A 288358-nucleotide genomic window follows, 5' to 3' on the forward strand; every position below is an offset into this window, starting at 1 on the left:
CCCCGGTTTGCCTGCCATTACCTTTCAATAAATTTTGATATTTTTGCATAAAATTAGTGGCCTCTTGATCGTTATTATTGTTTTTGCTTTTATTCCTCTGCTTATTGACGATTAGGCCCTAACTTGGTCCTTATTATGGTAGTTTTATTAATAAAATATCTCTTTATATAGGCATAGCTAATTAATACACGCTCCCTGCGGGCATATACTACCATCTCTCCATGAATTGTATTTATAGAGTACAGGCCTGTAGGGGTCACAGGGTACAAGACTGACGTGAATCCCAACCCCTTTTACCCCCTGCCACTGCTACAGGGCAGTGTGGAAGAGCGAGGCTAAGCGCCAGATTTGGCGCATCTTATGGATGTGCCATTTCTGGGACTGCTGAGGTGTGATATTAATAGCCGCAGAGGGGGCTAGTATTCATGGCTCCTTCCATGGCTATTGATATCAGCCCGCAGCTGTCTAGTTTAGCCTTTGCTGGCTAGATTTTACAGGGGGGCCCACGTCAATTTTTTTCTGGGGTCCCCTGTAATCTAGCCAGTAAAGGCTAAACAAACAGTTGTAGGCTGATATTAATAGCCATGGAACATTGTTGGCTAATGGCCCCTTCCGCGGATACTAATATCAGCCCCCAGCGGTGGCTTTCCCTCTGCTGGTTATAAAAACTATAGGGAGCCCACGCCATTTTTTAAAACATTTTAGGCTCTGTGCCCATAATTCAGACGTAGCAACGCTTTGGACGCACATTTTTTCTGCATCCAAAACGTTGCATTCTATTGAACGCAGGTAAATCCACGTGTTCACTGAACCATGCGTATTTACCGCATTCAATACTTTCGAGTGGCTAAATTTCTGTTGTGGAGACTAGCGACTCCGCAAGAGAAATTGACATGCTGAGGTCCTGAAAGACGCGCCACATGTCAGCGTCCACGGGTGATTCGAAGCCTCTGATGCACGCATAGCGGACATGGGATTTCTAGAGATCCCATCCACTATGCTGTAACATCTGGACGCTGCGGGTTTGACACTATATACACGCAGCGTCAAACCTGCAGTGGCTCCTGACCGTGGCCAAACTAACCCGCAGCATATCAATTTCTGTAGCGGACACACCAGTCTCCGCTGCAGATTTTGACCGATTCCAGTGTCATTATATGCGGTGGATTCATATGTACCGACAACAAAAGTGCGGCATTGGAACACCGCGTTTTGGACACAACATAAATGTGTTGTGTCCAAAGTGCTGCTGAGTGCTGATCGGGGGATGTAGTGGCTAAAGAACCAGCTGTGAGATGTTATTTAATGGCCAGGGAAATATTTACCAAGTGGCACCTTCCCAGACTTAAAAAACCCAGCTCACATCAGTCGCATAACTTACATGAATAGAAATGTTAATGAAGATTGGAGGAATGGGACTAGCTGTCATCCAGCTCTTTTGTTTGGTGATGTCAAGGTGTCACTCAGACCTTTTCATTACCAAAGTAAAGAAACACACAGACACAGTGTAACCACTTAATTTGAAATACAACAGACCCATTCTTTAATCATTTAAATGAACCAATATATTCACCCCAGTTCTTATGGTAATACAAGGGCTTAAGCAATGTCCCACCAACTTTATTTAGCTCCAAAATCATTCATGGATGCTCAAAAACCACTTAAAAAAATGCATGTAAAAACGTGTCAAGAACACATGTAAATCCGCATGCATTTTTTTCTGCCAGGGAGAGGCAAAAACGCTTAGGAAATTTCTGCTTCAATTCCTGAACTTGTGCACAAACCCTAAAAGTTAATTTATTCTAAAATATTGAATAAAAAACAGATAAGTTAAAATATAAACCTAAAGACCCTTTAACATTTTTCCAGACATATCAAACCCTCCGCTGTGTCCATTATGCATAATAAATGATCTACGATCTTTTTGTGTTTCTGTTGTTGACCTCACTTTATATAGCAAGTAAGCCTAATTACCATACATTACCTACTACACAACCCTCATAGCCTCCCTATCCCACAACCTCAAACAGCTATTCAACACTTTTAACTCTCTCCTCCGCCCTCCACTGCCCCCTCCGACCTCCCTCATCTCTGCTGAGGAGTTTGCCACACACTTCAAAAACAAGATTGACCAAACACGGCAAGTCTTTACTGTCCGACCACCACAATCCCTTTGTTTTCCACACCATTGCCCTTCCCCCATAACCTCCCTTCCCAACATCACGGAAGGAGACCTTACTCGCCTTCTCTCCAAATCACACCTCACCACTTGTGCACTGGACCCCATCCCATCCCACCTCCTCCCCATCCTCACCCCCACACTCGTCCCATCCCTAACCCATCTCTTCAACATATCACTATCCACTGGTACTTTCCCTGCTGCCTTCAAACATGCCACAATCACGCCCATCCTCAAAAAGCCATCCCTCGACCCATCCGCCCTGTCCAGCTATCGCCCCATATCGCTGCTCCCATTTGCCTCCAAACTCTTTGAGCAACACGTTCACGCTGAACTTTCCTCCCACTTTTCATCTAACTCTCTTTTCGACAACCGACAATCCGGCTTCCGCCCCCACCATTCCACCGAAACTGCCCTTACCAAAATCACCAATGACCTACTTACAGCCAAGGCTAACAGACAATTCTCTGTACTCCTTCTTCTTGACCTGTCCTCTGCTTTTGATACAGTTGACCATTGCCTCCTACTACAAATCCTCTCTTCCTCTGGAGTCAAAGACCTTGCCCTATCCTGGATCTCCTCATATCTTTCTACCCGCACATTTAACATCTCCCACTCCCACACTACCTCCTCACCCCGCCCCCTCTCTGTTGGAGTCCCTCAAGGCTCTGTCCTAGGACCCCTATTCTTCTCAATCTATACCCTTGGCCTGGGACAGCTCATAAAATCCTATGGCTTCCAGTACCATCTGTACGCTGATGACACCCAGATCTACCTCTCTGGCCCAGACGTCACCTCTCTGCTGTCCAGAATCCCAGCATGTCTATCAGCCATATCCTCCTTCTTCTCCTCCTGCTTCCTCAAGCTCAATGTGGACAAAACTTAACTCACCATCTTTCCCCCATCTCGCGTATCTTCCCCATCTGATCTTTCTATCACAATAAATGACATCACTCTTTCCGCTGTACCGACAATCCGCTGCCTCGGACTAACCCTTGACTCTTCCCTGTCCTTCAAACCGGACATCCAAGCTCTCGCCACCTCCTGTCGCCTCCAGCTCAAAAATATTTCCAGAATCCGTCCTTTCCTCAACCCCAACTCTACTAAACTGCTTGTGCATGCCCTCATCATCTCCCGCCTCAACTATTGCAACATCCTCCTCTGTGGCCTACCTGCTAACACTCTCGCACCCCTCCAGTCCATCCTCAACTCTGCTGCATGACTTGTTCATCTCTCGCCTCACTACTCCTCTGCTACCCCCCTTTACAAATCGCTTCATTGGCTCCCACTTGCCCAGCGTATCCAGTTCAAACTGCTAACACTGACCTACAAAGCCATCCATAACCTCTCTCCTCCGTACATCTCTGAACTAATCTCCCGATATATTCCCTCACGTAACCTCCGGTCCTCCCAAGACTTCATTCTCTCCTTCACACTTATCCGTTCCTCACGCAATCGCCTCCAAGATTTCTCCCGAATATCCCCCATCCTCTGGAATTCTGTGCCTCAGCACGTCCGATTATCCACCACATCTGGATCCTTCAGACGGAACCTGAAAACCCATCTTTTCAAGAAAGCTTACAACCTGCAATGACCACACTGCCTCTTCAACACCGGAGCTACTGCACCCCCCCAACCTACTGTCTCCTCCCCATTCCTGTAGAATGTAAGCCCGCAAGGGCAGGGTCCACTTCCCTCCATACCAGTCTATCAGTGTTTACTGTATTGTTTACTGTAAGTGATATTTGTATTTTGTATGTAACCCCTTATGTACAGCACCATGGAATCAATGGTGCTATATAAATTAATAATAATAATAATAATAATATGAAGCATCCCCTCTTGAAGGGCATATTTTTTTTACCTTTTTAAGCAATATCTTTGAGAGACTCAGCAAGAAATAAGATTTGTACAGGGAGAAAGTCAAAGAGAACCTATTCTGGTTAATGGATGGGAGCAAAGCTGGTGTTTAGATCTCAATGGGCAGCGGGGTCTCAATCCTGAGGATGGAGGGATCAGGAACAACTGTGAGCGTTCCAGCGATCTGCAAAATGAAATTCTAGCTTCTACAAGGACTCCATGGTCCATGAATATGATATGGGCACATGTGAACAAGCTGTTATCCTAAAATATACCCACTTACGGAAACATATTATTTCATTGGTAAGTACATAGGTGCTGTAGATATGTATGTGTGCATCAAATTTGGAGGATGCTGAGCCAAAATGTGGCAGATGTGTGTAGATACATATGTGTGTATGTACAGTACAGACCAAAAGTTTGGACACACATTCTCATTTAAAGATTTTTCTGTATTTTCATGACTATGAAAATTGTACATTCACACTGAAGGCATCAAAACTATGAATTAACACATGTGGAATTATATACTTAACAAAAAAGCGTGAAACAACAGAAAATATGTCTTATATTCTACGTTCTTCAAAGTAGCCACCTTTTGCTTTGATGACTGCTTTGCACACTCTTGGCATTCTCTGGATGAGCTTCAAGAGGTAGTCACCGGAAATGGTCTTCCAACAATCTTGAAGGAGTTCCCAGAGATGCTTAGCACTTGTGAAGAGCACAGGGCGCCAGTGGCGGCTTTGCCAATCCTGGTGTTCTGTGGAAAATGCCAAGCGTCCTGCACGGTGTTGGGCTGTGAGCACAGCCCCCATCTGTGGACGTCGGGTCCTCATACCACCCTCATGGAGGTGGTTTCTTACTGTTTGTGCAGACACATGCACATTTATGGCCTGCCGGAGTTCATTTTGCAGGGCTCTGGCAGTGCTCCTCCTGTTCCTCCTTGCACAAAGGCGGAGGTAGCGGTCCTGCTGCTGGGTTGTTGCCCTCCTACGGCCCCCTCCATGTCTCCTGGTGTACTGGCCTGTCTCCTGGTAGCGCCTCCAGCCTCTGGACACTACGCTGACAGATGCTGCAAACCTTCTTGCCACAGCTTGCATTGATGTGCCATCCTGGATGAGCTGCACTACCTGAGCAACTTCTGTGGGTTGTAGAGTCCGTCTCATGCTACCACGAGTGTGAAAGCACAACCAACGTTCAAAAGTGACCAAAACATCAGCCAGAAAGCATTGGTACTGAGATGTGGTCTGTGGTCCCCACCTGCAGAACCACTACTTGTTTGAGTGTGTCTTAATAATTGACAATAATTTCCATCTATTGTCTATTCCATTTGCACAACAGCATGTGAAATTGATTGTCAATCAGGGTTGCTTCCTAAGTGGACAGTTTGATTTCACAGAAGTTTGATTTACTTGGAGTTATATTCTGTTGTTTAAGTGTTCCCTTTATTTTTTTGAGCAGTGTATATATACACACATATAAACCTTTAGCCAATACTTGAGGGCAAAGCGAATCACTAGTGATGAGTCTAATGTACAAATAACATTTGATGTTTTAACGAAAAAATTTAAAGATAGAAATTATCCCATGAGAGTTTTAAAAAAATATGAGGATAGAGCTAAACAATTTGACCACTCTACATTGTTAAATAATATACAACGAGATAGAGACACGACTAAAAGGATCCCTGTGGTCTCAACTTATTCAGAGAAAAGCAACGAAGTTGCGGGTATAAGTCGGAGACTTTGGGATATGTTGGGAAAATGTATATCAGGTGTTGATGAGTTTACAGTTCCACCCCTTTTTTCGTATAAGCGTTGGAGGAATTTGAAGGATGATGTGGTCCATTCGGATATTGGCCCCAGTAAAAAGAAGAGCCAAATAACTTTGACACGGAGGAAAAGAACAGGATGTTTCCCTTGCTTGAGCTGTGTGAATTGTCCGTATATGTTGAAAGGAGAGAATTTTCGGCACTTTACTTCTGGTAAAGTGTATAATCCTAGGTTGTATTTTATGTGTGACACGGGCTATGTTATATATATATTGCAGTGTCCGTGCAAATTAAAATATGTAGGCATAACAACTTATGATTTCAAAACCAGAATCATCCATCATCGGAACACAATATGTAAAAAGAAAATGGATTTACCAGTCCCAAAACATTTTACAGAGGCAGGACATAGAGAGAGGGATTTACAATTCTATATAATAGATCATGTTCCCCCTGTGAGAAGAGGTGGCAATCGTGAGAAATTACTTAAAAAGAAAGAATTAGAATGGATCTACAGATTGGAATCCTTAAAGCCTAACGGACTTAATTTTTATGTTTCTATATAATATATTGGGATTATGAGACATTTGTTTGGCTTTCTTGCAAGATTAATATTGTAATAATGTACTAGAATATATTAGATTAAAAGTATGTGATTGAGGGTAGCCAAATTGAAATAGGTATATTCCCCTTTAAATTATCGTGGAACTACAAGCCTCAGCAATAACCTAGGTGTGTTTCCCCTTTAAAAAGAATGCGGAATTAGAAGCCCTTTAAGGGATATAATTAAATGTTAATTGTGAAGTTAGCATAATGTTCGTGACGCGCGCAGGGGATGGGGACGACTCGGCGCCCGGGTCTTGTTGTTGCCTGACCTTGGGGGATGTCGCGGTGGTCGGCTCCCGGGCCCGTACCCTAGGGTCACTCTTAAAAAGTGAAAAGGGGGAAAGTTTATATGGGAAAGGGGAAATGTTCGTGATGCCACCTGTAGATTCTGGTGAGGATCACCAGAGCTGCGGCAGTCCTCTGAGGCCTGTGTTCATGCAGCTTAGTTGGTGCAGCTCCCCACAGGTGGAGCGGGGCCTCAGGGCAGCGTAAGAGGTAGGGATGCAGGACAGAGGGGACCCAGCCGGGTCAGAAGAAGAACAGGCACATTCACAACAGTTCACTTCAGTACCTTTACTGGTGGTGTTTCAGGCATGATCCAGGGCACTGTAGGGTGAAGGGTGCATTTCAGGACTCTCCCCAGTGAGAGGGTGTGGGGCCTCCTGTTTCTTGCCTTTTCCTGATAAGTTTATGACCTGCCTGAAGCTAGGCCTAACTTGGTCTCTGTCTTGCACCTGCTGACCTGGTGGTAGTGGCTTCTGATGGAGATCACACTCCCTGGTCTCTTGGGCCTCTGTGATTCCTGACCCTGGGATAACGGTCAGCTTCTGGTGTTCCTGGGACATATAGTTCACCAGGGCTTCCGGTAGTTTCTGCTGGTCCTAGAGATCCTTGCAGACACGGACCTGGTGTTCGGTAAATGGTCTTGGGGTGAGCTGGCTAAGCTCCTCTGCCTCCTATGTAGCTCGCTTACTCCACTTGCCTTCGGCCGCGCTCGGGGCCCTCACTAGGCTTCACACTGGCAGTAGGCCTCGCTACTCTTCACCGCTCTTATGGCGTCGGCACACCTTAGGCTCACTAACCTGAGCTCTCTGAGTCTGGACTGGGCTTCACTGCAGACTAGCTTCTGCAGGAGCTGGACCTAGCTCTGTCCCCTGAGGAAACTGTTCTATAGACCGAACTTCTCTCTCTGTGGACTCCAGACCGACTGGACTGCCTAGCTCCACCTTCCCTCTTTATATCCCTAACGGGCTCCCTCTGCTGGTCTGAGGTGGAGGGTGGAGGTGTGTGAATGCTATGAGGGCCTCTTGTGGAGGAATCTGTCCATGCACCCCTCTAGGATCTGTGGCACCAATGGACAGCAGGTCTACTTGTATTTATAGGGGGTTTGCGATATATACACACTACCATTCAAAAGTTTGGGTCACCCATGCAATTTTCTGCTGTCCATGAAAACTCATACTTTTATTTATCAAATGAGTTGCAAAATGAATCGAAAATATAGTCCAGACATTGACAAGGTTAGAAATAATGATTTTTATTAGAAAAAATAATTTTCTCCTTCAAACTTTGCTTTCGTCACAGAATGCTCCCTTTGCAGCAATTACAGCATTGCAGACTTTCAGTTGTTCTGCGTCTCACAAATGTTCTTCTGTGTGATCTAAACACCTCAAACTTTGATTCTTCTGTCCATAAAACTTTTTTTCCAGTCTTCCTCTGTCCAATGTTTGTGTGCTTTTGCCCATATTAATCTTTTCCTTTTATTAGCCAGTCTCAGATATGGCTTTTTCTTTGCCACTTTGCCCTGAAGGCCAGCATCCCGGAGTTGCCTCTTCACTGTAGACGTTGACACTGGCGTTTTGCGTGTACTATTTAGTGAAGCTGCCAGTTGAGGAGCTGTGAGGCGTCGATTTCTCAAACTAGAGACTGTAATGTACTTGTCTTGTTGCTCAGTTGTGCAGCGGGGCCTCCCACTTCTCTTTCCACTCTGGTTAGAGCCTGTTTGTGCTCTCCTTTGAAGGGAGTAGTCCACACCGTTGTAGGAAATCTTCAGTTTCTTGGCAAGTTCTCGCATGGAATAGCCTTCATTTCTAAGAACAAGAATAGACTGTAGAGTTTCACATGAAAGTTCTCATTTTCTGGCCATTTTGAGAGTTTCATAGAATAAACAAATGTAATGATCCAGATTCTTAACTAGCTCAAAGGAAGGTCAATTTTATAGCTTCTCAAATCAGCCAAACCGTTTTCAGCTGGGCTAACATACTTGTGCAAGGGTTTTATAGGGTTTTCTAAGCATCCATTAGCCTTCTTACACAGTTAGCACAGTTAGCACAGTTAATACAATGTACCATTAAAACACTGGAGTGGTGGTTGTTGGAAATGGGCCTCTATACACCTGTGGCGCCCCTGAGGGTTCAGTCGCCACAGGGGTACTGCACCTTGTAAAAGAGGTGTGGTATCTTCTCTCCGAGGTAAGGATGCGGGGGGGCACCACACAGGACCCCTTTTACTCACTCAACACCACACTGCTCCCATTCTGTAGGGGGTGTAAAGCACGAAGTGCTGCCCCGGTCCTGAATGAAAGAGCAAGGGGGGGAACCAAAGATAGGGGAAACCTAGTGGCTAGTTGGGTGGAGGAAGCACTTTACAGTTACACTTGCTAATTTATATTTAAACAACGGCCATCTTGGGTTCAAGGTCTTTGATTGTGATCTTCATCACTAAACGTGGCTTTCTGTTAGAACCTGCAGCTGATTGAAGATACACGGTCCTCGTCCTCTGGCCTTGAGGCGAGGAGCGGGCTAGAGTTAACAGCTGCCTCTACCCGGTCAAGTTCCCTACCTAAGAAGGCCTGGAGGGGAGCAGAGAAGAAAGCTCCACAGGCAAAAGGATCCCAGGGGATGCGGACGGAGCGGCGTACGCCACCTGCTACCCTCATTCTGGCCAAGCCAGAGGGACTCCTGCTGCAAAAGGGGACCGGCCCCCAATATCTGACTTTGCTACTTCACGTCCTAGTCAGAGAAGCTCCGGAGGCTTAGTGGATCCCACCGGTAACGGACGGAGCGGAGTCGTCACCCGTACCCTTGTTCTGTGTATAGCCAGAGGGAGACCCAGCCTTGTAACACGCACCACATACGGACAGGAGAGGACCTAGTGGGAAAGTCTAGGAACACTCTGGTGCGGGGGTCCTGATTGATGCACCCAAACTACCCGGAGTGTGTTGAACCCCTTCCTGGTGGCCGCAGCGCGCCGTGAGGAGCGAGGAGAAGCCTTGCAGCTGATGCCTAACATCGTGAGTAAAGCTTGGAATACTGCATCCATTGCCTCCGGTTAATTATTTCAGCGCGGCACCACATCGCACCCCATCACCCACTACTGCTCCCCTGATCCCTCTTCTCTGCCCTGAGGCCCTGCTCCGCCTGTGGGGAGTAGTACCATCTTCTGCTGCCACGACATCCCGCCTCGGAGGACTGCCGCAGCGCTGGTGGCGAATCACCAGACACCACAGGTGGCGTTGTCATATTAATCCACTCGATTACCACCGTCCCTATTTTTGATTGTGACAACCCTGGGCACGGGCGGGGCCTAGGCCACGACTGCATCCATCCTCCACCTGGAGGCCCGGTTCCGAGTACCCCTGTAACGACCGGAACGCCGGTCGAATGTGTATGAGGAATATGGCGCTACTATGAATGACTCCGACTTTGTATAGTGGCAGAACACTTTCTTTTTTAACTGATCACAAGAATGATCGGGTTAAACAATTCTACAAAATATGGGTCACAACAGCCACTAACACAAATTACAAGTTATGCAGCCCGAGTGAGCCCAAGTGCCAATCTCGCGGGGATGAGCCAAACTACCCCTGGGCTATGCGACCCCCACCCTTATTCCGTACAGGGTCAACCCAGGACGTTACCGCGGATGTGGCACGTGGTCCTCCCTGGAATATAACCTTACACCCCCCTCACACACTAATACAATGAGATCTCGGTACCCTTGTTTTCCCCTTAGAGAACACTCATATTTTACCAAAGCGTTACCTGTACAGTGTACAGTTTCTCTCCTTACAAGAGCAAAGAGAAATCTCTCAGACTTAATACATATACAAACAGTTAATAAACTAAACCTTTAACTAGAGCCTGATCTCCGACCACAGGGTTTGATCTGCTTCTCCTTCTCACCAAACTCTCCAGCACATCCAGGTGTAAGCAGAAATTAGAATCAATCTCAGTCTCAAAGTGTAGTTCACAGCAGTAGTATCCACGTGCACAGTCTTAGTATGCCAGATCTTTCACAATCTCTGGATCAAGCCTGCTCAGTCCATCAGCAGTGATATACACCAGGCAGTTCTCGGCACCCTGGAATCACTAACTAGCTTTCCCTAACTGACTACACAGCTGGTGACCGGTCACATATCTCAGTTACTCACAAGGCACAGCTTCTCCTTGGACACACAGTCTGGCTCCAGTCTGTATAAGCTCTCCAACGTCAAAAACAGCATCAGCCCGCACGTCCCCTTCTCTCTGCACTTCCTGGATCTCTGTTTTCCTGGGCTTTTCACAGATCCCCGGGCTTTTTCTTTACTTGTTTCTTGCTGACCCCTAATGGCCGGACTAAGTCATTGCAGGAGAAATTTACACTGTCATAAATATGAGCTCATTACCAGAAAGACATGTCAACATGTTACACTCCACCCCACTTACAATTTGGCGTCCCGACAAATGGTTTCATACCACTCATATGTAACACATACTTTTCAGGATTGTATTGTATCAGGGGAACACCAGCTATGCTCCTCTCCGATCTCCGCAAACCAGTACCTGCAGCACTCGATCTAGGGTCCACCGTATCTAGTGGAACAGTAACATCAGGGGCGGTGTCTGGAACACCTGGAACTTGCGCTATTGGACTCTGCACATCCGATGGTCTCACCCAGAAGTCATCCCAACAGTCGCATTCAACATTGCTCGGTGCAACTGCCGTAGGTGGCACAGGTGACTCAGGGTGACACGCAGGTGTGTCGGACATACACCTCTTTAGCCAGTTCCGGTGCATTGTGCGACAGGGTCCAATGCACCCTTCGGGAACCACTGTGTACACACTTCCCCCTGGGAATACCCTTTCCACTACTGTGTAGGGCGTTTCCTCCCACCTGTCGCTCAACTTCCCTCCCGGACGCGTGATTCGTACTAGCACCTTATCACCTGCCCTGAACTCATCTAGGTGCACCGGCCCCCGATCTCGGTGGGGATGATCCTGCACACGGTCTTTTTCTATCCGGTGGATTTCACGCAACCTTCGGCGATGATCCTCGACCCACTCACTGGCTGTACGATATTCTGGTTCATCGGGTACAGTGAGACTAAGTTCTTCAATCTCTCGCCCAGGCCAACCGAACATCATCCTCCCACATAAGTTCTTAGAGGAACTCAGTCCATCGCTCCTTCTGCCTCTGTTCAAGCGTTCTCAGCATCTGGAGCAAGGTTCAGTTGAACCGTTCACAGGCCCCATTTCCCTGCGGATGGTAGGGCATTGTCCGGGATTGCTGAATCCCATAGACTTGCAGCAACTCCGTTATGAGCTGACCTTGGAAGCAAGCACCTTGATCTGAATGTATCCTTTGAGGACACCTATAAACCTGGATGAAATGCTTACAAATTGCCTCCGCTGCAGACTTAGCAGTCTGATCTTTGGTGGGGACAGCGACGGCAAACTTAGTAAAGTGATCAGTCATGACCAGACATGAATGATGACCACTTCTGGCGTACCCAATTGACAAATAATCCACCATTAGCACTTCCAGTGGGGCAGACGTCACGATTGTCTGGACAGGAGCCCTCTGCTCTGGGGACTTATTCAGCTCGTATGCCCGGCACCTACCACACACCTCTCTCACAACCTCTTCTAAGCCAGGCGTGTACACGTACCGGTGCAGCCAACGATAAGTCTTCTCAGGCCCGAAATGTGCACCTCGCGTATGAGCTTCCTGGGCAATGTCTGGAGCCACTGAAGCTGGAATTACTACCTGCCAACGGTACCCCAGCTCTCCTGCTATGTAGATCCAGCGATACAGTATCCCCTCCGCTATGACCAATCGATCCCACTGCCTTAGCAGCTTTTGCCCTTCGGTTCCCAGCCGGGCTCTTGCTCTCCCATCGGGCCAGGACTTTTGACTCAGCCATTTCTTTACTCGTGACAGTTCGGAGTCTGCGTCCTGTAACTCAGCCCACTCTTGACGAGTCTTGCCCAGCAACGTGGCGACCCGTGTCGCCACCCCACTTGAATGTGCCACATCTACGAACACAGGCAGTCACCTCCGGGGATCTCAGTATCCTCGAGGTCTTCATCCACCCCATGCTCGGGTGCGCCTCGGGTCACTCGTGATAATGCGTCAGCATTGGAGTTCTCTTTACCCGAACGGAACCGAATCCGGTAATTAAACTTGGACATCCGAGCTACCCATCTCTGCTCCAGGGCTCCAAGCTTAGCGTTTTCCAAGTGTGCAAGCGGATTATTGTCATCACGAGAATCTCAGAACCAGCCAGATACTCTGCAAACTTCTCAGTCATGGCCCACACCAGAGCCAACATCTCCAGCTTAAACGAGCTGTAATTGTCCGGGTTTCGCTTGGTGTCCTGTAGAGACCGGCTAGCATACGCGATGACCCTCTCACGCCCATCTTGTTCTTGGGCTAACACAGCTCCCAGACCATGGAGACTTCCATCCGTGTACAGGGTGAACGGTTGGTCAAAGCGAGCATATGCCAATAAAGGTGCCTGTACGAGGGCGGCTCTGACCCGATCAAATGCCTGTTGCTGTCGGTCAGTCCACCGAATTGGCTGATTCTTGGGCCCCTGTGCCGTCCCTCTCAACAACTCATTCAGTGGTTCAGCCACCTTAGCAAAGTCTTTCACAAACCGACGGTAGTATCCTGCTAAACCAAGGAATGCTCGCACTTCTCTCACGGTCTTGGGACAGGGCCACCCCTGAATGGCCTCAATTTTACTCGGTGCTGGTCGCACACCGTCAGCAGACACCACATGCCCCAGATACTCGATCTGTGTCTGGAACAAGTGACATTTCTTTGGCTTGATCTTAAGTCCATTGTCTCTCAGTCGGTGCAACACTTGCCGGAGCTTCTTCAGGTGGTCGTCGAACGAATCTCCAAATATAATCACATCCTCCAAATAGATCAGCATGGACTCGAAATTGTAATCGCCCAAGCAGTATTCCATTAATCGCTGAAAAGTTCCTGGAGCATTAGTCAGTCCGAAGGACATTCGATTAAATTCATACAGTCCCATTGGCAAGATGAATGCTGTCTTCTGCCGATCTAGAGCTGCCACGGGCACCTGCCAGTAGCCGCTGGCCAGGTCAAGGGTGGAGAAGTACTTCGCCTTTCCCAGGGCAGACAGGGATTCCTCGATCCGGGGCAATGGGTAGGAATCACGTACTGTGTGCACATTCAGCTTACGGTAATCAACACAAAACCGTATGGTCCCATCCTTTTTCCGGACCAGCACGACTGGTGCGGCCCAAGGACTTTGACTCATCTGGATCACCCCATTATCCAGCATCTGCGCCAGCATTCCTTTGACCTCCTGATAAAGACTCGGTGGGATCTGGCGATATCTCTCCAGAATTGGGGGGGTGTTTCCCGTGGGTATCTCGTGCTCCACAGCCTTGGTGCAACCAAAGTCTTCATCTCCCCTGGAGAAGGCAGCCTGATATTCCCACAGCGCAGCCTCCAGTCTGCGAGCCTGTTCGGGAGTCAACTGGGACTCATCCACGCCCATGATTTCCATAATCCTTTTGCCATTCCACTCAGGCATGGGGGATTCTTCAGCTGTCGTCTGCATCGACAGGGTCCAGGCGGTCCGGCTGTCTGCCCTCAGTGTGAACTGGCTTTTGGGGATGACTCCTTCACCACACACATACACGTCAGCCAGCTTCGTGCCCACTGTCAGAGTCACCTCATGATTCTGCAGATTCAGGCATCTCACTGGTACACTTCCATCTTGCACAATGGCCAGTGTTCGGGCTATCATCGGGCTATCCGTATCTTCTGACCGTCCCACCGGTTCCAGAATCACCTCCACACCATTCAGTTTCCTGTGCGTCCCTACCGGCATCAATACAAGCTTCTCTTGACCCAGAGCGATTACAACGGCAGACCCGTGTGGGACATACATCGCTCCCACTGCTCTTCCTTCAGTCGTGCTCTTTTGAATGCCGCACGAACGGACCACCTGTTGCAGGGCCCTCTGAGTGGCTTTGTGGGGTGTCGCTCGTTTCCAGTATCTCAGACCATCGCGCTCAAACAAAAGGGAGTCCAGTTCTCTCAGGATATTCATTCCCAGAACCACCGGGAGATTCGGCCTCGCCTGAGTCTTCACAAGCACCACTCCTTTGGTTCCCAACTGCTGGCCGCACAGCTGTACTCTCATCCAAGCGATGCCTGCCACTGGAATTTCTTCATCATTAGCGGCCTTCAGCCTTAGCAGGTGTCCTGACTCCGTTTTGACAGTCTCTTCGAAGTGCGTCTTGAAAAATTCCATCGGCATGGTCGTCAACTCTGATCCGGTATCCACCAAGCCCGCCACCTTCTTTCCTGCAAACTGCACATCCAACGTGGGACTCTCTGCAATCAGATCCTCGGAACAGACATTGGGCGCTGATTTTCATTCCTGCCTCGCCGTATGCCCAACTACAGCAATGGCCTCTCTTTTACCGATGGCGGGACTTCAGCTGGCAGACTCCTCGGGCAGTACCGCTGCATATGCCCCAGTTCTCGGCATTGCCAACATTGAACTGGTCTTCTTGCCCTACCTCCGGATGCCTCAGGTCTAGGAGCAGTCGGCGTCCTCCCTGAGGTATAGGGGGGTTGATCATAAAGGGGAATAGAGGGGTTCGTCAAGGCCGAGCATATCGGAGGCGTCCCCCGAACTTGCATCTGCTCTACCTGTTCCGTCAGGTTTTCCCCGGTTTTCTGCAAAGCAGCCAGCTGTGCTTGAACAGGATCTGGTCTCGGCTCTCCTGTGTTAGCCACTTGCAGGCTACTCCACTGCAGAGCAGGCTTCACTTCCAAAGTCCGTGCTACCGCCTCTTCCTGTATTTCGGCATAGGTGACACCAGGGGTATTCCGCGCCTTCAGCAACAATTCGCTCCTTAGCGCCTCACTCCGTATCCCCTCGATGAACTGATGCCGAAGAATGCTGTCGACATCGGCTTCAGTACCCACGGTTACAGGCGATTTCTTTTTGATCTCTTGATGCAATTCCTCCAGCGCTATAGCAAACTGGATCAGGCTTTCTCCGTCTCTCTGGGTCCGGGCGAAAAACTGTACTCGTAGTTGCCCTGCCGCTGCCACGTGATCAAATGCTTTCCCTAGTATCCGGATGATGTCATCGACCGTCTTTCGCCTATCCTCAGGTTTTAACAAGACAACTTTACGGGCATCCTCCTCCAGAGCATTCAGTGCGACTTCCGGTTGAAGCTGAGAGCTGACACCGTGCAAGGCAATGGCATTCTTCAACCTGCCTATCCAATCACTGAACAGCAAGTTATACCCATCAAACTTGGCCAGGTGGTTAAGTAGTACGCCCGTTGCAGAGCAACCAACTAACCGATCCCTACCGATCACAACAGGAGAAGGGGGGTGGAGTACTACAGCGGACGCGGCAGTACCTTCCGCGCTACTGTCACCATTCATGGCGAGCACCGTATCCTGCCGACTACGCCAAGTTGTAACGACCGGAACGCCGGTCGAATGTGAATGAGGAATATGGCGCTCCTATGAATGACTCCGACTTTGTATAGTGGCAGGACACTTTCTTTTTTTACGGATCACAAGAATGACAGGGTTAAACAATTCTACAAAATATGGGCCACAACAGCCACTAACACAAATTACAAGTTATGCAGCCCGAGAGAGCCCAAGTGCCAATCTCACGGGGATGAGCCAAACTACCCCTGGGCTATGCCACCCCCACCCTTATTCAGTACAGGGCCTACCCAGGACGTTACCGCGGATGTGGCACGTGGTCCTCCCAGGAATATAACCTTACACCCCCCTCACACACTAATACAATGAGATCTGGGTACCCTTGTTTTCCCCTTAGAGAACACTCATATTTTACCAACGCATTACCTGTACAGTTTCTCTTCTTACAAGAGCAAAGAGAAATCTCTCAGACTTAATACATATACAAACAGTTAACAAACTAAACCTTTAACTAGAGCCTGATCTCCGGCCACAGGGTTTGATCTGCTTCTCCTTCTCACCAAACTCTCCAGCACATCCAGGTGTAAGCAGGAATTAGAATCAATCTCAGTCTCAACGTGTAGTTCACAACAGGGCTCCTTTGTAGTATCCACGTGCACAGTCTTAGTATGCCAGATCTTTCACAACCTCTGGATCAAGCCTGCTCAGTCCATCAGCAGTGATATACACCAGGCAGTTCTCAGCACCCTGGAATCACTAACTAGCTTTCCCTAACTGACTACACAGTTGGTGACCGGTCACATATCTCAGTTACTCACAAGGCACAGCTTCTCCTTGGACACACAGTCTGGCTCCAGTCTGTATAAGCTCTCCAACGTCAAAAACAGCATCAGCCCGCACGTCCCCTTCTCTCTGCACTTCCTGGATCTCTGTTTTCCCGGGCTTTTCACAGATCCCCGGGCTTTTTCTTTACTTGTTTCTTGCTGACCCCTAATGGCTGGACTAAGTCATTGCAGGAGAAATTTACACTGTCATAAATATGAGCTCATTACCAGAAAGACATGTCAACATGTTACACCCCCATCTCTCAGGGTGGGAAGGAGGCGTCACACAACTTGGCGTAGTAGGCAGGATTGTGTGCCCGCAGCAACGGAAGAAGTTATCCCCATTGCTACCGGGTACTGTGTGCCTTTACAAAAGACTGTCGTTTTATATTCCATGTGGCGCCCGCCCAAGAAGAACGGACGCCATTATGTGCAAAAAGAACAGCAACCCAGCACCTCCCATCGTGGGCATGGCTCCCCAATGACGCCAAAAGTGCAGACCGCCCCCTCCAGCAGAGACATTCCGCGCAGGGATGTCCGTCAAAACGGATGGGGCGTCCCTGGGAGTGCCCGTCAGCCAGCCGCCCTGGAGCTGCCCCGAAATGAGGAGGAGCCAAAGGAAACAACGAGGTGTGGCCGCAACAATCCCAGACTCACCGCACCTTGCAGCAGTGATGGACGCCGCCGAGGAGAGTCGTTCCAAGCCCTCCAACGCTGGTCCACAAGCTGCTACCTTCCAAGGTTTGGAAGGAATCCACCTAACCCCCGGAGGAGGCAGAGTTCTTCCGCGGAGAGACGCAGGACCTGACCCGGAGGGTTGAAGAGGCCCAGCGAACGGTGGCCGCAGCATGGCGGGAGGAGGTGTTGCAAAAGATCCGGTCCCGCCGCCAAAGTTCTGCGAGCCAAAGTATTGGAGCAGAAGCCCAGGAGGAGGAAACCCCGGAGGCCGCGTGCAGCCCAGGAGAGGGGTAAGCAAGAAATCCCCGTCCTTGGCGCAAGACGCACGGAAGCCCTCCTGGATCTGATGCTGGCACCCCTGTCCCCGGGCGCCGTCGTTTGGCAGCAGCTCTGGAGCTCGAAGCCCCCGTCACCGCCACTGCGGAAGGCCTGCTACGCCTCCCGATTCCCGGTCAGCAGGATCCTGCCCTTACTGGGGATACCACCAGCCCCAACTCGGACTGGTCCTTACTTGTTGAGGACCTGCAGCAACCCCAGAGTTCTTCCGCGGAAAGACCCAGGACCTGACCCGGAGGGTTGCGGAGGCCCAGCGATCAGTGTCTGCAGCATGGCGGGAGGAGGTGCTCCGCAAGATCCGTGCTCGCCGCCAGAGCTCTGCAAGTATGGTCAGCGGAACAGCAGCCCAGGCAGAGGAAACCCCGGAGGCCTCGTTCAGCCCAGGAACGGGTAAGGTGCAAACCGCCGTCCTGACCGCCACATGCACAGAGGCCCTCCTGGATCTGATGCCGGCACCCCTGTCCCCGGGCGCCGTGGTCTGGCAGCAGCTCTCAGCTCTGGAGCTCGAGGCCCAAGTGACCGCCACTGCCGGAGGTCTGATATGCCTCACGACTCCCGGTCAACAGGATCCTGCCCTTACTGAGGAGACCACCAGCCCCAACCTGGACTGGTCCGTACTTGTTGAGGACCTGCAGCAACCCCTGATGTCGCCGCTACCCACGCCCCCGTTCGCCTGCCCGGCGGCGGAAGAGATGGCCTGGGATAACCAGGGGAGCAACCTGATAGGCTTCCCCCAGGAGACCCAGGCTGAAGCGCAGAGGAGGGAAGAGTTCTGCAAAAGGGAGCTCCTCCAACTCAACAAGGAGCGGCGGGAGAGAAGGATCCGCTGCAAGCGTTTAAAGGTGAGCTCCAAAGCTGCGAAGACGAGGGCCCACCAGGCGGAGGCCGCCCGTCCAAGCCCCCGGGAGGAAGGTCTAATAGTCCGCTTCCACCAGGAGGCAGGATGGGGCTTCATACGGGGTCCCCAGTTTGCCGAAGACGTCTTTGTGAGTAGACGGGACGTCGAGCTGCAACTGAAGAAGGGTCATCCTGGCCGGAACCTCTGTCCGGGTGATCTGGTGTCATACACCCGCCACCATGGGGTGCGTGGATGGTACGCCCTGGACGTCCACAGGGTGTTCAAGGGTGACACCCCCACGTGCCCGTCAATAGAGGACCGGTCAGGCTCCGTAGGGAGGAATGAGCCTTTTCCCTGGTGGGGATACCTGGACTGAGCAGCCCCGGAGGTTGTACCTCCCTGTTGACTAAGTTACCGCTATAAGTTATTATGTTGTTTTTCCTCCCGGTTTAAAGAGACATTTGTCCCTGCGGACATTGGCAGCAGACAGACTTCTTTTGTAAATAGTTCAGCATCTATTTAGGTGCTCCCTATTGGTTTTATGCAAAACCACTCTACTTCTACCTCAGACCTCAGAAGCAAAACCTGTCTGGAGTGGCTCTCCTGGAGGTCCAACTCAGGATCTCCATGCGCTGCAGCCACCCCAGGGCCTACGTTGAGGGTTTGGGACAGGTCCCTCATGCTGCTGAACTGACACTTTCTACTGTATTTTCTACTGATTTGTCTACTTGCATAATGCCTCTTTGATGTTTTATACATTTGTACTATATTATATTTTGTACTATTTGCAGCGTTTAAGAAATTGAGCCTCCCTTAAAGGAAAGAAAGTTTTACTGTTATAAAAGTATATAAAAGTCTGTACCAATGCTTTGCTCTCTTTCCAGCCCGCAGACGTGCTGCGTTTCACCAGGGGGGAATGTGGCGCCCCTGAGGGTTCAGTTGCCACAGGGGTACTGCACCTTGTAAAAGAGGTGTGGTATCTCCTCTCTGAGGTAAGGATGGGGGTGGCACCACACAGGACCCCTTGTATTCACTCAACACCACACTGCTCCCATACTGTAGGGGGTGTAAAGCACAAAGTGCTGCCCCGGCCCTGAATGAAAGAGCAAGGGGGGAACCAAAGATAGGGGGAACCTAGTGGCTAGTTGGGTGGAAGCACTTTACAGTTACACTTGCTAATTCATATTTAAACCATGGCCATCTTGGGGTCAAGGTCTTTGATTGTGATCTTCATCACTGAACGTGGCTTTCTGTTATAACCTGCAGCTGATTGAAGATACACGGTCCTCTGGCCTTGAGGCGAGGAGCGGGCTAGAGTTAACAGCTGCCTCTACCCGGTCAAGGTCCCTACCTAAGAAGGCCTGGAGGGGAGCAGAGAAGAAAGCTCCACAGGCAAAAGGATCCCAGGGGATGCGGACGGAGCGGAGTACGCCACCTGCTACCCTCATTCTGGCCAAGCCAGAGGGACTCCTGCTGCAAAAGGGGACCGGCCCCCGATATCTGACTTTGCTACTTCACGTCCTAGTCAGAGAAGCTCCGGAGGCTTAGTGGATCCCACCGGGTAACGGACAGAGCGGAGTTGCCACCCGTACCCTTGTTCTGTGTATAGCCAGAGGGAGACCCAGCCTTGTAACACTCACCACATACGGACAGGAGAGGACCTAGTGGGAAAGTCTAGGAACACTCTGGTGTGGGGGTCCTGATTGATGCACCCGAACTACCCGGAGTGTGTTGAACCCCTTCCTGGTGGCCGCAACGCGCTGTGAGGAGCGAGGAGAAGCCTTGTAGCTGATGACTAACATCGTGAGTAAAGCTTGGAATACTGCATCCATTGCCTCCGGTTCACTATTTCAGCTCGGCACCACACCGCACCACATCACCCACTACTACTCCCCTGATCCCTCTTCTCTGCCCTGAGGCCCTGCTCCGCCTGTGGGGAGTAGAACCATCTTCTGCTGCCACGACATCCCGCCTCAGAGGACTGCCGCAGCGCTGGTGGCGAATCACCAGACACCACAGGTGGAGTAGTCATTTTAATCCACTCGATTACCACCGTCCCTCCTAGCCCTTATTTTTGATTGTGACAACCCTGGGCACGGGCCGGGCCTAGGCCATGACTGCATCCACCCTCCACCTGGAGGCCTGATTCCGAGTACCCCCATCTCTCAGGGTGGGCTAGCGAGGCAGGAGGCGTCACACAAATCTATCTATGTAGATATTGCAATAAAAACAAGACTTTTGCAGCTAGAATAGTCATTTACCACATTGACAATGTACAGAGTGTATTTCTGATTCATTTAATGTTAGCTTTATTGAAAAAAAATGTGCTTTTCTTTCAAAAATAATTACATTTCTAAATGACCCCAAACTTTTGAACGGTAGTGTATATATACCTATATGGTCAAATGTAGAAGTGGCCCTCTAGTAATATGGCGCCTTATCCTTTGAGATCCGTATTGCGCATGTGTAAAAAAGAATTGAAAGGATTATCTTTAAAAAGATGACGATTTGGAGTACAACATGGCGACGCGCATGCGCAGAAGCTAGTAACATGTTTTTCTTATGTGCATTACGGACATGCGCTGTGTAACTTCCGGGACGCCGGGAGCAGCGCATCCATGTGTGGGCACATGTCCCTATACTGTGAGTGGTGGGGTGAGTCATAGAAATCACCACATATTAACATATATTATGCACACATGTATTAATTAAAGGAATTATGATATTATGATGATTGGGTAAATGTGGTGGATGTTTTATAGTAAAATTAATTGTGCTCTGACATTATTATATTGCACTATGCATTTTTTTGCACTATTGTCACTTTCGTATTTCACAAAAATTGAATTGTATATTAATTGTAAGTTGATTGGATCACCTATTTATATGACTATGATACAATGATTCACTGCTTGAAAAAGGTCTCCACTGGACCGAAAAGTTGCCCTGACATGATGGGTCAATAAATCATCACAAATTGTACTATGGAGCGCTGCCTTTGTGTTTTATGGATACATATAAACCTAGCTATCTACCTATCACTATATATATATATATATATATATATATATATATATATATATATATATATATATATATATATATATAAATATATATATATATATATATTAAAGACAGCACCATTTAATCATTACTCACTAGTGGGTGCCAGGCCTCCAAACAGTCTGTAAAAACTGTTGCATATCAATAGAAAGTATATCAAAAGGCAGCACTCCAAAAATTCTTTAGAACAAATGGTCTTTAATGAGCCCGAAAGGCAACGTTTCGGTTCACAGAACCTTTCTCAAGCAGATTTCAAATGCATATGGTGCAATATATATAGCTACAAACAGTGATTCCATAATTACAAATAATTTATACAAAAACATGATTTCTCAAAAAAAGTGCAGTGGTGCATATCACAAAATACTATTCAGTTACATACATAGTGATAAGATTTTATATATATATATATATATATATATATATATATATGTATACACAGAGAGAAAAAGAGGGAGAGAGATTGAGATTGCAGCACTGTGACATCACGATAAATGTTATGTCACAAGTAGTGTGATGACATCATCGCATTCTAGATCCCAGTGTTATGGCCTTAAGGAAATCACTGCCTCACAGACCCCCAAGGGTGAGGGAGTTCTTTTGTTTTTGTGATAAACAAAGCAAAAATTGATTCTACAATGAATATAGAAAGAAGAAGAGTCCAAAGAGATCGGGTTCTAAGAGAGAGGAGAGGATTAAATGAAGAGCAGAAACCGTTGTTCGCTTTAGGGCGAAAAGACATTATATTACCGGACATGGACACTGACGCCTCAGAGATGGCGTACAAACGACAACATCTGGATAAAATGAGAAAGTCCAAAAGACATGAGATCTTTACAGAGAGAAGGACCATGGAGAACCTCATGGAGTCTCACTCTGCAGCCTCCGCTGAGCTTCAGAGGGCCATCCTTATCTCCTTGAAAAAAATCAGAGATCTGGTCCCTGAAATAAGGAGGAGGAACAAAGAAGCCATCCTCAATAAGCGGAGAAACATCAGCGCAGAGATAGAGGTGGAAGAGGTTCTCCAAGAAACATCAAGACAAGTCTCATCCACATCGGAAAGTCTAGAGACACCGAACCTGCAAAGAGCAGCAGCCCAGAAAAGAATTAGGAACAGCAGAGACTGGGTTGTCCAATGCAGGAGACATATGATCTATGCTAAACCCATTATAAATGGGAATGGTGCAGTATGGAGATCCCAGTCATCATCTGAAACCATTTCCATTCCAGAGTTTCTCTTCCAGCTGAATGATTCTTCACCTGACAGATCAGTGGACAATGATGAACCAGGTAAGATAGAAACTTACTCAGAATAATAAGACTGGGGGTGAGGGGGATTATAATCCTAATGTTATGTACAGGCCACAATTATTAATGTTATCTAACTGAAGAACTGTCCTTGTTGCCCGTAGCAACCAGTCACATTTCATTGTTCTATGATGGAATGTTAAGAAATAGAATCTGTGCTGTGAATCGTTGCTATGGGCAACAAGGACGTTTTTGCTAATAGACAATTTTGTTAAAGGAAAAAACAAATATTAGACATTTCCTGCTGATTTATATCAATCTGATTAAAATGTAATGTAGGTTCTGGAGATATATTTCTTAATAAATCTTGTATCATCTCAGCAGATGGAAGCAGTGAGACATCCTCTGACTCATCGGACATACCAGTACAAGACCTTGGGGATGCCAATGTCTCGGGAGAACTGGTCAAGGCAAATATTCCTATTGACATTTGCAGTCTCGAGTTCCAGAAAGATCTTGGAAAGGGAGGCTTCGGAAAAGTAAGTGTGAATTTCTACTCCTCCGTGCTCCCCAATGTATCCTGCCCCAGATACACAGGAGGGAGATACATATTCATTACTGGGTGTTCATATGTAATGGTGACTGGGATAAACCAGTGATCCATTACACAGATCCCTATAATAGATGGGAGTTGGGTCTGATCTGTTATGATTTTCCTCCAGGTCATCTTGGCATCACATCCGGTCAGTAAAGAACTGCTGGCCGTGAAAATCATGAACAAGAGTCGTTGTTCAGAGGAGATGATCAGTGCAGAGATGGACGTCCTGCTAATAGCCACCGGGTGCCGCTACCTAATGTCAGCACGAGCAGTCATGGAGACACCTACAGAATATAAAGTAGCCATGGACTTTATGGCCAAAGGAGACCTGAGTGGCCACATGGCACGATTGATGCCTTTTGATACAGTAACAACAAGGTAAAGTCTTATACTGGTTAGCTGCCTGTACATTGTAGTCCAAGACCAATAGACAATGACAGCAGGAGAAAATTATGACATAAATAGGACACGTGTCATCTCCTAATGTTGTCTCTTTGATTGTGTATCTAACCACTTTTCCAACCTGTACTTTCTACTCCACAGACTCTTTGCGGCAGAGATGGTGTGCGGACTCCAATTCCTGCATGAACGTGACATCATACATCGGTAATCAGTTCATCTTCATAAATCTGTCCCCTGTGACTCTCTGTTGTCTCCTTACATATCTATTGTAGAAAGTTCTTTTCATGAATTCTCCTCACAATCATTGTCTTCTCCCTGCAGGGACGTGAAGCCAGGGAACATCCTCCTCAATGAGACCGGACACATTAAAATCTCTGACTTTGGCTTATCCGCCATAGTCATGTTTGAGGACGACATATTGAACAAATATGTTGGCACGAAAGGTTACATCGCACCCGAGGTAAGTAACATCCCAGTGTGATTAATGGCGATAGTAGGACTGAGGAATAATCTGATCACAAAGTATCCTGCAGATATCTATCCACAGATCGGTCCTTATAGCCTCTGTGTGTAAATCCCCTCCCCGGTATATTCAGATCATCTCCTATCTTATGTTCCCACAGATAATGGACGGTAAGAGCTACAACCATCTGGTGGACTCATTTTCCTTCGGTGTCATCCTATATATGATGATTGTAGGGATAAAGCCATTCTATAGCCGAGGCTCAACGAAGGAGTACCACAAGTCTCTGCAGGAGGACGTCCCATATTTTCCACCCGGGATCAGCATTGATGCCATTGACATCTTAGATGGGGTGAGTAGGGTCAGATAAAGGAGGATGATGGGTGATTATAAGGAAAGGTAGAAGATTAGATGTGGACAGTCGGTAGATATTGTGTAATAATGTATCATTAATAATACATTATATAATGACTAATGGTCTTTCTCATTTTCCAGCTTCTCTGCAAAACTCCATTTTCCCGATTTGCCATAACATCGACCATCCGAGAGCACCCATTCTTCCAGTTCATAAACTGGAGCGACGTGGAGTCCGGAAGAACCGACCCACCATTCAAATAAGACTATGTAAGTGTAGGATGTAGGGAAACAGTGTTATCACTGCCTAGTAACATGTATACCCACTATACACCTTATTATTATACCCCCCCCGTATACAGTATATATGTGAGGAGCCAATTCTCAGACGTGTATATTTCTCTTCTTACAGGAGTATTAGGCTGATAATAATCAGCCCCATTCCAGTAACATCTAGGAATGAAGATTAACATGAATTGGATGAGACAACTATACTGGACTTTCTCATTTACCGGACTGTGACAAATCCTACCGAGCTTCCACCACGTAACAGCCACGTAGATTCGAGCACCAAACATCCAGGGATTTATTTATTCTGATCGCCATATTTGGGGTCAGGAAGGAATTTTTTTCCCCTGATATGAGGATAATCCAGCAACGAGTCCTCGGGGTTATTTTTCGCCTTCCTCTGGATCAACATAGCAAGTAATTAAAGGCTGAAATTGAAGGACTTCTTTCAGCCATACTTGCTATGTTACCATCTGGACGACTCATCTACAGTGTGGTGGTAAGGAGACGACTACAAGATATGGACAGACAGAAGGCAGCGGCTGCTCCTTCTCCTACCGGATATGGACATACAGAAGGTAGAGGCTGCTCCTTCTCATACTTGGCCTTGTACAGACAGAAGGCGGCCGCTGCTCTTTCTCATACTTGGCCTTGTACAGACAGAAGGTAGCGGCTGCTCCTTCTCATACTTGGCCATGTACAGACAGAAGGAAGCGGCTGCTCCTTCTCATACTTGGCCTTGTACAGACAGAAGGCAGCGGCTGCTCCTTCTCATACTTGGCCTTGTACAGAGAGAAGAAGAGGCTGCTCCTTCTCATACTTGGCCTTGTACAGACAGAAGGTAGCGGCTGCTCCTTCTCCTACCTTGCCATGGACAGAGAGAAGAAGCGGCTGCTCCTTCACCTTCCTGGCCATGGTCAAACAGAAGGACAAATGGTTGATCTTTGTGCTTTAGGAATCCAGAAAAGCTCCATCTACACAGATCACACATCACACATTCCTGCTCTTCGCCTCTCCGTCATGTGTGATCCAGACCTGGATATCCAAAACCGGCACAAGTGCAACCAAAGGCCCGAGGAGCGGAATCATCAACATCTGCTCCTTTCTATAGAAAGTGACTGTATATACAGACTTTCTTTTTTCATCTTTGCATGTTATTAACAACTTTCATGCACAAATAAATATATTGAACATCTATGCTGCTTCTCTTTAGATTCTTCTCATGTATAGAACTGCTTTTTTGGTATTTTATTACCGTATATACTCAAGTATAAGCCAAGTTTTTCACCACATTTTTTGTGCTGAAAAAGCCCGCCTCGGCTTATACTCGGGTATATACTCAAGTATATACAAATTCCGTTGGTGGATAGTGGTGGGGGGGTTGCGGCGGCAGACGGAGGGATTGTGGCTGCGGAGGAGCGGGACACACTCAGTAGCCGGCTGCTGCAGCTACTACGTCTGCCCGCTGCTAAAGGAAAATGAATATTCCCTCTTCTCCACTCCCATGGGCGTGGAGAAGAGAGAATATTCATTCTCTTTAGTAGCGGGCACAGAAGATCGCGGAGCCGCAGGTCCTGCTGACAGTGCCCGTTACTAAAGAGAATGCATATTCACTCCTGTCCACGCCCATAGTCCCGCCGTGGAGAGGAGTGAATATGCCGGCATCTCACATCAGCTTCTGAGAGCATATGGATGTGACGCCATGCACTGCTCAGATGCTGACATGAGCTGCTGACATGAGCTGCTGACATGAGCAGAACAGGACGCAGCGCTGGAGCAGAGGTGAGGAAGGAAGGTGAGCATAAGTGTTTATTTTTTTATGTGTGCAGTGATGGGGCCATACATACCAGGATTAGGAATGAGGGGGCCATACATACCAGGATAGGGGGATGAGGGGTGCCATACATACCAGGATTGGGGAATGAAGAGGCCATGCATTACCTGGATTGGGGATGAGGTGGCCATGCATATGTGGCACCCCAGGGGTCCGGTTGCCACAGGGGCATTGCCTCCCTCACAACAGGTGATGCCATGCCTTGAAGCAAGCAGGGGTCCCCTAATTAGGTTTTGCTAAGCATGCAACACTTTCCTGGCTCCAGACCAGCAAGGGGAGTCCCTCCCCTTGGCAACTGGGACCTGGGGGCGGGGTTAGTTAGACTTAGTGTGAGGAGTTGAAGTCAGGACGTCGAGGAGAGAGGAGCTTGGGAGTGGAGCTGCGTGGCAGTTCACTTCTGAGGGACACAGAAGAATTGGACACCAGAGTCCAAGGCTGTGGGGCACTGAACGCCCAGCCGCAGAAACCGGAGGGCAGGAGACTGCAGGTCTCCTGGCCCCATCAGACGCCCGGAGGCTCAGCAGCACAGAGGGCCCAGCACCGCCACATGGGAGCGACGCACCAGCAAGGCCCGAGCTGCCTGCCATACAGGTGAGCACAGAAATGTTGCACTCAGGGACGAGGGCCACCGCACAGCTACAAGCAGCAGGGCCAAATAGTTTAGTGGAAAGGGAAAGCCTCCAACTTCACCTGGCAAGGAGGATTCTTTACTTGCTTCTAGGCTGCCCGGACTTCCGCTTCTAGCCAGTACCCTAGTCCCGGCTTGTCTAATCACCACCAGTAAAGATAAGAGGAAACCGCCATTAAGTTGTGGACTGATTATTGCTGCACCATCAACCCCTGCACTACAATGCCCAGCATAGCCCATAACATCTACACTGCCCTGGATCTAAGCTCTACCTGTGGAGAGCCACAGCATCCCTGCTGCAGTAACATCAGCTCCAGAGGACCTGCTCCGCAGCGGCGGCTCCCTTGGCCACATACCACAGGTGGCGTCACGAACTTTATACAATCACTATAAATTCCCCTATCAATAAACCCTTTTTATTGACCGCCCTGGGTCACGGACCGAGTCACCGCCATTGTGACATCCCCCCCAGCATCTACCGGCCCGGCATCGGGCACCCCACGGCCCAGGGGGCGCGTCACATACCAGGATTGGGGGATGAAGGGGCTATGCATTACCAGGATTGTGGATGAGGAGGCCATGCATTACCAGGATTGAGGATGAGGAGGCCATGCATACCAGAATTGAGAATGAGGGGGCCATGCATTACCAGGATTGGGGATAAGGAGGCCATGCATACCAGGATTGGGGATGAGGGGGCCATGCATACCAGGACTGGGATGAGGGGGCCATACATACCAGGATTGGAGGATGAGGGGGCCATGCTTACCAGAATTGGGGATGAGGGGGCAATGCATACCAGGATTGGGGTATGAGGGTGCCATGCATTACCAGGATTGGAGATGAGGGTACCATGCATACCAGGATTAGGGGTGAGGGGACCATGCATACCAAGATTGGGGATGAGGGGACAATACTTACCAGGATGGGGAAATTTACCAGTAGCTGCAGCATTTCCCACCCTAGGCTAATACTCGAGTCAATAAGTTTTCCCAGTTTTTTGTGGTAAAATTAGGTACCTCGGCTTATACTCGGGTCGGCTTATACTCGAGTATACACAGTAATATCATGATGACCTAATGTATTTGTCAAAGGGACTGAATATCTCACATAAAGATTTCTGCATAGAGTAAAATATTTAAGTTTTAAGTGTTCAGAAAACCTGAATCACCATAAGTAGATGGCATTCCTATTCCACATCTAAAATGTATACAGACCTCAGACCAGACTCACTATAGAAAATATACACCCAGACCCAGGAAACAATTACAAACCCCAGATCGTACCCCTAAATAAGTACAGACCCAGACAAAACCCACTAAAACATAGACAATAAACCCACTAAATGCAAACTAAAAACTCAACCAACTAGAAATATATAGACTTAGACTAAAGAAATACAGACACTAAACCCCTTAAATTCAGACACAGATCAGCCCCCTATATAAATACAGACCTCCTAAACACAGACACAAAACTCCTTCAATAGAAGCCCATTCCCAACCCCTAATTATATACAGACCCCCAGGGATGTACATAGAAATCATGGGGCCCAATAGCAGAAGTTATAATTTCATCCTTCACAAAAAAATAAATAAATAAATAATAATAATAATAATATAACAGACAGTATGAAACCCACCTAGTGAATTCCTACACACAACCCTCCAGGAGCACAGTATGATGACCCTGCTATATGCACCCGTGGCAAAGTATAGTGACCCCAACACAGTATGATGCCCCAACTGTGACCCCAACACAGCTCTCCAACAATATGATGGCTCCCACACAGATTGATTGACCCCACAAAAACCTCCACACTGTATAATGGCCTCCACATAGCCCTACAAACAGTAAAATGGCCCCCACATTTCCCTACAAACTGTATAATGCCTTTTCATTCATGGACTGCGGCACCAATCAGTTCTCCCCGGCTCCTTGGCGTGATTGGTAGCATGGATTACAGTGAGGGACACTTAGGAAAGGTGAGTAGAAGAATTTTTTATTTTATTCTTATTTTTACAGGTGGACACTGCAGGAACAGACACTACTACTCTCATCATTGTCCCTGCTGGTGCTGATCGCAGCGCTGGCAGGGAACCATGATGAGGGCAGTGTTCAGCACCCGGTGCTTGGGAACAGCGCTAACTGTAAACTGATTCCCAGGCGCCGGTACGTGTGATCCTGATGCGGCATACGGGACACGGATATCTCCAGTACCAGTAATATACGGACGTGTGAAACCGGCCTGAGTATTGCTGATCCTAGTGAACCAAATGTAAATTCAACTGAAGAAATAAATATTGCACCTTTTACTGGTGGTATACCATCCACCTACATGCCTCCAATAGCTCCAATATTCGATCTGTTTCAGGACAGGGTAATAAAAGATGTGGAAGCTTTAGTATTCACAAGTCCCACTGACAATTTAAGTACAGGGGAACTAAAAGCATTGAGTGAAATCAAAAACTGGAAAGATGTAATATTTTGTAAAGCCGACAAAGGTGGAAATATTGTGCTGCAAACTAGGAAGATGTATATTGCTGAATCCAAAAAAACAGCTGATACTTTCGGTAATATTAACCTGGCTAATGATCCTACGAATAAATTTAAAAACTTGTTAAGAACCTTTTTAAGGACGCAGGTGGAGAAAGGTATTTTAACTAGAAAAGGAGCAGAAAAATTATTACCGCAATATCCACAAAAACCACATTGGTATTGCATTCCCAAGGTCCATAAATCTTTAACCACCCAGCCTGGACGCCCGATAGTATCGGGCATAGGCTCAATTACAGAGCCTTTGTCCCAATATTTGGACTCGTTACTGAAACCACTATTGAGAAATATTCCATCATTGATTAAGGACACCGGATCCTTCTTGAGTGTAGTTAGCGAAATAAATTACTGCAATAGTTACATGCGTGGCTTGCATTTTTCCTCATTTATTTTTAGCTTTTTTTTTTTAATAAATATGTGGAAACCGTGACCAATCCATATCTAAATACATAAAAACATACTTAAGATATGTGGATGACATATTTATAACGTGGGCTGGTACTCAAGAACAATTGAGTCGTTTGTAAAATATCTGAACGACATTAATATTGAAAATATGAAAATTACATCAGCATGTGGTGGTAATGAATTGGAATTTTTGGATGTAAAAATGAGAGTAATAGATGGTAAAATCATAACTGAAAATTGTAGAAAGAAAACATAAACAAATCATTATTACATTTCAACAGTATGCATCCGCACGATTACAAAAAAGGCGTCATCATATAGCCAGTTCGTATGATTATGAAAACTTAATAACAAAAAGGCAACATTTAAATCACAGGCTGAAGAATTAAAGGATAGATTTTTGAGAATCTGCTAAAGGAAGCCCTTGAAAAAGTAGAAAGAAACTCAAAAAATGGCCATATGACCAATAGAAAAAATAAGGGGAATAAATCTGACTGTAAGTTCATCTTTAATTTCAAGCATAGTTCTATGGATAATATAGTACATACGGCAATTAAACGGAACTGGCATTTGATCAAAAGAGACAGAGATTTACATGCTATAGCAGTCCGTAAACCTAGTTTGTCATATAGAAGAGGACGTAATTTGGGTGATTTATCTATCTATATAAATAAAAATGTAAATGTTTGTTTGTTCAAAATCTTAAATCTCCGAAAGTTCTTCACCGATTGCTTTGAAATTTTGACACAACGTTGCATTTGAATACACGCATGTTTTTATATATACCTACTATGTTTTTATATACCAGCTGTTGGACGTAAAAGCAACAGCGAGAGGGGGGTGTTACGAGCTCAGTCCCAGGCTGACTCTCCCCGGCCGCCTGGCATTCTCCCCCCCTAAGTGACATCGCATTAATAAACCTTTCTCCCTCTCCTTCATTCGCCCCAGCAGCTGCCTGTGCTCTTCTCCTTTTGTGTCCCTTGTAGGGGTTGGGAGGGAAAGGGAATGACGAGACTGTCTGTTCAAGGCCGAAAGATGCTCCTGCTCATCACCACCACCGCCTGACAGGCGGTCGCCTCTGCTCTCCAGCACCACTGCTGCTGCGGCTTCTTCTCCGGCAAGCCTTATTTCTGACTGCGCAACAATAAGCGGAGGAGGGAGGGAAGGAGAGAGGGAGGCTGCATGGAGGGGTGCAGTCCGCGGCCTCCGCTCTGGGTGCTGAGCTGGGCTCAAGCGTCACAGCAGTGGGCGGATAGCGAGTGAGTGCAAATCCCACTGCGCCACTGATGGGAGTGGCGCTGTGATCTGGCCCGTACTGGCCCAGGACATGTCAAGCAGATCACCCCCTCCTCCTCTGCCACCTGTCTTCATATCTGCACCCCCTCCTGGCACATTCCCTCTGTACTAGGGAATTGCATAACTAGCAATCCCTGACATGACCCGCTCCATTGTGACACCTGACAGCAAGTACCGACCTCTTTAGTGACCTTTGCAGAGTACAGGCCTGCAGGGGTCACAGGGTACAAGGCTGACGTGAACGCCAACCCCATTACCCCCTGCCACTGCTACAGTGCAGTGTGGAAGAGCGAGGCTAAGCGCCAGGAGTGATATTAATGGCCGCAGAGGGGGCTAGTATTCATGGCCCTTTCCATGGCTATTAATATCAGCCCGCAGCTGTCTAGTTTAGCCTTTGCTGGCTAGATTTTATAGGGGGGCCCCATGTAAATTTTTTTCTGGGATCCCCCTGTAATCTAGCCAGTAAAGGCTAAACAAACAGTTGTGGGCTGATATTAATAGCCATGGAACATTGTTGGCTAATGGCTCCTTCTCCGGCTACTATCAGCCCTCGGTGGTGACTTTCCCTCTGCTGGTTATAAAAATTACGCGGGAGCCCACACCATTTTTTTTAAATTTTAGGCTCTGTGCCCATAATTCAGACGTAGCAACGCTTTGGACGCACATTTTTTCTGCATCCAAAATGTTGCATTCTATTGAACACAGGTAAATCCACGTGTTCACTGAACCATGCGTATTTACCGCATTCAATACTTTTTAGTGGTTAAATTTCTGTTGTGGAGACTAGCGACTCTAAATTGACATGCTGAGGTCCTGAAAGACGCGCCACATGTCAGTGTCCACGGGTGATTCGCAGCCTCTGATGCACGCATAGTGGACATGGGATTTCTAGAGATCCCATCCACTATGCTGTAACATCTGGACGCTGCGGGTTTGACACTGTATATACACGCAGCGTCAAACCTGCAGCGGCTCCTGACCATGGCCACGTACCCAAACTAACCCGCAGCGCATCAATTTCTGTAGCGAACACACCAGTCTCCGCTGCAGATTTTGACTGATTACAGTGTCACTATATGCGGTCGATTCACATGTACCGACAACAAAAGTTTGGCATTAGAACACCGCGTCTTGGAGGAAACATAAACGCGTTGTGTCCAAAGTGCTGCTGAGTGCTGATCAGGGGATGTAGTGGCTAACGAACCAGCTGTGAGATGTTATTTAATGGCCAGGGAAATGTTTACCAAGTGGCACCATCCCAGGCTAAAAAAAACAGCTCACAGCAGTCGCATAACTTACGTGAATAGAAATGCTAATGAAGATTGGAGGAATGGGACTAGCTGACACCCAGCTCTCTTGTTCGGTGATGTCAAGGTGTCAATCATAACTTTTCATTACCAAACAAAGTAAAGAAGCACACAGACACAGTGTAAACACTTAATTTGAAATACAACAGACCCATTCTTTAATCATTTAAATGAACCAATATAGTCACCCCAGTTCTTATGGTAATCCAAGGGCTTAAGCAATGTCCCACCAACTTTATTTAGCTCCAAAAATCATTCATGGATGCTCAAAAACGCTTCAAAAACCGCTTCAAAAAACGCATGTAAAAACGCGTCAAAAACACATGTAAATCCGCATGCGTTTTTTTCTGCCAGGGAGAAGCAAAAACGCTCAGTAAATTCCTGCTTCAATTCCTGAACGTGTGCACATACCCTGAAAGTTAATTTATTCTAAAATATTGAATAAAAAAACATATAAGTTAAAATGTAAACCCAAAGACCCTTTAACATTTTTCCCGTCATATCAAACCCTCCGCTGTACCCATTATGCATAATAAATAATCTATGATCTTTTTTAGTTTCTGTTGTTGACCTCACTTTATATAGCTAGTAAGCCTAATTACCATATGAAGCATCCCCTCTTGAAGGGCATATTTTTTTACCTTTTTAAGCAATATCTTTGAGAGACTCAGCAAGAAATAAGATTTGTACAGGGAGAAAGTCAAAGTGAACCTCTTCTGGTTAATGGATGGGAGCAAAGCTGGTGTTTAGATCTCAATGGGCAGCGGGGTCTCAATCCTGAGGACGGAGCGATCAGGAACACCTGTGAGCGTTCCAGTGATCTGCTAAATGAAATACTGGCTTGTACAAGGACTCCATGGTCCATGAATATGATATGGGCACATGTGAACCAGCTGTTATCCTAAAATGTACCCACTTACGGAAACATATTATTTCATTGGTAAGTACATAGGTGCTGTAGATATGTATGTGTGCATCAAATTTGGAGGATGCTGAGCCAAAATGTGGCAGATGTGTGTAGATACTTATGTTTGTATGTATATATATATATATATATATATATATGACTCGCCCAGGGGGATATGGGGGACTCGGTACCCGGGCCTTTACCTTCTGTGGGATGTCACGGTGGTCGGCTCCCGCGCCCATACCCTGGGGTCACTCTTTAAAAGGGCTTTGGTACTTGAAGGGATGAATAACAGTTTTGTCTCGTGACGCCACCTGTGGCTCCTGGTAATGGGTACCAGCGCTGCTGCAGACCTCCGGGGGTGATGGGATGGCAGCTGGGATGTTTCTGCTCCCCACAGGCGGAGCGGGTCCTCGGGGCAGGGTTGATGGAAGGGATGTAGGTGAGAGGTGGCCCAGTCGGGTCAGGGGGAATGATGGACACGCACACAGGGGATTCGCTACAGTACCTTTACTGGTGTAAACAGCAGGTATGGTCCAGGGTACTTAGCAGGAAGGGTGCACTTCTGGACTCTCCCCAGTGAGCGGGTATTAGGCCTCCTGGTCCGTTTCTTCCTCTCTCTAAAGCTCCTGGCCAGCCTGGAACTAGGCCTAACTTCTGTACTGTTTCGCCCTCTCACCTGTCTGCTTGGTAGTAGAACTTTTCTTTGGCTACCACTATCTCTGGACGCTGGGGCCTTCGTGGTTCCTAGTTCTGTAAATGATGGTAGCTTCAGGTTGACCAGGGGTCTGGAATCCTCCTGGTATGCCGGTTGTCCCTACTGGTTGTAGAGGACCCTGTAGGCGCAGACCCGGTGTCCGGATTGTGTTCTGGGGTGAGCTTAAGATGCTCCTCTGCCCCCTTAACTCCACTCTCCTTGCCTCCGGCCACACTCGGGGCCCACAGCACAGCAGCTAACATGTGCTGCTTCTTCACTGATCTCTGGAGCCAGCACACTCTGCCTGCCTAACTCCACCCTCCAGTATATATATCCCTAACAGGGCTCCCTCTGGTGGTATGAGGTGGAAGGGTGGAGGTGTCTGTGTGTAGTGAGGGCCTCTTGTGGAGAAGTCCGTCCATGCACCCTTTAGGGTCCTGTGGTACCTGTGTGTAGCAGGGTGCCACATTCCCCCCTAGTACTACTCCTGGACTGAAGCATTTTTTTTGTAAACAGGTCACAACAACAATTACGATAACAATAACACATATCAAAGTTACAGTGAGTCTCATAACCAGGTGTCCATCTCACTGGTGAAGGTGCAAAATGAGTAGCATGAGGGACCCGTCTGAAAACCCTCAACGTAGGCCCTGGGCGTGGCTACAGGGCATAAGTGATCTAGGTGTTGGACCACGTCTTCGGCCACGCCAAACGGCTTTTTGTTCAGTGGTCTTTCAGTATAAAACCAATAGGGGGCAATTCAGGGCCGGCTCCAGGTTTTTCTGGGCCCCGGGCGAAAGAGTCTCAGTGGGCCCCTTTAACACATACCACGATTCATGATGCAGAGATACGGCGGAGAAATATATATATATATATATATAGTACAATGCAAATATTTCACTTCTTACATTACATGAGTGATATCTATTGTAAATTCCACAATAGCTCAGAAACCGGTGAATCGCTCCACACAGAATAGTGGCCCCCATATAAGGCTCCATATGGAATACTGGCCCCCATATAACGCTTCATACGGAATACTGTCCCCCATATTACACTCCATACGGAATACTGGCCCCCATATAAGGCCCCATAAGGAATACTGGCCCCCATATAAGGCCCCATAAGGAATACTGGCCCCCATATAAGGCCCCATACGGAATACTGGCCCTCATATAAGGCTCCATATGGAATACTGGCCCCCATATAAGGCTCCATACGGAATACTGGCCCCCATATAAGGCTCCATACGGAATACTGGCCCCCATATAAGGCTCCAAACGGAATACTGGAACCCATATAAGGCTCCATACGGAATACTGGCCCCCATACGGAATACTGGCCCCCATATAAGGCTCCATACGGAATACTGGCCCCCATATAAGGTTCCATACAGAATACTGGCCCCCATATAACGCTCCATACTGAATACTGGTCCCCTTATAAAGCTCCATACAGGATACTTGCCCCCATATAACGCTCCATACAGGATACTGGTCCCCTTATAAAACTCCATACAGGATACTGGCCCCCATATAACGCTCCATGCAGGATACCGGTCCCCTTATGACGCTCCATACAGGATACCGGTCCCCTTATAACGCTCCATACAGGATACTGGCCCCCATATAATGCTGCATGCAGGCTGTGCCCCCTTATAATGCTCCATGCAGGCTGTTACCCCCCACATAATGCCCCATACAGGCTGTCCCCCCACGTAATGCCCCATACAGGCCCCCCTTTTAATGCTCCATGCAGGCTGTTCCCCCCCTACATAATGCTCCATACAGGATGTCACCCCCCCCTCTTTATAATGCCCCATGCAGGATGTACCCCCCCTCTCTTTATAATGCCCCATGCAGGATGCCCCCCCCTTCTCTTTATACTGCCCCATGCCTCCATACATTAAAAAAAAAAAAATCAAATACTCACCTCCCTTCTCCTCACCTGCTACCTGCTACCTGCTACCTGCTGCCTGCTGCCCGCTGCTCGGGTCCGAACTCCAGCGTTGTCGGCGTCTTCCCGCTCAGCGCTTCCTGTGACGGCTCAGGGGAGGGCGCGGTGTAAAGGCGTCACCGCGCCCTCTGACCTGAGACGTCACAGGGAGCGCAGAGCAGGAAGACAGCTGATCTGCGGAGGCATGGGGAGAGGTAAGTATCCAGCTGCCGGGGCCCTGAGCAAGCGGCGGAGAAGGGCGGGCGCTGACACCGCTCTCCTCCGCCCATAGCCCAGCGGGGTGCGCGACCGCCAGTGGGCCCCTCTGCCTGCTCAGGGCCCCGGCATTTGCCCGGGTGCACCGAGTGCTGACGCCGGCCCTGGGGCAATTTAATAAGTGCAACTATTTACAATGGACAGTTTTTGGCTGCTCACAGTCCTCAGCCTGCAAGTCTTTATACCCTTTACGGGTAACTAAATGCACACATATAACTTTTTCAGTTCACAAAAACAATGCTATACCCTTCTGGGTAGCTTTTTACATTGTAGGCATTTTGTACCTTATTCCCTATACCTGGTAGGGATTTGACCTTGTGTGCTTCGTGTGGATCTACGTAGCACTGGGGTGATACTGGTGTCTGTGCATGTGTGTCACCCCAGGCCTGGATGCCACAAATATTAAAGGCTGTGTCTGAGAGCAGGAGGGAGGTTCTTTGGTCAGGGACTATTAGCATGCAGCACCTCCTGTCCCAGGCCAGTAGGGGGAGCAGGCTGCCCCTATAAAAGCTGGAACTGAGGGCAGGGTTAGAGAGACCAGGACCCACTTCTGAAGCATCCAGAAGGGTTCCCAGAGGAAAGGGACAGGTCAGCAGCAGCTGAGGAGTCCGAAAGGCAGAGGACGAACAGCAAGCCAGGGACAGAGGCGACGAGAGACGGTCCTGGCTGAGAGAGAACTACACAACCGGACACTGGGGTTCGAGGCTGTCAGGGTTGCAAGCCCTGCAGCAGATAACCAACCCGCAAGGGATTTCAGGTTCCTTGGCTTAAGAAGCCTGGAGGCTCCGCCACACAGAGGGACCGGTATAGCACGGAGAAGCAACAGGTACCTAAGGCCCGAGTCGCAAGCCATACAGGCGTAGTACACGGCCAGCTCAGGGACGTGGGCTATCACACCACGAAAAGGGGGATAGTCAGCAAGGGCAGAGAGAGAACGGTAGTCCTACCCACTCACCCTGACCAGTGGGGCTCGCCCGAATGCTCTCAGACACCCAGGCCCATTCCTACCCTGTACTCCTGTTGGGTCATTAGTACTAACTACAATAAAGACCCTGGACTGTTTGAAGCAGACTCTGAACCCTTATTATTGCGGCCTGCACCATCACCCCCAGCATCCTATTACACTGCCCTGAGGCTACACTCTTCCCGTGGGGAGTTATCCTATCCCTGTGCGGCATACCAATATCAGCCTCAGCGGTCAGCCTCGCAGCGGCGGTCATCCCTGACCGCAATCCACAGGTGGCGTAGTCGGACATTCAAAACACTACAAATAGACTGCCACAGCATTTGGTCTGACCACCCTGAGCCACGGGATCGGGTTGCCACTACTACCTCCAACATTGCACTGAAGCCCGGTTCCGGGTGCCCCACGGCCCAGGGGGCGAGTCACATGCACTATCCGCTAACCTATCAGGTCTATGTGCGAGTAAGTTAGAGAACTGCCTCAACATCTCTACACTGTGTTCCAAATTATGATGCAAATAATATTTTCTCAGATTTTCCCAAATTACCTATATGAATTGCAGTCATTGTAATTTTCCAGTCAAATAACTATTAGAGTATAATTGAAAGGTTTTTGTACAAACTGCCTATGATAACAGTATATTTTTAAAAAAATAAAAAACTCAAACTGCACTCAAAATGCATGTTCCAAATTATTATGCACAGTAGAGTTTTCCACCTTTTCATTTTAATAAAGAACAAAAAAATGGTCATTTTTGAAATTATAAGCATTAGCAGGTTATTACAAACTGAAATCAAACAGTTTTCAACTCAAAACTTTATTCTAGGTGATGTTACATTTGCACATAGGACCCCTTGTTCAAAAGGAGCTTCTGAACTCTCTTGTCCATTGAATTTGTCAGGTTTTGGATGGTTTCTGCTTTAATTGTTTTGCATGAGGACTGAATACCCTCCCAGAGCTGTTGCTTAGATGTGAACTGCCTCCCGCCATCATAGACACTCCTTTTGATGATGCTCCAGAGGTTCTCAATGGGGTTGAGGTCAGGGGGGCATGGGTGCCACACCATAAGTTTGTCCCCTTTTATGCCCATAGCAGCCAGAGATGCAGATGTGTTATGTGCAGCATGAGATGGGGCATTATCATGTATGAAATGATCTCGATGGTCCAGATGGATGGAGTGGTGGATGGCTGGTTGATGGACACCCCATGCAAACACAGCTACGGCGCTAACAAGGAGGAGGTGGAGTAATGTTTTGGGCTGGAATCATGGGGAGAGAGATTGTCGGCCCTTTTAGGATCCCTGAAGGGGTAAAGATGAACTCCATAATGTATGTTGAGTTTCTCAAACAGCACTTCCTTACATGGTTCAAGAAGAAGAACCGTGCATTCCGCAGCAAGATCATTTTCATGCATGATAATGCCCCGTCTCATGCTGCACATAACACATCTGCATCTCTGGCTGCTATGGGCATAAAAGGGGACAAACTTATGGTGTGGCCCCCATGCTCCCCTGACCTCAACCCCATTGAGAACCTCTGGAGCATCATCAAAAGGAGTGTCTATGATGGCGGGAGGCAGTTCAAATCTAATCAACAGCTCTGGGAGGGTATTCTGTCCTCATGCAAAACAATTAAAGCAGAAACCATCCAAAACCTGACAAATTCAATGGACGAGAGAGTTCAGAAGCTCCTTTCGAACAAGCGGTCCTATGTGCAAATGTAACATCACCTAGAATAAAGTTTTAATTTGAAAACTGTTTGATTTCAGTTTGTAATAACCTGCTAATGCTTATAATTTCAAAAATGACCATTTTTTTGTTCTTTATTAAAATGAAAAGGTTGAAAACTCTGCTGTGCATAATAATTTGGAACATGCATTTTGAGTGCAGTTTGAGTTTTTTATTTTTTAAAAAATATACTGTTATCATAGGCAGTTTGTACAAAAACCTTTCAGTTGTACTCTAATAGTTATTTGACTGGAAAATTACAATGACTGCAATTCATATAGGTAATTTGGGAAAATCTGAGAAAATATTATTTGCGTAATAATTTGGAACACAGTGTATAGGACTGGCAAGTGCACTGTTTACTGGACCCTCAGGTTCTGCTTCAACTGGTGATCCTCCTCTTACTGGGGACTCTTCCTGTTCCTGAGCAGGTTCTTTTAGGGTGCTCACAGGCTCTTCTTGTGGTGGAGGTTCTTCTGGTGGCTGACAGAAGTGTATCACTGGTATGATAACGGCTCCATCAAGTTGAGGCCAGTCCGCGGGGAAGTCTTCTAGGACTGTATGAACTACATCTTCCTTGGGTTTTCCCAGTATTATAAGAGGTACTTCTTCCTCCTGTGTCTTCAGTAGACCTGGGCACAATTTCAAGTGGTCTCTTGAGACTGTTGAGGTTGTCCTACCTCCATCCTTGCTGATCAGGCAGGTTTTGGTGTTGTCAAATCTGGAGCTTAACACTGTGTAGAGCTCTCTTTCCCACTGGTTATCGAGCTTGTGACCCCTTCTTTTCCGCTTTAGCACTATTTCTCTGGATGCCAAGGGTTCTGCTGGTGCATGCTTGTTATATTGGTCTTCTTGTCTTTCCCTTACTTTGTTTAGGCTGTCTTCAACACCGGCCTGTACTTTCCTGTACTGCTCTTACCGATTTGTGTCCCAGTCTTCAGTGGACATATCTGCAGCAGGATCTACCACTCCGAGCTCCAGGTCCATGGGCAATTTTCCGGGTCTTGCTCTCATGAGGTACGCTGGGGTACAATTAGTAGAACTCACAGGTATGTGATTATACAGGTCCACCAGGTCAGGTAGTTTGTCTGGCCACTGGTTCCTCTCTTACAAAGGTAGGGTTTTTAACAGGTCAATGACGATGTTATTCATTTTCTCGCACATACCGTTAGTTTGAGGATGATATGGTGTAGACCGGATCTTCTTACATCCATACAGGTGACAGAATTCTTTGAATAGTTCAGCTTCAAAGGCAGGGCCTTGATCTGTTCGCATCTTGTCCGGGTATCCATGGGGCCTGCAGAAGTAGGTTTGGAATGTTCTTGCTGCAGTTTCTGCTGTCAGATCCTTGACAGGGGCTACCTCCAGGAACCGGGAATAGTGATCCACCATGGTCAGGGCGTAGGAATAGCCTGATCTGCTGGGCGACAGTTTGACGTGATCCAGAGCGACAATCTCCAGGAGTTGGGTTGTTTTGATGAACTGCAAGGTTGCTTTCTGACTTCTGTAGTCTTTCCTTCTGAGGCTACAGGGCCCACAATTCCGGCACCACCTTTCTATGGAACTCCGCATTCCATCCCAATAGAACCGGTCCTTCAGCAGGGTTTCCAGCTTCTTCCATCCAAAATTACCTGCTTGGTCATGGTAGGCCTCTAGCACCATCTGGATATCCGTCCTGGGCACTACAGTCTGCCACACCATTTCATGGGTTCTAGGGTTGACATACCTCCTGCACAGCTTTTCTCTGTAGATGAACAGCCGGCTCCTCTCATTCCACAGGTGTTTAGCTTGTGGAGGAGCATCCTTCTCCAGGTGAGAACCTTCTTGGGTTATCAGTCCTTTCATGAGGCTGACAACCCGGTCACTGTCCTGGGTCTCCTTCCAACTATGATGAGGTAAAGGGTTTAGCGTCTTACCATGACGTCTTCTGGAGGTGTGTTGCTCGTGGACCATTCCATTCCTGTGGAAAGCAGGTAATTCAATTTCTTCTAGGTCATCCACTTCATCCTCGGTGTCCGACTGGTGGGACATTCTTTACAGGGCATCAGCATTGGTGTTCTTGTGACCTGCCCGGTACTTGATTGTGAACTGGTAATTCGACAATCTATCCACCCAACGCTGTTCCATGGCTCCCAACTTGGCTGTCTCCAGGTGTGTCAAGGGGTTGTTGACGGTAAAGGCTGTAAATTTAGTTGAGGCTAGGTAATGTTTGAATCTTTCTGTGATAGCCCAGACCAAGGCCAGGAACTCCAGCTTGAAGGAACTGTAATTCTCCAGGTTCCTCTCAGTAGGGCGAAGCTTCCTACTGGCATAGGCAATTACCTTTTCTCTGCCATTTTGCTTCTGGGACAACACAGCTCCCAGTCCCTCATTGCTGGCATCTGTGTATAACAGGAAATGTTGGCTGTAGTCGGGGTAAGCCAGGATTTCCTCACCGGTTAGGGCTTCCTTCATTAATACAAAGGACTCAGTCTGTTCTTTGCCCCACTGCAATGGGGGACTTCAACCTCTTTTGGACTGTCCTTCTAAGAGATCTTGTAAAGGTGCTGCCTTTTTGGTGTAGTCCTTAATGAACCTCCTGTAGTACCCGACCAGTCCCAGAAATTGACGTACTTCTTTGATGTTCCTTGGTTCAGGCCACTTCTGGATGGCAGTGACCTTCTCCGGGTCTGGTGCTACTCCCTCTGGGCTGACCACGTGTCCCAGGTACTGAACCTTCTGTTTGAGCAGGTGGCACTTGGAATGTTTTAGTTTCATCCCATACCGGGACAATGCCTCAAATACCTCCGCTAGGTGCTTTAGATGGTCTTCATACGTCCTCGAGTACACGATAACGTCATCCAGGTATAGCAGCACTGTCTCAAAGTTCCGGTGTCCCAATCAACACTCCATCAACCTCTGGAACGTTCCGGGTGCGTTGCAGATACCAAATAGCATGCTGTTGAATTCGAATAATCCCATCGGGATGGTGAATGCTGTCTTCTCCCGGTCTTCCTCACCAACAGAGACTTGCCAGTACCCGCTAGTGAGATCCAATGTGGAGAAATAATTGGCAGATTTTAGTGCAGGTAGGGATTCCTCTATATGGGGCAAAGGGTATGCATCCTTATATGTTATTCGATTAATTTGTCTATAATCTACACACATCCTCATGCCACCATCCTTCTTTCTGACCAGTACCAGGGGAGCTGCCCAGGGGCTACAGCTATCCCTTACTACCCCTGCCTCTTTCATGTCATGCAACATTTCTTTTGCTTTTTGGTAATGTGCTGGTGGTATGGGTCTGTAACGCTCCTTAATGGGTGGATGGTTACCTGTGGGTATGTGGTGTTGTACCCCTTTGACCCTTCCAAAATCAAGTGAGTGTTTACTAAACACCTGTTCATATTCCTGAACCACTCTGTAGACACCGTGTTTTTGATGGACAGGTGTGGCGTCAGTTCCAACATGGAGCTGTGAACACCATTCCTCCAGCTGGGTTTTGGAGTCATTGTCCTCCACCGTATCTGGTGGGGTCAAGGATTCCACTGTGTGTATGGCATTATTATTCACAGTATACAGTCTGGCAACAGTGGTGTATCTTGGCAATTTGACTTCCTCCTCCCCACAATTTAGGAGGCGTACGGGTACCCCCCCATTGCGCACATCAACTACTCCTCTAGCAGTTAGAAGTGTAGGTCTGTGCTCTGAGTTAACAGGCTCTACTACCGCCTGGTAGTTCTGTCCCTTGAGACCTATTGCTGCCCTACACCAAATCAGCATTTCACTCATTGGGGGAATCACAATGGGTATCGGGTCTGTCACCCGTACATTACCAATCTCACCACCTGTTAGTTTTACCTGTTGCTGGTACAGGAGGGCGCGAATTTCCTTCTGGAGCACATTCCTCTGCCCTGGTCTGGCAGTGTCAGCAATCCATTGGAGTAAGAACAACACTTCTCCCAAACAGTTACCAACAACATTTGTACCAAGTATCATATATGGGTTTGTATCACCAGGGTTAGACTCTATTACAATCAGTCCTTGGTTCTTTAGTTCCACTCTTCCCACCTTCACTGTCACATCCTTAACCCCGACTAGGTTAAGAGGAAGGCCATTGGAGGCATACACATAGTGGTTTGGGTCTGGCAGGTGGAGTTCATCTATGGACCAGTACCTTTTGTAGAGGACATCAGGTATGATGGTTACCTGTGACCCGGTGTCCAGTAGTGCAGGGGTTGCTATGCCGTCCAGCACGATGGACAGGAAAGGCCTTCCTCCTACAAACCGGTCGTACTAGCTTGATGGGCCTGGTTGATCTACTCCTGGGTGTCGGCCCTTGGCCCCAGGGTTTGCCCGTTTAAAGAGCAGGTCCGTGTGGTGTGGCCTACATTGCGGCAACGGTAGCAAATGAGTTCACCTGAAGGCCGAGGTCGGCCGTTGGTCCTCCCACGGGGTGGCGTTGTCCTCTTTCTTCTCCTCATCCAGGGGACATCCCCAGGACTGTCAGCGAGTAGGATCCTTCCATCCGGCTCGGGCTCCGTCTGTAGCTGCAGGGCGCTCAGGACAGTGGTAAGGGTTTTACTTAGCTGACGCACTTCAGAGTGCAGGCTGTCCAACTCGCAATGGGCCGCTGTTTGCACTTTTGCCTCAGCCGCTAATGAAGGGGCAGTGAGTGCTGTGGGCATTGGGGTGGCCCCACCCTGGTAACACTGGATGGCAGTATCTGATGTTTCCAGGGGCTGAAGGCCCTTAATAGCCATGTCCTTTAGGGCGTCAAAGGTGGCATCTGGATGATCTAAGGCCCACCACCGTACAGTTCTGCTCTCCTCCTGGGACCTTAACCCCTGGATGAATTGTTCTATCAGCATTTTGTCCTCATCATGTATGCTGGCTGGACTAACCTGTTTCAGGGCCCGCAGGGCCTCTTGTAAACGCCAGGCATAGTCCCAGATACTGTCCTCAGGTTTCTGGGTACAGTGGTAGAACCTCATCCGAAGATCTGTCTCAGTGCGGTTTTCAAAGACAGTTTGCAGTCTCTTAAATATAATACATACTGATTCCTGGTCTGCGGCTGGCCAGGTTTCAACTTCCCGCTCTGCGGCACCAGCCAATTGTCCCAGCACAACAGCGGCTCTCTGTTTACCAGTCATTGAGTACATGTCCAATACACCGCATATTTTCCTCTTGAACCCAGTCAGGGTGTCTGGTTTGCCATCAAACTGGGAAAGCCATTTCGTTCCGGGGACGTACGGCAGGGCCATGGGTATCACTGGAGTCACGACCCCTGCTGGTGAGGCGGCCGCTCCGGCCTGAGCAGCGCCGGGCGTGAGTTGAGCATTGGGAGTGTTAACCGATGCTTCGGCGTTTTGCTTGTCGTCGGCCATGGTTGCGACCCCCTAGTAAACCGTAGCCTACCTTCTTTGCTTTTATCGGGTAGGCCGCAGCTCCGCAGATGGCTGTCTCCTTCCAGGATCTGAAGCTTCCTGGTGTGGCGCCAGAGCGCGAGGCGGGGCTTGGGCGTCGCGCGCTACCAACGGTCACGCCTCTCTGGTTCCCGCGGTTACGCCCCTCTTCTTCCCGCGCAGCGACGCGGTAATGGCGGCAATGTTCACCACAGTTCAAACACAGTACAAATACGGCACACAGTACCCGGCGGCAACGGGCACGAAATACTGTGGGATGTCACGGCTGTCGGCTCCCGGGCCCATACCCTGGGGTCACTCTTTAAAAGGGCGTTTTTACTTGAAGGGATGAATAACAGTTTTGTCTCATGACGCCACCTGTGGCTCCTGGTAATGGGTACCAGTGCTGCTGCAGACCTCCGGGAGTGATGGGATGGTAGCTGGGATGTTTCTGCTCCCCACAGGCGGAGCGGGCCCCCGGGGCAGGGTTGATGGAAGGGATGCAGGTGTGATGTGGCTCATTCGGGTCAGGGGGAATGACGGACACGCACACAGGGATTCGCTTCAGTACCTTTACTGGTGTAAACAGCAGGTATAGTCCAGGGTACTTAGCAGGAAGGGTGCACTTCTGGACTCTCCCCAGTGAGCGGGTATTAGGCCTCCTGGTCCGTTTCTTCCTCTCTCTAAAGCTCCTGGCCAGCCTGGAACTAGGCCTAGCTTCTGTACTGCTTCGCCCTCTCACCTGTCTGCTTGGTAGTAGAACTTTTCTCTGGCTACCACTATCTCTGGACGCTGGGGCCTTCGTGGTTCCTAGTTCTGTAAATGATGGTAGCTTCAGGTTGACCAGGGGTCTGGAATCCTCCTGGTATTTCGGCTTGTCCCTACTGGTTGTAGAGGACCCTGTAGGCGCGGACCCAGTGTCCGGATTGTGTTCTGGGGTGAGCCTAAGATGCTCCGCTGCCCCCTTAACTCCTCTCTCCTTGCCTCCGGCCACACTCGGGGCCCACAGCACAGCAGCTAACATGTGCTGCTTCTTTACTGATGTCTAGTGCCAGCACACCCTGCCTGCCTAACTCCACCCTCCAGTATATATATCCCTAACAGGGCTCCCTCTGGTGGTATGAGGTGGAAGGGTGGAGGTGTCTGTGTGTAGTGAGGGCCTCTTGTGGAGAAGTCCATCCATGCACCCTTTTGGGTCCTGTGGTACCTGTGTGTAGCAGGGTGCCACATATATATATATATATATATATATATATATATATATATATATATATACATATATATACACTGCTCAAAAAATAGGGAACACTCAAATAACACACCCTAGATCTGAATGAATGAAATATTCTCATTGAATACTTTGTTATGTACAAAGTTGAATGTGCTGACAACAAAATCACACGAAAATAATCAATGGAAATCACATTTATTAACCAATGGAGGCCTGGATTTGGAGTGACCCCCAAAATTAAGGCTGATCCAACTTTGATGTAATGTCCTTAAAACAAGTCAAAATGAGGTTCAGTATTGTGTGTGGCCTCCACATGCCTGTATGACATCCCTACAACGCCTGGACATGCTCCTGATGAGTTTACGGAAGGTCTCCTGTGAGATCTCCTCCCAGACCTGGACTAAAGCATCCACCAATTCCTGGACAGTCTATGGTGCAACGTGACGTTGGTGGATGGAGCGAGACATGATGTCCCAAATGTGCTCAATCGGATTCAGGCGGGCCAGTCCATAGCTTCAATGCCTTCATCTTGAAGGAACTGCTGACACACTCCAGCCACATGAGGTCTGGCATTGTCCTGCATTAGGAGGAACCCAGGGTCAACCGCACCAGCATATGGTCTCACAAGGGGTCTGAGGACCTCATCTCGGTACCTAATGGCAGTCAGGTTACCTCTGGCGAGCACATGGAGGGCTGTGCGGCCCTCCAAAGAAATGCCACCCCACACCATTACTGACCCACTGCCAAACCGGTCATGCTGAAGGATGTTGCAGGCAGCAGATCGCTTGCCACGGCATCTCCAGACTCTATCACGTCTGTCACATGTGCTCAGTGTGAACCTGCTTTCATCTGTGAAGAGCACAGGGCGCCAGTGGCGGCTTTGCCAATCCTGGTGCTCTGTGGCAAATGCTAAGCGTCATGCACGGTGTTGGGCTGTGAGCACAACCCTCATCTGTGGACGTCAGGCCGTCATACCACCCTCATGGAGTCGGTTTCTAACTGTTTGTGCAGACACATGCACATTTGTGGCCTGCTGGAGGTCATTTTGCAGGGCTCTGGCAGAGCTCCTCCTGTTCCTCCTTGCACAAAGGCGGAGGTAGCGGTCCTGCTGCTGGGTTGTTGCCCTCCTACAGCCCCCTCCACGTCTCCTGGTGTACTGGCCTGTCTCCTGGTAGCGCCTCCAGCCTCTGGACACTACGTTGACAGACACAGCAAACCTTCTTGCCACAGCTCGCATTGATGTGCCATCCTGAATGAGCTGCACTACATGAGCAACTTCTGTGGGTTGTAGAGTCCGTCTCATGCTACCACGAGTGTGAAAGCGCAACCAACATTCAAAAGTGACCAAAATATCATCCAGAAAGCATTGGTACTGAGATGTGGTATGTGGTCCCCACCTGCAGAACCACTCCTTTATTGAGGGTGTCTTAATAATTGCCAATACTTTCCATCTATTGTCTATTCCATTTGCACAACAGCATGTGAAACTGATTGTCAATCAGTGTTGCTTCCTAAGTGGACAGTTTGATTTCACAGAAGCTTGATTCACTTGGAGTTATATTCTGTTGTTTAAGTGTTCCCTTTATTTTTTTGAGCAGTGTATATATACACACATATAAACCTTTAGCCAATACTTGAGGGCAAAGCGAATCACTAGTGATGAGTCTAATGTACAAATAACATTTGATGCTTTAACGAAAAAATTTAAAGATAGAAATTATTCCATGAGAGTTTTAAAAAAAATATGAGGATAGAGCTATATCGACCGCTCTACATTGTTAAATAATATACAACGAGATAGAGTCACGAATAAAAGGATCCCTGTGGTCTCAACTTATTCAGAGGAAAGCAACGAAGTTGCGGGTATAAGACGGAGACATTGGGATATGTTGGGAAAATGTATATCAGGTGTTGATGAGTTTACAGTTCCACCCCTTTTTTCGTATAAGCGTTGGAGGAATTTGAAGGATGATGTGGTCCATTCGGATATTGGCCCCAGTAAAAAGAAGAGCCAAATAACTTTGACACGGAGGCAAAGAACACGATGTTTCCCTTGCTTGAATTGTCCGTATATGTTGAAAGGAGAGAATTTTCGGCACTTTACCTCTGGTAAAGTGTATAATCCTAGGTTGTATTTGACGTGTGACATGGACTATGTTATATATATATATTGCAGTGTCCGTGCAAATTAAAATATGTAGGCATAACCACTTATGATTTCAAAACCAGAATCATCCATCATCGGTACACAATATGTAAAAAGAAAATGGATTTACCAGTCCCAAAACATTTTACAGAGCCAGGACATAGAGAGAGGGATTTACAATTCTATATAATAGATCATGTTCCCCCCATGAGAAGAGGTGGCAATCGTGAGAAATTACTTAAAAAGAAAGAATTAGAATGGATCTACAGATTGGAATCCTTAAAGCCTAATGGACTTAATTTTTATGTTTCTATATAATATATTGGGATTATGAGACATTTGTTTGGCTTTCTTGCAGGATTAATATTGTAATAATGTACTAGAATATATTAGACTAGATGGTGGCCCGATTCTAATGCATCGGGTAATCTAGAATATGCATGCGGCTGACCGGGCGCGACTAAGCAGCGAAGCAGTGTTTAAATGGGTTGTGCACTACTTTAAATTAACTTCACAATGTATCCCCTCGGTGCCCCTAATGAATTTTGTCATTACGGCATGTTGTCAATCCTGCTTGTGACAACATCGCTGACGACGCACAGTCAGCACGTAATTCTCCCGCCTGCAGCCGGATCTTGCTTCCGTTTACATCACGACTATTTGCTGCCAGGGGTCTGCTGTTCCGCGCACCACAGTGAATGACGGGCTGTGGGCGGGGTTATCCCACATCGTGTCACATCCAGCATCCACGGCGCGGTCTGTCAATGTGGTTTGTATGGCTCCGTCATTCCTCTAATCATGGTTTGTATGGCTGACTTATTTTGGATTGTACGCCTTCCTCATCTTAGCTTGTATGGCCTTCTTATCCTGGTTTTGTCTGACCTACTCATTCTCCCATCTCTACAGCACAGTTAAATAACTAAACCCTAATCCTCCCCTTGTTTCCTTTTCTCTGCTCAAGCGCTGTCTGTCCTGTTTTCAGCAGCTCCTCGCAGGATGTGAGGCACAGCACGCGCTCTCAGATACTGCTGTGATTAGCTGCTGTCTGTAGATTCGCTGCTTTCCACGCCGGGACTAAGTGCGTGGAGAGGCACAAATCTGCATTCACTTTAGTAGCAGATGCTGCAGATGTCGCTATGAAGATTTAACAATAATACAATGAATACACAAAATAATACTTTATTATTAACTATTATTGGTTATAGAACTTAATACAACTGAACAAAATTATTAAACAGATGATCAAAATATATAAACTATTCCATGAATATGTAACAATATTTTACAATAAATCATCGGACAAAAGAAGTACGACCCTAGAATATATTTCTTAACAATATCAACCTAAAATATTTTTGTACACAACATTTTTGGTGAATACTTTTGGACTATCTGTAAGCAACTTTCCTTGTAAATGGGTATCCAAAAGGTGCACCTTGACATTGGACCTCATTTTAACTCTTGAAAATGCAACAAAGAGTTGTCCATGACCAAAAACGGGCTCCGGTAAATATATGCCAACGCGGTGTAGAGTTTGACCTTGTGACTTGTTTATTTTCATGGCAAATGCTGGTTTTACTGGAAACTGTCAATGTCGAAGCCTAAATGGAAGACCGGTGTCTGAAGGACATAAATCAATGCGTGGAATGAACACTTCGTCTCCTTTTGCAGGTCCAGTGATCACTGTTGCTTGAATTATGAGAGAATGGAGTCCAGTAACAATAAGGTGAGTTCCATTACATAGACCACTTCTTGTATTTAGATTCCGCAGCAACATTACGATTGCTCCAACTTTAAGTTGTAGTCTGTGGGATGGCATTCCTGATGGCGTAACACTATTTAAAAATTCAACTGGATAATGCTCTCGTTCATCTTCATTGTCGACATCCACCGAATCATCACTTTTGTACAATTTATACTCTCCAGGCATTCTATCCATCACACGGGAATTTAGCAGAGCTATGTCATCGTTCTTGGGACAGAGAATTGCATAGGAAGAGGCCCTCTCAACACTGCTTTGGTCGTTCACATCTATTTCAACGCGTTGTCCAAAAACATCACTTACGATGCAGTCAGTGCACAACATGTCTTCTGGTATTTCAATAATGTCTTCTCCAAGGTTATATTCATTGCTAAGTTCACCATTACCAAGTTTAAGAAGCCAGTTGCTGTACTCTGGGTCAGAAGATCGCATGTTGTTAATTAGTTGGAGTTTATTAAACTCTTTCCAAAGGTCTGACATTTTTAAGGTTGACTCTATAATATTTGTTCTTGTTCCATTTGGTACAACTGGAAGGCATTGCCTAAAATCTCCACCAAGGACAAAAACTTTACCTCCAAAAGGAATTTCATTTTTTTCAGCAATATTTGTAGTCATAACTTCACGCAGAAGTCTGTCAATTAAGCTCAAAGCATATTTGGGTGCCATGGTGCACTCATCAAGTATCAAAAGATTTGCACTGTTTAACTGTTTTCCTGCAAATGTGTCTTGTTTGATTCTGGAAACGGAGATTTCATTGACTGGTATCCCAAAGAGTGAATGCATAGTGCGACCTCCTCTTAAAAGGTTTGCTGCAATACCTGTTGTAGCCAATGGCAATACGACTTTTCCCAACCCTCTAACGTGATGCAATAAAACTTCATAGAGGTATGTTTTATCGCTGCCTCCAGGACCGTCAATAAAGAAACATTTTGGCTTTGGATCGGCTTGGTTTTCTACAGCGCTCACAATAGTATCATATGCAATCCGTTGTTCTTGATTTAAGGAGTTTTTCTTCTCTGTTGCCAACAATAATTCATAAGCTTCGTCATACTCTTGAATTTGTGCAACTTGACTTGCAGGCTGTGGCAAATTAAAGTCTGAAAATGTTTTTCCATGCAGTAGTAGGACATTTTGGACATCTTGCATGGCATAAGATTCGCAATTTTGACAATTTCCACTTTTGTTGTGAAGACGTAAGCAGTAATCTTCAATTATATGTTCTTTGAAATTTGTCCAAAGTTGAGCCGGATTTGTAGGCGGTCCAAAGACACAAATGTAGGCAAACAATTCACGAAGTTTCTTAGGCATATGTAGGGTAACTGCGTCTTCTAAAGTAAGTGTCCACATAGTATCATCCAATAGAAGTCCTAAATCCAAAGCTGCAGCTTTAAATGTATCGTGCAATACTCCATTAACTGTTTTCAAATCTTCGTAACTTCTAGCTCCTTTGACATGCAGTAGTAACAGCCGAAGGCAATATCTTTCTTGATCCTTGACACTAACAGTATACATGCGTCCAATTATTTTGCTAAGTCCTCGTTGTCTTGGCTTCCAAGTTTTATTCCAAACGTAATGCTCTGGAATCTCTCGATACAAATACTGCCTTGCGTTTTCGTTACGTTGGTTCAGAAAAAAACATTCCATTAATGTTGACGTTGTGCTTAAATTTTTTGAGACATCTTCGACTTGAGCATTTTCAAAGAAATAAAGCTGCTGTTGATTTGGTAAATGAATAGCTAAACGTATAATGGCATGGGATTGTGAATGCATTGGAAACGCAAATATTCTCCAAGCAGCTTCTGGAGCACTGACATATCTTGAGTCAACAAACCGTGATGATTCATCGTGATTGACTGTTTTTTGTTGTATTTCAATGTTAGCTTTGTCATGCCCCTTGTAGATGTACTTGAAAAGATATTAAACACTTTTTATTGAAGCGCAGATTTCAACGTTGATGTGACAGTTGTACCGTTTTAATAAGTGGGGGTTGTATGGAACTATCCATGAGTAATTTATAATCTTTTTGTTGTGTACAATGTTATCAATCAGTTGTCTCCGGTAGGATGGGTAGCCGTCCAAATCTTTAACAGTGTGCTGTTTCAACTGCTTTGGAAACCCTTTTGTATACTTTCCGTTTTCCATGCATGGACTTTTTGGATTTGCTACACCGCATGGGCCATGAACCATATTACAAATTACAATATTATACAATTCCGGATACTTTTCTTGGTTAGGAATTTCAGCCCACGCTATGTTGTCAATTTCGTCCTCCGTGCGAAACTTGGAATCCGCGTATAAAATAATTAGTATATGTGCATGTGGGAGACCTCGTTTCTGAAACTCTATGACGTGTACCATTGCTACGACTGTTCCAAAAAGCCCATTTTTGATGTCTTTAAAAAGGCTGCTGAGTTTTAGTCGAAATACGCGTGCAACTAAGTCCGGCCTGTGTTCAACTTGCTGCCAGGGTTGTAGATTTTCGGTAATTTCCGGCCATTTAGGATTACAGGTCATTGTTAAAAAAATGTCAGGTCTTCCATACTTTGTTACTATTGCCATTGCATCTTGATAACGCTGTTGCATGTTGCGGGGGCTACCTTCAAAGGACGACCGGAGAATTACTTTTTTTCCAATTGGAATTCCTTTTTGAATGGATTGTTTTTGCAAATGTTCTTGAAGAACGCAGTAGTCTTCAACATTAAGTTGTTTTTGGTTCATTCGTATGAAATTTAGCCGATTAGCTTCAATTTTAACGTATGCGTCGACTAAGTACTGTTGTGTCAGTTTCCCACCGTTTAAAACAGGATTGAAGTAATTTCACACAGACAGAAGAAAACTGTAGTACTGCAGTTGTGTAATTCTTCTTGAAGTTCCTTGCTGGTGTAGGTTTTCATGCCACCCTTGATCACTGCTTGTAAAGAATAGCGGATACAGAAGAGCATCAAGGTTGCTGTGCAAAATGCTAATACGTTGTGTTTTAGGAACGAAAAGGGTTGTTTTTGTCTGGCTTAAGATGGACTAATATACCTCTTTGAAAAGGAGGCTGTCCATCATCGTTTTGAAAAACAACTGCGACCTCACTTACACGTGGTTTGTTGTAACATCGGGGATCTTGTTGACGTTCTTGTTTAATGGCCATGATAATAGAAGGCATTTCCATCCCATTTTGCATAGCTCTCTGTTCCACCTCAGCTTCGATGTCTTTTAGTATGCGATATGCGGCAGCAAAATGGGCTGATTGTTTGTAAATGTACGGCAATTAGGTTCATCAGTTCTGCATTACACTTTTCATTTTCTTTTCGGTTCATCCTTTGTTCTGTAGCCTCATTTGGATCAAAGATGTATAATTGTGCAAATTTTGGTGGTTGTCCTAGTTCTGGGTGAAGTGTTCCAGTGCGGTGGTAGATCTGGCCATGAATTTTAAAACAATACGGTCCGAATCCAGGGGGCGGTGCAATGTTGGCACCAAATGAAGCAAACGCATGAGAACTGTTGACACTTCTGATATTTTCCATAAAATTTCTACTGTGTTCATGCGTTCCTTTCATCAACTGCTCAAACAGATCTGAGTAGTGACATCTTGGTAGCATCACTTTTCCTTTTTGGCAGCATTGAGTAAACTGATTGTCAGATGGTTTTTCCTTGATGAAATTCAGAGATTCGCATTTTGAACAAACTACATTCATCTTCCCACAGTAGTGTTGAATAATTATAGTTTCATTGTCTGTTACGTAACGTGCAAGTTGTTGAATGTTCTGCTGGGTTTGCCTTAGTTGGTAGAGCATTCGTTTTTGATAAATTTGTCGATCGTGTTGTTCTCGGTTTGTCCTGGATTCTGGAGATTCATTCAGCCGACATTGTCTATGGGATTCCGCATCGTGTTCCTGTCTAGCCGCAGTGTGTTGCGGTGTTTCCCGTTCCTGACGTTGTCTGTGAGATTCCGCATCCTGGGCTTGTCTGGCGGCAGTGTGTTGTGGTGTCTCCTGTTTCCGACGTTGTCTGTGAGATTCCGCATCCTGGGCTTGTCTGGCGACAGTGTGTTGTGGTGTCTCTTGTTCCCGGCATTTTTGGTGAGATTCCGCATCCTGGGCTTGTCTGGCGCCAGTGTGCTGTGGTGTCTCTTGTTCCCGACGTTGTCTGTGACATTCGGCATCCTGGGCTTATCTGGCGACAGTGTGTTGTGGTGTCTCCTGTTCCCAACATTATCTGTGAGATTCCGCATCCTGGGCTTGTCTGCCGGCAGTGTGTTGTGGTGTCTCCTGGTCCTGAAGTTTTCTGTGAGCTTCCGCATCCTGGGCTTGTCTGCCAGCAGTGTGTCGTGGTGTCACCTGTTCCCGGCGTTTTTGGTGAGATTCCGCATCCTGGGCTTGTCTGGCGGCAGTGTGTTGCGGTGTTTCCTTTTTCCGGCGTTTTTGGTGAGATTCCGCATCCTTGGCTTGTCTGGCGGCAGTGTGTTGCGGTGTCTCCTGTTCCCTGTGTTTTTGGTGAGCTTCCACATCCTGGGCTTGTCTGGCAGCAGTGTGTTGCGGTGTCTCCTGTTCCCTGTGTTTTTGGTGAGCTTCCACATCCTGGGCTTGTCTGGCGGCACTGTGTTGCGGTGTCTCCTGTTCCCGGTGTTTTTTGTGAGATTCCGCATCCTGGGCTTGTCTGGCGGCAGTATGTTGTGGTGTCTGTTGCTCTTGACGTTGTCGTTTTCTTGCTGCCTCTGCTGCTTTTCTGTCTTCCTCCGTGGCGTATTTTCGCTTGCGACCCATTATAAAACAGGAAGCGTAAAGAAGTATCTCTTCAGCGCGCTGTCACTGGCAGAACGTGTTCAGTAAACCTGACTGAAGTCCCTTGCACAGTGTGACTGAAGTCCCTCGCACAGTGTGACTGAAGTCCCTCGCACAGTGTGACAGAAGTCCCTCGCACAGTGTGACTGAAGTCCCTCGCACAGTGTGACAGAAGTCCCTCGCACAGTGTGACAGAAGTCCCTCGCACAGTGTGACTGAGAAAACCTGCTCAGTACGTTATGAGCAGTTTGTGAGTCACATGACCACATGGGCGGAGTTAGCCCTGCTCTCTCCCGAAGGTGGCCTAGCTATTTGAAATGTTGCAGTAATTGGCCAGAGAGCGTGTTTAAATTTGGCGTGAAAATCTGTGATTGGTCGCAGGCGGCGTCCGCGACCAATCATAGAAGCGGGTTTTAAATCTCGCTCGCCGTGTTACTAAGGAGCGGACAGAGTGTTTGAATTTAGCGTTAAAATCTCTGATTGGTGGCGGCAGGAGGGCGCGACCAATCAGCGAATCGTATTGGTGAGGACCGGCGAGCGACTGCCTGTGCGGCTACTTCCGCTCCGAGAAGCCGGGAGATGAGCGACTGCTCGCAGCAGAAGTATCCCGACCCGCAGCGCTGCTCCCCGGTCCTCCCTTGACACCCTAGCCGCATGAATGTCAGCGGCGCTGCCTGTGCAGATACTTCCGCTGCGATAAGCCGGGACATGAGCGACTGCTCGCAGCAGAAGTATCTCGACCCGCAGCGCCGCTCCCCGGTCCTCCCTTGACACCCTAGCCGCATGAATGTCAGTGGCGCTGGCTCTGCTGATACTTCCGCTGCGATAAGCCGGGAGATGAGCGACTGCTCGCAGCAGAAGTATCCCGACCCGCACCGCCGCTCCCCGGTCCTCCCTTCACACCCTAGCCGCATGAATGTCAGCGGCGCTGGCTGTGCGGATACTTCCGCTGCGATAAGCTGGGACATGAGCGACTGCTCGCAGCAGAAGTATCCCGACCCGCAGCGCAGCTCCCCGGTCCTCCCTTGACACACTAGCCGCTGCTCTCCCGACAGTAGCCGCATGGTGTTACTAAGGTCCGGACATTTGTGTTCAAAATCGCTGATTGGTTGAGGGCGCTTCCTGCGACCAATCACCGATTTGGGCGCCACATTTAAATATCGGCCGCGACCAATCACCGATTTGGGCGCACATTTAAACACCGCTGTGCTGATTGGTCGCCGACGCTGCCCGCGACCAATCACCGATTTGGGCGCCACATTTAAATAGCGGCCGCGACCAATCACCGATCTTGCAGAGACATTTAAACACCGCTGTGCTGATTGGTCGCCGACGCTGCCCGCGACCAATCACCGATTTGGGCGCCACATTTAAATAGCGTCCGCGACCAATCAGCACAGCGGTGTTTAAATGTGTCTGCAAGATCGGTGATTGGTCGCGGGCGCTATTTAAATGTTGCGCCCAAATAGGTGATTGGTCGCGGGCAGCGTCGGCGACCAATCAGCACAGCGGTGTTTAAATGTGGCGCCCAAATCGGTGATTGGTCGCGGGCAGCGTCCGCGACCAATCATCAGAGCAGTGTTTAACCCCTTAAGCCCCGAGGGTGGTTTGCACGTTAATGACCAGGCCAATTTTTACAATTCTGACCACTGTCACTTTATGAGGTAATTACTCTGGAACGCTTCAACGGATCCCCCTGATTCTGAGACTGTTTTTTCGTGACATATTGTACTTCATGATTGTGGAAAAATTTCTTTGATATCACTTGCGTTTATTTGTGAAAAAAATGGAAATTTGGCGAAAATTTTGAAAATTTTGCAATTTTCAAAATTTGAATTTTTAAGCCCTGAAATCAGAGAGATACAGTACAGACCAAAAGTTTGGACACACCTTCTCATTTATAGATTTTTCTGTATTTTCTTGACTATGAAAATTGTACATTCACTCTGAAGGCATCAAAACTATGAATTAACACATGTGGAATTATATACTTTACAAAAAAGTGTGAAACAACTGAAAATATGTCTTACATTCTAGGTTCTTCAAAGTAGCCACCTTTTGCCTTGATGACTGCTTTGCACACTCTTAGCATTCTCTTGATGAGCTTCAAGAGGTAGTCACCGGAAATGGTCTTCCAACAATCTTGAAGGAGTTCCCAGAGATGCTTAGCACTTGTTGGCCCTTTTGCCTTCACTCTGCGGTCCAGCTCACCCCAAACCATCTCGACTGGGTTCAGGTCTGGTGACTGTGGAGGCCAGGTCATCTGGCGTAGCACCCCATCACTCTCCTCCTTGGTCAAATAGCCCTTACACAGCCTGGAGGTGTGTTTGGGGTCATTCTCCTGTTGAAAAATTAATGATGGTCCAACTAAACGCAAACCGGATGGAATAGCATGCCGCCGCAAGATGCTGTGGTAGCCATGCTGGTTCAGTATGCCTTCAATTTTGAATAAATCCCCAACAGTGTCACCAGCAAAGCACCCCCCTCACCATCACACCTCCTCCTCCATGCTTCACGGTGGGAACCAGGCATGTAGAGTCCATCCGTTCACCTTTTCTGCGTCGCACAAAGACATGGTGGTTGGAACCAAAGATCTCAAATTTGGACTCATCAGACCAAAGCACAGATTTCCACTGGTCTAATGTCCATTCCTTGTGTTCTTTAGCCCAAACAAGTCTCTTCTGCTTGTTGCCTGTCCTTAGCAGTGGTTTCCTAGCAGCTATTTTACCATGAAGGCCTGCTGCACAAAGTCTCCTCTTAACAGTTGTTGTAGAGATGTGTCTGCTGCTAGAACTCTGTGTGGCATTGACCTGGTCTCTAATCTGAGCTGCTGTTAACCTGCGATTTCTGAGGCTGGTGACTCGGATAAACTTATCCTCAGAAGCAGAGGTGACTCTTGGTCTTCCTTTCCTGGGGCGGTCCTCATGTGAGCCAGTTTCTTTGCAGCGCTTGATGGTTTTTGCAACTGCACTTGGGGACACTTTCAAAGTTTGCCCAATTTTTCGGACTGACTGACCTTCTTTTCTTAAAGTAATGATGGCCACTCGTTTTTCTTTACTTAGCTGCTTTTTTCTTGCCATAATACAAATTCTAACAGTCTATTCAGTAGGACTATCAGCTGTGTATCCACCAGACTTCTGCACAACACAACTGATGGTCCCAACCCCATTTATAAGCCAAGAAATCCCACTTATTAAACCTGACAAGGCACACCTGTGAAGTGAAAACCATTTCCGGTGATTACCTCTTGAAGCTACTCAAGAGAATGTCAAGAGTGTGTCAAGAGTCATCAAAGCAAAAGGTGGCTACTTTGAAGAACCTAGAATATAAGACATATTTTCAGTTGTTTCACACTTTTTTGCTAAGTATATAATTCCACATGTGTTAATTCATAGTTTTGATGTCTTCAGTGTGAATGTACAATTTTCATAGTTATGAAAATACAGAAAAATCTTTAAATGAAAAGGTGCGTCCAAACTTTTGGTCTGTATTGTATGTCACACAAAAGAGTTAATAAATAACATTTCCCACATGTCTACTTTACATCAGCACAATTTTGGAACCAAAATTTTTTTTTGTTAGGGAGCTATAAGGGTTAAAAGTTGACCAGCGATTTCTCATTTTTCCAACAAAATTTACAAAACCATTTTTTTAGGGACCACATCACATTTGAAGTCACTTTGAGAGGTCTTTATGACAGAAAATACCCAAAAGTGACACCATTCTAAAAACTGCACTCCTCAAGGTGCTCAAAACCACATTCAAGAACTTTATTAACCATTCAGGTGCTTCACAGGAATTTTTTGAATGTGGAAGAAACAAATGAACATTTAACTTTTTTCACAAAAATGTTACTTTAGACCCAATTTTTTTTATTTTCGCAGGGGTAACAAGAAAAAATGGACCCCAAAATTTGTTGTGCAATTTCCCCTGGGCACGCAGATACCCAATATTTGGGGAAAAAACACTGTTTGGGCGCACGGCAGGGCTCGGAAGGGAAGGAGCGCCATTTGACTTTTTGATTGTAAAATTTGCTTGAATAATTAGCGGACGCCATGTTGTGTTTGGAGAGCCCCTGTGTGCCCAAACTTTAGAGCTCCCCCACAAGTGACCCCATTTTGGAAACTAGACCCCCCAAGGCACCTTTCTAGATGCATAGTGAGCACTTGGAACCCCCAGGTGCTTCACAAATTGATTCATAAAAATGAAAAAGTGAAAAAAAAAACACTTTTTCATTTTTACGAATCAATTTGTGAAGCACCTGGGGTTCCAAGTGCTCACTATGCATCTAGATAGGTGCCTTGGGGGGTCTAGTTTCCAAAATGGGGTCACTTGTGGGGGAGCTCCAATGTTTGGGCACACAGGGACTCTCCAAATGCAACATGGTATCCGCTAACAAATTGAATGGAAAATCGGCTCAAATTGTTAGCGGACACCACGTTGCGTTTGGAGAGCCCCTCTGTGCCCAAACTTTGGAGCTCCCCCACAAGTGACCCCATTTTGGAAACTAGACCCCCCAAGGCACCTTACTAGATGCATAGTGAGCATTTGGAACCCCCAGGTGCTTCACAAATTGATTCGTAAAAATGAAAAAGTGAAAAAAAAAACACATTTTCATTTTTTATGAATCAATTTGTGAAGCACCTGGGGTTCCAAGTGCTCACTATGCATCTAGATAGGTGCCTTGGGGGGTCTAGTTTCCAAAATGGGATCAATTGTGGGGGAGCTCCAATGTTTGGGCACACAGGGACTCTCCAAATGCAACATGGTATCCGCTAACAAATTGAATGGAAAATCGGCTCAAATTGTTAGCGGACACCACGTTGCGTTTGGAGAGCCCCTCTGTGCCCAAACTTTGGAGCTCCCCCACAAGTGACCCCATTATGGAAACTAGACCCCCCAAGGCACCTTTCTAGATGCATAGTGAGCACTTGAAACCCCCAGGTGCTTCACAAATTGATTCGTAAAAATGAAAAAGTGAAAAAAAAAACACTTTTTAATTTTTATGAATCAATTTGTGAAGCACCTGGGGTTCCAAGTGCTGACTATGAATCTAGATAGGTGCCTTGGGGGGTCTAGTTTCCAAAATGGGGTCACTTGTGGGGGAGCTCCAAAGTTTGGGCACACAGGGGCTCTCCAAATGCAACATGGTGTCCGCTAACAATTTGAGCCGACAATTTGTTAGCGGATATCATGTTGCATTTGGAGAGTCCCTGTGTGCCCAAACATTAGAGCTCCCCCCACAAGTGACCCCATTTTGGAAACTAGACCCCCCAAGGCACCTATCTAGATTCATAGTGAGCACTTGGAACCCCAGGTGCTTCACAAATTGATTCATAAAAATGAAAAAGTGTTTTTTTTTTCACTTTTTCATTTTTACGAATCAATTTGTGAAGCACCTGGGGGTTCCAAGTGCTCACTATGCATCTAGATAGGTGCCTTGGGGGGTATAGTTTCCAAAATGGGGTCACTTGTGGGGGAGCTCCAAAGTTTGGGCAGACAGGGGCTCTCCAAACGCAACATGGTGTCCGCTAACAATTTGAGCCGACAATTTGTTAGCGAATATCATGTTGCATTTGGAGAGTCCCTGTGTGCCCAAACATTGGAGCTCCCCCACAAGTGACCCCATTTTGGAAACTAGACCCCCCAAGGCACCGATCTAGATTCATTGTGAGCACTTGGAACCCCAGGTGCTTCACAAATTGATTCATAAAAATGAAAAAGTGTTTTTTTTTTCACTTTTTCATTTTTACGAATCAATTTGTGAAGCACCTGGGGTTCCAAGTGCTCACTATGCATCTAGATAGGTGCCTTGGGGGGTCTAGTTTCCAAAATGGGGTCACTTGTGGGGGAGCTCCAAAGTTTGGGCACACAGGGGCTCTCCAAACGCAACATGGCGTCCGCTAACAATTTGAGCCGATTTTCCATTCAATTCGTTAGCGGACACCATGTCGCATTTGGAGAGCCCGTGATGTGCCTAAACAGTGGAGCTCCCCCACAAGTGTCCCCATTTTGGAAACTATACCCCTCAAGGATTTTATTAAGGTGTATAGTGAACATTTTGAACCCAGAGGTACGGCACAGAATTTGTTTACATTAGGTCATCATATTGAATAAGTTGTCATTATTCTTGAGCGCAAGTGCTCGCTACTTGAGTTTGCACCATGCACAGCGTGTGCTCGAGTGACATGCTCGAGTCCCTGCTCCGCATGTTTCACGGTTATTAGACACCCAAAAAAAAACATGAGGGGATCGCTCGTGCATGGCAGGCAATCCCCGTAAAGTTTTTTTGGCCGCGAAGCATATGGGGCAGAGACTCGAGCATGTCACTCAAATACCCACGATACTCAATGCATACCAGAGCACCCGATGCAAACTCAAGTAACGAGCACTTGCGCTCAACATTAGTCGCCATGTCGTCATCTTTTTTTCTTACTTTTGAAAAAAATCCCAACCCCAGCCCTAACCCTAGCACAACCCTAACCATAGCACAACCCTAGCCCTAGCACAACCCTAGCCCCAGCACAACCCTAGCCCCAAACCCAGCCCTAACCCTAGCCCAATCCTAACCCAAGAGTTTATTTTTGACGCCGTTCCTTGTGCGATATAAGTGATTAGACAACTTTATTCTTCAGGTCGGTGTGATTACAGCAATGCCAGAATCATATGGGGTTTTTATGACTGACAGCTGTCACACACTAAAAGATGCATTTTTTGTAAAATCTAGTTTTTGCATCGCCATATTTTGAGAGCTATAATTTTTCCAGATTTTGGCAGACAGTCATGTGATGGCTCGTTTTTTGCGGGATGACTTGACGTTGTTATTGGTGCCATTTTCAGGCACGTGACATTTTTTGATCGCTTTCTATTCCGATTTTTGGGAGGCAGAATAAACAAAAACCAACAATTCAGGAATTGTTTTTTTTTTTTTTTTTTATTCTGTTCCGCGTGTGGTAAAATTGATGAGGTAGCTTTATTCTTCGGGTCAGTACGTTTACAGCGGTACCACATTTGTATCATTTTTCTGTGTTTTGGCGCTTATACACAATAAAAGCTATTTTATAGAAAAAAAAATTTTTTAGCATCGCTTTTTTCTGAGAGCTATAACTTTTTTATTTTTCGGCTGATGGAGCTGTATGGCAGCTTGTTTTTTGCGGGACAAGATGACGTTTTCAGCGGTACCATTTTTATTTATATGCGTCTTTTTGATCGCGTGTTATTCCACTTTTTGTTTGGCGGTATGGTGATAAAGCATTGTTTTTTGCTTCGTTTTTTTTTTTTTTTTAACGTGTTCACTGAAGGGGTTAACTAGTGGGACAGTTTTATAGGTCAGGTTGTTCCGGACGCGGCGATACCAAATATGTGTACTTTTATTTTATTTTTTTTTTTTATAATAATATTTATTGATGGGTACATTATATTTTTATTTTTGGTGGATTATTTTTTTATTTTTTTTTTATATTTTTGCAATTTTTTTTTTTTTTTTCCACTTTCAGACAGTTTATACACTTTATTACTTTGTCCCACTCTGGGACTTTCACTTTTTTTTTTCTGATCGCCTGCATGGCATAGGAATGGAGCACCATCCCTATGCCATGCAGGCTGTCAGCGGTGCACAGTGTGAAGATTGTTTGGAGATGCACTGCGCATGTCCAAACAATCTTCCTGCTGTCTGGTGACCCGGATGTTGTCATGACGACATCGGGTCGTCATGGCAACACCCGGGAAGCCTTTGCAGACTGCGCTGGAAGCCGGAAGAGGAGGTGAGTATCGGCGATCACCTCCCCTTGCCCCCGCAATGCCGCGATCGGCTTCGATCGACTTCGATCGCAGCATCGCAGGGGTTAATGTGCTGGGAGCGGTGCAGGACCGCTCCCTGCACATAGTACCGGGTGTCAGCTGTGACAATCAGCTGACACCCGGCGGCGATCGCGCCCGCACAGCCTGTGTGCGCGCGCGATGGCGATGACGTACTAATACGGGTCTGGCTCTTAAGTCCCAGGGCACAGACGCGTATTAGTACGTCAGATGTTGTTAAGGGGTTAAATGTGGCACCCAAATCAATGATTGGTCGCGGGCAGCATCCGCGACCAATCAGCACAGCGGTGTTTAACTTTTGCAGCAAGATTAGTGATTGGTCGCGGCCGAAGACCGCGACCAATCATCGAATTGTATTGTGAGGACCGGGGAGCGGAATCGTATTGGTGAGGACCGGGGAGCGCCGCTGCCTGTGCGGCTACTTCCGCTGCGAGAAGCCGGGAGATGAGCAACTGCTCGCAGCAGAAATATCCCGACCCGCAGCGCCGCTCCCCGGTCCTCCCTGGACACCCTAGCCGCATGGATGTCAGCGCCGCTGCCTGTACGGCTACTTCCGCTGCAAGAAGCCTGGAGATGAGCGGCTGCTCGCAGCAGAAGTATCCCGAACCTCAGCGCTGCTCCCCGGTCCTCCCTTCCGCATGGAGGTCAGCGGCGCTGGCGGTCCTTCTGCTGCTACCGGCCGGGAGATGAGCGCCTCGCGCCGGTCATCTCCCGTCTGCATCTCCGTCCCGCAGATGAGCCGCTAACGGCCGCCATTTTTTTTCAGAAATCCCGCGGCGCTGATTGGCCGCTGCCGGACCAATGAGCGACGCGGGATTTCCAGGACAGACAGACAGAAAGACAGACAGACAGACGGGATAAGACGATTATATATATAGATTAAAAGTATGTGATTGAGGGTAGCCAAATTGAAATAGGTATATTCCCCTTTAAATTATCGTGGAACTACAAGCCTCAGCAATAACCTAGGTGTGTTTCCCTTTAAAAAGAATGCGGAATTGGAAGCCCTTTAAGGGATATAATTAAATGTTAATTGGGAAGTTAGCACAATGTTCGCAGGTCTACTTGTATTTATAGGGGGTTTGCGATATATACACACTACCTTTCAAACGTTTGGGTCACCCATACAATTTTGTGCTGTCCATGAAAACTCATACTTTTATTTATCAAATGAGCTGCAAAATAAATCGAAAATATAGTCCAGACATTGACAAGGTTAGAAATAATGATTTTTATTAGAAAGAATAATTTTCTCCTTCAAACTTTGCTTTCGTCACAGAATGCTCCCTTTGCAGCAATTACAGCATTGCAGACTTTCAGTTGTTCTGCGTCTCACAAATGTTCTTCTGTGTGATCCAAACACCTCAAACTTTGATTCGTCTGTCCATAAAACTTTTTTTCCAATCTTCCTCTGTCCAATGTCTGTGTTCTTTTGCCCATATTAATCTTTTCCTTTTATTAGCCAGTCTCAGATACGGCCTTTTCTTTGCCTCTTTGCCCTGAAGGCCAGCATCCCGGAGTCGCCTCTTCACTGTAGACGTTGACACTGGCCTTTTGCGTGTACTATTTAATGATGCTGCCAGTTGAGGAGCTGTGAGGCGTCGATTTCTCAAACTAGAGACTCTAATGTACTTGTCTTGTTGCTCAGTTGTGCAGCGGGGCCTCCCACTTCTCTTTCCACTCTGTTTAGAGCCTGTTTGTGCTCTCCTCTGAAGGGAGTAGTACACACCGTTGTAGGAAATCTTCAATTTCTAGGCAAGTTCTCGCATGGAATAGCCTTCATTTCTAAGAACAAGAATAGACTGTCGAGTTTCACATGAAAGTTCTCTTTTTCTGGTGATTTTGAGAGTTTCATAGAATAAACAAATGTAATGCTCCAGATTCTCAACTAGCTCAAAGGAAGGTCAATTTTATAGCTTCTCAAATCAGCCAAACCGTTTTCAGCTGGGCTAACATACTTGTGCAAGGGTTTTCCAGGGTTTTCTAAGCATCCATTAGCCTTCTTACACAGTTAGCAAACACAATGTACCATTAAAACACTGGAGTGGTGGTTGTTGGAAATGGGCCTCTATACACCTATGTAGATATTGCAATAAAAACAAGATGTTTTCAGCTAGAATAGTCATTTACCACATTGACAATGTATAGAGTGTATTTCTGATTCATTTAATGTTAGCTTCATTGAAGAAAAATGTGCTTTTCTTTCAAAAATAATACAATTTCTAAATGATCCCAAACTTTTGAATGGTAGTGTATATATATCTACAGTGCTGGCCAAAAGTATTGGCACCCCTGCAATTCTGTCAGATAATACTCAGTTTCTTCCTGAAAATGATTGCAATCACAAATTCTTTGGTATTATTCTCTCCATTTAATTTGTCTTCAATGAAAAAAACACAAAAAGAATTGTCCTAAAGCCAAATTGGATATAATTCCACACCAAACCTAAAAAAGGGGGTGGACAAAAGTATTGGCACCCTTTGAAAAATCATGTGATGCTTCTCTAATTCGTGTAATTAACAGCACCTGTAACTTACCTGTGGCATCTAACAGGTGTTGGGAATAACTAAATCACACTTGCAGCCAGTTAACATGGATTAAAGTTGACTCAACCTCTGTCCTGTGTCCTTGTGTGTACCACATTGAGCATGTAGAAAAGAAAGAAGACCAAAGAACTGTCTGAGGACTTGAGAAACCAAATTTTGAGGAAGCATGAGCAATCTCAAGGCTACAAGTCCATCTCCAAAGACCTGAATGTTCCTGTGTCTTCCGTGCGCAGTGGCATCAAGAAGTGTAAAGCCCATGGCACTGTGGCTAACCTCCCTAGATGTGGACGGAAAAGAAAAATTGACGAGAGATTTCAACGCAAGATTGTGCGGATGGTGGATAAAGAACCTCGACTAACATCCAAACAAGTTCAAGCTGCCCTGCAGTCCGAGGGTACAACAGTGTCAACCCGTACTATCCATCGGTGTCTGAATGAAAAGGGACTGTATGGTAGGATACCCAGGAAGACCCCACTTCTTACCCCGAGACATAAAAAAGCTAGGCTGGAGTTTGCCAAAACTTACCTGAGAAAGCCTAAAACGCTTTGGAAGAATGTTCTCTGGTCAGATGAGACAAAAGTAGACCTTTTGGGGAAAAAGCATCAACATAGAGTGTACAGGAAAAAAAAAGAGGCATTCAAAGAAAAGAACACGGTCCCTACAGTCAAACGTGGCGGAGGTTCCCTGATGTTTTGGGGTTGCTTTGCTGCCTCTGGCACTGGACTGCTTGACCGTGTGCATGGCATTATGAAGTCTGAAGACTACCAACAATTTTTGCGGCATAATGTAGGGCCCAGTGTGAGAAAGCTGGGTCTCCCTCAGAGGTCATGGGTCTTCCAGCAGGACAATGACCCAAAACACACTTCCAAAAGCACTATAAAATGGTTTTAGAGAAAGCACTGGAGACTTCTAAGGTGGCCAGCAATGAGTCCAGACCTGAATCCCATAGAACACCTGTGGAGAGATCTCAAAATGGCAGTTTGGAGAAGGCACCCTTCAAATATCAGGGACCTGGAGCAGTTTGCCAAATAAGAATGGTCTACAATTCCAGCAGAGCATTGTAAGAAACTCATTGATGGTTACCGGAAGCGGTTGTTCGCAGTTATTTTGGCTAAAGGTTGTGCAACCAAGTATTAGGCTGAGGGTGCCAATACTTTTGTCCTACCCTTTTTTGGAGTTTTGTGTGAAATGATCAATGATTTGATTTTTGCTTCATTCTCTTTTGTGTTTTTTCCTTGCAAGCAAATTAAATGAAGAGAATAATACCAAAGAATTTGTGATTGCAATCATTTTCAGGAAGAAACTGAGCATTATCTGACAGAATTGCAGGGGTGCTAATACTTTTGGCCAGCCCTGTATATGGTCAAATGTAGAAGTGGCCCTCTACTAATATGGCGCCTTATCCTTTGAGATCCGTATTGCGCATGCGTGAAAAAGAATTGAAAGGATTATCTTTAAAAAGATGACGATTTGGAGTACAACATGGCGATGTGCATGCGCAGAAGCTAGTAACATGTTTTTCTTATGTGCATTACGGACATATGTGGCACCCCAGGGGTCTGGTTCCCACAGTAGTAGCAATATTACGTCTGTGAGCAGGTGGGAGGTTTCCTGGTCAGACATCCTATGCATGCCACACCTCCTGCCCAGTCCTGGGAGGGGAAGAACTTCCCCTATATAAAGCTGGGGCTGAGGCAGGGTTAGAGGGAGAGAGCAGAGAACACAGACAGAGACACAGTCTGGTCTGTAGTGGAGCAGCTATAGGAAAGAAAGATCAGGAGCTCAGTGGGAGCAGTGCTAAAAGAGGTCAGGGCTGGAAGCTGTAGAGCTCGCCCTGATTGAAGAATTCTTACCGGACCCGGAGTCCGAGGCTGTGGGGACTAATCCTTACCCAGCAGCAGAAACCGCCCGGCAGGGGATTTCAGGTCCTCTGGCCAAGAAACCCGAAGGCACGGTCACACTCAAGGGACCAGCACCGCGACGTGGAGCGGAAGCTACCAAAAGGCCCCGAGTCACCGGCCATACGGGTGAGCACCACACGGTACACTCAGGGACGTGGGCTACTTTTATCAGCCTCTAGCAAGGTAGCCAGAAGAGTACGATTAGTTGGGGAGGCCTACAACTCCACCTGGCCAGGGGAGATTCCATCTGCTCACGGACTGACCAGGCCCCGATCGCTAGCCAGTACTCCGGGAGGGTCTACCTTTGCCACCAGTAAAGACCCTGAACTACACCGCACCGTCTCTGAGTGTTTCATCATCCACGTCCGCTGCCCTGAGGCCATACCCCTCCCGTTGGGGGTTATACCATCCCCGCTGCACAACCGTATCACCGGCCTCAGCGGTCTGCCCTGCAGCGGCGGTCTCATGACCGCATTCAACGGGTGGCGTAGTCGAACATTCTAACATCTACTGCTAAATACTGCCGCTCAGTTTGACTCCCTGGGCACGGACCGGGTCACCGCCACGAAATTACTACCCCTCTCAGATCCGGCTCCGGGTAGGCCCCCGCGTGCGCAACGCTACTCAGCACAGGCCCAGGGGCGCGTCAACTTTTGGCGTAGTCGGCAGGATTTCGTGCCCGCAACCACCGGGTACTGCGTGCCTGAAAAAGAGACTTTACAACTTACCTGTGGTGAAGATTCCCGCCATCCGACGCCATCTTCTACCTTCTTCCCGCCATCCGTGGAGTTTTCCCGCCGTTGGACGCCATCTTCTGCCTTCTTCCCGCCATCCGTGGAGTTTTCCCGCCGTTGGATGCCATCTTGAAGACGCCGCGCGGGAAGAAGAGGGGCGTGGACTCCGAAAAGCCCGCGAGAACTGAAGCCCCGCCTCACGTCCGGACGTTGCGTAAGGTCCTGGAAGGAGCCCAGCAGACGCCGACGTCACAGGAGCGCGACGGAAGGTCCTCGACCCTGACGATCCACTGCGGAGCCGCGGCCTACGGAAGAGGATCATCGCAAGGTAGGCCACGGTCCACTAGGGGGGAGGAAGATGTCGGATACGGAAGAGAGCTTCACTGCCGCAGCCACCGCCAGCGCCACCGCTGCTGCGGTCATGCCTTTCACGATGCCCTATATCCCGGGGGCAGCCTGGCTACCCCAGTACTCAGGGGAGTCACATACCCTGAATGACTTTAGAGGAAAGCTGGATAGCCTCTTCCAGGTGTACCCCCTCACAGAAGAGCAAAAAGTGAGCATCCTGGTGGCCCAACTAACCGGGGCAGCCCAAAGGGAGGTAAAGTCCTGGCCACCTGGGAGGAGGACTGTCGCAGGGATATTAACCCGGCTGAAGGACACCTTTGATACCCGCACCTCAGCCGAGATTAAGCTTAGATTCTACGGGTGCAAACAGCGAGCACATGAGAGTATAAGAGACTATGCTTTAAACCTACAAGAGGCCCTGAGAGCCATTAAGCAGACCGACCCTGACGGCGTGGGAAACGAGGACAGGCTGTTGACCGAACAATTTATAGAGGGACTATATTGCAATGCCCACCGAACCCAGTTACGGGCAATGGCCTTACAGGATCCTCATCTGGACTTTGCACAGTTCAAGGACAGAGCCATCCGGGTGCTCCGAGAACCGGCACCGGGTGGCGTTGTGACCCACAGGCGCCCTACTACCGCTTACCACCAGGAGGCGGCGCCCTTGTCCGCAGGGCCTGTGGGGGCTGATGCGCAGGCTTTGAACAATGACCCGGCTCCAGACCTGCACCATCAGGTCCAAGAGCTAGCTAGAAGCGTAGCTGCGCTAACCCGAACTGTGCAGTCGTTACAGGTTTCTGCTCCAGGGAAGATCCAGCTGGCATCCGGACCGGAGGACATCCCGTGGCGTCGACCAAGGAGGACCCCACCGGCCAGAGGAAGACCCAGCGACCGATACAACGAGGACGGACAACCCATCTGACGCCGCTGCAATCAACCCGGACATATGGCAAGGTACTGTCCTTTAAACTGGCACAACCTGGGGTAGAGGGCCGACCCCTAGGAATAAGATCACCAGGCCCATCGAACTGGCGTGACAAATACGTGGGAGGACGTCCAGTCTTGCCTGTAGTACTGGATGGCATTCCTATGAGTGCCCTACTTGACACCGGGTCACAGGTCACCACCATCCCGTACGTGCTCTTCAAGCAGTACTGGAATGACTCGGATATAACCCGCTACCCTGACGACGACTTGAGTATCATCGCCAGCAATGGTCAACCCGTGCCACAGATCGGATTCAAAGAGATGACCATTAAAATCGGTAGAGTCGAACTGGCAGCACAGGGACTGATCATTGTAGACATTGACAAGCGCGAGAGTCACCCAAAGATAACGCTAGGAACTAATGTGATTGAAAATTGTCTTGCAGAGGTGATTTTCATTTTACAGCAGGTTGCCAAGAACGCCAGCTCCGGCCAGCAGCGAGTGCTCCAAAAAGAGATCCGGGCACTGATGCGACGGCAACAGGTGGAACTCTCCGGTGGTGAGATTGGAAGCGTGAGAATGTGTGACCCTTTCCCTATTGCCATGCCCCCAAAAAGTGAAATGATGATTTGGTGCCGGGCAGCTATTGGTCTAAGAGGTAGAGACTACCAAGCAATGGTAGAACCCGTCTACTCAGACAGTAGGCCCACCATTTTGACAGCACGGGGGGTGGTTGATGTACGCCATGGGAGGGTGCCCGTTCGCATAATAAACATCGGGAAGAGAGAAGTACACCTGCCCCGGTATGCCACGCTAGCTAAATTGTTCACCATAAACCAGAATTCTGTACAGTCCGTGGAACCCTTGCCTCCATCTCAACCAGAGGAAGGTAACGGCTCTAAGAAAACAATAGAGGACTGGTGTCAGCAACTACATTTGGGTACTGACTCCACTCCCTCACACCAGAAACAGGGAGTCTATCGGGTGGTTCAAGAGTACGAGAGAGTGTTTAGAAAACACCCGTTAGACTTCGGGCGAGTAAAGGGGGTAGAACACCACATCCCCACGGGAGACCATCCTCCCATAAAGGAGAGATACCGACCCGTACCCCCTGCACACTACCAACACGCCAAGGGGATGCTTAGAGACATGAAGGAGGCTGGGGTAATCAGGGATAGCTGTAGCCCCTGGGCAGCTCCACTAGTCTTGGTTAAAAAGAAAGACAACACCATGAGAATGTGTGTAGATTACCGGAAAATCAACCGTATCACACACAAAGATGCGTACCCTTTACCAAGGATAGAGGAGTCTTTGGCTGCTTTAAAATCTGCTAACTTCTTCTCTACTTTGGATCTCACTAGCGGGTACTGGCAGGTTCCTGTAGCAGAGGTGGACCGGGAGAAGACCGCATTCACCACCCCGATGGGACTCAGCGAGTTTACCTGCATGCCGTTCGGACTCTGCAACGCACCAGGAACCTTCCAACGGTTGATGGAGTGCTGTCTGGGACACCGAAACTTCAAGACGGTCCTGTTATACCTGGACGATATCATCGTCTACTCCAAGACCTACGAGGACCACCTGAAACACCTGGCAGAAGTGTTCGAAGCCCTGGCAAACTACGGCCTAAAGGTGAAACCCTCCAAGTGTCACCTCCTGAAACCAAAGGTGCAGTACCTGGGACACGTGGTGAGTGCTGACGGAGTGGCTCCCGACCCTGATAAGATCACCGCAATTAAGGAATGGCCAAGACCCTCCAGCGTAAAGGAAGTGCGGCAGTTCCTCGGGTTGGTAGGCTACTACCGAAGATTCATTCCCGGTTTCACCAAAAAGGCAGCTCCTATGCAGGACCTCCTGATAGGCCAGTCCAGGAAGGCCAAGAACCAGAAGCCGCCCTTCAGATGGGAGAAGCTGGAAGAAGAGTCCTTCCGCCAGCTGAAGATGGCCCTCACGGGGGATGAAATCCTGGCGTACCCGGATTACAGCCAGCCCTTTATCCTCTACACCGACGCAAGTAACATCGGGCTAGGAGCCGTACTGTCCCAGATCCAGCAGGGGAAAGAACGAGTAATTGCTTACGCCAGCCGAAAACTGCAACCCACCGAAAGAAACCCTGAGAATTACAGCTCATTCAAGCTAGAGTTCCTGGCAGTGGTGTGGGCAGTCACCGAACGCTTTAAGCACTACCTCGCCTCTTCCCGGTTCACCGTGTACACGGATAACAACCCGTTGACACACCTGGACACAGCAAGACTCGGTGCCCTGGAGCAGAGATGGATGGCCCGCCTGTCCAACTTTGAGTTCACAATCAAATACCGGGCAGAACGCTCCAATACCAACGCGGATGCCTTGTCCAGAATGCCAAACCTACCGGACGTGGGGGAAGATCCAGAGGAACTGGAGGAGGTTGAACTTCCCACGTTCCACCGGCATGGGACTATCCAGTATTCCCACCGTGTAAGGAGTAAGCAATCCGCTACGTTCAACCCCTTACCTCATTACAACTGGGCGGAAACGCAAGACAGTGACCCCGCCGTCCGACTGGTGAAGGAGATGCTGACTCAGCCAGATGCCCGCCTTGACCCAGACGCTCCGGAGGAGACCAAGCAACTGTGGGCTGAGAAGAGTCGACTGTTCCTTTACAAGGGGAAGTTGTGCCGCAGAATGGTTAACTCCCGGACGCATGAACTGATCTGGCAAGTAGTGGTGCCAAGAAGAGACGCGGCTATGGTACTGGAGGCATACCACGACGGAGCTGGGCACTTCGGGTGGAAGAAGCTGGAGTTCCTGCTGCGCGGGCGGTTCCACTGGGTAGGCATGAGGGGAACCATCGAGAGGTGGTGCAGAGACTGTGGACCGTGCCACCTAAGAAGGAAGGACCGTGCCAGCCAGAAGACTCCCTTGCAGCCCATCATCACCCGACAGCCACTGGAACTGGTAGCCCTGGACCATGTGAAACTGGCTCCAAGCAGATCTGGGTATGTCTACGCCCTCACAATCGTAGATCATTACTCCCGGTTCCTGGTGGTGGTCCCGGTCAAGGACTTAACGGCTCAAACAGCAGCTAGAGCCTTCCAGCAGCACTTCTGCCGTCCACACGGATACCCGGAGCAGGTGCTGACGGACCAGGGACCTGCCTTTGAAGCGGAAGTCTTCCAGGAGTTCTGTACTCTGTATGGCTGCCGGAAGATAAGAACAACACCCTATCATCCGCAAACCAATGGGCTCTGCGAGAAAATGAACCAGGTGGTGATTGATCTTCTGAAAACATTGCCCCTGGAGGAACGCAGTCTGTGGCCTGAGAAACTGCCTGATCTGGTGGACCTATACAACCACATCCCGGTAGGTTCTACCAACTGTACCCCGGCTTACCTAATGAGAGCAAGACCTGGTAAGCTTCCTGTTGATCTGGAGATGGGAGTCCTGACACCCGAGGACACTTCACCAGAAGCAGACTGGGACACAGAAAGGCAGCAGCAGTACCGGAAAGTACAGGAGAGCGTGGAGCGAAGTCTCTGTCAAGCTAGAGAAATGACAGGAGAAGACTTACAACCAGTATGCTCCCGCTGTTCCCCTGGTACCTGGAGAGCAGCTCTTGAAGAGGAAGAGACGCCTCCACAAGTTGGACGACCAGTGGGAGAAGGACCCGTACACCATACTGCCCTCAAGCCATGAGAACCCGAAAGTCTGCATAATCAGTAAGGATGGAGGAGAAACCACAGCCATTGTATCCCGAGATCACCTGAAGAAGTGTCCCGAACAGCTACGAAGCCCTGAAGAAGAACAAGAAGACCCTCGACCCGCAGAGGAAAGGGAAGATATGGTTAGTACTGTGCTCGGAGACTTCCCTCGGTCTTGGACTCAAGTCAATGGCGCAGTTGCGGTACCCGTCCTCACCTTCCTCCAACCAGCATCTCAAGTACCTACGGAGAAACAGGTAGAGCTGGAAGAGCAGCCGGTCCAAGAGGCAGGAGACCCCACACAAGCAGACCAGGAGGATCAACCCTCTGCTTATAGTGAGCCTGCCGTACCCCTAGTGAGCCAAAGAGCCCGTAGACAGCTGCCCAGTTTACCTTTGACAGCTCCTACACCCCGTAGCTCAGGACCAGTCAGTCAGCCCCGTAGGTCCACTAGAGCCACTAGAGGCCAGTTGCCCGTACGTTGGAGGATCTAAGTGTTTAGACTGTTTATTTGTATTTACCTGTTTTCTGTTACTTGTAAATAATTGTGTTTTTCTTTATTGTACTGTTTCTGTTTTTACCTGTTATGTTTTACAAAAATATGTTTAGTCCCGGAGTACTAAATTTCACTAGGGGGGAATGTGGCACCCCAGGGGTCTGGTTCCCACAGTAGTAGCAATATTACGTCTGTGAGCAGGTGGGAGGTTTCCTGGTCAGACATCCTATGCATGCCACACCTCCTGCCCAGTCCTGGGAGGGAAAGAACTTCCCCTATATAAAGCTGGGGCTGAGGCAGGGTTAGAGGGAGAGAGCAGAGAACACAGACAGAGACACAGTCTGGTCTGTAGTGGAGCAGCTATAGGAAAGAAAGATCAGGAGCTCAGTGGGAGCAGTGCTAAAAGAGGTCAGGGCTGGAAGCTGTAGAGCTCGCCCTGATTGAAGAATTGTTACCGGACCCGGAGTCCGAGGCTGTGGGGACTAATCCTTACCCAGCAGCAGAAACCGCCCGGCAGGGGATTTCAGGTCCTCTGGCCAAGAAACCCGAAGGCACGGTCACACTCAAGGGACCAGCACCGCGACGTGGAGCGGAAGCTACCAAAAGGCCCCGAGTCACCGGCCATACGGGTGAGCACCACACGGTACACTCAGGGACGTGGGCTACTTTTATCAGCCTCTAGCAAGGTAGCCAGAAGAGTACGATTAGTTGGGGAGGCCTACAACTCCACCTGGCCAGGGGAGATTCCATCTGCTCACGGACTGACCAGGCCCCGATAGCTAGCCAGTACTCCGGGAGGGTCTACCTTTGCCACCAGTAAAGACCCTGAACTACACCGCACCGTCTCTGAGTGTTTCATCATCCACGTCCGCTGCCCTGAGGCCATACCCCTCCCGTTGGGGGTTATACCATCCCCGCTGCACAACCGTATCACCGGCCTCAGCGGTCTGCCCTGCAGCGGCGGTCTCATGACCGCATTCAACGGGTGGCGTAGTCGAACATTCTAACATCTACTGCTAAATACTGCAGCTCAGTTTGACTCCCTGGGCACGGACCGGGTCACCGCCACGAAACTACTACCCCTCTCAGATCCGGCTCCGGGTAGGCCCCCGCGTGCGCAACGCTACTCAGCACAGGCCCAGGGGCGCGTCACATACGCTGTGTAACTTCCGGGACACCGGGAGCAGCGCGTCCATGTGTGGGCACATGTCCCTATACTGTGAGTGGTGGGGTGAGTCATAGAAATCACCACATATTAACATATATTATGCACACATGTATTAATTAAAGGAATTATGATATTATGATGATTGGGTAAATGTGGTGGATGTTTTATAGTAAAATTAATTGTGCTCTGACATTATTATATTGCACTTTGCAATTTTTTGCACTATTGTCACTTTCGTATTTCACAAAAATGTAATTGTATATTAATTGTAAGTTGATTGGATCACCTATTTATATGACTATGATACAATGATTCACTGCTTGAAAAAGGTCTCCACTGGACCGAAAAGTTGCCCTGACATGATGGGTCAATAAATCATCACAAACTGTACTATGGAGCGCTGCATTTGTGTTTTATGGATACATATAAACCTAGCTATCTACCTATCACTATATATATATATATATATATATATATATATATATATATACACACACACAGAGAAAAAGAGGGAGAGAGATTGAGATTGCAGCACTGTGACATCACGATAAATGTTATGTCACAAGTGGTGTGATGACATCATCGCATTCTAGATCCCAGTGTTATGGCCTTAAGGAAATCACTGCCTCACAGACCCCCAAGGGTGAGGGAGTTCTTTTGTTTTTGTGATAAACAAAGCAAAAATTGATTCTACAATGAATATAGAAAGAAGACGAGCCCAAAGAGATCGGGTTCTAAGAGAAAGGGGAGGATTAGATGAAGAGCAGAAACCGTTGTTCGCTTTAGGGCGAAAAGACATTATATTACCGGACATGGACACTGACGCCTCAGAGATGGCGTCCAAACGACAACATCTGGATAAAATGAGAAAGTCCAAAAGACAGGAGATCTATACAGAGAAAAGGACCATGGAGAACATCATGGAGTCTCACTCTGCAGCCTCCGCTGAGCTTCAGAGGGCCATCCTTATCTCCTTGAAAAAAATCGGAGATCTGGTCCCTGAAATAAGGAGGAGGAACAAAGAAGCCATCCTCAATAAGCGGAGAAACATCAGCGCAGAGATAGAGGTGGAACAGGTTCTCCAAGAAACATCAAGACAAGTCTCATCCACATCTGAAAGTCTAGAGACACCGAAACTGCAAAGAGCAGCAGCCCAGAAAAGAATTAGGAACAGCAGAGACTGGGTTGTCCAATGTAGGAGACATATGATCTATGCTAAACCCATTATAAATGGGAATGGTGCACTATGGAGATCCCAGTCATCATCTGAAACCATTTCCATCCCAGAGTTTCTCTTCCAGCTGAGTGATTCTTCACCTGACAGATCAGTGGACAATGATGAACCAGGTAAGATAGAAACTTACTCAGTATAATAAGACTGGGGGTGAGGGGGATTATAGTCCTAATGTTATGTACAGGCCACAATTATTAATGTTATCTAACTGAAAAACTGACCTTGTTACCCGTAGCAACCAGTCACATTTCATTGTTCTATGATGGAATGTTAAGAAATAGAATCTGTGCTGTGAATCGTTGCTACGGACAACAAGGACATTTTTGCTAATAGATAATTTTGATAAAGGAAAAAACAAATATTGGACATTTCCTGCTGATTTATATCAATCTGATTAAAATGTAATGTAGGTTCTGACGATATATTTCTTAATAAATCTTGTATCATCTCAGCAGATGGAAGCAGTGAGACATCCTCTGACTCATCGGACATACCAGTACAAGACCTTGGGGATGCCAATGTCTTGGGAGAACTGGTCAAGGCAAATATTCCTATTGACATTTGCAGTCTCGAGTTCCATAAAGATCTTGGAAAGGGAGGCTTCGGAAAAGTAAGTGTGAATTTCTACTCCTCCGTGCTCCCCAATGTATCCTGCCTCAGATACACAGGAGGGAGATACATATTCATTACTGGGTGTTCATATGTAATGGTGACTGGGATAAACCAGTGATCCATTACACAGATCTCTATAATAGATGGGAGTTGGGTCTGATATGTTATGATTTTCCTCCAGGTCATCTTGGCATCACATCCGGTCAGTAAAGAACTGCTGGCCGTGAAAATCATGAACAAGAGTCGCTGTTCAGAGGAGATGATAAGTGCAGAGATGGACGTCCTGCTAATAGCCACCGGGTGCCGCTACCTAATGTCAGCACGAGCAGTCATGGAGACACCTACAGAATATAAAGTAGCCATGGACTTTATGGCCAAAGGAGACCTGAGTGGCCACATGGCACGATTGATGCCTTTTGATACAGTAACAACAAGGTAAAGTCTTATACTGGTTAGCTGCCTGTACATTGTAGTCCAAGAGCAATAGACAATGACAGCAGGAGAAAATTATGACATAAATAGGACACGTGTCATCTCCTAATGTTGTCTTTTTGATTGTGTATCTAACCACTGATCCAACCTGTACTTTCTACTCCACAGACTCTTTGCGGCAGAGATGGTGTGCGGACTCCAATTCCTGCATGAACGTGACATCATACATCGGTAATCAGTTCAGCTTCATAAATCTGTCCCCTGTGACTCTCTGTTGTCTCCTTACATATCTATTGTAGAAAGTTCTTTTCATGAATTCTCCTCACAATCATTGTCTTCTCCCTGCAGGGACGTGAAGCCAGGGAACATCCTCCTCAATGAGACCGGACACATTAAAATCTCTGACTTTGGCTTATCCGCCATAGTCATGTTTGAGGACGACATATTGAACAAATATGTTGGCACGAAAGGTTACATCGCACCCGAGGTAAGTAATATCCCAGTGTGATTAATGGCGATAGTAGGACTGAGGAATAATCTGATCACAAAGTATCCTGCAGATATCTATCCACAGATCGGTCCTTATATCCTCTGTGTGTAAATCCCCTACCCGGTATATTCAGATCATCTCCTATCTTATGTTCCCACAGATAATGGACGGTAAGAGCTACAACCATCTGGTGGACTCATTTTCCTTCGGTGTCATCCTATATACGATGATTGTAGGGATAAAGCCATTCTATAGCCGAGGCTCAACTAAGGAGTACCACAAGTCTCTGCAGGAGGACGTCCCATATTTTCCACCCGGGATCAGCATTGATGCCATTGACATCTTAGACGGGGTGAGTAGGGTCAGATGAAGGAGGATGATGGGTGATTATTAAGAGAGGTAGAAGATTAGATGTAAACAGTAGATAGATATTGTGTAATAATGTATCATTAATAATACATAATATAATGACTAATGATCTTTCTCATTTTCCAGCTTCTCTGTAAAACTCCATTTTCCCGATCTGCCATAACATTGACCATCCGAGAGCACCCATTCTTCCAGTTCATAAACTGGAGCGACGTGGAGTCCGGCAGAGCCGACCCACCATTCAAATAAGACTATGTAAGTGTAGGATGTAGGGAAACAGTGTTATCACTGCCCAGTAACATGCATACCCACTATACACCTTATTATTATACCCCCCCCCCGTATACAGTATATATGTGAGGAGCCAATTCTCAGACGTGTATATTTCTCTTCTTACAGGAGTATTAGGCTGATAACAATCAGCCCCATTCCAATAACATCTAGGAATGAAGATTTACATGAATTGGATGAGACAACTACACTGGACTTTCTCATTTACCGGACTGTGACAAATCCTACCGAGCTTCCACCACGTAACAGCCACGTAGATTCGAGCACCAAACATCCAGGGATTTATTCCGATCGCCATATTTGGGGTCAGGAAGGAATTTTTTCCCCTGATATGAGGATCATCCAACAACAAGTCCTCGGGGTTATTTTTCGCCTTCCTCTGGATCAACATAGGAAGTAATTAAAGGCTGAAATTGAAGAACTTCTTTCTGCCATACTTGCTATGTTACCATCTGGACAACTCATCTACAGTGTGGTGGTAAGGAGACGACTACAATATATGGACAGACAGAAGGCAGCGGCTGCTCCTTCTCCTACCGGATATGGACATACAGAAGGCAGCAGCTGCTCCTTCTCATACATGGCCTTGTACAGACAGAAGGTAGCGGCTGCTCCTTCTCCTACCTGACCATGGACAGAGAGAAGAAGCGGCTGCTCCTTCACCTTCCTGGCCATGGTCAAACAGAAAGCCAAATGGTTGATCTTTGTGCTTTAGGAATCCAGAAATGCTCCATCTACACAGATCACACATCACACATTCCTGCTCTTCTCCTCTCCGTCATGTGTGATCCAGACCTGGATATCCAAAACCGACACAAGTGCAACCAAAGGCCTGAGGAGCGGAATCATCAACATCTGCTCCTTTCTATAGAAAGTGACTGTATATTCAGGCTTTCTTTTTTCATCTTTGCATGTTATTAACAACTTTCATGCACAAATAAATATATTGAACACCTATGCAGCTTCTCTTTAGATTCTTCTCATATATAGCACTGCTTTTTTGGTATCTTATTACCATATATACTCAAGTATAAGACGAGTTTTTCAGCACATTTTTTGTGCTGAAAAAGCCCACCTCGGCCTATACTCGGGTATATACTCGAGTATATACATATTCCGTTGGTTGATAGTGGTGGGGGGCTGCGGCGGCGGACTGAGGGATTGTGGCGGCGGAGGAGCGGGACACACTCAGTAGCCAGCTGCTGCAGCTACCACATGTGCCCGCTGCTAAAGGTAAATGAATATTCCCTCTTCTCCACTCTCATGGGCGTGGAGAAGAGGGAATATTCATTCTCTTTAGTAGCAGGCACAGAAGATCGCGGAGCCGCAGCTCCTGCTGACAGTGCATGCAACTAAAGAGGATGCATATTCACTCCTCTCCACGCCCATAGTCCCGGCGTGGAGAGGAGTGAATATGCCGGCATCTCACATCAGCTTCTGAGAGCATATGGCTGTGACGCCATGCACTGCTCAGATGCTGACATGAGCTGCTGCAGCAGAACAGGACGCAGCGCTGGAGTAGAGGTGAGGAAGGAAGGTTAGCATAAGTGTTTATTTTTTTATGTGTGCAGTGATGGGGCCATACATACCAGGATTGGGGATGAGGGGGCCATACATACCAGGATAGGGGGGTTGAGGGGTGCCATACATACCAGGATTGGGGAATGAAGAAGCCATGCATACCAGGATTGGGGGATGAAGGGGCCATGCATTACCAGGATTGGGGATGAGGAGGCCATGTATTACCAGGATTGAGGATGAGGAGGCCATACATACCAGGATTGAGGATGAGGGGGCCATGCATTACCAGGATTGGGGATGAGGGTGCCATGCATTACCAGGATTGGAGATGAGGGTGCCATGCATACCAGAATTGGGGATGAGGGTGCCATGCTTACCAGAATTGGGGATGAGGGTGCCATGCATACCAGGATGATTGGGGATGAGGGGGCTATGCATACCAGGATTGGGGATGAGGGTGCCATGCTTACCAGGAATGGGGATGAGGGGGCCATGCATACTAGGACTGGGATGAGGGGGCCATGCATACCAGGATTGGGGGTGAGGGGAACATGCATACCAGGATTGGGGATGAGGGAGCTATTCATGCCAGGATTGGGAATGAGGGGGCTATGCATACCAGGATTGGTGATGAGGGGTGCCATGCATACCAGGATTGGGGATGAGGGACTGTGGCACCCCAGGGGTCCGGTTGCCACAGTGGCATTGCCTCCCTCAAAAGAGGTGATGCCATGCCTGGAAGCAAGCAGGGATCCCTTAGTCAGGTATACTAAACATGCAACACTTTCCTGGCTCCAGACCAGCAAGGGGAGCACCTCCCCTTGGCAACTGGGATCTGGGGGTGGGGTTAGTTAGTCTTAGTGTGAGGAGTTGAAGAGAGGACGTCGAGGAGAAAGGAGCTGGGGACTGGAGCTGCACGGCAGCTCACCCCAGAAGGAACAAACACAGAAGAACCGGACACCGGAGTCCGAGGCTGTGGGGCACTGAAGGCCCAGGCGCAGGAACCGGAGGGCAGGAGACTGCAGGTCTCCTGGCCCCATCAGACGCCCGGAGGGTCAGCAGCACCGCAGGGTCCAGCACCGCCACGTGGGAGCGACGCACCAGCAAGCCCGAGCTGCCTTCCATACGGGTGAGCACAGAAACGTTGCACCCGGGGACGAGGGCTACCACACAGCTACAAGCAGCAGGGCCAAAGAGTTTAGTGGAAAAGGAAGGCCTCCAACTTCACCTGACAAGGAGGATCCTTTACTTGCTTCCAGGCTGCCCAGACTTTCACTTCTAGCCAGTACCTTAGTCCCGGCTTGTCTAATCGCCACCAGTAAAGACAAGAGTAAACTGCCATTAAGTTGTGGACTGATTCTTGCTGCGCCATCAACCCCTGCACTACAACGCCCAGCACAACCTGCAATATCTACACTGCCCTGGAGCTAGCTCTTCCTGTGGAGAGCAACACCATCCCTGCTGCAGTAACATCAGCTTCAGAGGACTGCTCCGCAGCGGCGGCTCCCTTTAGCCGCACTCCACAGGTGGAGTCACGAACTCTATAAAAACACTATAAATCCCCTATAAATAATCCCTTTTTTATTGACCGCCCTGGGTCATGGACCAGGTCACCGCCACTGTGACATCCCCCAGCATTTACCGGCCCAGCACCGGGTACCCCACAGCCCAGGGGGCGCGTCAGCTTGGCGTCACAAACAGGATTCACGAAGCCAGGTATAACCGGGTCCTGTGTGCCATAGACTTTATTGAACGGTGTTATCACGTGGTTTGCCGCCCGCCGAGGGGAAAGAAAGAAGCCCCGATCTGGAACCGCCGGGTTAGAGATCCTTCCACCTGCAGAGCAGCAGACTGGTGCGTGAGGAGATGCCCAGGACCTGGCTGAGGTTCACTAGGGGGGAAGAAGATGCCCAACATGGAGGAGGGTTCAGCCGCAGGCGCGACCGCTGCCACTGTGATGCCGTTATCAATGCCATATATACCGGGGGCGGCGTGGTTGCTCCAGTACTCAGGGGAGTCGCACACCCTGAACGACTTTGAGGAGAGACTGCGCAGTTTGTTTAAAGTATACCCCCTGTCTGAGGAGCAAAAAGTCAGCATCCTCATAGGCCAGCTAATCGGTGCAGCTCAGAGATAAGTGAAGTCCTGGCCAGGCAGAGACAAAGGCACTGTAAAAGAAATACTGGCCCGATTGAAGGATACCTTTGACACCCGCACCGCAGCAGAAATTAAAATGAAGTTTTATGGGTGCAAACAAAGGGTGCAGGACAGTGTACGGGACTATGCTTTTAACCTGCAGGAGGCGCTGCGGGCCATCAAACAGGTAGACCCTGACAGTGTGCATGATGAGAACAGATTGCTGACTGAGCAGTTTATTGAGGGGCTCCTGTCCAGTGCTCACAGGACACAGCTGCGCATTATGGCTCTGCAAAACCCTGATCTGGACTTTGCACAATTTAAAGACAGAGACATCCGGGTGCTGTAAGAATCAACACCAGGAGGCGCTGCATCCCACCGGCGCGCAGCTGTCACCTACCACCAGGAGGTGGCATCCTTTTCCCCAGAACCTGTGGAGGCTGACGCACAGACTCTGGACAATGACCCGTCTGCAGACCTACGCCTTCAGGTCCAGGAGCTGACCAAAAGTGTGGCTGCGTTAACCAAAACCGTGCAGGCCATTCAAGTGTCCCCCAAGGAAAATATCCAGCTGGCTTCCAGTCCAGATGACGTCCCGTGGCGACGACAGAAGAGAATTCCACCGATCAGAAGGAGGAACAGCGATCGCTGCGACTGTAGCGCCCCGAGGGCTCGGCCGCTACAGGGGTATTGCACCTCTGCCAGAGGTGTGGTATTTCACTCCCAGGTAAGGATGGAGTATGGACCAGGGCTCAGTTAGCTGCATGCAGCACACACACCCCATTTCCGAGGGACAGCTCAACGGTGCTCCCACTAGACAGAAGTGCAGGCACGACCGACCATGTCCCTGCTGGAGTGGGGAGGGAGGGGTGGAACACCCAGTGCTGTAGGGGCAGATAGGGGGCGGTTCCTGAGCGTAGGAAGGAGCCCATTGGTTGCTGGTCACCTGGGCTCATGGTCAGAGGGAGGTATAAAAGGTGGGCACCATCTTAGTTCAGTGTTCAGTCTGTGAGGAGAGGAGAGCTGACAGGGAGAAGCAGCTCAGGCTTAGTGCTGCTCCAGAGGCAGGCCTAGAGAAGAGGCCGGAGCCTGAGAGGAGAAGGAGAAGTGGGCCTGGAGAAGAGGCCAAGGGAAGGAGGAGAAGACAGAACAGGAAAGAAGGAGAAGAGAGAGAGAAACAGAAGGGCTTAGGAACAAGAAGGTGGAAGGGACCCTAAGAACCCACGAGAATCCAGGGTGAAGGGTCAGGCAGATTAAGGGTACCGGATCCCAAGTTGGTGGAGGAGAAACTACCCTCAGCCAAAGACCGGTCGTCGTGATCATCTATTGGTGCGACACCTCATCAAACCTGCTAGGAAGGCACCATATAGGACAGCGGAGGACGGGGCCCACGTTTAACCGCACAAGTCCGCGGCAGCTGGACAAAAGTGGGTCACTGGTGAGGCAGGCCAGAGAAAGGATTAAAGGGGGTCCTGTGCCATGCTCCTGAACTGCCTGGGAGTTGACCGAGCCCCACACCTGGTGGACGCAGCACGGCTTGGGCAGTCACCGCCGGTACCAAGGTGACTAGGACCAGTAAAGAACTGTGAGTAAAGACCCTGGACTGTAACTTGTTGTGTGTGTGCTCCTTCGCGCCTCCAGCACTACCGGTACTGGGACTCTCACCACCATCACTCCCACCATCCACTACACTGCCCTGGGGCCGCACTCTTCCCGTGGGGAGTCACACCATCCCAGCTGCACACGTCATCGGCCCCAGCGGACTGCCTTGCAGCGGCGGTTCCTAATAGCCGCAATCCACGGGTGGCGTAGTCGGACATTATCTAAAGTACAGTAGCAGACTACCAATGGCCTGACCACTCTGAGCCGCGGGACCGGGCCGCCACTACTACTACCCCCAGCGTCTCCCTATCGCCCGGATCCACGTGCCCCACGGCCCAGGGGGCGAGTCACGACCAGGACGGACAACCCATCTGCCGCCGCTGTCAAAAGGCGGGACACTACGCAAGATTCTGCAATTTAAAAAAGCAACACATGGGGCAGAGGGCCAACCCCCAGGAGTAAGATGACCAGGCCCATAAAGTTGGCGAGAGAAGTACGTGGGAGGACGGCCGGTCCTACCTGTCGTGCTTGATGGCATCCCAATGAATGCGTTGCTGGACACTGGATCCCAGGTGACCACGATGCCATATATCCTTTATAAACAATACTGGACTGATTCCGACATTACCCACAGTCCAGATGAACATCTTAACATCTATGCCAGTGACGCGCCCCTGGGCCTGTGTCGCGCTGCGGTGCGCACGCAGGAGCTTACCCGGAGCCGGATCCGTGGAGGGTTGTAATCTCGTGGCGGTGACCCGGTCCGTGCCCAGGGAGTCAAACTAGACGGCAGTCTATTAGTAGTAAATAGTTGATGACTACGCCACCCGTTGAGTGCAGCCAGGAAGCTGCTGCTGCAGGGCAGACCGCTGAGGCCGGTGGTAGGATTGTGCAGCGTGATAGTATAACCCCCAACGGGAGGGGTATGGCCTCAGGGCAGCCGACGTGGATGATGGGGGTAGCAGGAACCACTCAGAGACGGTACGGTGTAGTTCAGGGTCTTTACTGGTAACAACGACAGACCCTCCCGGAGTACTTGCTAGCAAACGGGGCCTGGTCAGTCTTTGAGCAGATGGGATCTCCCCTGGCCAGGCGTAGTTGTAGGCCTCCCAATCTGACTGTACTCTTCTGGCTACCTTGCTAGAAGCTGATGTAAGTAGCCCACGTCCCTGAGTGTACCGTGTGGTGCTCACCCGTATGGCCGGTGACTCGGGGCCTTCTAATGGCTTCCGCTCCACGATGGCGGTGCTGGTCCCACGCGTGTGACCGTGCCTTCGGGCTTCTGGGCCAGAGGACCTGAAATCCCCTGCCCGACGGATTCTGCTGCTGGGTAGGAGTTAGTCCCCACAGCCTCGGACTCCGGGTCCGGTAAAGAATCTTCTTAGTCAGGGCGAGCTCTGTAGCTGCCAGCCCCTGACTCCTTGTAACTCTGCTGTTTCCTATGCTGCTTCTCTTCTCCACTCTCCTTGTCTGACTCACCCTGCCTCAGCCCCGGGTTTATACAGGGGAAGTTCTTCCCCTCCCAAGACTGGGCAGGAGGTGTGGCATGCACAGGATCCCTGACCAAAGGACCTCCCACCTGCTCTCAGACATAATATCTCTATCACTGTGGCAACCAGACCCCTGGGGTGTCACATTCCCCCCTAGTGAAATTTAGTACTCCGGGACTAAACACATTTAGAAAAACATAACAAAGCATAACAATAACAATACTATAAGAAAAACACATAAGATGGTTACGGCGTGTCCGCAACCGGATGCAGTCTTTGAAGAAAAGCAAAGGTGTCCACTTCACCAACACAGGGAGACGTAACCAGGTAGGGGTCTGTCCTACCCCGAGTCCTTAACAGTCTCTAGTCCATCCTGGGTTACGCTCCAACTATATACAAGGATTCCCGGTAAATCCACCAAGGTTTCCTAAAAATAACTAGAAACACAAAATTATACACAAGCAACAAGACACAGAAAAACATAAATAAAACAATTTATACACTTTAAATTCTCCAGCGTGCGGGTAACTGGCCTCTAGTGGCCCGAGTGGACCTACGGAGCTGACTGTCTGGCCCTGAACTACAGGGTGTAGGAGCTGTCAAGGGTAAACTGGGCAGCTGTCTACCGGCTCTTTGTCTCACTAGGGGTACGGCAGGCTCACTATAAGCAGAGGGTTGATTCTCCTGTTCTGCTTGTGTGGAGTCTTCTGCCTCCTGGACCGGCTGTTCTTCCAGCTCTACCCGTTGCTCCGTAGGTTCTTGGGGTGATGGTTGGAGGAAGGTGAGTACGGGTACCACAACTGCACCATTGACTTGAGTCCAAGACTGAGGAAAGTCCCCGAGCACGGTACTAACCATATCTTCCCTTTCTTCCACGGGTCGATGGTCTTCTTGTTCCTCTTCAGGGTTCCTCAGTTGTTCGGGACACTTCTTCAGGTGGTCCCGGGATACAATGGCTGTGGTTTCCCCTCCGTCTTTACTGATGGTACAGACCTTCGGGTTCTCGTGGCTTGAGGGCAGTACGGTGTACGGGTCCTTCTCCCACTGGTCGTCCAACTTGTGGAGCCGTCTCTTCCTCTTCAAGACCTGCTCTCCGGGTACCAGGGGAACAGCGGGAGCATACTGGTTGTAAGTTTTCTCTTGTCTTTCCCTAGCCTGACAGAGACTTCGCTCCACGCTCTCCTGTACTCTCCGGTACTGCTGCTGCCTCTCTGTGTCCCAGTCTGTTTCTGGTGAAGTGTCCTCGGGGGTCAGGACTCCCATTTCCAGGTCAACAGGTAACTTACCAGGTCTTGCCCTCATTAGGTAAGCCGGGGTACAGTTGGTGGAACCTACCGGGATGTGGTTGTATAGGTCCACCAGATCGGGCAACTTTTCAGGCCACAGACTGCGTTCTTCCAGGGGCAACGTTTTTAGAAGATCCATTACCACCTGGTTCATTTTTTCACAAAGTCCATTAGTCTGCGGATGGTAGGGTGTCGTCCTTATCTTCCGGCAGCCATACAGATTGCAGAATTCCTGAAAGACCTCCGCTTCAAAGGCAGGTCCCTGGTCCGTCAGCACTTGGTCCGGGTACCCGTGTGGACGGCAGAAGTGCTGCTGGAAGGCTCTAGCTGCTGTTTGAGCCATTAAGTCCTTGACGGGGACGACAACCAAGAACCGGGAGTAATGATCCACGATGGTTAACGCGTAGACGTAGCCACTTCTGCTTGGGGTCAGTTTTACATGATCCAAGGCTACCAGTTCCAACGGTTGCTGGGTGACGATGGACTGCAGGGGAGTCTTCTGGCTGGCTCGGTCCTTCCTTCTCAGGTTGCACGGGCCACAATCTCTGCACCACTTCTCGATGGTTCCCCTCATGCCTACCCAGTGGAACCGCTCGCGCAGCAGGAACTCCAGCTTTTTCCACCCAAAGTGTCCAGCTCCGTCGTGGTATGCCTCCATCACCATGGCTGCGTCTCTTCGTGGCACCACTACTTGCCAGAGTAATTCATGCGTCCGGGAGTTAACCATTCTGCGGCACAACTTCCCTTTGTAAAGGAACAGTCGACTCTTCTCTGCCCATAGTTGTTTGGCTTCCTCCGGAGCGTCTGGTTCAAGGCGAGCCTCCGGCCGAGTCAGCATCTCCTTCACCAGTCGGACGGCAGGGTCACTGTCTTGCGTTTCCGCCCAGTTGTAGTGGGGTAAGGGGTTCAACGTAGCAGCCTGCTTACTCCTTACCCGGTGGGAATACTGAATAGTCCCATGACGGTGGAACGCAGGGAGTTCAACTTCTTCCAGTCCCTCCGGATCTTCTCCTCCGTCCGGCAGGTTGGGCATCCTGGACAGGGCGTCCGCGTTGGTATTGGAGCGTCCTGCCCGGTATTTAATTGTGAACTCGTAGTTGGACAGACGGGCCATCCACCTCTGCTCCAGGGCACCGAGTCTTGCCGTGTCCAGGTGTGTCAGCGGGTTGTTATCCGTGTACACGGTGAACCGGGAAGAAGCGAGGTAATGCTTAAAGCGCTCAGTGATTGCCCATACTACGGCCAGGAACTCTAACTTAAATGAGCTGTAATTCTCGGGGTTCCTTTCGGTGGGTCGCAGTTTTCGGCTGGCGTAGGCGATTACTCGTTCCTTCCCCTGCTGGATCTGGGACAGTACGGCTCCTAGCCCGATGTTACTGGCGTCGGTGTAGAGGATAAAGGGCTGGCTATAATCCGGGTACGCCAGGATTTCGTCCCCCGTGAGGGCCATCTTCAGCTGGCGGAAGGACTCTTCTTCCAGCTCTTCCCATTTGAAGGGCGGCTTCTGGTTCTTGGCCTTCCGGGACTGGCCTATCAGGAGGTCCTGCATAGGTGCTGCCTTTTTGGTGAAACCGGGAATAAACCTTCGGTAGTAGCCTACCAACCCGAGGAACTGCCGCACTTCTTTTACGCTGGAGGGGCTTGGCCATCCCTTAATTGCGGTGATCTTATCGGGGTCGGGAGCCACTCCGTCAGCGCTCACCACGTGTCCCAGGTACTGCACCTTTGGTTTCAGGAGGTGACACTTGGAGGGTTTCACCTTTAGGCCGTAACTCGCCAGAGCCTCGAACACTTCCGCCAGGTGTTTCAGGTGGTCCTCATACGTCTTGGAATATACGATGACATCGTCCAGGTACAACAGGACCGTCTCGAAGTTTCTGTGGCCCAGACAACACTCCATTAGGCGTTGGAAGGTTCCTGGTGCGTTGCAGAGTCCGAACGGCATGCAGGTGAACTCGCTAAGTCCCATCGGGGTGGTGAATGCGGTCTTCTCCCGGTCCGCCTCTGCTACAGGAACCTGCCAGTACCCGCTAGTGAGATCCAAGGTAGAGAAGAAGTTAGCAGATCTTAAAGCAGCCAATGACTCCTCTATCCTTGGTAAGGGGTACGCATCCTTGTGTGTGATACGGTTGATTTTCCGGTAATCTACACACATCCTCATGGTGTTGTCTTTCTTTTTGACTAAAACTAATGGGGCTGCCCAGGGGCTACAACTATCCCGGATTACCCCAGCCTCCTTCATATCTCTAAGCATCCCCTTGGCGTGTTGGTAATGTGCAGGGGGTACGGGTCGATACCTCTCTTTTATGGGAGGATGATCTCCCGTGGGGATGCGATGTTCTACCCCCTTGACTCGCCCGAAGTCTAACGGGTGTTTACTAAACACTCTCTCATACTCTTGAACCACCCGATAGACTCCTTGTTTCTGATGTGAGGGAGTGGAGTCAGTACCCAAATGTAGTTGCTGACACCAGTCCTCCATGTCTTTCTTAGAGCCGTTACCTTCCTCCGGGTGAGATGGAGGCAAGGGTTCCACAGATTGTATAGAACTTTGATTAGTGGTATATAATTTGGCTAGCGTGGCATACCGGGGCAGGTACACTTCCCTCTCCCCGATATTTATTATGCGAATGGGCACCCTCCCATGGCGTACATTGACCACCCCCCGTGCTGTCAAAATGGTGGGCCTACTGTCTGAGTAAACTGGTTCTACCATTGCCTGGTAATCTCTACCTCTCAGACCAATAGCTGCCCGGCACCAAATCATCATTTCACTTTTTGGGGGCATGGCAATAGGAAAAGGGTCACACATTCTTACGCTACCAATCTCACCGCCGGAGAGTTCCACTTGTTGCCGTTGCATCAGTGCCCGGATCTCTTTCTGGAGCACCCGCTGCTCGCCGGAGCTGGCATTCTTGGCAACCTGCTGTAAAAGGAAAATCACCTCTGCAAGACAATTTTCAATTACATTAGTTCCTAGAGTTATTTTTGGGTGACTCTCATGTTTATCAATATCTACAATGATCAGTCCCTGTGCGGCCAGTTCGACTCTACCAATTTTGATGGTCACCTCTTTAAATCCGATCTGTGGCACGGGCTGACCATTGCTGGCGATGATACTCAAGTCGTCGTCGGGGTAGCGGGTAATATCCGAGTCATTCCAGTACTGCTTGAAGAGCACGTACGGGATGGTGGTGACCTGTGACCCGGTGTCCAGTAGGGCACTCATGGGAATGCCATCCAGTACCACAGGCAAGACTGGACGTCCTCCCACATATCTGTCGCGCCAGTTCGATGGGCCTGGTGATCTTTTTCCTGGGGGTTGGCCCTCTACCCCAGGTTGTGCCCGTTTAAAGAACAGTACCTTGCCATATGTCCGGGTTGATTGCAGCGGCGGCAGATGGGTCGTCCGTCCTCACTGTATCGGTCACTGGGTCTTCCTCTGGCCGGTGGGGTCCTCCTTGGTCGACGCCACGGGATGTCCTCCGGTCCGGATGCCAGCTGGATCTTCCCTGGGGTGGAAACCTGTAAAGACTGCACAGTTCGGGTTAGCGCAGCAACGCTCTTAGCTAGCTCTTGGACCTGATGGTGTAGGTCTGGAGCCGGGTCATTGTCCAAAGCCTGCGCATCAGCTCCCACAGGCCCTGCTGACAAGGGCGCCGCCTCCTGGTAGTAAGTGGTAGTGGGGCGTCTGTGGGTCACAACGCCACCTGGTGCCGGTTCTCGGAGCACCCGGATGGCTCTGTCCTTGAACTGTGCAAAGTCCAGATGGGGATCCTGTAAGGCCATTGCCCGCAACTGGGTTCGGTGGGCATTGCAATATAAATCCTCTATAAATTGTTCAGTCAACAGCCTGTCCTCGTTTCCCACCCCATCAGGGTCGGTCTGCTTTATGGCCCTCAGGGCCTCTTGTAGGTTTAGTGCATAGTCCCTTATACTCTCATGCGCTCGCTGCTTGCACCCGTAGAATCTAAGCTTAATCTCGGCTGAGGTGCGGGTATCAAAGGTGTCCTTCAGCCGGGTTAGTATCCCTGCGACAGTCTTCCTCCCAGGTGGCCAGGATTTTACTTCCCTTTTGGCTGCCCCTGTTAGTTGGGCCACCAGGATGCTCACTTTTTGCTCTTCTGTGAGGGGGTACACCTGGAAGAGGCTATCCAGCTTTTCTCTAAAGTCATGCAGGGTATGTGACTCCCCTGAGTACTGGGGTAGCCAAGCTGCTCCCGGGATATAGGGCATGGTGAAGGGCATAACTGCAGCAGCGGTAGCGCTGGCGGGGGTTGAGGCAGTGAAGCTCTCCTCCGTATCCGACATCTTCCTCCCCCCTAGTGGACCGTGGCCTACCTTGCGATGATCCTCTTCCGTAGGCCGCAGCTCCGCAGTGGATCGTCAGGGTTGAGGACCTTCCGTCGCGCTCCTGTGACGTCGGCGTCTGCTGGGCTCCTTCCAGGACCTTACGCAACGTCCGGACGTGAGGCGGGGCTTCAGTTCTCGCGCGCTTTCGGAGTCCACGCCCCTCTTCTTCCCGCGCGGCGTCCTCAAGATGGCGTCCAATGGCGGGAAAACTCCACGGATGGCGGGAAGAAGGTCGAAGATGGCGCCGGATGGCGGGAAAACTTCGCGGATGGCGGGAAGAAGGTAGAAGATGGCGCCGGATGGCGGGAAACCTCCACGGATAGCGGGAATCTTCACCACTGGTAAGTTTGAACAGTCTTTGCTTTTCAGGCACGCAGTACCCGGTGGTTGCGGGCACGAAATCCTGCCGACTACGCCAAAGTTGACGCGCCCCTGGGCCTGTGTCGCGCTGCGGTGCGCACGCGGGAGCTTACCCGGAGCCGGATCCGTGGAGGGTTGTAATCTCGTGGCGGTGACCCGGTCCGTGCCCAGGGAGTCAAACTAGACGGCAGTCTATTAGTAGTAAATAGTTGATGACTACGCCACCCGTTGAGTGCAGCCAGGAAGCTGCTGCTGCAGGGCAGACCGCTGAGGCCGGTGGTAGGATTGTGCAGCGTGATAGTATAACCCCCAACGGGAGGGGTATGGCCTCAGGGCAGCCGACGTGGATGATGGGGGTAGCAGGAACCACTCAGAGACGGTACGGTGTAGTTCAGGGTCTTTACTGGTAACAACGACAGACCCTCCCGGAGTACTTGCTAGCAAACGGGGCCTGGTCAGTCTTTGAGCAGATGGGATCTCCCCTGGCCAGGCGTAGTTGTAGGCCTCCCAAACTGACTGTACTCTTCTGGCTACCTTGCTAGAAGCTGATGTAAGTAGCCCACGTCCCTGAGTGTACCGTGTGGTGCTCACCCGTATGGCCGGTGACTCGGGGCCTTCTAATGGCTTCCGCTCCACGATGGCGGTGCTGGTCCCACGCGTGTGACCGTGCCTTCGGGCTTCTGGGCCAGAGGACCTGAAATCCCCTGCCCGACGGATTCTGCTGCTGGGTAGGAGTTAGTCCCCACAGCCTCGGACTCCGGGTCCGGTAAAGAATCTTCTTAGTCAGGGCGAGCTCTGTAGCTGCCAGCCCCTGACTCCTTGTAACTCTGCTGTTTCCTATGCTGCTTCTCTTCTCCACTCTCCTTGTCTGACTCACCCTGCCTCAGCCCGGGGTTTATACAGGGGAAGTTCTTCCCCTCCCAAGACTGGGCAGGAGGTGTGGCATGCACAGGATCCCTGACCAAAGGACCTCCCACCTGCTCTCAGACATAATATCTCTATCACTGTGGCAACCAGACCCCTGGGGTGTCACACCAGCAATGGTCAGCCCTTGCCTCAGGTGGGGTATAAAGAGGTGACCATAAAAGTTGGCAAAGTAGAATTGTTATCACAAGGAATTATTATTGTTGATATTGATCGCCGAGAAAGTCATCCCATGATAACCTTAGGCACTAATGTGATAGAAAATTGTCTTGGAGAAATTACTGTTTTGTTGCAACAGGTCGCAGAGACTTCCAGTTCCAGTCAGCAGCGAGTTCTGCAGAAGGAGATCAGAGCCCTGATGAAAAGACAACAGGTAGAGCTGTCTGGAGGGGAAATTGGCAGTGTAAGGATGAGTGATCCGTTCCCCATTACAATGCCCCCTAGGAGTGAAATGTTGATATGGTGTCGAGCAGCAATTGGTCCCAGGGGTCAAGATTATCAGGCCCTGGTAGAACCTGTATACTCTGACAGTATGCCCACCATCTTGACAGCCAGGGGAGTAGTCGATGTCCGCAAGGGGAGAGTGCTGATCCGCATCCTGAATTGTGGGGAGAAAGAGGTCCATTTACCCCAGTATGCTACCCTTGCTAAGTTATTCACTGTCAGTAACAACTCAATAAAGACAGTGGAACCCTTGCCTCCATCAAAACCGGCGGAGGATAATGGCTCCAAGGGGCAGATGGAGGATTGGTGTCAGAAGCTACAATTGGGCACTGACTCCACCCCTTTGCACCAAAAGCATGGAGTATACCGGGTGGTCCAAGAGTATGAGCAGGTCTTCAGTAAACACCCATTAGACTTTGGGCAGGTAAAAGGGGTCCAACATCATATCCCCACAGGAGATCATCCACCCATTAAAGAGAGGTACCGGCCTGTACTTCCAGCTCACTATCAATGTGCCAAGGGAATGTTACGGGAGATGAAGGAGGCTGGGGTGATGAGAGATAGTTGTAGCCCCTGGGCAGCTCCATTAGTTCTCGTGAGAAAGAAGGATGGTACAATGAGGATGTGTGTTGACTACAGGCAGATTAACCGCATTACACATAAGGATGCCTACCCATTACCCAGGATTGAGGAGTCACTAGCTGCATTAAGATCTGCTAATTATTTCTCCACTTTGGATCTCAATAGTGGGTATTGGCAGGTTCCTGTGGCAGAGGCGGACAAAGAAAAGACCGCGTTTACAACACCAATGGGCCTCAGCAAGTTCAACTGCATGTCATTCGGGCTCTGCAACGCCCCAGGAACCTTCCAGCAGTTAATGGAGTGCTGCCTAGGACACAAGAACTTCGAAACTGTCCTGCTGTACCTGGACGACGTAATTGTCTACTCGAAGACATATGAAGATCACCTGGAGCACCTGGCCGAGGTGTTTGAAGCCCTATCTGGTTTTGGCCTGAAGGTAAAGCCGTCCAAATGCCACCTGTTGAAGCCCAAGGTGCAGTACCTAGGTCACGTGGTAAGCGCCGAAGGTGTAGCGCCAGACCCTGAAAAAGTCACCGTAATCAAGGACTGGCCAAGACCCTCCACTATCAAGGAAGTGCGGCAGTTCCTGGGGTGGTAGGCTACTACAGGAGATTTATCAAGGGTTTCACCAAAATAGCAGCACCCATGCAGGACCTCCTGGTAGGCCAGTCCAAGAAAGCCAAGAACCCGAAACCTCCGTTCAAATGGGGTAAACCAGAAGACGAATCCTTCACCCGACTGAAGATGGCTCTGACCAGAGACGAAGTCCTGGCATACCCCGACTATGGCCAACCCTTTATACTTCATACAGATGCCAGCAACGTGGGATTGGGAGTGGTGCTGTCCCAGGTACAGCAAGGCAGAGAGCGAGTGATTGCATACGCCAGCAGGAAGCTCCGGCCCACGGAAAGGAACCCCGACAATTACAGTTCCTTCAAGTTGGAGTTTCTGGCCATAGTCTGGGCTGTAACAGAGCGCTTCAAGCACTATCTCGCCTCCTCCAAATTTACAGTCTTCACGGACAATAACCCTCGGACGCACCTGGAGACTGCGAAGCTTGGTGCCCTAGAGCAACGATGGATGGCCCGACTGTCTAACTACGAGTTTACCATCAAGTATCGGGCGGGGCATAAAAATGCAAATTCTGATGCGCTGTCCAGAATGCCCAACTTGCCAGATGGGGGAGAAGACCCGGAAGAGCTGGAGGAGATAGAGATACCCGCTTTCCATCGTCATGGGGTGACCCAGTGCTCCCACTGTGTAAGGGACAAGCGCTCCGCCAACAGAGAGGCCACGTTCAACCCATTGCCCCACCATGGATGGGCAGAAACGCAGTATAGCGACCTGGCTGTCCGCCTAGTCAAGGAGTTGCTGATGCAAGCTGACTCGCACCCTGATTCAGATGCTCCACGGGAGACCCAACAGTTGTGGAAGGAGAAGGGCAAACTGTTCATCTACGAAGGAAAGCTGTGTCGAAGAAGCATCAACTCCCGGACACATGAACTGGTCTTGCAGGTGGTAGTCCTGAGGCGGGATGCGTCAATGGTCTTAGAAGTGCACCACGATGGAGCAGGACACTTCGGGTGGAAGAAGTTGGAAGTCCTGCTACGTGAGCGATTCTACTTGGCTGGCATGAGGAAAGCAATCGAGAGATGGTGTCGAGAATGTGGTCCATGCAACCTGAGACAAAAAGACCGTGACAGCCAGAGGGCTCCCCTGCAGCCCATCATCACCAAACAGCCACTAGAACTGGTAGCCTTGGACCACGTGAAGCTAGCCCCAAGCAGGTCAGGCTATGTCTACGCTCTAACCATAGTAGACCACTACTCAAGGTTCCTGGTAGTAGTGCCAGTGAAAGACCAGACGGCTCAGACGGCAGCCAAAGCATTCCAACAGCACTTTTGTCGCCCGCACGGTTACCCTGAATGAGTGCTTACCGACCAAGGTCCAGCCTTTGAAGCAGAGGTGTTCCAGGAATTCTGTAACTTGTACGGCTGCAAGAAAATCAGGACGACACCGTATCATCCCCAGACCAACGGGTTGTGTGAAAAGATGAACCAGGTGGTGATAGACCTGTTGAAGACGTTGCCCCTTGAAGAGCGCAGCCTTTGGCCAGAGAAGTTACCAGATTTGGTGGACCTGTGTAACCACATCCCGGTGAACTCCACCAACTGTACACCCGCTTACCTGATGAGAGCAAGACCTGGCAAGCTACCCATTGACTTGGACATGGGAGTCCTAACACCAGAGACGACATCACCAGATGAGGATTGGGATACCGAGCGGCTGCAACAATACCGCAAAGTGCAAGAGTGTGTTGAAAGAAGTTTGTCCCAGGCAAGACAGAAGCAAGAGAAGACTTACAATCAGCACGCACCTGCCGTTCCCTTGTCACCTGCAGAGCAGGTACTTAAGAGAAAGAGAGGACTCCACAAATTAGATGACCAGTGGGAGGTAGACCCATACACTGTCCTACCCTCGAACTACGATAACACCAAAGTGTGCCTCATCAGCAAAGATGGAGGGGAATCTTCAGCGGAAGTCTCAAGAGACCACTTGAAGATCAGTCCTGAACAGTTGAAACACACAGAAGAAGATCAAGATAACCCTCAGCCCAAAGAAAAGGAGGAAGTGGTCCAAACAGTACTTAGAGAATTTCCCCGGTCTTGGACGCAGGTGAACAAAGCCATTGTGGTACCTGTCCTAACCTTTCTCCAAGTGGCATCACCGGAAGCTGCAGAAGTCCCAGAACAGCTGGAAGACCAGTCGGCCCCAGAGACAGAGGTTTCATCATCAGCAGACCAGGAGAATCTATCCTCTGTTAGCAGTGAACCTGTCATACCCATGGTGAGCCAAAGAATTCGTAGGAGATTACCCAGCCTACCAGTATTACTTCAGACTAAATGTAGAGTAGGTCACACTGAGCCCATCACACCAGGGGTAGACACAAGGGACCAGGGTAGAGCAGTAACTACAAATGTACTATGTAGTTCGACCAGGAGTACAAAAGGTCAGCTACCTGCCCGTTGGAGAAACTAAAATGTAAAGAATTAAAGTATAAGAGAGCTAAAATGTATGCTGTATATACACTGTGTTCCAAATTATTATGCAAATAATATTTTCTCAGATTTTCCCAAATTACCTATATGAATTGCAGTCATTGTAATTTTCCAGTCAAATAACTATTAGAGTACAATTGAAAGGTTTTTGTACAAACTGCCTATGATAACCGTATATTTTTTAAAAAAATAAAAAACTCAATCTGCACTCAAAATGCATGTTCCAAATTATTATGCACAGCAGAGTTTTCAACCTTTTCATTTTAATACAGAACAAAAAAATGGTCATTTTTGAAATTATAAGCATTAGCAGGTTATTACAAACTGAAATCAAACAGTTTTCAACTCAAAACTTTATTCTAGGTGATGTTACATTTGCACATAGGACCCCTTGTTCGAAAGGAGCTTCTGAACTCTCTCGTCCATTGAATTTGTCAGGTTTTGGATGGTTTCTGCTTTAATTGTTTTGCATGAGGACAGAATACCCTCCCAGAGCTGTTGCTTAGATGTGAACTGCCTCCCGCCATCATAGACACTCCTTTTGATGATGCTCCAGAGGTTCTCAATGGGGTTGAGGTCAGGGGAGCATGGGTGCCACACCATAAGTTTGTCCCCTTTTATGCCCATAGCAGCCAGAGATGCAGATGTGTTATGTGCAGCATGAGATGGGGCATTATCATGCATGAAATGATCTCGATGGTCCAGATGGATGGAGTGGAGGATGGCTGGTTGATGGACACCCCATGCAAACACGGCTACGGCGCTAACAAGGAGGAGGTGGAGTAATGTTTTGGGCTGGTATCATGGGGAGAGAGATTGGCAGCCCTTTTACGATCCCTGAAGGGGTAAAGATGAACTCCATAATGTATGTTGAGTTTCTCAAACAGCACTTCCTTCCATGGTTCAAGAAGAAGAACCGTGCATTCCGCAGCAAGATCATTTTCATGCATGATTTCCTGCATGGGGAAATTTACCAGCAGCTGCAGCATTTCCCACCCTAGGCTTATACTCGAGTCAATAAGTTTTCCCAGTTTTTTGTGGTAAAATTAGGTACCTCGGCTTATACTCGGGTCGGCTTATACTCGAGTATATACGGTAATATCATGATGACCTAATGTATTTGTCAAAGGGGCTGAATATCTCACATAAAGATTTCTGCATAGAGTAAAATATTTAAGTTTTAAGTGTTCATAAAACCTGTATCACCATAAGTAGATGACATTCCTATTCCACATCTAAAATGTATACAGGCCTCAGACTAAACTCACTATAGAAAATATACACCCAGACCCAGGAAACAATTACAAACCCCAGATCGTACCCCTAAATAAGTACAGACCCAGACAAAACCCACTAAAACATAGACAATAAACCCACTAAATACAAACTAAAAACTCAACCAACTAGAAATATATAGACATAGACTAAAGAAATACAGACACTAAACCCCTTAAATTCAGACACAGATCAGCCCCCTATATAAATACAGACCTCCTAAACACAGACACAAAACTCCTTCAATAGAAGCCCATTCCCAACCCCTAATTATATACAGACCCCAGGGACGTACATAGAAATCATGGGGCCCCATAGCAGAAGTTATAATCTCATCCTCCACAAAAAATATATAAATAAAAAATAATAATAATATAACGGACAGTATGAAACCCACCCAGTGAATTCCTACACACCACCCTCCAGGTGCACAGTATGATGACCCTGCTGTATGCACCCGTGGCAAAGTGTAGTGACCCCAACACAGTATGATGTCCCAACTGTGACCCCAACACAGCTCTCCAAACAATATGATGGCTCCCACACAGATTGATGGACCCCACAGAAACCTCCACACTGTATAATGGCCTCCACATAGCCCTACAAACAGTAAAATGGACCCCACATTGCCCTACAAACTGTATAATGCCTTTTCATACATGGACTGCGGCACCAATCAGTTCTCCCCAGCTTCTGAGCGTGATTGGTCGCATGGATTACAGTGAGGGACACTTAGGAAAGGTGAGTATAAGAATTTTTTATTTTATTCTTATTTTTACAGGTGGACACTGCAGGAGCAGACACTACTACTCTCAACATTGACCCTGCTGGGGCTGATCGCAGCCCCGGCAGGGAACCATGATGAGGGCAGTGTTCAGCACCCGGTGCTTGGGAGCAGCGCTAACTGTAAACTAATTCCCTGGCGCCGGTACGTGTGATCCTGATGCGGCACACGGGACACGGATATCTCCAGTACCAGTAATATACGGACGTGTGAAACCGGCCTGAGTATTGCTGATCCTAGTGAATCAAATGTAAATTCAACTGAAGAAATAAAAATTGCACCATTTACTGGTGGTATACTATCCACCTACATGCCCCAATAGCTCCAATATTCGATCTGTTTCAGGACAGGGTAATAAAAGATGTGGAAGCTTTAGTATTCACAAGTCCCACTGACAATTTAAGAACAGGGAAACTAAAAGCATTGAGTGAAATAAAAAACTGGAAAGATGTAATAATTTGTAAAGCCGACAAAGGTGGAAATATTGTGCTACAAACTAGGAAGATGTATATTGCTGAAGCAAAAAAACAACAACTGATACTTCCGCTAATATTAACCTGGCTAATGATCCTACGAATAAATTAAAAAACTTGTTAAGAACCTTTTTAAGGACGCAGGTGGAGAAAGGTATTTTAACTAGAAAAGGAGCAGAAAAATTATTACCACAATATCCACAAAAACCTCATTGGTATTGCATTCCCAAGGTCCATAAATCTTTAACCACCCAGCCTGGACGCCCGATAGTGTCGGGCATAGGCTCAATTACAGAGCCTTTGTCCCAATATTTGGACTCATTACTGAAACCACTATTGAGAAATATTCCATCTTTGATTAAGGACACCGGATCCTACTTGAGTGCAGTTAGCGAAATAAATTACTGCAATAGTTACATGCGTGGCTTGCGTTTTTCCTCATTTATTTTTAGCTTTTTTTGAAAATAAATATGTGGAAACCGTGACCAATCCATATCTAAATACATAAAAACATACTTAAGATATGTGGATGACATATTTATAGCGTGGGCTGGTACTCAAGAACAATTGAGTCGTTTGTAAAATATCTGAACGACATTAACCCCTTTACCCCCAGGGTGGTTTGCACGTTAATGACCAGGCCAATTTTTACAATTCTGACCACTGTCACTTTATGAGGTAATTACTCTGGAACGCTTCAACGGATCCCCCTGATTCTGAGCTTGTTTTTTCGTGACATATTGTACCTGCACGGCAGGATTTGGAAGGGAAGGAGCGCCATTTGACTTTTTGAATGTAAAATTTGCTTGAATAATTAGAGGACGCCATGTTGCGTTTGGGGAGCTCCTGATGTGCCTAAACAGTGGAAACCCCGCACAAGTGACACCATTTTGGAAACTAGACCCCTTAGGGAACTTATCTAGATGCGTGGTGTGCACCTTGAACCCCCAGGTGCTTCACAGAAGTTTATAACATTGAGCCGTAAAAATACAATTTTCATATTTTTCCCACAAAAATGTTTTTCAGCCCCCAATTTTGCATTTTCATAAGGGTAACAGGAGAAATTGCACCATGCAGTTTATTGTGCAATTTCTCCTGAGTAAGCCGATACCCCATATGTGGGGGAAAACCATTGCTTGGACGCACGGCAGAGTTCGGAAGGGTAGGAGCACCATTTGACTTTTTGAATGTAAAATTTGCTTGAATAATTAGCGGACGCCATGTTGCGTTTGGGGAGCTCCTGATGTGCCTAAACAGTGGAAACCCCCCACAAGTGACACCATTTTGGAAACTAGACCCCTTAGGGAACTTATCTAGATGTGTGGTGAGCACCCTGAACCCCCAAATGCTTCACAGAAGTTTATAACATTGAACCGTAAAAATAACACTTTCACATTTTTTCAACAAAAATGTTTTTCAGCCCCCAATTTTGCATTTTCAGAAGGGTAACAGGTTGCGTTTGGAGAGTCCCTGATGTGCCTAAATAGTGGAAACCACCCCACCCTCCCCCCAGTGACTCCATTTTGGAAGCTACACCCCTCCAGGATTTTATCAAGGGGTATAGTGAACATTTTGAACCCAGAGGTACGACACAGAATTTGATAACATTAGGTCATCATATTGAATAAGTTGTCATTAGTCTTGAGTGCAAGTGCTCGCTATTTGAGTTTGCATCAGGTACTAGGGTATGCTCCAAGTATCGCGGGTGCTCAAGTGACATGCTCGAGTCCCTGCCCCGCATGTTTTTTTTATTAGATACCCCCAAAAAAAACATGCGGGGATTGCTCATGCATGGCAGGCAATCCCTGCAAGGTTTTTTTGGCTGTATAACAGCTGCAAAACATTTGGGGAGGAGACTAAAGCATGTCACTCGAGCACCCGCCATACTCGGTGCATACCCAAGCACCCGATGCAAACTCAAGTAGCGAGTACTTGCGCTCACTAGTCGCCATATCGTCATCATTTTTTTTTTCTTTACTTCTGAAAAAATCCCAACCCCAACCCGAACCTTAGCCCAACCCTAACCCTAGCCTAACCCTAAACTTAGCCTAACCCTAGCCCAACCCTAACCCTAGCCCAACCCTAACCCTAGCCCAACCTTAGCCCAACCCTAACCCCAACCCTAGCCCAACCCTAACCCTAGCCCAACATTAACCCAAACCCTAGCACAACCCTAGCAAAACCCTAGCAAAACCCTAACCCTAGCACAACCCTAACCCTAAAGTTTATTTTTTACACCGTTCCTCGTGTGGTATAAGTGATTAGACGACGTTATTTTTCGGGTCGGTGCAATTACAGCGATGCCAGATTCATATCGGGTTTTTATGACTGACAGCTGTCACACACTAAAAGACTCATTTTTTTGCAAAGACTAGTTTTTGCATTGCCATATTTTGAGAGCTATAATTTTTCCATATTTCGGCCGACTGAGTCATGTGATGGCTTGTTTTTTGCGGGACAAGTTGACGTTTTTATCGGTATCATTTTCGGGCAAATAACATTTTTTGATCGCTTTCTATTCCGGAAAACAATTCAGGAATTTTTTTTTTTTTTTGTTATGCTGTTCTGCATAAAGGTAGCTTTATTCTTCGGGTCAATACGTTTAGAGCGGTACCGCATTTTTTTTTTATATTTTGGCGCTTTTACACAATAAAAACTATTTTATAGAAAAAAAAATTGTTTTTGTATCGCTTTATTCTGAGAGCTATAACTTTTTTATTTTTCTGTTGTTGGAGCTGTATTGTGGTTTGTTTTTTGCGGGACAAGATGACGTTTTCAGCGGTACCATTTTTCTTTACATTCGTCTTTTTTATCGCGTTTTATTCCATTTTTTGTTTGGCGGTTTGATGATAAAACATCGTTTTATGTTTGTTTGTTTTTTTTGTTTTTTTACCGTGTTCACTAAAGGGGTTAACTAGTGGGACAATTTTATAGGTCAGGTCGTTCCGGACGCGGCGATACCAAATATGTGTACTTTTATTGGTTTATTTTTTTTTTCATAAGATTATTTATTTATGGGTACAATATACTGTATATATTTTTTTCTTATTATTTTTTCTTTTATTTTTTTAATTTTTTAAAATTTTTTTTTTTTTTTTCACTTTCTGACATTTTTATTACTTGTTCACATTGTCCCACTATGGGACTCTCACTTTTTGCAGCCTGATCGCCTGCATGGCATAGAGAGCAGCATCTCCCTATGCCATGCAGCCTGTCAGCGCTGCACAGGGAGAAGTTACTTTGGTCGTGCACTGCGCATGACCAAAGCAACTTCCTGCCTCCTGGTGACCCGGATGTTGTTATGATGACGTTGGGTCACCATGGCAACATCCGGGATCGGATTCAGATGCCGCTGGACGCCGGCAGAGAAGGTAAGTATCACGCTTACCTCCTCTTGCCACCGGAATGCTGCGATCGATTTCGATCACAGCATTTCGGGGGTTAATGTGCCGGGAGCGGTGCGGGACCGCTCCCTGCACATAGCACAGGGTGTCAGCTGTGACAATCAGCTGACACCCGGTGGTGATCTCGCCTGCACCGCTTGTGTGCGGGCGAAATCGCCAGGGCGTATTAATACGTATTAGGCCCATAAGGCCCAGGGCACAGATACGTACTAATACGCCCTGGGTCAGAAAGGGGTTAATAATGAAAATATGAAAATTACATCAGCATATGGTGGTAATGATAGAAAAGCTAGTGTGGTGCCCAACCAATTTGATGATACATAGCAGAGGGATAAAACTAATAAACTTTATTCAAATTATTTAAAATCAAACCAATGCCACAAAGGCATGTGGCCTTGTATATCACTCCTGTAGTACGACAGTTGATGAAGTGTCATATGGTATATTCCTTCCCAGTCACATTACTACGAAACGTCCTACCCTTTGTCTGAAATTCACAAGCACTACAGTTGCGACACCTGTAGCAGCCCTTGGCATGCTTGATGGGTAGTACACCAGATGGATATTAATTTAAAAGAGTATATATAAATTAGCATACATTATCCAACATGGTGTACACAATATGGCGTATAATGCTAGTAGAGCCCTGTATAGCTGCCAGAAATAATTCAAAAAGGTTGAATGTATTGGCCTTAATATATTAACTTAATATACTGTATGCTCTTGCACCTGTCCTGCCTCTCGTGCTCTTTATTTTCCTCTCTCCGGTATGTATATATAGGGTCTGAGTGACCCACTTCTGCCTTTTGACATATGTATGTGGACAATATCATATTAAGTTAATACACTGCTCAAAAAATAAAGGGAACACTTAAGCAACAGAATATAACTCCAAGTAAATCAGACTTCTGTGAAATCAAACTGTCCACCTAGGAAGCAACACTGATTGACAATCAATTTCACATGCTGTTGTGCAAATGGAATAGACAATAGATGGAAATTATTGGCAATTATCAAGACACCCTCAATAAAGGAGTGGTTCTGCAGGTGGGGACCACAGACCACATCTCAGTACCAATGCTTTCTGGCTGATGTTTTGGTCACTTTTGAATGTTGGTTGTGCTTTCACACTCGTGGTATCATAAGACGGACTCTACAACCCACAGAAGTTGCTCAGGTAGTGCAGCTCATCCAGGATGGCACATCAATGCGAGCTGTGGCAAGAAGGTTTGCTGTGTCTGTCAGCGTAGTGTCCAAAGGCTGGAGGCGCTAACAGGAGACAGGCCAGTACACCAGGAAACGTGGAGGGGGCCATAGGAGGGCAACAACCCAGCAGCAGGACCGCTACCTCCGCCTTTGTGCAAGGAGGAAAAGGAGGAGCACTGCCAGAGCCCTGCAAAATGACCTCCAGCAGGCCACAAATGTGCATGTGTCTGCACAAACGGTTTGAAACCCACTCCATGAGGGTGGTATGAGGGCCCGACATCCACAGATGGGGGCTGTGCTCACAGCCCAACACCGTGCAGGACTCTTGGCATTTGCCACAGAACACCATGATTGGCAAAGTAACCACTGGTGCCCTGTGCTCTTCACAGATGAAAGCAGGTTCACACTGAGCACATGTGACAGACGTGACAGAGTCTGGAGATGCCGTGTAGAGCGATGTGCTGCCAGCAACATCCTTCAGCATGACCTGTTTGGCAGTGGGTCAGTAATGGTGCGGGGTGGCATTTCTTTGGAGGGCCGCACAGCCCTCCATGTGCTCGCCAGAGGTAGCCTGATTGCCATTAGGTACCGAGATAAGATCCTCAGACCCCTTGTGAGACCATATGCTGGTGCGGTTAGCCCTGGGTTCCTCCTAATGCAGGACAATGCCAGACCTCATGTGGCTGGAGTGTGTCAGCAGTTCCTGCAAGATGAAGGCATTGAAGCTATGGACTGGCCCTCCCGTTCCCCAGACCTGAATCCGATTGAGCACATCTGGGACATCATGTCTCGCTCCATCCACCAACGTTGCACCACAGACTGTCCAGGAGTTGGCAGATGCTTTAGTCCAGGTCTGGGAGGAGATCCCACAGGAGACCATCCGCAACCTCATCAGGAGCATGTCCAGGCATTGTAGGGAGGTCATACAGGTACGTGGAGGCCACACACAATACTGAGCCTCATTTTGACTTGTTTTAAGGACATTACATCAAAGTTGGATCAGCCTGTAGTGTGTTTTTCCAGGCCTCCATTGGTTAATAAATTAGATTTCCATTGATGATTTTTTGTGTGATTTTGCTGTCAGCACATTCAACTTTGTACAGAACAAAGTATTCAATGAGAATATTTCATTCATTCAGATCTAGGTTGTGTTATTTGAGTGTTCCCTTTATTTTTTTGAGCAGTGTATATTAAGGTCAATACATTCGACTTTTTTGAATTATTTCTATACAGGGCTCTACTAGCATTATACGCCATATTGTGTACACCATGTTGGATAATGTATACTAATTTATATATATTCTTTTAATTTAATATCCATCTGGTGTACTACTGTAGCGCCCCGAGGGTTCGGTTGCTACAGGGGTATTGCACCTCAACCAGATGTGTGGTATTCCACTCCCGGGTAAGGATGGAGTATGGACCAGGGCTCAGGTAGCTGCATGCATCACACACACCCCATTTCCGGGGGACAGCTCTACAGTGCTCCCATTTATATATTTATGCAGGCACATCTGACTATGTCCCTGGCTGGAGTGGGGAGGGGGGAGGAAAACCCAGTGGTGTAGGAGCAGATAGGGGTTGGTTTCTGAGCATAGGTAGGAGCTCATTCCGTGCTGGTCACCTGAGCTCACACACAGAGGAGGATGTATATAAGGTGGACACCATCTTAGTTCAGTGTGCAGTCAGTGAGGAGAATACAGGGAGCGGAGGCTCTGTAGGAGCTCTGCTCAGAGGCAGGCCTAGAGAAAAGGCCGGGGCAAGGAGGAGGAAGGAAGGAGAAGTAGGCCTAAAGAAGAGGCCGAGGAAGGGGGAGAAGAAGGAACTGGAAAGGAGGAGAAGAGACAGAGAAGCAGAAGGACTCAGAAACAAGAAGGTAGAAGGGATCCTAAGAACCCACGAGATAACGGGTGAAGGATCAGGCAGAATAAGGGTACCGGATCCCATGTTGTTGGAGGTAAATCATCCCTCAGCCAAGAACCGGAGGTCGTGATCATTTATTGGTGCGACCCCCCGCCAAACCTGCTAGGAAGGCACCATATAGGTTAGAGGGAAACGGGGCCCACATTTGCCCGCATAGATCCGCGGCAGCTGGACAGAAGTTTGGTCACTGGTGGGGCACGAGCCAGAGAGAGGACAGAAGGGAGTCCTGTACCATGCTCCTGAATTGCCTGGGGGTTGACCGAGCCCCTCACCTGGTGGACGCAGCACGGCTTGGGCAGTCATTACCTGTACAGAAGTGGCTTGGAGTATACGAACTGTGAGTAAAAGACCCTGGACTGCAACACGTTGTAGTTGTGTTTCTTACCGCGCCAGCACTAACGGTACGGGACGCACTGCACCACAACCCCCACCATCTACGCTCAGTGCCCTGAGACTACACTCCTCCCGTGGGGAGTTGTACTATTCCCTGATGCACCCACAACACCAGCCTCAGCGGTCTGCTCTGCAGCGGCGGTTCACTCTGATCGCAATCCACAGGTGGCGTAGTCGGACATTGCAAAACATATAAATAGACTGCCACAATTTGATCTGACCACCTTGAGCCACGGGATCGGGTTGCCACTACTACCCCCATCAGCACCGTACACTAGAAGGCCCGGTTCCGAGTACCCCACGGCCCAGGGGGCGAGTCAGCTTTAGCGTAGTCGGCAGGATTGTGACCAACCCACCACAAATGGGTATTGCGTGCCTGAAAAGAGACTGTTTCACTGTATTAAAGATGGCAACCTCCCCAGAAGAACGAGCGCCATAGTGTGCGCGCCAAAATATTACAGGAGGCCACCCCCATCGTGGGCCAGGTCCCAGAATGGCGCCAAAGAAGGAGCCCACCCCCAACAGCCATGAGTGCGGCTGTAGAGATTTCCATCAAGGTGGGGGGGGCTGCCCCTGAAAGTGATTGTCAGCAGATTGCCCCAAGACCACCCCCAATGGGGGCGGAAAGAGAAGAAAACTGTGGGGCCGGGTGTGGTTTGGATCAGTCTCACCGGACCACACCCGGAGATGGAGAGAGGAGCCAGCTCCAGCATCCTGGCGAGGGGCCTGCTGCAGGTCGAACCACCATGCAGCTTCACGGAGCTGCTAGCACAACTCCCCAAGGAAGACCTGGAGTACGTGCGGGCTGCACTGGAGGAGCTGGACCGGAGGATGGTCTGGGCGCAGCGGGACGTGATTGCCGGGTGGAAGGAAGAGATGGCCCGGCGGGCCGTGACCCAGCAGCAGGAGGCGCTGCCACCACCCAGCAGCACGCCTGCCTCCGAGGGCGGTGAGAGTGGACCGGAGGCCGAGGACGACGCCGCGGAGGAGGCCACAGCCGCGGAGGCAGGTAACGGGGGAGTCCTTACCCCGAGTCCAGGGGCCGCGGCCCTGTCCCTGCCTCCCGTCACGGAACCCGAAGCCCCGGGAGCCGTAGCTGTCATCAAGCCTCCCCCGCTACCAACTGGGCCCCAGGCCGTAGGCGCCGCCGTTGAGCCCCGCCCCGCGCCGTGCCCTTTAACCCTGGGCGCGACCAGAAGACGACCACCGCAGGCCTGGTCGCAAGGCCTAGTGCCCTCGGGCGCCGCTGCCCTGTCAGCGCCCCCTGCCTCTGCTGTACCACCCCTGGGCGCGGATCTGTTCGCCCAGCACACCGGTCAGGATGGGCTCTCTTTCATCTGGCCCCCCGGATATGTTAAACCCCGCCTCCAGAGGAGCCTGTCTGCGCAGGCTGGAGCCCCACCTGAACCCCTGATACCTGCTCCGGAGTCCATGGAAGTCTCCCAGCCCCCGCTCGAGGACGCCCAGTTTGAGTGGGACCCGACCGGAGAAAATCTGATGGGGTTCATCCAGGAAACGCGGGCAGGCGCAGCCCGCCGACGGGAGTCCTTCCGCCAGCAGTTGGCGCTGTTCGAGAGGGAGCAGCGAGAGCGGCGCGTCAAGCAAGAACAACTACAGGTTCAGAGTGCGGAACAGAAAATGAGAACCCGGCGAGACCCCCGAGCTGCCCACGGTCCCCGAGCCACGGGGACTGTCGTCAAGTTCCAAATGGAGCACGGCTGGGGTTTCATCAGAGATCCGAACACCATCAGCGACGTGTTCGTGACCCGGAGGGATGTCGAGAGCCACCTGCCGGAGGGACATTGAGGGCGAGACCTGTATCCTGGGGACGTGGTGACTTACACCCGACACCAAGGATTAAAGGGGTGGTACGCCCTCCACGTCCACAGAGTGGTAGAAGAGGAGGAACAGCGCCACTCTGCCCAAGGATATCAAGAGGGCCCGGACGGGCCTGAAGATTACCAGGAGCAAGGCGCATATGGAGGTCAGCATTCACAGTGAAGTGAAAAAGCGCCCGTGTACATAGTTACCCGTCAGGGTACAGAGACTGTTTTGGGACTGTTTCCAGATTAGAGCGTGGTCCCCGTTGGGACTGTTATGGTTAACTGTGCCAAGTTATCCCCTTCCTAACCTGGCTGGGGACTGAGAACAGCCATCCCCTTCCCTACCTGGCCGAGGACTGAGAGCGGCCGTCCCTGTAAATAGTTGCGCTTCCTATGGCGCCCCCTATTGGTTTTATAAAAGAACTGCAACGTCTACCTCAAGACAAGTTTGCTACAATGTTGCACCTTTAAGAAGAATGAACACCTGGTCGCAAGTTGCACCGCGGCCAGGGCACAAGAATATGTTTTACTTAAAAATGTTTTATATTAAGAGTTTTATATGCTGCTAGGTAATAATGCAAATGTTTTCTATGATGTTTTATATGACAAAAGAGTTCCGGTAGTATTAACAATGTCTTATAAAGAAAAATGTTGAAAAAGAGAAAAGTGTTTCCCATGAAGGTAATTGAACAATGTCGTCCGTTTTGTAATGTAAAAAGTTATTGAAAAAGTTTTGCATGTCTTCTAATCAAATGTCTTTACTCTTTTCCAGCCCGAGGACGTGCTGTGGTTTACCAGGGGGGAATGTAGTGCCCCGAGGGTTCGGTTACTACAGGGGTATTGCACCTCAACCAGATGTGTGGTATTCCACTCCCGGGTAAGGATGGAGTATGGACGAGGGCTCAGGTAGCTGCATGCATCACACACACCCCATTTCCGGGGGACAGCTCTACAGTGCTCCCATTTATATATTTATGCAGGCACATCTGACTATGTCCCTGGCTGGAGTGGGGAGGGGGGAGGAAAACCCAGTGGTGTAGGAGCAGATAGGGGTTGGTTTCTGAGCATAGGTAGGAGCTCATTGGGTGCTGGTCACCTGAGCTCACACACAGAGGAGGAGGTATATAAGGTGGACATCATCTTAGTTCAGTGTTCAGTCTGTGAGGAGAAGACAGGGAGCGGAGGCTCTGTAGGAGCTCTGCTCAGAGGCAGGCCTAGAGAAAAGGCCGGGGCCAGGAGGAGGAAGGAAGGAGAAGTAGGCCTAAAGAAGAGGCCGAGGAAGGGGGAGAAGAAGGAACTGGAAAGGAGACAGAGAAGCACAAGGGCTCAGAAACAAGAAGGAAGAAGGGACCCTAAGAACCCACGAGATAACGGGTGAAGGGTCAGGCAGAATAAGGGTACCGGATCCCAAGTTGGTGGAGGTAAATCATCCCTCAGCCAAGAACCGGAGGTCGTGATCATTTATTGGTGCAACCCCCAGCCAAACCTCCTAGGAAGGCACCATATAGGATAGCGGGAAACGGGGCCCACGTTTGCCCGCATAAATCCGCGGCAGCTGGACAGAAGTTTGGTCACTGGTGGGGCACGAGCCAGAGAGAAGACAGCAGGGAGTCCTGTGCCATGCTCCTGAATTGCCTGGGGGTTGACTGAGCCCCTCACCTGGTGGACGCAGCACGGCTTGGGCAGTCAGTACCTGTACAGAAGTGGCTTGGAGTATACGAACTGTGAGTAAAATACCCTGGACTGCAACACGTTGTCGTTGTGTTTCTTACCGCGCTAGCACTAACGGTACTGGGACGCCCTGCACCACAACCCCCACCATCTACGCTCAGTGCCCTGAGGCTACACTCCTCCCATGGGGAGTTGTACTATTCCCTGCTGCACCCACAACACCAGCCTCAGCGGTCTGCTCTGCAGCGGCGGTTCACTCTGACCGCAATCCACGGGTGGCGTAGTCGGACATTGCAAAACATATAAATAGACTGCCACAATTTGGTCTGACCACCCTGAGCCACGGGATCGGGTTGCCACTACTACCCCCATCAGCACCGTACACTAGAAGGCCCAGTTCCGAGTACCCCACGGCCCAGGGGGCGAGTCACTACCCATCAAGCATGTTTGCAGATTGGGTATAATTATATCTCATATATACATGTGTGGTAGCAGCTGCGCAGCTGCGTGGGGCTGTCTTAAAGGTTTTTTCCTGTCTGCACTTTGCACTTTACCCCCCCCCCGGTTTGCCTGCCATTACCTTTCAATAAATTTTGATATTTTTGCATAAAATTAGTGGCCTCTTGATCGTTATTATTGTTTTTGCTTTTATTCCTCTGCTTATTGACGATTAGGCCCTAACTTGGTCCTTATTATGGTAGTTTTATTAATAAAATATCTCTTTATATAGGCATAGCTAATTAATACACGCTCCCTGCGGGCATATACTACCATCTCTCCATGAATTGTATTTATAGAGTACAGGCCTGTAGGGGTCACAGGGTACAAGACTGACGTGAATCCCAACCCTATTACCCCCTGCCACTGCTACAGGGCAGTGTGGAAGAGCGAGGCTAAGCGCCAGATTTGGCGCATCTTATGGATGTGCCATTTCTCGGACTGCTGAGGTGTGATATTAATAGCCGCAGAGGGGGCTAGTATTCATGGCTCCTTCCATGGCTATTGATATCAGCCCGCAGCTGTCTAGTTTAGCCTTTGCTGGCTAGATTTTACAGGGGGGCCTACGTCAATTTTTTTCTGGGGTCCCCTGTAATCTAGCCAGTAAAGGCTAAACAAACAGTTGTGGGCTGATATTAATAGCCATGGAACATTGTTGGCTAATGGCCCCTTCCGCGGATACTAATATCAGCCCCCAGCGGTGGCTTTCCCTCTGCTGGTTATAAAAACTATAGGGAGCCCACGCCATTTTTTAAAACATTTTAGGCTCTGTGCCCATAATTCAGACGTAGCAACGCTTTGGACGCACATTTTTTCTGCATCCAAAACGTTGCATTCTATTGAACGCAGGTAAATCCACGTGTTCACTGAACCATGCGTATTTACCGCATTCAATACTTTCGAGTGGTTAAATTTCTGTTGTGGAGACTAGCGACTCCGCAAGAGAAATTGACATGCTGAGGTCCTGAAAGACGCGCCACATGTCAGCGTCCACGGGTGATTCGAAGCCTCTGATGCACGCATAGCGGACATGGGATTTCTAGAGATCCCATCCACTATGCTGTAACATCTGGACGCTGCGGGTTTGACACTATATACACGCAGCGTCAAACCTGCAGTGGCTCCTGACCGTGGCCAAACTAACCCGCAGCATATCAATTTCTGTAGCGGACACACCAGTCTCCGCTGCAGATTTTGACCGATTCCAGTGTCATTATATGCGGTGGATTCATATGTACCGACAACAAAAGTGCGGCATTGGAACACCGCGTTTTGGACACAACATAAATGTGTTGTGTCCAAAGTGCTGCTGAGTGCTGATCGGGGGATGTAGTGGCTAAAGAACCAGCTGTGAGATGTTATTTAATGGCCAGGGAAATATTTATCAAGTGGCACCTTCCCAGACTAAAAAAACCCAGCTCACATCAGTCGCATAACTTACATGAATAGAAATGTTAATGAAGATTGGAGGAATGGGACTAGCTGTCATCCAGCTCTTTTGTTTGGTGATGTCAAGGTGTCACTCAGACCTTTTCATTACCAAAGTAAAGAAACACACAGACACAGTGTAACCACTTAATTTGAAATACAACAGACCCATTCTTTAATCATTTAAATGAACCAATATATTCACCCCAGTTCTTATGGTAATACAAGGGCTTAAGCAATGTCCCACCAACTTTATTTAGCTCCAAAATCATTCATGGATGCTCAAAAACCACTTAAAAAAATGCATGTAAAAACGTGTCAAAAACACATGTAAATCCGCATGCGTTTTTTTCTGCCAGGGAGAGGCAAAAACGCTCAGGAAATTTCTGCTTCAATTCCTGAACTTGTGCACAAACCCTAAAAGTTAATTTATTCTAAAATATTGAATAAAAAACAGATAAGTTAAAATATAAACCTAAAGACCCTTTAACATTTTTCCAGTCATATCAAACCCTCCGCTGTGCCCATTATGCATAATAAATGATCTACGATCTTTTTGTGTTTCTGTTGTTGACCTCACTTTATATAGCAAGTAAGCCTAATTACCATACATTACCTACTACACAACCCTCATAGCCTCCCTATCCCACAACCTCAAACAGCTATTCAACACTTTTAACTCTCTCCTCCGCCCTCCACTGCCCCCTCTGACCTCCCTCATCTCTGCTGAGGAGTTTGCCACACACTTCAAAAACAAGATTGACCAAACACGGCAAGTCTTTACTGTCCGACCACCACAATCCCTTTGTTTTCCACACCATTGCCCTTCCCCCATAACCTCCCTTCCCAACATCACGGAAGGAGACCTTACTCGCCTTCTCTCCAAATCACACCTCACCACTTGTGCACTGGACCCCATCCCATCCCACCTCCTCCCCATCCTCACCCCCACACTCGTCCCATCCCTAACCCATCTCTTCAACATATCACTATCCTCTGGTACTTTCCCTGCTGCCTTCAAACATGCCACAATCACGCCCATCCTCAAAAAGCCATCCCTCGACCCATCCGCCCTGTCCAGCTATCGCCCCATATCGCTGCTCCCATTTGCCTCCAAACTCTTTGAGCAACACGTTCACGCTGAACTTTCCTCCCACTTTTCATCTAACTCTCTTTTCGACAACCGACAATCCGGCTTCCGCCCCCACCATTCCACCGAAACTGCCCTTACCAAAATCACCAATGACCTACTTACAGCCAAGGCTAACAGACAATTCTCTGTACTCCTTCTTCTTGACCTGTCCTCTGCTTTTGATACAGTTGACCATTGCCTCCTACTACAAATCCTCTCTTCCTTTGGAGTCAAAGACCTTGCCCTATCCTGGATCTCCTCATATCTTTCTACCCGCACATTTAACATCTCCCACTCCCACACTACCTCCTCACCCCGCCCCCTCTCTGTTGGAGTCCCTCAAGGCTCTGTCCTAGGACCCCTATTCTTCTCAATCTATACCCTTGGCCTGGGACAGCTCATAAAATCCTATGGCTTCCAGTACCATCTGTACGCTGATGACACCCAGATCTACCTCTCTGGCCCAGACGTCACCTCTCTGCTGTCCAGAATCCCAGCATGTCTATCAGCCATATCCTCCTACTTCTCCTCCCGCTTCCTCAAGCTCAATGTGGACAAAACTTAACTCACCATCTTTCCCCCATCTCGCGTATCTTCCCCATCTGATCTTTCTATCACAATAAATGACATCACTCTTTCCGCTGTACCGACAATCCGCTGCCTCGGACTAACCCTTGACTCTTCCCTGTCCTTCAAACCGGACATCCAAGCTCTCGCCACCTCCTGTCGCCTCCAGCTCAAAAATATTTCCAGAATCCGTCCTTTCCTCAACCCCAACTCTACTAAACTGCTTGTGCATGCCCTCATCATCTCCCGCCTCAACTATTGCAACATCCTCCTCTGTGGCCTACCTGCTAACACTCTCGCACCCCTCCAGTCCATCCTCAACTCTGCTGCATGACTTGTTCATCTCTCGCCTCACTACTCCTCTGCTACCCCCCTTTGCAAATCCCTTCATTGGCTCCCACTTGCCCAGCGTATCCAGTTCAAACTGCTAACACTGACCTACAAAGCCATCCATAACCTCTCTCCTCCGTACATCTCTGAACTAATCTCCCGATATATTCCCTCACGTAACCTCCGGTCCTCCCAAGACTTCATTCTCTCCTTCACACTTATCCGTTCCTCACGCAATCGCCTCCAAGATTTCTCCCGAATATCCCCCATCCTCTGGAATTCTGTGCCTCAGCACGTCCGATTATCCACCACATCTGGATCCTTCAGACGGAACCTGAAAACCCATCTTTTCAAGAAAGCTTACAACCTGCAATGACCACACTGCCTCTTCAACACCGGAGCTACTGCACCCCCCCAACCTACTGTCTCCTCCCCATTCCTGTAGAATGTAAGCCCGCAAGGGCAGGGTCCACTTCCCTCCATATCAGTCTATCAGTGTTTACTGTATTGTTTACTGTAAGTGATATTTGTATTTTGTATGTAACCCCTTATGTACAGCACCATGGAATCAATGGTGCTATATAAATTAATAATAATAATAATAATAATATGAAGCATCCCCTCTTGAAGGGCATATTTTTTTTAGCTTTTTAAGCAATATCTTTGAGAGACTCAGCAAGAAATAAGATTTGTACAGGGAGAAAGTCAAAGAGAACCTATTCTGGTTAATGGATGGGAGCAAAGCTGGTGTTTAGATCTCAATGGGCAGCGGGGTCTCAATCCTGAGGATGGAGGGATCAGGAACAACTGTGAGCGTTCCAGCGATCTGCAAAATGAAATACTAGCTTCTACAAGGACTCCATGGTCCATGAATATGATATGGGCACATGTGAACAAGCTGTTATCCTAAAATATACCCACTTACGGAAACATATTATTTCATTGGTAAGTACATAGGTGCTGTAGATATGTATGTGTGCATCAAATTTGGAGGATGCTGAGCCAAAATGTGGCAGATGTGTGTAGATACATATGTGTGTATGTACAGTACAGACCAAAAGTTTGGACACACCTTCTCATTTAAAGATTTTTCTGTATTTTCATGACTATGAAAATTGTACATTCACACTGAAGGCATCAAAACTATGAATTAACACATGTGGAATTATATACTTAACAAAAAAGCGTGAAACAACTGAAAATATGTCTTATATTCTACGTTCTTCAAAGTAGCCACCTTTTGCTTTGATGACTGCTTTGCACACTCTTGGCATTCTCTGGATGAGCTTCAAGAGGTAGTCACCGGAAATGGTCTTCCAACAATCTTGAAGGAGTTCCCAGAGATGCTTAGCACTTGTGAAGAGCACAGGGCGCCAGTGGCGGCTTTGCCAATCCTGGTGTTCTGTGGAAAATGCCAAGCGTCCTGCACGGTGTTGGGCTGTGAGCACAGCCCCCATCTGTGGACGTCGGGTCCTCATACCACCCTCATGGAGGTGGTTTCTTACTGTTTGTGCAGACACATGCACATTTATGGCCTGCTGGAGTTCATTTTGCAGGGCTCTGGCAGTGCTCCTCCTGTTCCTCCTTGCACAAAGGCGGAGGTAGCGGTCCTGCTGCTGGGTTGTTGCCCTCCTACGGCCCCCTCCATGTCTCCTGGTGTACTGGCCTGTCTCCTGGTAGCGCCTCCAGCCTCTGGACACTACGCTGACAGATGCTGCAAACCTTCTTGCCACAGCTTGCATTGATGTGCCATCCTGGATGAGCTGCACTACCTGAGCAACTTCTGTGGGTTGTAGAGTCCGTCTCATGCTACCACGAGTGTGAAAGCACAACCAACGTTCAAAAGTGACCAAAACATCAGCCAGAAAGCATTGGTACTGAGATGTGGTCTGTGGTCCCCACCTGCAGAACCACTACTTGTTTGAGTGTGTCTTAATAATTGACAATAATTTCCATCTATTGTCTATTCCATTTGCACATCAGCATGTGAAATTGATTGTCAATCAGGGTTGCTTCCTAAGTGGACAGTTTGATTTCACAGAAGTTTGATTTACTTGGAGTTATATTCTGTTGTTTAAGTGTTCCCTTTATTTTTTTGAGCAGTGTATATATACACACATATAAACCTTTAGCCAATACTTGAGGGCAAAGCGAATCACTAGTGATGAGTCTAATGTACAAATAACATTTGATGTTTTAACGAAAAAATTTAAAGATAGAAATTATCCCATGAGAGTTTTAAAAAAATATGAGGATAGAGCTATATCGACCGCTCTACATTGTTAAATAATATATAACGAGATAGAGACACGAATAAAAGGATCCCTGTGGTCTCAACTTATTCAGAGGAAAGCAACGAAGTTGCGGGTATAAGTCGGAGACTTTGGGATATGTTGGGAAAATGTATATCAGGTGTTGATGAGTTTACAGTTCCACCCCTTTTTTCGTATAAGCGTTGGAGGAATTTGAAGGATGATGTGGTCCATTCGGATATTGGCCCCAGTAAAAAGAAGAGCCAAATAACTTTGACACGGAGGAAAAGAACAGGATGTTTCCCTTGCTTGAGCTGTGTGAATTGTCCGTATATGTTGAAAGGAGAGAATTTTCGGCACTTTACTTCTGGTAAAGTGTATAATCCTAGGTTGTATTTGATGTGTGACACGGGCTATGTTATATATATATTGCAGTGTCCGTGCAAATTAAAATATGTAGGCATAACAACTTATGATTTCAAAACCAGAATCATCCATCATCGGAACACAATATGTAAAAAGAAAATGGATTTACCAGTCCCAAAACATTTTACAGAGGCAGGACATAGAGAGAGGGATTTACAATTCTATATAATAGATCATGTTCCCCCTGTGAGAAGAGGTGGCAATCGTGAGAAATTACTTAAAAAGAAAGAATTAGAATGGATCTACAGATTGGAATCCTTAAAGCCTAACGGACTTAATTTTTATGTTTCTATATAATATATTGGGATTATGAGACATTTGTTTGGCTTTCTTGCAAGATTAATATTGTAATAATGTACTAGAATATATTAGATTAAAAGTATGTGATTGAGGGTAGCCAAATTGAAATAGGTATATTCCCCTTTAAATTATCGTGGAACTACAAGCCTCAGCAATAACCTAGGTGTGTTTCCCCTTTAAAAAGAATGCAGAATTGGAAGCCCTTTAAGGGATATAATTAAATGTTAATTGGGAAGTTAGCATAATGTTCGTGACGCGCGCAGGGGATGGGGACGACTCGGCGCCCGGGTCTTGTTGTTGCCTGACCTTGGGGGATGTCGCGGTGGTCGGCTCCCGGGCCCGTACCCTAGGGTCACTCTTAAAAAGTGAAAAGGGGGAAAGTTTATATGGGAAAGGGGAAATGTTCGTGATGCCACCTGTAGATTCTGGTGAGGATCACCAGAGCTGCGGCAGTCCTCTGAGGCCTGTGTTCATGCAGCTTAGTTGGTGCAGCTCCCCACAGGTGGAGCGGGGCCTCAGGGCAGCGTAAGAGGTAGGGATGCAGGACAGAGGGGACCCAGCCGGGTCAGAAGAAGAACAGGTACATTCACAACAGTTCACTTCAGTACCTTTACTGGTGGTGTTTCAGGCATGATCCAGGGCACTGTAGGGTGAAGGGTGCATTTCAGGACTCTCCCCAGTGAGCGAGTGTGGGGCCTCCTGTTTCTTGCCTTTTCCTGATAAGTTTATGACCTGCCTGAAGCTAGGCCTAACTTGGTCTCTGTCTTGCACCTGCTGACCTGGTGGTAGGGCCTTCTGATGGAGATCACACTCCCTGGTCTCTTGGGCCTCTGTGATTCCTGACCCTGGGATAACGGTCAGCTTCTGGTGTTCCTGGGACATATAGTTCACCAGGGCTTCCGGTAGTTTCTGCTGGTCCTAGAGATCCTTGCAGACATGGACCTGGTGTTCGGTAAATGGTCTTGGGGTGATCTGGCTAAGCTCCTCTGCCTCCTATGTAGCTCGCTTACTCCACTTGCCTTCGGCCGCGCTCGGGGCCCTCACTAGGCTTCACACTGGCAGTAGGCCTCGCTACTCTTCACCGCTCTTATGGCGTCGGCACACCTTAGGCTCACTAACCTGAGCTCTCTGAGTCTGGACTGGGCTTCACTGCAGGCTAGCTTCTGCAGGAGCTGGACCTAGCTCTGTCCCCTGAGGAAACTGTTCTATAGACCGAACTTCTCTCTCTGTGGACTCCAGACTGACTGAACTGCCTAGCTCCACCTTCCCTCTTTATATCCCTAACGGGCTCCCTCTGCTGGTCTGAGGTGGAGGGTGGAGGTGTGTGAATGCTATGAGGGCCTCTTGTGGAGGAATCTGTCCATGCACCCCTCTAGGATCTGTGGCACCAATGGACAGCAGGTCTACTTGTATTTATAGGGGGTTTGCGATATATACACACTACCATTCAAAAGTTTGGGTCACCCATACAATTTTCTGCTGTCCATGAAAACTCATACTTTTATTTATCAAATGAGTTGCAAAATGAATCGAAAATATAGTCCAGACATTGACAAGGTTAGAAATAATGATTTTTATTAGAAAAAATAATTTTCTCCTTCAAACTTTGCTTTCGTCACAGAATGCTCCCTTTGCAGCAATTACAGCATTGCAGACTTTCAGTTGTTCTGCGTCTCACAAATGTTCTTCTGTGTGATCTAAACACCTCAAACTTTGATTCTTCTGTCCATAAAACTTTTTTTCCAGTCTTCCTCTGTCCAATGTTTGTGTGCTTTTGCCCATATTAATCTTTTCCTTTTATTAGCCAGTCTCAGATATGGCTTTTTCTTTGCCACTTTGCCCTGAAGGCCAGCATCCCGGAGTTGCCTCTTCACTGTAGACGTTGACACTGGCCTTTTGCGTGTACTATTTAGTGAAGCTGCCAGTTGAGGAGCTGTGAGGCGTCGATTTCTCAAACTAGAGACTGTAATGTACTTGTCTTGTTGCTCAGTTGTGCAGCGGGGCCTCCCACTTCTCTTTCCACTCTGGTTAGAGCCTGTTTGTGCTCTCCTTTGAAGGGAGTAGTCCACACCGTTGTAGGAAATCTTCAGTTTCTTGGCAAGTTCTCGCATGGAATAGCCTTCATTTCTAAGAACAAGAATAGACTGTAGAGTTTCACATGAAAGTTCTCATTTTCTGGCCATTTTGAGAGTTTCATAGAATAAACAAATGTAATGCTCCAGATTCTTAACTAGCTCAAAGGAAGGTCAATTTTATAGCTTCTCAAATCAGCCAAACCGTTTTCAGCTGGGCTAACATACTTGTGCAAGGGTTTTATAGGGTTTTCTAAGCATCCATTAGCCTTCTTACACAGTTAGCACAGTTAATACAATGTACCATTAAAACACTGGAGTGGTGGTTGTTGGAAATGGGCCTCTATACACCTGTGGCGCCCCTGAGGGTTCAGTCGCCACAGGGGTACTGCACCTTGTAAAAGAGGTGTGGTATCTTCTCTCCGAGGTAAGGATGGGGGGGGGCACCACACAGGACCCCTTTTACTCACTCAACACCACACTGCTCCCATTCTGTAGGGGGTGTAAAGCACGAAGTGCTGCCCCGGTCCTGAATGAAAGAGCAAGGGGGGGAACCAAAGATAGGGGGAACCTAGTGGCTAGTTGGGTGGAGGAAGCACTTTACAGTTACACTTGCTAATTTATATTTAAACAACGGCCATCTTGGGTTCAAGGTCTTTGATTGTGATCTTCATCACTGAACGTGGCTTTCTGTTAGAACCTGCAGCTGATTGAAGATACACGGTCCTCGTCCTCTGGCCTTGAGGCGAGGAGCGGGCTAGAGTTAACAGCTGCCTCTACCCGGTCAAGTTCCCTACCTAAGAAGGCCTGGAGGGGAGCAGAGGAGAAAGCTCCACAGGCATAAGGATCCCAGGGGATGTGGACGGAGCGGCGTACGCCACCTGCTACCCTCATTCTGGCCAAGCCAGAGGGACTCCTGCTGCAAAAGGGGACCGACCCCCAATATCTGACTTTGCTACTTCACGTCCTAGTCAGAGAAGCTCCGGAGGCTTAGTGGATCCCACCGGTAACGGACGGAGCGGAGTCGTCACCCGTACCCTTGTTCTGTGTATAGCCAGAGGGAGACCCAGCCTTGTAACACGCACCACATACGGACAGGAGAGGACCTAGTGGGAAAGTCTAGGAACACTCTGGTGCGGGGGTCCTGATTGATGCACCCAAACTACCCGGAGTGTGTTGAACCCCTTCCTGGTGGCCGCAGCGCGCCGTGAGGAGCGAGGAGAAGCCTTGCAGCTGATGCCTAACATCGTGAGTAAAGCTTGGAATACTGCATCCATTGCCTCCGGTTCATTATTTCAGCGCGGCACCACATCGCACCCCATCACCCACTACTACTCCCCTGATCCCTCTTCTCTGCCCTGAGGCCCTGCTCCGCCTGTGGGGAGTAGTACCATCTTCTGCTGCCACGACATTCCGCCTCGGAGGACTGCCGCAGCGCTGGTGGCGAATCACCAGACACCACAGGTGGCGTTGTCATATTAATCCACTCGATTACCACCGTCCCTATTTTTGATTGTGACAACCCTGGGCACGGGCGGGGCCTAGGCCACGACTGCATCCATCCTCCACCTGGAGGCCCGGTTCCGAGTACCCCTGTAACGACCGGAACGCAGGTCGAATGTGTATGAGGAATATGGCGCTACTATGAATGACTCCGACTTTGTATAGTGGCGGAACACTTTCTTTTTTAACTGATCACAAGAATGATCGGGTTAAACAATTCTACAAAATATGGGTCACAACAGCCACTAACACAAATTACAAGTTATGCAGCCCGAGAGAGCCCAAGTGCCAATCTCGCGGGGATGAGCCAAACTACCCCTGGGCTATGCGACCCCCACCCTTATTCCGTACAGGGTCAACCCAGGACGTTACCGCGGACGTGGCACGTGGTCCTCCCTGGAATATAACCTTACACCCCCCTCACACACTAATACAATGAGATCTCGGTACCCTTGTTTTCCCCTTAGAGAACACTCATATTTTACCAAAGCGTTACCTGTACAGTGTACAGTTTCTCTTCTTACAAGAGCAAAGAGAAATCTCTCAGACTTAATACATATACAAACAGTTAACAAACTAAACCTTTAACTAGAGCCTGATCTCCGGCCACAGGGTTTGATCTGCTTCTCCTTCTCACCAAACTCTCCAGCACATCCAGGTGTAAGCAGAAATTAGAATCAATCTCAGTCTCAAAGTGTAGTTCACAGCAGGGCTCCTTTGTAGTATCCACGTGCACAGTCTTAGTATGCCAGATCTTTCACAATCTCTGGATCAAGCCTGCTCAGTCCATCAGCAGTGATATACACCAGGCAGTTCTCGGCACCCTGGAATCACTAACTAGCTTTCCCTAACTGACTACACAGTTGGTGACCGGTCACATATCTCAGTTACTCACAAGGCACAGCTTCTCCTTGGACACACAGTCTGGCTCCAGTCTGTATAAGCTCTCCAACGTCAAAAACAGCATCAGCCCGCACGTCCCCTTCTCTCTGCACTTCCTGGATCTCTGTTTTCCTGGGCTTTTCACAGATCCCCGGGCATTTTCTTTACTTGTTTCTTGCTGACCCCTAATGGCCGGACTAAGTCATTGCAGGAGAAATTTACACTGTCATAAATATGAGCTCATTACCAGAAAGACATGTCAACATGTTACACTCCACCCCACTTACAATTTGGCGTCCCGACAAATGGTTTCATACCACTCATATGTAACACATACTTTTCAGGATTGTATTGTATCAGGGGAACACCAGCTATGCTCCTCTCCGATCTCCGCAAACCAGTACCTGCAGAGCTCGATCTAGGGTCCACCGTATCTAGTGGAACAGTAACATCAGGGGCGGTGTCTGGAACACCTGGAACTTGCGCTATTGGACTCTGCACATCCGATGGTCTCACCCAGAAGTCATCCCAACAGTCGCATTCAACATTGCTCGGTGCAACTGCCGTAGGTGGCACAGGTGACTCAGGGTGACACGCAGGTGTGTCGGACATACACCTCTTTAGCCAGTTCCGGTGCATTGTGCGACAGGGTCCAATGCACCCTTCGGGAACCACTGTGTACACACTTCCCCCTGGGAATACCCTTTCCACTACTGTGTAGGGCGTTTCCTCCCACCTGTCGCTCAACTTCCTTCCCGGACGCGTGATTCGTACTAGCACCTTATCACCCGCCCTGAACTCATCTAGGTGCACCGGCCCCCGATCTCGGTGGGGATGATCCTGCACACGGTCTTTTTCTATCCGGTGGATTTCACGCAACCTTCGGCGATGATCCTCGACCCACTCACTGGCTGTACGATATTCTGGTTCATCGGGTACAGTGAGACTAAGTTCTTCAATCTCTCGCCCAGGCCAACCGAACATCATCCTCCCACATAAGTTCTTAGAGGAACTCAGTCCATCGCTCCTTCTGCCTCTGTTCAAGCGTTCTCAGCATCTGGAGCAAGGTTCAGTTGAACCGTTCACAGGCCCCATTTCCCTGCGGATGGTAGGGCATTGTCCGGGATTGCTGAATCCCATAGACTTGCAGCAACTCCGTTATGAGCTGACCTTGGAAGCAAGCACCTTGATCTGAATGTATCCTTTGAGGACACCTATAAACCTGGATGAAATGCTTACAAATTGCCTCTGCTGCAGACTTAGCAGTCTGATCTTTGGTGGGGACAGCGATGGCAAACTTAGTAAAGTGATCAGTCATGACCAGACATGAATGATGACCACTTCTGGCGTACCTAATTGACAAATAATCCACCATTAGCACTTCCAGTGGGGCAGACGTCACGATTGTCTGGACAGGAGCCCTCTGCTCTGGGGACTTATTCAGCTCGTATGCCCGGCACCTACCACACACCTCTCTCACAACCTCTTCTAAGCCAGGCGTGTACACGTACCGGTGCAGCCAACGATAAGTCTTCTCAGGACCGAAATGTGCACCTCGCGTATGAGCTTCCTGGGCAATGTCTGGAGCCACTGAAGCTGGAATTACTACCTGCCAACGGTACCCCAGCTCTGCTGCTATGTAGATCCAGCGATACAGTATCCCCTCCGCTATGACCAATCGATCCCACTGCCTTAGCAGCTTTTGCCCTTCGTTTCCCAGCCGGGCTCTTGCTCTCCCATCGGGCCAGGACTTTTGACTCAGCCATTTCTTTACTCGTGACAGTTCGGAGTCTGCGTCCTGTAACTCAGCCCACTCTTGACGAGTCTTGCCCAGCAACGTGGCGACCCGTGTCGCCACCCCACTTGAATGTGCCACATCTACGAACACAGGCAGTCACCTCCGGGGATCTCAGTATCCTCGAGGTCTTCATCCACCCCATGCTCGGGTGCGCCTCGGGTCACTCGTGATAATGCGTCAGCATTGGAGTTCTCTTTACCCGAACGGAACCGAATCCGGTAATTAAACTTGGACATCCAAGCTACCCATCTCTGCTCCAGGGCTCCAAGCTTAGCGTTTTCCAAGTGTGCAAGCGGATTATTGTCATCACGAGAATCTCAGAACCAGCCAGATACTCTGCAAACTTCTCAGTCATGGCCCACACCAGGGCCAACATCTCCAGCTTAAACGAGCTGTAATTGTCCGGGTTTCGCTTGGTGTCCTGTAGAGACCGGCTAGCATACGCGATGACCCTCTCACGCCCATCTTGTTCTTGGGCTAACACAGCTCCCAGGCCATGGAGACTTCCATCTGTGTACAGGGTGAACGGTTCGTCAAAGCGAGCATATGCCAATAAAGGTGCCTGTACAAGGGCGGCTCTGACCCGATCAAATGCCTGTTGCTGTCGGTCAGTCCACCGAATTGGCTGATTCTTGGGCCCCTGTGCCGTCCCTCTCAACAACTCATTCAGTGGTTCAGCCACCTTAGCAAAGTCTTTCACAAACCGACGGTAGTATCCTGCTAAACCAAGGAATGCTCGCACTTCTCTCACGGTCTTGGGACAGGGCCACCCCTGAATGGCCTCAATTTTACTCGGTGCTGGTCGCACACCGTCAGCAGACACCACATGCCCCAGATACTCGATCTGTGTCTGGAACAAGTGACATTTCTTTGGCTTGATCTTAAGTCCATTGTCTCTCAGTCGGTGCAACACTTGCCGGAGCTTCTTCAGGTGGTCGTCGAACGAATCTCCAAATATAATCACATCCTCCAAATAGATCAGCACGGACTCGAAATTGTAATCGCCCAAGCAGTATTCCATTAATTGCTGAAAAGTTCCTGGAGCATTAGTCAGTCCGAAGGACATTCGATTAAATTCATACAGTCCCATTGGCAAGATGAATGCTGTCTTCTGCCGATCTAGAGCTGCCACGGGCACCTGCCAGTAGCCGCTGGCCAGGTCAAGGGTGGAGAAGTACTTCGCCTTTCCCAGGGCAGACAGGGATTCCTCGATCCGGGGCAATGGGTAGGAATCACGTACTGTGTGCACATTCAGCTTACGGTAATCAACACAAAACCGTATGGTCCCATCCTTTTTCCGGACCAGCACGACTGGTGCGGCCCAAGGACTTTGACTCATCCGGATCACCCCATTATCCAGCATCTGCGCCAGCATTCCTTTGACCTCCTGATAAAGACTCGGTGGGATCTGGCGATATCTCTCCAGAATTGGGGGGGTGTTTCCCGTGGGTATCTCGTGCTCCACAGCCTTGGTGCAACCAAAGTCTTCATCTCCCCTGGAGAAGGCAGCCTGATATTCCCACAGCGCAGCCTCCAGTCTGCGAGCCTGTTCGGGAGTCAACTGGGACTCATCCACGCCCATGATTTCCATAATCCTTTTGCCATTCCACTCAGGCATGGGGGATTCTTCAGCTGTCGTCTGCATCGACAGGGTCCAGGCGGTCCGGCTGTCTGCCCTCAGTGTGAACTGGCTTTTGGGGATGACTCCTTCACCACACACATACACGTCAGCCAGCTTCGTGCCCACTGTCAGAGTCACCTCATGATTCTGCAGATTCAGGCATCTCACTGGTACACTTCCATCTTGCACAATGGCCAGTGTTCAGGCTATCATCGGGCTATCCGTATCTTCTGACCGTCCCACCGGTTCCAGAATCACCTCCACACCATTCAGTTTCCTGTGCGTCCCTACCGGCATCAATACAAGCTTCTCTTGACCCAGAGCGATTACAACGGCAGACCCGTGTGGGACATACATCGCTCCCACTGCTCTTCCTTCAGTCGTGCTCTTTTGAATGCCGCACGAACGGACCACCTGTTGCAGGGCCCTCTGAGTGGCTTTGTGGGGTGTCGCTCGTTTCCAGTATCTCAGACCATCGCGCTCAAACAAAAGGGAGTCCAGTTCTCTCAGGATATTCATTCCCAGAACCACCGGGAGATTCGGCCTCGCCTGAGTCTTCACGAGCACCACTCCTTTGGTTCCCAACTGCTGGCCGCACAGCTGTACTCTCATCCAAGCGATGCCTGCCACTGGAATTTCTTCATCATTAGCGGCCTTCAGCCTTAGCAGGTGTCCTGACTCCGTTTTGACAGTCTCTTCGAAGTGCGTCTTGAAAAATTCCATCGGCATGGTCGTCACCTCTGATCCGGTATCCACCAAGCCCGCCACCTTCTTTCCTGCAAACTGCACATCCAACGTGGGACTCTCTGCAATCAGATCCTCGGAACAGACATTGGGCGCTGATTTTCATTCCTGCCTCGCCGTATGCCCAACTACAGCAATGGCCTCTCTTTTACCGATGGCGGGACTTCAGCTGGCAGACTCCTCGGGCAGTACCGCTGCATATGCCCCAGTTCTCGGCATTGCCAACATTGAACTGGTCTTCTTGCCCTACCTCCGGATGCCTCAGGTCTAGGAGCAGTCGGCGTCCTCCCTGAGGTATAGGGGGGTTGATCATAAAGGGGAATAGAGGGGTTCGTCAAGGCCGAGCATATCGGAGGCGTCCCCCGAACTTGCATCTGCTCTACCTGTTCCGTCAGGTTTTCCCCGGTTTTCTGCAAAGCAGCCAGCTGTGCTTGAACAGGATCTGGTCTCGGCTCTCCTGTGTTAGCCACTTGCAGGCTACTCCACTGCAGAGCAGGCTTCACTTCCAAAGTCCGTGCTACCGCCTCTTCCTGTATTTCGGCATAGGTGACACCAGGGGTATTCCGCGCCTTCAGCAACAATTCGCTCCTTAGCGCCTCACTCCGTATCCCCTCGATGAACTGATCCCGAAGAATGCTGTCGACATCGGCTTCAGTACCCACGGTTACAGGCGATTTCTTTTTGATCTCTTGATGCAATTCCTCCAGCGCTATAGCATACTGGATCAGGCTTTCTCCGTCTCTCTGGGTCCGGGCGAAAAACTGTACTCGTAGTTGCCCTGCCGCTGCCACGTGATCAAATGCTTTCCCTAGTATCCGGATGATGTCATCGACCGTCTTTCGCCTATCCTCAGGTTTTAACAAGACAACTTTACGGGCATCCTCCTCCAGAGCATTCAGTGCGACTTCCGGTTGAAGCTGAGAGCTGACACCGTGCAAGGCAATGGCATTCTTCAACCTGCCTATCCAATCACTGAACAGCAAGTTATACCCATCAAACTTGGCCAGGTGGTTAAGTAGTACGCCCGTTGCAGAGCAACCAACTAACCGATCCCTACCGATCACAACAGGAGAAGGGGGGTGGAGTACTACAGCGGACGCGGCAGTACCTTCCGCGCTACTGTCACCATTCATGGCGAGCACCGTATCCTGCCGACTACGCCAAGTTGTAACGACCGGAACGCCGGTCGAATGTGAATGAGGAATATGGCGCTCCTATGAATGACTCCGACTTTGTATAGTGGCAGAACACTTTCTTTTTTTACGGATCACAAGAATGACAGGGTTAAACAATTCTACAAAATATGGGCCACAACAGCCACTAACACAAATTACAAGTTATGCAGCCCGAGAGAGCCCAAGTGCCAATCTCACGGGGATGAGCCAAACTACCCCTGGGCTATGCCACCCCCACCCTTATTCAGTACAGGGCCTACCCAGGACGTTACCGCGGATGTGGCACGTGGTCCCAGGAATATAACCTTACACCCCCCTCACACACTAATACAATGAGATCTGGGTACCCTTGTTTTCCCCTTAGAGAACACTCATATTTTACCAACGCATTACCTGTACAGTTTCTCTTCTTACAAGAGCAAAGAGAAATCTCTCAGACTTAATACATATACAAACAGTTAACAAACTAAACCTTTAACTAGAGCCTGATCTCCGGCCACAGGGTTTGATCTGCTTCTCCTTCTCACCAAACTCTCCAGCACATCCAGGTGTAAGCAGGAATTAGAATCAATCTCAGTCTCAACGTGTAGTTCACAACAGGGCTCCTTTGTAGTATCCACGTGCACAGTCTTAGTATGCCAGATCTTTTACAACCTCTGGATCAAGCCTGCTCAGTCCATCAGCAGTGATATACACCAGGCAGTTCTCAGCACCCTGGAATCACTAACTAGCTTTCCCTAACTGACTACACAGTTGGTGACCGGTCACATATCTCAGTTACTCACAAGGCACAGCTTCTCCTTGGACACACAGTCTGACTCCAGTCTGTATAAGCTCTCCAACGTCAAAAACAGCATCAGCCCGCACGTCCCCTTCTCTCTGCACTTCCTGGATCTCTGTTTTCCCGGGCTTTTCACAGATCCCCGGGCTTTTTCTTTACTTGTTTCTTGCTGACCCCTAATGGCTGGACTAAGTCATTGCAGGAGAAATTTACACTGTCATAAATATGAGCTCATTACCAGAAAGACATGTCAACATGTTACACCCCCATCTCTCAGGGTGGGCAGGAGGCGTCACACAACTTGGCGTAGTAGGCAGGATTGTGTGGCCGCAGCAACGGAAGAAGTTATCCCCATTGCTACCGGGTACTGTGTGCCTTTACAAAAGACTGTCGTTTTATATTCCATGTGGCGCCCGCCCAAGAAGAACAGACGCCATTATGTGCAAAAAGAACAGCAACCCAGCACCTCCCATCGTGGGCATGGCTCCCCAATGACGCCAAAAGTGCAGACCGCCCCCTCCAGCAGAGATATTCCGCGCAGGGATGTCCGTCAAAACGGATGGGGCGTCCCTGGGAGTGCCCGTCAGCCAGCCGCCCTGGAGCTGCCCCGAAATGAGGAGGAGCCAAAGGAAACAACGAGGTGTGGCCGCAACAATCCCAGACTCACCGCACCTTGCAGCAGTGATGGACGCCGCCGAGGAGAGTCGTTCCAAGCCCTCCAACGCTGGTCCACAAGCTGCTACCTTCCAAGGTTTGGAAGGAATCCACCTAACCCCCGGAGGAGGCAGAGTTCTTCCGCGGAGAGACGCAGGACCTGACCCGGAGGGTTGAAGAGGCCCAGCGAACGGTGGCCGCAGCATGGCGGGAGGAGGTGTTGCAAAAGATCCGGTCCCGCCGCCAAAGTTCTGCGAGCCAAAGTATTGGAGCAGAAGCCCAGGAGGAGGAAACCCCGGAGGCCGTGTGCAGCCCAGGAGAGGGGTAAGCAAGAAATCCCCGTCCCTGGCGCAAGACGCACGGAAGCCCTCCTGGATCTGATGCTGGCACCCCTGTCCCCGGGCGCCGTTGTTTGGCAGCAGCTCTGGAGCTCGAAGCCCCCGTCACTGCCACTGCCGGAGGCCTGCTACGCCTCCCGACTCCCGGTCAGCAGGATCCTGCCCTTACTGGGGATACCACCAGCCCCAACTCGGACTGGTCCTTACTTGTTGAGGACCTGCAGCAACCCCAGAGTTCTTCCGCGGAGAGACCCAGGACCTGACCCGGAGGGTTGCGGAGGCCCAGCGATCAGTGTCTGCAGCATGGCGGGAGGAGGTGCTCCGCAAGATCCGTGCTCGCCGCCAGAGCTCTGCAAGTATGGTCAGCGGAACAGCAGCCCAGGCGGAGGAAACCCCGGAGGCCTCGTTCAGCCCAGGAACGGGTAAGGTGCAAACCCCCGTCCTGATCGCCACATGCACAGAGGCCCTCCTGGATCTGATGCCGGCACCCCTGTCCCCGGGCGCCGTGGTCTGGCAGCAGCTCTCAGCTCTGGAGCTCGAGGCCCAAGTGACCGCCACTGCCGGAGGTCTGATATGCCTCACGACTCCCGGTCAACAGGATCCTGCCCTTACTGAGGAGACCACCAGCCCCAACCTGGACTGGTCCGTACTTGTTGAGGACCTGCAGCAACCCCTGATGTCGCCGCGACCCACACCCCCGTTCGCCTGCCCGGCGGCGGAAGAGATGGCCTGGGATAACCAGGGGAGCAACCTGATAGGCTTCCCCCAGGAGACCCAGGCTGAAGCGCAGAGGAGGGAAGAGTTCTGCAAAAGGGAGCTCCTCCAACTCAACAAGGAGCGGCAGGAGAGGAGGATCCGCTGCGAGCGTTTAGAGGTGGGCTCCAAAGCTGCGAAGACGAGGGCCCACCAGGCGGAGGCCGCCCGTCCAAGCCCCCGGGAGGAAGGTCTAATAGTCCGCTTCCACCAGGAGGCAGGATGGGGCTTCATACGGGGTCCCCAGTTTGCCGAAGACGTCTTTGTGAGTAGACGGGACGTCGAGCTGCAACTGAAGAAGGGTCATCCTGGCCGGAACCTCTGTCCGGGTGATCTGGTGTCATACACCCGCCACCATGGGGTGCGTGGATGGTACGCCCTGGACGTCCACAGGGTGTTCAAGGGTGACACCCCCACGTGCCTGTCAATAGAGGACCAGTCAGGCTCCGTAGGGAGGAATGAGCCTTTTCCCCGGTGGGGATACCTGGACTGAGCAGCCCCGGAGGTTGTACCTCCCTGTTGACTAAGTTACCGCTATAAGTTATTATGTTGTTTTTCCTCCCGGTTTAAAGAGACATTTGTCCCTGCGGACATTGGCAGCAGACAGACTTCTTTTGTAAATAGTTCAGCATCTATTTAGGTGCTCCCTATTGGTTTTATGCAAAACCACTCTACTTCTACCTCAGACCTCAGAAGCAAAACCTGTCTGGAGTGGCTCTCCTGGAGGTCCAACTCAGGATCTCCATGCGCTGCAGCCACCCCAGGGCCTACGTTGAGGGTTTGGGACAGGTCCCTCATGCTGCTGAACTGACACTTTCTGTAGTGCCGGCGTCCCTGCCCTCTGCTAGGCAGGGACGCTGCTCCCCTCACCGCTCTGCCCCGTGCCCGGCGTCCCTCTCCCGCTCTGCTGTCAGCGCGCGCTCCTTCCCGGCGTCCTCCTCCCGCTCTGCTCTCAGCGCGCGCTCCTTCCCGGCCCTTGTGCTTAGGGCGCGCGCGCTCCCCTCCTCTTAAAGGGGCCGCGCGCGCCGTCCTAAGGAGTCCCCGGCCAATGGCCGGAGGACTTCATCATATATAAGGCACCTCCTCCAAAATGGAGGTGCCCGAGCAATGTTGTTTGCACCTGTGTCTCACCTGTGCTTCAGCCCTCAGGTCCCGTTGCCAGTCACCTGCCAGTTACCTGTCAGATTCCTGCCTGATTACTTGCTACCTGTCTGCTAGTCTGAGGTCCGACGGTCTGCCTTACTACTCCTGTCAGTCTGTCTAAGGACCAGCCTGCCCGCTCACCTGGGAGCGCACCTCAGCTACCTGCCTGCTTTCCTGAGGTCCGACGGTCTGCCTTACAACTCCGGTCAGTCTGTCTATGGACCAGCTTGCCCGCTCACCTGGGAGCACTTCTCCGTTACCTGCCTGCTTGCCAGCCCGGAGGCTCCGCTGTCACGTGCTGTGACCACCAGCTACTCCAGACTCTTGCCCGCTCACCTGGGAGCGCTTCTCCGCTACCTGCCTGCTTGCCTGCCCGGAGGCTCCGCTGTCACGTGCTGTGACCACCAGCTACTCCAGACTCTTGCCCGCTCACCTGGGAGCGCTTCTCCGCTACCTGCCTGCTTGCCTGCCCGGAGGCTCCGCTGTCACGTGCTGTGACCACCAGCTATTCCTGAGACTCTTGCCCGCTCACCTGGGAGCGCTTCTCCGTTACCTGCCTGCTTGCCTACCTGGAGGCTCCGCCGTCACGTGCTGTGACCACCTGCTATTCCAGAGACTCTCGCTTGCTCACCTGGGAGCACACATTCTTCATCTGCCTTGCTAGCCTACCTGGAGGTTCAGCCATCACAGGTCGTACCTACCCTTTATCCAGAGACTGCCCCGATCACTTGCCGTGTCCTCCTGCCCGTACACCCAGAGACTGTCCTGGTCACCTCCTGTGACTACCTGCCTGGTCGCCACCCGCTCCCTTACAAGGACCGCCCCCTTGTATTGCAGCCCAGGGGTTCCGCCTCCCAGACCCGTTACACTTTCTACTGTATTTTCTACTGATTTGTCTACTTGCATAATGCCTCTTTGATGTTTTATACATTTGTACTATATTATATTTTGTACTATTTGCAGCGTTTAAGAAATTGAGCCTCCCTTAAAGGGAAGAAAGTTTTACTGTTATAAAATCATATAAAAGTCTGTACCAATGCTTTGCTCTCTTTCCAGCCCGCAGACGTGCTGCGTTTCACCAGGGGGGAATGTGGCGCCCCTGAGGGTTCAGTCGCCACAGGGGTACTGCCCCTTGTAAAAGAGGTGTGGTATCTCCTCTCTGAGGTAAGGATGGGGGTGGCACCACACAGGACCCCTTGTATTCACTCAACACCACACTGCTCCCATACTGTAGGGGGTGTAAAGCACAAAGTGCTGCCCCGGCCCTGAATGAAAGAGCAAGGGGGGAACCAAAGATAGGGGGAACCTAGTGGCTAGTTGGGTGGAAGCACTTTACAGTTACACTTGCTAATTCATATTTAAACCATGGCCATCTTGGGGTCAAGGTCTTTGATTGTGATCTTCATCACTGAACGTGGCTTTCTGTTAGAACCTGCAGCTGATTGAAGATACACGGTCCTCTGGCCTTGAGGCGAGGAGCGGGCTAGAGTTAACAGCGGCCTCTACCCGGTCAAGGTCCCTACCTAAGAAGGCCTGGAGGGGAGCAGAGGAGAAAGCTCCACAGGCAAAAGGATCCCAGGGGATGCGGACGGAGCGGAGTACGCCACCTGCTACCCTCATTCTGGCCAAGCCAGAGGGACTCCTGCTGCAAAAGGGGACCGGCCCCCGATATCTGACTTTGCTACTTCACGTCCTAGTCAGAGAAGCTCCGGAGGCTTAGTGGATCCCACCGGGTAACGGACAGAGCGGAGTTGCCACCCGTACCCTTGTTCTGTGTATAGCCAGAGGGAGACCCAGCCTTGTAACACTCACCACATACGGACAGGAGAGGACCTAGTGGGAAAGTCTAGGAACACTCTGGTGCGGGGGTCCTGATTGATGCACCCAAACTACCCGGAGTGTGTTGAACCCCTTCCTGGTGGCCGCAACGCGCTGTGAGGAGCGAGGAGAAGCCTTGTAGCTGATGACTAACATCGTGAGTAAAGCTTGGAATACTGCATCCATTGCCTCCGGTTCACTATTTCAGCGCTGCACCACACCGCACCACATCACCCACTACTACTCGCCTGATCCCTCTTCTCTGCCCTGAGGCCCTGCTCCACCTGTGGGGAGTAGAACCATCTTCTGCTGCCACGACATCCCGCCTCAGAGGACTGCCGCAGCGCTGGTGGCGAATCACCAGACACCACAGGTGGAGTAGTCATTTTAATCCACTCGATTACCACCGTCCCTCCTAGCCCTTATTTTTGATTGTGACAACCCTGGGCACGGGCCGGGCCTAGGCCATGACTGCATCCACCCTCCACCTGGAGGCCCGATTCCGAGTACCCCCATCTCTCAGGGTGGGCTAGCGAGGCAGGAGGCGTCACACAACTCTATCTATGTAGATATTGCAATAAAAACAAGACTTTTGCAGCTAGAATAGTCATTTACCACATTGACAATGTACAGAGTGTATTTCTGATTAATTTAATGTTAGCTTTATTGAAAAAAAATGTGCTTTTCTTTCAAAAATAATTACATTTCTAAATGACCCCAAACTTTTGAACGGTAGTGTATATATACCTATATGGTCAAATGTAGAAGTGGCCCTCTAGTAATATGGCGCCTTATCCTTTGAGATCCATATTGCGCATGTGCAAAAAAGAATTGAAAGGATTATCTTTAAAAAGATGACGATTTGGAGTACAACATGGCGACGCGCATGCGCAGAAGCTAGTAACATGTTTTTCTTATGTGAATTACGGACATGCGCTGTGTAACTTCCGGGACGCCGGGAGCAGCGCATCCATGTGTGGGCACATGTCCCTATACTGTGAGTGGTGGGGTGAGTCATAGAAATCACCACATATTAACATATATTATGCACACATGTATTAATTAAAGGAATTATGATATTATAATGATTGGGTAAATGTGGTGGATGTTTTATAGTAAAATTAATTGTGCTCTGACATTATTATATTGCACTATGCATTTTTTTGCACTATTGTCACTTTCGTATTTCACAAAAATTGAATTGTATATTAATTGTAAGTTGATTGGATCACCTATTTATATGACTATGATACAATGATTCACTGCTTGAAAAAGGTCTCCACTGGACCGAAAAGTTGCCCTGACATGATGGGTCAATAAATCATCACAAATTGTACTATGGAGCGCTGCCTTTGTGTTTTATGGATACATATAAACCTAGCTATCTACCTATCACTATATATATATATATATATATATATATATATATATATATATATAAATATATATATATATATATTAAAGACAGCACCATTTAATCATTACTCACTAGTGGGTGCCAGGCCTCCAAACAGTCTGTCCAAACTGTTGCATATCAATAGAAAGTATATCAAAAGGCAGCACTCCAAAAATTCTTTAGAACAAATGGTCTTTAATGAGCCCAAAAGGCAACGTTTCGGTTCACAGAACCTTTCTCAAGCAGATTTCAAATGCATATGGTGCAATATATATATAGCTACAAACAGTGATTCCATAATTACAAATAATTTATACAAAAACATGATTTCTCAAAAAAAGTGCAGTGGTGCATATCACAAAATACTATTCAGTTACATACATAGTGATAAGATTTTATATATATATATATATATATATATATATATGTATACACAGAGAGAAAAAGAGGGAGAGAGATTGAGATTGCAGCACTGTGACATCACGATAAATGTTATGTCACAAGTAGTGTGATGACATCATCGCATTCTAGATCCCAGTGTTATGGCCTTAAGGAAATCACTGCCTCACAGACCCCCAAGGGTGAGGGAGATCTTTTGTTTTTGTGATAAACAAAGCAAAAATTGATTCTACAATGAATATAGAAAGAAGACGAGCCCAAAGAGATCGGGTTCTAAGAGAGAGGAGAGGATTAAATGAAGAGCAGAAACCGCTGTTCGCTTTAGGGCGAAAAGACATTATATTACCGGACATGGACACTGACGCATCAGAGATGGCGTCCAAACGACAACATCTGGATAAAATGAGAAAGTCCAAAAGACATGAGATCTTTACAGAGAGAAGGACCATGGAGAACCTCATGGAGTCTCACTCTGCAGCCTCCGCTGAGCTTCAGAGGGCCATCCTTATCTCCTTGAAAAAAATCAGAGATATGGTCCCTGAAATAAGGAGGAGGAACAAAGAAGCCATCCTCAATAAGCGGAGAAACATCAGCGCAGAGATAGAGGTGGAAGAGGTTCTCCAAGAAACATCAAGACAAGTCTCATCCACATCGGAAAGTCTAGAGACACCGAACCTGCAAAGAGCAGCAGCCCAGAAAAGAATTAGAAACAGCAGAGACTGGGTTGTCCAATGTAGGAGACATATGATCTATGCTAAACCCATTATAAATGGGAATGGTGCACTATGGAGATCCCAGTCATCATCTGAAACCATTTCCATTCCAGAGTTTCTCTTCCAGCTGAATGATTCTTCACCTGACAGATCAGTGGACAATGATGAACCAGGTAAGATAGAAACTTACTCAGAATAATAAGACTGGGGGTGAGGGGGATTATAGTCCTAATGTTATGTACAGGCCACAATTATTAATGTTATCTAACTGAAGAACTGTCCTTGTTGCCCGTAGCAACCAGTCACATTTCATTGTTCTATGATGGAATGTTAAGAAATAGAATCTGTGCTGTGAATCGTTGCTATGGGCAACAAGGACGTTTTTGCTAATAGACAATTTTGTTAAAGGAAAAAACAAATATTAGACATTTCCTGCTGATTTATATCAATCTGATTAAAATGTAATGTAGGTTCTGGAGATATATTTCTTAATAAATCTTGTATCATCTCAGCAGATGGAAGCAGTGAGACATCCTCTGACTCATCGGACATACCAGTACAAGACCTTGGGGATGCCAATGTCTCGGGAGAACTGGTCAAAGGCAAATATTCCTATTGACATTTGCAGTCTCGAGTTCCAGAAAGATCTTGGAAAGGGAGGCTTCGGAAAAGTAAGTGTGAATTTCTACTCCTCCGTGCTCCCCAATGTATCCTGCCCCAGATACACAGGAGGGAGATACATATTCATTACTGGGTGTTCATATGTAATGGTGACTGGGATAAACCAGTGATCCATTACACAGATCCCTATAATAGATGGGAGTTGGGTCTGATCTGTTATGATTTTTCTCAAGGTCATCTTGGCATCACATCCGGTCAGTAAAGAACTGCTGGCCGTGAAAATCATGAACAAGAGTCGTTGTTCAGAGGAGATGATCAGTGCAGAGATGAACGTCCTGCTAATAGCCACCGGGTGCCGCTACCTAATGTCAGCACGAGCAGTCATGGAGACACCTACAGAATATAAAGTAGCCATGGACTTTATGGCCAAAGGAGACCTGAGTGGCCACATGGCACGATTGATGCCTTTTGATACAGTAACAACAAGGTACAGTCTTATACTGGTTAGCTGCCTGTACATTATAGTCCAAGACCAATAGACAATGACAGCAGGAGAAAATTATGACATAAATAGGACACGTGTCATCTCCTAATGTTGTCTTTTTGATTGTGTATCTAACCACTGATCCAACCTGTACTTTCTACTCCACAGACTCTTTGCGGCAGAGATGGTGTGCGGACTGCAATTCCTGCATGAACGTGACATTATACATCGGTAATCAGTTCATCTTCATAAATCTGTCCCCTGTGACTCTCTGTTGTCTCCTTACATATCTATTGTAGAAAGTTCTTTTCATGAATTCTCCTCACAATCATTGTCTTCTCCCTGCAGGGACGTGAAGCCAGGGAACATCCTCCTCAATGAGACCGGACACATTAAAATCTCTGACTTTGGCTTATCCGCCATAGTCATGTTTGAGGACGACATATTGAACAAATATGTTGGCACGAAAGGTTACATCGCACCCGAGGTAAGTAACATCCCAGTGTGATTAATGGCGATAGTAGGACTGAGGAATAATCTGATCACAAAGTATCCTGCAGATATCTATCCACAGATCGCTCCTTATATCCTCTGTGTGTAAATCCCCTCCCCGGTATATTCAGATCATCTCCTATCTTATGTTCCCACAGATAATGGACGGTAAGAGCTACAACCATCTGGTGGACTCATTTTCCTTCGGTGTCATCCTATATATGATGATTGTAGGGATAAAGCCATTCTATAGCCGAGGCTCAACGAAGGAGTACCACAAGTCTCTGCAGGAGGACGTCCCATATTTTCCACCCGGGATCAGCATTGATGCCATTGACATCTTAGATGGGGTGAGTAGGGTCAGATAAAGGAGGATGATGGGTGATTATAAGGAAAGGTAGAAGATTAGATGTGGACAGTCGGTAGATATTGTGTAATAATGTATCATTAATAATACATTATATAATGACTAATGGTCTTTCTCATTTTCCAGCTTCTCTGCAAAACTCCATTTTCCTGATTTGCCATAACATCGACCATCCGAGAGCACCCATTCTTCCAGTTCATAAACTGGAGCGACGTGGAGTCCGGAAGAACCGACCCACCATTCAAATAAGACTATGTAAGTGTAGGATGTAGGGAAACAGTGTTATCACTGCCTAGTAACATGTATACCCACTATACACCTTATTATTATACCCCCCCCCCCGTATACAGTATATATGTGAGGAGCCAATTCTCAGACGTGTATATTTCTCTTCTTACAGGAGTATTAGGCTGATAATAATCAGCCCCATTCCAGTAACATCTAGGAGTGAAGATTAACATGAATTGGATGAGACAACTATACTGGACTTCCTCATTTACCGGACTGTGACAAATCCTACCGAGCTTCCACCACGTAACAGCCACGTAGATTCGAGCACCAAACATCCAGGGATTTATTTATTCTGATCGCCATATTTGGGGTCAGGAAGGAATTTTTTTCCCCTGATATGAGGATAATCCAGCAACGAGTCCTCGGGGTTATTTTTCGCCTTCCTCTGGATCAACATAGCAAGTAATTAAAGGCTGAAATTGAAGGACTTCTTTCAGCCATACTTGTTATGTTACCATCTGGACGACTCATCTACAGTGTGGTGGTAAGGAGACGACTACAAGATATGGACAGACAGAAGGCAGCGGCTGCTCTTTCTCCTACCGGATATGGACATACAGAAGGTAGAGGCTGCTCCTTCTCATACTTGGCCTTGTACAGACAGAAGGCAGCCGCTGCTCTTTCTCATACTTGGCCTTGTACAGACAGAAGGTAGCAGCTGCTCCTTCTCATACTTGGCCATGTACAGACAGAAGGAAGCGGCTGCTCCTTCTCATACTTGGCCTTGTACAGACAGAAGGCAGCGGCTGCTCCTTCTCATACTTGGCCTTGTACAGAGAGAAGAAGAGGCTGCTCCTTCTCATACTTGGCCTTGTACAGACAGAAGGTAGCGGCTGCTCCTTCTCCTACCTTGCCATGGACAGAGAGAAGAAGCGGCTGCTCCTTCACCTTCCTGGCCATGGTCAAACAGAAGGACAAATGGTTGATCTTTGTGCTTTAGGAATCCAGAAAAGCTCCATCTACACAGATCACACATCACACATTCCTGCTCTTCGCCTCTCCGTCATGTGTGATCCAGACCTGGATATCCAAAACCGGCACAAGTGCAACCAAAGGCCCGAGGAGCGGAATCATCAACATCTGCTCCTTTCTATAGAAAGTGACTGTATATACAGACTTTCTTTTTTCATCTTTGCATGTTATTAACAACTTTCATGCACAAATAAATATATTGAACATCTATGCTGCTTCTCTTTAGATTCTTCTCATGTATAGAACTGCTTTTTTGGTATTTTATTACCGTATATACTCAAGTATAAGCCAAGTTTTTCACCACATTTTTTGTGCTGAAAAAGCCCGCCTCGGCTTATACTCGGGTATATACTCAAGTATATACAAATTCCGTTGGTGGATAGTGGTGGGGGGGTTGCGGCGGCGGACGGAGGGATTGTGGCTGCGGAGGAGCGGGACACACTCAGTAGCCGGCTGCTGCAGCTACTACGTCTGCCCGCTGCTAAAGGAAAATGAATATTCCCTCTTCTCCACTCCCATGGGCGTGGAGAAGAGAGAATATTCATTCTCTTTAGTAGCGGGCACAGAAGATCGCGGAGCCACAGGTCCTGCTGACAGTGCCCGTTACTAAAGAGAATGCATATTCACTCCTGTCCACGCCCATAGTCCCGCCGTGGAGAGGAGTGAATATGCCGGCATCTCACATCAGCTTCTGAGAGCATATGGCTGTGACGCCATGCACTGCTCAGATGCTGACATGAGCTGCTGACATGAGCTGCTGACATGAGCAGAACAGGACGCAGCGCTGGAGCAGAGGTGAGGAAGGAAGGTGAGCATAAGTGTTTATTTTTTTATGTGTGCAGTGATGGGGCCATACATACCAGGATTAGGGATGAGGGGGCCATACATACCAGGATAGGGGGATGAGGGGTGCCATACATACCAGGATTGGGGAATGAAGAGGCCATGCATTACCTGGATTGGGGATGAGGTGGCCATGCATATGTGGCACCCCAGGGGTCCGGTTGCCACAGGGGCATTGCCTCCCTCACAACAGGTGATGCCATGCCTTGAAGCAAGCAGGGGTCCCCTAATTAGGTTTTGTTAAGCATGCAACACTTTCCTGGCTCCAGACCAGCAAGGGGAGTCCCTCCCCTTGGCAACTGGGATCTGGGGGCGGGGTTAGTTAGACTTAGTGTGAGGAGTTGAAGTCAGGACGTCGAGGAGAGAGGAGCTTGGGAGTGGAGCTGCGTGGCAGTTCACTTCTGAGGGACACAGAAGAATTGGACACCAGAGTCCAAGGCTGTGGGGCACTGAACGCCCAGCCGCAGAAACCGGAGGGCAGGAGACTGCAGGTCTCCTGGCCCCATCAGACGCCCGGAGGCTCAGCAGCACAGAGGGCCCAGCACCGCCACATGGGAGCGACGCAAAAGCAAGGCCCGAGCTGCCTGCCATACAGGTGAGCACAGAAATGTTGCACTCAGGGACGAGGGCTACCGCACAGCTACAAGCAGCAGGGCCAAATAGTTTAGTGGAAAGGGAAAGCCTCCAACTTCACCTGGCAAGGAGGATTCTTTACTTGCTTCCAGGCTGCCCGGACTTCCGCTTCTAGCCAGTACCCTAGTCCCGGCTTGTCTAATCACCACCAGTAAAGATAAGAGGAAACCGCCATTAAGTTGTGGACTGATTATTGCTGCGCCATCAACCCCTGCACTACAATGCCCAGCATAGCCCATAACATCTACACTGCCCTGGATCTAAGCTCTACCTGTGGAGAGCCACAGCATCCCTGCTGCAGTAACATCAGCTCCAGAGGACCTGCTCCGCAGCGGCGGCTCCCTTGGCCACATACCACAGGTGGCGTCACGAACTTTATACAATCACTATAAATTCCCCTATCAATAACCCCTTTTTATTGACCGCCCTGGGTCATGGACCGAGTCACCGCCATTGTGACATCCCCCCCAGCATCTACCGGCCCGGCATCGGGCACCCCACGGCCCAGGGGGCGCGTCACATACCAGGATTGGGGGATGAAGGGGCTATGCATTACCAGGATTGTGGATGAGGAGGCCATGCATTACCAGGATTGAGGATGAGGAGGCCATGCATACCAGAATTGAGAATGAGGGGGCCATGCATTACCAGGATTGGGGATAAGGAGGCCATGCATACCAGGATTGGGGATGAGGGGGCCATGCATACCAGGACTGGGATGAGGGGGCCATACATACCAGGATTGGAGGATGAGGGGGCCATGCTTACCAGAATTGGGGATGAGGGGGCAATGCATACCAGGATTGGGGTATGAGGGTGCCATGCATTACCAGGATTGGAGATGAGGGTGCCATGCTTACCAGGATTAGGGGTGAGGGGACCATGCATACCAAGATTGGGGATGAGGGGACAATACTTACCAGGATGGGGAAATTTACCAGTAGCTGCAGCATTTCCCACCCTAGGCTAATACTCGAGTCAATAAGTTTTCCCAGTTTTTTGTGGTAAAATTAGGTACCTCGGCTTATACTCGGGTCGGCTTATACTCGAGTATATACAGTAATATCATGATGACCTAATGTATTTGTCAAAGGGGCTGAATATCTCACATAAAGATTTCTGCATAGAGTAAAATATTTAAGTTTTAAGTGTTCATAAAACCTGAATCACCATAAGTAGATGGCATTCCTATTCCACATCTAAAATGTATACAGACCTCAGACCAGACTCACTATAGAAAATATACACCCAGACCCAGGAAACAATTACAAACCCCAGATCGTACCCCTAAATAAGTACAGACCCAGACAAAACCCACTAAAACATAGACAATAAACCCACTAAATGCAAACTAAAAGCTCAACCAACTAGAAATATATAGACTTAGACTAAAGAAATACAGACACTAAACCCCTTAAATTCAGACACAGATCAGCCCCCTTTATAAATACAGACCTCCTAAACACAGACACAAAACTCCTTCAATAGAAGCCCATTCCCAACCCCTAATTATATACAGACCCCCAGGGATGTACATAGAAATCATGGGGCCCCATAGCAGAAGTTATAATTTCATCCTTCACAAAAAAAAAATAAATAAATAATAATAATAATATAACAGACAGTATGAAACCCACCTAGTGAATTCCTACACACAACCCTCCAGGAGCACAGTATGATGACCCTGCTATATGCACCCGTGGCAAAGTATAGTGACCCCAACACAGTATGATGCCCCAACTGTGACCCCAACACAGCTCTCCAACAATATGATGGCTCCCACACAGATTGATTGACCCCACAAAAGCCTCCACACTGTATAATGGCCTCCACATAGCCCTACAAACAGTAAAATGGCCCCCACATTTCCCTACAAACTGTATAATGCCTTTTCATTCATGGACTGCGGCACCAATCAGTTCTCCCCGGCTCCTTGGTGTGATTGGTAGCATGGATTACAGTGAGGGACACTTAGGAAAGGTGAGTAGAAGAATTTTTTATTTTATTCTTATTTTTACAGGTGGACACTGCAGGAACAGACACTACTACTCTCATCATTGTCCCTGCTGGTGCTGATCGCAGCGCCGGCAGGGAACCATGATGAGGGCAGTGTTCAGCACCCGGTGCTTGGGAACAGCGCTAACTGTAAACTGATTCCCTGGCGCCGGTACGTGTGATCCTGATGCGGCACACGGGACACGGATATCTCCAGTACCAGTAATATACGGACGTGTGAAACCGGCCTGAGTATTGCTGATCCTAGTGAACCAAATGTAAATTCAACTGAAGAAATAAATATTGCACCTTTTACTGGTGGTATACCATCCACCTACATGCCTCCAATAGCTCCAATATTCGATCTGTTTCAGGACAGGGTAATAAAAGATGTGGAAGCTTTAGTATTCACAAGTCCCACTGACAATTTAAGTACAGGGGAACTAAAAGCATTGAGTGAAATCAAAAACTGGAAAGATGTAATAATTTGTAAAGCCGACAAAGGTGGAAATATTGTGCTGCAAACTAGGAAGATGTATATTGCTGAATCCAAAAAAACAGCTGATACTTTCGGTAATATTAACCTGGCTAATGATCCTACGAATAAATTTAAAAACTTGTTAAGAACCTTTTTAAGGACGCAGGTGGAGAAAGGTATTTTAACTAGAAAAGGAGCAGAAAAATTATTACCGCAATATCCACAAAAACCATATTGGTACTGCATTCCCAAGGTCCATAAATCTTTAACCACCCAGCCTAGACGCCCGATAGTGTCGGGCATAGGCTCAATTACAGAGCCTTTGTCCCAATATTTGGACTCGTTACTGAAACCACTATTGAGAAATATTCCATCATTGATTAAGGACACCGGATCCTTCTTGAGTGTAGTTAGCGAAATAAATTACTGCAATAGTTACATGCGTGGCTTGCGTTTTTCCTCATTTATTTTTAGCTTTTTTTTTTTAATAAATATGTGGAAACCGTGACCAATCCATATCTAAATACATAAAAACATACTTAAGATATGTGGATGACATATTTGTAACGTGGGCTGGTACTCAAGAACAATTGAGTCGTTTGTAAAATATCTGAACGACATTAATATTGAAAATATGAAAATTACATCAGCATGTGGTGGTAATGAATTGGAATTTTTGGATGTAAAAATGAGAGTAATAGATGGTAAAATCATAACTGAAAATTGTAGAAAGAAAACATAAACAAATTCATTATTACATTTCAACAGTGTGCATCCGCACGATTACAAAAAAGGCGTCATCATATAGCCAGTTCGTATAATTATGAAAAATTAATAATAAAAAGGCAACATTTAAATCACAGGCTGAAGAATTAAAGGATAGATTTTTGAGAAGGGGGTATCCCCCAAATCTGCTAAAGGAAGCCCTTGAAAAAGTAGAAAGAAACTCAAAAAATGGCCATATTACCAATAGAAAAAATAAGGGGAATAAATCTGATTGTAAGTTCATCTTTAATTTCAAGCATAGTTCTATGGATAATATAGTACATACGGCAATTAAACGGAACTGGCATTTGATCAAAAGAGACAGAGATTTACATGCTATAGCAATCCGTAAACCTAGTTTGTCATATAGAAGAGGACGTCATTTGGGTGATTTATCTATCTATATAAATAAAAATGTAAATGTTTGTTTGTTCAAAATCTTAAATCTCCGAAAGTTCTTCACCGATTGCTTTGAAATTTTGACACAACGTTGCATTTGAATACACGCATGTTTTTATATATACCTACTATGTTTTTATATACCAGCTGTTGGACGTAAAAGCAACAGCGAGAGGGGGGTGTTACGAGCTCAGTCCCAGGCTGACTCTCCCCGGCCGCCTGGCATTCTCCCCCCCTAAGTGACATCGCATTCATAAACCTTTCTCCCTCTCCTTCATTCGCCCCAGCAGCTGCCTGTGCTCTGCTCCTTTTGTGTCCCTTGTAGGGGTTGGGAGGGAAAGGGAATGACGAGACTGTCTGTTCGAGGCCGAAAGATGCTCCTGCTCATCACCACCACCGCCTGACAGGCGGTCGCCTCTGCTCTCCAGCACCACTGCTGCTGCGGCTTCTTCTCCGGCAAGCCTTATTTCCGACTGCGCAACAATAAGCGGAGGAGGGAGGGAAGGAGAAAGGGAGGCTGCACGGAGGGGTGCAGGCCGCGGCCTCCGCTCTGGGTGCTGAGCTGGGCTCAAGCGTCACAGCAGTGGGCGGATAGCGAGTGAGTGCAAATCCCACTGCGCCACTGATGGGAGTGGCGCTGTGATCTGGCCCGTACTGGCCCAGGACATGTCAAGCAGATCACCCCCTCCTCCTCTGCCACCTGTCTTCATATCTGCACCCCCTCCTGGCACATTCCCTCTGTACTAGGGAATTGCATAACTAGCAATCCCTGACATGACCCGCTCCATTGTGACACCTGACAGCAAGTACCGACCTCTTTAGTGACCTTTGCAGAGTACAGGCCTGCAGGGGTCACAGGGTACAAGGCTGACGTGAACGCCAACCCCATTACCCCCTGCCACTGCTACAGTGCAGTGTGGAAGAGCGAGGCTAAGCGCCAGGTGTGATATTAATGGCCGCAGAGGGGGCTAGTATTCATGGCCCTTTCCATGGCTATTAATATCAGCCCGCAGCTGTCTAGTTTAGCCTTTGCTGGCTAGATTTTATTAGGGGGGCCCCATGTAAATTTTTTTCTGGGGTCCCCCTGTAATCTAGCCAGTAAAGGCTAAACAAACAGTTGTGGGCTGATATTAATAGCCATGGAACATTGTTGGCTAATGGCTCCTTCTCCGGCTACTATCAGCCCTCAGTGGCGACTTTCCCTCTGCTGGTTATAAAAATTACGCGGGAGCCCACACCATTTTTTTTTAAATTTTAGGCTCTGTGCCCATAATTCAGACGTAGCAACGCTTTGGACGCACATTTTTTCTGCATCCAAAACGTTGCATTCTATTGAACACAGGTAAATCCACGTGTTCACTGAACCATGCGTATTTACCGCATTCAATACTTTTTAGTGGTTAAATTTCTGTTGTGGAGACTAGCGACTCTAAATTGACATGCTGAGGTCCTGAAAGACGCGCCACATGTCAGTGTTCACGGGTGATTCGCAGCCTCTGATGCACGCATAGTGGACATGGGATTTCTAGAGATCCCATCCACTATGCTGTAACATCTGGACGCTGCGGGTTTGACACTGTATATACACGCAGTGTCAAACCTGCAGCGGCTCCTGACCATGGCCACGTACCCAAACTAACCCGCAGCGCATCAATTTCTGTAGCGAACACACCAGTCTCCGCTGCAGATTTTGACTGATTACAGTGTCACTATATGCGGTCGATTCACATGTACCGACAACAAAAGTTTGGCATTAGAACACCGCGTCTTGGAGGAAACATAAACGCGTTGTGTCCAAAGTGCTGCTGAGTGCTGATCAGGGGATGTAGTGGCTAACGAACCAGCTGTGAGATGTTATTTAATGGCCAGGGAAATGTTTACCAAGTGGCACCATCCCAGGCTAAAAAAAACAGCTCACAGCAGTCGCATAACTTACGTGAATAGAAATGCTAATGAAGATTGGAGGAATGGGACTAGCTGACACCCAGCTCTCTTGTTCGGTGATGTCAAGGTGTCAATCATAACTTTTCATTACCAAACAAAGTAAAGAAGCACACAGACACAGTGTAAACACTTAATTTGAAATACAACAGACCCATTCTTTAATCATTTAAATGAACCAATATAGTCACCCCAGTTCTTATGGTAATCCAAGGGCTTAAGCAATGTCCCACCAACTTTATTTAGCTCCAAAAATCATTCATTGATGCTCAAAAACGCTTCAAAAACCGCTTCAAAAAACGCATGTAAAAACGCGTCAAAAACACATGTAAATCCGCATGCGTTTTTTTCTGCCAGGGAGTCAAAAACGCTCAGTAAATTCCTGCTTCAATTCCTGAACGTGTGCACATACCCTGAAAGTTAATTTATTCTAAAATATGGAATAAAAAAACATATAAGTTAAAATGTAAACCCAAAGACCCTTTAACATTTTTCCCGTCATATCAAACCCTCCGCTGTACCCATTATGCATAATAAATAATCTATGATCTTTTTGCGTTTCTGTTGTTGACCTCACTTTATATAGCTAGTAAGCCTAATTACCATATGAAGCATCCCCTCTTGAAGGGCATATTTTTTTACCTTTTTAAGCAATATCTTTGAGAGACTCAGCAAGAAATAAGATTTGTACAGGGAGAAAGTCAAAGTGAACCTCTTCTGGTTAATGGATGGGAGCAAAGCTGGTGTTTAGATCTCAATGGGCAGCGGGGTCTCAATCCTGAGGACGGAGCGATCAGGAACACCTGTGAGCGTTCCAGTGATCTGCTAAATGAAATACTGGCTTGTACAAGGACTCCATGGTCCATGAATATGATATGGGCACATGTGAACCAGCTGTTATCCTAAAATGTACCCACTTACGGAAACATATTATTTCATTGGTAAGTACATAGGTGCTGTAGATATGTATGTGTGCATCAAATTTGGAGGATGCTGAGCCAAAATGTGGCAGATGTGTGTAGATGCTTATGTTTGTATGTATACATATATATATATATATGACTCGCCCAGGGGGATATGGGGGACTCGGTACCCGGGCCTTTACCTTCTGTGGGATGTCACGGTGGTCGGCTCCCGCGCCCATACCCTGGGGTCACTCTTTAAAAGGGCTTTGTTACTTGAAGGGATGAATAACAGTTTTGTCTCGTGACGCCACCTGTGGCTCCTGGTAATGGGTACCAGCGCTGCTGCAGACCTCCGGGGGTGATGGGATGGCAGCTGGGATGTTTCTGCTCCCCACAGGCGGAGCGGGCCCTCGGGGCAGGGTTGATGGAAGGGATGTAGGTGAGAGGTGGCCCGGTCGGGTCAGGGGGAATGATGGACACGATCACAGGGGATTCGCTACAGTACCTTTACTGGTGTAAACAGCAGGTATGGTCCAGGGTACTTAGCAGGAAGGGTGCACTTCTGGACTCTCCCCAGTGAGCGGGTATTAGGCCTCCTGGTCCGTTTCTTCCTCTCTCTAAAGCTCCTGGCCAGCCTGGAACTAGGCCTAACTTCTGTACTGTTTCGCCCTCTCACCTGTCTGCTTGGTAGTAGAACTTTTCTTTGGCTACCACTATCTCTGGACGCTGGGGCCTTCGTGGTTCCTAGTTCTGTAAATGATGGTAGCTTCAGGTTGACCAGGGGTCTGGAATCCTACTGTATGCCGGTTGTCCCTACTGGTTGTAGAGGACCCTGTAGGCGCAGACCCGGTGTCCGGATTGTGTTCTGGGGTGAGCTTAAGATGCTCCTCTGCCCCCTTAACTCCACTCTCCTTGCCTCCGGCCACACTCGGGGCCCACAGCACAGCAGCTAACATGTGCTGCTTCTTCACTGATCTCTGGAGCCAGCACACTCTGCCTGCCTAACTCCACCCTCCAGTATATATATCCCTAACAGGGCTCCCTCTGGTGGCATGAGGTGGAAGGGTGGAGGTGTCTGTGTGTAGTGAGGGCCTCTTGTGGAGAAGTCCGTCCATGCACCCTTTTGGGTCCTGTGGTACCTGTGTGTAGCAGGGTGCCACATTCCCCCCTAGTACAACTCAGTACTCCTGGACTGAAGCATTTTTTTTGTAAACAGGTCACAACAACAATTACGATAACAATAACACATATCAAAGTTACAGTGAGTCTCATAACCAGGTGTCCATCTCACTGGTGAAGGTGCAAAATGAGTAGCATGAGGGACCCGTCTGAAAACCCTCAACGTAGGCCCTGGGCGTGGCTACAGGGCATAAGTGATCTAGGTGTTGGACCACGTCTTCGGCCACGCCAAACGGCTTTTTGTTCAGTGGTCTTTCAGTATAAAACCAATAAGGGGCAATTCAGGGCCGGCTCCAGGTTTTTCTGGGCCCCGGGCGAAAGAGTCTCAGTGGGCCCCTTTAACACATACCACGATTCATGATGCAGAGATACGGCGGAGAAATATATATATATATATATATATATATATATATATATATATATATATATATATATATAGTACAATGCAAATATTTCACTTCTTACATTACATGAGTGATATCTATTGTAAATTCCACAATAGCTCAGAAACCGGTGAATCGCTCCACACAGAATAGTGGCCCCCATATAAGGCTCCATACGGAATACTGGCCCCCATATAACGCTTGATACGGAATACTGGCCCCCATATTACACTCCATACGGAATACTGGCCCCCATATAAGGCCCCATAAGGAATACTGGCCCCCATATAAGGCCCCATAAGGAATACTGGCCCCCATATAAGGCCCCATACGGAATACTGGCCCCCATATAAGGCTCCATATGGAATACTGGCCCCCATATAAGGCTCCATACGGAATACTGGCCCCCATATAAGGCTCCATACGGAATACTGGCCCCCATATAAGGCTCCATACGGAATACTGGCCCCCATATAAGGCTCCATACGGAATACTGGACCCCATACGGAATACTGGCCCCCATATAAGGCTCCATACGGAATACTGGCCCCCATATAAGGTTCCATACAGAATACTGGCCCCCATATAACGCTCCATACTGAATACTGGTCCCCTTATAAAGCTCCATACAGGATACTGGCCCCCATATAACGCTCCATACAGGATACTGGTCCCCTTATAAAACTCCATACAGGATACTGGCCCCCATATAACGCTCCATACAGGATACCGGTCCCCTTATAACGCTCCATACAGGATACCGGTCCCCTTATAACGCTCCATACAGGATACTGGCCCCCATATAATGCTGCATGCAGGCTGTGCCCCCTTATAATGTTCCATGCAGGCTGTTACCCCCCACATAATGCCCCATACAGGCTGTCCCCCCACGTAATGCCCCATACCGCCCCCCCTTTTAATGCTCCATGCAGGCTGTTACCCCCCACATAATGCTCTATACAGGATGTCACCCCCCCTCTTTATAATGCCCCATGCAGGATTTACCCCCCCTCTCTTTATAATGCCCCATGCAGGATGCCCCCCCTTCTCTTTATACTGCCCCATGCCTCCATACATTAAAAAAAAAAAAATCAAATACTCACCTCCCTTCTCCTCACCTGCTACCTGCTACCTGCTACCTGCTGCCCGCTGCCCGCTGCTCGGGTCCGAACTCCAGCGTTGTCGGCGTTTTCCCGCTCAGCGCTTCCTGTGACGGCTCAGGGGAGGGCGCGGTGTAAAGGCGTCACCGCGCCCTCTGACCTGAGACGTCACAGGGAGCGCAGAGCAGGAAGACAGCTGATCTGCGGAGGCATGGGGAGAGGTAAGTATCCAGCTGCCGGGGCCCTGAGCAAGCGGCGGAGAAGGGCGGGCGCTGACACCGTTCTCCTCCGCCCATAGCCCAGCGGGGTGCGCGACCGCCAGTGGGCCCCTCTGCCTGCTCAGGTCCCCGGCATTTGCCCGGGTGCACCGAGTGCTGACGCCGGCCCTGGGGCAATTTAATAAGTGCAACTATTTACAATGGACAGTTTTTGGCTGTTCACAGTCCTCAGCCTGCAAGTCTTTATACCCTTTACGGGTAACTAAATGCACACATATAACTTTTTCAGTTCACAAAAACAATGCTATACCCTTCCGGGTAGCTATTTACATTGTAGGCATTTTGTACCTTATTCCCTATACCTGGTAGGGATTTGACCTTGTGTGCTTCATGTGGATCTACGTAGCACTGGGGTGATACTGGTGTCTGTGCATGTGTGTCACCCCAGGCCTGGATGCCACAAATATTAAAGGCTGTGTCTGAGAGCAGGAGGGAGGTTCTTTGGTCAGGGACTATTAGCATGCAGCACCTCCTGTCCCAGGCCAGTAGGGGGAGCAGGCTGCCCCTATAAAAGCTGGAACTGAGGCCAGGTTAGAGAGACCAGGACCCACTTCTGAAGCATCCGGAAGGGTTCCCAGAGGAAAGGGACAGGTCAGCAGCAGCTGAGGAGTCCGAAAGGCAGAGGACGAACAGCAAGCCAGGGACAGAGGCGACGAGAGACGGTCCTGGCTGAGAGAGAACTACACAACCGGACACTGGGGTTCGAGGCTGTCAGGGTTGCAAGCCCTGCAGCAGATAACCAACCCGCAAGGGACTTCAGGTTCCTTGGCTTAAGAAGCCTGGAGGCTCCGCCACACAGAGGGACCGGTATAGCACGGAGAAGCAACAGGTACCTAAGGCCCGAGTCGCAAGCCATACAGGCGTAGTACACGGCCAGCTCAGGGACGTGGGCTATCACACCACGAAAAGGGGGATAGTCAGCAAGGGCAGAGAGAGAACGGTAGTCCTACCCACTCACCCTGACCAGTGGGGCTCGCCCGAATGCTCTCAGACACCCAGGCCCATTCCTACCCTGTACTCCTGTTGGGTCATTAGTACTAACTACAATAAAGACCCTGGACTGTTTGAAGCAGACTCTGAACCCTTATTATTGCGGCCTGCACCATCACCCCCAGCATCCTATTACACTGCCCTGAGGCTACACTCTTCCCGTGGGGAGTTATCCTATCCCTGTGCGGCATACCAACATCAGTCTCAGCGGTCAGCCTCGCAGAGGCGGTCATCCCTGACCGCAATCCACGGGTGGCGTAGTCGGACATTCAAAACACTACAAATAGACTGCCACAGCATTTGGTCTGACCACCCTGAGCCACGGGATCGGGTTGCCACTACTACCTCCAACATTGCACTGAAGCCCGGTTCCGGGTGCCCCACGGCCCAGGGGGCGAGTCACATGCACTATCCGCTAACCTATCAGGTCTACGTGCGGGTAAGTTAGAGAACTGCCTCAACATCTCTACACTGTGTTCCAAATTATGATGCAAATAATATTTTCTCAGATTTTCCCAAATTACCTATATGAATTGCAGTCATTGTAATTTTCCAGTCAAATAACTATTAGAGTACAATTGAAAGGTTTTTGTACAAACTGCCTATGATAACCGTATATTTTTTAAAAAAATAAAAAACTCAATCTGCACTCAAAATGCATGTTCCAAATTATTATGCACAGCAGAGTTTTCAACCTTTTCATTTTAATACAGAACAAAAAAATGGTCATTTTTGAAATTATAAGCATTAGCAGGTTATTACAAACTGAAATCAAACAGTTTTCAACTCAAAACTTTATTCTAGGTGATGTTACATTTGCACATAGGACCCCTTGTTCGAAAGGAGCTTCTGAACTCTCTCGTCCATTGAATTTGTCAGGTTTTGGATGGTTTCTGCTTTAATTGTTTTGCATGAGGACAGAATACCCTCCCAGAGCTGTTGCTTAGATGTGAACTGCCTCCCGCCATCATAGACACTCCTTTTGATGATGCTCCAGAGGTTCTCAATGGGGTTGAGGTCAGGGGAGCATGGGTGCCACACCATAAGTTTGTCCCCTTTTATGCCCATAGCAGCCAGAGATGCAGATGTGTTATGTGCAGCATGAGATGGGGCATTATCATGCATGAAATGATCTCGATGGTCCAGATGGATGGAGTGGAGGATGGCTGGTTGATGGACACCCCATGCAAACACGGCTACGGCGCTAACAAGGAGGAGGTGGAGTAATGTTTTGGGCTGGTATCATGGGGAGAGAGATTGGCAGCCCTTTTACGATCCCTGAAGGGGTAAAGATGAACTCCATAATGTATGTTGAGTTTCTCAAACAGCACTTCCTTCCATGGTTCAAGAAGAAGAACCGTGCATTCCGCAGCAAGATCATTTTCATGCATGATTTCCTGCATGGGGAAATTTACCAGCAGCTGCAGCATTTCCCACCCTAGGCTTATACTCGAGTCAATAAGTTTTCCCAGTTTTTTGTGGTAAAATTAGGTACCTCGGCTTATACTCGGGTCGGCTTATACTCGAGTATATACGGTAATATCATGATGACCTAATGTATTTGTCAAAGGGGCTGAATATCTCACATAAAGTTTTCTGCATAGAGTAAAATATTTAAGTTTTAAGTGTTCATAAAACCTGTATCACCATAAGTAGATGACATTCCTATTCCACATCTAAAATGTATACAGGCCTCAGACTAAACTCACTATAGAAAATATACACCCAGACCCAGGAAACAATTACAAACCCCAGATCGTACCCCTAAATAAGTACAGACCCAGACAAAACCCACTAAAACATAGACAATAAACCCACTAAATACAAACTAAAAACTCAACCAACTAGAAATATATAGACATAGACTAAAGAAATACAGACACTAAACCCCTTAAATTCAGACACAGATCAGCCCCCTATATAAATACAGACCTCCTAAACACAGACACAAAACTCCTTCAATAGAAGCCCATTCCCAACCCCTAATTATATACAGACCCCAGGGACGTACATAGAAATCATGGGGCCCCATAGCAGAAGTTATAATCTCATCCACCACAAAAAATAAATAAAAAATAATAATAATATAACGGACAGTATGAAACCCACCCAGTGAATTCCTACACACCACCCTCCAGGTGCACAGTATGATGACCCTGCTGTATGCACCCGTGGCAAAGTATAGTGACCCCAACACAGTATGATGTCCCAACTGTGACCCCAACACAGCTCTCCAAACAATATGATGGCTCCCACACAGATTGATGGACCCCACAGAAACCTCCACACTGTATAATGGCCTCCACATAGCCCTACAAACAGTAAAATGGACCCCACATTGCCCTACAAACTGTATAATGCCTTTTCATACATGGACTGCGGCACCAATCAGTTCTCCCCAGCTTCTGAGCGTGATTGGTCGCATGTATTACAGTGAGGGACACTTAGGAAAGGTGAGTATAAGAATTTTTTATTTTATTCTTATTTTTACAGGTGGACACTTTTCACAGATCCCCGGGCTTTTTCTTTACTTGTTTCTTGCTGACCCCTAATGGCTGGACTAAGTCATTGCAGGAGAAATTTACACTGTCATAAATATGAGCTCATTACCAGAAAGACATGTCAACAAGTTACACCCCCATCTCTCAGGGTGGGCAGGAGGCGTCACACAACTTGGCGTAGTAGGCAGGATTGTGTGGCCGCAGCAACGGAAGAAGTTATCCCCATTGCTACCGGGTACTGTGTGCCTTTACAAAAGACTGTCGTTTTATATTCCATGTGGCGCCCGCCCAAGAAGAACGGACTCCATTATGTGCAAAAAGAACAGCAACCCAGCACCTCCCATCGTGGGCATGGCTCCCCAATGACGCCAAAAGTGCAGACCGCCCCCTCCAGCAGAGATATTCCGCGCAGAGATGTCCGTCAAAACGGATGGGGCGTCCCTGGGAGTGCCCGTCAGCCAGCCGCCCTGGAGCTGCCCCGAAATGAGGAGGAGCCAAAGGAAACAACGAGGTGTGGCCGCAACAATCCCAGACTCACCGCACCTTGCAGCAGTTATGGACGCCGCCGAGGAGAGTCGTTCCAAGCCCTCCAACGCTGGTCCACAAGCTGCTACCTTCCAAGGTTTGGAAGGAATCCACCTAACCCCCGGAGGAGGCAGAGTTCTTCCGCGGAGAGACGCAGGACCTGACCCGGAGGGTTGAAGAGGCCCAGCGAACGGTGGCCGCAGCATGGCGGGAGGAGGTGTTGCAAAAGATCCGGTCCCGCCGCCAAAGTTCTGCGAGCCAAAGTATTGGAGCAGAAGCCCAGGAGGAGGAAACCCCGGAGGCCGCGTGCAGCCCAGGAGAGGGGTAAGCAAGAAATCCCCGTCCCTGGCGCAAGACGCACGGAAGCCCTCCTGGATCTGATGCTGGCACCCCTGTCCCCGGGCGCCGTTGTTTGGCAGCAGCTCTGGAGCTCGAAGCCCCCGTCACCGCCACTGCCGGAGGCCTGCTACGCCTCCCGACTCCCGGTCAGCAGGATCCTGCCCTTACTGGGGATACCACCAGCCCCAACTCGGACTGGTCCTTACTTGTTGAGGACCTGCAGCAACCCCAGAGTTCTTCCGCGGAGAGACCCAGGACCTGACCCGGAGGGTTGCGGAGGCCCAGCGATCAGTGTCTGCAGCATGGCGGGAGGAGGTGCTCCGCAAGATCCGTGCTCGCCGCCAGAGCTCTGCAAGTATGGTCAGCGGAACAGCAGCCCAGGCGGAGGAAACCCCGGAGGCCTCGTTCAGCCCAGGAACGGGTAAGGTGCAAACCCCCGTCCTGATCGCCACATGCACAGAGGCCCTCCTGGATCTGATGCCGGCACCCCTGTCCCCGGGCACCGTGGTCTGGCAGCAGCTCTCAGCTCTGGAGCTCGAGGCCCAAGTGACCGCCACTGCCGGAGGTCTGATATGCCTCACGACTCCCGGTCAACAGGATCCTGCCCTTACTGAGGAGACCACCAGCCCCAACCTGGACTGGTCCGTACTTGTTGAGGACCTGCAGCAACCCCTGATGTCGCCGCGACCCACGCCCCCGTTCGCCTGCCCGGCGGCGGAAGAGATGGCCTGGGATAACCAGGGGAGCAACCTGATAGGCTTCCCCCAGGAGACCCAGGCTGAAGCGCAGAGGAGGGAAGAGTTCTGCAAAAGGGAGCTCCTCCAACTCAACAAGGAGCGGCGGGAGAGGAGGATCCGCTCCGAGCGTTTAGAGGTGGGCTCCAAAGCTGCGAAGACGAGGGCCCACCAGGCGGAGGCCGCCCGTCCAAGCCCCCGGGAGGAAGGTCTAATAGTCCGCTTCCACCAGGAGGCAGGATGGGGCTTCATACGGGGTCCCCAGTTTGCCGAAGACGTCTTTGTGAGTAGACGGGACGTCGAGCTGCAACTGAAGAAGGGTCATCCTGGCCGGAACCTCTGTCCGGGTGATCTGGTGTCATACACCCGCCACCATGGGGTGCGTGGATGGTACGCCCTGGACGTCCACAGGGTGTTCAAGGGTGACACCCCCACGTGCCTGTCAATAGAGGACCAGTCAGGCTCCGTAGGGAGGAATGAGCCTTTTCCCCGGTGGGGATACCTGGACTGAGCAGCCCCGGAGGTTATACCTCCCTGTTGACTAAGTTACCGCTATAAGTTATTATGTTGTTTTTCCTCCCGGTTTAAAGAGACATTTGTCCCTGCGGACATTGGCAGCAGACAGACTTCTTTTGTAAATAGTTCAGCATCTATTTAGGTGCTCCCTATTGGTTTTATGCAAAACCACTCTACTTCTACCTCAGACCTCAGAAGCAAAACCTGTCTGGAGTGGCTCTCCTGGAGGTCCAACTCAGGATCTCCATGCGCTGCAGCCACCCCAGGGCCTACGTTGAGGGTTTGGGACAGGTCCCTCATGCTGCTGAACTGACACTTTCTGTAGTGCCAGCGTCCCTGCCCTCTGCTAGGCAGGGACGCTGCTCCCCTCACCGCTCTGCCCCGTGCCCGGCGTCCCTCTCCCGCTCTGCTGTCAGCGCGCGCTCCTTCCCGGCGTCCTCCTCCCGCTCTGCTCTCAGCGCGCGCTCCTTCCCGGCCCCTGTGCTTAGGGCGCGCGCGCGCGCGCTCCCCTCCTCTTAAAGGGGCCGCGTGCGCCGTACTAAGGAGTCCCCGGCCAATGGCCGGAGGACTTCATCATATATAAGGCACCTCCTCCAAAATGGAGGTGCCCGAGCAATGTTGTTTGCACCTGTGTCTCACCTGTGCTTCAGCCCTCAGGTCCCGTTGCCAGTCACCTGCCAGTTACCTGTCAGATTCCTGCCTGATTACTTGCTACCTGTCTGCTAGTCTGAGGTCCGACGGTCTGCCTTACTACTCCTGTCAGTCTGTCTAAGGACCAGCCTGCCCGCTCACCTGGGAGCGCACCTCAGCTACCTGCCTGCTTTCCTGAGGTCCGACGGTCTGCCTTACAACTCCGGTCAGTCTGTCTATGGACCAGCTTGCCCGCTCACCTGGGAGCACTTCTCCGTTACCTGCCTGCTTGCCAGCCCGGAGGCTCCGCTGTCACGTGCTGTGACCACCAGCTACTCCAGACTCTTGCCTGCTCACCTGGGAGCGCTTCTCCGCTACCTGCCTGCTTGCCTGCCCGGAGGCTCCGCTGTCACGTGCTGTGACCACCAGCTACTCCAGACTCTTGCCCGCTCACCTGGGAGCGCTTCTCCGCTACCTGCCTGCTTGCCTGCCCGGAGGCTCCGCTGTCACGTGCTGTGACCACCAGCTATTCCTGAGACTCTTGCCCGCTCACCTGGGAGCGCTTCTCCGTTACCTGCCTGCTTGCCTACCTGGAGGCTCCGCCGTCACGTGCTGTGACCACCTGCTATTCCAGAGACTCTCGCTTGCTCACCTGGGAGCACACATTCTTCATCTGCCTTGCTAGCCTACCTGGAGGTTCAGCCATCACAGGTCGTACCTACCCTTTATCCAGAGACTGCCCCGATCACTTGCCGTGTCCTCCTGCCCGTACACCCAGAGACTGTCCTGGTCACCTCCTGTGACTACCTGCCTGGTCGCCACCCGCTCCCTTACAAGGACCGCCCCCTTGTATTGTAGCCCAGAGGTTCCGCCTCCCAGACCCGTTACACTTTCTACTGTATTTTCTACTGATTTGTCTACTTGCATAATGCCTCTTTGATGTTTTATACATTTGTACTATATTATATTTTGTACTATTTGCAGCGTTTAAGAAATTGAGCCTCCCTTAAAGGGAAGAAAGTTTTACTGTTATAAAAGCATATAAAAGTCTGTACCAATGCTTTGCTCTCTTTCCAGCCCGCAGACGTGCTGCGTTTCACCAGGGGGGAATGTGGCGCCCCTGAGGGTTCAGTCGCCACAGGGGTACTGCCCCTTGTAAAAGAGGTGTGGTATCTCCTCTCTGAGGTAAGGATGGGGGTGGCACCACACAGGACCCCTTGTATTCACTCAACACCACACTGCTCCCATACTGTAGGGGGTGTAAAGCACAAAGTGCTGCCCCGGCCCTGAATGAAAGAGCAAGGGGGGAACCAAAGATAGGGGGAACCTAGTGGCTAGTTGGGTGGAAGCACTTTACAGTTACACTTGCTAATTCATATTTAAACCATGGCCATCTTGGGGTCAAGGTCTTTGATTGTGATCTTCATCACTGAACGTGGCTTTCTGTTAGAACCTGCAGCTGATTGAAGATACACGGTCCTCTGGCCTTGAGGCGAGGAGCGGGCTAGAGTTAACAGCGGCCTCTACCCGGTCAAGGTCCCTACCTAAGAAGGCCTGGAGGGGAGCAGAGGAGAAAGCTCCACAGGCAAAAGGATCCCAGGGGATGCGGACGGAGCGGAGTACGCCACCTGCTACCCTCATTCTGGCCAAGCCAGAGGGACTCCTGCTGCAAAAGGGGACCGGCCCCCGATATCTGACTTTGCTACTTCACGTCCTAGTCAGAGAAGCTCCGGAGGCTTAGTGGATCCCACCGGGTAACGGACAGAGCGGAGTTGCCACCCGTACCCTTGTTCTGTGTATAGCCAGAGGGAGACCCAGCCTTGTAACACTCACCACATACGGACAGGAGAGGACCTAGTGGGAAAGTCTAGGAACACTCTGGTGCGGGGGTCCTGATTGATGCACCCAAACTACCCGGAGTGTGTTGAACCCCTTCCTGGTGGCCGCAACGCGCTGTGAGGAGCGAGGAGAAGCCTTGTAGCTGATGACTAACATCGTGAGTAAAGCTTGGAATACTGCATCCATTGCCTCCGGTTCACTATTTCAGTGCCGCACCACACCGCACCACATCACCCACTACTACTCCCCTGATCCCTCTTCTCTGCCCTGAGGCCCTGCTCCACCTGTGGGGAGTAGAACCATCTTCTGCTGCCACGACATCCCGCCTCAGAGGACTGCCGCAGCGCTGGTGGCGAATCACCAGACACCACAGGTGGAGTAGTCATTTTAATCCACTCGATTACCACCGTCCCTCCTAGCCCTTATTTTTGATTGTGACAACCCTGGGCACGGGCCGGGCCTAGGCCATGACTGCATCCACCCTCCACCTGGAGGCCCGATTCCGAGTACCCCCATCTCTCAGGGTGGGCTAGCGAGGCAGGAGGCGTCACACAACTCTATCTATGTAGATATTGCAATAAAAACAAGACTTTTGCAGCTAGAATAGTCATTGACAATGTACAGAGTGTATTTCTGATTCATTTAATGTTAGCTTTATTGAAAAAAAATGTGCTTTTCTTTCAAAAATAATTACATTTCTAAATGACCCCAAACTTTTGAACGGTAGTGTATATATACCTATATGGTCAAATGTAGAAGTGGTCCTCTAGTAATATGGCGCCTTATCCTTTGAGATCCGTATTGCGCATGTGCAAAAAAGAATTGAAAGGATTATCTTTAAAAAGATGACGATTTGGAGTACAACATGGCGACGCGCATGCGCAGAAGCTAGTAACATGTTTTTCTTATGTGAATTACGGACATGCGCTGTGTAACTTCCGGGACGCCGGGAGCAGCGCATCCATGTGTGGGCACATGTCCCTATACTGTGAGTGGTGGGGTGAGTCATAGAAATCACCACATATTAACATATATTATGCACACATGTATTAATTAAAGGAATTATGATATTATGATGATTGGGTAAATGTGGTGGATGTTTTATAGTAAAATTAATTGTGCTCTGACATTATTATATTGCACTATGCATTTTTTTGCACTATTGTCACTTTCGTATTTCACAAAAATTGAATTGTATATTAATTGTAAGTTGATTGGATCACCTATTTATATGACTATGATACAATGATTCACTGCTTGAAAAAGGTCTCCACTGGACCGAAAAGTTGCCCTGACATGATGGGTCAATAAATCATCACAAATTGTACTATGGAGCGCTGCCTTTGTGTTTTATGGATACATATAAACCTAGCTATCTACCTATCACTATATATATATATATATATATATATATATATATAAAAATATACAGTATAGACCAAAAGTTTGGACACACCTTCTCATTTAAAGATTTTTCTGTATTTTCTTGACTATGGAAATTGTACATTCACACTGAAGGCATCAAAACTATGAATTAACACATGTGGAATTATATACTTAAAAAAGTGTGAAACAACTGAAAATATGTCTTATATTCTAGGTTCTTCAAAGTAGCCACCTTTTGCTTTGATGACTGCTTTGCACACTCTTGGCATTCTCTTGATGAGCTTCAAGAGGTAATCACCGGAAATGGTCTTCCAACAATCTTGAAGGAGTTCCCAGAGATGCTTATCACTTGTTGGCCCTTTTGCCTTCACTCTGCGGTCCAGCTCACCCCAAACCATCTCGATTGGGTTCAGGTCTGGTGACTGGAGGCCAGGTCATCTGGCGTAGCACCCCATCACTCTCCCTCTTGGTCAAATAGCCCTTACACAGCCTGGAGGTATGTTTGGGGTCTTTGTCCTGTTGAAATATAAAACGCAACGCAAACCGGATGGAATAGCATGCCGCTGCAAGATGCTGTGGTAGCCATGCTGATTCAGTATGCCTTCAATTTTGAATAAATCCCCAACAGTGTCACCAGCAAAGCACCCCCACACCATCACACCTCCTCCTACATGCTTCACGGTGGGAACCAAGCATGTAGAGTCCATCCGTTCACCTTTTCTGCGTCGCACAAAGACACGGTGGTTGGAACCAAAGATCTCAAATTTGGACTCATCAGGCCAAAGCACAGATTTCCACTGGTCTAATGTCCATTTCTTGTGTTCTTTAGCCCAAACAAGTCTCTTCTGCTTGTTGCCTGTCCTTAGCAGTGGTTTCCTAGCAGCTATTTTACCATGAAGGCCTGCTGCACAAAGTCTCCTCTTAACAGTTGTTGTAGAGATGTTTCTGCTGCTAGAACTCTGTGTGGCATTGACCTGGTCTCTAATCTGAGCTGCTGTTAACCTGCGATTTCTGAGGCTGGTGACTCGGATAATCTTATCCTCAGAAGCAAAGGTGACTCTTGGTCTTCCTTTCCTGGGGCGGTCCTCATGTGAGCCAGTTTCTTTGTAGCGATTGATGGTTTTTGCAACTGCACTTGGGGACACTTTCAAAGTTTTCCCAATTTTTCGGACTGACTGACCTTAATTTTTTAAAGTAATGATGGCCACTCGTTTTTCTTTACTTAACTGCTTTTTTCTTGCCATAATACAAATTTTAACAGCCTATTCAGTAGGACTATCAGCTGTGTATCCACCAGAGTTCTGCACAACACAACTGATGGTCCCAACCACATTTATAAGTCAAGAAATCTCACTTATTAAACCTGACAGGGCACACCTGTGAAGTGAAAAACATTTCCGGTGACTACCTCTTGAAGCTCATCAAGAGAATGCCAAGAGTGTGCAAAGCAGTCATCAAAGCAAAAGGTGGCTACTTTGAAGAACCTAGAATATAAGACATATTTTCAGTTATTTCACACTTTTTTGTTAAGTATATAATTCCACATGTGTTAATTCATAGTTTTGATGCCTTCAGTGTGAATGTACAATTTTCATAGTCATGAAAATACAGAAAAATCTTTAAATGAGAAGGTGTGTCCAAACTTTTGGTCTGTACTGTATATATATATATATATTAAAGACAGCACCATTTAATCATTACTCACTAGTGGGTGCCAGGCCTCCAAACAGTCTGTCCAAACTGTTGCATATCAATAGAAAGTATATCAAAAGGCAGCACTCCAAAAATTCTTTAGAACAAATGGTCTTTAATGAGCCCAAAAGGCAACGTTTCGGTTCACAGAACCTTTCTCAAGCAGATTTCAAATGCATATGGTGCAATATATATAGCTACAAACAGTGATTCCATAATTACAAATAATTTATACAAAAACATGATTTCTCAAAAAAAGTGCAGTGGTGCATATCACAAAATACTATTCAGTTACATACATAGTGATAAGATTTTATATATATATATATATATATATATATATATATATATATATATGTATACACAGAGAGAAAAAGAGGGAGAGAGATTGAGATTGCAGCACTGTGACATCACGATAAATGTTATGTCACAAGTAGTGTGATGACATCATCGCATTCTAGATCCCAGTGTTATGGCCTTAAGGAAATCACTGCCTCACAGACCCCCAAGGGTGAGGGAGTTCTTTTGTTTTTGTGATAAACAAAGCAAAAATTGATTCTACAATGAATATAGAAAGAAGAAGAGTCCAAAGAGATCGGGTTCTAAGAGAGAGGAGAGGATTAAATGAAGAGCAGAAACCGCTGTTCGCTTTAGGGCGAAAAGACATTATATTACCGGACATGGACACTGACGCATCAGAGATGGCGTCCAAACGACAACATCTGGATAAAATGAGAAAGTCCAAAAGACATGAGATCTTTACAGAGAGAAGGACCATGGAGAACCTCATGGAGTCTCACTCTGCAGCCTCCGCTGAGCTTCAGAGGGCCATCCTTATCTCCTTGAAAAAAATCAGAGATCTGGTCCCTGAAATAAGGAGGAGGAACAAAGAAGCCATCCTCAATAAGCGGAGAAACATCAGCGCAGAGATAGAGGTGGAAGAGGTTCTCCAAGAAACATCAAGACAAGTCTCATCCACATCGGAAAGTCTAGAGACACCGAACCTGCAAAGGGCAGCAGCCCAGAAAAGAATTAGAAACAGCAGAGACTGGGTTGTCCAATGTAGGAGACATATGATCTATGCTAAACCCATTATAAATGGGAATGGTGCACTATGGAGATCCCAGTCATCATCTGAAACCATTTCCATTCCAGAGTTTCTCTTCCAGCTGAATGATTCTTCACCTGACAGATCAGTGGACAATGATGAACCAGGTAAGATAGAAACTTACTCAGAATAATAAGACTGGGGGTGAGGGGGATTATAGTCCTAATGTTATGTACAGGCCACAATTATTAATGTTATCTAACTGAAGAACTGTCCTTGTTGCCCGTAGCAACCAGTCACATTTCATTGTTCTATGATGGAATGTTAAGAAATAGAATCTGTGCTGTGAATCGTTGCTATGGGCAACAAGGACGTTTTTGCTAATAGACAATTTTGTTAAAGGAAAAAACAAATATTAGACATTTCCTGCTGATTTATATCAATCTGATTAAAATGTAATGTAGGTTCTGGAGATATATTTCTTAATAAATCTTGTATCATCTCAGCAGATGGAAGCAGTGAGACATCCTCTGACTCATCGGACATACCAGTACAAGACCTTGGGGATGCCAATGTCTCGGGAGAACTGGTCAAGGCAAATATTCCTATTGACATTTGCAGTCTCGAGTTCCAGAAAGATCTTGGAAAGGGAGGCTTCGGAAAAGTAAGTGTGAATTTCTACTCCTCCGTGCTCCCCAATGTATCCTGCCCCAGATACACAGGAGGGAGATACATATTCATTACTGGGTGTTCATATGTAATGGTGACTGGGATAAACCAGTGATCCATTACACAGATCCCTATAATAGATGGGAGTTGGGTCTGATCTGTTATGATTTTTCTCAAGGTCATCTTGGCATCACATCCGGTCAGTAAAGAACTGCTGGCCGTGAAAATCATGAACAAGAGTCGTTGTTCAGAGGAGATGATCAGTGCAGAGATGGACGTCCTGCTAATAGCCACCGGGTGCCGCTACCTAATGTCAGCACGAGCAGTCATGGAGACACCTACAGAATATAAAGTAGCCATGGACTTTATGGCCAAAGGAGACCTGAGTGGCCACATGGCACGATTGATGCCTTTTGATACAGTAACAACAAGGTACAGTCTTATACTGGTTAGCTGCCTGTACATTGTAGTCCAAGACCAATAGACAATGACAGCAGGAGAAAATTATGACATAAATAGGACACGTGTCATCTCCTAATGTTGTCTTTTTGATTGTGTATCTAACCACTGATCCAACCTGTACTTTCTACTCCACAGACTCTTTGCGGCAGAGATGGTGTGCGGACTCCAATTCCTGCATGAACGTGACATCATACATCGGTAATCAGTTCATCTTCATAAATCTGTCCCTGTGACTCTCTGTTGTCTCCTTACATATCTATTGTAGAAAGTTCTTTTCATGAATTCTCCTCACAATCATTCTCTTCTCCCTGCAGGGACGTGAAGCCAGGGAACATCCTCCTCAATGAGACCGGACACATTAAAATCTCTGACTTTGGCTTATCCGCCATAGTCATGTTTGAGGACGACATATTGAACAAATATGTTGGCACGAAAGGTTACATCGCACCCGAGGTAAGTAACATCCCAGTGTGATTAATGGCGATAGTAGGACTGAGGAATAATCTGATCACAAAGTATCCTGCAGATATCTATCCACAGATCGGTCCTTATAGCCTCTGTGTGTAAATCCCCTCCCCGGTATATTCAGATCATCTCCTATCTTATGTTCCCACAGATAATGGACGGTAAGAGCTACGACCATCTGGTGGACTCATTTTCCTTCGGTGTCATCCTATATATGATGATTGTAGGGATAAAGCCATTCTATAGCCGAGGCTCAACGAAGGAGTACCACAAGTCTCTGCAGGAGGACGTCCCATATTTTCCACCCGGGATCAGCATTGATGCCATTGACATCTTAGATGGGGTGAGTAGGGTCAGATAAAGGAGGATGATGGGTGATTATAAGGAAAGGTAGAAGATTAGATGTGGACAGTCGGTAGATATTGTGTAATAATGTATCATTAATAATACATTATATAATGACTAATGGTCTTTCTCATTTTCCAGCTTCTCTGCAAAACTCCATTTTCCCGATTTGCCATAACATCGACCATCCGAGAGCACCCATTCTTCCAGTTCATAAACTGGAGCGACGTGGAGTCCGGAAGAACCGACCCACCATTCAAATAAGACTATGTAAGTGTAGGATGTAGGGAAACAGTGTTATCACTGCCTAGTAACATGTATACCCACTATACACCTTATTATTATACCCCCCCCCGTATACAGTATATATGTGAGGAGCCAATTCTCAGACGTGTATATTTCTCTTCTTACAGGAGTATTAGGCTGATAATAATCAGCCCCATTCCAGTAACATCTAGGAATGAAGATTAACATGAATTGGATGAGACAACTATACTGGACTTTCTCATTTACCGGACTGTGACAAATCCTACCGAGCTTCCACCACGTAACAGCCACGTAGATTCGAGCACCAAACATCCAGGGATTTATTTATTCTGATCGCCATATTTGGGGTCAGGAAGGAATTTTTTTCCCCTGATATGAGGATAATCCAGCAACGAGTCCTCGGGGTTATTTTTCGCCTTCCTCTGGATCAACATAGCAAGTAATTAAAGGCTGAAATTGAAGGACTTCTTTCAGCCATACTTGTTATGTTACCATCTGGACGACTCATCTACAGTGTGGTGGTAAGGAGACGACTACAAGATATGGACAGACAGAAGGCAGCGGCTGCTCCTTCTCCTACCGGATATGGACATACAGAAGGTAGAGGCTGCTCCTTCTCATACTTGGCCTTGTACAGACAGAAGGCAGCTGCTGCTCTTTCTCATACTTGGCCTTGTACAGACAGAAGGTAGCGGCTGCTCCTTCTCATACTTGGCCATGTACAGACAGAAGGAAGCGGCTGCTCCTTCTCATACTTGGCCTTGTACAGACAGAAGGCAGCGGCTGCTCCTTCTCATACTTGGCCTTGTACAGAGAGAAGAAGAGGCTGCTCCTTCTCGTACTTGGCCTTGTACAGACAGAAGGTAGCGGCTGCTCCTTCTCCTACCTTGCCATGGACAGAGAGAAGAAGCGGCTGCTCCTTCACCTTCCTGGCCATGGTCAAACAGAAGGCCAAATGGTTGATCTTTGTGCTTTAGGAATCCAGAAATGCTCCATCTACACAGATCACACATCACACATTCCTGCTCTTCTCCTCTCCGTCATGTGTGATCCAGACCTGGATATCCAAAACCGGCACAAGTGCAACCAAAGGCCCGAGGAGCGGAATCATCAACATCTGCTCCTTTCTATAGAAAGTGACTGTATATACAGACTTTCTTTTTTCATCTTTGCATGTTATTAACAACTTTCATGCACAAATAAATATATTGAACATCTATGCTGCTTCTCTTTAGATTCTTCTCATGTATAGAACTGCTTTTTTGGTATTTTATTACCGTATATACTCAAGTATAAGCCAAGTTTTTCACCACATTTTTTGTGCTGAAAAAGCCCGCCTCGGCTTATACTCGGGTATATACTCAAGTATATACAAATTCCGTTGGTGGATAGTGGTGGGGGGGTTGCGGCGGCGGACGGAGGGATTGTGGCTGCGGAGGAGCGGGACACACTCAGTAGCCGGCTGCTGCAGCTACTACGTCTGCCCGCTGCTAAAGGAAAATGAATATTCCCTCTTCTCCACTCCCATGGGCGTGGAGAAGAGAGAATATTCATTCTCTTTAGTAGCGGGCACAGAAGATCGCGGAGCCACAGGTCCTGCTGACAGTGCCCGTTACTAAAGAGAATGCATATTCACTCCTGTCCACGCCCATAGTCCCGCCGTGGAGAGGAGTGAATATGCCGGCATCTCACATCAGCTTCTGAGAGCATATGGCTGTGACGCCATGCACTGCTCAGATGCTGACATGAGCTGCTGACATGAGCTGCTGACATGAGCTGCTGACATGAGCAGAACAGGACGCAGCGCTGGAGCAGAGGTGAGGAAGGAAGGTGAGCATAAGTGTTTATTTTTTTATGTGTGCAGTGATGGGGCCATACATACCAGGATTAGGGATGAGGGGGCCATACATACCAGGATAGGGGGATGAGGGGTGCCATACATACCAGGATTGGGGAATGAAGAGGCCATGCATTACCTGGATTGGGGATGAGGTGGCCATGCATATGTGGCACCCCAGGGGTCCGGTTACCACAGGGGCATTGCCTCCCTCACAACAGGTGATGCCATGCCTTGAAGCAAGCAGGGGTCCCCTAATTAGGTTTTGCTAAGCATGCAACACTTTCCTGGCTCCAGACCAGCAAGGGGAGTCCCTCCCCTTGGCAACTGGGATCTGGGGGCGGGGTTAGTTAGACTTAGTGTGAGGAGTTGAAGTCAGGACGTCGAGGAGAGAGGAGCTTGGGAGTGGAGCTGCGTGGCAGTTCACTTCTGAGGGACACAGAAGAATTGGACACCAGAGTCCAAGGCTGTGGGGCACTGAACGCCCAGCCGCAGAAACCGGAGGGCAGGAGACTGCAGGTCTCCTGGCCCCATCAGACGCCCGGAGGCTCAGCAGCACAGTGGGCCCAGCACCGCCACATGGGAGCGACGCACCAGCAAGGCCCGAGCTGCCTGCCATACAGGTGAGCACAGAAATGTTGCACTCAGGGACGAGGGCCACCGCACAGCTACAAGCAGCAGGGCCAAATAGTTTAGTGGAAAGGGAAAGCCTCCAACTTCACCTGGCAAGGAGGATTCTTTACTTGCTTCCAGGCTGCCCGGACTTCCGCTTCTAGCCAGTACCCTAGTTCCGGCTTGTCTAATCACCACCAGTAAAGATAAGAGGAAACCGCCATTAAGTTGTGGACTGATTATTGCTGCGCCATCAACCCCTGCACTACAATGCCCAGCATAGCCCATAACATCTACACTGCCCTGGATCTAAGCTCTACCTGTGGAGAGCCACAGCATCCCTGCTGCAGTAACATCAGCTCCAGAGGACCTGCTCCGCAGCGGCGGCTCCCTTGGCCACATACCACAGGTGGCGTCACGAACTTTATACAATCACTATAAATTCCCCTATCAATAACCCCTTTTTATTGACCGCCCTGGGTCATGGACCGAATCACCGCCATTGTGACATCCCCCCCAGCATCTACCGGCCCGGCATCGGGCACCCCACGGCCCAGGGGGCGCGTCACATACCAGGATTGGGGGATGAAGGGGCTATGCATTACCAGGATTGTGGATGAGGAGGCCATGCATTACCAGGATTGAGGATGAGGAGGCCATGCATACCAGAATTGAGAATGAGGGGGCCATGCATTACCAGGATTGGGGATAAGGAGGCCATGCATACCAGGATTGGGGATGAGGGGGCCATGCATACCAGGACTGGGATGAGGGGGCCATACATACCAGGATTGGAGGATGAGGGGGCCATGCTTACCAGAATTGGGGATGAGGGGGCAATGCATACCAGGATTGGGGTATGAGGGTGCCATGCATTACCAGGATTGGAGATGAGGGTGCCATGCTTACCAGGATTAGGGGTGAGGGGACCATGCATACCAAGATTGGGGATGAGGGGACAATACTTACCAGGATGGGGAAATTTACCAGTAGCTGCAGCATTTCCCACCCTAGGCTAATACTCGAGTCAATAAGTTTTCCCAGTTTTTTGTGGTAAAATTAGGTACCTCGGCTTATACTCGGGTCGGCTTATACTCGAGTATATACAGTAATATCATGATGACCTAATGTATTTGTCAAAGGGGCTGAATATCTCACATAAAGATTTCTGCATAGAGTAAAATATTTAAGTTTTAAGTGTTCATAAAACCTGAATCACCATAAGTAGATGGCATTCCTATTCCACATCTAAAATGTATACAGACCTCAGACCAGACTCACTATAGAAAATATACACCCAGACCCAGGAAACAATTACAAACCCCAGATCGTACCCCTAAATAAGTACAGACCCAGACAAAACCCACTAAAACATAGACAATAAACCCACTAAATGCAAACTAAAAACTCAACCAACTAGAAATATATAGACTTAGACTAAAGAAATACAGACACTAAACCCCTTAAATTCAGACACAGATCAGCCCCCTATATAAATACAGACCTCCTAAACACAGACACAAAACTCCTTCAATAGAAGCCCATTCCCAACCCCTAATTATATACAGACCCCCAGGGATGTACATAGAAATCATGGGGCCCCATAGCAGAAGTTATAATTTCATCCTTCACAAAAAAAAATAAAAATAAATAATAATAATAATATAACAGACAGTATGAAACCCACCTAGTGAATTCCTACACACAACCCTCCAGGAGCACAGTATGATGACCCTGCTATATGCACCCGTGGCAAAGTATAGTGACCCCAACACATTATGATGCCCCAACTGTGACCCCAACACAGCTCTCCAACAATATGATGGCTCCCACACAGATTGATTGACCCCACAAAAACCTCCACACTGTATAATGGCCTCCACATAGCCCTACAAACAGTAAAATGGCCCCCACATTTCCCTACAAACTGTATAATGCCTTTTCATTCATGGACTGCGGCACCAATCAGTTCTCCCCGGCTCCTTGGCGTGATTGGTAGCATGGATTACAGTGAGGGACACTTAGGAAAGGTGAGTAGAAGAATTTTTTATTTTATTCTTATTTTTACAGGTGGACACTGCAGGAACAGACACTACTACTCTCATCATTGTCCCTGCTGGTGCTGATCGCAGCGCCGGCAGGGAACCATGATGAGGGCAGTGTTCAGCACCCGGTGCTTGGGAACAGCGCTAACTGTAAACTGATTCCCTGGCGCCGGTACGTGTGATCCTGATGCGGCACACGGGACACGGATATCTCCAGTACCAGTAATATACGGACGTGTGAAACCGGCCTGAGTATTGCTGATCCTAGTGAACCAAATGTAAATTCAACTGAAGAAATAAATATTGCACCATTTACTGGTGGTATACCATCCACCTACATGCCTCCAATAGCTCCAATATTCGATCTGTTTCAGGACAGGGTAATAAAAGATGTGGAAGCTTTAGTATTCACAAGTCCCACTGACAATTTAAGCACAGGGGAACTAAAAGCATTGAGTGAAATCAAAAACTGGAAAGATGTAATAATTTGTAAAGCCGACAAAGGTGGAAATATTGTGCTGCAAACTAGGAAGATGTATATTGCTGAATCCAAAAAAACAGCTGATACTTTCGGTAATATTAACCTGGCTAATGATCCTACGAATAAATTTAAAAACTTGTTAAGAACCTTTTTAAGGACGCAGGTGGAGAAAGGTATTTTAACTAGAAAAGGAGCAGAAAAATTATTACCGCAATATCCACAAAAACCATATTGGTACTGCATTCCCAAGGTCCATAAATCTTTAACCACCCAGCCTAGACGCCCGATAGTGTCGGGCATAGGCTCAATTACAGAGCCTTTGTCCCAATATTTGGACTCGTTACTGAAACCACTATTGAGAAATATTCCATCATTGATTAAGGACACCGGATCCTTCTTGAGTGTAGTTAGCGAAATAAATTACTGCAATAGTTACATGCGTGGCTTGCGTTTTTCCTCATTTATTTTTAGCTTTTTTTTTTTAATAAATATGTGGAAACCGTGACCAATCCATATCTAAATACATAAAAACATACTTAAGATATGTGGATGACATATTTGTAACGTGGGCTGGTACTCAAGAACAATTGAGTCGTTTGTAAAATATCTGAACGACATTAATATTGAAAATATGAAAATTACATCAGCATGTGGTGGTAATGAATTGGAATTTTTGGATGTAAAAATGAGAGTAATAGATGGTAAAATCATAACTGAAAATTGTAGAAAGAAAACATAAACAAATTCATTATTACATTTCAACAGTGTGCATCCGCACGATTACAAAAAAGGCGTCATCATATAGCCAGTTCGTATAATTATGAAAAATTAATAATAAAAAGGCAACATTTAAATCACAGGCTGAAGAATTAAAGGATAGATTTTTGAGAAGGGGGTATCCCCCAAATCTGCTAAAGGAAGCCCTTGAAAAAGTAGAAAGAAACTCAAAAAATGGCCATATTACCAATAGAAAAAATAAGGGGAATAAATCTGATTGTAAGTTCATCTTTAATTTCAAGCATAGTCCTATGGATAATATAGTACATACGGCAATTAAACGGAACTGGCATTTGATCAAAAGAGACAGAGATTTACATGCTATAGCAATCCGTAAACCTAGTTTGTCATATAGAAGAGGACGTCATTTGGGTGATTTATCTATCTATATAAATAAAAATGTAAATGTTTGTTTGTTCAAAATCTTAAATCTCCGAAAGTTCTTCACCGATTGCTTTGAAATTTTGACACAACGTTGCATTTGAATACACGCATGTTTTTATATATACCTACTATGTTTTTATATAGAATGCAAACAAGTCAAAAAACCAGACAATGTGAACTGAGGTCTAAGATGGCAGACATACAAGAAACAGAGGCATGTTCATACTAGCAAAAAAGAAGCAAGACAAAAATATATCTCATACCCTACCATAATTATATATAAATGTAAAGCAAAGTTGCATAATAAATATAGGGTACTTAGTGAACTATTTTTGATCAAAAAAAGTATACAAGCCGTCCCACCAGCGGCAAGGTGACCCTAAATTGGGACGGTACCTATACTGCCTATATTAAAAACCTTACTGTATATCAAAGTTGAAGTAATGCATATAAAAGGGTAGACAAATAGGACCGGGTCCCAACTCCAGACCACCTAGGCCCGTGGTAAGCTACATATATACCAATCAGCTCAACAAAGGGCATGCCACACCCTTAAATTGCACAGAATGCAAACAAGTCAAAAAACCAGACAATGTGAACTGAGGTCTAAGATGGCAGACATACAAGAAACAGAGGCATGTTCACACTAGCAAAAAAGAAGCAAGACAAAAATATATCTCATACCCTACCATAATTATATATAAATGTAAAGCAAAGTTGCATAATAAATATAGGGTACTTAGTGAACTATTTTTGATCAAAAAAAGTATACAAGCCGTCCCACCAGCGGCAAGGTGTTTTTATATACCAGCTGTTGGACGTAAAAGCAACAGCGAGAGGGGGGTGTTACGAGCTCAGTCCCAGGCTGACTCTCCCCGGCCGCCTGGCATTCTCCCCCCCTAAGTGACATCGCATTCATAAACCTTTCTCCCTCTCCTTCATTCGCCCCAGCAGCTGCCTGTGCTCTGCTCCTTTTGTGTCCCTTGTAGGGGTTGGGAGGGAAAGGGAATGACGAGACTGTCTGTTCGAGGCCGAAAGATGCTCCTGCTCATCACCACCACCGCCTGACAGGCGGTCGCCTCTGCTCTCCAGCACCACTGCTGCTGCGGCTTCTTCTCCGGCAAGCCTTATTTCCGACTGCGCAACAATAAGCGGAGGAGGGAGGGAAGGAGAAAGGGAGGCTGCACGGAGGGGTGCAGGCCGCGGCCTCCGCTCTGGGTGCTGAGCTGGGCTCAAGCATCACAGCAGTGGGCGGATAGCGAGTGAGTGCAAATCCCACTGCGCCACTGATGGGAGTGGCGCTGTGATCTGGCCCGTACTGGCCCAGGACATGTCAAGCAGATCACCCCCTCCTCCTCTGCCACCTGTCTTCATATCTGCACCCCCTCCTGGCACATTCCCTCTGTACTAGGGAATTGCATAACTAGCAATCCCTGACATGACCCGCTCCATTGTGACACCTGACAGCAAGTACCGACCTCTTTAGTGACCTTTGCAGAGTACAGGCCTGCAGGGGTCACAGGGTACAAGGCTGACGTGAACGCCAACCCCATTACCCCCTGCCACTGCTACAGTGCAGTGTGGAAGAGCGAGGCTAAGCGCCAGGTGTGATATTAATGGCCGCAGAGGGGGCTAGTATTCATGGCCCTTTCCATGGCTATTAATATCAGCCCGCAGCTGTCTAGTTTAGCCTTTGCTGGCTAGATTTTATAGGGGGGCCCCATGTAAATTTTTTTCTGGGGTCCCCCTGTAATCTAGCCAGTAAAGGCTAAACAAACAGTTGTGGGCTGATATTAATAGCCATGGAACATTGTTGGCTAATGGCTCCTTCTCCGGCTACTATCAGCCCTCGGTGGCGACTTTCCCTCTGCTGGTTATAAAAATTACGCGGGAGCCCACACCATTTTTTTTTAAATTTTAGGCTCTGTGCCCATAATTCAGACGTAGCAACGCTTTGGACGCACATTTTTTCTGCATCCAAAACGTTGCATTCTATTGAACACAGGTAAATCCACGTGTTCACTGAACCATGCGTATTTACCGCATTCAATACTTTTTAGTGGTTAAATTTCTGTTGTGGAGACTAGCGACTCTAAATTGACATGCTGAGGTCCTGAAAGACGCGCCACATGTCAGTGTCCACGGGTGATTCGCAGCCTCTGATGCACGCATAGTGGACATGGGATTTCTAGAGATCCCATCCACTATGCTGTAACATCTGGACGCTGCGGGTTTGACACTGTATATACACGCAGCGTCAAACCTGCAGCGGCTCCTGACCATGGCCACGTACCCAAACTAACCCGCAGCGCATCAATTTCTGTAGCGAACACACCAGTCTCCGCTGCAGATTTTGACTGATTACAGTGTCACTATATGCGGTCGATTCACATGTACCGACAACAAAAGTTTGGCATTAGAACACCGCGTCTTGGAGGAAACATAAACGCGTTGTGTCCAAAGTGCTGCTGAGTGCTGATCAGGGGATGTAGTGGCTAACGAACCAGCTGTGAGATGTTATTTAATGGCCAGGGAAATGTTTACCAAGTGGCACCATCCCAGGCTAAAAAAAACAGCTCACAGCAGTCGCATAACTTACGTGAATAGAAATGCTAATGAAGATTGGAGGAATGGGACTAGCTGACACCCAGCTCTCTTGTTCGGTGATGTCAAGGTGTCAATCATAACTTTTCATTACCAAACAAAGTAAAGAAGCACACAGACACAGTGTAAACACTTAATTTGAAATACAACAGACCCATTCTTTAATCATTTAAATGAACCAATATAGTCACCCCAGTTCTTATGGTAATCCAAGGGCTTAAGCAATGTCCCACCAACTTTATTTAGCTCCAAAAATCGTTCATGGATGCTCAAAAACGCTTCAAAAACCGCTTCAAAAAACGCATGTAAAAACGCGTCAAAAACACATGTAAATCCGCATGCGTTTTTTTCTGCCAGGGAGAGGCAAAAACGCTCAGTAAATTCCTGCTTCAATTCCTGAACGTGTGCACATACCCTGAAAGTTAATTTATTCTAAAATATTGAATAAAAAAACATATAAGTTAAAATGTAAACCCAAAGACCCTTTAACATTTTTCCCGTCATATCAAACCCTCCGCTGTACCCATTATGCATAATAAATAATCTATGATCTTTTTGCGTTTCTGTTGTTGACCTCACTTTATATAGCTAGTAAGCCTAATTACCATATGAAGCATCCCCTCTTGAAGGGCATATTTTTTTACCTTTTTAAGCAATATCTTTGAGAGACTCAGCAAGAAATAAGATTTGTACAGGGAGAAAGTCAAAGTGAACCTCTTCTGGTTAATGGATGGGAGCAAAGCTGGTGTTTAGATCTCAATGGGCAGCGGGGTCTCAATCCTGAGGACGGAGCGATCAGGAACACCTGTGAGCGTTCCAGTGATCTGCTAAATGAAATACTGGCTTGTACAAGGACTCCATGGTCCATGAATATGATATGGGCACATGTGAACCAGCTGTTATCCTAAAATGTACCCACTTACGGAAACATATTATTTCATTGGTAAGTACATAGGTGCTGTAGATATGTATGTGTGCATCAAATTTGGAGGATGCTGAGCCAAAATGTGGCAGATGTGTGTAGATGCTTATGTTTGTATGTATACATATATATATATATGACTCGCCCAGGGGGATATGGGGGACTCGGTACCCGGGCCTTTACCTTCTGTGGGATGTCACGGTGGTCGGCTCCCGCGCCCATACCCTGGGGTCACTCTTTAAAAGGGCTTTGTTACTTGAAGGGATGAATAACAGTTTTGTCTCGTGACGCCACCTGTGGCTCCTGGTAATGGGTACCAGCGCTGCTGCAGACCTCCGGGGGTGATGGGATGGCAGCTGGGATGTTTCTGCTCCCCACAGGCGGAGCGGGCCCTCGGGGCAGGGTTGATGGAAGGGATGTAGGTGAGAGGTGGCCCGGTCGGGTCAGGGGGAATGATGGACACGCACACAGGGGATTCGCTACAGTACCTTTACTGGTGTAAACAGCAGGTATGGTCCAGGGTACTTAGCAGGAAGGGTGCACTTCTGGACTCTCCCCAGTGAGCGGGTATTAGGCCTCCTGGTCCGTTTCTTCCTCTCTCTAAAGCTCCTGGCCAGCCTGGAACTAGGCCTAACTTCTGTACTGTTTCGCCCTCTCACCTGTCTGCTTGGTAGTAGAACTTTTCTTTGGCTACCACTATCTCTGGACGCTGGGGCCTTCGTGGTTCCTAGTTCTGTAAATGATGGTAGCTTCAGGTTGACCAGGGGTCTGGAATCCTCCTGGTATGCTGGTTGTCCCTACTGGTTGTAGAGGACCCTGTAGGCGCAGACCCGGTGTCCGGATTGTGTTCTGGGGTGAGCTTAAGATGCTCCTCTGCCCCCTTAACTCCACTCTCCTTGCCTCCGGCCACACTCGGGGCCCACAGCACAGCAGCTAACATGTGCTGCTTCTTCACTGATCTCTGGAGCCAGCACACTCTGCCTGCCTAACTCCACCCTCCAGTATATATATCCCTAACAGGGCTCCCTCTGGTGGTATGAGGTGGAAGGGTGGAGGTGTCTGTGTGTAGTGAGGGCCTCTTGTGGAGAAGTCCGTCCATGCACCCTTTTGGGTCCTGTGGTACCTGTGTGTAGCAGGGTGCCACATTCCCCCCTAGTACAACTCAGTACTCCTGGACTGAAGCATTTTTTTTGTAAACAGGTCACAACAACAATTACGATAACAATAACACATATCAAAGTTACAGTGAGTCTCATAACCAGGTGTCCATCTCACTGGTGAAGGTGCAAAATGAGTAGCATGAGGGACCCGTCTGAAAACCCTCAACGTAGGCCCGTGGCGTGGCTACAGGGCATAAGTGATCTAGGTGTTGGACCACGTCTTCGGCCACGCCAAACGGCTTTTTGTTCAGTGGTCTTTCAGTATAAAACCAATAGGGGGCAATTCAGGGCCGGCTCCAGGTTTTTCTGGGCCCCGGGCGAAAGAGTCTCAGTGGGCCCCTTTAACACATACCACGATTCATGATGCAGAGATACGGCGGAGAAATATATATATATATATATATATATATATAGTACAATGCAAATATTTCACTTCTTACATTACATGAGTGATATCTATTGTAAATTCCACAATAGCTCAGAAACCGGTGAATCGCTCCACACAGAATAGTGGCCCCCATATAAGGCTCCATACAGAATACTGGCCCCCATATAACGCTTGATACGGAATACTGGCCCCCATATTACACTCCATACGGAATACTGGCCCCCATATAAGGCCCCATAAGGAATACTGGCCCCCATATAAGGCCCCATAAGGAATACTGGCCCCCATATAAGGCCCCATATGGAATACTGGCCCCCATATAAGGCTCCATATGGAATACTGGCCCCCATATAAGGCTCCATACGGAATACTGGCCCCCATATAAGGCTCCATACGGAATACTGGCCCCCATATAAGGCTCCATACGGAATACTGGCCCCCATATAAGGCTCCATACGGAATACTGGACCCCATACGGAATACTGGCCCCCATATAAGGCTCCATACGGAATACTGGCCCCCATATAAGGTTCCATACAGAATACTGGCCCCCATATAACGCTCCATACTGAATACTGGTCCCCTTATAAAGCTCCATACAGGATACTGGCCCCCATATAACGCTCCATACAGGATACTGGTCCCCTTATAAAACTCCATACAGGATACTGGCCCCCATTTAACGCTCCATACAGGATACCGGTCCCCTTATAACGCTCCATACAGGATACCGGTCCCCTTATAACGCTCCATACAGGATACTGGCCCCCATATAATGCTGCATGCAGGCTGTGCCCCCTTATAATGTTCCATGCAGGCTGTTACCCCCCACATAATGCCCCATACAGGCTGTCCCCCCACGTAATGCTCCATACAGGCCCCCCTTTTAATGCTCCATGCAGGCTGTTACCCCCCACATAATGCTCCATACAGGATGTCACCCCCCCCTCTTTATAATGCCCCATGCAGGATGTACCCCCCCTCTCTTTATAATGCCCCATGCAGGATGCCCCCCCCCTTCTCTTTATACTGTTCCATGCCTCCATATATTAAAAAAAAAAAAATCAAATACTCACCTCCCTTCTCCTCACCTGCTACCTGCTACCTGCTACCTGCTACCCGCTGCCCGCTGCTCGGGTCCGAACTCCAGCGTTGTCGGCGTCTTCCCGCTCAGCGCTTCCTGTGACGGCTCAGGGGAGGGCGCGGTGTAAAGGCGTCACCGCGCCCTCTGACCTGAGACGTCACAGGGAGCGCAGAGCAGGAAGACAGCTGATCTGCGGAGGCATGGGGAGAGGTAAGTATCCAGCTGCCGGGGCCCTGAGCAAGCGGCGGAGAAGGGCGGGCGCTGACACCGCTCTCCTCCGCCCATAGCCCAGCGGGGTGCGCGACCGCCAGTGGGCCCCTCTGCCTGCTCAGGGCCCCGGCATTTGCCCGGGTGCACCGAGTGCTGACGCCGGCCCTGGGGCAATTTAATAAGTGCAACTATTTACAATGGACAGTTTTTGGCTGCTCACAGTCCTCAGCCTGCAAGTCTTTATACCCTTTACGGGTAACTAAATGCACACATATAACTTTTTCAGTTCACAAAAACAATGCTATACCCTTCCGGGTAGCTATTTACATTGTAGGCATTTTGTACCTTATTCCCTATACCTGGTAGGGATTTGACCTTGTGTGCTTCGTGTGGATCTACGTAGCACTGGGGTGATACTGGTGTCTGTGCATGTGTGTCACCCCAGGCCTGGATGCCACAAATATTAAAGGCTGTGTCTGAGAGCAGGAGGGAGGTTCTTTGGTCAGGGACTATTAGCATGCAGCACCTCCTGTCCCAGGCCAGTAGGGGGAGCAGGCTGCCCCTATAAAAGCTGGAACTGAGGCCAGGTTAGAGAGACCAGGACCCACTTCTGAAGCATCCGGAAGGGTTCCCAGAGGAAAGGGACAGGTCAGCAGGAGCTGAGGAGTCCGAAAGGCAGAGGACGAACAGCAAGCCAGGGACAGAGGCGACGAGAGACGGTCCTGGCTGAGAGAGAACTACACAACCGGACACTGGGGTTCGAGGCTGTCAGGGTTGCAAGCCCTGCAGCAGATAACCAACCCGCAAGGGATTTCAGGTTCCTTGGCTTAAGAAGCCTGGAGGCTCCGCCACACAGAGGGACCGGTATAGCACGGAGAAGCAACAGGTACCTAAGGCCCGAGTCGCAAGCCATACAGGCGTAGTACACGGCCAGCTCAGGGACGTGGGCTATCACACCACGAAAAGGGGGATAGTCAGCAAGGGCAGAGAGAGAACGGTAGTCCTACCCACTCACCCTGACCAGTGGGGCTCGCCCGAATGCTCTCAGACACCCAGGCCCATTCCTACCCTGTACTCCTGTTGGGTCATTAGTACTAACTACAATAAAGACCCTGGACTGTTTGAAGCAGACTCTGAACCCTTATTATTGCGGCCTGCACCATCACCCCCAGCATCCTATTACACTGCCCTGAGGCTACACTCTTCCCGTGGGGAGTTATCCTATCCCTGTGCGGCATACCAACATCAGCCTCAGCGGTCAGCCTCGCAGCAGCGGTCATCCCTGACCGCAATCCACGGGTGGCGTAGTCGGACATTCAAAACACTACAAATAGACTGCCACAGCATTTGGTCTGACCACCCTGAGCCACGGGATCGGGTTGCCACTACTACCTCCAACATTGCACTGAAGCCCGGTTCCGGGTGCCCCACGGCCCAGGGGGCGAGTCACATGCACTATCCGCTAACCTATCAGGTCTACGTGCGGGTAAGTTAGAGAACTGCCTCAACATCTCTACACTGTGTTCCAAATTATGATGCAAATAATATTTTCTCAGATTTTCCCAAATTACCTATATGAATTGCAGTCATTGTAATTTTCCAGTCAAATAACTATTAGAGTACAATTGAAAGGTTTTTGTACAAACTGCCTATGATAACAGTATATTTTTAAAAAAATAAAAAACTCAAACTGCACTCAAAATGCATGTTCCAAATTATTATGCACAGTAGAGTTTTCCACCTTTTCATTTTAATAAAGAACAAAAAAATGGTCATTTTTGAAATTATAAGCATTAGCAGGTTATTACAAACTGAAATCAAACAGTTTTCAACTCAAAACTTTATTCTAGGTGATGTTACATTTGCACATAGGACCCCTTGTTCAAAAGGAGCTTCTGAACTCTCTTGTCCATTGAATTTGTCAGGTTTTGGATGGTTTCTGCTTTAATTGTTTTGCATGAGGACTGAATACCCTCCCACAGCTGTTGCTTAGATGTGAACTGCCTCCCGCCATCATAGACACTCCTTTTGATGATGCTCCAGAGGTTATCAATGGGGTTGAGGTCAGGGGGGCATGGGTGCCACACCATAAGTTTGTCCCCTTTTATGCCCATAGCAGCCAGAGATGCAGATGTGTTATGTGCAGCATGAGATGGGGCATTATCATGTATGAAATGATCTCGATGGTCCAGATGGATGGAGTGGTGGATGGCTGGTTGATGGACACCCCATGCAAACACGGCTACGGCGCTAACAAGGAGGAGGTGGAGTAATGTTTTGGGCTGGAATCATGGGGAGAGAGATTGTCGGCCCTTTTAGGACCCCTGAAGGGGTAAAGATGAACTCCATAATGTATGTTGAGTTTCTCAAACAGCACTTCCTTACATGGTTCAAGAAGAAGAACCGTGCATTCCGCAGCAAGATCATTTTCATGCATGATAATGCCCCGTCTCATGCTGCACATAACACATCTGCATCTCTGGCTGCTATGGGCATAAAAGGGGACAAACTTATGGTGTGGCCCCCATGCTCCCCTGACCTCAACCCCATTGAGAACCTCTGGAGCATCATCAAAAGGAGTGTCTATGATGGCGGGAGGCAGTTCACATCTAATCAACAGCTCTGGGAGGGTATTCTGTCCTCATGCAAAACAATTAAAGCAGAAACCATCCAAAACCTGACAAATTCAATGGACGAGAGAGTTCAGAAGCTCCTTTCGAACAAGCGGTCCTATGTGCAAATGTAACATCACCTAGAATAAAGTTTTAATTTGAAAACTGTTTGATTTCAGTTTGTAATAACCTGCTAATGCTTATAATTTCAAAAATGACCATTTTTTTGTTCTTTATTAAAATGAAAAGGTTGAAAACTCTGCTGTGCATAATAATTTGGAACATGCATTTTGAGTGCAGTTTGAGTTTTTTATTTTTTAAAAAATATACTGTTATCATAGGCAGTTTGTACAAAAACCTTTCAGTTGTACTCTAATAGTTATTTGACTGGAAAATTACAATGACTGCAATTCATATAGGTAATTTGGGAAAATCTGAGAAAATATTATTTGCGTAATAATTTGGAACACAGTGTATAGGACTGGCAAGTGCACTGTTTACTGGACCCTCAGGTTCTGCTTCAACTGGTGATCCTCCTCTTACTGGGGACTCTTCCTGTTGCTGAGCAGGTTCTTTTAGGGTGCTCACAGGCTCTTCTTGTGGTGGAGGTTCTTCTGGTGGCTGACAGAAGTGTATCACTGGTATGATAACGGCTCCATCAAGTTGAGGCCAGTCCGCGGGGAAGTCTCCTAGGACTGTATGAACTACATCTTCCTTGGGTTTTCCCAGTATTATAAGAGGTACTTCTTCCTCCTGTGTCTTCAGTAGACCTGGGCACAATTTCAAGTGGTCTCTTGAGACTGTTGTGGTTGTCCTACCTCCATCCTTGCTGATCAGGCAGGTTTTGGTGTTGTCAAATCTGGAACTTAACACTGTGTAGAGCTCTCTTTCCCACTGGTTATTGAGCTTGTGACCCCTTCTTTTCCGCTTTAGCACTATTTCTCTGGATGCCAAGGGTTCTGCTGGTGCATGCTTGTTATATTGGTCTTCTTGTCTTTCCCTTACTTTGTTTAGGCTGTCTTCAACACCGGCCTGTACTTTCCTGTACTGCTCTTACCGATTTGTGTCCCAGTCTTCAGTGGACATATCTGCAGCAGGATCTACCACTCCGAGCTCCAGGTCCATGGGCAATTTTCCGGGTCTTGCTCTCATGAGGTACGCTGGGGTACAATTAGTAGAACTCACAGGTATGTGATTATACAGGTCCACCAGGTCAGGTAGTTTGTCTGGCCACTGGTTCCTCTCTTACAAAGGTAGGGTTTTTAACAGGTCAATGACGATGTTATTCATTTTCTCGCACATACCGTTAGTTTGAGGATGATATGGTGTAGACCGGATCTTCTTACATCCATACAGGTGACAGAATTCTTTGAATAGTTCAGCTTCAAAGGCAGGGCCTTCATCTGTTAGCATCTTGTCCGGGTATCCATGGGGCCTGCAGAAGTAGGTTTGGAATGTTCTTGCTGCAGTTTCTGCTGTCAGATCCTTGACAGGGGCTACCACCAGGAACCGGGAATAGTGATCCACCATGGTCAGGGCGTAGGAATAGCCTGATCTGCTGGGCGACAGTTTGACGTGATCCAGAGCGACAATCTCCAGGAGTTGGGTTGTTTTGATGAACTGCAAGGTTGCTTTCTGACTTCTGTAGTCTTTCCTTCTGAGGCTACAGGGCCCACAATTCCGGCACCACCTTTCTATGGAACTCCGCATTCCATCCCAATAGAACCGGTCCTTCAGCAGGGTTTCCAGCTTCTTCCATCCAAAATTACCTGCTTGGTCATGGTAGGCCTCTAGCACCATCTGGATATCCGTCCTGGGCACTACAATCTGCCACACCATTTCATGGGTTCTAGGGTTGACATACCTCCTGCACAGCTTTTCTCTGTAGATGAACAGCCGGCTCCTCTCATTCCACAGGTGTTTAGCTTGTGGAGGAGCATCCTTCTCCAGGTGAGAACCTTCTTGGGTTATCAGTCCTTTCATGAGGCTGACAACCCGGTCACTGTCCTGGGTCTCCTTCCAACTATGATGAGGTAAAGGGTTTAGCGTCTTACCATGACGTCTTCTGGAGGTGTGTTGCTCGTGGACCATTCCATTCCTGTGGAAAGCAGGTAATTCAATTTCTTCTAGGTCATCCACTTCATCCTCGGTGTCCGAATGGTGGGACATTCTTTACAGGGCATCAGCATTGGTGTTCTTGTGACCTGCCCGGTACTTGATTGTGAACTGGTAATTCCACAATCTATCCACCCAACGCTGTTCCATGGCTCCCAACTTGGCTGTCTCCAGGTGTGTCAAGGGGTTATTGACGGTAAAGGCTGTAAATTTAGTTGAGGCTAGGTAATGTTTGAATCTTTCTGTGATAGCCCAGACCAAGGCCAGGAACTCCAGCTTGAAGGAACTGTAATTCTCCAGGTTCCTCTCAGTAGGGCGAAGCTTCCTACTGGCATAGGCAATTACCTTTTCTCTGCCATTTTGCTTCTGGGACAACACAGCTCCCAGTCCCTCATTGCTGGCATCTGTGTATAACAGGAAATGTTGGCTGTAGTCGGGGTAAGCCAGGATTTCCTCACCGGTTAGGGCTTCCTTCATTAATACAAAGGACTCAGTCTGTTCTTTGCCCCACTGCAATGGGGGACTTCAACCTCTTTTGGACTGTCCTACTAAGAGATCTTGTAAAGGTGCTGCCTTTTTGGTGTAGTCCTTAATGAACCTCCTGTAGTACCCGACCAGTCCCAGAAATTGACGTACTTCTTTGATGTTCCTTGGTTCAGGCCACTTCTGGATGGCAGTGACCTTCTCCGGGTCTGGTGCTACTCCCTCTGGGCTGACCACGTGTCCCAGGTACTGAACCTTCTGTTTGAGCAGGTGGCACTTGGAATGTTTTAGTTTCATCCCATACCGGGACAATGCCTCAAATACCTCCGCTAGGTGCTTTAGATGGTCTTCATACGTCCTCGAGTACACGATAACGTCATCCAGGTATAGCAGCACTGTCTCAAAGTTCCGGTGTTCCAATCAACACTCCATCAACCTCTGGAACGTTCCGGGTGCGTTGCAGATACCAAATAGCATGCTGTTGAATTCGAATAATCCCATCGGGATGGTGAAGGCTGTCTTCTCCCGGTCTTCCTCACCAACAGAGACTTGCCAGTACCCGCTAGTGAGATCCAATGTGGAGAAATAATTGGCAGATTTTAGTGCAGGTAGGGATTCCTCTATATGGGGCAAAGGGTATGCATCCTTATATGTTATTCGATTAATTTGTCTATAATCTACACACATCCTCATGCCACCATCCTTCTTTCTGACCAGTACCAGGGGAGCTGCCCAGGGGCTACAGCTATCCCTTACTACCCCTGCCTCTTTCATGTCATGCAACATTTCTTTTGCTTTTTGGTAATGTGCTGGTGGTATGAGTCTGTAACGCTCCTTAATGGGTGGATGGTTACCTGTGGGTATGTGGTGTTGTACCCCTTTGACCCTTCCAAAATCAAGTGAGTGTTTACTAAACACCTGTTCATATTCCTGAACCACTCTGTAGACACCGTGTTTTTGATGGACAGGTGTGGGGTCAGTTCCAACATGGAGCTGTGAACACCATTCCTCCAGCTGGGTTTTGGAGTCATTGTCCTCCACCGTATCTGGTGGGGTCAAGGATTCCACTGTGTGTATGGCATTATTATTCACAGTATACAGTCTGGCAACAGTGGTGTATCTTGGCAATTTGACTTCCTCCTCCCCACAATTTAGGAGGCGTACGGGTACCCTCCCATTGCGCACATCAACTACTCCTCTAGCAGTTAGAAGTGTAGGTCTGTGCTCTGAGTTAACAGGCTCTACTACCGCCTGGTAGTTCTGTCCCTTGAGACCTATTGCTGCCCTACACCAAATCAGCATTTCACTCATTGGGGGAATCACAATGGGTATCGGGTCTGTCACCCGTACATTACCAATCTCACCACCTGTTAGTTTTACCTGTTGCTGGTACAGGAGGGCGCGAATTTCCTTCTGGAGCACATTCCTCTGCCCTGGTCTGGCAGTGTCAGCAATCCATTGGAGTAAGAACAACACTTCTCCCAAACAGTTACCAACAACATTTGTACCAAGTATCATATATGGGTTTGTATCACCAGGGTTAGACTCTATTACAATCAGTCCTTGGTTCTTTAGTTCCACTCTTCCCACCTTCACTGTCACATCCTTAACCCCGACTAGGTTAAGAGGAAGGCCATTGGAGGCATACACATAGTGGTTTGGGTCTGGCAGGTGGAGTTCATCTATGGACCAGTACCTTTTGTAGAGGACATCAGGTATGATGGTTACCTGTGACCCGGTGTCCAGTAGTGCAGGGGTTGCTATGCCGTCCAGCACGATGGACAGGAAAGGCCTTCCTCCTACAAACCGGTCGTACTAGCTTGATGGGCCTGGTTGATCTACTCCTGGGTGTCGGCCCTTGGCCCCAGGGTTTGCCCGTTTAAAGAGCAGGTCCGTGTGGTGTGGCCTACATTGCGGCAACGGTAGCAAATGAGTTCACCTGGAGGCCGAGGTCGGCCGTTGGTCCTCCCACGGGGTGGCGTTGTCCTCTTTCTTCTCCTCATCCAGGGGACATCCCCAGGACTGTCAGCGAGTAGGATCCTTCCATCCGGCTCGGGCTCCGTCTGTAGCTGCAGGGCGCTCAGGACAGTGGTAAGGGTTTTACTTAGCTGACGCACTTCAGAGTGCAGGCTGTCCAACTCGCAATGGGCCGCTGTTTGCACTTTTGCCTCAGCCGCTAATGAAGGGGCAGTGAGTGCTGTGGGCATTGGGGTGGCCCCACCCTGGTAACACTGGATGGCAGTATCTGATGTTTCCAGGGGCTGAAGGCCCTTAATAGCCATGTCCTTTAGGGCGTCAAAGGTGGCATCTGGATGATCTAAGGCCCACCACCGTACAGTTCTGCTCTCCTCCTGGGACCTTAACCCCTGGATGAATTGTTCTATCAGCATTTTGTCCTCATCATGTATGCTGGCTTGACTAACCTGTTTCAGGGCCCGCAGGGCCTCTTGTAAACGCCAGGCATAGTCCCAGATACTGTCCTCAGGTTTCTGGGTACAGTGGTAGAACCTCATCCGAAGATCTGTCTCAGTGCGGTTTTCAAAGACAGTTTGCAGTCTCTTAAATATAATACATACTGATTCCTGGTCTGCGGCTGGCCAGGTTTCAACTTCCCGCTCTGCGGCACCAGCCAATTGTCCCAGCACAACAGCGGCTCTCTGTTTACCAGTCATTGAGTACATGTCCAATACACCGCATATTTTCCTCTTGAACCCAGACAGGGTGTCTGGTTTGCCATCAAACTGGGAAAGCCATTTCGTTCTGGGGACATACGGCAGGGCCATGGGTATCACTGGAGTCACGACCCCTGCTGGTGAGGCGGCCGCTCCGGCCTGAGCAGCGCCGGGCGTGAGTTGAGCATCGGGAGTGTTAACCGATGCTTCAGCGTTTTGCTTGTCGTCGGCCATGGTTGCGACCCCCTAGTAAACCGTAGCCTACCTTCTTTGCTTTTATCGGGTAGGCCGCAGCTCCGCAGATGGCTGTCTCCTTCCAGGATCTGAAGCTTCCTGGTGTGGCGCCAGAGCGCGAGGCGGGGCTTGGGCGTCGCGCGCTACCAACGGTCACGCCTCTCTGGTTCCCGCGGTTACGCCCCTCTTCTTCCCGCGCAGCGACGCGGTAATGGCGGCAATGTTCACCACAGTTCAAACACAGTTCAAATACGGCACACAGTACCCGGCGGCAACGGGCACGAAATCCTGTTCGTGACACCAGGAAGAGATGACTCGCCCAGGGGGATATGGGGGACTCGGTACCCGGGCCTTTACCTTCTGTTGGATGTCACGGCTGTCGGCTCCCGGGCCCATACCCTGGGGTCACTCTTTAAAAGGGCTTTGTTACTTGAAGGGATGAATAACAGTTTTGTCTCATGATGCCACCTGTGGCTCCTGGTAATGGGTACCAGTGCTGCTGCAGACCTCCGGGAGTGATGGGATGGTAGCTGGGATGTTTCTGCTCCCCAGAGGCGGAGCGGGCCCCCGGGGCAGGGTTGATGGAAGGGATGCAGGTGTGATGTGGCTCATTCGGGTCAGGGGGAATGACGGACACGCACACAGGGATTCGCTTCAGTACCTTTACTGGTGTAAACAGCAGGTATAGTCCAGGGTACTTAGCAGGAAGGGTGCACTTCTGGACTCTCCCCAGTGAGCGGGTATTAGGCCTCCTGGTCCGTTTCTTCCTCTCTCTAAAGCTCCTGGCCAGCCTGGAACTAGGCCTAGCTTCTGTACTGCTTCGCCCTCTCACCTGTCTGCTTGGTAGTAGAACTTTTCTCTGGCTACCACTATCTCTGGACGCTGGGGCCTTCGTGGTTCCTAGTTCTGTAAATGATGGTAGCTTCAGGTTGACCAGGGGTCTGGAATCCTCCTGGTATTTCGGCTTGTCCCTACTGGGTGTAGAGGACCCTGTAGGCACGGACCCAGTGCCCGGATTGTGTTCTGGGGTGAGCTTAAGATGCTCCTCTGCCCCCTTAACTCCTCTCTCCTTGCCTCCGGCCACACTCGGGGCCCACAGCACAGCAGCTAACATGTGCTGCTTCTTCACTGATGTCTAGTGCCAGCACACCCTGCCTGCCTAACTCCACCCTCCAGTATATATATCCCTAACAGGGCTCCCTCTGGTGGTATGAGGTGGAAGGGTGGAGGTGTCTGTGTGTAGTGAGGGCCTCTTGTGGAGAAGTCCATCCATGCACCCTTTTGGGTCCTGTGGTACCTGTGTGTAGCAGGGTGCCACATATATATATATATATATATATATATATATATATATATATATATATATACATATACACTGCTCAAAAAATAGGGAACACTCAAATAACACACCCTAGATCTGAATGAATGAAATATTCTCATTGAATACAAGAAATGTACAAAGTTGAATGTGCTGACAACAAAATCACACGAAAATAATCAATGGAAATCACATTTATTAACCAATGGAGGCCTGGATTTGGAGTGACCCCCAAAATTAAAGTGGAAAAACACACTACAGGCTGATCCAACTTTGATGTAATGTCCTTAAAACAAGTCAAAATGAGGTTCAGTATTGTGTGTGGCCTCCACATGCCTGTATGACATCCCTACAACGCCTGGACATGCTCCTGATGAGTTTACGGAAGGTCTCCTGTGAGATCTCCTCCCAGACCTGGACTAAATCATCCACCAACTCCTGGACAGTCTATGGTGCAACGTGACGTTGGTGGATGGAGCGAGACATGATGTCCCAGATGTGCTCAATCGGATTCAGGCAGGCCAGTCCATAGCTTCAATGCCTTCATCTTGAAGGAACTGCTGACACACTCCAGCCACATGAGGTCTGGCATTGTCCTGCATTAGGAGGAACCCAGGGTCAACCGCACCAGCATATGGTCTCACAAGGGGTCTGAGGACCTCATCTCGGTACCTAATGGCAGTCAGGTTACCTCTGGCGAGCACATGGAGGGCTGTGCGGCCCTCCAAAGAAATGCCACCCCACATCATTACTGACCCACTGCCAAACCGGTCATGTTGAAGGATGTTGCAGGCAGCAGATCGCTTGCCACGGCATCTCCAGACTCTATCACGTCTGTCACATGTGCTCAGTGTGAACCTGCTTTCATCTGTGAAGAGCACAGGGCGCCAGTGGCGGTTTTGCCAATCCTGGTGCTCTGTGGCAAATGCCAAGCGTCATGCACGGTGTTGGGCTGTGAGCACAACCCTCATCTGTGGACGTCAGGCCGTCATACCACCCTCATGGAGTCGGTTTCTAACTGTTTGTGCAGACACATGCACATTTGTGGCCTGCTGGAGGTCATTTTGCAGGGCTCTGGCAGAGCTCCTCCTGTTCCTCCTTGCACAAAGGCGGAGGTAACGGTCCTGCTGCTGGGTTGTTGCCCTCCTACAGCCCCCTCCACGTCTCCTGGTGTACTGGCCTGTCTCCTGGTAGCGCCTCCAGCCTCTGGACACTACGTTGACAGAAACAGCAAACCTTCTTGCCACAGCTCGCATTGATGTGCCATCCTGAATGAGCTGCACTACCTGAGCAACTTCTGTGGGTTGTAGAGTCCGTCTCATGCTACCACGAGTGTGAAAGCGCAACCAACATTCAAAAGTGACCAAAATATCATCCAGAAAGCATTGGTACTGAGATGTGGTATGTGGTCCCCACCTGCAGAACCACTCCTTTATTGAGGGTGTCTTAATAATTGCCAATACTTTCCATCTATTGTCTATTCCATTTGCACAACAGCGTGTGAAACTGATTGTCAGTCAGTGTTGCTTCCTAAGTGGACAGTTTGATTTCACAGAAGTTTGATTCACTTGGAGTTATATTCTGTTGTTTAAGTGTTCCCTTTATTTTTTTGAGCAGTGTATATATACACACATATAAACCTTTAGCCAATACTTGAGGGCAAAGCGAATCACTAGTGATGAGTCTAATGTAAAAATAACATTTGATGCTTTAACGAAAAAATTTAAAGATAGAAATTATTCCATGAGAGTTTTAAAAAAAATATGAGGATAGAGCTATATCGACCGCTCTACATTGTTAAATAATATACAACGAGATACAGACACGAATAAAAGGATCCCTGTGGTCTCAACTTATTCAGAGGAAAGCAACGAAGTTGCGGGTATAAGACGGAGACATTGGGATATGTTGGGAAAATGTATATCAGGTGTTGATGAGTTTACAGTTCCACCCCTTTTTTCGTATAAGCGTTGGAGGAATTTGAAGGATGATGTGGTCCATTTGGATATTGGCCCCAGTAAAAAGAAGAGCCAAATAACTTTGACACGGAGGCAAAGAACACGATGTTTCCCTTGCTTGAGCTGTGTGAATTGTCCGTATATGTTGAAAGGAGAGAATTTTCGGCACTTTACCTCTGGTAAAGTGTATAATCCTAGGTTGTATTTGACGTGTGACATGGACTATGTTATATATATATATTGCAGTGTCCGTGCAAATTAAAATATGTAGGCATAACCACTTATGATTTCAAAACCAGACTCATCCATCATCGGTACACAATATGTAAAAAGAAAATGGATTTACCAGTCCCAAAACATTTTACAGAGCCAGGACATAGAGAGAGGGATTTACAATTCTATATAATAGATCATGTTCCCCCCGTGAGAAGAGGTGGCAATCGTGAGAAATTACTTAAAAAGAAAGAATTAAAATGGATCTACAGATTGGAATCCTTAAAGCCTAACGGACTTAATTTTTATGTTTCTATATAATATATTGGGATTATGAGACATTTGTTTGGCTTTCTTGCAGGATTAATATTGTAATAATGTACTAGAATATATTAGACTAGATGGTGGCCCGATTCTAATGCATCGGGTAATCTAGAATATGCATGCGGCTGACCGGGCGCGACTAAGCAGCGAAGCAGTGTTTAAATGGGTTGTGCACTACTTTAAATTAACTTCACAATGTATCCCCTCGGTGCGCCTAATGAATTTTGTCATTACGTCATGTTGTCAATCCTGCTTGTGACAACATCGCTGACGACGCACAGTCAGCACGTAATTCTCCCGCCTGCAGCCGGATCTTGCTTCCGTTTACATCACGACTATTTGCTGCCAGGGGTCTGCTGTTCCGCGCACCACAGTGAATGACGGGCTGTGGGCGGGGTTATTCCACATCGTGTCACATCCAGCATCCACGGCGCGGTCTGTCAATGTGGTTTGTATGGCTCCGTCATTCCTCTAATCATGGTTTGTATGGCTGACTTATTTTGGATTGTACGCCTTCCTCATCTTAGCTTGTATGGCCTTCTTATCCTGGTTTTGTCTGACCTACTCATTCTCCCATCTCTACAGCACAGTTAAATAACTAAACCCTAATCCTCCCCTTGTTTCCTTTTCTCTGCCCCAGCGCTGTCTGTCCTGTTTTCAGCAGCTCCTCGCAGGATGTGAGGCACAGCACGCGCTCTCAGATACTGCTGTGATTAGCTGCTGTCTGTAGATTCGCTGCTTTCCACGCCGGGACTAAGTGCGTGGAGAGGCACAAATCTGCATTCACTTTAGTAGCAGATGCTGCAGATGTCGCTATGAAGATTTAACAATAATACAATGAATACACAAAATAATACTTTATTATTAACTATTATTGGTTATAGAACTTAATACAACTGAACAAAATTATTAAACAGATGATCAAAATATATAAACTATTCCATGAATATGTAACAATATTTTACAATAAATCATCGGACAAAAGAAGTACGACCCTAGAATATATTTCTTAACAATATCAACCTAAAATATTTTTGTACACAACATTTTTGGTGAATACTTTTGGACTATCTGTAAGCAACTTTCCTTGTAAATGGGTATCCAAAAGGTGCACCTTGACATTGGACCTCATTTTAACTCTTGAAAATGCAACATAGAGTTGTCCATGACCAAAAACGGGCTCCGGTAAATATATGCCAACACGGTGTAGAGTTTGACCTTGTGACTTGTTTATTTTCATGGCAAATGCTGGTTTTACTGGAAACTGTCAATGTCGAAGCCTAAATGGAAGACCAGTGTCTGAAGGACATAAATCAATGCGTGGAATGAACACTTCGTCTCCTTTTGCAGGTCCAGTGATCACTGTTGCTTGAATTATGAGGGAATGGAGTTCAGTAACAATAAGGCGAGTTCCATTACATAGACCACTTCTTGTATTTAGATTCCGCAGCAACATTACGATTGCTCCAACTTTAAGTTGTAGTCTGTGGGATGGCATTCCTGATGGCGTAACACTATTTAAAAATTCAACTGGATAATGCTCTCGTTCATCTTCATTGTCGACATCCACCGAATCATCACTTTTGTACAATTTATACTCTCCAGGCATTCTATCCATCACACGGGAATTTAGCAGAGCTATGTCATCGTTCTTGGGACAGAGAATTGCATAGGAAGAGGCCCTCTCAACACTGCTTTGGTCGTTCACATCTATTTCAACGCGTTGTCCAAAAACATCACTTACGATGCAGTCAGTGCACAACATGTCTTCTGGTATTTCAATAATGTCTTCTCCAAGGTTATATTCATTGCTAAGTTCACCATTACCAAGTTTAAGAAGCCAGTTGCTGTACTCTGGGTCAGAAGATCGCATGTTGTTAATTAGTTGGAGTTTATTAAACTCTTTCCAAAGGTCTGACATTTTTAAGGTTGACTCGATAATATTTGTTCTTGTTCCATTTGGTACAACTGGAAGGCATTGCCTAAAATCTCCGCCAAGGACAAAAACTTTACCTCCAAAAGGAATTTCATTTTTTTCAGCAATATTTGTAGCCATAACTTCACGCAGAAGTCTGTCAATTAAGCTCAAAGCATATTTGGGTGCCATGGTGCACTCATCAAGTATCAAAAGATTTGCACTGTTTAACTGTTTTCCTGCAAATGTGTCTTGTTTGATTCTGGAAACGGAGATTTCATTGACTGGTATCCCAAAGAGTGAATGCATAGTGCGACTTCCTCTTAAAAGGTTTGCTGCAATACCTGTTGTAGCCAATGGCAATACGACTTTTCCCAACCCTCTAACGTGATGCAATAAAACTTCATAGAGGTATGTTTTATCGCTGTCTCCAGGACCGTCAATAAAGAAACATTTTGGCGTTGGATCGGCTTGGTTTTCTACAGCGCTCACAATAGTATCATATGCAATCCGTTGTTCTTGATTTAAGGAGTTTTTCTTCTCTGTTGCCAACAATAATTCATAAGCTTCGTCATACTCTTGAATTTGTGCAACTTGACTTGCAGGCTGTGGCAAATTAAAGTCTGAAAATGTTTTTCCATGCAGTAGTAGGACATTTTGGACATCTTGCATGGCATAAGATTCGCAATTTTGACAATTTCCACTTTTGTTGTGAAGACGTAAGCAGTAATCTTCAATTATATGTTCTTTGAAATTTGTCCAAAGTTGAGCCGGATTTGTAGGCGGTCCAAAGACACAAATGTAGGCAAACAATTCACGAAGTTTCTTAGGCATATGTAGGGTAACTGCATCTTCTAAAGTAAATGTCCACATAGTATCATCCAATAGAAGTCCTAAATCCAAAGCTGCAGCTTTAAATGTATCGTGCAATACTCCATTAACTGTTTTCAAATCTTCGTAACTTCTAGCTCCTTTGACATGCAGTAGTAACAGCCGAAGGCAATATCTTTCTTGATCCTTGACACTAACAGTATACATGCGTCCAATTATTCTGCTAAGTCCTCGTTGTCTTGGCTTCCAAGTTTTATTCCAAATGTAATGCTCTGGAATCTCTCGATACAAATACTGCCTTGCGTTTTCGTTACGTTGGTTCAGAAAAAAACATTCCATTAATGTTGACGTTGTGCTTAAATTTTTTGAGACATCTTCGACTTGAGCATTTTCAAAGAAATAAAGCTGCTGTTGATTTGGTAAATGAATAGCTAAATGTATAATGGCATGGGATTGTGAATGCATTGGAAACGCAAATATTCTCCAAGCAGCTTCTGGAGCACTGACATATCTTGAGTAGTGTTGAGCCACCCCCGTAGTGTTCGAGTTCGGTTCGGTTCGTCGAACACCCGTGTGTTCGCCGAACTGTTCGTCGAACTGTTCGTCGAACACCTTCGAACACCGTTAAAACCAATGGCAGGCAAACAAAAACACATAGAAACACATAGAAAACACCTTCAAAGGTGTCCAAAAGCTGACAAACTGCTCAGAAGACACAACTAACACATGGAAAAGTGACAAGTACATATAGTCATGCGAAAAGAAAAGAGGTGGAGGAGTAAAAGGAGGGGGAGACACAGATATAGGCATGTCATGCCCTTCTAAAATCCAAAAAGTGAGAAGCCGAGACGGCCAGTCCGCTCCTGCCCGTGCCACCTCCGTGTCGCCGGGTTTGTGCCAGAGCCGCGGTGAACCCTGACGGCCAGCCCCCCTCTCCCAATACTGGTGCCTGTCCGCTGGTGGGTCGAGAGAGCCCCCCTGTGGTGGAGGCAGCTCTAAGCTTTTTAATTTAAATTGTCCCTCTAATTTGAATGAATACACTTTAAATCCATTTACAAGGATCTATTGGAGGGCAAGTCTCATGCCAGCAGCCGCGTAATTCCAGCTCCAGTAGCGTCCACTAAAGCTGCTGCAGTTAAAAAGCTTTTATAAGGATCGAGCTCGGCTGTCCACCGCAAGGCATCCTAGTGCCAGTCCCAGCCCCTATGCCTTGGGGTGCCTCCTGATGCTCTTCACTAAGTATCCCGTGGTCCCGAAGCATTTCCTTTGAAAAAATTAAGTGTCCAAACTACAGGTGGTGTAGCTTGCTTAACAGCCGGGATAATCCGCTGACTAGCAGACACTGCTACTAGGCACAAAGTATTTCCTGGGCTAGATGCAGTTAAAAATTTGTAAGTAGATACTCTCGTTGGATGCTGAGAAAGCATTCCATAGAGTCTCCTGGCACGCCATATATGATTCTCTTAAAAAGCTTGGGGTAGGGGTCTAGGGGACCCTTTTATAGCCAAAATCACGGCCCTGTATCACAATACGTCACCTAGGCTGAAGATAAATGGAACTGTAGCACCGACGGCTCGGTTGCTACAGACGTATTGCACCTCACCCAGAGGTGTGATATCTCACTCTCAGATAAGGATGGAGTGTGGATCAGGACCCGACACCTGCATGCATTACACCACATTGCCGTGGGGCAGGGCGACCAATATGCCCCTGAGATGGGCACGACAGTCCCTGTCCCTGGCTGGAGTGGGGGGAGGGAACACTGAGGAAGGGGAACCCTGCAGTGCAGGAGCAGGGAGGAAGCAGTTCCTGGGTGCATTGAGAAGGGAGTATAAAAGGTGGGCACCATCTTAGTTCAGTGCAGAGAAGTCTGAGCAGAAGTGGCAGGGAGCAGGGGCTCTGCATGAGCTCTGCTCCGGAGGCGGGCCTAGTAACAGAGGCCCAGGCCTGCAAGAGGGAGAAGGAAGGAAGAGGAGCGGAGAAGGCTCCAGGAACGAGGAATGAAGGGATCCCAGGGGTGCGGACGGGCGAGTCGCCACCGCACGCCCGAATCCACCTGCGTGGAGGGGTCAGGCCAAAGGGGGAGACCGGTCCCCGAACTAGTGGAGGCAGGAAACGACCCTCAGCTAGAAACCGGAGGCTCTGACATTTTATGTGGCGCAGCCCCTTGCTCCACCCGCTAGGAAGGCACCACATAGGGTCAGGGAAACTGGCGCCAAGTTTACCAAGAGGAGGCCCGAGGCAGCCGGACAGAAGTGTTGGCAAGAAAGGCCAGACAAAGGACACACAAAGGGGGTCTTGTGAAGCGCTCCAAAGTTATCTGGGAGTTGTCTGAGCCCCTCACCTGGTGAGCACAGTACGACGTGGGCAGCCGTTACCTGCAGATGTGGTCTGGATAATAAGAACTGTGAGTAAAGGCCCTGAACTGCATCACTGACTCCGTGTCGTTACTGCTGCTGCCCTGCACCATCACCCCCATCCTCCGCATACACTGCCCTGAGGCTATACTCCTCCCGTGGGGAGTTATGCTACGCTCTGCTGCACCCACAACACCAGCCTTAGCGGTCTGCCCTGTAGCGGCGGTTCACTCTGACCGCAATCCACGGGTGGCATAGTCGGACATTTAAACATCAAAACCACATAAATAGTTCCGCCACTAGTTTGACCGCCCTGAGCCACGGAACCGGATCGCCGCCACGAAGACTACAACCACCAGCATCCACCAAAAAGGGTCCTGCTCCGGGTGTCCCAAGGCCCAGGGGGTGCGTCAGAACATTTTCATCACCTTTCACAATCACCAATGGGACAAGGCAGGGATGTCCTCTGTCCCCTCTCTTATACATCCTAGTGACGGAGCACCTGCTCTCATCAATTCGCCATAACCCCAATATTAGGTGGATTGAGGTGGGAGGCACCGAGTACAAGTGCTCTCTATTTGCTGATGATGTCCTAGTATATATCACTCAATCACATATATCCATCCCTGCTGTTATGGCTGAAATAGATCACTTTGTTACATGGTAAAATTTTAAAATCAATGCAGCGAAGTCTGAGGCCCTCGATGTCTCCCTCCCTAAATCCATATAGGATTCCATCCAGTCCAACTTTCCCTTTGCCTGGCCCTCACAGGGTATCAAATACTTAGGAATTCCTATTCATAGAGACCTCTCCCATCTATGTTATCTTAATTTTGGGCCCTTTATTGAACAATTCCATACAGACCACGGTTGGCAAGTTAGAACTGTAAGATTCACTACGTGAACCACTGGTGTTTTGTGGAAAAGCACATGTACACCGCGTTCCAAATTATTATGCAAAAAGTGTTTAGGAGTGATAAGGGAAGAATTTGTTTGTTTGTCAGTTAAACTCATTGATGGTGATGTGTGTCAGGGCTCTTTATATCACTGTAAGCAATTGCAGACACCTGTGCTAATTAGTTTGGCAGGTGTGTCCAATGAAAGGCAAGACTACTTAAGAAGGCTCTCTCACATTATTAAGCAGCCTACATTTTCTGCCAAAATGGGAAAGAAAAAGGATGTGTCGGCTGCTGAGAAGCAACAAATTGTGGAGTGTTTAGGTCAAGGCATGACTACAATCAACATTGTGCGATGATCAGGATGAAGTGTCTTGGCAATCAAGAAGTATGTAGCTGATTCACAGTACACACGTGTGCGTGCTGATAAGGGCAAATTGAGGACTCTTTCCTACAGGCAATTATGTCAGGTTGAAACAGCAGCGGCAAAAAAGCCTTGTCATAGCAGCAGACAAGTTTTTGAAGCTGCTTGTGCCTCCAACGTCCCCCGAACAACAAGATGCAGGGTCCTTCAGAGGTTTGCAGCTGTGCATATGCCATCCTGTCGACCTCCTCTATCCACTTCACACAAGCAGAAACGGCTCCAGTGGGCCAAACATCACATGAAGACTGATTTCAAAACTGTTTTGTTCACGGATGAGTGCCGTGCAGCGCTCGATGGTCCAGATGAATGGAGTGGAGGATGGCTGGTTGATGGACACCCCACGCAAACACGGCTACAGCGCCAACAAGGAGGAGGTGGAGTAATGTTTTGGGCTGGAATCATGGGGAGAGAGATTGTCGGCCCCTTTAGGATCCCTGAAGGCGCTAAAGATGAACTCCATAATGTATGTGGATTTTCTCAAACAGCACTTCCTGCCATGGTTCAAGAAGAAGAACCGTGTATTTCACAGCAAGATCATTTTTCTGCATGATAATGCACCATCTCATGCTGCACATAAAACATCTGCATCTCTGGCTGATATGGGCATAAAAGGGGACAAACTTATGGTGTGACCCCCATGCTCCCCTGACCTCTACCCCATTCAGAACCTTTGGAGCATCATTAAAAGGAGTGTCTATGATGGCGGGAGGCAGTTCACATCTAAGCAACAGCTCTGGGAGGGTATTCTGTCCTCATGCAAAACAATTGAAGCAGAAACCATCCAAAACCTGACAAATTCAATGGACGAGAGAGTTCAGAAGCTCCTTTCGAACAAGGGGTCCTATGTGAAAATGTAACATCACCTAGAATAAAGTTTTGAGTTGAAAACTGTTTGATTTCAGTTTCTAACAACCTGCTAATGCTTATAATTTCAAAAATTACCATTTTTTTGGTCTTTATTAAAATGAAAAGGTTGATCGAAAAGTTTGGGGGATCTAAGAGTGTGGCAACCCAGTAGTCATGATTACTTCGAATTCTGACAATATGAGGGTCATGCTGCAGGTAGTGCAGCAAGAAGGCACTTATGTGTCTTGCGCATCTCGGAGCCCCAAAATTATTTTCCGGGCTAGATGCAGCTAAAAATTATTTTTAATTTTAAATCTGGTGAAGCTTATTATAGATGGCCTAATAGGATCAGTGCTGCACACTGCTACAAAGCCCAAATTATTTTCCAGTCAAGATACAGATAAACATGATTAGTAATTTGAAAGCTTAAAACGGTTGGTAGGGTGATTTTAACCAATCATCAAGCTTTTACTCTCCCCAGGATGACACAGGGGTAGAAAAGTCGTTTCGGATCCATGATTTGTTCATCTTTATGAACGTGAGTCTGTCTACATTATCAGTGGAGAGCCGCGTGCGCTTATCTGTCAGCACACCACCAGCAGCGCTGAACACACGTTCAGACAGAACGCTGGCTGCGGGGCATGACAAGATCTCCAAGGCGTAAGTGGCTAGCTCCGGCCATTTATCCAGATTGGAAGCCCAAAAAGAGCAAGGGTCCAGTGACACAGTCGTGGCTTCAATGTTTACTTGGAGATACTCCTGTACCATCGTCTCTAGGCGTTGACTATGTGTCAGACTTCTTGTCTCCTGTGGCCTTGCAAAGGATGGGCTAAAAAAGTGGTGAAATGATTCCGCAAAATTGATGTTACCAGCAGATACTGTGGTTCTGTTACGGTTTGAGTGCTGAACACTTGACGGTCCCACGGTTGGCAAGTTGGAACTGTGAGATTCACTACGTGCACCACTGGTATTTTGTGGAAAAGCACATGTAAGATTCTGCAACAGTCTCTGCTGATACTCCTGCATGCGTGCATCCCTTTCTATGGCAGGAATAATTTCTGCAAATTTACTTTTGTACCGGGGATCTAACAGTGTGGCAACCCAGTAGTCAGGATTATTTCTAATTCTCACAATTCGAGGGTCATGTTGCAGGTAGTGCAGCAAGAAGGCACTCATGTGTGTTGCGCATCCAGGAGCACCAAGTCCCTGTTGTGTTGGTGGCGAGGTAGCAATCATGCTTCCTTCCTCTGTCCTCTCCCCCCAACCTCGCACAACAGAAATGTGATCAAGGTCTCCCTCATCTGATGAGTCTTCCATCAGTTCGTCCTCCACTTCTTCCTGGGCTCCTGCACCTTCCTCACTAGTTTGGCTGCTACCATGCGCCCTGGTAAAATCATCTCCCCCACCCTCACATGCCTGCCGCCTTGGTGCTGCCGACCGTCTGGACCTTGCAGATGTTAGCCCTTCCGCATACAACTCCTCCTCCTCTACTTCCTCCACCTCCTCTTGTGCCACCACCTGACTCCGAATTCTGTTTAACATGTGCTCCAGCATGTAAATCACCGGAATAGTCATGCTGATAATGGCATCGTCAGCACTAAACATCTTCGTCGCCATTTCAAAACTGTGCAGAAGGGTGCATAGGTCCCTGATCTGAGACCACTCCTCCAGCGTGATTTGCCCCACCTCTGAATCTCGTTGGCCCAGGCTATACGTCAGAACATATTGCACCAGGGCTTGTCGGTGCTGCCACAGTCGCTGCAACATGTGCAGAGTTGAATTCCACCGGGTAGGCACATCGCATTTTAGCCGGTGAAGTGGCAGGCCCAACGACTTCTGTAGAGATGTAAGTCGCTGAGCTGCGGGATGCGAACGGCGGAAGTGAGCACACAGCGACCGTGCCCTCTGCAGAAGGCCATCTAGTCTGGAATAGTGGGCTAAAAATTGCTGGACAACCAGGTTCAACACGTGAGCCATACAAGGCACGTGTGTGACATTGCCCCGGCGAAGGGCCGCACCCAGGTTTGCAGCATTGTCGCACACGGCCTTCCCTGGTTTCAGGTCCAGTGGAGACAACCATTCATGAAATTGGTTCTCCAGAGCTGACCACAACTCCTCAGCTGTGTGACTCACATTTCCCAGACATTTCAATGTAAAAACCGCCTGATGACGTTGAGCCCTACTGCCAGCATAGTAAGGAGGTGTGCAGGATCCCTTCTGCGCAGTTAGAAAGCTTGTGGCATGACCAGACAGCCTTTGGGTGCAGGTGGAAGACCGAGAGGAGGTTGAGGAGGCAGAAGCAGTGGAGGAAAAATGACATAAAGAGGATTGACGCACAACTCGTGGGGACGGCAAGACTTGGACAGCAGCCCCTTGTCCTGCTGTCACCATAGTTACCCAGTGCCCAGTCAGCGACATGTAACGCCCCTGTCCATGCCTACTCGTCCAAGTGTCTGTGGTGAAATGCACCCTGTCACACACAGAGTTTCTCAAAGAAGCGGTGATGTTGTGTGCGACATGCTGGTGGAGCGCAGGCACACCTTTCTTTGAGAAGTAGTGCCGACTGGGCATCTGGTACTGGGGCACTGCGACGGACATAAGGTCTCGAAAATCCTCTGTGTCCACCAGGCGGAAAGGCAGCATTTCTGTAGCCAAGAGCTTGCAGATGGTGAAATTCAACCTCTTAGCTTTCTCATGGCTAGGAGGAAATGGTCTTTTACTTGTCCACATCTGAGGGACCGAGGGCTGGCTATTGTGCTTAGACGGGGTTGATAAGGGTGTCCCCGGCAAACTGCCGGTCTGTGAGGAAGATGCAGGCGGACATGTTAGGTTGCCTTGATCCAAAGGTGGTGCTATCGATGTCGGACAGCGCTCAAGACCAGCTGGTGTTACCACCTCCAAAGAAAATGATGACCTGCCAATCACGCTGGCTGTTGCGGGTAAAGAGGTGGCAGGTCTGCGCCCCAAAACAGGTGTGACTGCTGTCCCCCCAGTCACAGAGGATGAAGAGGCCGCGGATGCACAAGATATGGCAGACGGTGGTTGGCCCGGCCGGCTAGACCGCATTGTAGCACACTGAGCTTCCCACTGCAACTTATGCTTCATGTCCATGTGCCGGTTCATGCATGAAGTACTCAAACTATGTATTTTTTGGCCTCTACTTAGCTTTTGCTGACAAATGTTACAGATAACACGAGTTGGGTCATCTTTATCGATCTGAAAAAATGCCCAGGCTATGCAAGGCTTAGCACCCATGCGACCTGAAGAGCCACCACGACTTGTGGTGAGAGGCAGAGTTGTGTTTGAGGATGCAGTTGTTGACGTGCTTCCAGTACTACGTCTCTGTCCAGGAAGGCGCAACCTGACCTCGTCGTCACTAGCATCTTCCTCCACCTCCTCTGCTGACCTCATCTCTTGGCTGACTGTGGGTTGACAGTAAGTGGGATCTCCGACCTCATCATCATCACCCTGTGCGTTATCACACCCGTCGTCCTCAGAGCCAACCTGTTCCTGCCCTGACAAAAAACTAAAGTTGTCGCTCCAATCAGGTATTTGAGTCTTATCATCGTCTTCCTCATTGTCTCCACCAACAGGAGTTACAGTTTGGGAATGAGGGTCTACATTATGGTCAGAACCTTCTGCGTCTGGTCCTGGATCCGACTCATAAAGATTCTGGGCATCAGTGCAGATCATTTCCTCGTCTGGATTCACAGAAGCGCTGGAGTCGACCTCTGATTCCCAGGCTATAGTATGAGTAAACAGCTCTGCAGACTCAACCATCTGTTCTACCTCATACTCAGACGGGCAGCTGGAGATTTGGGAGCTGTGAGGAAGCAAGTGCGATTTGGGTGACACCTTTGAGGACTGGAGTATTTGTAATGTTGAAGTTGATGTGGAGGAGAGCCCACTTAAAGGAGCACTTGATATCCGTTGAAGCACCTGCTGTTTTTGTGCCTCATCTGGAATTTGTAGCGATTGGCGTGGCCGTAAGAAAGGGATCTTATCACATTGTCCGCTAAAAGAAGTAGACATTTTAGTTTGGCTGGAAGATGGTCTTTCTTCTGCACCTACCCCACGGACACAACCTTTTTTCCCCTTCCCAACACGCCTATTCCCCTTTCCACCAGCAGCAGGCCTTTTTCCACTCATTTTGGTGGTTAACTAATTCACAACTCTGGAGTTGTTTGCACAAAAAAACAATGGATGGTAACCGAGCAGAGCTGAGTGGCCAAACTGTGGTATTAGGCCAAAACTATTGGCTGGGTTAGATGCAGAAAAAAATTATTTTTAATTTGCAACCTGATGGAGGTCAGTATAGATGGACTAATAGACCAAGTCCCACACACCGCTAGAAGCCCAAATATTTTTTCAGAGCTAGATGCAGAAAAAAATTATATTCAATTTGCAACCTGCTGGACGTCAGTATAGAAGGACTAATAGAACAAGTCCCACACACTGCTAGAAGCCCAAATATTTTTTCAGAGCTAAATGAAGAAAAAAATTATTTTTAATTTGCAACCTGATGGAGGTCAGTATAGATGGACTAATAGACCAAGTCCCACACACTGCTAGAAGCCCAAATATTTTTTCAGAGCTAGATGCAGAAAAAAATTATTTTTAATTTGCAACCTGATGGAGGTCAGTATAGATGGACTAATAGACCAAGTCCCACACACCGCTAGAAGCCCAAATATTTTTTCAGAGCTAGATGCAGAAAAATTTTTTATTCAATTTGCAACCTGATGGAGGTCAGTATAGATGGACTAATAGACCAAGTCCCACACACTGCTAGAAGCCCAAATATTTTTTCAGAGCTAGATGCAGAAAAAAATTATTTTTAATTTGCAACCTGATGGAGGTCAGTATAGATGGACTAATAGACCAAGTCCCACACACTGCTAGAAGCCCAAATATTTTTTCAGAGCTAGATGCAGAAAAAAATTATTTTTAATTTGCAACCTGATGGAGGTCAGTATAGATGGACTAATAGAACAAGTCCCACACGCTGCTAGAAGCCCAAATATTTTTTCAGAGATAAATGAAGAAAAAAAATATTTTTAATTTGCAACCTGATGGAGGTCAGTATAGATGGACTAATAGACCAAGTCCCACACACTGCTAGAAGCCCAAATATTTTTTCAGAGCTAGATGCAGAAAAAAATTATATTCAGTTTGCAACCTGATGGAGGTCAGTATAGATGGACTAATAGAATGATGCTATGCCCAAAAGATTTTACTTCACTAGGTGCAGTAAAAAAATTGGTATTCTATACACAGGTGGTATATCTTGCAACACAGACAGGCTACTCCACTGACTAACACACTCTGCAATAGGCCAAAAAGGATTAGCTTTGCTAGATTCAGCCAAATGCTGTGAAAAAAACTTGCACAGCACTGTCACAGACCTGCCTGGCAAAAACTGATAGGAACTGATGTAACCTAGTCCTGAAAAGGACTCCAATTACAATTAGTCTTTACTCCCACAATCTATCTATTTAAGAGCACAGACCTGCCTGATAAAAGTCGTATGAAATGCTGTAACCTAGTCCTTAAAAGGACTGCAATCACAACTATTCCCTACTCCCAAGCTATCTGTATATTTGTGCGAAAATTGGCTTGAAATTAACAAGGTATAGCGCGCACAGCAACAGCGGTGCCGTCTAACACGCAGCTGCAGCAGTGAGAAAATGGTGGCGACGGGGAAAATGGCTTGGTCTTATAGGGCAAGGACATGTGACATACACTGCCAATCACACATGCCCTTGCTTGTGTGAAAAAAAGCACTTCGCTCCGTGTGTGCGCTGCTGATAGGCTGACAGATTGCACCTCCCCACTGCAAATGCGGGAAAGAGAAAAAAAAATGGAGATCTTCATTGTTCCTGCAGAGATCCATCCCCTGCCCCTCCCCCCGCCCCGCTGTACACTCAAACTGCGTATTAACATTAATTTTCATCATTACTGAGAAAAAATCCAGTTATGATTTTGGTGCACGAACAGTTATCGAACATAACCTCGAACAGCCGAATTTTTCTCAAATTGTTCGTGTTCGCCGACCGGCTCGAACACCGCCCAAAACAGCTCGAATTTGAGATTGGCGAACAGTTCGAGTAGAACAACGCTCATCTCTAATCTTGAGTCAACAAACCGTGATGATTCATCGTGATTGACTGTTTTTTGTTGTATTTCAATGTTAGCTTTGTCATGCCCCTTGTAGATGTACTTGAAAAGATATTTAACACTTTTTATTGAAGCGCAGATTTCAACGTTGATGTGACAGTTGTACCGTTTTAATAAGTGGGGGTTATATGGAACTATCCATGAGTTATTTATAATCTTTTTGTTGTGTACAATGTTATCAATCAGTTGTCTCCGGTAGGATGGGTAGCTGTCCAAATCTTTAACAGTGTGCTGTTTCAACTGCTTTGGAAACCCTTTTGTATACTTTCCGTTTTCCATGCATGGACTTTTTGGATTTGCTACACCGCATGGGCCATGAACCATATTACAAATTACAATATTATACAATTCCGGATACTTTTCTTGGTTAGGAATTTCAGCCCACGCTATGTTGTCAATTTCGTCCTCCGTGCGAAACTTGGAATCCGCGTATAAAATCATTAGTATATGCGCATGTGGGAGACCTCGTTTCTGAAACTCTATGACGTGTACCATTGCTACGACTGTTCCAAAAAGCCCATTTTTGATGTCTTTAAAAAGTCTGCTGAGTTTTAGTCGAAATACGCATGCAACTAAGTCCGGCCTGTGTTCAACTTGCTGCCAGGGTTGTAGATTTTCGGTAATTTCCGGCCATTTAGGATTACAGGTCATTGTTAAAAAAATGTCAGGTCTTCCATACTTTGTTACTATTGCCATTGCATCTTGATAACGCTGTTGCATGTTGCGGGGGCTACCTTCAAAGGACGATGGGAGAATTACTGTTTTTCCAATTGGAATTCCTTTTTGAATGGATTGTTTTTGCAAATCTTCTTGAAGAACGCAGTAGTCTTCAACATTAAGTTGTTTTTGGTTCATTCGTATGAAATTTAGTCGATTAGCTTCAATTTTAACGTATGCGTCGACTAAGTACTGTTGTGTCAGTTTCCCACCGTTTAAAACAGGATTGAAGTAATTTCACACAGACAGAAGAAAACTGTAGTACTGCAGTTGTGTAATTCTTCTTGAAGTTCCTTGCTGGTGTAGGTTTTCATGCCACCCTTGATCACTGCTTGTAAAGAATAGCGGATACAGAAGGTTGCTGTGCAAAATGCTAATACGTTGTGTTTTAGGAATGAAAGGGTTGTTTTTGTCTGGCTTAAGATGGACTAATATACCTCTTTGAAAAGGAGGCTGTCCATCATCGTTTTGAAAAACAACTGCGACCTCACTTAGACGTGGTTTGTTGTAACATCGGGGATCTTGTTGACGTTCTTGTTTAATGGCCATGATAATAGAAGGCATTTCCATCCCATTTTGTATAGCTCTCTGTTGCTCCTCAGCTTCGATGTCTTTTAGTATGCGATATGCGGCAGCAAAATGGGCTGATTGTTTGTAAATGTACGGCAATTAGCTTCATCAGTTCTGCATTACACTTTTCATTTTCTTTTCGGTTCATCCTTTGTTCTGTAGCCTCATTTGGATCAAAGATGTATAATTGTGCAAATTTTGGTGGTTGTCCTAGTTCTGGGTGAAGTGTTCCAGTGCGGTGGTAGATCTGGCCATGAATTTTAAAACAATACGGTCCGAATCCAGGGGGCGGTGCAATGTTGGCACCAAATGACGCAAACGCATGAGAACTGTTGACACTTCTGATATTTTCCATAAAATTTCTACTGTGTTCATGCGTTCCTTTCATCAACTGCTCAAACAGATCTGAGTAGTGACATCTTGGTAGCATCACTTTTCCTTTTTGGCAGCATTGAGTAAACTGATTGTCAGATGGTTTTTCCTTGATGAAATTCGGAGATTCGCATTTTGAACAAACTACATTCATCTTCCCACAGTAGTGTTGAATAATTATAGTTTCATTGTCTGTTACGTAACGTGCAAGTTGTTGAATGTTCTGCTGGGTTTGCCTTAGTTGGTAGAGCATTCGTTTTTGATAAATTTGTTGATCGTGTTGTTCTCGGTTTGTCCTGGATTCTGGAGATTCATTCAGCCGACATTGTCTATGGGATTCCGCATCGTGTTCCTGTCTAGCCGCAGTGTGTTGCGGTGTTTCCCGTTCCCGACGTTGTCTGTGAGATTCCGCATCCTGGGCTTGTCTGGCGGCAGTGTGTTGTGGTGTCTCCTGTTTCCGACGTTGTCTGTGAGATTCCGCATCCTGGGCTTGTCTGGCGACAGTGTGTTGTGGTGTCTCTTGTTCCCGGCATTTTTGGTGAGATTCCGCATCCTGGGCTTGTCTGGCGCCAGTGTGTTGTGGTGTCTCTTGTTCCCGACGTTGTCTGTGACATTCGGCATCCTGGGCTTGTCTGGCGACAGTGTGTTGTGGTGTCTCCTGTTCCCGACATTTTCTGTGAGATTCCGCATCCTGGGCTTGTCTGCCGGCAGTGTGTTGTGGTGTCTCCTGGTTCTGAAGTTTTCTGTGAGCTTCCGCATCCGGGGCTTGTCTGCCGGCAGTGTGTCGTGGTGTCTCCTGTTCCCGGCGTTTTTGGTGAAATTCCGCATCCTGGGCTTGTCTGGCTGCAGTGTGTTGCGGTGTCTCCTTTTTCCGGCGTTTTTGGTGAGATTCCGCATCCTTGGCTTGTCTGGCGGCAGTGTGTTGCGGTGTCTCCTGTTCCCGGTGTTTTTGGTGAGCTTCCACATCCTGGGCTTGTCTGGCGGCAGTGTGTTGCGGTGTCTCCTGTTCCCGGTGTTTTTGTTGAGCTTCCGCATCCTTGGCTTGTCTGGCGGCACTGTGTTGCGGTGTCTCCTCTTCCCGGTGTTTTTTGTGAGATTCCGCATCCTGGGCTTGTCTGGCGGCAGTATGTTGTGGTGTCTGTTGCTCTTGACGTTGTCGTTTTCTTGCTGCCTCTGCTGCTTTTCTGTCTTCCTCCGTGGCGTATTTTCGCTTACGACCCATTATAAAACAGGAAGCGTAAAGAAGTATCTCTTCAGCGCGCTGTCACTGGCAGAACGTGTTCAGTAAACCTGACTGAAGTCCCTTGCACAGTGTGACTGAAGTCCCTCGCACAGTGTGAGTGAAGTCCCTCGCACAGTGTGACTGAAGTCCCTCGCACAGTGTGACAGAAGTCCCTCGCACAGTGTGACAGAAGTCCCTCGCACAGTGTGACTGAGAAAACCTGCTCAGTACGTTATGAGCAGTTTGTGAGTCACATGACACATGGGCGGAGTTAGCTCTGCTCTCTCCCGAAGGTGGCGTAGCTATTTGAAATGTTGCAGTAATTGGCCAGAGAGCGTGTTTAAATTTGGCGTGAAAATCTGTGATTGGTCGCGGGCGGCGTCCGCGACCAATCATAGAAGCGAGTTTTAAATCTCGCTCGCCATGTTACTAAGGAGCGGACAGAGTGTTTGAATTTAGCGTTAAAATCTCTGATTGGTGGCGGCAGGAGGGGGCGACCAATCAGCGAATCGTATTGGTGAGGACCGGCAAGCGGCTGCCTGTGCGGCTACTTCCGCTCCGAGAAGCCGGGAGATGAGCGACTGCTCGCAGCAGAAGTATCCCGACCCGCAGCGCTGCTCCCCGGTCCTCCCTTGACACCCTAGCCGCATGAATGTCAGCGGCGCTGCCTGTGCGGATACTTCCGCTGCGATAAGCCGGGACATGAGCGACTGCTCGCAGCAGAAGTATCTCGACCCGCAGCGCCGCTCCCCGGTCCTCCCTTGACACCCTAGCCACATGAATGTCAGCGGCGCTGGCTGTGCTGATACTTCCGCTGCGATAAGCCGGGAGATGAGCGACTGCTCGCAGCAGAAGTATCCCGACCCGCAGCGCCGCTCCCCGGTCCTCCCTTCACACCCTAGCCGCATGAATGTCAGCGGCGCTGGCTGTGCGGATACTTCCGCTGCGATAAGCTGGGACATGAGCGACTGCTCGCAGCAGAAGTATCCCGACCCGCAGTGCAGCTCCCCGGTCCTCCCTTGACACACTAGCCGCTGCTCTCCCGACAGTAGCCGCATGGTGTTACTAAGGTCCGGACATTTGTGTACAAAATCGCTGATTGGTTGAGGGCGCTTCCCGCGACCATTCACCGATTTGGGCGCCACATTTAAATATCGTCCGCGACCAATCACCGATTTGGGCCCAAATTTAAACACCGCTGTGCTGATTGGTCGCCGACGCTGCCCGCGACCAATCACCGATTTGGGCGCCACATTTAAATAGCGGCCGCGACCAATCACCGATCTTGCAGAGACATTTAAACACCGCTGTGCTGATTGGTCGCCGACGCTGCCCGCGACCAATCACCGATTTGGGCGCCACATTTAAATAGCGGCCGTGACCAATCACCGATCTTGCAGAGACATTTAAACACCGCTGTGCTGATTGGTCGCCGACGCTGCCCGCGACCAATCACCGATTTGGGCGCCACATTTAAATAGCGTCCGCGACCAATCAGCACAGCGGTGTTTAAATGTGTCTGCAAGATCGGTGATTGGTCGCGGGCGCTATTTAAATGTTGCGCCCAAATCGGTGATTGGTCGCGGGCAGCGTCGGCGACCAATCAGCATAGCGGTGTTTAAATGTGGCGCCCAAATCGGTGATTGGTCGCGGGCAGCGTCCGCGAGCAATCATCAGAGCAGTGTTTAACCCCTTAAGCCCCGAGGGTGGTTTGCACGTTAATGACCAGGCCAATTTTTACAATTCTGACCACTGTCACTTTATGAGGTAATTACTCTGGAACGCTTCAACGGATCCCCCTGATTCTGAGATTGTTTTTTCGTGACATATTGTACTTCATGATTGTGGAAAAATTTCTTCGATATCACTTGCGTTTATTTGTGAAAAAAATGGAAATTTGGCGAAAATTTTGAAAATTTTGCAATTTTCAAAATTTGAATTTTTAAGCCCTGAAATCAGAGAGATATGTCACACAAAAGAGTTAATAAATAACATTTCCCACATGTCTACTTTACATCAGCACAATTTTGGAACCAAAATTTTTTTTGTTAGGGACCTATAAGGGTTAAAAGTTGACCAGCGATTTCTCATTTTTCCAACAAAATTTACAAAACCATTTTTTTAGGGACCACATCACATTTGAAGTCACTTTGAGAGGTCTTTATGACAGAAAATACCCAAAAGTGACACCATTCTAAAAACTGCACTCCTCAAGGTGCTCAAAACCACATTCAAGAACTTTATTAACCCTTCAGGTGCTTCACAGGAATTTTTTGAATGTGGAAGAAAAAAATGAACATTTAACTTTTTTCACAAAAATGTTAATTTAGACCCAATTTTTTTTATTTTCACAGGGGTAACAAGAAAAAATGGACCCCAAAATTTGTTGTGCAATTTCCCCTGGGCACGCAGATACACAATATTTGGGGAAAAAACACTGTTTGGGCGCACGGCAGGGCTCGGAAGGGAAGGAGCGCCATTTGACTTTTTGATTGTAAAATTTGCTTGAATGATTAGCGGACGCCATGTTGTGTTTGGAGAGCCCCTGTGTGCCCAAACTTTGGAGCTCCCCCACAAGTGACCCCATTTTGGAAACTAGACCCCCCAAGGCACCTTTCTAGATGCATAGTGAGCACTTGGAACCCCCAGGTGCTTCACAAATTGATTCATAAAAATGAAAAAGTGAAAAAAAAAACACTTTTTCATTTTTACGAATCAATTTGTGAAGCACCTGGGGTTCCAAGTGCTCACTATGCATCTAGATAGGTGCCTTGGGGGGGTCTAGTTTCCAAAATGGGGTCACTTGTGGGGGAGCTCCAAAGTTTGGGCACACAGGGGCTCTCCAAACGCAACATGGTGTCCGCTAACAATTTGAGCCGACAATTTGTTAGCGAATATCATGCTGCATTTGGAGAGTCCCTGTGTGCCCAAACATTGGAGCTCCCCCACAAGTGACCCCATTTTGGAAACTAGACCCCCCAAGGCACCGATCTAGATTCATAGTCAGCACTTGGAACCCCAGGTGCTTCACAAATTGATTCATAAAAATGAAAAATTGTTTTTTTTTCACTTTTTCATTTTTACGAATCAATTTGTGAAGCACCTGGGGGTTCCAAGTGCTCACTATGCATCTAGATAGGTGCCTTGGGGGGTCTAGTTTCCAAAATGGGGTCACTTGTGGGGGAGCTCCAAAGTTTGGGCACACAGGGACTCTCCAAACGCAACATGGCGTCCGCTAACAATTTGAGCCGATTTTCCATTCAATTCGTTAGCGGACACCATGTCGCGTTTGGAGAGCCCGTGATGTGCCTAAACAGTGGAGCTCCCCCACAAGTGTCCCCATTTTGGAAACTATACCCCTCAAGGATTTTATTAAGGTGTATAGTGAACATTTTGAACCCAGAGGTACGGCACAGAATTTGTTTACATTAGGTCATCATATTGAATAAGTTGTCATTATTCTTGAGCGCAAGTGCTCGCTACTTGAGTTTGCATCGGGTACTCAGGTATGCACCATGTACAGCGTGTGCTCGAGTGACATGCTTGAGTCCCTGCTCCGCATGTTTCACGGTTATTAGACACCCAAAAAAAAACATGCGGGGATCGCTCGTGCATGGCAGGCAATCCCCGTAAAGTTTTTTTGGCCGCGAAGCATATGGGGCAGAGACTCGAGCATGTCACTCAAATACCCACGATACTCAGTGCATACCAGAGCACCCGATGCAAACTCAAGTAGCGAGCACTTGCGCTCAACATTAGTCGCCATATCGTCATCTTTATTTCTTACTTTTGAAAAAAATCCCAACCCCAGCCCTAACTCTAGCACAACCCTAACCATAGCACAACCCTAGCCCTAGCACAACCCTAGCCCCAGCACAACCCTAGCCCCAGCACAACCCTAGCCCCAAACCCAGCCCTAACCCTAGCCCAATCCTAACCCAAGAGTTTATTTTTGACGCCGTTCCTTGTGCGATATAAGTGATTAGACGACTTTATTCTTCAGGTCGGTGTGATTACAGCAATGCCAGAATCATATGGGGTTTTTATGACTTACAGCTGTCACACACTAAAAGATGCATTTTTTGTAAAATCTAGTTTTTGCATCGCCATATTTTGAGAGCTATAATTTTTCCAGATTTTGGCAGACAGTCATGTGACGGCTCGTTTTTTGCGGGATGACTTGATGTTGTTATTGGTGCCATTTTCAGGCACGTGACATTTTTTGATCGCTTTCTATTCCGATTTTTGGGAGGCAGAATAAACAAAAACCAACAATTCAGGAATTGTTTTTTTTTTTTTTTTATTCTGTTCCGCGTGTGGTAAAATTGATGAGGTAGCTTTATTCTTTGGGTCAGTACGTTTACAGCGGTACCACATTTGTATAATTTTTCTATGTTTTGGCGCTTATACACAATAAAAGCTATTTTATAGAAAAAAATATTTTTTAGCATCGCTTTATTCTGAGAGCTATAACTTTTTTATTTTTCGGCTGATGGAGCTGTATCACGGCTTGTTTTTTGCGGGACGAGATGACGTTTTCAGCGGTACCATTTCTATTTATATGCGTCTTTTTGATCGCGTGTTATTCTACTTTTTGTTTGGCGGTATGGTGATAAAGCATTGTTTTTTGCTTCGTTTTTTTATTTTTTTTTTACCGTGTTCACTGAAGGGGTTAACTAGTGGGACAGTTTTATAGGTCAGGTTGTTCCGGACGCGGCGATACCAAATATGTGTACTTTTATTTTATTTATTTTTTTTATAATAATATTTATTGATGGATACATTATATTTTTATTTTTGGTGGATTATTTTTTTTATTTTTTTTTATATTTTTGCAATTTTTTTTTTTTTTTTCCAGTTTCAGACAGTTTATACACTTTATTACTTTGTCCCACTCTGGGACTTTCACTTTTTTTTCTCTGATCGCCTGCATGGCATAGGAATGGAGCACCATCCCTATGCCATGCAGGCTGTCAGCGGTGCACAGTGTGAAGATTGTTTGGAGATGCACTGCGCATGTCCAAACAATCTTCCTGCTGTCTGGTGACCCGGATGTTGTCATGACGACATCGGGTCGTCATGGCAACACCCGGGAAGCCTTTGCAGACTGCGCTGGAAGCCGGAAGAGGAGGTGAGTATCGGCGATCACCTCCCCTTGCCCCCGCAATGCCGCGATCGACTTCGATCGACTTCGATTGCAGCATCGCAGGGGTTAATGTGCTGGGAGCAGTGCAGGACCGCTCCCTGCACATAGTACCGGGTGTCAGCTGTGACAATCAGCTGACACCCGGCGGCGATCGCACCCGCACAGCCTGTGTGCGCGCGCGATCGCGATGACGTACTAATACGGGTCTGGCTCTTAAGTCCCAGGGCACAGACGCGTATTAGTACGTCAGATGTTGTTAAGGGGTTAAATGTGGCACCCAAATCAATGATTGGTCGCGGGCAGCGTCCGCGACCAATCAGCACAGCGGTGTTTAACTTTTGCGGCAAGATTAGTGATTGGTCGCGGCCGAAGACCACGACCAATCATCGAATTGTATTGTGAGGACCGGGGAGCGGAATCGTATTGGTGAGGACCGGGGAGCGCCGCTGCCTGTGCGGCTACTTCCGCTGCGAGAAGCCGGGAGATGAGCAACTGCTCGCAGCAGAAATATCCCGACCCGCAGCGCCGCTCCCCGGTCCTCCCTGGACACTCTAGCCGCATGGATGTCAGCGCCGCTGCCTGTATGGCTACTTCCGCTGCGAGAAGCCTGGAGATGAGCGGCTGCTCGCAGCAGAAGTATCCCGAACCTCAGCGCTGCTCCCCGGTCCTCCCTTCCGCATGGAGGTCAGCGGCGCTGGCGGTCCTTCTGCTGCTACCGGCCGGGAGATGAGCGCCTCGCGCCGGTCATCTCCCGTCTGCATCTCCGTCCCGCAGATGAGCCGCTAACGGCCGCCATTTTTTTTCAGAAATCCCGCGGCGCTGATTGGCCGCTGCCGGACCAATGAGCGACGCGGGATTTCCAGGACAGACAGACAGAAAGACAGACAGACAGACGGGATAAGACGATTATATATATAGATTAAAAGTATGTGATTGAGGGTAGCCAAATTGAAATAGGTATATTCCCCTTTAAATTATTGTGGAACTACAAGCCTCAGCAATAACCTAGGTGTGTTTCCCTTTAAAAAGAATGCGGAATTGGAAGCCCTTTAAGGGATATAATTAAATGTTAATTGGGAAGTTAGCACAATGTTCGCAGGTCTACTTGTATTTTTAGGGGGTTTGCGATATATACACACTACCTTTCAAACGTTTGGGTCACCAATACAATTTTGTGCTGTCCATGAAAACTCATACTTTTATTTATCAAATGACTTGCAAAATGAATCGAAAATATAGTCCAGACATTGACAAGGTTAGAAATAATGATTTTTATTAGAAAGAATAATTTTCTCCTTCAAACTTTGCTTTCGTCACAGAATGCTCCCTTTGCAGCAATTGCAGCATTGCAGACTTTCAGTTGTTCTGCGTCTCACAAATGTTCTTCTGTGTGATCCAAACACCTCAAACTTTGATTCGTCTGTCCATAAAACTTTTTTTCCAATCTTCCTCTGTCCAATGTCTGTGTTCTTTTGCCCATATTAATCTTTTCCTTTTATTAGCCAGTCTCATGTACGGCCTTTTCTTTGCCTCTTTGCCCTGAAGGCCAGCATCCCGGAGTCGCCTCTTCACTGTAGACGTTGACACTGGCCTTTTGCGTGTACTATTTAATGATGCTGCCACTTGAGGAGCTGTGAGGCGTCGATTTCTCAAACTAGAGACTCTAATGTACTTGTCTTGTTGCTCAGTTGTGCAGCGGGGCCTCCCACTTCTCTTTCCACTCTGGTTAGAGCCTGTTTGTGCTCTCCTCTGAAGGGAGTAGTACACACCGTTGTAGGAAATCTTCAATTTCTAGGCAAGTTCTCGCATGGAATAGCCTTCATTTCTAAGAACAAGAATAGACTGTCGAGTTTCACATGAAAGTTCTCTTTTTCTGGTGATTTTGAGAGTTTCATAGAATAAACAAATGTAATGCTCCAGATTCTCAACTAGCTCAAAGGAAGGTCAATTTTATAGCTTCTCAAATCAGCCAAACCGTTTTCAGCTGGGCTAACATACTTGTGCAAGGGTTTTCCAAGGTTTTCTAAGCATCCATTAGCCTTCTTACACAGTTAGCACAGTTAGCACAGTTAATACAATGTACCATTAAAACACTGGAGTGGTGGTTGTTGGAAATGGGCCTCTATACACCTATGTAGATATTGCAATAAAAATAAGACGTTTTCAGCTAGAATAGTCATTTATCACATTGACAATGTATAGAGTGTATTTCTGATTCATTTAATGTTAGCTTCATTGAAGAAAAATGTGCTTTTCTTTCAAAAATAATACAATTTCTAAATGATCCCAAACTTTTGAATGGTAGTGTATATATATCTACAGTGCTGGCCAAAAGTATTGGCACCCCTGCAATTCTGTCAGATAATACTCAGTTTCTTCCTAAAATGATTGCAATCACAAATTCTTTGGTATTATTCTCTCCATTTAATTTGTCTTCAATGAAAAAAACACAAAAAGAATTGTCCTAAAGCCAAATTGGATATAATTCCACACCAAACGTAAAAAAGGGGGTGGACAAAAGTATTGGCACCCTTTGAAAAATCATGTGATGCTTCTCTAATTCGTGTAATTAACAGCACCTGTAACTTACCTGTGGCATCTAACAGGTGTTGGGAATAACTAAATCACACTTGCAGCCAGTTAACATGGATTAAAGTTGACTCAACCTCTGTCCTGTGTCCTTGTGTGTACCACATTGAGCATGTAGAAAAGAAAGAAGACCAAAGAACTGTCTGAGGACTTGAGAAACCAAATTTTGAGGAAGCATGAGCAATCTCAAGGCTACAAGTCCATCTCCAAAGACCTGAATGTTCCTGTGTCTTCCGTGCGCAGTGGCATCAAGAAGTGTAAAGCCCATGGCACTGTGGCTAACCTCCTTAGATGTGGACGGAAAAGAAAAATTGACGAGAGATTTCAACGCAAGATTGTGCGGATGGTGGATAAAGAACCTCGACTAACATCCAAACAAGTTCAAGCTGCCCTGCAGTCCGAGGGTACAACAGTGTCAACCCGTACTATCCGTCGGCGTCTGAATGAAAAGGGACTGTATGGTAGGATACCCAGGAAGACCCCACTTCTTACCCCGAGACATAAAAAAGCTAGGCTGGAGTTTGCCAAAACTTACCTGAGAAAGCCTAAAAAGTTTTGGAAGAATGTTCTCTGGTCAGATGAGACAAAAGTAGAGCTTTTGGGGAAAAAGCATCAACATAGAGTGTACAGGAAAAAAAAGAGGCATTCAAAGAAAAGAACACGGTCCCTACAGTCAAACATGGCGGAGGTTCCCTGATGTTTTGGGGTTGCTTTGCTGCCTCTGGCACTGGACTGCTTGACCGTGTGCATGGCATTATGAAGTCTGAAGACTACCAACAATTTTTGCGGCATAATGTAGGGCCCAGTGTGAGAAAGCTGGGTCTCCCTCAGAGGTCATGGGTCTTCCAGCAGGACAATGACCCAAAACACACTTCCAAAAGCACTATAAAATGGTTTTAGAGAAAGCACTGGAGACTTCTAAGGTGGCCAGCAATGAGTCCAGACCTGAATCCCATAGAACACCTGTGGAGAGATCTCAAAATGGCAGTTTGGAGAAGGCACCCTTCAAATATCAGGGACCTGGAGCAGTTTGCCAAAGAAGAATGGTCTACAATTCCAGCAGAGCATTGTAAGAAACTCATTGATGGTTACAGGAAGCGGTTGTTCGCAGTTATTTTGGCTAAAGGTTGTGCAACCAAGTATTAGGCTGAGGGTGCCAATACTTTTGTCCGGCCCTTTTTTGGAGTTTTGTGTGAAATGATCAATGATTTGATTTTTGCTTCATTCTCTTTTGTGTTTTTTCCTTGCAAGCAAATTAAATGAAGAGAATAAGACCAAAGAATTTGTGATTGCAATCATTTTCAGGAAGAAACTGAGCATTATCTGACAGAATTGCAGGGGTGCCAATACTTTTGGCCAGCACTGTATATGGTCAAATGTAGAAGTGGCCCTCTACTAATATGGCGCCTTATCCTTTGAGATCCGTATTGCGCATGCGTGAAAAAGAATTGAAAGGATTATCTTTAAAAAGATGACGATTTGGAGTACAACATGGCGATGCGCATGCGCAGAAGCTAGTAACATGTTTTTCTTATGTGCATTACGGACATGCGCTGTGTAACTTCCGGGACGCCGGGAGCAGCGCGTCCATGTGTGGGCACATGTCCCTATACTGTGAGTGGTGGGGTGAGTCATAGAAATCACCACATATTAACATATATTATGCACACATGTATTAATTAAAGGAATTATGATATTATGATGATTGGGTAAATGTGGTGGATGTTTTATAGTAAAATTAATTGTGCTCTGACATTATTATATTGCACTTTGCAATTTTTTGCACTGTTGTCACTTTCGTATTTCACAAAAATTTAATTGTATATTAATTGTAAGTTGATTGGATCACCTATTTATATGACTATGATACAATGATTCACTGCTTGAAAAAGGTCTCCACTGGACCGAAAAGTTGCCCTGACATGATGGGTCAATAAATCATCACAAATTGTACTATGGAGCGCTGCATTTGTGTTTTATGGATACATATAAACCTAGCTATCTACCTATCACTATATATATATATATATATATATATATATATATATATATATATATATATATACACACACAGAGAAAAAGAGGGAGAGAGATTGAGATTGCAGCACTGTGACATCACGATAAATGTTATGTCACAAGTAGTGTGATGACATCATCGCATTCTAGATCCCAGTGTTATGGCCTTAAGGAAATCACTGCCTCACAGACCCCCAAGGGTGAGGGAGTTCTTTTGTTTTTGTGATAAACAAAGCAAAAATTGATTCTACAATGAATATAGAAAGAAGACGAGCCCAAAGAGATCGGGTTCTAAGAGAGAGGAGAGGATTAAATGAAGAGCAGAAACCGTTGTTCGCTTTAGGGCGAAAAGACATTATATTACCGGACATGGACACTGACGCCTCAGAGATGGCGTCCAAACGACAACATCTGGATAAAATGAGAAAATCCAAAAGACATGAGATCTATACAGAGAGAAGGACCATGGAGAACCTCATGGAGTCTCACTCTGCAGCCTCCGCTGAGCTTCAGAGGGCCATCCTTATCTCCTTGAAAAAAATCTGAGATCTGGTCCCTGAAATAAGGAGGAGGAACAAAGAAGCCATCCTCAATAAGCGGAGAAACATCAGCGCAGAGATAGAGGTGGAAGAGGTTCTCCAAGAAACATCAAGACAAGTCTCATCCACATCTGAAAGTCTAGAGACACCGAAACTGCAAAGAGCAGCAGCCCAGAAAAGAATTAGGAACAGCAGAGACTGGGTTGTCCAATGTAGGAGACATATGATCTATGCTAAACCCATTATAAATGGGAATGGTGCACTATGGAGATCCCAGTCATCATCTGAAACCATTTCCATCCCAGAGTTTCTCTTCCAGCTGAGTGATTCTTCACCTGACAGATCAGTGGACAATGATGAACCAGGTAAGATAGAAACTTACTCAGTATAATAAGACTGGGGGTGAGGGGGATTATAGTCCTAATGTTATGTACAGGCCACAATTATTAATGCTATCTAACTGAAAAACTGTCCTTGTTACCCGTAGCAACCAGTCACATTTCATTGTTCTATGATGGAATGTTAAAAAATAGAATCTGTGCTGTGAATCGTTGCTACGGACAACAAGGACATTTTTGCTAATAGATAATTTTGATAAAGGAAAAAACAAATATTGGACATTTCCTGCTGATTTATATCAATCTGATTAAAATGTAATGTAGGTTCTGACGATATATTTCTTAATAAATCTTGTATCATCTCAGCAGATGGAAGCAGTGAGACATCCTCTGACTCATCGGACATAACAGTAGAAGACCTTGGGGATGCCAATGTCTTGGGAGAACTGGTCAAGGCAAATATTCCTATTGACATTTCCAGTCTCGAGTTCCAAAAAGATCTTGGAAAGGGAGGCTTCGGAAAAGTAAGTGTGAATTTCTACTCCTCCGTGCTCCTCAATGTATCCTGCGCCAGATACACAGGAGGGAGATACATATTCATTACTGGTTGTTCATATGTAATGGTGACTGGGATAAACCAGTGATCCATTACACAGATCCCTATAATAGATGGGAGCTGGGTCTGATCTGTTATGATTTTCCTCCAGGTCATCTTGGCATCACATCCGGTCAGTAAAGAACTGCTGGCCGTGAAAATCATGAACAAGAGTCGTTGTTCAGAGGAGATGATCAGTGCAGAGATGGACGTCCTGCTAATAGCCACCGGGTGCCACTACCTAATGTCAGCACGAGCAGTCATGGAGACACCTACAGAATATAAAGTAGCCATGGACTTTATGGCCAAAGGAGACCTGAGTGGCCACATGGCACGATTGATGCCTTTTGATACAGTAACAACAAGGTAAAGTCTTATACTGGTTTACTGCCTGTACATTGTAGTCCAAGAGCAATAGACAATGACAGCAGGAGAAAATTATGACATAAATAGGACACATGTCATCTCCTAATGTTGTCTCTTTGATTGTGTATCTAACCACTTTTCCAACCTGTACTTTCTACTCCACAGACTCTTTGCGGCAGAGATGGTGTGCGGACTCCAATTCCTGCATGAACGTGACATCATACATCGGTAATCAGTTCATCTTCATAAATCTGTCCCCTGTGACTCTCTGTTGTCTCCTTACATATCTATTGTAGAAAGTTCTTTTCATGAATTCTCCTCACAATCATTGTCTTCTCCCTGCAGGGACGTGAAGCCAGGGAACATCCTCCTCAATGAGACCGGACACATTAAAATCTCTGATTTTGGCTTATCCGCCATAGTCATGTTTGAGGACGACATATTGAACAAATATGTTGGCACGAAAGGTTACATCGCACCCGAGGTAAGTAACATCCCAGTGTGATTAATGGCGATAGTAGGACTGAGGAATAATCTGATCACAAAGTATCCTGCAGATATCTATCCACAGATCGGTCCTTATAGCCTCTGTGTGTAAATCCCCTCCCCGGTATATTCAGATCATCTCCTATCTTATGTTCCCACAGATAATGGACGGTAAGAGCTACAACCATCTGGTGGACTCATTTTCCTTCGGTGTCATCCTATATACGATGATTGTAGGAATAAAGCCATTCTATAGCCGAGGCTCAACTAAGGAGTACCACAAGTCTCTGCAGGAGGACGTCCCATATTTTCCACCCGGGATCAGCATTGATGCCATTGACATCTTAGACGGGGTGAGTAGGGTCAGATGAAGGAGGATGATGGGTGATTATTAAGAGAGGTAGAAGATTAGATGTAAACAGTAGATAGATATTGTGTAATAATGTATCATTAATAATACATAATATAATGACTAATGGTCTTTCTCATTTTCCAGCTTCTCTGTAAAACTCCATTTTCCCGATCTGCCATAACATTGACCATCCGAGAGCATCCATTCTTCCAGTTCATAAACTGGAGCGACGTGGAGTCCGGCAGAGCCGACCCACCATTCAAATAAGACTATGTAAGTGTAGGATGTAGGGAAACAGTGTTATCACTGCCCAGTAACATGCATACCCACTATGCACCTTATTATTATACCCCCCCGTATACAGTATATATGTGAGGAGCCGATTCTCAGACGTGTATATTTCTCTTCTTACAGGAGTATTAGGCTGATAATAATCAGCCCCATTCCAATAACATCTAGGAATGAAGATTTACATGAATTGGATGAGACAACTACACTGGACTTTCTCATTTACCGGACTGTGACAAATCCTACCGAGCTTCCACCACGTAACAGCCACGTAGATTCGAGCACCAAACATCCAGGGATTTATTCCGATCGCCATATTTGGGGTCAGGAAGGAATTTTTTCCCCTGATATGAGGATAATCCAACAACAAGTCCTCGGGGTTATTTTTCGCCTTCCTCTGGATCAACATAGGAAGTAATTAAAGGCTGAAGAACTTCTTTCTGCCATACTTGCTATGTTACCATCTGGACGACTCATCTACAGTGTGGAGGTAAGGAGACGACTACAAGATATGGACAGACAGAAGGCAGCGGCTGCTCCTTCTCCTACCGGATATGGACAGACAGAAGGCAGCAGCTGCTCCTTCTCCTACCGGATATGGACATACAGAAGGCAGCAGCTGCTCCTTCTCATACTTGGCCTTGTACAGACAGAAGGAAGCGGCTGCTCCTTCTCATACATGGCCTTGTACAGACAGAAGGTAGCGGCTGCTCCTTCTCCTACCTGACCATGGACAGAGAGAAGAAGCGGCTGCTCCTTCACCTTCCTGGCCATGGTCAAACAGAAGGCCAAATGGTTGATCTTTGTGCTTTAGGAATCCAGAAATGCTCCATCTACACAGATCACACATCGCACATTCCTGCTCTTCTCCTCTCCGTCATGTGTGATCCAGACCTGGATATCCAAAACCGACACAACTGCAACCAAAGACCTGAGGAGCGGAATCATCAACATCTGCTCCTTTCTATAGAAAGTGACTGTATATTCAGGCTTTCTTTTTTCATCTTTGCATGTTATTAACAACTTTCATGCACAAATAAATATATTGAACACCTATGCAGCTTCTCTTTAGATTCTTCTCATATATAGCACTGCTTTTTTGGTATTTTATTACCATATATACTCAAGTATAAGACGAGTTTTTCAGCACATTTTTTGTGCTGAAAAAGCCCACTTCGGCCTATACTCGGGTATATACTCGAGTATATACATATTCCGTTGGTCGATAGTGGTGGGGGGCTGCGGCGGCGGACTGAGGGATTGTGGCGGCGGAGGAGCGGGACACACTCAGTAGCCAGCTGCTGCAGCTACCACATGTGCCCGCTGCTAAAGGTAAATGAATATTCCCTCTTCTCCACTCTCATGGGCGTGGAGAAGAGGGAATATTCATTCTCTTTAGTAGCAGGCACAGAAGATCGCGGAGCCGCAGCTCCTGCTGACAGTGCCCGCAACTAAAGAGGATGCATATTCACTCCTCTCCACGCCCATAGTCCCGGCGTGGAGAGGAGTGAATATGCCGGCATCTCACATCAGCTTCTGAGAGCATATGGCTGTGACGCCATGCACTGCTCAGATGCTGACATGAGCTGCTGCAGCAGAACAGGACGCAGCGCTGGAGTAGAGGTGAGGAAGGAAGGTTAGCATAAGTGTTTATTTTTTTATGTGTGCAGTGATGGGGCCATACATACCAGGATTGGGGATGAGGGGGCTATACATACCAGGATAGGGGGGATGAGGGGTGCCATACATACCAGGATTGGGGAATGAAGAAGCCATGCATACCAGGATTGGGGGATGAAGGGGCCATGCATTACCAGGATTGGGGATGAGGAGGCCATGCATTACCAGGATTGAGGATGAGGAGGCCATACATACCAGGATAGAGGATGAGGGGGCCATGCATTACCAGGATTGGGGATGAGGGTGCCATGCATTACCAGGATTGGAGATGAGGGTGCCATGCATACCAGAATTGGGGATGAGGGTGCCATGCTTACCAGAATTCGGGATGAGGGTGCCATGCATACCAGGATTGGGGATGAGGGGGCTATGCATACCAGGATTGGGGATGAGGGTGCCATGCTTACCAGGAATGGGGATGAGGGGGCCATGCATACTAGGACTGGGATGAGGGGGCCATGCATACCAGGATTGGGGGTGAGGGGAACATGCATACCAGGATTGGGGATGAGGGAGCTATTCATGCCAGGATTGTGAATGAGGGGGCTATGCATACCAGGATTGGTGATGAGGGGTGCCATGCATACCAGGATTGGGGATGAGGGGACTGTGGCACCCCAGGGGTCCGGTTGCCACAGTGGCATTGCCTCCCTCAAAAGAGGTGATGCCATGCCTGGAAGCAAGCAGGGATCCCCTAGTCAGGTATACTAAACATGCAACACTTTCCTGGCTCCAGACCAGCAAGGGGAGCACCTCCCCTTGGCAACTGGGATCTGGGGGTGGGGTTAGTTAGTCTTAGTGTGAGGAGTTGAAGAGAGGACGTCGAGGAGAAAGGAGCTGGGGACTGGAGCTGCACGGCAGCTCATCCCAGAAGGAACAAACACAGAAGAACCGGACACCGGAGTCCGAGGCTGTGGGGCACTGAAGGCCCAGGCGCAGAAACCGGAGGGCAGGCGACTGCAGGTCTCCTGGCCCCATCAGACGCCCGGAGGGTCAGCAGCACCGCAGGGTCCAGCACCGCCACGTGGGAGCGACGCACCAGCAAGCCCGAGCTGCCTGCCATACGGGTGAGCACAGAAACGTTGCACCCGGGGACGAGGGCTACCACACAGCTACAAGCAGCAGGGCCAAAGAGTTTAGTGGAAAGGGAAGGCCTCCAACTTCACCTGACAAGGAGGATCCTTTACTTGCTTCCAGGCTGCCCAGACTTTCACTTCTAGCCAGTACCTTAGTCCCGGCTTGTCTAATCGCCACCAGTAAAGACAAGAGTAAACTGCCATTAAGTTGTGGACTGATTCTTGCTGCGCCATCAACCCCTGCACTACAACGCCCAGCACAACCTGCAATATCTACACTGCCCTGGAGCTAGCTCTTCCTGTGGAGAGCCACACCATCCCTGCTACAGTAACATCAGCTTCAGAGGACTGCTCCGCAGCGGCGGCTCCCTTTAGCCGCACTCCACAGGTGGAGTCACGAACTCTATAAAAACACTATAAATCCCCTATAAATAATCCCTTTTTTATTGACCGCCCTGGGTCACGGACCAGGTCACCGCCACTGTGACATCCCCCAGCATTTACCAGCCCAGCCCTGGGTACCCCACGGCCCAGGGGGCGCGTCAGCTTGGCGTCACGAACAGGATTCACGAAGCCAGGTATAACCGGGTCCTGTGTGCCATAGACTTTATTGAACGGTGTTATCACGTGGTTTGCCGCCCGCCGAGGGGAAAGAAAGAAGCCCCGATCTGGAACCGCCGGGTTAGAGATCCTTCCACCTGCAGAGCAGCAGACTGGTGCGTGAGGAGACGCCCAGGACCTGGCTGAGGTTCACTAGGGGGGAGGAAGATGCCCAACATGGAGGAGGGTTCAGCCGCAGGCGCGACCGCTGCCACTGTGATGCCGTTATCAATGCCATATATACCGGGGGCGGCGTGGTTGCCCCAGTACTCAGGGGAGTCGCACACCCTGAACGACTTTGAGGAGAGACTGCGCAGTTTGTTTAAAGTATACCCCCTGTCTGAGGAGCAAAAAGTCAGCATCCTCATAGGCCAGCTAATCGGTGCAGCTCAGAGATAAGTGAAGTCCTGGCCAGGCAGAGACAAAGGCACTGTAAAAGAAATACTGGACCGATTGAAGGATACCTTTGACACCCGCACCGCAGCAGAAATTAAAATGAAGTTTTACGGGTGCAAACAAAGGGTGCAGGACAGTGTACGGGACTATGCTCTTAACCTGCAGGAGGCGCTGCGAGCCATCAAACAGGTAGACCCTGACAGTGTGCATGATGAGAACAGATTGCTGACTGAGCAGTTTATTGAGGGGCTCCTGTCCAGTGCTCACAGGACACAGCTGCGCATTATGGCTCTGCAAAACCCTGATCTGGACTTTGCACAATTTAAAGACAGAGACATCCGGGTGCTGTGGGAATCAACACCAGGAGGCGCTGCATCCCACCGGCGCGCAGCTGTCACCTACCACCAGGAGGTGGCATCCTTTTCCCCAGAACCTGTGGAAGCTGACGCGCAGACTCTGGACAATGACCCGTCTGCAGACCTGCGCCTTCAGGTCCAGGAGCTGACCAAAAGTGTGGCTGCGTTAACCAAAACCGTGCAGGCCATTCAAGTGTCCCCCAAGGAAAATATCCAGCTGGCTTCCAGTCCAGATGACGTCCCGTGGCGACGACAGAAGAGAATTCCACCGATCAGAAGGAGGAACAGCGATCGCTGCGACCAGGACGGACAACCCATCTGCCGCCGCTGTCAAAAGGCGGGACACTATGCAAGATTCTGCAATTTAAAAGAGCAACACATGGGGCAGAGGGCCAACCCCCAGGAGTAAGATGACCAGGCCCATAAAGTTGGCGAGACAAGTACGTGGGAGGACGGCCGGTCCTACCTGTCGTGCTTGATGGCATCCCAATGAATGCGTTGCTGGACACTGGGTCCCAGGTGACCACGATACCATATATCCTTTATAAACAATACTGGACTGATTCCGACATTACCCACAGTCCAGATGAACATCTTAACATCTATGCCAGCAATGGTCAGCCCTTGCCTCAGGTGGGGTATAAAGAGGTGACCATAAAAGTTGGCAAAGTAGAATTGTTATCACAAGGAATTATTATTGTTGATATTGATCGCCGAGAAAGTCATCCCATGATAACCTTAGGCACTAATGTGATAGAAAATTGTCTTGGAGAAATTACTGTTTTGTTGCAACAGGTCGCAGAGACTGCCAGTTCCAGTCAGCAGCGAGTTCTGCAGAAGGAGATCAGAGCCCTGATGAAAAGACAACAGGTAGAGCTGTCTGGAGGGGAAATTGGCAGTGTAAGGATGAGTGATCCGTTCCCCATTACAATGCCCCCTAGGAGTGAAATGTTGATATGGTGTCGAGCAGCAATTGGTCCCAGGGGTCAAGATTATCAGGCCCTGGTAGAACCTGTATACTCTGACAGTATGCCCACCATCTTGACAGCCAGGGGAGTAGTCGATGTCCGCAAGGGGAGAGTGCTGATCCGCATCCTGAATTGTGGGGAGAAAGAGGTCCATTTACCCCAGTATGCTACCCTTGCTAAGTTATTCACTGTCAGTAACAACTCAATAAAGACAGTGGAACCCTTGCCTCCATCAAAACCGGCGGAGGATAATGGCTCCAAGGGGCAGATGGAGGATTGGTGTCAGAAGCTACAATTGGGCACTGACTCCACCCCTTTGCACCAAAAGCATGGAGTATACCGGGTGGTCCAAGAGTATGAGCAGGTCTTCAGTAAACACCCATTAGACTTTGGGCAGGTAAAAGGGGTCCAACATCATATCCCCACAGGAGATCATCCACCCATTAAAGAGAGGTACCGGCCTGTACTTCCAGCTCACTATCAATGTGCCAAGGGAATGTTACGGGAGATGAAGGAGGCTGGGGTGATGAGAGATAGTTGTAGCCCCTGGGCAGCTCCATTAGTTCTCGTAAGAAAGAAGGATGGTACAATGAGGATGTGTGTTGACTACAGGCAGATTAACCGCATTACACATAAGGATGCCTACCCATTACCCAGGATTGAGGAGTCACTAGCTGCATTAAGATCTGCTAATTATTTCTCCACTTTGGATCTCAATAGTGGGTATTGGCAGGTTCCTGTGGCAGAGGCGGACAAAGAAAAGACCGCGTTTACAACACCAATGGGCCTCAGCAAGTTCAACTGCATGTCATTCGGGCTCTGCAATGCCCCAGGAACCTTCCAGCAGTTAATGGAGTGCTGCCTAGGACACAAAAACTTCGAAACTGTCCTGCTGTACCTGGACGACGTAATTGTCTACTCAAAGACATATGAAGATCACCTGGAGCACCTGGCCGAGGTGTTTGAAGCCCTATCTGGTTTTGGCCTGAAGGTAAAGCCATCCAAATGCCACCTGTTGAAGCCCAAGGTGCAGTACCTAGGTCACGTGGTAAGCGCCGAAGGTGTAGCGCCAGACCCTGAAAAAGTCACCGTAATCAAGGACTGGCCAAGACCCTCCACTATCAAGGAAGTGCGGCAGTTCCTCGGGCTGGTAGGCTACTACAGGAGATTTATCAAGGGTTTCACCAAAATAGCAGCACCCATGCAGGACCTCCTGGTAGGCCAGTCCAAGAAAGCCAAGAACCCGAAACCTCCGTTCAAATGGGGTAAACCAGAAGACGAATCCTTCACCCGACTGAAGATGGCTCTGACCAGAGACGAAGTCCTGGCATACCCCGACTATGGCCAACCCTTTATACTTCATACAGATGCCAGCAACGTGGGATTGGGAGTGGTGCTGTCCCAGGTACAGCAAGGCAGAGAGCGAGTGATTGCATACGCCAGCAGGAAGCTCCGGCCCACGGAAAGGAACCCCGACAATTACAGTTCCTTCAAGTTGGAGTTTCTCGCCATAGTCTGGGCTGTAATAGAGCGCTTCAAGCACTATCTCGCCTCCTCCAAATTTACAGCCTTCACGGACAATAACCCTCGGACGCACCTGGAGACTGCGAAGCTTGGTGCCCTAGAGCAACGATGGATGGCCCGACTGTCTAACTACGAGTTTACCATCAAGTATCGGGCGGGGCATAAAAATGCAAATTCTGATGCGCTGTCCAGAATGCCCAACTTGCCAGATGGGGGAGAAGACCCGGAAGAGCTGGAGGAGATAGAGATACCCGCTTTCCATCGTCATGGGGTGACCCAGTGCTCCCACTGTGTAAGGGACAAGCGCTCCGCCAACAGAGAGGCCACGTTCAACCCATTGCCCCACCATGGATGGGCAGAAACGCAGTATAGCGACCTGGCTGTCCGCCTAGTCAAGGAGTTGCTGATGCAAGCTGACTCGCACCCTGATTCAGATGCTCCACGGGAGACCCAACAGTTGTGGAAGGAGAAGGGCAAACTGTTCATCTACGAAGGAAAGCTGTGTCGAAGAAGCATCAACTCCCGGACACATGAACTGGTCTTGCAGGTGGTAGTCCCGAGGCGGGATGCGTCAATGGTCTTAGAAGCGCACCACGATGGAGCAGGACACTTCGGGTGGAAGAAGTTGGAAGTCCTGCTACGTGAGCGATTCTACTTGGCTGGCATGAGGAAAGCAATCGAGAGATGGTGTCGAGAATGTGGTCCATGTGACGCGCCCCCTGGGCCATATTCTTTAGGGGAATACCCGGAGCCGGATCAGATGGGGGTTGTAGTCTCCGAGTGGCTGTGACCCGGTCCGTGCCCAGGGTGTCAAGCTCAGTGTGTGGCAGTCCTTACTGATGTTACTAAAGTTCTTTATGTCGACTACGCCACCCGTTGAATTGCGGTCACTACGGCCGCCGCTGCAGCAGGGTCCGCTGAGGCTGATGGTGTTGGTGCAGCTTAGGTAGTATAACCCCCAACGGGAGGGGTATAGCCTCAGGGGGTCAGGTGCAGAGGATGGTGGTTGTGGAGGTGCAGGGAGGATGGTAATCAGAGACAGAGTCGGGTTGTCCAGTTCAGGGTTTTTACTTACTGCAGATGTTCCGGTCACTCCGGCCTTGAGTGACCACCCGAGCCGTGCTGCGTCCACCAGGTCCTGGACTCGGCCAACCCCCAAGTAGTTCTGGAGCGTGGTTCTGAGCTCCCGTTCTGTCCTGTCCTCGTCTCTGGCCTTCCCCACCAGGGATCCACCTAAGTCCGGCTCCCTCGGGCCTTCTGTTGGTAAAACCCTTGACTCTGGGTTCCCTGACCCTACGCGTGGTCTGCCTTCCGGGTGGATATGGTGGGTGGCCGTGGCAGATGCTGCCCACGGCCTCCGGTCTCTGGCTGAGGTATGCTGTAGCCCCCACCAGTTTGGGATCCGGTACCCTGTTGCCAACTCTTCACCCTGTGGTTGTATTTGGGCTCTCAGAGTTCCTTCTTTCTCCCCCTCTGGGTCTTTCGTTCTCTCCTCTCTCACTCTGGGCCTGGGGCTGCTCTGCTCCTCTGCTTTCTTCCACTGCTCTGCAAAGTCTTCACTACAACAGGCTGACTGGTTGCTGTCTGACCCTGATCTTAGATGGTTCCCACCTTTTATACTCCCTCTATGTGTGAGCTCAGGTGACCAGCACCCAATGAGCTCCTATCTTTACCCAGGCTGCTCCCCCTATCTGCCCCTACACTACTGGGATGTACCACCCCCCTCCCACTCCAGCCAGGAACAGACTCGGTCGTACCTGCACATTTCTAAGTGGGAGTACCGTTGGTCTGCTCCTCGGAAATGGGATGTGTGTAGTGCATGCAGCTTCCTGAGCTCAGTTCCACACTCCATCCTTACCCGGGAGTGGAATACCACACCTCTGGGTTGAGGTGCAATACCCCTGTAGCAGCTGAATCCTCAGGGTGCTACATTCCCCCCTGGTAAATCACAGCACGTCCTCGGGCTGTAAGATATAAAAACACCAAAACATACAATTTTTGCATAAACAACATAATAAAAACATATAAAACATATATATCAGCAATAAAACTTTTTTTTTTTTTTTCATAAATAACATTCTCGTAGACTTCTCCTGCTTCTAGCTCCTCCTCCGGACACTGTGCAACGTGTGCCCGGGAAAAGTGCAACAGTTTCTCTAGAAAAATGGTTTTCCTATAAAACCGGTAGGGGGCGCTTTAGGAAGCGCAACTATATACAAGGGATATGGCCGCTCTCAGTCCTCGGCCAGGTATTAGGAAAGAGATGACCGCTCTCAGTCCTCGGTCAGTGGGAATAGGGACACACGGGGTTAACAGTTCAGTTCTCTGGTCCCAACGGGGACTATATTAGCAGCAACGGTTCACTGTGCCCCGACGGGCAACTATATACAGCTTCTACTCCGCTGTACTCAACGACGACGTCCTCCTGCTCTTTCTTTGTGATTAACTTTAGCTTCAGACCCGTCCGGGTCCTCTTGCTCCTCCTCACACCGCAGCTCCTCCTCCGTCAGGCGATGCACATGGAGGGCGTAGGGTCCTTTGGCACACTTGTGCCGGGTGAAGGTGACCTCGTCCCCTATATAAAGGTCACGACCTCTGTGTCCCTCCGGTAGGTGGGACTCAACGTCTCTTCTTGTCACGAAGACGTCGCCTGGGGTGCGGTGATCTCGGATGAAGCCCCACCCGTGTTGCATATTGAACTTGATCACAGTCCCGGTGGAAGGGGGACCATGAGCTGCACGGGGACTCCTCCTGGCCCGGCTCTTCTGCTCCGCGCTCTTTATTTGGGCTTGTTGTTCCCGGACCCGCCTCTCTCTCCGCTCCCTCTCAAAGACCTCGAGCTGCTGCCGGCAGCACTCTGCACGCTCCGCTGCAGCTGCCCGGGTCTCCTGAGTGAACCCCATGAGGTCTTCTCCGGTGGGGTCCCACTCAAACTGGGTCTCCTCCAGCGGGGGCGAGATCCTCTTTATGGGCTTTGGAGCCGGGATCAGGGGTTCGTCTAGGGGTCTCTCTTTCCGGAGTCGGGGATGGTGAAACTCCGGTGGCCATATAAAGGGCTGCCCATCCGGGCACGTATGTTGGGCGAACAGATCTTCTCCCAGATGCGGCACTCTTGGTTTTATGGGCGCGGTGGTGGTGGCGCCCGGGTTGCCCAGGCCTTGCGGCCAGGCCTGGGGCACCTGGAAAGTGAAGGGCACCGTAAGGACGGCGGCGCCCTGGGCTACTTGGCCCTGCGACCAGGCCGGTGGCTCCGCGGAGGTAGGGGGCGCTGTTGGTATTGCGGCGCCCGGGGGTACTAGGCCTTGCGACCAGGCTGGTGGTACTTCCTGCTTGGTCACGCTCGGGGTCGAGGCGTGTGACGTCACAGGGGTCGCGGCTGCGGCTTCCGGTTGAGGCCTAGTCTGTGGCGGTGACGTTGCGGTTACGGGCACGGCAGGGGGTACTTCGGGCTCTGCGACGGGGAGCTGGGGCAGGTGCGCGGTTTCCCGGTTTGGGGTAGAGACGTCCCCTTTACCTGCCTCCTTTCGTTCGGCTCCCTTCTCGGCGCCGTCTCCGGCCTTCAGTCCTCCTGCGCCATCCTCAGAGGCGGTCTGTCTCCTCGTCTCGGGTGGCGTGCTCCGCTGACGAGTTCTTGTCTGCTGGACCATCTCACGGCTCCATTCTGCTAACGTCTCTCGCTGCACCCGGGCCATCCTCCGTGCGAGGCCCTCCAGCGCGGTCTGTGCACACTCCCGATCTCGGGGGAGCTGTGCCAGGACCTCCACTAAGCCTAGTGGGGTCGTTGCTTCTAGCAGGCTCCTGACCAACGGGTCGGTGCTGCTCTGCTCTCCTTCCGTTGTCTCCAGCAGGCTCCTGGCCAGCGGGCCGGTGCTGCTCTGCTCTTCTTCCATCTCCGGGTAAGCTTCTTCTGGACTCAGCTCTAGGCTTCTTGTCTCCGGGTGTGCTCTCTCCAGACTGCTCCAAACGACACCCATCTTTGTTCTCTTGTTCTCAGTCCTCCCACTTCGAGGGCGGTCCCGGGGCCACTTGGTGATTGTCAGCTCCAGGGGCAGTTCTTTCACGCTGACAGACACCTCTAGCATCACAGTCTCTGTTGGTGGGGGCGGTTTCCACTTTTGGCGCCATTTTCGGTCCTGGCCCACGATGGGAGGCGGCCTCTTGCCACCCTCTGGCACGCCCATAATGGCGTCCGCTCTTCCAAGGCGGGAAACCTTTGGAAATGGCGGGAATCGTCTCCCAGTGGCGGGAAACTCTGCAGATGGCGGGAAAAAGCTGTTAATGGCGGACAACCGGCGGGAATCGATCTGTGATGGAGTCCGATGGCGGGGACCCTCCGGAACCGGCGGGAGACTTCTTTTTGAGGTAAACTTGTTCTTTTCTTCAGGCACGCAGTACCCGGGTGTTGCGGGCACGTAATCCTGCCGACTACGCCAAAGTTGACGCGCCCCCTGGGCCATATTCTTTAGGGGAATACCCGGAGCCGGATCAGATGGGGGTTGTAGTCTCCGAGTGGCTGTGACCCGGTCCGTGCCCAGGGTGTCAAGCTCAGTGTGTGGCAGTCCTTACTGATGTTACTAAAGTTCTTTATGTCGACTACGCCACCCGTTGAATTGCGGTCACTACGGCCGCCGCTGCAGCAGGGTCCGCTGAGGCTGATGGTGTTGGTGCAGCTTAGGTAGTATAACCCCCAACGGGAGGGGTATAGCCTCAGGGGGTCAGGTGCAGAGGATGGTGGTTGTGGAGGTGCAGGGAGGATGGTAATCAGAGACAGAGTCGGGTTGTGCAGTTCAGGGTTTTTACTTACTGCAGATGTTCCGGTCACTCCGGCCTTGAGTGACCACCCGAGCCGTGCTGCGTCCACCAGGTCCTGGACTCGGCCAACCCCCAAGTAGTTCTGGAGCGTGGTTCTGAGCTCCCGTTCTGTCCTGTCCTCGTCTCTGGCCTTCCCCACCAGGGATCCACCTAAGTCCGGCTCCCTCGGGCCTTCTGTTGGTAAAACCCTTGACTCTGGGTTCCCTGACCCTACGCGTGGTCTGCCTTCCGGGTGGATATGGTGGGTGGCCGTGGCAGATGCTGCCCACGGCCTCCGGTCTCTGGCTGAGGTATGCTGTAGCCCCCACCAGTTTGGGATCCGGTACCCTGTTGCCAACTCTTCACCCTGTGGTTGTATTTGGGCTCTCAGAGTTCCTTCTTTCTCCCCCTCTGGGTCTTTCGTTCTCTCCTCTCTCACTCTGGGCCTGGGGCTGCTCTGCTCCTCTGCTTTCTTCCACTGCTCTGCAAAGTCTTCACTACAACAGGCTGACTGGTTGCTGTCTGCCTGTCTGACCCTGATCTTAGATGGTTCCCACCTTTTATACTCCCTCTATGTGTGAGCTCAGGTGACCAGCACCCAATGAGCTCCTATCTTTACCCAGGCTGCTCCCCCTATCTGCCCCTACACTACTGGGATGTACCACCCCCCTCCCACTCCAGCCAGGAACAGACTCGGTCGTACCTGCACATTTCTAAGTGGGAGTACCGTTGGTCTGCTCCTCGGAAATGGGATGTGTGTAGTGCATGCAGCTTCCTGAGCTCAGTTCCACACTCCATCCTTACCCGGGAGTGGAATACCACACCTCTGGGTTGAGGTGCAATACCCCTGTAGCAGCCGAATCCTCAGGGTGCTACACATGCAACCTGAGACGAAAAGACCGTGACAGCCAGAGGGCTCCCTTGCAGCCCATCATCACCAAACAGCCACTAGAACTGGTAGCCTTGGACACGTGAAGCTAGCCCCAAGCAGGTCAGGCTATGTCTACGCTCTAACCATAGTAGACCACTACTCAAGGTTCCTGGTAGTAGTGCCAGTGAAAGACCAGACGGCTCAGACGGCAGCCAAAGCATTCCAACAGCACTTTTGTCGCCCGCACGGTTACCCTGAATGAGTGCTTACCGACCAAGGTCCAGCCTTTGAAGCAGAGGTGTTCCAGGAATTCTGTAACTTGTACGGCTGCAAGAAAATCAGGACGACGCCGTATCATCCCCAGACCAACGGGTTGTGTGAAAAGATGAACCAGGTGGTGATAGATCTGACCTTTGGCCAGAGAAGTTACCAGATTTGGTGGACCTGTATAACCACATCCCGGTGAACTCCACCAACTGTACACCCGCTTACCTGATGAGAGCAAGACCTGGCAAGCTACCCATTGACTTGGACATGGGAGTCCTAACACCAGAGACGACATCGCCAGATGAGGATTGGGATACCGAGCGGCTGCAACAATACCGCAAAGTGCAAGAGTGTGTTGAAAGAAGTTTGTCCCAGGCAAGACAGAAGCAAGAGAAGACTTACAATCAGCACGCACCTGCCGTTCCCTTGTCACCTGGAGAGCAGGTACTTAAGAGAAAGAGAGGACTCCACAAATTAGATGACCAGTGGGAGGTAGAGCCATACACTGTCCTACCCTCGAACTACGATAACACCAAAGTGTGCCTCATCAGCAAAGATGGAGGGGAATCTTCAGCGGAAGTCTCAAGAGACCACTTGAAGATCAGTCCTGAACAGTTGAAACACACAGAAGAAGATCAAGATAACCCTCAGCCCACAGAAAAGGAGGAAGTGGTCCAAACAGTACTTAGAGAATTTCCCCGGTCTTGGACGCAGGTGAACAAAGCCATTGTGGTACCTGTCCTAACCTTTCTCCAAGTGGCATCACCGGAAGCTGCAGAAGTCCCAGAACAGCTGGAAGACCAGTCGGCCCCAGAGACAGAGGTTTCATCATCAGCAGACCAGGAGAATCTATCCTCTGTTAGCAGAGAACCTGTCATACCCATGGTGAGCCAAAGAATTCGTAGGAGATTACCCAGCCTACCAGTATTACTTCAGACTAAATGTAGAGTAGGTCACACTGAGCCCATCACACCAGGGGTAGACACAAGGGACCAGGGTAGAGCAGTAACTACCAATGTACTATGTAGTTCGACCAGGAGTACAAAAGGTCAGCTACCTGCCCGTTGGAGAAACTAAAATGTAAAGAATTAAAGTATAAGAGAGCTAAAATGTATGCTGTATATACACTGTGTTCCAAATTATTATGCAAATAATATTTTCTCAGATTTTCCCAAATTACCTATATGAATTGCAGTCATTGTAATTTTCCAGTCAAATAACTATTAGAGTACAATTGAAAGGTTTTTGTACAAACTGCCTATGATAACAGTATATTTTTTAAAAAAAATAAAAAACTTAAACTGCACTCAAAATGCATGTTCCAAATTATTATGCACAGCAGAGTTTTCAACCTTTTCATTTTAATACAGAACAAAAAAATGGTCATTTTTGAAATTATAAGCATTAGCAGGTTATTACAAACTGAAATCAAACAGTTTTCAACTCAAAACTTTATTCTAGGTGATGTTACATTTGCACATAGGACCCCTTGTTCGAAAGGAGCTTCTGAACTCTCTCGTCCATTGAATTTGTCAGGTTTTGGATGGTTTCTGCTTTAATTGTTTTGCATGAGGACAGAATACCCTCCCAGAGCTGTTGCTTAGATGTGAACTGCCTCCCGCCATCATAGACACTCCTTTTGATGATGCTCCAGAGGTTCTCAATGGGGTTGAGGTCAGGGGAGCATGGGTGCCACACCATAAGTTTGTCCCCTTTTATGCCCATAGCAGCCAGAGATGCAGATGTGTTATGTGCAGCATGAGATGGGGCATTATCATGCATGAAATGATCTCGATGGTCCAGATGGATGGAGTGGAGGATGGCTGGTTGATGGACACCCCATGCAAACACGGCTACGGCGCTAACAAGGAGGAGGTGGAGTAATGTTTTGGGCTGGAATCATGGGGAGAGAGATTGGCCCTTTTAGGATCCCTGAAGGGGTAAAGATGAACTCCATAATGTATGTTGAGTTTCTCAAACAGCACTTCCTTCCATGGTTCAAGAAGAAGAACCGTGCATTTGGCAGCAAGATCATTTTCATGCATGATTTCCTGCATGGGGAAATTTACCAGCAGCTGCAGCATTTCCCACCCTAGGCTTATACTCGAGTCAATAAGTTTTCCCAGTTTTTTGTGGTAAAATTAGGTACCTCGACTTATACTCGGGTCGGCTTATACTCGAGTATATACGGTAATATCATGATGACCTAATGTATTTGTCAAAGGGGCTGAATATCTCACATAAAGTTTTCTGCATAGAGTAAAATATTTAAGTTTTAAGTGTTCATAAAACCTGAATCACCATAAGTAGATGACATTCCTATTCCACATCTAAAATGTATACAGGCCTCAGACTAAACTCACTATAGAAAATATACACCCAGACCCAGGAAACAATTACAAACCCCAGATCGTACCCCTAAATAAGTACAGACCCAGACAAAAGCCACTAAAACATAGACAATAAACCCACTAAATACAAACTAAAAACTCAACCAACTAGAAATATATAGACATAGACTAAAGAAATACAGACACTAAACCCCTTAAATTCAGACACAGATCTGCCCCCTATATAAATACAGACCTCCTAAACACAGACACAAAACTCCTTCAATAGAAGCCCATTCCCAACCCCTAATTATATACAGACCCCAGGGACGTACATAGAAATCATGGGGCCCCATAGCAGAAGTTATAATCTCATCCTCCACAAAAAATAAATAAATAAAAAATAATAATAATATAACGGACAGTATGAAACCCACCCAGTGAATTCCTACACACCACCCTCCAGGTGCACAGTATGATGACCCTGCTGTATGCACCCGTGGTAAAGTATAGTGACCCCAACACAGTATGATGTCCCAACTGTGACCCCAACACAGCTCTCCAAACAATATGATGGCTCCCACACAGATTGATGGACCCCACAGAAACCTCCACACTGTATAATGGCCTCCACATAGCCCTACAAACAGTGAAATGGACCCCACATTGCCCTACAAACTGTATAATGCCTTTTCATACATGGACTGCGGCACCAATCAGTTCTCCCCAGCTTCTGAGCGTGATTGGTCGCATGGATTACAGTGAGGGACACTTAGGAAAGGTGAGTATAAGAATTTTTTATTTTATTCTTATTTTTACAGGTGGACACTGCAGGAACAGACACTACTACTCTCAGCATTGACCCTGCTGGGGCTGATCGCAGCCCCGGCAGGGAACCATGATGAGGGCAGTGTTCAGCACCCGGTGCTTGGGAGCAGCGCTAACTGTAAACTAATTCCCTGGCGCCGGTACGTGTGATCCTGATGCGGCACACGGGACACGGATATCTCCAGTACCATTAATATACGGACGTGTGAAACCGGCCTGAGTATTGCTGATCCTAGTGAATCAAATGTAAATTCAACTGAAGAAATAAAAATTGCACCATTTACTGGTGGTATACCATCCACCTACATGCCCCAATAGCTCCAATATTCGATCTGTTTCAGGACAGGGTAATAAAAGATGTGGAAGCTTTAGTATTCACAAGTCCCACTGACAATTTAAGAACAGGGAAACTAAAAGCATTGAGTGAAATAAAAAACTGGAAAGATGTAATAATTTGTAAAGCCGACAAAGGCGGAAATATTGTGCTACAAACTAGGAAGATGTATATTGCTGAAGCAAAAAAACAACAACTGATACTTCCGCTAATATTAACCTGGCTAATGATCCTACGAATAAATTAAAAAACTTGTTAAGAACCTTTTTAAGGACGCAGGTGGAGAAAGGTATTTTAACTAGAAAAGGAGCAGAAAAATTATTACCACAATATCCACAAAAACCTCATTGGTATTGCATTCCCAAGGTCCATAAATCTTTAACCACCCAGCCTGGACGCCCGATAGTGTCGGGCATAGGCTCAATTACAGAGCCTTTGTCCCAATATTTGGACTCATTACTGAAACCACTATTGAGAAATATTCCATCTTTGATTAAGGACACCGGATCCTACTTGAGTGCAGTTAGCGAAATAAATTACTGCAATAGTTACATGCGTGGCTTGCGTTTTTCCTCATTTATTTTTAGCTTTTTTTGAAAATAAATATGTGGAAACCGTGACCAATCCATATATTAAATACATAAAAACATACTTAACATATGTGGATGACATATTTATAGCGTGGGCTGGTACTCAAGAACAATTGAGTCGTTTGTAAAATATCTGAACGACATTAACCCCTTTACCCCCAGGGTGGTTTGCATGTTAATGACCAGGCCAATTTTTACAATTCTGACCACTGTCACTTTATGAGGTAATTACTCTGGAACGCTTCAATGGATCCCCCTGATTCTGAGCTTGTTTTTTCGTGACATATTGTACCTGCACGGCAGGATTTGGAAGGGAAGGAGCGCCATTTGACTTTTTGAATGTAAAATTTGCTTGAATAATTAGAGGACGCCATGTTGCGTTTGGGGAGCTCCTGATGTGCCTAAACAGTGGAAACCCCGCACAAGTGACACCATTTTGGAAACTAGACCCCTTAGGGAACTTATCTAGATGCGTGGTGTGCACCTTGAACCCCCAGGTGCTTCACAGAAGTTTATAACATTGAGCCGTAAAAATACAATTTTCATATTTTTCCCACAAAAATGTTTTTCAGTCCCCAATTTTGCATTTTCATAAGGGTAACAGGAGAAATTGCACCATGCAGTTTATTGTGCAATTTCTCCTGAGTAAGCCGATACCCCATATGTGGGGGAAAACCATTGCTTGGACGCACGGCAGAGTTCGGAAGGGTAGGAGCACCATTTGACTTTTTGAATGTAAAATTTGCTTGAATAATTAGCGGACGCCATGTTGCGTTTGGGGAGCTCCTGATGTGCCTAAACAGTGGAAACCCCCCACAAGTGACACCATTTTGGAAACTAGACCCCTTAGGGAACTTATCTAGATGTGTGGTGAGCACCCTGAACCCCCAAATGCTTCACAGAAGTTTATAACATTGAACCCTAAAAATAACACTTTCACATTTTTTCAACAAAAATGTTTTTCAGCCCCCAATTTTGCATTTTCAGAAGGGTAACAGGTTGCATTTGGAGAGTCCCTGATGTGCCTAAATAGTGGAAACCACCCCACCCTCCCCCCAGTGACTCCATTTTGGAAGCTACACCCCTCCAGGATTTTATCAAGGGGTATAGTGAACATTTTGAACCCAGAGGTACGACACAGAATTTGATAACATTAGGTCATCATATTGAATAAGTTGTCATTAGTCTTGAGTGCAAGTGCTCGCTATTTGAGTTTGCATCAGGTACTAGGGTATGCTCCAAGTATCGCGGGTGCTCAAGTGACATGCTCGAGTCCCTGCCCCGCATGTTTTTTTTATTAGATACCCCCAAAAAAAACATGCGGGGATTGCTCATGCATGGCAGGCAATCCCTGCAAGGTTTTTTTGGCTGTATAACAGCTGCAAAACATTTGGGGAGGAGACTAAAGCATGTCACTCGAGCACCCGCCATACTCGGTGCATACCCAAGCACCCGATGCAAACTCAAGTAGCGAGTACTTGCGCTCACTAGTCGCCATATCGTCATCATTTTTTTTTTCTTTACTTCTGAAAAAATCCCAACCCCAACCCGAACCTTAGCCCAACCCTAACCCTAGCCTAACCCTAAACTTAGCCTAACCCTAGCCCAACCCTAACCCTAGCCCAACCCTAACCCTAGCCCAACCCTAACCCTAGCCCAACCTTAGCCCAACCCTAACCCCAACCCTAGCCCAACCCTAACCCTAGCCCAACATTAACCCAAACCCTAGCACAACCCTAGCAAAACCCTAGCAAAACCCTAACCCTAGCACAACCCTAACCCTAAAGTTTATTTTTTACACCGTTCCTCGTGTGGTATAAGTGATTAGACGACGTTATTTTTCGGGTCGGTGCAATTACAGCGATGCCAGATTCATATCGGGTTTTTATGACTGACAGCTGGTACACACTAAAAGACTCATTTTTTTGCAAAGACTAGTTTTTGCATTGCCATATTTTGAGAGCTATAATTTTTCCATATTTCGGCCGACTGAGTCATGTGATGGCTTGTTTTTTGCGGGACAAGTTGACGTTTTTATCGGTATCATTTTCGGGCAAATAACATCTTTTGATCGCTTTCTATTCCGGAAAACAATTCAGGAATTTTTTTTTTTTTTGTTATGCTGTTCTGCATAAAGGTAGCTTTATTCTTCCGGTCAATACGTTTAGAGCGGTACCGCATTTTTTTTTTATATTTTGGCGCTTTTACACAATAAAAACTATTTTATAGAAAAAAAAATTGTTTTTGCATCGCTTTATTCTGAGAGCTATAACTTTTTTATTTTTCTGTTGTTGGAGCTGTATTGTGGTTTGTTTTTTGCGGGACAAGATGACGTTTTCAGCGGTACCATTTTTCTTTACATTCGTCTTTTTTATCGCGTTTTATTCCATTTTTTGTTTGGCGGTTTGATGATAAAACATCGTTTTATGTTTGTTTTTTTTGTTTTTTTTTACCGTGTTCACTAAAGGGGTTAACTAGTGGGACAATTTTATAGGTCAGGTCGTTCCGGACGCGGCGTTACCAAATATGTATACTTTTATTGGTTTATTTTTTTTTTCATAAGATTATTTATTTATGGGTACATATACTGTATATATTTTTTTCTTATTATTTTTTCTTTTATTTTTTTAATTTTTTACAATTTTTTTTTTTTTTTCACTTTCTGACATTTTTATTACTTGTTCACATTGTCCCACTATGGGACTCTCACTTTTTGCAGCCTGATCGCCTGCATGGCATAGAGAGCAGCATCTCCCTATGCCATGCAGCCTGTCAGCGCTGCACAGGGAGAAGTTACTTTGGTCGTGCACTGCGCATGACCAAAGCAACTTCCTGCCTCCTGGTGACCCGGATGTTGTTATGATGACGTTGGGTCACCATGGCAACATCCGGGATCGGATTCAGATGCCGCTGGACGCCGGCAGAGAAGGTAAGTATCACGCTTACCTCCTCTTGCCACTGGAATGCTGCGATCGATTTCGATCACAGCATTTCGGGGGTTAATGTGCCGGGAGCGGTGCGGGACCGCTCCCTGCACATAGCACAGGGTGTCAGCTGTGACAATCAGCTGACACCCGGTGGTGATCTCGCCTGCACCGCTTGTGTGCGGGCGAAATCGCCAGGGCGTATTAATACGTATCAGGCCCATAAGGCCCAGGGCACAGATACGTACTAATACGCCCTGGGTCAGAAAGGGGTTAATAGTGAAAATATGAAAATTACATCAGCATATGGTGGTAATGATAGAAAAGCTAGTGTGGTGCCCAACCAATTTGTTGATACATAGCAGAGGGATAAAACTAATAAACTTTATTCAAATTATTTAAAATCAAACCAATGCCACAAAGGCATGTGGCCTTGTATATCACTCCAGTAGTACGACAGTTGATGAAGTGTCATATGGTATATTCCTTCCCAGTCACATTACTACGAAACGTCCTACCGTTTGTCAGAAATTCACAAGCACTACAGTTGCCACACCTGTAGCAGCCCTTGGCATGCTTGATGGGTAGTACACCAGATGGATATTAATTTAAAAGAGTATATATAAATTAGCATACATTATCCAACATGGTGTACACAATATGGTGTATAATGCTAGTAGAGCCCTGTATAGCTGCCAGAAATAATTCAAAAAGGTTGAATGTATTGGCCTTAATATATTAACTTAATATACTGTATGCTCTTGCACCTGTCCTGCCTCTCGTGCTCTTTATTTTCCTCTCTCCGGTATGTATATATAGGGTCTGAGTGACCCACTTCTGCCTTTTGACATATGTATGTGGACAATATCATATTAAGTTAATACACTGCTCAAAAAATAAAGGGAACACTTAAGCAACAGAATATAACTCCAAGTAAATCAGACTTCTGTGAAATCAAACTGTCCACTTAGGAAGCAACACTGATTGACAATCAATTTCACATGCTGTTGTGCAAATGGAATAGACAATAGATGGAAATTATTGGCAATTATCAAGACACCCTCAATAAAGGAGTGGTTCTGCAGGTGGGGACCACAGACCACATCTCAGTACCAATGCTTTCTGGCTGATGTTTTGGTCACTTTTGAATGTTGGTTGTGCTTTCACACTCGTGGTATCATAAGATGGACTCTACAACCCACAGAAGTTGCTCAGGTAGTGCAGCTCATCCAGGATGGCACATCAATGCGAGCTGTGGCAAGAAGGTTTGCTGTGTCTGTCAGCGTAGTGTCCAAAGGCTGGAGGCGCTAACAGGAGACAGGCCAGTACACCAGGAAACGTGGAGGGGGCCATAGGAGGGCAACAACCCAGCAGCAGGACCGCCACCTCCGCCTTTGTGCAAGGAGGAAAAGGAGGAGCACTGCCAGAGCCCTGCAAAATGACCTCCAGCAGGCCACAAATGTGCATGTGTCTGCACAAACGGTTTGAAATCCACTCCATGAGGGTGGTATGAGGGCCCAACGTCCACAGATGGGGGCTGTGCTCACAGCCCAACACCGTGCAGGACTCTTGGCATTTGCCACAGAACACCATGATTGGCAAAGTAACCACTGGTGCCCTGTGCTCTTCACAGATGAAAGCAGGTTCACACTGAGCACATGTGACAGACGTGACAGAGTCTGGAGATGCCGTGTAGAGCGATCTGCTGCCAGCAACATCCTTCAGCATGACCTGTTTGGCAGTGGGTCAGTAATGGTGCGGGGTGGCATTTCTTTGGAGGGCCGCACAGCCCTCCATGTGCTCGCCAGAGGTTGCCTGAATGCCATTAGGTACCGAGATAAGATCCTCAGACCCCTTGTGAGACCATATGCTGGTGCGGTTAGCCCTGGGTTCCTCCTAATGCAGGACAATGCCAGACCTCATGTGGCTGGAGTGTGTCAGCAGTTCCTGCAAGATGAAGGCATTGAAGCTATGGACTGGCCCTCCCGTTCCCCAGACCTGAATCCGATTGAGCACATCTGGGACATCATGTCTCGCTCCATCCACCAACGTTGCACCACAGACTGTCCAGGAGTTGGCAGATGCTTTAGTCCAGGTCTGGGAGGAGATCCCACAGGAGACCATCCGCAACCTCATCAGGAGCATGTCCAGGCATTGTAGGGAGGTCATACAGGTACGTGGAGGCCACACACAATACTGAGCCTCATTTTGACTTGTTTTAAGGACATTACATCAAAGTTGGATCAGCCTGTAGTGTGTTTTTCCAGGCCTCCATTGGTTAATAAATTAGATTTCCATTGATGATTTTTGTGTGATTTTGCTGTCAGCACATTCAACTTTGTACAGAACAAAGTATTCAATGAGAATATTTCATTCATTCAGATCTAGGATGTGTTATTTGAGTGTTCCCTTTATTTTTTTGAGCAGTGTATATTAAGGTCAATACATTCGACCTTTTTGAATTATTTCTTGCAGCTATACAGGGCTCTACTAGCATTATACGCCATATTGTGTACACCATGTTGGATAATGTATACTAATTTATATATATTCTTTTAATTTAATATCCATCTGGTGTACTACTGTAGCGCCCCGAGGGTTCGGTTGCTACAGGGGTATTGCACCTCAACCAGATGTGTGGTATTCCACTCCCGGGTAAGGATGGAGTATGGACCAGGGCTCAGGTAGCTGCATGCATCACACACACCCCATTTCCGGGGGACAGCTCTACAGTGCTCCCATTTATATATTTATGCAGGCACATCTGACTATGTCCCTGGCTGGAGTGGGGGGGGGGGAGGAAAACCCAGTGGTGTAGGAGCAGATAGGGGTTGGTTTCTGAGCATAGGTAGGAGCTCATTGGGTGCTGGTCACCTGAGCTCACACACAGAGGAGGATGTATATAAGGTGGACACCATCTTAGTTCAGTGTTCAGTCAGTGAGGAGAATACAGGGAGCGGAGGCTCTGTAGGAGCTCTGCTCAGAGGCAGGCCTAGAGAAAAGGCCGGGGCAAGGAGGAGGAAGGAAGGAGAAGTAGGCCTAAAGAAGAGGCCGAGGAAGGGGGAAAAGAAGGAACTGGAAAGGAGGAGAAGAGACAGAGAAGCAGAAGGACTCAGAAACAAGAAAGTAGAAGGGACCCTAAGAACCCACGAGATAACGGGTGAAGGATCCAGCAGAATAAGGGTACCGGATCCCAAGTTGGTGGAGGTAAATCATCCCTCAGCCAAGAACCGGAGGTCGTGATCATTTATTGGTGCGACCCCCCGCCAAACCTGCTAGGAAGGCACCATATAGGTTAGAGGGAAACGGGGCCCACGTTTGCCCGCATAGATCCGCGGCAGCTGGACAGAAGTTTGGTCACTGGTGGGGCACGAGCCAGAGAGAGGACAGAAGGGAGTCCTGTACCATGCTCCTGAATTGCCTGGGGGTTGACCGAGCCCCTCACCTGGTGGACGCAGCACGGCTTGGGCAGTCATTACCTGTACAGAAGTGGCTTGGAGTATACGAACTGTGAGTAAAAGACCCTGGACTGCAACACGTTGTAGTTGTGTTTCTTACCGTGCCAGCACTAACGGTACGGGACGCACTGCACCACAACCCCCACCATCTACGCTCAGTGCCCTGAGACTACACTCCTCCCGTGGGGAGTTGTACTATTCCCTGCTGCACCCACAACACCAGCCTCAGCGGTCTTCTCTGCAGCGTCGGTTCACTCTGATCGCAATCCACAGGTGGCATAGTCGGACATTGCAAAACATATAAATAGACTGCCACAATTTGATCTGACCACCTTGAGCCACGGGATCGGGTTGCCACTACTACCCCCATCAGCACCGTACACTAGAAGGCCCGGTTCCGAGTACCCCACGGCCCAGGGGGCGAGTCAGCTTTAGCGTAGTCGGCAGGATTGTGACCAACCCACCACAAATGGGTATTGCGTGCCTGAAAAGAGACTGTTTCACTGTATTAAAGATGGCAACCTCCCCAGAAGAACGAGCGCCATAGTGTGCGCGCCAAAATATCACAGGAGGCCACCCCCATCGTGGGCCAGGTCCCAGAATGGCGCCAAAGAAGGAGCCCACCCCCAACAGCCATGAGTGCGGCTGTAGAGATTTCCATCAAGGTGGGGGGGCTGCCCCTGAAAGTGATTGTCAGCAGATTGCCCCAAGACCACCCCCAATGGGGGCGGAAAGAGAAGAAAACTGTGGGGCCGGGTGTGGTTTGGATCAGTCTCACCGGACCACACCCGGAGATGGAGAGAGGAGCCAGCTCCAGCATCCTGGCGAGGGGCCTGCTGCAGGTCGAACCACCATGCAGCTTCACGGAGCTGCTAGCACAACTCCCCAAGAAAGACCCGGAGTATGTGCGGGCTGCACTGGAGGAGCTGGACTGGAGGATGGTCTGGGTGCAGCGGGACGTGATTGCCGGGTGGAAGGAAGAGATGGCCCGGCGGGCCGTGACCCAGCAGCAGGAGGCGCTGCCACCACCCAGCAGCACGCCTGCCTCCGAGGGCGGTGAGAGTGGACCGGAGGCCGAGGACAACGCCGCGGAGGAGGCCACAGCCGCGGAGGCAGGTAACGGGGGAGTCCTTACCCCGAGTCCAGGGGCCGCGGCCCTGTCCCTGCCTCCCGTCACGGAACCCGAAGCCCCGGGAGCCGTAGCTGTCATCAAGCCTCCCCCGCTACCAACTGGGCCCCAGGCCGTAGGCGCCGCCGTTGAGCCCCGCCCCGCGCCGTGCCCTTTAACCCTGGGCGCGACCAGAAGACGACCACCGCAGGCCTGGTCGCAAGGCCTAGTGCCCTCGGGCGCCGCTGCCCTGTCAGCGCCCCCTGCCTCTGCTGTACCACCCCTGGGCGCGGATCTGTTCGCCCAGCACACCGGTCAGGATGGGCTCTCTTTCATCTGGCCCCCCGGATATGTTAAACCCCGCCTCCAGAGGAGCCTGTCTGCGCAGGCTGGAGCCCCACCTGAACCCCTGATACCTGCTCCGGAGTCCATGGAAGTCTCCCAGCCCCCGCTCGAGGACGCCCAGTTTGAGTGGGACCCGACCGGAGAAAATCTGATGGTGTTCACCCAGGAAACGCGGGCAGGCGCAGCCCGCCGACGGGAGTCCTGCCGCCAGCAGTTGGCGCTGTTCGAGAGGGAGCAGCGAGAACGGCGCGTCAAGCAAGAACAACTACAGGTTCAGAGTGCGGAACAGAAAATGAGAACCCGGCGAGACCCCCGAGCTGCCCACGGTCCCCGAGCCACGGGGACTGTCGTCAAGTTCCAAATGGAGCACGGCTGGGGTTTCATCAGAGATCAGAAGACCATCAGCGACGTGTTCGTGACCCGGAGGGATGTCGAGAGCCACCTGCCGGAGGGACATTGAGGGCGAGACCTGTATCCTGGGGACGTGGTGACTTACACCCGACACCAAGGCGTAAAGGGGTGGTACGCCCTCCACGTCCACAGAGTGGTAGAAGAGGAGGAACAGCGCCACTCTGCCCAAGGATATCAAGAGGGCCCGGACGGGCCTGAAGATGACCAGGAGCAAGGCGCATATGGAGGTCAGCATTCACAGTGAAGTGAAGAAGCGCCCGTGTACATAGTTACCCGTCAGGGTACAGAGACTGTTTTGGGACTGTTTCCAGATTAGAGCGTGGTCCCCGTTGGGACTGTTATGGTTAACTGTGCCAAGTTATCCCCTTCCTAACCTGGCTGGGGACTGAGAACAGCCATCCCCTTCCCTACCTGGCCGAGGACTGAGAGCGGCCGTCCCTGTAAATAGTTGCGCTTCCTATGGCGCCTCCTATTGGTTTTATAAAAGAACTGCAACGTCTACCTCAAGACAAGTTTGCTACAATGTTGCACCTTTAAGAAGAATGAACACCTGGTCGCAAGTTGCACCGCGGCCAGGGCACAAGAATATGTTTTACTTAAAAATGTTTTATATTAAGAGTTTTATATGCTGCTAGGTAATAATGCAAATGTTTTCTATGATGTTTTATATGACAAAAGAGTTCCGGTAGTATTAACAATGTCTTATAAAGAAAAATGTTGAAAAAGAGAAAAGTGTTTCCCATGAAGGTAATTGAACAATGTCGTCCGTTTTGTAATGTAAAAAGTTATTGAAAAAGTTTTGCATGTCTTGTAATCAAATGTCTTTACTCTTTTCCAGCCCGAGGACGTGCTGTGGTTTACCAGGGGGGAATGTAGCGCCCCGAGGGTTCGGTTACTACAGGGGTATTGCACCTCAACCAGAGGTGTGGTATTCCACTCCCGGGTAAGGATGGAGTATGGACCAGGGCTCAGGTAGCTGCATGCATCACACACACCCCATTTCCGGGGGACAGCTCTACAGTGCTCCCATTTATATATTTATGCAGGCACATCTGACTATGTCCCTGGCTGGAGTGGGGGGGGGGAGGAAAACCCAGTGGTGTAGGAGCAGATAGGGGTTGGTTTCTGAGCATAGGTAGGAGCTCATTGGGTGCTGGTCACCTGAGCTCACACACAGAGGAGGAGGTATATAAGGTGGACATCATCTTAGTTCAGTGTTCAGTCTGTGAGGAGAAGACAGGGAGCGGAGGCTCTGTAGGAGCTCTGCTCAGAGGCAGGCCTAGAGAAAAGGCCGGGGCAAGGAGGAGGAAGGAAGGAGAAGTAGGCCTAAAGAAGAGGCCGAGGAAGGGGGAGAAGAAGGAACTGGAAAGGAGACAGAGAAGCACAAGGGCTCAGAAACAAGAAGGAAGAAGGGACCCTAAGAACCCACGAGATAACGGGTGAAGGGTCAGGCAGAATAAGGGTACCGGATCCCAAGTTGGTGGAGGTAAATCATCCCTCAGCCAAGAACCGGAGGTCGTGATCATTTATTGGTGCAACCCCCCGCCAAACCTCCTAGGAAGGCACCATATAGGATAGCGGGAAACGGGGCCCACGTTTGCCCGCTTAGATCCGCGGCAGCTGGACAGAAGTTTGGTCACTGGTGGGGCACGAGCCAGAGAGAAGACAGAAGGGAGTCCTGTGCCATGCTCCTGAATTGCCTGGGGGTTGACCGAGCCCCTCACCTGGTGGACGCAGCACGGCTTGGGCAGTCAGTACCTGTACAGAAGTGGCTTGGAGTATACGAACTGTGAGTAAAAGACCCTGGACGGCAACACGTTGTCGTTGTGTTTCTTACCGCGCTAGCACTAACGGTACTGGGACGCCCTGCACCACAACCCCCACCATCTACGCTCAGTGCCCTGAGGCTACACTCCTCCCATGGGGAGTTGTACTATTCCCTGCTGCACCCACAACACCAGCCTCAGCGGTCTGCTCTGCAGCGGCGGTTCACTCTGACCGCAATCCACGGGTGGCGTAGTCGGACATTGCAAAACATATAAATAGACTGCCACAATTTGGTCTGACCACCCTGAGCCACGGGATCGGGTTGCCACTACTACCCCCATCAGCACCGTACACTAGAAGGCCCAGTTCCGAGTACCCCACGGCCCAGGGGGCGAGTCACTACCCATCAAGCATGTTTGCAGATTGGGTATAATTATATCTCATATATACATGTGTGGTAGCAGCTGCGTGGGGCTGTCTTAAAGGTTTTTTCCTGTCTGCACTTTGCAATTTACCCCCCCCCCCCGGTTTGCCTGCCATTACCTTTCAATAAATTTTGATATTTTTGCATAAAATTAGTGGCCTCTTGATCGTTATTATCGTTTTTGCTTTTATTCCTCTGCTTATTGACGATTAGGCCCTAACTTGGTCCTTATTATGGTAGTTTTATTAATAAAATATCTCTTTATATAGGCATAGCTAATTAATACACGCTCCCTGCGGGCATATACTACCATCTCTCCATGAATTGTATTTATAGAGTACAGGCCTGTAGGGGTCACAGGGTACAAGGCTGACGCGAATCCCAACCCTATTACCCCCTGCCACTGCTACAGGGCAGTGTGGAAGAGCGAGGCTAAGCGCCAGATTTGGCGCATCTTATGGATGTGCCATTTCTGGGACTGCTGAGGTGTGATATTAATAGCCGCAGAGGGGGCTAGTATTCATGGCTCCTTCCATGGCTATTGATATCAGCCCGCAGCTGTCTAGTTTAGCCTTTGCTGGCTAGATTTTACAGGGGGGCCCACGTCAATTTTTTTCTGGGGTCCCCTGTAATCTAGCCAGTAAAGGCTAAACAAACAGTTGTGAGCTGATATTAATAGCCATGGAACATTATTGGCTAATGGCCCCTTCCGTGGATACTAATATCAGCCCCCAGCGGTGGCTTTCCCTCTGCTGGTTATAAAAACTATAGGGAGCCCATGCCATTTTTTAAAACATTTTAGGCTCTGTGCCCATAATTCAGACGTAGCAACGCTTTGGACGCACATTTTTTCTGCATCCAAAACGTTGCATTCTATTGAACGCAGGTAAATCCACGTGTTCACTGAACCATGCGTATTTACCGCATTCAATACTTTCGAGTGGTTAAATTTCTGTTGTGGAGACTAGCGACTCCGCAAGAGAAATTGACATGCTGAGGTCCTGAAAGACGCGCCACATGTCAGCGTCCACGGGTGATTCGAAGCCTCTGATACACGCATAGCGGACATGGGATTTCTAGAGATCCCATCCACTATGCTGTAACATCTGGACGCTGCGGGTTTGACACTATATACACGCAGCGTCAAACCTGCAGTGGCTCCTGACCGTGGCCAAACTAACCCGCAGCATATCAATTTCTGTAGCGGACACACCAGTCTCCGCTGCAGATTTTGACCGATTCCAGTGTCATTATATGCGGTGGATTCATATGTACCGACAACAAAAGTGCGGCATTGGAACACCGCGTTTTGGACACAACATAAATGTGTTGTGTCCAAAGTGCTGCTGAGTGCTGATCGGGGGATGTAGTGGCTAAAGAACCAGCTGTGAGATGTTATTTAATGGCCAGGGAAATATTTACCAAGTGGCACCTTCCCAGACTAAAAAAACCCAGCTCACATCAGTCGCATAACTTACATGAATAGAAATGTTAATGAAGATTGGAGGAATGGGACTAGCTGTCATCCAGCTCTTTTGTTTGGTGATGTCAAGGTGTCACTCAGACCTTTTCATTACCAAAGTAAAGAAACACACAGACACAGTGTAACCACTTAATTTGAAATACAACAGACCCATTCTTTAATCATTTAAATGAACCAATATATTCACCCCAGTTCTTATGGTAATACAAGGGCTTAAGCAATGTCCCACCAACTTTATTTAGCTCCAAAATCATTCATGGATGCTCAAAAACCACTTAAAAAAATGCATGTAAAAACGTGTCAAAAACACATGTAAATCCGCATGCGTTTTTTTCTGCCAGGGAGAGGCAAAAACGCTCAGGAAATTTCTGCTTCAATTCCTGAACTTGTGCACAAACCCTAAAAGTTAATTTATTCTAAAATATTGAATAAAAAACAGATAAGTTAAAATATAAACCTAAAGACCCTTTAACATTTTTCCAGTCATATCAAACCCTCCGCTGTGCCCATTATGCATAATAAATGATCTACGATCTTTTTGTGTTTCTGTTGTTGACCTCACTTTATATAGCAAGTAAGCCTAATTACCATACATTACCTACTACACAACCCTCATAGCCTCCCTATCCCACAACCTCAAACAGCTATTCAACACTTTTAACTCTCTCCTCCGCCCTCCACTGCCCCCTCCGACCTCCCTCATCTCTGCTGAGGAGTTTGCCACACACTTCAAAAACAAGATTGACCAAACACGGCAAGTCTTTACTGTCCGACCACCACAATCCCTTTGTTTTCCACACCATTGCCCTTCCCCCATAACCTCCCTTCCCAACATCACGGAAAGAGACCTTACTCGCCTTCTCTCCAAATCACACCTCACCACTTGTGCACTGGACCCCATCCCATCCCACCTCCTCCCCATCCTCACCCCCACACTCGTCCCATCCCTAACCCATCTCTTCAACCTATCACTATCCTCAGGTACTTTCCCTGCTGCCTTCAAACATGCCACAATCACGCCCATCCTCAAAAAGCCATCCCTCGACCCATCCGCCCTGTCCAGCTATCGCCCCATATCGCTGCTCCCATTTGCCTCCAAACTCTTTGAGCAACACGTTCACGCTGAACTTTCCTCCCACTTTTCATCTAACTCTCTTTTCGACAACCGACAATCCGGCTTCCGCCCCCACCATTCCACCGAAACTGCCCTTACCAAAATCACCAATGACCTACTTACAGCCAAGGCTAACAGACAATTCTCTGTACTCCTTCTTCTTGACCTGTCCTCTGCTTTTGATACAGTTGACCATTGCCTCCTACTACAGATCCTCTCTTCCTTTGGAGTCAAAGACCTTGCCCTATCCTGGATCTCCTCATATCTTTCTACCCGCACATTTAACATCTCCCACTCCCACACTAGCTCCTCACCCCGCCCCCTCTCTGTTGGAGTCCCTCAAGGCTCTGTCCTAGGACCCCTATTCTTCTCAATCTATACCCTTGGCCTGGGACAGCTCATAAAATCCTATGGCTTCCAGTACCATCTGTACGCTGATGACACCCAGATCTACCTCTCTGGCCCAGACGTCACCTCTCTGCTGTCCAGAATCCCGGCATGTCTATCAGCCATATCCTCCTTCTTCTCCTCCCGCTTCCTCAAGCTCAATGTGGACAAAACTTAACTCACCATCTTTCCCCCATCTCGCGTATCTTCCCCATCTGATCTTTCTATCACAATAAATGACATCACTCTTTCCGCTTTACCGACAATCCGCTGCCTCGGACTAACCCTTGACTCTTCCCTGTCCTTCAAACCGGACATCCAAGCTCTCGCCACCTCCTGTCGCCTCCAGCTCAAAAATATTTCCAGAATCCGTCCTTTCCTCAACCCCAACTCTATTAAACTGCTTGTGCATGCCCTCATCATCTCCCGCCTCAACTATTGCAACATCCTCCTCTGTGGCCTACCTGCTAACACTCTCGCACCCCTCCAGTCCATCCTCAACTCTGCTGCATGACTTGTTCATCTCTCGCCTCACTACTCCTCTGCTACCCCCCTTTGCAAATCCCTTCATTGGCTCCCACTTGCCCAGCGTATCCAGTTCAAACTGCTAACACTGACCTACAAAGCCATCCATAACCTCTCTCCTCCGTACATCTCTGAACTAATCTCCCGATATATTCCCTCACGTAACCTCCGGTCCTCCCAAGACTTCCTTCTCTCCTTCACACTTATCCGTTCCTCACGCAATCGCCTCCAAGATTTCTCCCGAATATCCCCCATCCTCTGGAATTCTGTGACTCAGCACGTCCGATTATCCACCACATCTGGATCCTTCAGACGGAACCTGAAAACCCATCTTTTCAAGAAAGCTTACAACCTGCAATGACCACACTGCCTCTTCAACACCGGAGCTACTGCACCCCCCCAACCTACTGTCTCCTCCCCATTCCTGTAGAATGTAAGCCCGCAAGGGCAGGGTCCACTTCCCTCCATACCAGTCTATCAGTGTTTACTGTATTGTTTACTGTAAGTGATGTTTGTATTTTGTATGTAACCCCTTATGTACAGCACCATGGAATCAATGGTGCTATATAAATTAATAATAATAATAATAATAATAATAATATGAAGCATCCCCTCTTGAAGGGCATATTTTTTTTACCTTTTTAAGCAATATCTTTGAGAGACTCAGCAAGAAATAAGATTTGTACAGGGAGAAAGTCAAAGAGAACCTATTCTGGTTAATGGATGGGAGCAAAGCTGGTGTTTAGATCTCAATGGGCAGCGGGGTCTCAATCCTGAGGATGGAGGGATCAGGAACAACTGTGAGCGTTCCAGCGATCTGCAAAATGAAATACTAGCTTCTACAAGGACTCCATGGTCCATGAATATGATATGGGCACATGTGAACAAGCTGTTATCCTAAAATATACCCACTTACGGAAACATATTATTTCATTGGTAAGTACATAGGTGCTGTAGATATGTATGTGTGCATCAAATTTGGAGGATGCTGAGCCAAAATGTGGCAGATGTGTGTAGATACATATGTGTGTATGTACAGTACAGACCAAAAGTTTGGACACACCTTCTCATTTAAAGATTTTTCTGTATTTTCATGACTATGAAAATTGTACATTCACACTGAAGGCATCAAAACTATGAATTAACACATGTGGAATTATATACTTAACAAAAACGCGTGAAACAACTGAAAATATGTCTTATATTCTACGTTCTTCAAAGTAGCCACCTTTTGCTTTGATGACTGCTTTGCACACTCTTGGCATTCTCTGGATGAGCTTCAAGAGGTAGTCACCGGAAATGGTCTTCCAACAATCTTGAAGGAGTTCCCAGAGATGCTTAGCACTTGTGAAGAGCACAGGGCGCCAGTGGCGGCTTTGCCAATCCTGGTGTTCTGTGGAAAATGCCAAGCGTCCTGCACGGTGTTGGGCTGTGAGCACAGCCCCCATCTGTGGACGTCGGGTCCTCATACCACCCTCATGGAGGTGGTTTCTTACTGTTTGTGCAGACACATGCACATTTATGGCCTGCCGGAGTTCATTTTGCAGGGCTCTGGCAGTGCTCCTCCTGTTCCTCCTTGCACAAAGGCGGAGGTAGCGGTCCTGCTGCTGGGTTGTTGCCCTCCTACGGCCCCCTCCATGTCTCCTGGTGTACTGGCCTGTCTCCTGGTAGCGCCTCCAGCCTCTGGACACTACGCTGACAGATGCTGCAAACCTTCTTGCCACAGCTTGCATTGATGTGCCATCCTGGATGAGCTGCACTACCTGAGCAACTTCTGTGGGTTGTAGAGTCCGTCTCATGCTACCACGAGTGTGAAAGCACAACCAACGTTCAAAAGTGACCAAAACATCAGCCAGAAAGCATTGGTACTGAGATGTGGTCTGTGGTCCCCACCTGCAGAACCACTACTTGTTTGAGTGTGTCTTAATAATTGACAATAATTTCCATCTATTGTCTATTCCATTTGCACAACAGCATGTGAAATTGATTGTCAATCAGGGTTGCTTCCTAAGTGGACAGTTTGATTTCACAGAAGTTTGATTTACTTGGAGTTATATTCTGTTGTTTAAGTGTTCCCTTTATTTTTTTGAGCAGTGTATATATACACACATATAAACCTTTAGCCAATACTTGAGGGCAAAGCGAATCACTAGTGATGAGTCTAATGTACAAATAACATTTGATGCTTTAACGAAAAAAATTTAAAGATAGAAATTATCCCATGAGAGTTTTAAAAAAATATGAGGATAGAGCTATATCGACCGCTCTACATTGTTAAATAATATACAACGAGATAGAGACACGACTAAAAGGATCCCTGTGGTCTCAACTTATTCAGAGGAAAGCAACGAAGTTGCGGGTATAAGTCGGAGACTTTGGGATATGTTGGGAAAATGTATATCAGGTGTTCATGAGTTTACAGTTCCACCCCTTTTTTCGTATAAGCGTTGGAGGAATTTGAAGGATGATGTGGTCCATTCGGATATTGGCCCCAGTAAAAAGAAGAGCCAAATAACTTTGACACGGAGGAAAAGAACAGGATGTTTCCCTTGCTTGAGCTGTGTGAATTGTCCGTATATGTTGAAAGGAGAGAATTTTCGGCACTTTACTTCTGGTAAAGTGTATAATCCTAGGTTGTATTTGATGTGTGACACGGGCTATGTTATATATATATTGCAGTGTCCGTGCAAATTAAAATATGTAGGCATAACAACTTATGATTTCAAAACCAGAATCATCCATCATCGGAACACAATATGTAAAAAGAAAATGGATTTACCAGTCCCAAAACATTTTACAGAGGCAGGACATAGAGAGAGGGATTTACAATTCTATATAATAGATCATGTTCCCCCTGTGAGAAGAGGTGGCAATCGTGAGAAATTACTTAAAAAGAAAGAATTAGAATGGATCTACAGATTGGAATCCTTAAAGCCTAACGGACTTAATTTTTATGTTTCTATATAATATATTGGGATTATGAGACATTTGTTTGGCTTTCTAGCAAGATTAATATTGTAATAATGTACTAGAATATATTAGATTAAAAGTATGTGATTGAGGGTAGCCAAATTGAAATAGGTATATTCCCCTTTAAATTATCGTGGAACTACAAGCCTCAGCAATAACCTAGGTGTGTTTCCCCTTTAAAAAGAATGCGGAATTGGAAGCCCTTTAAGGGATATAATTAAATGTTAATTGGGAAGTTAGCATAATGTTCGTGACGCGCGCAGGGGATGGGGACGACTCGGCGCCCGGGTCTTGTTGTTGCCTGACCTTGGGGGATGTCGCGGTGGTCGGCTCCCGGGCCCGTACCCTAGGGTCACTCTTAAAAAGTGAAAAGGGGGAAAGTTTATATGGGAAAGGGGAAATGTTCGTGATGCCACCTGTAGATTCTGGTGAGGATCACCAGAGCTGCGGCAGTCCTCTGAGGCCTGTGTTCATGCAGCTTAGTTGGTGCAGCTCCCCACAGGTGGAGCGGGGCCTCAGGGCAGCGTAAGAGGTAGGGATGCAGGACAGAGGGGACCCAGCCGGGTCAGAAGAAGAACAGGCACATTCACAACAGTTCACTTCAGTATCTTTACTGGTGGTGTTTCAGGCATGATCCAGGGCACTGTAGGGTGAAGGGTGCATTTCAGGACTCTCCCCAGTGAGCGAGTGTGGGGCCTCCTGTTTCTTGCCTTTTCCTGATAAGTTTATGACCTGCCTGAAGCTAGGCCTAACTTGGTCTCTGTCTTGCACCTGCTGACCTGGTGGTAGGGCCTTCTGATGGAGATCACACTCCCTGGTCTCTTGGGCCTCTGTGATTCCTGACCCTGGGATAACGGTCAGCTTCTGGTGTTCCTGGGACATATAGTTCACCAGGGCTTCCGGTAGTTTCTGCTGGTCCTAGAGATCCTTGCAGACACGGACCTGGTGTTCGTAAATGGTCTTTGGGTGAGCTGGCTAAGCTCCTCTGCCTCCTATGTAGCTCGCTTACTCCACTTGCCTTCGGCCGCGCTCGGGGCCCTCACTAGGCTTCACACTGGCAGTAGGCCTCGCTACTCTTCACCGCTCTTATGGCGTCGGCACACCTTAGGCTCACTAACCTGAGCTCTCTGAGTCTGGACTGGGCTTCACTGCAGGCTAGCTTCTGCAGGAGCTGGACCTAGCTCTGTCCCCTGAGGAAACTGTTCTATAAACCGAACTTCTCTCTCTGTGGACTCCAGACCGACTGGACTGCCTAGCTCCACCTTCCCTCTTTATATCCCTAACGGGCTCCCTCTGCTGGTCTGAGGTGGAGGGTGGAGGTGTGTGAATGCTATGAGGGCCTCTTGTGGTCCATGCACCCCTCTAGGATCTGTGGCACCAATGGACAGCAGGTCTACTTGTATTTATAGGGGGTTTGCGATATATACACACTACCATTCAAAAGTTTGGGTCACCCATACAATTTTCTGCTGTCCATGAAAACTCATACTTTTATTTATCAAATGAGTTGCAAAATGAATCGAAAATATAGTCCAGACATTGACAAGGTTAGAAATAATGATTTTTATTAGAAAAAATAATTTTCTCCTTCAAACTTTGCTTTCGTCACAGAATGCTCCCTTTGCAGCAATTACAGCATTGCAGACTTTCAGTTGTTCTGCGTCTCACAAATGTTCTTCTGTGTGATCTAAACACCTCAAACTTTGATTCTTCTGTCCATAAAACTTTTTTTCCAGTCTTCCTCTGTCCAATGTCTGTGTGCTTTTGCCCATATTAATCTTTTCCTTTTATTAGCCAGTCTCAGATATGGCTTTTACTTTGCCACTTTGCCCTGAAGGCCAGCATCCCGGAGTTGCCTCTTCACTGTAGACGTTGACACTGGCGTTTTGCGTGTACTATTTAGTGAAGCTGCCAGTTGAGGAGCTGTGAGGCGTCGATTTCTCAAACTAGAGACTGTAATGTACTTGTCTTGTTGCTCAGTTGTGCAGCAGGGCCTCCCACTTCTCTTTCCACTCTGGTTAGAGCCTGTTTGTGCTCTCCTTTGAAGGGAGTAGTCCACACCGTTGTAGGAAATCTTCAGTTTCTTGGCAAGTTCTCGCATGGAATAGCCTTCATTTCTAAGAACAAGAATAGACTGTAGAGTTTCACATGAAAGTTCTCATTTTCTGGCCATTTTGAGAGTTTCATAGAATAAACAAATGTAATGCTCCAGATTCTTAACTAGCTCAAAGGAAGGTCAATTTTATAGCTTCTCAAATCAGCCAAACCGTTTTCAGCTGGGCTAACATACTTGTGCAAGGGTTTTATAGGGTTTTCTAAGCATCCATTAGCCTTCTTACACAGTTAGCACAGTTAGCACAGTTAATACAATGTACCATTAAAACACTGGAGTGGTGGTTGTTGGAAATGGGCCTCTATACACCTGTGGCGCCCCTGAGGGTTCAGTCGCCACAGGGGTACTGCACCTTGTAAAAGAGGTGTGGTATCTTCTCTCCGAGGTAAGGATGGGGGGGGGGGCACCACACAGGACCCCTTTTACTCACTCAACACCACACTGCTCCCATTCTGTAGGGGGTGTAAAGCACGAAGTGCGGCCCCGGTCCTGAATGAAAGAGCAAGGGGGGGAACCAAAGATAGGGGGAACCTAGTGGCTAGTTGGGTGGAGGAAGCACTTTACAGTTACACTTGCTAATTCATATTTAAACAACGGCCATCTTGGGTTCAAGGTCTTTGATTGTGATCTTCATCACTGAACGTGGCTTTCTGTTAGAACCTGCAGCTGATTGAAGATACACGGTCCTCGTCCTCTGGCCTTGAGGCGAGGAGCGGGCTAGAGTTAACAGCTGCCTCTACCCGGTCAAGTTCCCTACCTAAGAAGGCCTGGAGGGGAGCAGAGGAGAAAGCTCCACAGGCAAAAGGATCCCAGGGGATGCGGACGGAGCGGCGTACGCCACCTGCTACCCTCATTCTGGCCAAGCCAGAGGGACTCCTGCTGCAAAAGGGGACCGGCCCCCAATATCTGACTTTGCTACTTCACGTCCTAGTCAGAGAAGCTCCGGAGGCTTAGTGGATCCCACCGGTAACGGACGGAGCGGAGTCGTCACCCGTACCCTTGTTCTGTGTATAGCCAGAGGGAGACCCAGCCTTGTAACACGCACCACATACGGACAGGAGAGGACCTAGTGGGAAAGTCTAGGAACACTCTGGTGCGGGGGTCCTGATTGATGCACCCAAACTACCCGGAGTGTGTTGAACCCCTTCCTGGTGGCCGCAGCGCGCCGTGAGGAGCGAGGAGAAGCCTTGCAGCTGATGCCTAACATCATGAGTAAAGCTTGGAATACTGCATCCATTGCCCCCGGTTCATTATTTCAGCGCGGCACCACATCGCACCCCATCACCCACTACTACTCCCCTGATCCCTCTTCTCTGCCCTGAGGCCCTGCTCCGCCTGTGGGGAGTAGTACCATCTTCTGCTGCCACGACATCCCGCCTCGGAGGACTGCCGCAGCGCTGGTGGCGAATCACCAGACACCACAGGTGGCGTTGTCATATTAATCCACTCGATTACCACCGTCCCTATTTTTGATTGTGACAACCCTGGGCACGGGCGGGGCCTAGGCCACGACTGCATCCATCCTCCACCTGGAGGCCCGGTTCCGAGTACCCCTGTAACGACCGGAACGCCGGTCGAATGTGTATGAGGAATATGGCGCTACTATGAATGACTCCGACTTTGTATAGTGGCAGAACACTTTCTTTTTTTAACTGATCACAAGAATGATCGGGTTAAACAATTCTACAAAATATGGGTCACAACAGCCACTAACACAAATTACAAGTTATGCAGCCCGAGAGAGCCCAAGTGCCAATCTCGCGGGGATGAGCCAAACTACCCCTGGGCTATGCGACCCCCACCCTTATTCCGTACAGGGTCAACCCAGGACGTTACCGCGGACGTGGCACGTGGTCCTCCCTGGAATATAACCTTACCTCACACACTAATACAATGAGATCTCGGTACCCTTGTTTTCCCCTTAGAGAACACTCATATTTTACCAAAGCGTTACCTGTACAGTGTACAGTTTCTCTTCTTACAAGAGCAAAGAGAAATCTCTCAGATTTAATAAAAATATACAAACAGTTAACAAACTAAACCTTTAACTAGAGCCTGATCTCCGGCCACAGGGTTTGATCTGCTTCTCCTTCTCACCAAACTCTCCAGCACATCCAGGTGTAAGCAGAAATTAGAATCAATCTCAGTCTCAAAGTGTAGTTCACAGCAGGGCTCCTTTGTAGTATCCACGTGCACAGTCTTAGTATGCCAGATCTCTCACAATCTCTGGATCAAGCCTGCTCAGTCCATCAGCAGTGATATACACCAGGCAGTTCTCGGCACCCTGGAATCACTAACTAGCTTTCCCTAACTGACTACACAGTTGGTGACCGGTCACATATCTCAGTTACTCACAAGGCACAGCTTCTCCTTGGACACACAGTCTGGCTCCAGTCTGTATAAGCTCTCCAACGTCAAAAACAGCATCAGCCCGCACGTCCCCTTCTCTCTGCACTTCCTGGATCTCTGTTTTCCTGGGCTTTTCACAGATCCCCGGGCTTTTTCTTTACTTGTTTCTTGCTGACCCCTAATGGCCGGACTAAGTCATTGCAGGAGAAATTTACACTGTCATAAATATGAGCTCATTACCAGAAAGACATGTCAACATGTTACACTCCACCCCACTTACAATTTGGCGTCCCGACAAATGGTTTCATACCACTCATATGTAACACATACTTTTCAGGATTGTATTGTATCAGGGGAACACCAGCTATGCCCCTCTCCGATCTCCGCAAACCAGTACCTGCAGAGCTCGATCTAGGGTCCACCGTATCTAGTGGAACAGTAACATCAGGGGCGGTGTCTGGAACACCTGGAACTTGCGCTATTGGACTCTGCACATCCGATGGTCTCACCCAGAAGTCATCCCAACAGTCGCATTCAACATTGCTCGGTGCAACTGCCGTAGGTGGCACAGGTGACTCAGGGTGACACGCAGGTGTGTCGGACATACACCTCTTTAGCCAGTTCCGGTGCATTGTGCGACAGGGTCCAATGCACCCTTCGGGAACCACTGTGTACACATTTCCCCCTGGGAATACCCTTTCCACTACTGTGTAGGGCGTTTCCTCCCACTTGTCGCTCAACTTCCCTCCCGGACGCGTGATTCGTACTAGCACCTTATCACCCGCCCTGAACTCATCTAGGTGCACCGGCCCCCGATCTCGGTGGGGATGATCCTGCACACGGTCTTTTTCTATCCGGTGGATTTCACGCAACCTTCGGCGATGATCCTCGACCCACTCACTGGCTGTACGATATTCTGGTTCATCGGGTACAGTGAGACTAAGTTCTTCAATCTCTTGCCCAGGCCAACCGAACATCATCCTCCCACATAAGTTCTTAGGGGAACTCAGTCCATCGCTCCTTCTGCCTCTGTTCAAGCGTTCTCAGCATCTGGAGCAAGGTTCAGTTGAACCATTCACAGGCCCCATTTCCCTGCGGATGGTAGGGCATTGTCCGGGATTGCTGAATCCCATAGACTTGCAGCAACTCCGTTATGAGCTGACCTTGGAAGCAAGCACCTTGATCTGAATGTATCCTTTGAGGACACCCATAAACCTGGATGAAATGCTTACAAATTGCCTCCGCTGCAGACTTAGCAGTCTGATCTTTGGTGGGGACAGCGACGGCAAACTTAGTAAAGTGATCAGTCATGACCAGACATGAATGATGACCACTTCTGGCGTACCCAATTGACAAATAATCCACCATTAGCACTTCCAGTGGGGCAGACGTCACGATTGTCTGGACAGGAGCCCTCTGCTCTGGGGACTTATTCAGCTCGTATGCCCGACACCTACCACACACCTCTCTCACAACCTCTTCTAAGCCAGGCGTGTACACGTACCGGTGCAGCCAACGATAAGTCTTCTCAGGCCCGAAATGTGCACCTCACGTATGAGCTTCCTGGGCAATGTCTGGAGCCACTGAAGCTGGAATTACTACCTGCCAACGGTACCCCAGCTCTGCTGCTATGTAGATCCAGCGATACAGTATCCCCTCCGCTATGACCAATCGATCCCACTGCCTTAGCAGCTTTTGTCCTTCGGTTCCCAGCCGGGCTCTTGCTCTCCCATCGGGCCAGGACTTTTGACTCAGCCATTTCTTTACTCGTGACAGTTCGGAGTCTGCGTCCTGTAACTCAGCCCACTCTTGACGAGTCTTGCCCAGCAACGTGGCGACCCGTGTCGCCACCCCACTTGAATGTGCCACATCTACGAACACAGGCAGTCACCTCCGGGGATCTCAGTATCCTCGAGGTCTTCATCCACCCCATGCTCGGGTGCGCCTCGGGTCACTCGTGATAATGCGTCAGCATTGGAGTTCTCTTTACCCGAACGGAACCGAATCCGGTAATTAAACTTGGACATCCGAGCTACCCATCTCTGCTCCAGGGCTCCAAGCTTAGCGTTTTCCAAGTGTGCAAGCGGAATATTGTCATCACGAGAATCTCAGAACCAGCCAGATACTCTGCAAACTTCTCAGTCATGGCCCACACCAGGGCCAACATCTCCAGCTTAAACGAGCTGTAATTGTCCGGGTTTCGCTTGGTGTCCTGTAGAGACCGGCTAGCATACGCGATGACCCTCTCACGCCCATCTTGTTCTTGGGCTAACACAGCTCCCAGACCATGGAGACTTCCATCCGTGTACAGGGTGAACGGTTGGTCAAAGCGAGCATATGCCAATAAAGGTGCCTGTACGAGGGCGGCTCTGACCCGATCAAATGCCTGTTGCTGTCGGTCAGTCCACCGAATTGGCTGATTCTTGGGCCCCTGTGCTGTCCCTCTCAACAACTCATTCAGTGGTTCAGCCACCTTAGCAAAGTCTTTCACAAACTGACGGTAGTATCCTGCTAAACCAAGGAATGCTCGCACTTCTCTCACGGTCTTGGGACAGGGCCACCCCTGAATGGCCTCAATTTTACTTGGTGCTGGTCGCACACCGTCAGCAGACACCACATGCCCCAGATACTCGATCTGTGTCTGGAACAAGTGACATTTCTTTGGCTTGATCTTAAGTCCATTGTCTCTCAGTCCGTGCAACACTTGCCAGAGCTTCTTCAGGTGGTCGTCGAACGAATCTCCAAATATAATCACATCCTCCAAATAGATCAGCACGGACTCGAAATTGTAATCGCCCAAGCAGTATTCCATTAATCGCTGAAAAGTTCCTGGAGCATTAGTCAGTCCGAAGGGCATTCGATTAAATTCATACAGTCCCATTGGCAAGATGAATGCTGTCTTCTGCCGATCTAGAGCTGCCACGGGCACCTGCCAGTAGCCGCTGGCCAGGTCAAGGGTGGAGAAGTACTTCGCCTTTCCCAGGGCAGACAGGGATTCCTCTATCCGGGGCAATGGGTAGGAATCACGTACTGTGTGCACATTCAGCTTACGGTAATCAACACAAAACCGTATGGTCCCATCCTTTTTCCGGACCAGCACGACTGGTGCGGCCCAAGGACTTTGACTCATCCGGATCACCCCATTATCCAGCATCTGCGCCAGCATTCCTTTGACCTCCTGATAAAGACTCGGTGGGATCTGGCGATATCTCTCCAGAATTGGGGGGGTGTTTCCCGTGGGTATCTCGTGCTCCACAGCCTTGGTGCAACCAAAGTCTTCATCTCCCCTGGAGAAGGCAGCCTGATATTCCCACAGCGCAGCCTCCAGTCTGCGAGCCTGTTCGGGAGTCAACTGGGAATCATCCACGCCCATGATTTCCATAATCCTTTTGCCATTCCACTCAGGCATGGGGGATTCTTCAGCTGTCGTCTGCATCGACAGGGTCCAGGCGGTCCGGCTGTCTGACCTCAGTGTGAACTGGCTTTTGGGGATGACTCCTTCACCACACACATACACGTCAGCCAGCTTCGTGCCCACTGTCAGAGTCACCTCATGATTCTGCAGATTCAGGCATCTCACTGGTACACTTCCATCTTGCACAATGGCCAGTGTTCGGGCTATCATCGGGCTATCCGTATCTTCTGACCGTCCCACCGGTTCCAGAATCACCTCCACACCATTCAGTTTCCTGTGCGTCCCTACCGGCATCAATACAAGCTTCTCTTGACCCAGAGCGATTACAACGGCAGACCCGTGTGGGACATACATCGCTCCCACTGCTCTTCCTTCAGTCGTGCTCTTTTGAATGCCGCACGAACGGACCACCTGTTGCAGGGCCCTCTGAGTGGCTTTGTGGGGTGTCGCTCGTTTCCAGTATCTCAGACCATCGCGCTCAAACAAAAGGGAGTCCAGTTCTCTCAGGATATTCATTCCCAGAACCACCGGGAGATTCGGCCTCGCCTGAGTCTTCACGAGCACCACTCCTTTGGTTCCCAACTGCTGGCCCCACAGCTGTACTCTCATCCAAGCGATGCCTGCCACTGGAATTTCTTCATCATTAGCGGCCTTCAGCCTTAGCAGGTGTCCTGACTCCGTTTTGACAGTCTCTTCGAAGTGCGTCTTGAAAAATTCCATCGGCATGGTCGTCACCTCTGATCCGGTATCCACCAAGCCCGCCACCTTCTTTCCTGCAAACTGCACATCCAACGTGGGACTCTCTGCAATCAGATCCTCGGAACAGACATTGGGCGCTGATTTTCATTCCTGCCTCGCCGTATGCCCAACTACAGCAATGGCCTCTCTTTTACCGATGGCGGGACTTCAGCTGGCAGACTCCTCGGGCAGTACCGCTGCATATGCCCCAGTTCTCGGCATTGCCAACATTGAACTGGTCTTCTTGCCCTACCTCCGGATGCCTCAGGTCTAGGAGCAGTCGGCGTCCTCCCTGAGGTATAGGGGGGTTGATCATAAAGGGGAATAGAGGGGTTCGTCAAGGCCGAGCATATCGGAGGCGTCCCCCGAACTTGCATCTGCTCTACCTGTTCCGTCAGGTTTTCCCCGGTTTTCTGCAAAGCAGCCAGCTGTGCTTGAACAGGATCTGGTCTCGGCTCTCCTGTGTTAGCCACTTGCAGGCTACTCCACTGCAGAGCAGGCTTCACTTCCAAAGTCCGTGCTACCGCCTCTTCCTGTATTTCGGCATAGGTGACACCAGGGGTATTCCGCGCCTTCAGCAACAATTCGCTCCTTAGCGCCTCACTCCGTATCCCCTCGATGAACTGATCCCGAAGAATGCTGTCGACATCGGCTTCAGTACCCACGGTTACAGGCGATTTCTTTTTGATCTCTTGATGCAATTCCTCCAGCGCTATAGCATACTGGATCAAGCTTTCTCCGTCTCTCTGGGTCCGGGCGAAAAACTGTACTCGTAGTTGCCCTGCCGCTGCCACGTGATCAAATGCTTTCCCTAGTATCCGGATGATGTCATCGACCGTCTTTCGCCTATCCTCAGGTTTTAACAAGACAACTTTACGGGCATCCTCCTCCAGAGCATTCAGTGCGACTTCCGGTTGAAGCTGAGAGCTGACACCGTGCAAGGCAATGGCATTCTTCAACCTGCCTATCCAATCACTGAACAGCAAGTTATACCCATCAAACTTGGCCAGGTGGTTAAGTAGTACGCCCGTTGCAGAGCAACCAACTAACCGATCCCTACCGATCACAACAGGAGAAGGGGGGTGGAGTACTACCTCGGACGCGGCACGCTACTGTCACCATTCATGGCGAGCACCGTATCCTGCCGACTACGCCAAGTTGTAACGACCGGAACGCCGGTCGAATGTGAATGAGGAGTATGGCGCTCCTATGAATGACTCCGACTTTGTATAGTGGCAGAACACTTTCTTTTTTTACGGATCACAAGAATGACAGGGTTAAACAATTCTACAAAATATGGGCCACAACAGCCACTAACACAAATTACAAGTTATGCAGCCCGAGAGAGCCCAAGTGCCAATCTCACGGGGATGAGCCAAACTACCCCTGGGCTATGCCACCCCCACCCTTATTCAGTACAGGGCCTACCCAGGACGTTACCGCGGATGTGGCACGTGGTCCTCCCAGGAATATAACCTTACACCCCCCTCACACACTAATACAATGAGATCTGGGTACCCTTGTTTTCCCCTTAGAGAACACTCATATTTTACCAACGCATTACCTGTACAGTTTCTCTTCTTACAAGAGCAAAGAGAAATCTCTCAGACTTAATACATATACAAACAGTTAACAAACTAAACCTTTAACTAGAGCCTGATCTCCGGCCACAGGGTTTGATCTGCTTCTCCTTCTCACCAAACTCTCCAGCACATCCAGGTGTAAGCAGGAATTAGAATCAATCTCAGTCTCAACGTGTAGTTCACAACAGGGCTCCTTTGTAGTATCCACGTGCACAGTCTTAGTATGCCAGATCTTTCACAACCTCTGGATCAAGCCTGCTCAGTCCATCAGCAGTGATATACACCAGGCAGTTCTCAGCACCCTGGAATCACTAACTAGCTTTCCCTAACTGACTACACAGTTGGTGACCGGTCACATATCTCAGTTACTCACAAGGCACAGCTTCTCCTTGGACACACAGTCTGGCTCCAGTCTGTATAAGCTCTCCAACGTCAAAAACAGCATCAGCCCGCACGTCCCCTTCTCTCTGCACTTCCTGGATCTCTGTTTTCCCGGGCTTTTCACAGATCCCCGGGCTTTTTCTTTACTTGTTTCTTGCTGACCCCTAATGGCTGGACTAAGTCATTGCAGGAGAAATTTACACTGTCATAAATATGAGCTCATTACCAGAAAGACATGTCAACATGTTACACCCCCATCTCTCAGGGTGGGCAGGAGGCGTCACACAACTTGGCGTAGTAGGCAGGATTGTGTGCCCGCAGCAATGGAAGAAGTTATCCCCATTGCTACCGGGTACTGTGTGCTTTTACAAAAGACTGTCGTTTTATATTCCATGTGGCGCCCGCCCAAGAAGAACGGACGCCATTATGTGCAAAAAGAACAGCAACCCAGCACCTCCCATCGTGGGCATGGCTCCCCAATGACGCCAAAATGCAGACCGCCCCCTCCAGCAGAGACAGTCCGCGCAGGGATGTCCGTCAAAACGGATGGGGCGTCCCTGGGAGTGCCCGTCAGCCAGCCGCCCTGGAGCTGCCCCGAAATGAGGAGGAGCCAAAGGAAACAACGAGGTGTGGCCGCAACAATCCCAGACTCACCGCACCTTGCAGCAGTGATGGACGCCGCCGAGGAGAGCCGTTCCAAGCCCTCCAACGCTGGTCCACAAGCTGCTACCTTCCAAGGTTTGGAAGGAATCCATCTAACCCCCGGAGGAGGCAGAGTTCTTCCGCGGAGAGACGCAGGACCTGACCCGGAGGGTTGAAGAGGCCCAGCGAACGGTGGCCGCAGCATGGCGGGAGGAGGTGTTGCAAAAGATCCGGTCCCGCCGCCAAAGTTCTGCGAGCCAAAGTATTGGAGCAGAAGCCCAGGAGGAGGAAACCCCGGAGGCCGCGTGCAGCCCAGGAGAGGGGTAAGCAAGAAATCCCCGTCCCTGGCGCAAGACGCACGGAAGCCCTCCTGGATCTGATGCTGGCACCCCTGTCCCCGGGCGCCGTTGTTTGGCAGCAGCTCTGGAGCTCGAAGCCCCCGTCACCGCCACTGCCGGAGGCCTGCTACGCCTCCCGACTCCCGGTCAGCAGGATCCTGCCCTTACTGGGGATACCACCAGCCCCAACTCGGACTGGTCCTTACTTGTTGAGGACCTGCAGTAACCCCAGAGTTCTTCCGCGGAGAGACCCAGGACCTGACCCGGAGGGTTGCGGAGGCCCAGCGATCAGTGTCTGCAGCATGGCGGGAGGAGGTGCTCCGCAAGATCCGTGCTCGCCGCCAGAGCTCTGCAAGTATGGTCAGCGGAACAGCAGCCCAGGCGGAGGAAACCCCGGAGGCCTCGTTCAGCCCAGGAACGGGTAAGGTGCAAACCCCCGTCCTGACCGCCACATGCACAGAGGCCCTCGTGGATCTGATGCCGGCACCCCTGTCCCCGGGCGCCGTGGTCTGGCAGCAGCTCTCAGCTCTGGAGCTCGAGGCCCAAGTGACCGCCACTGCCGGAGGTCTGATATGCCTCACGACTCCCGGTCAACAGGATCCTGCCCTTACTGAGGAGACCACCAGCCCCAACCTGGACTGGTCCGTACTTGTTGAGGACCTGCAGGAACCCCTGATGTCGCCACTACCCACGCCCCCGGTCGCCTGCCCGGCGGCGGAAGAGATGGCCTGGGATAACCAGGGGAGCAACCTGATAGGCTTCCCCCAGGAGACCCAGGCTGAAGCGCAGAGGAGGGAAGAGTTCTGCAAAAGGGAGCTCCTCCAACTCAACAAGGAGCGGCGGGAGAGGAGGATCCGCTGCGAGCGTTTAGAGGTGAGCTCCAAAGCTGCGAAGACGAGGGCCCACCAGGCGGAGGCCGCCCGTCCAAGCCCCCGGGAGGAAGGTCTAATAGTCCGCTTCCACCAGGAGGCAGGATGGGGCTTCATACAGGGTCCCCAGTTTGCCGAAGACGTCTTTGTGAGTAGACGGGACGTCGAGCTGCAACTGAAGAAGGGTCACCCTGGCCGGAACCTCTGTCCGGGTGATCTGGTGTCATACACCCGCCACCATGGGGTGTGTGGATGGTACGCCCTGGACGTCCACAGGGTGTTCAAGGGTGACACCCCCACGTGCCTGTCAATAGAGGACCGGTCAGGCTCCGTAGGGAGGAATGAGCCTTTTCCCCGGTGGGGATACCTGGACTGAGCAGCCCCGGAGGTTGTACCTCCCTGTTGACTAAGTTACCGCTATAAGTTATTATGTTGTTTTTCCTCCCGGTTTAAAGAGACATTTGTCCCTGCGGACATTGGCAGCAGACAGACTTCTTTTGTAAATAGTTCAGCATCTATTTAGGTGCTCCCTATTGGTTTTATGCAAAACCACTCTACTTCTACCTCAGACCTCAGAAGCAAAACCTGTCTGGAGTGGCTCTCCTGGAGGTCCAACTCAGGATCTCCATGCGCTGCAGCCACCCCAGGGCCTACGTTGAGGGTTTGGGACAGGTCCCTCATGCTGCTGAACTAACACTTTCTACTGTATTTTCTACTGATTTGTCTACTTGCATAATGCCTCTTTGATGTTTTATACATTTGCACTATATTATATTTTGTACTATTTGCAGCGTTTAAGAAATTGAGCCTCCCTTAAAGGGAAGAAAGTTTTACTGTTATAAAAGCATATAAAAGTCTGTACCAATGCTTTGCTCTCTTTCCAGCCCGCAGACGTGCTGCGTTTCACCAGGGGGGAATGTGGCGCCCCTGAGGGTTCAGTTGCCACAGGGGTACTGCACCTTGTAAAAGAGGTGTGGTATCTCCTCTCTGAGGTAAGGATGGGGGTGGCACCACACAGGACCCCTTGTATTCACTCAACACCACACTGCTCCCATACTGTAGGGGGTGTAAAGCACAAAGTGCTGCCCCGGCCGTGAATGAAAGAGCAAGGGGGGAACCAAAGATAGGGGGAACCTAGTGGCTAGTTGGGTGGAAGCACTTTACAGTTACACTTGCTAATTCATATTTAAACCATGGCCATCTTGGGGTCAAGGTCTTTGATTGTGATCTTCATCACTGAACGTGGCTTTCTGTTAGAACCTGCAGCTGATTGAAGATACACGGTCCTCTGGCCTTGAGGCGAGGAGCGGGCTAGAGTTAACAGCGGCCTCTACCCGGTCAAGGTCCCTACCTAAGAAGGCCTGGAGGGGAGCAGAGGAGAAAGCTCCACAGGCAAAAGGATCCCAGGGGATGCGGACAGAGCGGAGTACGCCACCTGCTACCCTCATTCTGGCCAAGCCAGAGGGACTCCTGCTGCAAAAGGGGACCGGCCCCCGATATCTGACTTTGCTACTTCACGTCCTAGTCAGAGAAGCTCCGGAGGCTTAGTGGATCCCACCGGGTAACAGACAGAGCGGAGTTGCCACCCGTACCCTTGTTCTGTGTATAGCTAGAGGGAGACCCAGCCTTGTAACACTCACCACATACGGACAGGAGAGGACCTAGTGGGAAATTCTAGGAACACTCTGGTGCGGGGGTCCTGATTGATGCACCCGAACTACCCGGAGTGTGTTGAACCCCTTCCTGGTGGCCGCAACGCGCTGTGAGGAGCGAGGAGAAGCCTTGTAGCTGATGACTAACATCGTGAGTAAAGCTTGGAATACTGCATCCATTGCCTCCGGTTCACTATTTCAGCGCGGCACCACACCGCACCACATCACCCACTACTACTCCCCGGATCCCTCTTCTCTGCCCTGAGGCCCTGCTCCGCCTGTGGGGAGTAGAACCATCTTCTGCTGCCATGACATCCCGCCTCAGAGGACTGCCGCAGCGCTGGTGGCGAATCACCAGACACCACAGGTGGAGTAGTCATTTTAATCCAATCGATTACCACCGTCCCTCCTAGCCCTTATTTTTGATTGTGACAACCCTGGGCACGGGCCGGGCCTAGGCCATGACTGCATCCACCCTCCACCTGGAGGCCCGATTCCGAGTACCCCCATCTCTCAGGGTGGGCTAGCGAGGCAGGAGGCGTCACACAACTCTATATATGTAGATATTGCAATAAAAACAAGACTTTTGCAGCTAGAATAGTCATTTACCACATTGACAATGTACAGAGTGTATTTCTGATTCATTTAATGTTAGCTTTATTGAAAAAAAATGTGCTTTTCTTTCAAAAATAATTACATTTCTAAATGACCCCAAACTTTTGAACGGTAGTGTATATATACCTATATGGTCAAATGTAGAAGTGGTCCTCTAGTAATATGGCGCCTTATCCTTTGAGATCCGTATTGCGCATGTGCAAAAAAGAATTGAAAGGATTATCTTTAAAAAGATGACGATTTGGAGTACAACATGGCGACGCGCATGCGCAGAAGCTAGTAACATGTTTTTCTTATGTGCATTACGGACATGCGCTGTGTAACTTCCGGGACACCGGGAGCAGCGCGTCCATGTGTGGGCACATGTCCCTATACTGTGAGTGGTGGGGTGAGTCATAGAAATCACCACATATTAACATATATTATGCACACATGTATTAATTAAAGGAATTATGATATTATGATGATTGGGTAAATGTGGTGGATGTTTTATAGTAAAATTAATTGTGCTCTGACATTATTATATTGCACTATGCATTTTTTTGCACTATTGTCACTTTCGTATTTCACAAAAATTGAATTGTATATTAATTGTAAGTTGATTGGATCACCTATTTATATGACTATGATACAATGATTCACTGCTTGAAAAAGGTCTCCACTGGACCGAAAAGTTGCCCTGACATGATGGGTCAATAAATCATCACAAATTGTACTATGGAGCGCTGCCTTTGTGTTTTATGGATACATATAAACCTAGCTATCTACCTATCACTATATATATATATATATATATATATATATATATATATATATATATATATATATATATAATATATATATATATATATATTAAAGACAGCACCATTTAATCATTACTCACTAGTGGGTGCCAGGCCTCCAAACAGTCTGTCCAAACTGTTGCATATCAATAGAAAGTATATCAAAAGGCAGCACTCAAAAAATTCTTTAGAACAAATGGTCTTTAATGAGCCCAAAAGGCAACGTTTCGGTTCACAGAACCTTTCTCAAGCAGATTTCAAATGCATATGGTGCAATATATATAGCTACAAACAGTGATTCCATAATTACAAATAATTTATACCAAAACATGATTTCTCAAAAAAAGTGCAGTGGTGCATATCACAAAATACTATTCAGTTACATACATAGTGATAAGATTTTATATATATGACGCGCCCCCTGGGACATATTCCTTTTTGAGGGGAATACCCGGCACCGGATCAGATGGGGGGTTGTAGTCTTCGAGCGGCTGCGACCCGGCCCGTGCCCAGGGCGTCAAACTCAGTGTTATGTGGCAGTCCTACAGATGTTATTAAGAGTTCTTTTGTGTCGACTACGCCACCCGTTGTGATGCGGTCACTGTGGCCGCCGCTGCAGCAGGGTCCGCTGAGGCTGATGGTGGGTGCGCAGCTTGGTGGAATAACCCCCAACGGGAGGGGTATAGCCTCAGGGGGGACAGGTGCAGAGGATGGGGGTTGTGGTGGTGCAGTGCAGACGGCAGTGAAGACAGAGTCGGGTTGTGCAGTTAAGGGTGTTTACTTACTGCAGATGTTGTACTGGTCACTCCAGCTTCGAGTGACCACCCGAGCCGTGCTGCGTCCACCAGGTCCTGGATCCAGCCAACCCCCAAACAAGTCCGGAGCGTGGCCCTGAGCTCTCCTTCTGTCCCGTTCTCTGGCCGTCCCCACCCGTGATCCACCTAGGTCCAGCTCCCTCGGGCCTTCTGTTGGGACACCCTTGGCCTTGGGTTCCCTGACCCTTCATGTGGTGTGCCTTCGGGGTGGATGTGGTGGGTGACCGTGGCAAACGCTGCCCACGGTCTCCGGTCTCTGGCTGGGGAATGTTTTTACCCCCACCAGCTTGGGTTCCGGTACCCTGATGCCGACTCTTCACCCGGGGATTTAAGTTGGGATCTTGGAGTCCTTTTCTGCTGTTTCCCCCCTCTGGGTCTCTCTCTTCTCCTCTCTCACTCTGGGTCTTTCTTCTCCTCTGCTCCTGACTTTCTCTCTGCATCTGACCCTGTTCTTTGATGGTGCCCACCTTATATACACCCTCTATGTGTGAGCTCAGGTGACCAGCACCCAATGAGCTCCTAACTTTACCCAGGCTGCTCCCCCTATCTGCCCCTACACTACTTGGGATGTACCACCCCCCTCCCACTCCAGCCAGGAACAGACTCGGTCGTACCTGCACATTTCTAAGTGGGAGTACCGTCGGTCTGCTCCTCGGAAATGGGATGTGTGTAGTGCATGCAGCCTACCGAGCTCAGTTCCACACTCCATCCTTACCCGGGAGTGGAATATCACACCTCTGGGTTGAGGTGCAATACCCCTGTAGCAGCCGAATCCTCAGGGTGCTACATTCCCCCCTGGTAAATCACAGCACGTCCTCGGGCTGTAAGACATAACACCAAAAACATACAAATTTTTCATAAACATATAAAACATATAAAACAACATATATATATATATCAATATAAAACATTCTCGTCGCCTCTGGCTCCTCCTCCGGTCACTGTGCAACGTGTGACCGGGTAAAGTGCGACAGTCTCTCTGGAAAACTGGTTTTCCTATAAAACCGGTAGGGGGCGCTTTAGGAAGCGCAACTATATACAGGGGAAGTTGGCCGCTCTCAGTCCTCGGCCAGGTAAAGGGAAGGGAATGGCTGCTCACAGTCCTCAGCCTGGTATGGATACGGAATAATGGGTAAACAGTTCACTCATGCTGGTCCCAACGGGGACTATATATATGTAGCAACAGTTTCTTTGGTACCCGGTCGGGTAACTATTTACATCACCTACTCCGCTGTACTCAACAACGTCTTCCTCCTGCTCTTTCTTTGGGGATCTCAGCTTCAGACCCGTCCGGATCCTCTTGCTCTTCCTCCTCACATCGCAGCTCCTCTTCTGTCAGGCGATGCACATGGAGGGCGTAAGGTCCTTTGGCACACTTGTGCCGGGTAAAGGTGACCTCGTCCCCGATATAAAGGTCACGACCTCTGTGCCCCTCCGGCAGATGGGACTCCACATCTCTGCGCGTGACAAAGACGTCGCCGGGGGTGTTGTGGTCTCTGACGAAACCCCACCCATGCTGCATATTGAACTTAATTACAGTCCCGGTTGTGCGGGGACTGTGCGCTGCACGGGGGTCCCTCCTGGTTCGGCTCTTCTGCTCGGCGCTCCGTACTTGGGCCTGTTGCTCCCGGACCCGCCTCTCTCTCCGCTCCCTCGCAAACTCTTCGAGCTGCTGTCGGCAACACTCAGCATGCTCCGCTGCAGCTGCCCTGGTTTCCTGAGTGAACCCCATTAGGTCTTCTCCGGTGGGGTCCCACTCAAATTGGGCTTCTTCCAGAGGAGGCGAGACCCGTGCCACGGGCTTCGGAGCCGGAATCAGGGGCTCACACAAGGGCCCTAGTCTCTGCTGCCGTTCCAGCTCATGGAATTCTTCGGGCCAGATGAAGGGCCGCCCGTCCGGCCATGTGAGCTGGCTGAACAAGTCCTCCCCCAGGTGTGGCACCCTTGGTTTTACGGGCGCGGGCGCGGTGGTGGTGGCGCCCGGATTGCCCAGGCCTTGCGGCCAGGCCTGGGGCACCTGGAAGGTGAAGGGCACCGTTAATACGGCGGCGCCCTGGGCTACCTGGCCTTGCGACCAGGCCGGAGGCTCCGCGGAGGTAGGGGGCGCTGTTGGTGATGCGGCGCCCGGGGGTACTAGGCCTTGCGACCAGGCTGGTGGTATTTCCTGCTTTGTCACGCTCCGGGTCGAGGCGCGTGACGTCACAGGGGTCGCTGCGGCGGCTTCCGGTCGGGGCCTAGTCCATAGCGGTGACATGGCGGCTACGGGCACAGCAGGGGGACTTTCGGGCTCTGCGACGGGGAGCTGGGGCAGGTGGGCGGTTTCCCGGCTTGGGGTATAGGCGTCCCCTTTACCTGCCTCCTTGTGTCCGGCTCCCTTCTCGGCGCCGTCTCCGGCCTTTGGTCCTCCCGCGCCATCCTCAGAGGCGGTCTGTCTCCTCGTCTTGGGTGGCGTGCTCCGCTGACAGGTCTCGGTCTGCTGGGCCATCTCACGGCTCCATTCCGCCAATATCTCGCGCTGTACCCGGGCCATCCTCCGTGCGAGGCCCTCCAGGGCAGTCTGTGCACACTCCCGGTCTCGGGGGAGCTGTGCAAGGACCTCCACTAGGCCTAGTGGGGTCGTGGTGTCTAGCAGGCTCCTGACCAACGGGTCGGTGCTGCTCTGCTCTTCTTCCAGCAGGCTCCTGGCCAGCGGGCCGGTGCTGCTCCGCTCTCCTTCCTCGGTCTCTAGCAGACTCCTGGCCAGCGGGCCGGTGCTGTTCTGCTTTCTCTCCATCTCCGGGTAAGCTCCTCCGCTACTCCTCTCCAGGCTTCTTGCCTCCGGGTGCGCTCGCTCCAGACTGCTCCAGGCAGCACCCATCTTCGTTCTTTTCTTTCGTCTCCTCCCACTTCGAGGGCGGTCCCGGGGCCACTCGGTGACTGTCAGCTCCAGGGGTAGTTCTTTCACGCTGACAGACACCTCCAGCATCACAGTCTCTGTTGGTGGGGGCGGTTTCCACTTTTGGCGCCATTTTCTGTCCCGGCCCACGATGGGAGGCGGCCTCTTGCCCTCCTTTGGCACGCCCATAATGGCGTCCGCTGCTCTTCCAAGGCGGGAAATCTTCGGATTTGGCGGGAAGCGTCGCCCAGTGGCGGGAAACTCTGCAGATGGCGGGAACAAGCTGGAAATGGCGGACAACCGGCGGGAATCGACTGGTGATGGGGTCCGATGGCGTGGACCCTCCGGAACCGGCGGGAGACTTCTTTCTGAGGTAAACTTGCACTTTTCTTCAGGCACGCAGTACCCGGGTGTTGCGGGCACGTAATCCTGCCGACCACGCCAAAGTTGACGCGCCCCCTGGGACATATTCCTTTTTGAGGGGAATACCCGGCACCGGATCAGATGGGGGGTTGTAGTCTCCGAGCGGCTGCGACCCGGCCCGTGCCCAGGGCGTCAAACTCAGTGTTATGTGGCAGTCCTACAGATGTTATTAAGAGTTCTTTTGTGTCGACTACGCCACCCGTTGTGATGCGGTCACTGTGGCCGCCGCTGCAGCAGGGTCCGCTGAGGCTGATGGTGGGTGCGCAGCTTGGTGGAATAACCCCCAACGGGAGGGGTATAGCCTCAGGGGGGACAGGTGCAGAGGATGGGGGTTGTGGTGGTGCAGTGCAGACGGCAGTGAAGACAGAGTCGGGTTGTGCAGTTAAGGGTGTTTACTTACTGCAGATGTTGTACTGGTCACTCCAGCTTCGAGTGACCACCCGAGCCGTGCTGCGTCCACCAGGTCCTGGATCCAGCCAACCCCCAAACAAGTCCGGAGCGTGGCCCTGAGCTCTCCTTCTGTCCCGTTCTCTGGCCGTCCCCACCCGTGATCCACCTAGGTCCAGCTCCCTCGGGCCTTCTGTTGGGACACCCTTGGCCTTGGGTTCCCTGACCCTTCATGTGGTGTGCCTTCGGGGTGGATGTGGTGGGTGACCGTGGCAAACGCTGCCCACGGTCTCCGGTCTCTGGCTGGGGAATGTTTTTACCCCCACCAGCTTGGGTTCCGGTACCCTGATGCCGACTCTTCACCCGGGGATTTAAGTTGGGATCTTGGAGTCCTTTTCTGCTGTTTCCCCCCTCTGGGTCTCTCTCTTCTCCTCTCTCACTCTGGGTCTTTCTTCTCCTCTGCTCCTGACTTTCTCTCTGCATCTGACCCTGTTCTTTGATGGTGCCCACCTTATATACACCCTCTATGTGTGAGCTCAGGTGACCAGCACCCAATGAGCTCCTAACTTTACCCAGGCTGCTCCCCCTATCTGCCCCTACACTACTTGGGATGTACCACCCCCCTCCCACTCCAGCCAGGAACAGACTCGGTCGTACCTGCACATTTCTAAGTGGGAGTACCGTCGGTCTGCTCCTCGGAAATGGGATGTGTGTAGTGCATGCAGCCTACCGAGCTCAGTTCCACACTCCATCCTTACCCGGGAGTGGAATATCACACCTCTGGGTTGAGGTGCAATACCCCTGTAGCAGCCGAATCCTCAGGGTGCTACATACACAGAGAGAAAAAGAGGGTGAGAGATTGAGATTGCAGCACTGTGACATCACGATAAATGTTATGTCACAAGTAGTGTGATGACATCATCGCATTCTAGATCCCAGTGTTATGGCCTTAAGGAAATCACTGCCTCACAGACCCCCAAGGGTGAGGGAGTTCTTTTGTTTTTGTGATAAACAAAGCAAAAATTGATTCTACAATGAATATAGAAAGAAGAAGAGTCCAAAGAGATCGGGTTCTAAGAGAGAGGAGAGGATTAAATGAAGAGCAGAAACCGCTGTTCGCTTTAGGGCGAAAAGACATTATATTACCGGACATGGACACTGACGCATCAGAGATGGCGTCCAAACGACAACATCTGGATAAAATGAGAAAGTCCAAAAGACATGAGATCTTTACAGAGAGAAGGACCATGGAGAACCTCATGGAGTCTCACTCTGCAGCCTCCGCTGAGCTTCAGAGGGCCATCCTTATCTCCTTGAAAAAAATCAGAGATCTGGTCCCTGAAATAAGGAGGAGGAACAAAGAAGCCATCCTCAATAAGCGGAGAAACATCAGCGCAGAGATAGAGGTGGAAGAGGTTCTCCAAGAAACATCAAGACAAGTCTCATCCACATCGGAAAGTCTAGAGACACCGAACCTGCAAAGAGCAGCAGCCCAGAAAAGAATTAGAAACAGCAGAGACTGGGTTGTCCAATGTAGGAGACATATGATCTATGCTAAACCCATTATAAATGGGAATGGTGCACTATGGAGATCCCAGTCATCATCTGAAACCATTTCCATTCCAGAGTTTCTCTTCCAGCTGAATGATTCTTCACCTGACAGATCAGTGGACAATGATGAACCAGGTAAGATAGAAACTTACTCAGAATAATAAGACTGGGGGTGAGGGGGATTATAGTCCTAATGTTATGTACAGGCCACAATTATTAATGTTATCTAACTGAAGAACTGTCCTTGTTGCCCGTAGCAACCAGTCACATTTCATTGTTCTATGATGGAATGTTAAGAAATAGAATCTGTGCTGTGAATCGTTGCTATGGGCAACAAGGACGTTTTTGCTAATAGACAATTTTGTTAAAGGAAAAAACAAATATTAGACATTTCCTGCTGATTTATATCAATCTGATTAAAATGTAATGTAGGTTCTGGAGATATATTTCTTAATAAATCTTGTATCATCTCAGCAGATGGAAGCAGTGAGACATCCTCTGACTCATCGGACATACCAGTACAAGACCTTGGGGATGCCAATGTCTCGGGAGAACTGGTCAAGGCAAATATTCCTATTGACATTTGCAGTCTCGAGTTCCAGAAAGATCTTGGAAAGGGAGGCTTCGGAAAAGTAAGTGTGAATTTCTACTCCTCCGTGCTCCCCAATGTATCCTGCCCCAGATACACAGGAGGGAGATACATATTCATTACTGGGTGTTCATATGTAATGGTGACTGGGATAAACCAGTGATCCATTACACAGATCCCTATAATAGATGGGAGTTGGGTCTGATCTGTTATGATTTTTCTCAAGGTCATCTTGGCATCACATCCGGTCAGTAAAGAACTGCTGGCCGTGAAAATCATGAACAAGAGTCGTTGTTCAGAGGAGATGATCAGTGCAGAGATGGAAGTCCTGCTAATAGCCACCGGGTGCCGCTACCTAATGTCAGCACGAGCAGTCATGGAGACACCTACAGAATATAAAGTAGCCATGGACTTTATGGCCAAAGGAGACCTGAGTGGCCACATGGCACGATTGATGCCTTTTGATACAGTAACAACAAGGTACAGTCTTATACTGGTTAGCTGCCTGTACATTGTAGTCCAAGACCAATAGACAATGACAGCAGGAGAAAATTATGACATAAATAGGACACGTGTCATCTCCTAATGTTGTCTTTTTGATTGTGTATCTAACCACTGATCCAACCTGTACTTTCTACTCCACAGACTCTTTGCGGCAGAGATGGTGTGCGGACTCCAATTCCTGCATGAACGTGACATCATACATCGGTAATCAGTTCATCTTCATAAATCTGTCCCCTGTGACTCTCTGTTGTCTCCTTACATATCTATTGTAGAAAGTTCTTTTCATGAATTCTCCTCACAATCATTGTCTTCTCCCTGCAGGGACGTGAAGCCAGGGAACATCCTCCTCAATGAGACCGGACACATTAAAATCTCTGACTTTGGCTTATCCGCCATAGTCATGTTTGAGGACGACATATTGAACAAATATGTTGGCACGAAAGGTTACATCGCACCCGAGGTAAGTAACATCCCAGTGTGATTAATGGCGATAGTAGGACTGAGGAATAATCTGATCACAAAGTATCCTGCAGATATCTATCCACAGATCGGTCCTTATAGCCTCTGTGTGTAAATCCCCTCCCCGGTATATTCAGATCATCTCCTATCTTATGTTCCCACAGATAATGGACGGTAAGAGCTACGACCATCTGGTGGACTCATTTTCCTTCGGTGTCATCCTATATATGATGATTGTAGGGATAAAGCCATTCTATAGCCGAGGCTCAACGAAGGAGTACCACAAGTCTCTGCAGGAGGACGTCCCATATTTTCCACCCGGGATCAGCATTGATGCCATTGACATCTTAGATGGGGTGAGTAGGGTCAGATAAAGGAGGATGATGGGTGATTATAAGGAAAGGTAGAAGATTAGATGTGGACAGTCGGTAAATATTGTGTAATAATGTATCATTAATAATACATTATATAATGACTAATGGTCTTTCTCATTTTCCAGCTTCTCTGCAAAACTCCATTTTCCATAACATCGACCATCCGAGAGCACCCATTCTTCCAGTTCATAAACTGGAGCGACGTGGAGTCCGGAAGAACCGACCCACCATTCAAATAAGACTATGTAAGTGTAGGATGTAGGGAAACAGTGTTATCACTGCCTAGTAACATGTATACCCACTATACACCTTATTATTATACCCCCCCCCCGTATACAGTATATATGTGAGGAGCCAATTCTCAGACGTGTATATTTCTCTTCTTACAGGAGTATTAGGCTGATAATAATCAGCCCCATTCCAGTAACATCTAGGAATGAAGATTAACATGAATTGGATGAGACAACTATACTGGACTTTCTCATTTACCGGACTGTGACAAATCCTACCGAGCTTCCACCACGTAACAGCCACGTAGATTCGAGCACCAAACATCCAGGGATTTATTTATTCTGATCGCCATATTTGGGGTCAGGAAGGAATTTTTTTCCCCTGATATGAGGATAATCCAGCAACGAGTCCTCGGGGTTATTTTTCGCCTTCCTCTGGATCAACATAGCAAGTAATTAAAGGCTGAAATTGAAGGACTTCTTTCAGCCATACTTGTTATGTTACCATCTGGACGACTCATCTACAGTGTGGTGGTAAGGAGACGACTACAAGATATGGACAGACAGAAGGCAGCGGCTGCTCCTTCTCCTACCGGATATGGACATACAGAAGGTAGAGGCTGCTCCTTCTCATACTTGGCCTTGTACAGACAGAAGGCAGCCGCTGCTCTTTCTCATACTTGGCCTTGTACAGACAGAAGGTAGCGGCTGCTCCTTCTCATACTTGGCCATGTACAGACAGAAGGAAGCGGCTGCTCCTTCTCATACTTGGCCTTGTACAGACAGAAGGCAGCGGCTGCTCCTTCTCATACTTGGCCTTGTACAGAGAGAAGAAGAGGCTGCTCCTTCTCATACTTGGCCTTGTACAGACAGAAGGTAGCGGCTGCTCCTTCTCCTACCTTGCCATGGACAGAGAGAAGAAGCGGCTGCTCCTTCACCTTCCTGGCCATGGTCAAACAGAAGGACAAATGGTTGATCTTTGTGCTTTAGGAATCCAGAAAAGCTCCATCTACACAGATCACACATCACACATTCCTGCTCTTCGCCTCTCCGTCATGTGTGATCCAGACCTGGATATCCAAAACCGGCACAAGTGCAACCAAAGGCCCAAGGAGCGGAATCATCAACATCTGCTCCTTTCTATAGAAAGTGACTGTATATACAGACTTTCTTTTTTCATCTTTGCATGTTATTAACAACTTTCATGCACAAATAAATATATTGAACATCTATGCTGCTTCTCTTTAGATTCTTCTCATGTATAGAACTGCTTTTTTGGTATTTTATTACCGTATATACTCAAGTATAAGCCAAGTTTTTCACCACATTTTTTGTGCTGAAAAAGCCCGCCTCGGCTTATACTCGGGTATATACTCAAGTATATACAAATTCCGTTGGTGGATAGTGGTGGGGGGGTTGCGGCGGCGGACGGAGGGATTGTGGCTGCGGAGGAGCGGGACACACTCAGTAGCCGGCTGCTGCAGCTACTACGTCTGCCCGCTGCTAAAGGAAAATGAATATTCCCTCTTCTCCACTCCCATGGGCGTGGAGAAGAGAGAATATTCATTCTCTTTAGTAGCGGGCACAGAAGATCGCGGAGCCGCAGGTCCTGCTGACAGTGCCCGTTACTAAAGAGAATGCATATTCACTCCTGTCCACGCCCATAGTCCCGCCGTGGAGAGGAGTGAATATGCCGGCATCTCACATGAGCTTCTGAGAGCATATGGCTGTGACGCCATGCACTGCTCAGATGCTGACATGAGCTGCTGACATGAGCTGCTGACATGAGCAGAACAGGACGCAGCGCTGGAGCAGAGGTGAGGAAGGAAGGTGAGCATAAGTGTTTATTTTTTTATGTGTGCAGTGATGGGGCCATACATACCAGGATTAGGGATGAGGGGGCCATACATACCAGGATAGGGGAATGAGGGGTGCCATACATACCAGGATTGGGGAATGAAGAGGCCATGCATTACCTGGATTGGGGATGAGGTGGCCATGCATATGTGGCACCCCAGGGGTCCGGTTGCCACAGGGGCATTGCCTCCCTCACAACAGGTGATGCCATGCCTTGAAGCAAGCAGGGGTCCCCTAATTAGGTTTTGCTAAGCATGCAACACTTTCCTGGCTCCAGACCAGCAAGGGGAGTCCCTCCCCTTGGCAACTGGGATCTGGGGGCGAGGTTAGTTAGACTTAGTGTGAGGAGTTGAAGTCAGGACGTCGAGGAGAGAGGAGCTTGGGAGTGGAGCTGCGTGGCAGTTCACTTCTGAGGGACACAGAAGAATTGGACACCAGAGTCCGAGGCTGTGGGGCACTGAACGCCCAGCCGCAGAAACCGGAGGGCAGGAGACTGCAGGTCTCCTGGCCCCATCAGACGCCCGGAGGCTCAGCAGCACAGAGGGCCCAGCACCGCCACATGGGAGCGACGCACCAGCAAGGCCCGAGCTGCCTGCCATACAGGTGAGCACAGAAATGTTGCACTCAGGGACGAGGGCCACCGCACAGCTACAAGCAGCAGGGCCAAATAGTTTAGTGGAAAGGGAAAGCCTCCAACTTCACCTGGCAAGGAGGATTCTTTACTTGCTTCCAGGCTGCCCGGACTTCCGCTTCTAGCCAGTACCCTAGTCCCGGCTTGTCTAATCACCACCAGTAAAGATAAGAGGAAACCGCCATTAAGTTGTGGACTGATTATTGCTGCGCCATCAACCCCTGCACTACAATGCCCAGCATAGCCCATAACATCTACACTGCCCTGGATCTAAGCTCTACCTGTGGAGAGCCACAGCATCCCTGCTGCAGTAACATCAGCTCCAGAGGACCTGCTCCGCAGCGGCGGCTCCCTTGGCCACATACCACAGGTGGCGTCACGAACTTAATACAATCACTATAAATTCCCCTATCAATAACCCCTTTTTATTGATCGCCCTGGGTCATGGACCGAGTCACCGCCATTGTGACATCCCCCCCAGCATCTACCGGCCCGGCATCGGGCACCCCACGGCCCAGGGGGCACGTCACATACCAGGATTGGGGGATGAAGGGGCTATGCATTACCAGGATTGTGGATGAGGAGGCCATGCATTACCAGGATTGAGGATGAGGAGGCCATGCATACCAGAATTGAGAATGAGGGGGCCATGCATTACCAGGATTGGGGATAAGGAGGCCATGCATACCAGGATTGGGGATGAGGGGGCCATGCATACCAGGACTGGGATGAGGGGGCCATTCATACCAGGATTGGAGGATGAGGGGGCCATGCTTACCAGAATTGGGGATGAGGGGGCAATGCATACCAGGATTGGGGTATGAGGGTGCCATGCATTACCAGGATTGGAGATGAGGGTGCCATGCTTACCAGGATTAGGGGTGAGGGGACCATGCATACCAAGATTGGGGATGAGGGGACAATACTTACCAGGATGGGGAAATTTACCAGTAGCTGCAGCATTTCCCACCCTAGGCTAATACTCGAGTCAATAAGTTTTCCCAGTTTTTTGTGGTAAAATTAGGTACCTCGGCTTATACTCGGGTCGGCTTATACTCGAGTATATACAGTAATATCATGATGACCTAATGTATTTGTCAAAGGGGCTGAATATCTCACATAAAGATTTCTGCATAGAGTAAAATATTTAAGTTTTAAGTGTTCATAAAACCTGAATCACCATAAGTAGATGGCATTCCTATTCCACATCTAAAATGTATACAGACCTCAGACCAGACTCACTATAGAAAATATACACCCAGACCCAGGAAACAATTACAAACCCCAGATCGTACCCCTAAATAAGTACAGACCCAGACAAAACCCACTAAAACATAGACAATAAACCCACTAAATGCAAACTAAAAACTCAACCAACTAGAAATATATAGACTTAGACTAAAGAAATACAGACACTAAACCCCTTAAATTCAGACACAGATCAGCCCCCTATATAAATACAGACCTCCTAAACACAGACACAAAACTCCTTCAATAGAAGCCCATTCCCAACCCCTAATTATATACAGACCCCCAGGGATGTACATAGAAATCATGGGGCCCCATAGCAGAAGTTATAATTTCATCCTTCACAAAAAAAAATAAAAATAAATAATAATAATAATATAACAGACAGTATGAAACCCACCTAGTGAATTCCTACACACAACCCTCCAGGAGCACAGTATGATGACCCTGCTATATGCACCCGTGGCAAAGTATAGTGACCCCAACACAGTATGATGCCCCAACTGTAACCCCAACACAGCTCTCCAACAATATGATGGCTCCCACACAGATTGATTGACCCCACAAAAACCTCCACACTGTATAATGGCCTCCACATAGCCCTACAAACAGTAAAATGGCCCCCACATTTCCCTACAAACTGTATAATGCCTTTTCATTCATGGACTGCGGCACCAATCAGTTCTCCCCGGCTCCTTGGCGTGATTGGTAGCATGGATTACAGTGAGGGACACTTAGGAAAGGTGAGTAGAAGAATTTTTTATTTTATTCTTATTTTTACAGGTGGACACTGCAGGAACAGACACTACTACTCTCATCATTGTCCCTGCTGGTGCTGATCGCAGCGCCGGCAGGGAACCATGATGAGGGCAGTGTTCAGCACCCGGTGCTTGGGAACAGCGCTAACTGTAAACTGATTCCCTGGCGCCGGTACGTGTGATCCTGATGCGGCACACGGGACACGGATATCTCCAGTACCAATAATATACGGACGTGTGAAACCGGCCTGAGTATTGCTGATCCTAGTGAACCAAATGTAAATTCAACTGAAGAAATAAATATTGCACCTTTTACTGGTGGTATACCATCCACCTACATGCCTCCAATAGCTCCAATATTCGATCTGTTTCAGGACAGGGTAATAAAAGATGTGGAAGCTTTAGTATTCACAAGTCCCACTGACAATTTAAGTACAGGGGAACTAAAAGCATTGAGTGAAATCAAAAACTGGAAAGATGTAATAATTTGTAAAGCCGACAAAGGTGGAAATATTGTGCTGCAAACTAGGAAGATGTATATTGCTGAATCCAAAAAAACAGCTGATACTTTCGGTAATATTAACCTGGCTAATGATCCTACGAATAAATTTAAAAACTTGTTAAGAACCTTTTTAAGGACGCAGGTGGAGAAAGGTATTTTAACTAGAAAAGGAGCAGAAAAATTATTACCGCAATATCCACAAAAACCATATTGGTACTGCATTCCCAAGGTCCATAAATCTTTAACCACCCAGCCTAGACGCCCGATAGTGTCGGGCATAGGCTCAATTACAGAGCCTTTGTCCCAATATTTGGACTCGTTACTGAAACCACTATTGAGAAATATTCCATCATTGATTAAGGACACCGGATCCTTCTTGAGTGTAGTTAGCGAAATAAATTACTGCAATAGTTACATGCGTGGCTTGCGTTTTTCCTCATTTATTTTTAGCTTTTTTTTTTTAATAAATATGTGGAAACCGTGACCAATCCATATCTAAATACATAAAAACATACTTAAGATATGTGGATGACATATTTGTAACGTGGGCTGGTACTCAAGAACAATTGAGTCGTTTGTAAAATATCTGAACGACATTAATATTGAAAATATGAAAATTACATCAGCATGTGGTGGTAATGAATTGGAATTTTTGGATGTAAAAATGAGAGTAATAGATGGTAAAATCATAACTGAAAATTGTAGAAAGAAAACATAAACAAATTCATTATTACATTTCAACAGTGTGCATCCGCACGATTACAAAAAAGGCGTCATCATATAGCCAGTTCGTATAATTATGAAAAATTAATAATAAAAAGGCAACATTTAAATCACAGGCTGAAGAATTAAAGGATAGATTTTTGAGAAGGGGGTATCCCCCAAATCTGCTAAAGGAAGCCCTTGAAAAAGTAGAAAGAAACTCAAAAAATGGCCATATTACCAATAGAAAAAATAAGGGGAATAAATCTGACTGTAAGTTCATCTTTAATTTCAAGCATAGTCCTATGGATAATATAGTACATACGGCAATTAAACGGAACTGGCATTTGATCAAAAGAGACAGAGATTTACATGCTATAGCAGTCCGTAAACCTAGTTTGTCATATAGAAGAGGACGTAATTTGGGTGATTTATCTATCTATATAAATAAAAATGTAAATGTTTGTTTGTTCAAAATCTTAAATCTCCGAAAGTTCTTCACCGATTGCTTTGAAATTTTGACACAACGTTGCATTTGAATACACGCATGTTTTTATATATACCTACTATGTTTTTATATACCAGCTGTTGGATGTAAAAGCAACAGCGAGAGGGGGGTGTTACGAGCTCAGTCCCAGGCTGACTCTCCCCGGCCGCCTGGCATTCTCCCCCCCTAAGTTACATCGCATTCATAAACCTTTCTCCCTCTCCTTCATTCGCCCCAGCAGCTGCCTGTGCTCTGCTCCTTTTGTGTCCCTTGTAGGGGTTGGGAGGGAAAGGGAATGATGAGACTGTCTGTTCGAGGCCGAAAGATGCTCCTGCTCATCACCACCACCGCCTGACAGGCGGTCGCCTCTGCTCTCCAGCACCACTGCTGCTGCGGCTTCTTCTCCGGCAAGCCTTATTTCCGACTGCGCAACAATAAGCGGAGGAGGGAGGGAAGGAGAGAGGGAGGCTGCACGGAGGGGTGCAGGCCGCGGCCTCCGCTCTGGGTGCTGAGCTGGGCTCAAGCGTCACAGCAGTGGGCGGATAGCGAGTGAGTGCAAATCCCACTGCGCCACTGATGGGAGTGGCGCTGTGATCTGGCCCGTACTGGCCCAGGACATGTCAAGCAGATCACCCCCTCCTCCTCTGCCACCTGTCTTCATATCTGCACCCCCTCCTGGCACATTCCCTCTGTACTAGGGAATTGCATAACTAGCAATCCCTGACATGACCCGCTCCATTGTGACACCTGACAGCAAGTACCGACCTCTTTAGTGACCTTTGCAGAGTACAGGCCTGCAGGGGTCACAGGGTACAAGGCTGACGTGAACGCCAACCCCATTACCCCCTGCCACTGCTACAGTGCAGTGTGGAAGAGCGAGGCTAAGCGCCAGGTGTGATATTAATGGCCGCAGAGGGGGCTAGTATTCATGGCCCTTTCCATGGCTATTAATATCAGCCCGCAGCTGTCTAGTTTAGCCTTTGCTGGCTAGATTTTATAGGGGGGCCCCATGTAAAATTTTTTCTGGGGTCCCCCTGTAATCTAGCCAGTAAAGGCTAAACAAACAGTTGTGGGCTGATATTAATAGCCATGGAACATTGTTGGCTAATGGCTCCTTCTCCGGCTACTATCAGCCCTCGGTGGTGACTTTCCCTCTGCTGGTTATAAAAATTACGCGGGAGCCCACACCATTTTTTTTTAAATTTTAGGCTCTGTGCCCATAATTCAGACGTAGCAACGCTTTGGACGCACATTTTTTCTGCATCCAAAACGTTGCATTCTATTGAACACAGGTAAATCCACGTGTTCACTGAACCATGCGTATTTACCGCATTCAATACTTTTTAGTGGTTAAATTTCTGTTGTGGAGACTAGCGACTCTAAATTGACATGCTGAGGTCCTGAAAGACGCGCCACATGTCAGTGTCCACGGGTGATTCGCAGCCTCTGATGCACGTGTAGCACCCTGAGGATTCGGCTGCTACAGGGGTATTGCACCTCAACCCAGAGGTGTGGTATTCCACTCCCGGGTAAGGATGGAGTGTGGAACTGAGCTCGGTAGGCTGCATGCACTACACACATCCCATTTCCGAGGAGCAGACCGACGGTACTCCCACTTAGAAATGTGCAGGTACGACCGAGTCTGTTCCTGGCTGGAGTGGGAGGGGGGTGGTACATCCCAAGTAGTGTAGGGGCAGATAGGGGGAGCAGCCTGGGTAAAGATAGGAGCTCATTGGGTGCTGGTCACCTGAGCTCACACATAGAGGGTGTATATAAGGTGGGCACCAACTAAGAACAGGGTCAGTTGCAGAGAGGAAGTCAGCGAGCAGAGGAGAAGAAAGACCCAGAGTGAGAGAGGAGAAGAGAGAGAGAGACCCAGAGGGGGAAACAGCAGAAAAGGACTCCAAGAACCCAACTTAAATCCCCGGGTGAAGAGTCGGCACAGGGTACCGGAACCCAAGCTGGTGGGGGCAAAAACACACCCCAGCCAGAGACCGGAGACCGTGGGCAGCGTTTGTCACGGTCACCCACCACATCCACCACGAAGGCATACCACGTGGAGGGTCAGGGAACCCGAGGCCAAGGGTCTCCCAACAGAAGGCCCGAGGGAGCTGGACCTGGGTGGATCAATAGTGGGGACGGCCAGAGAACGGACAGAAGGAGAGCTCAGGGTCACGCTCCGGACTTATTTGGGGGTTGGCTGGATCCAGAACCTGGTGGACGCAGCACGGCTCGGGAGGTCACTCGAAGCTGGAGTGACCAGAACATCAGCAGTGAGTAAACATCCTAAACTGCATAACCCGACTCTGTCTCTGATTGCCGTCTACACTGCATCACCACAACTCCCATCCTCTGCACCTGATCCCCCTGAGGCTATACCCCTCCCGTTGGGGGTTATCCTATCAAGCTGCACCAACACCACCAGCCTCAGCGGACCCTGCTGCAGCGGCGGCCACAGTGACCGCAACACAACGGGTGGCGTAGTCGACATTAAGAACTTGATAACATCTGTAGGACTGCCACATACAACTGAGTTTGACACCCTGGGCACGGACCGGGTCACAGCCACTCGGAAGACTACAACTCCCATCTGATCCGGCTCCGGATATTCCCCCTAAAGAATATGGCCCAGGGGGCGCGTCAACTTTGGCGTAGTCGGCAGGATTACGTGCCCACAACAACCGGGTACTGCGTGCCTGAAAGAAAGAACGAGTTTACCTCAAAAAGAAGTCTCCTGCCGGTTCCGGAGGGTCCCCGCCATCGGACCCCATCACCAGTCGATTCCCGCCGGGTGTCCGCCATTAACAACTTTTTCCCGCCATCTGCAGAGTTTCCCGCCACTGGGAAGCGATTCCCGCCATTTCCAAAGGTTTCCCGCCTTGGAAGAGCGGACGCCATTATGGGCGTGCCAGAGGGTGGCGAGAGGCCACCTCCCATCGTGGGCCAGGACCGAAAATGGCGCCAAAAGTGGAAACCGCCCCCACCAACAGAGACTGTGATGCTAGAGGTGTCTGTCAGCGTGAAAGAACCGCCCCTGGAGCTGACAGTCACCCAGTGGCCCCGGGACCGCCCTCGAAGTGGGAGGAGACGAAAGAAAAGAACGAAGATGGGTGCCGCCTGGAGCAGTCTGGAGCGAGCGCACCCGGAGGCAGGAAGCCTGGAAAGGAGTAGCAGAGAAGCTCACCCGGAGATGGCGAGAGAGCAGAGCAGCACCGGCCCGCTGGCCAGGAGCCTGCTGGAAGAAGAGCAGAGCAGCACCGACCCGTTGGTCAGGAGCCTGCTAGAAACCACGACCCCACTAGGCCTAGTGGAGGTCCTTGCGCAGCTCCCCCGAGACCGGGAGTGTGCACAGACTGCCCTGGAGGGCCTCGCACGGAGGATGGCCCGGGTACAGCGAGAGACATTGGCGGAGTGGAGCCGAGAGATGGCCCAGCAAACCAAGACCCGGAGCACGCCAGCCAAGATGAGGAGACAGACCGCCTCTGAGGACGGCGCGGGAGGACCCAAGGCCGGAGACGGCGCCGAGAAGGGAGCCGAACGCATGGAGGCAGTAAAGGGGACGTCTATACCCCAAATCAGGACACCGCTTGCCTGCCCCAGCTCCCCGTCGCAGAGCCCGAAAGTCCCCCTGCTGTGCCCGAAAACGCCATGTCACCGACGCAGACTAGGCCCCAACCGGAAGCCGCCGCCGCGACCCCTGTGACGTCATGCGCATCGACCCCGAGCGTGGCAAAACAGGAAGTAACACCAGCCTGGTCGCAGGGCCTAGAATTCCCGGGCGTCGCATCACCAACAGCGCCCCCTACCTCCGCGGAGCCTCCGGCCTGGCCGCAAGGCCAGGTAGCCCAGGGCGCCGCCGTCCTAACGGTGCCCTTCACCTTCCAGGTGCCCCAGGCCTGGCCGCAAGGCCTGGGCAACCCGGGCGCCACCACCACCGCGCCCGCACCCGTAAAACCAAGGGTGCCGCGTCTGGGAGAGGACTTGTTTGCCCAGCACACGTGGCCGGACGGGCAGCCTTTCATCTGGCCTCAGAGGTATTATGAACTGGAGCACCAGAGGAGAGTTGGGGCCATGTGTGCACCCCTGATTCCGGCTCCGAAGCCCGTGATAAGGATCTCGCCCCCGCTTGAAGAGGCCCAATTTGAGTGGGACCCCACCGGAGAAGACCTAATGGGGTTCACTCAGGAAACCAGGGCAGCTGCAGCGGAGCGTGCTGAGTGTTGCCGACAGCAGCTCGAAGAGTTTGCGAGGGAGCGGAGAGAGAGGCGGGTCCGGCAACAACAGGCCCAAATAAGGAGCGCCGAGCAGAAGAGCCGAACCAGGAGGGACCCCCGTGCAGCGCACAGTCCCCGCACCACCGGGACTGTAATAAAGTTTAACCTGCAGCATGGGTGGGGCTTCATCAGAGACAACAACACCCCCGACGACGTCTTTGTCACGCGCAGAGACGTGGAGTCCCATCTGCCGGAGGGGCACAGATTTCGTGACCTTTACATCGGGGACGAGGTCACCTTTACCCGGCACAAGTGTGCCAAAGGACCTTACGCCCTCCATGTGCATCGCCTGACAGAGGAGGAGCTGCGATGTGAGGAGGAAGAGCAAGAGGATCCGGACGGGTCTGAAGCTGAGATCCCCAAAGAAGGAGCAGGAGGAAGACGTTGTTGGGTACAGCGGAGCAGGTGCTGTAAATAGTTACCCGATCGGGGTATAAAGAAACTGTTACTGCAAATATAGTCCCCGTTGGGACCAGCTGAGTGAACTGTTTACCCGTTTACCCTTAATTCCACAGGCTGAGGACTGTGAGCAGCCATTCCCTTTCCCTCCTTAACTGTCCGAGGACTGAGAGCGGCCATACCCTTGTACATAGTTGCGCTTCCTAAAGCGCCCCCTACCGGTTTTATAGGAAAACCATGTTTTCTAGAAAGACTGTCGCACTGTACCCGGTCACACGTTGCACAGTGACCGGAGGAGGAGCCAGAGGCGACGAGAAAGTTTTATATATATAATGTTTTATATATTTTATATGTTTATGAAAAATTTGTATGTTTTGGTGTTATGTCTTACAGCCCGAGGACGTGCTGTGATTTACCAGGGGGGAATGTAGCACCCTGAGGATTCGGCTGCTACAGGGGTATTGCACCTCAACCCAGAGGTGTGGTATTCCACTCCCGGGTAAGGATGGAGTGTGGAACTGAGCTCGGTAGGCTGCATGCACTACACACATCCCATTTCCGAGGAGCAGACCGACGGTACTCCCACTTAGAAATGTGCAGGTACGACCGAGTCTGTTCCTGGCTGGAGTGGGAGGGGGGTGGTACATCCCAAGTAGTGTAGGGGCAGATAGGGGGAGCAGCCTGGGTAAAGATAGGAGCTCATTGGGTGCTGGTCACCTGAGCTCACACATAGAGGGTGTATATAAGGTGGGCACCAACTAAGAACAGGGTCAGTTGCAGAGAGGAAGTCAGCGAGCAGAGGAGAAGAAAGACCCAGAGTGAGAGAGGAGAAGAGAGAGAGAGACCCAGAGGGGGAAACAGCAGAAAAGGACTCCAAGAACCCAACTTAAATCCCCGGGTGAAGAGTCGGCACAGGGTACCGGAACCCAAGCTGGTGGGGGCAAAAACACACCCCAGCCAGAGACCGGAGACCGTGGGCAGCGTTTGTCACGGTCACCCACCACATCCACCACGAAGGCATACCACGTGGAGGGTCAGGGAACCCGAGGCCAAGGGTCTCCCAACAGAAGGCCCGAGGGAGCTGGACCTGGGTGGATCAATAGTGGGGACGGCCAGAGAACGGACAGAAGGAGAGCTCAGGGTCACGCTCCGGACTTATTTGGGGGTTGGCTGGATCCAGAACCTGGTGGACGCAGCACGGCTCGGGAGGTCACTCGAAGCTGGAGTGACCAGAACATCAGCAGTGAGTAAACATCCTAAACTGCATAACCCGACTCTGTCTCTGATTGCCGTCTACACTGCATCACCACAACTCCCATCCTCTGCACCTGATCCCCCTGAGGCTATACCCCTCCCGTTGGGGGTTATCCTATCAAGCTGCACCAACACCACCAGCCTCAGCGGACCCTGCTGCAGCGGCGGCCACAGTGACCGCAACACAACGGGTGGCGTAGTCGACATTAAGAACTTGATAACATCTGTAGGACTGCCACATACAACTGAGTTTGACACCCTGGGCACGGACCGGGTCACAGCCACTCGGAAGACTACAACTCCCATCTGATCCGGCTCCGGATATTCCCCCTAAAGAATATGGCCCAGGGGGCGCGTCAACTTTGGCGTAGTCGGCAGGATTACGTGCCCACAACAACCGGGTACTGCGTGCCTGAAAGAAAGAACGAGTTTACCTCAAAAAGAAGTCTCCTGCCGGTTCCGGAGGGTCCCCGCCATCGGACCCCATCACCAGTCGATTCCCGCCGGGTGTCCGCCATTAACAACTTTTTCCCGCCATCTGCAGAGTTTCCCGCCACTGGGAAGCGATTCCCGCCATTTCCAAAGGTTTCCCGCCTTGGAAGAGCGGACGCCATTATGGGCGTGCCAGAGGGTGGCGAGAGGCCACCTCCCATCGTGGGCCAGGACCGAAAATGGCGCCAAAAGTGGAAACCGCCCCCACCAACAGAGACTGTGATGCTAGAGGTGTCTGTCAGCGTGAAAGAACCGCCCCTGGAGCTGACAGTCACCCAGTGGCCCCGGGACCGCCCTCGAAGTGGGAGGAGACGAAAGAAAAGAACGAAGATGGGTGCCGCCTGGAGCAGTCTGGAGCGAGCGCACCCGGAGGCAGGAAGCCTGGAAAGGAGTAGCAGAGAAGCTCACCCGGAGATGGCGAGAGAGCAGAGCAGCACCGGCCCGCTGGCCAGGAGCCTGCTGGAAGAAGAGCAGAGCAGCACCGACCCGTTGGTCAGGAGCCTGCTAGAAACCACGACCCCACTAGGCCTAGTGGAGGTCCTTGCACAGCTCCCCCGAGACCGGGAGTGTGCACAGACTGCCCTGGAGGGCCTCGCACGGAGGATGGCCCGGGTACAGCGAGAGACATTGGCGGAGTGGAGCCGAGAGATGGCCCAGCAAACCAAGACCCGGAGCACGCCAGCCAAGATGAGGAGACAGACCGCCTCTGAGGACGGCGCGGGAGGACCCAAGGCCGGAGACGGCGCCGAGAAGGGAGCCGAACGCATGGAGGCAGGTAAAGGGGACGTCTATACCCCAAATCAGGACACCGCTTGCCTGCCCCAGCTCCCCGTCGCAGAGCCCGAAAGTCCCCCTGCTGTGCCCGAAAACGCCATGTCACCGACGCAGACTAGGCCCCAACCGGAAGCCGCCGCCGCGACCCCTGTGACGTCATGCGCATCGACCCCGAGCGTGGCAAAACAGGAAGTAACACCAGCCTGGTCGCAGGGCCTAGAATTCCCGGGCGTCGCATCACCAACAGCGCCCCCTACCTCCGCGGAGCCTCCGGCCTGGCCGCAAGGCCAGGTAGCCCAGGGCGCCGCCGTCCTAACGGTGCCCTTCACCTTCCAGGTGCCCCAGGCCTGGCCGCAAGGCCTGGGCAACCCGGGCGCCACCACCACCGCGCCCGCACCCGTAAAACCAAGGGTGCCGCGTCTGGGAGAGGACTTGTTTGCCCAGCACACGTGGCCGGACGGGCAGCCTTTCATCTGGCCTCAGAGGTATTATGAACTGGAGCACCAGAGGAGAGTTGGGGCCATGTGTGCACCCCTGATTCCGGCTCCGAAGCCCGTGATAAGGATCTCGCCCCCGCTTGAAGAGGCCCAATTTGAGTGGGACCCCACCGGAGAAGACCTAATGGGGTTCACTCAGGAAACCAGGGCAGCTGCAGCGGAGCGTGCTGAGTGTTGCCGACAGCAGCTCGAAGAGTTTGCGAGGGAGCGGAGAGAGAGGCGGGTCCGGGAACAACAGGCACAAATAAGGAGCGCCGAGCAGAAGAGCCGAACCAGGAGGGACCCCCGTGCAGCGCACAGTCCCCGCACCACCGGGACTGTAATAAAGTTTAACCTGCAGCATGGGTGGGGCTTCATCAGAGACAACAACACCCCCGACGACGTCTTTGTCACGTGCAGAGACGTGGAGTCCCATCTGCCGGAGGGGCACAGAGGTCGTGACCTTTACATCGGGGACGAGGTCACCTTTACCCGGCACAAGTGTGCCAAAGGACCTTACGCCCTCCATGTGCATCGCCTGACAGAGGAGGAGCTGCGATGTGAGGAGGAAGAGCAAGAGGATCCGGACGGGTCTGAAGCTGAGATCCCCAAAGAAGGAGCAGGAGGAAGACGTTGTTGGGTACAGCGGAGCAGGTGCTGTAAATAGTTACCCGATCGGGGTATAAAGAAACTGTTACTGCAAATATAGTCCCCGTTGGGACCAGCTGAGTGAACTGTTTACCCGTTTACCCTTAATTCCACAGGCTGAGGACTGTGAGCAGCCATTCCCTTTCCCTCCTTAACTGGCCGAGGACTGAGAGCGGCCATACCCTTGTACATAGTTGCGCTTCCTAAAGCGCCCCCTACCGGTTTTATAGGAAAACCATGTTTTCTAGAAAGACTGTCGCACTGTACCCGGTCACACGTTGCACAGTGACCGGAGGAGGAGCCAGAGGCGACGAGAAAGTTTTATATATATAATGTTTTATATATTTTATATGTTTATGAAAAATTTGTATGTTTTGGTGTTATGTCTTACAGCCCGAGGACGTGCTGTGATTTACCAGGGGGGAATGTAGCACCCTGAGGATTCGGCTGCTACAGGGGTATTGCACCTCAACCCAGAGGTGTGGTATTCCACTCCCGGGTAAGGATGGAGTGTGGAACTGAGCTCGGTAGGCTGCATGCACTACACACATCCCATTTCCGAGGAGCAGACCGACGGTACTCCCACTTAGAAATGTGCAGGTACGACCGAGTCTGTTCCTGGCTGGAGTGGGAGGGGGGTGGTACATCCCAAGTAGTGTAGGGGCAGATAGGGGGAGCAGCCTGGGTAAAGATAGGAGCTCATTGGGTGCTGGTCACCTGAGCTCACACATAGAGGGTGTATATAAGGTGGGCACCAACTAAGAACAGGGTCAGTTGCAGAGAGGAAGTCAGCGAGCAGAGGAGAAGAAAGACCCAGAGTGAGAGAGGAGAAGAGAGAGAGAGACCCAGAGGGGGAAACAGCAGAAAAGGACTCCAAGAACCCAACTTAAATCCCCGGGTGAAGAGTCGGCACAGGGTACCGGAACCCAAGCTGGTGGGGGCAAAAACACACCCCAGCCAGAGACCGGAGACCGTGGGCAGCGTTTGTCACGGTCACCCACCACATCCACCACGAAGGCATACCACGTGGAGGGTCAGGGAACCCGAGGCCAAGGGTCTCCCAACAGAAGGCCCGAGGGAGCTGGACCTGG

Source organism: Phyllobates terribilis, unplaced genomic scaffold (genome assembly GCF_046119375.1).
Source record: "Phyllobates terribilis strain yellow unplaced genomic scaffold, ASM4611937v1 Scaffold_13__5_contigs__length_258822181, whole genome shotgun sequence".
NCBI classification, from domain to species: domain Eukaryota; kingdom Metazoa; phylum Chordata; class Amphibia; order Anura; family Dendrobatidae; genus Phyllobates; species Phyllobates terribilis.